Genomic DNA, 280,341 nt, shown 5'->3' with positions numbered 1-280,341 from the left:
CACATTTTCAGACCCACACACAGACCTCATCTACACACACACACACACACACACAGGCATAAAGCTCTCTCGTGTGTGGGGATTATTTATCGGCTGGATACGCCCCAAATGCCTGCTCCCACGCTTCCAGCACACGGAGTCCCCACGACCCCCTCCAGGCCTTATGCCCACCCAACGCCAAGCTATAGAGGGCGGTGCCACGGAACCAACTTTGCCCGTCTCCGGATTCAAAGGGTAGGAGTGTAATTAAAACCAGATAATTAATGGGACAATATTCCTCCAGCTACATCTTTAATGAACAAACCCCTTCAGGGCAGCCTCTTCTTCCATGCTCATTAAGGAGAAGCAAGTTGGGCAGCTCCAGGACTTCCCAGCGCGTTAATAACGGACCCAGAGTGGGTTTGAGCCACAGTCGCGCTCCCTGCCCTCCCACCTCGGCTTTGAAGCTTTGCCCGCTCCCACTCCCACCGCCACCTCCATCCCAGTCAGGCCCCTTCCTCTCCAGCTGCCCTGACTCCCCCCGCCCCAGCGGTCCTGCAAGCCGCTGTTCAGGGACTCCCTGCCCCCCGGGTCCTCTCTCTGGGGGCCTCTCACTAGCACCAGGCAACCTGCGCTGGGCCGCGACTAGGCGTCCGGCCTCCGGGTTCCCTCCCGCCGGGCGCCCGGCACTCCAGGGCCTCTGGTAGGATGGAGCGGGCTCTATAGAAGGGAGACGGAGGCCAAGCAGGGGCCTGAGTCTCCCTCTGACCCCAGTGCCCCATCTGGGTGGCCTGGGGCTGGCATTGGAGCCGCAGTCCTGGGGAAGAGCGGGCAGAGAGCACATCTCTGTACAAGCGCGCCCCCGCGCGCTCTCAGGAACGCGCCCGCACACGCACTCGCACTGGCGCGCCGGGAGCGCGCGCACAGACACGCCCCCCGCTCCGGCCCACGGGCGCGCGGCCGCGAAGCCTCAGGTCTAGACAGCGTCGCCCAGGCGGCGGGGAGAGCTTGCTTAGACCTTCCCCCCGCCGCCCGAGGTCGCCCTGGCGTCAGTGGTCTCCAGGGTGGGAATGCGTTTGCCCATGGCGGACCGCTAGGCCAGAGAAACCAGGGGCAGGCGGCGTATGGGGGCTCAGGCCGGGGAGCTCGGACCCAGGGCCGCGGCCCCGTTAGCGGCAGCGCCCGAGCCGGCCGGCGCTGGCTTTTAGGGATGAGTTATGTGGCGACGAGCGGAGTAAATCTGCGTGCACAAAAGATGCTAATTACTCTTAATAGCCTATCCAGACGCCCCGAGACTGGAAACCCAGAAACGTAAATCTGCTCCCGATAAATATTTTTAATTGTGGGATTTCTTGGAAAGAAGGCTTTGGGTGCGCGGGTCGAGGCGTGTGGCTCTGCGGGAAGGGAGACGCGTACGGAGTCCGGGGCGCTGGGAACGGGGTCCCGGGCCCCGCGTGCGGGTGCGTGGCGCGGGCCGAGCGACCTGAGCCCGACGCGACCGGCCGGCGCGGGGTAAAGTTAGTGATGTATCGCATTAATTACCAGTGTGTGAGCTGCACATGGTTGGAGGCCCAGGGAAAATGGATGGGAATCCGAATTCTAATTATGGAGCTGTTGTTAAAGAGTTTAACCAGATAGTCACGGGGACTGTTGGGTTATGCGTAGAAATATGCAGGCAGCGTGCGGGGTCCCGGACCTCGGTCCTGGGGACTCTCAGCCAGGCTGACACCCCCCCCCCCCCGCCTCAACATTCCCCGGCCCTAGAGGGCACCCCTTCTCTGAGAGGAAGGAAAAGACCCAACACCCCACCCCACCCACACCCCCAACGCCCCGAGACTGGAAACCCAGAAAGTAAAGGTTCGGTGTTCTGCGTCGGAGGCAGCAGGGCGGATCAGAGGTGGGAGGAGAGTCGGGAGCTTGCGGAGACATGCATTGGGGTCAGTGTGGGGGACCGCGACTCCTAGGTCCCTTGTTCTGGGCGAGCGTTTGTGCCCATTTCTCAGGATGTGGCCTCGGGCTCTGCGGACCCACCCTGCGCCCCTTCCTGATGATCACAGAATGACCTGAACGCCGCCGCAGCTTTACATGTTCCTCCGCTGTCAGTGTAAGAACGTAGTCAACTACCGGAAGTGCAATTACACCCGAAGACTCGTCATTCACTGTATTAAGGACCCTGGATATGTTTCCATTTTCGCAGGAAATGAGGTCTGATCAAGCAGCACTAATACCCTGGCCTCGGGCAGGGGGCGGGGACTCTTTGGCGGCTCCGTGTTTCCAAGGCCCAGCGGCGGGTGGTGCCCAAGCTTGAGAATGCTGGGGCCCCTTGGGGCGGTGGACACTTATTTCTCCATGTCTCCCAGGGTCTCCTGATTTCTCCCAGAGCCTTGAATTTGTTCCGTCCTGCGCCACCCACTCGGCAGGCCACACTGTCCCTGGTCCCAGCGCGCTAGGCTTGGAGTTCCCGCCACGCGGCTGCTGCTGCTGTGGGCAGGGGGCGAGGGCCTGGGGAGTTGAGGGGACACTGCAGCCCCCAAAGGCAGATCCGGCCCGCCTACCCCTTTCCCAGGATCTTGGCGACCTCGGAGGATGCTCCTAGAGCCTCGATGCTCCCTGGGTCCCTTCCCCGCCCGTCAGTCTGATTCCAGATTTCCACCTCCCCTTCCATGAGAACGCAACCCCTCCGCGACGCCCCTACTTTACAGGGGGGAGTTGGCAGATCCGGGTCCTCACCAAGGAGCGGCGGGGACTGCAGGAAGGGAGGGAGGCTTTCACCGCCCCTCCCCCTGAACTCCTAACGGCAGGGTTGGATGAATTCGGCCCCTGGGTCTCCCCAACGCCTCCCTCCATAAGGCTCCAGATTGCACCCAGAGCGGAGCGTGAGGAGTGGGCAGGGATAGGACCTCTGGGCCAACCATCAGGGGACCGGGTTGGTCTGGAGAGAGGGCTCCGCTAGTCTGGGGCCAAGCTGGGACCCTGCGGATCCGCTTAGGGAAGGCCTAGGCAGAAAGGGGCACAAGGCACAGGCACGCCCAGAGACACATACTGTCTTGGGCAATGGGTCCGAGGCAGATGCGTTTAGAGCGCCCACTTCTCTCCTCCTGAGACCTGAGGTGGGGGCAGTTCCTTGGAATTTGGGGCAGATGTCCCAGCGTCAGCAGCCGCTGAGGATATCCTAGGGAGAGTAAAGGAAGGGAGGCCAAAAGTCCAGACTTCTACCTTCACCCTCTGCTCCCTCCACCTCCCCGATCCCAATCACATGGGATGGAATCTGGAAGGCTCAGAGCAGGAGGTGACACAAAGACCTACAAATCCTGGGAGAAAAACAAACAGATGGACAGACATTGGCAAGCTCTTGGGTTGTTTATTCCTGTGCTGACTTTGGACTCTGAGACCCCCGAATGTTTATTCCAGTGGCCTCAGAACAGAACCCATAAATCCGAAGAGGCTGGTGGGCCAACGACAGACTAAAAGACCAAGGATCCTCCCCCCATCTCCAGCTCTAGGGGGGAAGTCTGGGGAACTTCCTCCATCCCTCAAAATGCAAGCCATACCTTCCGCCCCTTCTTCTCCTTGACCCTTCCAAGCCTCCTGGTCACCATGGCTTCCCCATTGGCCCCCAGTACCCTCTGTTTCAATGAGTAGGACGATTGGGCTGCAGATGGTAACTACTTCCTACAGCCCTCGCTAGGTCTCAAAGCCAACCCCCTCCATTTGAGCCAGGGTCTTCAAAAGGCCTGTGCTTCTCTGTGAGGCGGCCTTCCACCGCCACCTAGCGGCATGTATGAGGACGTGCAACAGCAGCACGCGTTCTTCAGCCACCCGTTCCCCCCGCCACCCTACACCTACCAGGACACAGCCCCGCTCTCTCACCACAAGTCCTTACATGAGCGAGCACGCTTCACCTCCACTGCCTGGCACTGAACCACTGGAAGAGGGCCACTGCAGAAAGAGCAGAGGAGCGGCTCCTTGGGACCCGCAGAGGCAGGTGACCTTCTTTCGGGGAATGGGAATAGAGTGGGGCTGAGAAAGGGATCACCCTATGTCTCTCTTGGTGAGCGGTGGGAAAAGAGCCCTCCTTGGGAATCTCCAGGGGCCACACCCATTTCTGGGCGAGCACCTAAAGGGGGAAGTTAGGAGTCCCTACTCATCTCTGTTTCTACCCTAGCCAGGTCCTCTTCCGCTGTCATGGGACACTAGAAGCAAATTACCAGAACCCTCGCGGCTGTTAGTTTGGGTCCCTGAACTGCCGCTTGGGAAAGGTTAGGCAAGAGCTCCCCCTGCTGTCCATAAGTTGGCACTGCTGCAGGCTGCCACGCTAAAAAGCTGCAAAAGTCAGCCGAGGAGTACTATGTGCTTCGGTGATCCTGGTCTCATCTGCTGGTCTGATCATTTTAGCCATCCAGGAAGGAGACCCTTTTCCCAATGGGCAGAAGACGCTTCTTTGGTCTTCACGGGTTTGCACAATGAAGGAAGTGATACTGAGTTCCACCCCTACTGCTGGTTCTGGGCTAATCTTACCTTTTCCTTCTGTGGCTGCGCCAGCTGACCCCCAACTGATACAGTGCCTGGAAAGTTAGAAACTACTTCCTCTACAGCAGTGTTTCCCAAACTGCTCTCATGATGAGAATCACCTGGTGAAGTTGTTAAACTACAGATTCCTGAATCCCAACTAAGAAGTGCTAAACTAGAATTTTTGGGAACACATAGGTAAAATTGTATACTTAACTAGAGCTCCTAGTATTGGGAATTTCCAGTTTCTCTAAATAGCCCAAGAACATGAGAATCCTTAAACCTAGGCCTTAAATGAGAAAACAGGGGAAGGGGTGTCTTCTTCCTTTTCTATCCTTTCCCATCCTTTCTCTCCTGTGGTCTTCAGTAGTTTCCATTGAGGGGGCAGTGTGCTTCCGCCGTTCTCCAGTGCAGACATCTTGGGGTCCTTCGAGTCATTGTTCTCAAAGCCAGGATACCTTGTTCCCTTCTCCCTCTAGGTCTAGGAAGAGGTGCAACAGGTGAGAGGTGGCTGCTGTGCCTGGTTGTATGCTAACCTGAGCCTGAGGACAAATGCGGAGTTCAGGCCTCATTCCAGAGCCACTGAAATGGAATCGAGGGAGCAGGGCTGAGAATCTTCCCTTTGATGTAGGAACTTGTGGCCATGATCCGGGGTCAGGGACCTGTCCTGGATATGGTGGGCCATTTTCATGCATGTATTCTCAGCTCCTCGTTTATTTCCTTCCACTCCCTCTGGGCTCCCAGTTAAGGTCTGTAGATTTCTGTGCTGGGGGTAAGGTGAACTACTTATTGATTTTTGTGGGCTACCCTGAGCCTAAGGGGAAGAAACAGAAGAATGCTGGAGGGTGCTCCAGAAGTGCCAGGCGGTGGTAGTGGAACCAGCCAGAGGCCAGGAGAAAGTGGCCAGGGCTCCACGTCAATGGGAACCAGGCGCTGAGACTCCCAAGGGGCCCAACTGTGAAGCAGCTGCCAGGGATGCTTCAGCTGCGTGAGTGCAAAGGGTGGCTGTGGGTGGCCAGCTTAGTTTGTCAACTCTAAAAACTAGGGACCTTTGTCATACCCTCCACCTTATCCTGTTGTCTGGCTTATATCCCTAAGCTTACAGGAGCCTCTTAACCCCGTGCCCAGAATCCCCAGCAATTGGGAGCAGAGTTGTATGTGTGTGTCTTTCTGGGTGCTGATGGCATCGTGTGTTTTTTGAGATTCCTAAAGGGTCTGTGACCCAACAGAAGTCAACAGCACTGACTCCTATCTGCGGCCGGGAAACCAACTTCATTTCATTTTGAAACTCCTGTGACTGTGCATAGACATGTGCTTGCCTAAGTGAAGTCTGAAGATAGCAGGGATTCCATGACTCCCGTCCCTCCGGGATGGCTGTCAGGATGTGGCTGAGGTCCCGGATGAGGAGAAGCCTTCTGTCTTCGCCAGCAGGAGGCTCCTGGAGGGAGAAAGGCCGCCCGCCCTGCACTTTTCTCTCCTCTGCGGACCTCCGCAGGGAGGGCAGGCAGAGTGAGGGGAACTTACAGGACTGGGAAGGAACATGGGGCTTCTGCCTTGGCAAATAGAGGACAGACTCAGCTGGCCTTTGCTTCTCTTCAGCTCTCACCTTCAGTAAATCTGGATTCCAGGAGACGGAAGAGTCCAGACAGCACACTCTTTGGGAGTCCGTGGCAGTTTTCAGTGTGTATCTGTGGACTGGATGATTAGATAAATAAAGCCAAATGGCCTCACGAGGTTTCCGCCATGTTATTAAGATACAGAGAAACCTGGTCTCCGTAAGTCATCCGGAGCCCTTTCGGCAGGGGCCTCAGCCCTCTCAACAGTAGGGGTGCTGGGTGCCAAGACCTCCAAGTGTGACCACTCACTCAGTCCCCAGGACAACTTCAGAGAGGCGCTAGGAGGCCCGGCACCCATTGCACAGATGGGGACCGGAGGCTGGGCAGTTTGCAGGCGATCAGGGCAGGGCCTGCCTCCCGGAGGAACCCTGGCTCTGCTGTCACTCTGCTGTTCTCACGGGCCACCCCAGTGAGCCACCCTTCTCCTCGGGCCCAAGTGAGGGCGGGAATTGTGCTTTCAGCGTCTCCTCCTCCTCTCCTCCCAGGTGAATGGTGCTGTCCAACTCTCCGGCTTCTCGCAACGCCACGTGGTCCTGGGACCCAGGACTTCGGCCTCCCCTGGGAACCAGTGAGAGAAGTCCCACCAGACCCGCCACGTCGGCACCTGCCTGCTAACCACATTTCACGGAGTGGTGGTGTGCACATGGAGCTGGAGAAGTTCAGCTCTCCTTCTCTCTCCGACCGGCAGGTGAGGAAAACCCTCACTAACCTGATCCCGCTTCCTCAGGGCTACTGGGCAGGAGTGTCCGGCTCATTCACGACCCGTAGCCTCGCTGCCCTGCTTTAGATTTCCCAGGACCCCTCCCTGCCGAGCCTCCCGCCCCTTCCAACAGGAAAGCCAGCTCTTCCTGCCCTCCTCGCATCCCTGCGTTACCTTTTACTTAAAAACAAACTTTTAATTTCAGAGTAGTTTTTAATTTATAGAAAAGTTGCAAAGGTAGTCAAGAGCGTCCCCAGAGACCCCTCACCCAGCGGCACCTTTGTCCCAACTGAGCAAGCAACAGTGGTATGTTTCTAACCAAAGTCCACGTTACGCAGTTTCACCAGATTTCCTACTAAGGTTCTTTGTCTTCCCAGGACTCCCTCCAGGAAGCCACGTCATATTTAGTTGCCACATCTTAGTCCCCTCTGGTCTGTCCTATGACGGTTTCTCAGACTTCGCTGTTTTTTTCTTTGTGTTTCGATTTTCTAAATTTCTATTGATTGATTTTAGAGAGGAAGAATGGAAGGAGAAAGAGAAACATCAATTTGTTGTTCCACTTATTTGTGCATCATTAGTTGCTTCTTGTATATGCCCTTAGCAGGGATTGAGATGCTCTTGCCCAGTGGTCGGCAAACTCATTAGTCAACAGAGCCAAATATCAACAGTACAACAATTGAAATTTCTTTTGAGAGCCAAATTTTTTAAACTTAAACTTCTAACACCACTTCTTCAAAATAGACTCACCCAGGCTGTGGTATTTTGTGGAAGAGCCACACTCAAGGGGCCAAAGAGCCACAGTTTGCTGACCATGGCTCTCGCCGACTGAGCTATCCAACCAGGGCTTACCCTTGTTGTTATTGTTTTTTTTTTTGTTTGTTTGTTTATTTGTTTTGCATGTAAGTTAATGCCCTTAAAAGTTCGGAGGAGTTACTGGTCAGGTATTTTGTAGGATGTCTCTCAATGTGGGTTTGCCTGCTAGTTTTCTCATGGTTAGACCGGGGCTACAGGTTTGGGGAAGAAGACCACAGAGGTGAAGTGCCCTTCTCATCACATCACATCATCTCATCACATCATCACATCATCACATCACGTCACATCACAACACATCACATCACATCATCACATCACATCAGGTAACATGGAGTCAACACAACTCATCACCGGCGATGTTAAAGTTGACCATCTGACCAAGGTCCTGCTTTCCCCACCCTTCCCTCTCTTCTTTCCCCACTTCTTTCTCCTTCCTTCCTGGCAGTTTGACATTGTTTTAGCAGCTAATTGTGTGTCTGTACTGTAACGTCTCCATCACCCGCTCTGAACACACCCCTCCCTGTGCCGCTCACGTGGCTCTGGTGCTCTCCTTCCCGGCCCGGTGTGCTGCCGGAACATTCCCTGCCGGCAGCACAAAGCCTAAGAGCTACCTGGCAGCTTCCCACGGGGCCCAGAGAGAAGCAGGAGGCAGGGCCTTGCACAAGCCACGATGTGCTCTGGATAGTTTAGGGAAGTGTGTTCTACCCAGGCAAAGGAGGGCGTTAGAGTTACATTAGACGGTGCTCAGGAAAAGGGCAATGCTAGGTGTGTGAGGGAGGGAACTTTCCCGTCATGCCTGAGTGTCTGCATTTCTTTTTAAAAATATATTTTGTTGATTTCAGAGAGGAAGGGAGAGGGAGAGAGTTGGGGATCTAGCCCACAACCCAGGCATGTGCCCTGACCGGGAATCGAAGCACGACTTCCTGGTCCATAGGTCGATGCTCAACCACTGAGCCACACTGGCTGGGCTGCATTTCTTTATATATACATATTTTAATATATTTTATTGATTTTGTACAGAGAAGAAGGGAGAGAGATAGAGAGTTAGAAACATCGATGAGAGAGTCATCAATCAGCTGCCTCTTGCACACCCCCTACTGGAGATATGCCCGCAACCAAGGTACATGCCCTTGACCGAATCGAACCCGGGACCCTTCAGTCCCCAAGCCAATGCTCTATCCATTGAGCCAGACCGGTCTCGGCCATTTCTTTATATTTTATTCTGAACTCTGAATGATCCCTCTCAGCCATGGCAGGCAGGAGTTATGTGCTCCCACTTTAACACAATCCAATCATGTGTTCCCTTTAGAATAGCAACAGTGAGCAGGAGACATCCTACTGTCCTTCCCATATGGAACCTTCAGCTGTCTGTGCTGCCTGGGGCAGTCCCCATGCAGCCTCCTGCCAAGTAATATGGAAAAAAAGAGAAGTGAGAGACATCCCACAGGAGCTCCAGCAAGCGCACTTGGTGCTCTGGGTACCATGGATGTCTTTAGAGTCCTAAGCTGGGAGAGGGACCCAAGATTCACGTGACCTGACCCAGCCCTTGCAGCCCTACCGACCATCCCTAGTGAGATCCATAGAATCGTGTTCAACCTCCAGGATTCTCCATCCAGTGTTACATTTGTACGATTCCAGGAATGTCCAGAGATGATGAAACACTGGTATATGATTGTCCTAAAAGGGTAAAATGTGATCAACTGTCATGTCCATGCAAAGTAGGTTTCAGCCTATGGAATGTTCCGCAGGGTTCTTTGCCACCCTACACAGGATGTATAATGGATCCAGATAATCTGTCACTGGCCAGTGGTGGTGGAGGGTGGTGGTGGGAGGGAGGGACAGTCAGCTGCCACCACCATGAATTCTAGTTGTTCACATTGTGGAAGAATGTTCTCTACCCTCATGTAGGAAGAACCAGCTTTTTGATCCAGCTGGACACTCCCATGAGCCACAGTTTCCAGGAGAAAGAGGTGAGGGGCAAAGAGGTCTCCTAAGACTATCAGCACTTGGGTTAGTTTAATGGCAGTGAATGGAAACCCACCCGAAACAGCTTGATGTAACACAGCTGCAGAGGACTCCTCTTTGACACTTCCCGGAAGTCTGGCTTCAGAAGCTGGGGTACAATGTGACCCCTACTCCACCAGACATGGCTTCTCTGAGCAGGGGTAGGTACTGATCCAGACTGGGCCTGTCAGAGCCTTCCTCCTGGTTTGGACAAGAGCTAGAGAGTGATCAGGATATCGCTGTGGCCACGTGACGTGTACTCTCTGGGGCTATGAAGCAGCCATGCTCAGCCTGGTGCACAGGGAGAACTGAAGGAAGTTGGTCTCAGGTCAGATGCTTAAAACTATGGGGCTGAGAGCAGGCTTGAGGCCTGGTGCACCACCTGTCCTTATGATAACTATGCGATGTAATACTAATGTCTTATAATAACTAGCACTTGTGCCTAAGTTAGCCTGAGTGAGTTGCTGTCACTTACATCCAAAAAAGTCTAAGACAGAGGGTGTTGGAGAGAATATCACAGAAAAGAAGGTGGGAAGTGCCCTGGGTCTCAGGAATGGGGAAAGCCATGTGTCTCTGAATCTGCCCATCCGGGTCTTTTCTTTCCCTATTTATCTCAACAGACCATTTACTTCCAAAAGCAAGTCCCCAAACAAATGGCTACCCTAGTCCTGAATCCACACAGCCTTTCAGTTCCAACCACTGGACTATAATCTCTAGTTTCAATGTGAGACAGGCAGGGGAAGGAAGAGAGTTAATGATTGATTCTGCTTGGCTTAGGGGACAAGGCATCTACACAATATATTGATCAGGACCCCACCTCCCTCCTTTTATTTAAGAAGAGACAGAAGTCTCAATTTAAAGTAACCTAAAAGCAAAAGAGGGACTGGATTGGCTCAGGGAACGGTATGAACAGAGTGGAAAGCATCCCTGGCCCAGCTTTGGGCCTGGAGGACGCCTGTCCCAGAGGGTCTAAAAGTAGCCGTTCTAACAGCAATGTAAGCTCCTCTCCGTGTTGACTTCTGTCATCCCCAAGTCTTAAGCAAAGTTTTGTCAAATGCTAACAATAATAGAAACACATTAGAGGTCAGAGGCCTGCAGGCAAACCCTGCCTTCAAAACCGAGACACGGGGAGACAGCAGGATTACCTCACAACTCCGGCTGTCTCTCAAACAAGTCTGTTCAGACATCTTCAAATATGCGTGTTAGCACCTCTTTCTGCCAGAGTGCTGGCACTCGGGCTGGCTTTCCCAGGGCTGAGTGAGGCCTCCGTGGGTCTGGGCTGCGCCTTCCTGGGGCTCAGAGGCGCAGGCAGGAGAGTGAGCCAGAGGGGCATTCCTGCTTCTCAGTCAGCACCTTTTCTGCCGGCAAATCCCTCAGCACAAACCACTTAATACATGTGGACACATCTGTCCAGACTCTCCGAAGGTGCAGTCCTGGGAGTGAGGAAAGAGGAAGGGCAGTCTTTTCCACACCCTTGGCCATCACTTCCTATTGCCCACTTCTCAGCCATGGCCGGGAAGATCCTGGGAGTTGACACGAAGGTGGAAGTTCGGGGATCTCAGAGAAGAGGTCAGGGCTAAGACCTTGACCCTGGGTCTTACTGGGTGGCTGGGGTAGCAATGCTTTTGGGACCCATTCATTGTCCTGCAAATGTGTGAATGAGCATCTATCAAGGTCAAAATTAGTGCCAGACTGTGTTAACTCAGAAACTGCCTTTTAACAACCCTTTTGCTTTGGAAAAATAAAAAATAAAAAATTCAACAACTTTTACAGGAAAAAAATGAAAAGAATCTATTATAATAAAAGTGTAATATACTAATTAGACCAGACAGCTGGAGGTCCTTCTGGATGATCTTCTGGACAAAGCCGCGGCTGTGAGGGCTGAGCTCCTTGCAGGAATTTCATGCATCAGGCCTCCAGTCTAATATAATAAAGAGGGAATATGCAAATTGACCACCATGCTGCAACAAAGATGGCGGTGCCCACAGTGGAGGCAGGGGGTTTCTGTAAGGAGCCTTAACGAGCAATCAGCAGGGACTTGAGGCCGTGCTCCCCACCCCAGCACCAGGTCAGGGGACCTCAGGCCATGCCCCCTACCCAGTGGGGCTTGATAGGGGACCTCAAGGTGAGCTCCCGCCCTGGTGCTGAACTGGGGGACCTCAGGCTGCACCCCCCCACCCAGCAGGGTTTGACTGGGGGTCCTGAGGCTGCACACCCATCCTGGCCCAGGCTGGGGGACCTCAGGCCGTGCCCCCCACTCCAGTGCTGGGTCAGGGGACCTAAGGCCACACCCTCCACCCCAGTGCCAGGCCGGGGGATCTGAGGTCATGCGCCCTGCCAGGGCACCTGGCTGAGGGTCCTGAGGCTGTGCCAGGGGACTTGAGGCTGTGTCCCCCACCCAGTGGGGCTTGATGGGGGCCCTGAGGCTATACCCCCCACCCCGGTGGGGCTTGATGGGGATGGGGTCGGCCAGGTCTGGATTTCACCCAATAGGGGTGGGGTCGGCCGGGTCTGGGTCTCTTGTGATTTCTAGGTGCACATGGTGGGCAGGGACTTAACTCTGGTCCCCGTGGCACACCCCAGACTCTGACAGGAGGAAGATTTTCATAGACATTTTACTAATTTTCTTTCATCTCTGGCATTTCTATTATAGAGAAAGGGCAAATAGCAATATTAAAATATTTCCTCTTATTAATTCCCTTTAATGTACACGAATTTCATGCACCAGGCCACTAGTATAATAAATTCTTAAATGCCCTTTTCCAAGAAACACTGATAATATTTTACATTTGCTTTATTCTTCCTTTCTCTTACACATACACACATAGGGATGTGATTATCTTAGTACTATTTTTTTCTGAACTATTTGAGGATGTTTCAGACATGATAATCCTTTATCCCTAAATACTTCAGCACATATTTCTCAAGAACAAGAACATTTTCTTACATTTCCTAGGACAACTACCGAATGAAGGCAAGGTCATGGATGTACACTATTATCTAATACACGGTCCAAATTGTAATTTTGTCTTTCAGAGCCATTTTTCTTCTGGCCCAGGATCTGATGTGTTGTGGTTTGTTATCATATCCCTTTAGTCTTCTTTAATCTGGAAAAGTTCTTCTCAGTCTGTTTTGCCTGTCATAATATTGACTTTTTTTTTTTTTTTTTGAAGAGTTTGGATGTCCGACAGTTTCTCATGGCTGGATTCAGTTGGCGTGTTTGGGTCAGGGATGCCACGAGTGACACTGCATCCTCCTCAGTGCCTGAATCGGAGGCACAGGAAGTCGTGGGGCCATCGGTGATGCTGAGTTTGATAGCTGGTGAAGGTCATTCCCACACCACATTAAAGAAGGAAAGGCTGCCTTTTCCCCTTTGGAAGTAGTAAATGCTTTGTGGGGAGATACTGTGAGACTGTCCTTTCCCCCCATGAACTCTTGCCCAGTCGTTTTAGCATCCATCGGTGATTCTTTCCTGAATCAATAATTTCTGTGACAATTGCAAAATGGATTGTCCCCTTTGTAACAACTAGAAATCAGCTGCTATTTATTAACTCATTTTATAGATTGAACCTTCGAAGCTCTGGAGGCCACAAAGCAGTGAGATTCAGGCTCGGGCCTGTCTGATTCCACAGCCTGCTGCCATGCTTTCCTTCTAGCCACGACATGTGGGCGTTAATGAGATGTTCTCTCACCCCTACCTCCCCCTCAGAGCACGCCAACTCCTTGCTTCCCTCCCCAGTTGTGAGGCTGAGGCTCAGGTCACAGCAGATGGAAAGAAATGGGCTGCAGGGTTATCTTTGCAACCCCCACCCCCACGCCCAGTCTTTCCCTCTTTGTCCCTCGTGAACCTCCCAAAAGTTATATCCAGAGCAGAGACCTCACAAAGAAGTCACCTCAGTTATCCTGCCCCCTTTTCCAGCCTACACGCAGACACACACACACACACACCCAGCTAAGAGCTCTCCTTCCTGATCTCCGAGAATAAGGGAGGGGCTTTGCAATGGGAATAAGAAGCTCTTGTGACTAGCGAGGAGCCAGAAGCAAAGCTACAGGGCAGCTGCGGTGTGTGACTGTGAGTTAGGGATTCTAAAAGGGAAAAAAGAGGAGAGAGGTAGGGAATACGGGAAGCGCTTAAAAGTGCTCGGGCAGTCGGACTGCTGGAATTTGAACCTGGGTTCACTACCAAACTCTGGAACATTGGCTATAGTACTTACCCTCTCTAGGCCTTGCTTCTGTCACCTGTAAAACACACTGCAGGGCATCACTGTACCTACCTGGCGAGCCTGTGTGAGGACTCAATGGACTGGTTCATGGCAAGTGCTCCGCCGGGTGAGTTACCGATCCACCGGTGGTGGGGGTGCCAGGGAGGAAGACGATGTGGGTGACGGTGGGGGAGCCCCAGGACAGTGTCCGCATTGGGAGAGGACCGTGGTTTGTTATGGGAGAGGCGGGCGGGTCGGACACGGGCGGGAAGGATATTCGGTCCTGCAGGGCGGGGAGGGAGGGGATGACTCACTGGCTCCCTTGTTTACACTCTATCTCACCTGCTTCCAGGAAGGCTTTGAGGAGCTCATAATTACAGCTCCAGGCGCCTCGGCTTGCAGAGACGGAAGGGACCGTGTCTCAGCTGGAGCCTGGCTTGGGCGAGGCTGGCACCGCTTGGCAGGCCCTGGGCCCGCTCCTCCGGAGGGATGGAGAAGAGCTGACTTCCGTGGTGGGAGGGGCGGAGGGTTTTAGGGATGAGAGGCAGAGGGAGGAGGGTCAGACCGAACCCTGACCAACTCCGGTCCGGGTGGGAGAGAAGAACTGGAGGCGGGGAGTGTCTTCTTTGAATGAAGAGACGTGATAGGAGCAGCGGGTGGGGATGGGGAAGGAGGAGAGGGCCTCTGAGAAGGGGCTCCGAAGGTCTGGGAATCCGGCTGGGCCCATTTCCGGTATCTGCTGGAGGGGCTGTCTTTGGGCTCACACCATCCGGTTGGAAATGCTTGTTGGCCAGCCCTGGGCCCTCCAGCCCCAAGGGGCTGCCCCGAGGCTCAGGCCTGTCCACCTGGCGCTGCTTCTCTCTGGTGGACAGGGAGGGTCTTTCCTCTCCAGGTTCAGGTCCTTGTGCAGGTGCCTCTGGCCTCAGGCTAAAACACGTACTGGAGGAAATCCTGTCCTCCCCTCAGCTTCCTATGAGATCCCACCTGCCTGGTCCCCACTCCTGGCTTGAGTCCAGTGTCACCCACCCCACCCCCACGCAGCTGGGACATCCTGGCGCTTGGCCTGGCAGCGACAAAGAAGCCCCACTCCCAGCAGCCCTTCTGTCCCAGGCCACCCAGGGCCTGCGCACTGCCTCCCCTCCCCCACCCCGCTTCCTGCCTCTTACCTGGAACACCCCTCGCGCCCCAGCTCAGCTCAGCTCAGGTTTCCGCAGGAGGCTCGCTGACAGCGTCCCCTCGTTACACCAAGTTTTGGCAAGTCCAGCTCCACTCTGACAGACTCTGTCACACTTCCCTCCAGCAACGTAAACCCCACTTTACTGGTAATGGAATACCTCTCCTGAGGGAGGTGGAGGGTTCTCCCCCAGGCGGGATTAACCACCACACAGAGGCTGGAATTCAGGCTAAAACGTAAGGCAGCAAGACTGGGGGTGGGGAGGGACTGCCAGAGCCAGCATCTGCCGTTGGGGTTGTGGGGCTGCCCAGGGGAGGCAGGAGGTGCCTGGGCGGACACCCGAGGGCCGCCAGGTGGGAAGAGACCTCATGCTAGCAGGTTGAGATGCACCCACATGGGAACAAAGTTCCGTGTTAGAAAGAGGAATATGGTTGCAAGGAGCAGAAAACGTACTCAACTTGCTCAACCCAAACAGGGTGTTTATAGAAGGAAATAGCAGCTCATGGGCTTTAAGTTGTAGGGATCAGGGAAGCCGTCTAAGGGCCTTGATTCAGGAACTTGCAAGGGTTACTCTTCCCTAGACTCTTGCAAGCCCCTCCCTCTCCCTTCTCCCTTCTCCCTCTTCTCCCTTTTCCTTCCTCCCTCCCCCTCTTCCATCCCCAATGGATTTTTATCTGCTCCTTTCTGCACTCATGTAGTGGACATTTGTCATTTTGGGGCCACTCAGCATCTATATCCCCTGCCTATTAGCACCCCCAAGGGCAAGCCCCCACCGCCCCAGCCACAACAGAGAAAGGGAGGCGTCTTGGCATTCATCATGAGGAGAAAGGGCCAGTAAAACATGATAGATGCATTCTGTGGGTTACAAACAATAGGTTTGAGGTGTATAAAATAAACATGGATAAATCTTAAAAGCAGTGAAAAAGGTAAAGAATGGAAAGATATAAAATGCAGACAGATCTAAAACATGTATCTTTCAAAGATACATATCTACCCAAGGACATAGGCTAAATACAATCTAGTATCTATGAGAGAATGGAGCAATACAAGCAGTAATGGAGATGAAGGAAGACCAAACAACCGGTTGACCAGTTGCTATGACAAGCACTGACCACCAGGGGGCAGATGCTCAATGCAAGAGCTGCCCCCTGGTGATCACTGTGCTCCCACAGCCAACCTCCCATGACAGGCCAACCTCCCATAGTCCCTCTCCCCAAACTAGGCAAGACGGCCCCAATTGGCCCCAATCGCTGGCCAGGCTGAGGGACCCCACCCATGCATGAATTCTTGTAAACATATAAAAATAAACTAGAGAAGGCCTAGCGTGAGAGCATGATTGCATTGCATGGCCTGGGAGTGTGGTTAACTGAACTCAGCATCTGAGGTCTACCCTAGTCAAAACAGACCACTCACACACTTACATTACAGCTATATATGTTTGTACCAGTCCTGTTAGCCCCTTAAAATTAAGCCTGGAGCCTCTGAAGTGTTAGGCAGAAGGATATTCAGGGGATACTGAGGTGCAGGTAATGCTCTTTTTCTTGACCTGCATGATGTGTTATTCATTTTATAACTAAGTAGAGACCCAGTGCAAAAAATTTGTGCACTGGAGGGGAGGGGTCCCTCAGCCTGCCCTGTCCCCTCTCATAGTCCGGGACCCCTCAGGGGATGTCCGCCTGCTGGCTTAGGCCCAATGCCCCTAGGGATCAGGCCTAAGTCAGCAGTCAGACATCCCTCTCGCAATCTAGGGCTCTTGCAGTCCTGGGCCCCTCACTCCTAGCCCCCCTGCAGAGGAGGCAGGAGAGGCTCCTGCCACTGCCTCTGCGCTCAACAGCTGTGAGCCTGGCTTCTGGGTGAGCAGGGTTCCCCCTGTGGGAGCGCACTGACCAGCAAGAGGCAGCTCCTGCACTGAGCATCTGCCCCCTGGTGGTCAGTGCACGTTATAGTGACTGGTCATTTTCGCTGTTCAGTCGATTTGCATATTAGGGTTTTATAATGTAGGGTTATTAAACTGAACAAACAGGTGGTATGGGTTTTTCTTTATTGTTCTTTCTCAGTCACACAAGCTCCTTTGGAGCTCCTCTAGTGAAGCAGAGACAGGGGCTTTGGGCATTTGTTGTCCTCCCTCCTGTTTTCCGAGGGACTCCGAGGAGCAGCTGCAAACCCTTCAGTGTGGTCCAACTCTAGTTTCACCGAGAAACCTCTGGGGTGGCCGCTGTCATTCTCCAAAGGCGGCTAACCAGCAGATGACTGCCGTGGGGCCTGCCGGGACCAAAGCCCAGGGATGAAGGCCCTGGCCACTCTCGACTCCCGAAGGCTGCCCTCTATGCCAGGCACTGTCCCTGCCCTCTGATGGGGACAGGGAGTAACCCAGAAACCAGCCCTTGAAGTCCATCCATGTCTATGCTTCCTCCGCCTGGAAATCCTCTGCTCTCCCTTCTCTGAACTTGTCAGGTCCTGTACTTGTCAGCCCTCAACCTCAGCCAGAGTCCTCTGGGGAGAGAGTTAAAGATCGAGTGTGCCAACTTCCTGCCAGCCCCCGCCTGACCCAGGTTTAGCTCTGGCCTGAAGCCCTCTGTCAGGAGTTACCTATACACCCATCTATTTGTTTAAAGTTCTTCCATGGGTGAGGGAAGGAAATGAATAAAGTGGCTTGTGAACACACCTTTTTCCTAGGGCAGTGGTCGGCAAACTCGTTAATCCACAGAGCCAAATATCAACAGTACAACGATTGCAATTTCTTTTGAGAGATGAAAACCGACTTCTTGCGCATGGGCCACAAAGTTTCAATCTCACTGTACCTGCGTGCCTCCATGTGGTATTTTGTGGAAGAGCCACACTCAAGGGGCCAAAGAGCCGCATGTGGCTCACAAGCCGCAGTTTGCCAATCACTGTCCTAGGGTATGTTCAACCAGCCCAGAAAGTCAGATGTTAGCTCTTTAAATCTATATCCTGGATATGACTGGAGGTGATGCGACCTGCTCAAGGTCACCAGTAGAGTGAGGCTTGGACAACAGATGTCTCACTCCAGAGCATGTAGCCATCAAACCCTCCCAGAAGCCACCGGGGCAGAGACCATGGGGTTCCAAGCAAAGTGCATTTCTTTTCTTTTTTTTCTTTTTTAAATAAAATATATATTTTATTGATTTTTACAGAGAGGAAGAGAGAGGAATAGAGAGCTAGAAACACCGATGAGAGAGAATCATCAATCAGCTGCCTCTTACATACCTCCTACTGGGGATGTGCCCGCAACCAAGGTACATGCCCCTGACCGGAATCGAACCTGGGACCTTTCGGTCCACAGGCGGACACTCTTATCCACTGAGCCAAACCGGTTTTGGCCAAAGTGCATTTCCAACTCTGGGAGGAGGTATGTGGGAGAAGGAATACTTTTTCACCCCCGCTGGGGAGGGTCTGGACTGGCCTGCGGCTGACAGGCACAGGGAAATGAAGCTCTGCTGGCCCAGAGCATCGGTGGCCAGTGCCTCGCCCCCATTGGTGCTACTAGGGGATGGGCCGCGGTGAATGCCGGCTGCGAGTAAGAAGAAACAGGAACATAATTGGAGGCTATTTTTGGTGTTGGGAGCTATTTTGAGATGGTGAGAGTTTAGAGAAAACACTAGGACAAGATTGTCAGGAGTCAGTTGGGCTCTGGCACATAATAGACTTAGCAGGGGCCACCGGTGTCTGGGGCACTTTGTAACAGTTTTGTAAGGTGTAAACAAGCCGCCCTTATCCGGAAGAAGGCCTACATTGCAGCTGGAGGAACAGAAGTCTGAACGCACAGTAACAGGAGATGAGCTCCCTCTTGTGGCACTTCATGGTAATGTCAGCCCTGAACTGGCGCCTAGGCATCTGGGGAAATTCCCTCCTGTATTGTCTAGAACAGTGGTTCCCACCCTTTTTTTTTTTTTTTTTAGCCATTCCCGCCCCCCACACCCACCCGGGTCGGGGGTGTGCAGGAGACGGCTGGTCGATGTTTCTCTCTCATCAACGTTTCTGGCTCTCTATCTCTCTCCCTTCCTCTCTGTATAAAATCAATAAAAATATTATATATATATTTTAAAAAAAAAGTGAACTCCTATTTACGTGGAGAAAGCCTAAAAGGCCATTAATTTGGTCTACACAAGCTTACAAAGAACATGGCATCCATGAAAGAGAAAAATAAAAGAATGAAAGGACAGTTGAAGTACTGAGGAAGAAACCACTAATAAATTGTTTAAATAATAATAATAATAATAATGTGAAGCAAATAACGTTTCAGTACGTACAACAGAGACCTTAAATGCATAAATATGTCACAATATGTATTTATATGCTGAATACGAGGCCCCTAGAACCATAAGAAATGCAAAAAAAATTTCACTGTTAATAATTCATTCTCAAATTGCCCCCTCCACCCCCCGTGCGGTGTATGGTGTCCCCCACCCCTTTGGGAACCATGGTCTAGAACTGAACAAGTGCTTACATGTGTATGGCCTTGCACTAGTCATTTACACCCATCGTTTCACCTTCACAACAGCCGGTGGGGAACCGTCTCTCCGCCAGCACTTGTCCTCCATCCTCTACCCTCAGGTTCAGGCAGAGGCCTCGCTTCCTCCCGGAGAAGCCTGCTGCCCCTGCCCCTGAGTCCTATCCCTCAGCTGGGTACACCCAGAGAGCCTGGCTGTCTATCTGATGCTTCTCACACTTCACTATGACTAGTTTACCTAATTGTTTACCTTCACCAATGGACCATACCCTCCTCAGGCAGCGTACTCTCCAGTACACCCCTGGCAGAGAGAAGGGGCTGAGCTCATTTTTGTCGAATGAGTGAATGATGAATGAGAGAGCATTCCTGGCATGCGTAGCTCAGACACAGGGTCAGTGTCACAGCCTAGAGTTAATCAGTGCCTCAAGCTGGCACTCACTTTAGGGAGAATATCTCTAAAGATCGTTAACCTTGAAATCTCGAGCACTTCCCCTTGCCAAACCCCAAACAACTAGCTACATGTTACATTCCTTTGTATCTGAACCATTCCTTCACTGTTCAAATGTAGGGAGAAAAAAAATCAAGGAAGGATTTTATGATACAACCCTCGGGTGCTGGGACAGAGTCCCTGAGCTTTGGTCCTGGGTATGGCCGCTGAAGTGGAGGAAGAGAGTCCACCAGTGAACTCTCTTCACCAGCAGGTGAGCCCCAAGAGGACATTTGAGCCGGCTGTCCACAATTGGGGCCCTGATTAGTGAGGTCAGGGATCACACCTTCCATCTCTCACTGTGTTACCTTTTGTGAAGTTTTAGTAAGTAACTTGGCCTCTCCTGGTTAGAGGTCTCTCCTCATTCATCATTTGCATGTAATGGTGAAAATGGACCACAACCGTGCCACCGAATCACCTCGGAATACCCTCCAAGCATCGGAAAGACTTCTGGCAGCCTATTTTTACAGGCAAAGAAATGGAGACTCAAAGAGTAATACAATTTGCTCACCATCACACAGCAGAGAATTGGCAAAGCTGGGATGGCAATCCAATGTGTGCTCTTAAAATTGTTTTGAATAAATAACACACTCACATCACACAATATTCCAACAGTGCAAAGCAGTGACAAGCCCACCTTCCTTCCACCCTCTCTCTCAGGCACTCCATCGCTCTTTCCAGAGAACCAGAGCTATGCTTTCCTTCAGTGCTCTTCCCAAGCTTTTCTATACAAACTGAAACCTACGTGTTCTGCTCACACACATGCACATGTGGAAGGAAGCCTGGCATGCGCCCTGTTCTGCATCTTGTTCTTCCCACCTAACAATAGACAAAGTGTCCCCCCAAAATGTACACACACTTTTTCACTTTTTAAAATACATTTTTATTGATTTCAGAGAAGAAGGGAGAGAGAAATATTGATAGAAACATCAATGATCAGCGAGAATCACTAGTTGGATGCCTCCTGCATGCTCTCTACTGGGGACTGAGCCTAAAACCCTGGCATGTGCCCTGACTGGGAATTGAACCATGACCTCCTGGTTCATAGGTCAATGCTCAACCACTGAGCCACACCAGCCGGACTACACACTTTTCTAATAGCTCAATTGATGTTTCTTTCTTCTCAGATTTAACCTATTTGAATTAATAATTATTCAAAGTGTGTGTACATTTTGGGGACACCATATATATATACATATATACATATACATATACATATATATATATATATATATATATATATATATATATATATATCTTATAGAAGTTACCCCACATCAGTGTACCTAGAGTTGTCTTGTACTTTTCATGGCTGCATCCTATTACACTGAAGCATATGCCATAATTTATTCACCCAGTCCTCTATGGATAGACATTTGAGTTCTTTCCAATCTTTTGCAATTACAAATAATGTCCCAATGCATATGTTTGTAAACATGTCATTTCTCACACATGAATGTGTATCTGGACCAAAGCCTCTTAAGTATTACACTTTGTTTACTCATTTGCTGGTTTGGTCATTCATTCATTCAGGCCCTAAGAACACAGAGATGAATTGAACCTGGTCCCCTTCCTGGACGGGCTGGCAGAGGTGGTGAACCAGCCAAGGAAGGAGTGCTGGCCATTCTCAGCTCTGAACCAGAGACCAACAACCGATCTGAGTACTGACCTCCAAGCTCCTGGATGGATGTTGGGAGTTAATGTAGACCACATACACCCTTATACTGCTCTGTACCCCCCCACCCCCCCAGGCCTTTCTGGTATGGCCGTTTTATGCCTTATTCGTCAGTCTTCCTTTGAGTGGTGTTTTGGAAGACCTGTTGTAAACTCTAGAACAGGTGCGGTGTAGAGCGCGCCCTCTTGTGGACACAGTATGAAAAAAACAGTATTGCTGACCTTTCCCAAACTTCTAGTGCAGAGGAACACAGATCCAAGATTTCTCCTTTGCCTCAGGTGCTAAAGGCAGAGGGGAAAGAGTTCTTCCGAATCCTGCTGCCTTTTTCTAGACAGTGTAGACTCAAATTTAGGAGTATCCTGTTCCCTAAGATGCTTTAGAGCAGGCGTCTTCAAACTACGGCCCGCTGGCCACATGCGGCCCGCAGAGGAGTCTGATCCGGCCTGCCAGGTTTTTTGGGCAGTGAGCGCAGCCGAGGTGTTACAGTAGGAATTAGTAGTTCATATAGTCCGGCCCTCCAGCTCTCTGAGGGACCGTGATCTGGCCCCCACTTTAAAAAGTTTGAGGACGCCTGCTTTAGAGTATGAAATTAAGAGAAGAATGTCAGAGAAATGAAAATCCGGAAACAAACAAAAAAAACAGCCCATCTGGTGTGGCTTAATGGTTGAACGACCCATGAAGCAGGAGGTCACAGTTCGATTCCAGCCAGGGCACATGCCTGGGTTGTGGGCTCGATCCCCAGTGTGAGGTATGCAGGAGGCAGTTGGTCAATGATTCTTTCTCATCATTGATGTATCTATCTCTCCCCCCTCTTTCTGAAATCAATAAAAAATGTATTTAAAAAACAAAACAAAAAAATAATTAAGGGAGAATCAGAGATGAGAAAATTGGTCCACCTACCACAGACAATAGTGCAATGGAGGCCTGGGGGCTGGGGGGGGGCAGCTGCAGGGTGGAGAGTCAATGGGGGGAAAATGGGACATCTGTAATGCTTTCAACAATAAAAAAGAAAAAGAAAAATGGATCCACTACAATGGGCTGAGATCACCTGTAACGGAAATTGCAAAGACTTCACTCTCCAGGTTCATAGACCTTTGTGAGTTCCCAGACCTGCCCTCCGCCTCCCTACAACTAAGATAGTGATGCTCAAATCGGCAAGTGGGGCCTAAACCAGCCAAGTCAGGCAAGGGCTTGCCCTTAGGAGAGCCAATCCTAAAGCCCCTCTGCCTTTGGGAAAGACTCTGAATTGGACTTATGGCTTGATGTGGCACTGTGCATCTGACCAGCCCCAGGAGAGAAAGTGCCTCCTGAACCCATTCTGGCTCCTGGTTCTTCTCCATATTTAACCTGCCTGCTCACCAATGGCAATGGCCGTACCAAATACATCTATCCGTTCCATGAACCGGGGCACCTGAGCTCTGAAGTCTCTGTCTTCTAAAACCAAACTACTCCTGAGGTTATGCTGGATCTTCACTTGGGAGAGGCAGCCAAGGCTGTGGGAGGCTGTGGCTTGTAGAACCAGGATCACATGGGAGAGGGTGTAAGTCCAGATGGGAAGATAAGTTAGTCCTGGTACTGGAGCTTTTTAAGTGACAAGTATGGTAGGCAGTCTTTGTGATGGTTCTACTGGATTCCTGGTTCCTGTGGAATCACTTCCCCTTGAGTATGGGCTCTACCTATACAGACTTGCTTCTAATAAATAATACATAGAAAAAGTAAGGGGCTGTTACTTTTGAGATTAGGTAACAAAAAGACGATGGGTCCCACCTTGACTATAGATTCCCTTTAGCTTGCTCTCATAGGTTCTTGCTTACATGCTCTGACGAGGCCAGCTGCCAGGTTGTGCTTCCCTGCAGAGAGGCTCAGCTGGCAAGGAACTGAGGAAATCTACCAGCCAACAGCCAGTGAGATTCCGTCCAATAACCCACAAGGAACTGAATTCTGACAACAACTATGTAATGGACTTGGAAGTAGATGCTTCCTCAGTCAAGCCTTCTGATGAGATTGCAGCCTAGGTAACTCCTTGATTGCAAACTTTCAAGAATGCACACTAGAAGAAGGTTGGACAGATGCAGAATGGGCTACTTCAAAGTATCCACCACACCTTACAACTGATGATAAAACTACATCCTCTCTCAGAAATCCCACTAACTCAACCCATCTAGCTCACTGCACCCCCAATTCCATCTTCCTTAGCATCAGCCTGTCAGGGGGAAGAAGGAGCCTCTCTCCCATCCACTCCAAAGATGTCTTATCTGTTTGGTCAAGCACAGCCTCATTCTCTAGGTAGAACCATCATTCAGTAATTCTCACTCAGCCTACCCCTAAAAGATCAAAGTCAGGCTGATAATTTTGGGGTCATTATTACCTATATCCTCAACTATTCTTTTTTTTTTTTAAGTTTTTTAAAAAATATATATTTTATTGATTTTGTACAGAGAGGAAAGGAGAGAGATAGAGAGTTAGAAACATCAATGAGAGAGAGTCATCGATCAGCTGACTCTTGCACATCCCCTACTGGGGATATGCCCGCAACCAATGTACATGCCCTTGACAGGAATCAAACCCGGGACCCTTCAGTCCCCAAGGCGACGCTCTATCCATTGAGCCAAACTGGTTTCGGCTATATCCTCAACTATTCTTATAAAAATGTATGCCTTATTCCTCAGGACCTTTTTGGGAGGAACCCAAAAGGACCCCAAGGGGAAGAGGATCTTGGCTAATTTTCACTCAGAGCACCCCCTTTGATGCCAAAAAATGTTGGAAAATCTTATCTTTGGCATTCTCCAAGTCTTGGCTCCTAGTATCCTGCTGACTGAAGGATGTGGGGAGGGCAGTGTCCCTGTATCTCTATTGCCCAAAGATGTCCTTGATCTCTGTAGATGGGAGAAGGAGCTCAGTAACAACCATTTATGAAGCACCACTGACAGCCCTGAAGCAAGCACTGGGACAGAGTTGGCCACAATTCAGAGGGTGCCCTCCAGAGCCTGCAGGCTAGTGGGACAAGAAGACAAGTAAGCCAAAACCGGTTTGGCTCAGTGGTGGAGCGTCGGTCTGCGGACAGAAGAGTCCCAGGTTCGATTCCGGTCAAGGGCATGTGCATTGGTTGAGGGCACATCCCCGGTGGGGGGTGTGCAGGAGGCTGCTGGTCGATGTTTCTCTCTCATCAACGTTTCTAGCTCTCTATCCCTCTCTCCTCCTCTCTGTAAAAAATCAATAAAATATATTTAAAAAAAAGAAGGCAAGTAAATGAGCATCCACAAAACTCTGTGATGAGTGTGATGAGAAGAGAATACCAAGGATATTTGGGGAGCTAGGAAGAAAGCATGCTTCTTTTCTGAGGGCAGGGAAGGCTTAAAAAAGGTAAAAGTGTATTGGGCACCCATGAAAGAGGAGAAGCCATTCCAACAGAGGAAATGACATGTACAGGGCCACAGAGGTCTGAGAGCATGCAGCACACTCAGGGAACTGCACGCTGTTTGGTAGACATGGCACTCCAGTGAGAGGAGACAGGGACCACTGAAGGATTGTTATTTTTGTTTGTTTCTGTTCTACTGACATGAAAAGATGTCCAAAATAGGTTATCAAATGCATAAAGCAAATCACACAAGAGTGTGTATGGTATTGCCTAGACCGGTTTGGCTCAATGGATAAAGCGTTGCCTTGGGGACTGAAGGGACCCGGGTTCGATTCCGGTCAAGGGCATGTACCTTGGTTGCGGGCATATTCCCAGTAGGGGGTGTGCAAGAGGCAGCTGATCGATGACTCTCTCTCATCGATGTTTCTAACTCTCTATCTCTCTCCTTTCCTCTCTGTACAAAATCAATAAAATATATATTTTTTTTAAAAAAAGAGTGTGTATGGTATGATCCCTTTGTATTTTGAATTAATACTGGTATATGTTCTTGTTTGCATGTGAATGTCTGGAAACTTATTGGAAGAGAACACATACAATCAACAATTGATACTTTGAAGAGATGGACAGGACTGGAAGGGAGAGGGGAGAAGAGAAAGGTGATGAGGAACATTATGGCATCCCACTTTGTACTGTTTGCATTTGCATCCTTTTATTATACAATGTTGATATGTGAAAATAACTTAATGAAGAAAGTGATATAACCATGTTTGCCTTATAGAAAGATCACCTTCACAAAAACAGTTTAAATGTGGGATGGATATTAGATGCTATTAAAAATTATTGTCCTTTTTAGCCACGTATGAAAAGACCTTATTTTTTTTTTTTAGGTAAATATTATGATATGTAACATAAAAGAGGTTCTACGCCCCCATGAATGTACCTGTTCCCTAGCTGGGTGAGCTTCTCCAGACGTGCTCTGTGGCCTGGTGAGGTGGTGATATGAGTCCAGGCCTGGGGTTTGTTGGTGGCTTGGATTAAATGAAAGCTCAGGCTGAGTTGGAGAGGATTTCTTGGCTGCGTGGAGAAGGGAAAAGTAGGAGGTTCCAAACTACAGTGAACAGCTGTGTGTGCGCGTGCATGCGCACGTGTGTATCTATTCCACATCTGATTACCCTCCAATGTGGGAGGAACCCCATGTGGTGTGTGTTTGGAGGGAGGCAGAACCTCACCTGCTACTAGAGAAGCAAAGAGGACAGAGCTTTCTTTTAGTTACATTGCAAGAGGACACCATTTACCCTCATGCTCCACCCCTCCTACCCAACATCTTCTCCAGATGTGTTACATCCCAGCATGCCGATGTTCAGGGGTGGTTCTGTTTGAAGGAGCAGAAACAGTTGGAAAAAACCTAGGCTCCCGAGTGCTGAAGCGACAACAACGGCTCCAGAATGTTTACTAAGTGCTTGTACATCATGAAATCCTGCCTGGTCTCAAGTTACAATGTCAGAAGTGGTGTGACCTCAAAGAAATCTGAAAACTTGGGAAGATAGGAACAGTGGAGAGGATTTATCATGTGCAACTTGACCAGTGCTTTGAGTCCCGAGGGAGTAGAGAGAGTAAGGGTAATAGGGAACCTGAAGACGTACACATAGTGATGTTAGTGCCAGGAGTCAGGTGACAGGGGTGCCAGCAGCAGTGCCCTGACCAGCTTTGCCTGCTGTGAGAACTCATGGTGTTTTCTGAGGCCAGTTTTCCTTAATTCCGTGTCTTTCCTGTGAGTCCCGTGAGCTACCTTAAGTCAGGGTTCCAGGAAGAAGCGTGCTTTCTGCAGCCTAGGGTTGAGAAGTATTTCCTGAACCTTCTGCAAGTGAGAAGCTCTCGTGTCCGGTGTTGGCTGGAGAGCGATGCTGTTTCCTACAGGCCCCTTTATGGACTCCGGTCCAGGGATTTTAAGGACTCGGCGCCCACCCCTATTCCCAGAGGTCCAAGGGCCAAAAAGGCAGAGGTGTTGGGAAGTTCCAGTCAGAACTGGGTTCCTCTTCCATTCTCAGGATTCCGGCCCTCTGAGGAGTGTGGAGAGGAAGCTAGGCACTTGCTAGGTCCTTTGCAGATGCCGCAAGCTGGGTGGTGGGAGGGGAGAGCTCACTGTGGTGTGTGTGTGAGGGGGTGGGGGGGGGGGGGGAGAAGGCCAGCTGGCTCCATAGGTGCCCCTGGCGGACGTCTTCTCTCTGCATTGGGGTAACGCCCTCCCTCTCTCCTCCTGGAGCCTCACAGGACCCAGGGCACGGAAGGAACAAGGGAGGCTTGGGGGGGGGGGCGGGGGGTGTTGCCGCTTTGCCCGGAGAGTGTTTCTCCTTTCAGGCTCTCACCTTGGATCCTCACCCTCTGCTCCGGGACACAGAATGACCCCGTGCCCCAAAGGATCCTGCCCCTGCCCATGGGCTCCCGGTGCTTACCTTTCTGCAGCTGGTGGCTGGGATCCCGGTGAGGCACTGGCCATAGCCGGTCAGAACCGCTGAGCTCAGCTTTCGGGGTCTCTGCCCGAACCGCCAGGAGCGAATCCGTGGCCCAGGGAATTTCCAGGTTAGACAAGGCGGGACCTGGCGCCCAGGCCACCGCTGCGTAGACACTTGTTTCCCACAAACCCTGGAGGCGGAGAGCGCCGGGTCCTGCAGGGTGAAAGCGCCGCCCTGCACCTTCCTGCCGCGGGCAGGTCCCAGGCAAGGAGGAGCCCCGCGGTCCTCCACTGAGCCCGGAAGTCCTCCCGGCAGATGCCGCTGCGGCGGACGGGGCAATGTCTTCTCTGCCAGGGCAAGGGCGCCCTCTCAGGCTGCCCTCCGCAGCCCAGGGCAGTGGGGGCGGGGGAGGGGGCGGGGAGTGCTGACTGCCCTTCAGCTGGGAGCACGGAGACTCGCTGAAGAACCGCCACACCCACACTTCGGTCTCCTCCTCGGTGACCGCAGCCATGCCCGCGCCCCCAGGGCGAGTGGAGTCGGTCCGAGCTGGGTGGAGGTTCAAGTTTGCCCGGAGTGGGGGGAGGGTGAATCCCAGCGGGTGGGTGCGGGCTGCTTCCCGCCCTCAGCACTCCCAGAGGGACCAGATTTACTGGGGCGACAGCTCAAGTCCCTTCTCTCCTTAGAATATTTGGATCCTGGCGGGCCGGGCTTCAAAATGAAAGCCTGTTTCTCACCCTTTTCGCATTTCTGGCAAATTCCAACCGCTGCTGCCCACCAGACAGCCCCTGAGACTTGGGAGGGAGGGGGGTGCGGAAGGGGGTGACTATGGGGTGCTTCTGAGTCGTTCACTAACCACCCAACAGAACTACCTGGGAACAGGCTTCAGGGCGCCCCACGCCCTGAGCTGTCGCCCTTTGCCCCCTGCGCCCCAGGGCTCACTGGGGCCCCGAGAACGCCTGTAAGCTGGCTGCACCGCCAGCAAAGCAAGGACGCTGGATGCTGTGTGGAGGGGACGGCGGAGCCCACCCCAGAAGCTGGGGAATCGCTAGGGGGCCGTCCTTAAAGGAGGGTTCTGCTCAGTTGGTCCAACCAGAGGCCCCAGGCTTTCCAATGGCCTGCTGCCTCAGCCTGCCCCCCCACCCCCGCCAATACCCCTCAGGCACTAGCAGCTCTCCACTGGTCCAGGCCGGCTGGTCAGAGAGAGAGCAACAGGGAGTTCCTGTGAGCACGTGAGGTGTGCAATGTGTGCGTGTGTGTGTGTGTGTGTGTGTGTGTGCAGGGCACGTGGCAGGGGACCCACCCGCCTGCAGCAGCCCCACCCCTCGCTGGAGCCTGCAGCCCTTTAGGGCTGGGCGGGTCCTCAGGAGGGTTCCTCCCTCAGGTCCCGCCCATCCCTGCGGGGTCTCTCCCTGCTCTCACTCTGCCCCGCCGGGCCCAGTCCCGTGGACAGTTGGGCGCCTGTGAATTCGGGGATTTGCTAATTCGCCCCTTGCTTCAAGGAGGGGTGGGAAGCACCGCACCTAAATACGCAGTAAGCCTCCCTTTGAAGTGCTGGGAGGGGAAACTCCCATTGAGGAGCAGCCACTGGGCCTTCCCCACGAAATCTGGGGTCTAGGACTGAGGTGGGGAGAGCCCGGCCCCTGCAGTTCGTAGAATGAGCCCCCTCCAGCCCCACCCCACCTCACCCAGTGTGTGAGAAACTGGGTCAAGCCACCCTGGGGCACCCTGAGCCTCCCCGGAGCACCCGAAAAGAGCCAAGTGTTTTCCCCTGTGTTATCTCCTTAATCCCTTCAGAAATCCAAGGAAGGATTGGCCCTATAATTTGGGCAATAAAAGTGCAGGCTCCTTAAGTTCAATTAGCTTTCCGGAGCTTAGAAAGCACAGAAGCTGCTGATACCAGTTTGGCTCAGTGGTAGAGCGTTGGTCTGCGGACTGAAAGGTCCCAGGTTCGATTCCGGTCAAGAGCATGTACCTTGGTTGCGGGCACATCCCCAGATGTGCAAGAGGCAGTTGGTCGATGTTTCTCTCTCATCGACGTTTCTAACTCTCTGTCCCTCTCAATTCCTCTCTGTGTAAAATCAATAAAATATATTTTTTTAAAAAAAGAGTGCAAGCCATATAGACAAGGCACGTTTGAGAACCAGGATTAGATCTCAGACAGAGGGTGGTAGTCTAAGACCTCGATCCTTGAACTAGCATCAGCCCCATCAGAAGTTGTTTTAAATCTGGAATCTCAGGTCCCACTCCAGATATAACTAATGAAAATCTGCATTTTAACAAGTGTGTCTTCCACACGTTAAAGTTGAAGGCTTTGTCAGGGGATATCTATACAGCAAATAAGTGAGTGTGCCTTATGTTGTATATTAAAGAGCCTCTCCAGGGACTCCTCACTACCACCTCCTCCTCCTCCCCTTCCTTCCCCTCCTCTTCCTCCTCCTCCTCCTCCTTCTCCCCGCCCCCCCTCCCCCCCAGGGCGGAGGCAGGGAAGACCGGAGGGTCCTGCTCTCTTTTCCTTTTGTATTCTGGCTGATTCTTACCACCTAAAAGGTGGATAAAGAACACCTGCAGGCTGCACCCTCCTACCTACCCCAACAGTCCGAATTCTCTAGCTTCTATTTTTAACTTTCTGCTTGGTTGAGTCCTCCCATGCCCCTAACCCAGAAGAGGGAGAAGGAGGGGTGGAAGTGCACAGAACCCCTTTCCATCCCAGTGGGAGGCAAGCCCAGTCTGGGAAGGCAGGGGGGTGGTGCTGGATAGGTGTGGGGAAGAGGAGGTCTCCTGGGCCTGGCAGTGCTTCAGGACTAATAAGGGAGGTGGGGGAGAGCAGGCATTCCGAGCCAGAAGGGTCCGTGGCTGGGAAGCACTTTTTCCGGAGTCCTAGGGGCGAACTCCCGGGACTTCTGAGCTAAGAGCTCCCTCCACAAAAGGAGGCATCCTTAGGGAGGCTGGTGGGGTCTCACCTGGAGGCCTCCCCAAATCGCATCCCTGGACTCAGCCATCTCTCCCAAGGGCCCTGGTTCTAGGGCCAGGCCCTGAGGTGGAATGCTGATCCCCACCTTTTGTTAGCTGCCTGCTTGTAGGCAAGTTGCTTAACCACCCTGGACTTCAATTTCCCTTGTCTCTAAAGGGGACTGAAGTGCCACACGGTGGTTGTTAGGTACATACAATACCTCTAGGGCCTACTGCAGTGCCGGGAACTCATCGAAGGCCCTCGATAATGCTGCTTATTAATATTCTTATCGTTGTTTTCTACCAGGGCTGGTGGTAGCCACCCTGCTGTCCCAAGGGTTCCTCAGACCCCAGGCTCCCAGGGGTCTTGGCTCCAGGCGCCTCCCCCCCGCGCGGCCCCTAGAGGGCGCCCGGAACTCACTTGTTTCTGCGTTGAGGCCCAAGGTCCGGCTCCCACGTTGGGGGGCTGAGTCACCGCCGCCTCCGACTCCAGCTTTTGGGTTTGAGAATCCTCCTGCAGGAACCGAAGATCCGTGGGCTCTGGGACCGCAGGGCGGAAAACGGGCGGGGCAGAAGCAGCTCCCACCAAAGCCTTAGGGCGACCCTTGGCACGGGGGGCCTCGCACCCCCAGGCTCCCCACCACCTTCTCGCGCGCCCAGGAGGAGCCCGGACTTTCGTAGGTTGGAGGAGGCGGCGGGGGCGCCGGCTTGTTAGGGTCCGTGGCCCCCAAGCCCAGCCACAAGCTCATGGGACGTGTGGCCGCTGGAGCTGCGGGGCTGGGAGTGAATGCGCCGCCTAGACAATCCCCACCCCCAGGCCCCCTGGCAGCGGAGTTAGACCCTCCTCCCTCAGGGATAAGGAGGAGGAGGAAAAAGCGGAGGAGGGGTGCCCGTGGAGGGGTGGGAGCTGGGGGAGAGGAGCCTAAGGGGGGGTAAGCCTGTGAGAGGCATTGAAAACACCCGCATTGAGCCGAATCCGGTTTCGCTAAGTGGATAGAGGGTCGGTCTGCGGACTGAGGGGTCCCAGGTTCGATTCCGGTCAAGGGCATGGTGGGGGGTGTACAGGAGGCAGCTGGTCGATGTTTCTCTCTCATCGACGTTTCTGGCTCGCTCTCTCTTCCTTCCTCTCTGTGTTAAATCAATAAAATATATTTTTTTTTTAAAAAAGAAAAGAAACACCCGCAGTGGAGATTGCATGTGTGCATGTGTGTACCTACACCGCACACCTGTAGCTCCCCGTGAGTCACAGGCACACCCCGAGCAGAAGAGGCGTGTGGGGTTGTACACAATGCAGGCTGGGTGAGAGGGGGTGAGTTTGGACCCACCCCTCACAATAACATCCCTCCCTCCACTCCTCTCTTCCTCCCCATCCACGAACACCCCCCCCCCATCTTCCCGGCCTGCTCCTTGGAACCCACGCGGGCTCCAGCCCCCCTCTCCTTTGCTCAGTCTATTCCTCCCGGACTCCCTGGGGTGAGGAACCCGGCGTGGGTGCAGGTGTGGGTGCAGATGAGTGTGCAGAGGCTCCCTGGTCCTGTGTGGGCAGCAGATCCGTGCCATCCTGGAAAAGCCCAGGCAGTCTGGTTAGCTGCCCAGGCAAATGCCTGGCCGTGGGCTCCAGACTCTGAGCTGGTTAGGGAGTGCCAGGACGGGGAGTTGCTGCCTGGGAGCAGAACTTCGGGGGAGAGAGAAGCGTGTGAGGTGAGGGGAGCAGGAAGGAGGGCGTTCCTTCCCCATCTGGCCTGAGGGGCCCTGGGGCCTCCACTTCTCCCCTCCCCAGCATGGCTGCCCATTCCCAGCTGCCCCAGCTCTGCACAGCCAGCCGGGAGGGAGGGCCCTGCTTTCTTGGCTCACACACCTGGGACCTGTTTCACCCACCTGCAAGTCACTCACACCACCAGCGAGGCCCTTCTGAGTCCTGGGCACAGGGTAACACCGTACCTGCCCCCCTCCCAACCCCCCCCCGGGGGGGGTGCTCAGGCCATGCCCTCAGCCCCCCAGCTCAGACCGCCGCACAAAGCCGCTATTATGGGTAACAGGTTGAGCCAGATTCTCTGTGGGCCGCGGGAGGCACAGCCCTGCGTCCAGGACCCCGGCCCTGCACGGGTCTCTGGGCCTCCCCTGAACCTGCCCTCGGGCTGCCCAGGGCTCACTCTGGGAATTTGGTCAGTGCAACCGGCTCACTCCAGCCAAGGAAGGAGGCAGGCCTCTCCTCCGCCCAGGCAGCTCGTTCATTTCCCTTCTCTCCCGGCACCTCTGCGCACAATTATTCGGATGATTCCTTTTCTGTTTTTGAACAGAGACCGACCGCTCTGGCAGGCGCGTGGCGGGCGGGAGGGATGGACTCTCTGCTGCGGGGCGTTGGCCCTGACCGCGACCCCCCGAAACCCCTCCCCCTTGCCTCTGCCCTGGACCGGTGGCAGCCTGGCCTTTCCGGGCTGCGCGGCCAGCTGCGGCGGACGCGGGATTTGCCAAGATTCGGACGCAACGAATTCCTGGCGGAGAGTGGGAAGTCTGGCGTGGTGCCTCAGGCCAGGAGCCCCCGCGCCCTGGGGACCTGGTACCTCTGGGAAGGGAGACCCCGGCCACCAGCGAGGGCGGGGAGCGGGGCGGGAGGTCCGGCTGGCTGGCTGGCTGGTCTGGGCGGCCGGGAAGCTGCCTGTGCCCGCAATAGGCATGGGTGGGGGGCAGCGGCACTGGGATCTGGCATGCGGGGTGCCCACTCCCTGAAAACTGAACAGAAGCCGGCCAGCTGAGAGCCACCGGGCTGAGCATTCACGCACCCACCCCCACTCCCCCCCCAGTGCTCGAACCCTAGCTATGTGTGAGAATGAGGAGGTGGGAGGTATTTGGGGGAGGAGGTGCCTTATGCCTAATGCTGCCTGCATTTGTCTTGCAAGACAGGGGGCGAGGTGGGGGCGAGGTGGCGGTGAGGAGCCGGCCCCTGGGTTGTGTTTGGGCCCAGCAGCCGCCCCTCCTTCCTGCCTCAGCTCCTCAGGTTGATGGTCTGAGGCCAGAAAATATCCAGGAGCCCCGGGGCCTTTCAGCAGCTTCTCGGAGGGGCGGGCAGTGGGGGGGGGGGGGGGGTCCAGGGACTGGGAGCTGGTAGGAGGCCCCAGTCTCCTTCATGCCCCACGACTCTGCCGCCAGGAAGCACGAAGGTATGTCACAAAGGCCAGAAACGGAGGAGACCTCACAGAACGAAACGTGTGGCTGAGACGCTCCAGGACCGGAGAGGGGAGGAGGCAGCCGGACCCGCCAGGCAGAAGGAGGCGAATTCTACCGGCTCCAGGAGGCCGTTTCCGGATTTCGCTCAGCCGGGGTACTGGGCGCCGCAGCCAAGCCACTGCAGGCCAGAGACCCACCACAGATGTCACCGTTAACAACAGTCTGGCAGGGCCTGGCCTGGGTCCCTGGCAGGGCCCGGCCTGGGTCCCCCGTGGCCTATGGGGTGGGGCCAGAGGCTGGCCTACGATTGATTTTTGGACACAGAGCTCTGTCTTACAGAGCCGGCTCCGAGGGGGCCACCGCGGAGGGACGAAGAAGCACGGTCTCTTCCCCCCACAGCCAGCTCCCCCTTGGCCTTCTGAGCGGAGAGGCTGCTGTTCTTTGTCCCCATTTCTTAAGACATGTCCAGGGATGAAGGACAGGGCTCTCTGATGGTTTCCATGGCTCCCTCGACCCCAGCTCTGCACACACACGTCCCTTTCCTCCCTCCAGAGCCTGCAGGTCCTGGCCCCCAGATGGCCCTCAAGCTCAGGCACCGGCAGTCGTCCTGGCAGCACTAGCTCACTTCTAGTTTCTAGCCACAAAGTTCTCTCCCTCTTCCACACCCCAAAAAAGCCTCCTATCTCCCCTCTCTACGCCCCCAGAACGGTATGTTCTCAGACCCTCCACCCCCTGGCTTCTCCCACAAAAGCAGGCCCAAGGCAATTTTATGCACCTGAGGTTGGTCTAGGGTGTGTGGGGGGGTGGGTGAGGGACTAGATGTTATGAAAAATATTGTGCACTGTGGCTGCTGTCCTGACTGGAGTGATTTGGGGCCTCTCAGAAGGTCCCTGAGAAGTCACCTATTCAGATCCCACCCAGTGCTGGGAGCTGTGAGGTCCTGGCCAGGGCACCACCGAGGAGCCTGACTCAGTGTACCCTAGCTTCTGCAGCTTGCTGGGTAAGGGCCTAGAACTCCAGAACTCCTAGCAGATGTTGGTACCCCCACAATGTATCTCACACCCTACCTTAGACCCCCCTCATCTTGTCCACCACTAGAGAACAATTATACCCACTCCGAGTCACTGGCAAGGACAGTCACCCACAATGATCCATATCCCCACTGATTCATTTCCCCAAATATATACATACTGTTACACACGATATATACAGTAAAATATGCATCTCACACATGTTTACATCTCACACACAATTACATCTACACAATTACAGGTGATACACAATCTCAAACATTCACACATTTAACACAGAAACAGATTCATAGGGAGAAACTAATATGTATGCTCACAAACATTCACACATGATTCATACACAATCACAAATACCGGTGGGTAATCATACAATTATCTCTCAAAGCTCAGCTCCATTTAAACATAGTTACACACACACACACACACACACACACGCATGCACACACACGTTTGAGTATATGATAGTTTCGATTTGCAACTTAAGCAGAAAGAAGCACACACAATAATTGCAAACTCAAAAAATCAAAATAATTGCAAACACAATTGCACACTATTACAAATCAGTAATACTCTGATTGCCCACACCGTTCAGAATGCACACGCACACAGCTCTCGCACTCCAAGACACTATATCCTCCCTAGCACTGGCTGTCCCAGGAGAGCCTTTCTCTCCGTCCTCACCTCAGCTTTGCCTTCTCTCTGTTTGTCCCCCTTCTTCCTTCCTCTCTCCGGAGCCTGCAGGTGCTGGCCCCCAGATGTCCCTCCAGCTCAGGCTCCAGAGTTGCCCCATAACACCCATCCCAAGTAGCTGCAGGATGTGGGCTCAGCAAGGAGCAGGCAGCCCTAACTCCGGATCCGGAGGGTTTTATTCTTTTTTTCACATAAATTACACAAGCACTTTATAAAATGGTTACACAGAAAACACCTTATAAGTGCATAACTTAACCCCCCTCCCATGAACAGGATCTGTGTGGAAACCTGCCTGTGCGTACCGGGGTGGGGCTCGGGTGTGCGATGGAGGTGAGTGACACTGTGACCGCGCCTGCGTATGGAATAGTGTACCGCGGTGTGGTCACAGCCTCGCTGTTCAGAGTGAGTCTAGGTCACTCCTGGCCTGGGACAGATAGTGAGAGTCTAAAGTAAGAAGGCCGTGGCCCTGTGTGTGTGCGTGACACACATTCTGCCATAGGCCCCCTGTGTGTGATCTGGGGTGACACCAAGAGGGATGGTGGAACCATCTCTGTGAGGGCCCGTGGGTGTGCGTACGTGATGGTATGTGATGAGGAGTGGGATACAGAGAGAAGGTTCCAATGACAGCCCATGCTGTCTGTCCTCTGGGGACTCCGGAAACTCTTCTTCTGTTTCAGTTCCACGTTAAAAATCAGATGAAAATAAAATAGATGCAAACGGAGGCGATTCTGAACAGTCTTAGGGGGCACAGGACTGCGTGGGAGTCCGGGAGTGGGCCCAAGGTCCCTGTCCTCTGCACTCTCTTCTTTCCCTGGAAGAAAGCGCGGCCCCTGTGGAGGGGCGTGGTCCCCTCCGTGGGCAGGCTGAGGCCCTCCGTGGGCAGGCTGAGGCCCTCCGTGGGCAGGCTGAGGCCCTCCATGGGCAGGCTGAGGCCGGTAGGGCAGGAGAGAGTCCTGGCTCTCAGGCCTCCGCGCTGACCCCCTTGGCTGGGCCGGGGCCCCAGGGATGGGGGCTGGGAAGGCTCACTCGCAGGCCGAAGCCACAGACGTGACGCTGGTGATCTTGGTGGAGTCGTCCGACCAGGGCTGCAGGTTCTGCAGAGCGAAGAGCGAGGAGTTGTGCACGCAGAGCGGGTCGGCGGGCAGCGGCTGCGCCAGGCTCTTCTGGAAGGCCTCCTGCTGCAGCTGCAGGAGGATGCGGTTCGCCTGCTGCCTCTCGGCCTCGCGCTCCTCCGCCGTCTGCCGCCTGCGGGGGACAAGCCGTTACCCACGCTGCCGCGCGATCCTGGGAGAGCCCGCGTGCCCGCCTGGGCACTGCTGCCTTGGCAGCACCGGGCTCAGCGTGGGCCCCTCCAACGCATCCCCTGATCTCCAAGATCCGACAAAGACTGGTAACCCCAAAAATAGATGGAGCCGAGCTACATCCGGGAAGCTGCGGGAAAGTCCGCTAGGCAAGGAGCTGGGGCTCCCTGTCCCCGCGCAGCGCCCACAGCCGCCTGGAAGGGCTCAGCCACGAATAAAATGGCATCTTGCCTCCACCCTCCGTCCCTCCCCACACACCCCAGGAAGGCCAGACACTCCAGGCCTGATCCTGAGGGGCCGCACCTTCCCCACCAGCCCAGGACGAAGGCAAGGGCTGTGGGTGCGAGCTATCCTGCCCAGCCTCTCTTCCCCCCTTTCTCTGCGGACGCCTCCGGGCCTCGGACCTCCTGCGCCGAGCCCTGCGCCCCGGCCGTGTCTGCCGCCGGGCCAGCCGCTTCCTCCGAGGCGTCCAGGGAGGCGATGACTCACTCCATTTAATGCCTCCCCTCCGCCCCGTCAACTGAGATCAAACGTCTGTCTCTAAGGTGGACGGACCTAATGGGGGTCCCCGGGGCCTCCAGAAGCAATTTGTAGGCGATCGATGAAGCCGCCGAGGCCAGCCAGGCCTCTCCCCGCGGCGGCGGCCTCCCACCCGCTCCCCTTCTTGCTTTTCACTGAGTCTCAGGCTCTTCTCTTACCCTTCTCTCCTGCGCTTTCAAACTGCCGGGCTGTTTCTCTTCCTCCGGGCTTTTGTCTGGATTTCTTGTTTTCTTTCACCCCCGCCCCTGCCCCGTTGGCTTTCTCAAGATGAAGGGAATTTGTTTGCAACGAAAATGGAGGTTTTTCTCATCCATTGCTTTGCTGTTTGTACCTAAGACTTCCTTCGGCTGCCTGGTTTCCTTTTCTGCCCGGGTGGGGTATCTAGCTTGCCCCCCCTTTTTTTTTTGCATTTTAGTTTCTCTCTCCCCCACCTGGGAAGGGCCTTGCCTGGCTCCCTCCCTCCCCTCGGCTACAGCCCTGAGAAGGCGGGTGTACCCCCACCCAGCCGGCCTCGCCCCCTCTTCAACTAGCTTTCCAGAGGTCCCCCCTGCCCCAGCGGCAGGAATGTGGGGAGGGGAGAGGAGGGGAGGGCAGCAGACTCGCGGGGCAGTGGCTTCCTTTGTGGCCACCGCGGGCGGAATCCCGGGCAGATTCCTCGCCTTCATTCAGCAAAAGAGGAAACTCCAATTCCTTCCTCAGGCCCGCCCGGCCCGGCGCCGCCGCCTGCCCCAGACTCCTGGCTCCCCCTGAGGCCTGAGCTGGCGGGAAAGGCCAGGCCTCGGGGAACCGAGAGTGCGGGCTGGGTGTGCGGGCGGAGGGTGCAGGGGTGCAGGAGGGACCGGGGGAGAGAGCGCTGGGTGAGCGGAGAATAAGGCTGCCCCGAAGTCAGCGGGACACAAGAAAGAGGGGGAAGGACGGAGGAAGAGAGAGAGACAGAGAGGGACAGAGGTCAAGGTGTATGTATAAAGGGGGGAAATTAGTATAGTGGATGTGTGATGTGAGACGGGTAATATCTCTCTCTTTCTCTCTTTCTCTCTCTCTCCCTCTCTCTCTCTCTCACACACACACACACACACACACACACACACACACACACACACACACACACCCATCTGCTCCTCATTGATCCCGGGTTCTGTGGGACCATCGAAAATCCCGCTACAGCCGGCGCGGATTGATTTTCCCCTGCCAGCGTGGGGAGCCCCTGGCGGGGAGGATGGGGGTGGCGGGAGGAGGGAGTCAGCAGAGCCCGGGCGGAGGGCTGGGGCCCCGGCGCTCTGCAGGGAGCCCGGCTGGCGCGCAGGAACTGGGTATCCCTGAAAGTGCAAGTTTGCGCAAACAGCAAGCCCCATAGGACTCACTGATCAGAAGACCCGGACAACGTAGACTGCTCTAACCTGCTGTTTCCTCCAGCAGCGGCCCAGATCAGCCCCGTTTACAAAGGCTTTGGGTTTGCCGACCACAAGGCTAGGAAGCCTCTGATCAATAGCCTGGGCTCTCCAGCCTCCTCATCTCGGTCAGCCGGCAGCGCCTGCCTCCCACTCCCCGGAGCTGCCAGCTCCTCCAAACGCGCCGGAAACGGGCCGCGGAGGAAGCGTGCGCGCCCCGGGAGGCCCGGAGTCGGAGCCGGAGCAGCCGCGCCCGCCGCCCGCCGCGCTCACCTCCACTTGGTGCGGCGGTTCTGGAACCAGGTTTTGACCTGGGCGTCCGTCATCTTGAGCGCCTTGGCCAGCGCGGCGCGCTCGGCGGAGGCCAGGTACTTCTGGCGGTGGAAGCGCTTCTCCAGCTCGCAGATCTGCAGGCGCGTGAAGGACGTGCGCGGCTTCTTCTTCTTGGGGGGCGTCCGGTTCTGATAGGGGTGACCTATACGGCGTGTTACAGTGAAGGGTGAGAGGGCCACTGGAGCGGGAGACAGACAGACAGACGGCAGAGGCAAGCGGCAGAGCGTCAGGAGGCGTCCCAGGCCCAACACCCCGCGACTCAGCAAGCACAGCTGGTAGACCCCGCGATCAGGGCCGATCAGGGCCTCGATCCTCCCCTTCCAGCCCTCAAGCTCCAAGCCAGGGCGGGAAAGGGCCCATTCCCGCCGCCAAGCTGCAGCCAGCCTCTGCTGCTGCCGCGGAGGCCTCCCTAGTCCCGGGCTTCCACGTGCCCAACCAGACACTGAACCACAACCACCTCCCCAGTCTCCCTGAGGCGAGCAAAGGATGGCAGCCCTCCAGAGGCCCCCTCAGCTTCCACTGCCCCAGGCCTCCAGCCTCGGAGAAGCTGCCCAATAGTGAGGGGCTGGACCCTGCCTGGTCCTGACCTAAGCCTCCGACACACAGCGATGTACACAGACACATCACACACAAATTATAGTGGCAAATTGTAGATCTATACATCTAAACAAGACAGCAAACAGGCACAGGCACTCAGGCAGACACACACAGGACACAGGCAGCACTAGGTAACACAAGGCGAGTCATACACTCCCTCAGAACCTTCTCAGGCCTGAGTGGAGAGTAGATGCGCAGTGGCTCCCGTAGGTAGGCCTATGTGAAGTTCCTTCCACCGGACCCAGGCTTAGTGGGTTCCCGGCCAGGGCTTCCCTCAGAGTCCTTCCCTCTCCTCCAGGCCTGAGAGAACTTGGGTTGGGGCAGTGGAGCCCCTGGAGTACAGGGCCCTTCCTAGAGCCCCAAAGTAGAGTGGCTGTTCTGTCTAGGAATTCCCTTTTCTCCCCCCCCCCCCAAGGAAAAAAAAAACTTTTGCCACAGACCTAGAGCCTGAGCCAAGGTTGGAACAGGAGCCGGGGAGCCTGGGGGCCCCAGGGTCTCCTAGTCCAGGGTCTAGCTCTAAGCTGCCTAACCCCTTTCACAGTTGGGCGCTGGAGCCCAGACCCCGCGGGAGCCCTGGCCTGTGCCTCCTTCTCCCGCTCCTAAGGCCTGTCCGGAACCCAGGCTCAACTCGTGGCTGCTTCGCTGCTTCCCAGCGGGCGTGGGGGCCTGGCTCAGCGGGAAGCTAAGACTCAGGGCCAGGGGATGCCAAGGGAAGCGGGAAGGGAAGCCGGGGTAAGGGCCCGCGCCGAGCGCCGGCAGCGGAAGCGGGAGCGCAGGGAGCCGGGACTAACGGGGGGGCGGCGGGGAGCGGGCGGCGGGGAGGACGGCAGCCGGCGCCGCCGAAGGCGCAATCGTCCCGAGAGTCGTCCTTGGGCGGCCGGTCGACCCCGGGCCCGGCCGGTGCGGTATTTACGCCCGCGGGCAGAGGAGGAGGCGGGGGAGGAGGCGGAGGAGGAGGCCGAGCCCGGACAGAACGAAATCGAAGCGGGCGGCTCAGCCCCACGCCGCGCCGACCCGGACGGAGCCCGTAGCTCGGGAAGAAAGGCCCGCCGGCCGGGCTGGCCGGGCTGCTTCGCTCGGGCTCGTGGCCTCCGCTGGCCCGCGGCGCAGCAGGCACTGAACTTGGAGGGGGGCGGGGGCCGGCGCTCGGAGGTGGGGAACCTGTTCTTTCCTGGCGTTTGGTTCTGGGGCTCACCGCCTCCCAAAAGAACGTCGGCCGGGACGGGAGAAACAGTCTGTTCACATCGCGCCCCTTCTCTGAGATCCGGGCCCTAGGGGCGGGGGGAAATGTGTTCCCTTTCCCTCCCTCTGGCCGGGCCCGGGACTCCGGGAGGGGGTCTGGGATGGGATCTAGGGGAGCTTCTGAAGCTGGGGACTTCAGGGGAGACGCCGCGGGCCCAGGCTGGGAGGAACTCCTCCAGCGTGGCGATTCCTGGAGCCTAGAAAGGTGGCAGCGGCTAAACTCGGCGGAAGCACCCAGAGGAGCTGAGCGCCCGCCCGCCCGGGCAGGCCACGGGGGCCGCGGGGAGCCCCTAGCGGGGAGGGCGCAGAGCCCGGGCCGCGGCGCCCCGGACTCACCTGTGAACCTGTCCTTTGTGTATCTGCGGTTGCTCTCCATCCAGGGGAAGGTGAGGCCGGTGAGGTTGTTGACGCCTGGCACGGCGGGCACGGAGGGCACCGTGGGCAAGCCGGTGGCCAGAGGCTGCGGGTGGGCCACCGCGCCAGCGAGCGGTCTGTGCGCGGGCACCCGGATCACGCCCGCCGCGCTCAGCGCCCCGCCGCCGCCGCCGCCGCCGCCCGGGGCCGGGCCGCCCGCCAAGGCCATGTTCACGCTGTAGGAGCCGCCGGCCAGCGGGCCCATGCTGCAGGCGCCGCCCCCGCCGCCCGCCGGGCCCCCGGGGCCGCTCGGGCCGCCCGCGCCGTAGGCCCCCGCGTTCGCGGCCGCCGCCCCGGCCACCGGTCCCGCGCCGCCGCCGCCGTAAGCGTAGGCGCCTCCGACCAAACAGCCGAGGCCGTAGTCCCCGTCCTGCAGGCGCGAGTTCGGCCCCAGGCAGCCGCCCTGGTCCGGGCTGTTGAGGATCTGGTCGATGCCGAAGCTGATGGGCTCCGCGTGGCCCGGGTGGAGGTGGTGCGGCCCCAGGTGCTCCATGCCGACCCCCGCCCCGGCCCCGGCCCCGCGGGGAGGGGGGCGGGGGGCCCGGGCGGCGGGACTCGCTGCTTTCCGCTCCGGGTGCAGCGCGCAGGGGCGCGGGAGCAGGAGCGGTTCCTGGCCTCGCCGAGACTCGGAGGCGAAGTCCGCACGAGGCTAAAGTGGGGGGGAGGGGAGGAGAGAGGGGGCGCCGTATCCTACTCCTCTCCGGCGGCTCCTTCCCCTCTCCGGCTGCTCGCTCGCTGTTGACTCTGGGACATCAATCACCGGGCGAAAAAGCCCGGTGCGAGGGAGCCTAGCCGCTCCGGCCCGGTCTCTCCATTGGCTGTGAGCGGAGAGGAGCGGGGTGAATGACAGCGCGGGGGAGGGGCGGAGGCCGGGAGAGGGAGGCCGGGAGCCCAGACAGATGCCGGAGCCAGAGACCGGAGGAGGACGGAGCCTGTGGCTCAGAGAAGTAGTTCAGGAAGAGGGGAAACAGAGACTTAAAAGGAGAAAGAAAAAGAGCAGGAGGTGGCCGTTCCCAGGGACTGACAGACCAGACGGAGCGCAGGAGGTGGAGGTCAGAGCCCTCTTCCCAGGCAGGCAGGAGCCGCTCCCCCTAAGTTTGAGTTGGGCAGAAGGGGTCCAGCCACAGGCCTCTGGGGAGGAGGTGTCCCTTCGCTGCTGGAGAGTCTTCCCAGGGGCTCGCTCACCTGGGAAACACCTATCCACCAACCAGAGTATTTACACTGAACTTCGAGTCTAGCTTGTTGGACAGAAGACTGTCTGCTCCCCCCAGGTATGGAGCCAGGTCCCTGAGTCAGGGAGAGTGAGTTCAGGCTGGGCCTGCTTTGAAACTCGGGCCTATGAATTACTGGCTATATGTTGAAGAAGAAAGAAAAAAAATCAACCACCACCCAACTTAGCCTGATTAAGGAAACTGAGGAAGGGAAGACTTCCTGAAAGACAAGCACAGACGAGGGAGTCAGCTTGAGGCCTGTTGCCATGGTGCCTCTGCTTCAAGACACCCCTTTCCTTTAGAACACACAGATGCCCCAGGGAGCAGCGCCCACCGCGAGCGGATGAATTCAACTGGATCGTTTCACCTGGCAACTCGGCCAGGAGAGGCAATTTCAAGCAAGAAACCTTCAGACTGTGGTAAAGGGGAGGAGTTTTTTTTCTTATTTTTGGAATCTAGGGTCTTAGGCGGCGGGGCCGGGGGATGGTGGAACCGAGATGAGGGAAGCGCATCCAGAACAGATTTAGGCCTTTGCAGAGTGGTGCCTGTGGCTGACTGGCTTAGAGCCCAGGAGAGGAGGAAACTCCCTTTTCTGCTTCCCCTTTCCCCTCTCCAGCAGGGAAATGTTTGATCCCTCCCAGAAGCCAACATTAGGGAAAGGCATAGGTTGGCTAACGTGGGATCTATTTCTGGTCTAGTCTAGATTCAACAGGCCTTCAGAGAGGGGTGTCTCTACCAGGCAAGGTGCTAGAATGTGAAAGCACACATTCTACTTATCAAGTCTTATCACAACATAATATTTGCTTTGGCCTTTTACTTCCACTTGAAGAGATCTCCTTGGAGGCAAAAAAAATTGCTTACTGATCTTTGTCTCCCCCCCCCCCCCGGAGTATAGCCCCAACCCACAAAATATATTCATTTTGAGTGAATAATGAATAAAAGAACCTCCTTATTCAACAAATTTTTTGAGCACATACTATGTGTCAGGCATGGTTCTTGGCATTGAGAAAAGAGCAGTAAACAGAACAGTTTCTGCCCTCATGGAGCTTGCATTCCATAGAGGGGATATAAAGAAGCAAATACAGCCGAAACCGGTTTTGCTCAGTGGATAGAGCATTGGCCTGCGGACTGAGGGGTCCCGGGTTGGATTCAAGGGCATGTACCTTGGTTGCGGGCACATCCCCTGTAGGGGGCGTGCAAGAGGCAGCTGATCGATGACTCTCTCATCAATGTTTCTAACTATATCTCCCTTCCTCTCTGTAAAAAAAAAAAAATCAGTAAAATATATTTAAAAATGAATAGATAAATAAAATAAAAAGAAGCAAATACAATAAGCCAGAGGATAATAAGTGTTATGGAGAAAACTATAAACTCTACACTAACTCTTTGAGATGAGTACCATCTCTATTTTACAGAGGCAAAGGAACAGAGGCTAAGTGGCTTGAGAAGATGGGGGAGCTTGATTCTACTTTCCTCCATGGGTTACCCTGAAAGCCTGGCTGCGGCCTGGAGCAGCATCTCCATAAGGAACACCTCGTCTGGGCTCCAGGCAAGTGGACAGGGGTCCACTCAATATAAAGCCAGATGTGGTTGTTTGCAACACTAAACAGACACATGAGGAGAGAGTCCTACTCCTTAACAGTTCTCTCCCCTCCACCCACCCTAATTCCAGGACTACACCTCAACCAGGAGGCTCCATCACTGTCTTTGGAAGTTGTTTGAACCTGAATATGTCTCTTTTCTGCTTCTTGTGTTGGAAGATCTGAAGAAGAAATTGACACAAGTGTTTTACTGAGAAACTACTATGTGCCAGGCACCGCACCACACTGGTCTCATTTAAGGCGCACACAACCCTGTGAAGTTCATAGAAACATCCCCATTTTTAAATTATTAAGAAAAATGAATCTTCATAAGAGTATTTTTTCATAATGAATAGTATTATTCATAAAGCAATGTTGATGAATGGGTAAATAAAACGAGGCATCTCTGTACAATTGACTTTTTACTCAGCCATAAAAAGGAATGGAAAGGACATCCTGGCTCATGCTACAACATGGAAGGACCTAGAAAACACTGTACTAAGTGAAGGAAGCCAGGCACAAAAGGCCACATATTATATACGTGTATTTATATGAGCCATCCAGAATAGGCAAATCTATAGAGACAGAAAATAAATTAGTGGTTTCCAGGAGCTGGAGGGGGAGGGAGGTTGGGAGTTGAAAATATTCGGGAGTTAGATGGTTATGGTTGCACAATTTTGTGAATATACTAAAGGAACTGAGTTGTACCATTTAAAGGGTTGGAATTATGTTACATGAATTATATCTAATTTTAAGAAAACAAAAACAGACTCAGAGAGATGAATGAAGTTGCCCAAAGCCACACAGACAGAAGAGGACTGAGCTGGGATCCTAAACTCGGAACTCCTTTTCCTGCAGAGTGAAAGCTATGGGGAGAGACCCTTCCACATCCTTTGAGGTTGGGTCCCATTGCCTCGCTCTTTCTCCCTTTAGTCAAGATGCCACAATGGTGTCTAACCACAGTTCTGCCTAATGCAATTAAAATCGTATCTTTCTAGGTTACCTCAACACAACTTCTCTTTGCTACCTTCTGGCCCATGCTAGAAACCCTTTGAGTGTTCCTAAACGCTCTCCCCATCCTCCCTCTCCCCTCCTGATGCACCTTTCCAGCCCCATGACTTTCCAATCCTGCCTGATCCAACCTTTGGGCATCTGCCTCACTTACCTCTTGAACACCACCTCCCTTCTGTCACCAGTTGTCCAGGGTGGCTGGGAGAGACCTCACCCTTGCTGGCCTAGTCTAAGACTGGCAGAAGTCACTCCGCCTCGGGGTCCACTAAGACTGTCAGGGTGCTCTTCTCACCAAATTCAACACCCAGAGACTTCCTGCCTTTCCCTGCCTCACTGCTACCTGATTTCTTCTGAATGTCCCGCCCACCTCTCCTGCTTATCAGAGGCAACTTTTAACCCAACCCAGTTCTGAGCTGCTGACCTCCCCTCTGCTGGGGTTCTCTGAGTCCAGTTTGACCTTGGCCTTTGTCTTCCGATGGGATAGGCTGAGGGCAGGGTGATCCAATGTGTCCCTTCTCTGGTAGGAAGATGAGACAAGGGTGCTAGGATTGGTTGGGTTTGGCCCCTGGCACTCCCCGAAGCAGTGCTTCTTGAGCACAGCGCTGCAGGTTAGAAAGTTTTCTGAAAAGGAGGAGGAGACTCAGAGCTTATCTTCCATGCAGCTTGTGTTCCGTGCCTTGCAGAGGAGTCCTGTTAGGAAAGAGGAGGGAGGGAAAGGAGGCAGGACTCACAAAGAACCGGTGGTGTCCCAGGTACCTTCTCAGCCCATCCCCCAAATGTCCTGTGATGCGGCTTTTGTTGTCTCTGTTTTACAGATGAAAAAACCAAGGCACTGGACACTGAACAGGGACAGACTTGGACTCAAATGCTGTTTTTCTGACTCCATTCATTACAGCTGTGGTCCTTGCCTTGCAGGAGTATCTTTGCACACCCCTAGGTGAGTTCCAGCCCTGAGGCCACCTGGTAACATCCCCCACCCCCTTCCAGCACCAACCCTCCCAGCCCCCTGCACACCCGCCTGCAGAATAAAGAAGTGCTTCCAATTAAAAGAGGAGCAGCTGAGGCTGAGGCTGGAGAGTGGGGGGTGGGGGAGAAAAGGGAGGGCTCAGTAACAGGGGAAGCCCCTTTGGACCCCACATTGCTTCCTTCCCCCTCTGGGGGAGACCCCTGGGCCAGGGGTTGTCCTTTAGCTTAGGGGGCTGTGTGGTAACTTAATTACTTTGTTTGTGTATGTGTGTGTGTGTGTGGGGGGACTGTGTGTCCATGAGGGGAAGCTGGATGTGTATGACAGTGAGTGTGGTGTGTTTGTCTTTAAGGGATAACTTTAAAAATTTACCCAAACATGTAACCGAGTGTCCATTATGTAACTGTGTTAGGCTGTTGGGACACAACTGCAAACAAGAGGCATGTCTATTGGTAAGATGGCTGGGGGGCAGGGGGGGTGTCAGTCTGGGTCTGTTTTACAACTGGATTTGCCTGTGTAAAGGATGTGTGTGCCAGTGAGAACGCGAGGGGATGTGTTTTCTATAACAGGATGATTGCGTGTGTCTACGGCTATTCCTCTGTAATGGCCCATACATGATGGTGGGGGGCTGGCCTGTGTGTGAAAGTGTGAATGTAATAATAATGTATGATGCTGATGGTATGTGTGTACCTGGGGGAGGGGTGTTCTATTTTCCAGTGTCGTTGTCAGGGAAGTGGCCATATGTGGACCTGTGGGTGTGGGAAGGGAGTGACAGGGTATGCCCAATAGGCATTTAGCGGGAAAGGTGTGGAGCAGGCTGAGAAATATGTACGGGGATGTGTACTGTGAAGCAGTTCACGGTGAGACGGTTGAGGTCTGGATTCTCAGAACCAAACAAGCCTCTTCTGCAGGGGAAGGCAGTTGGGGGCGATCAGGCCAGTAAGGGAGGGCAGTTGGGGGCAGTTGGGGCCAACAGGGGAGTAGTTAGGAATCCATCAGGCTGGCAAGGGAGTGGTTAGGGGGTAATCAGGCTGGCAGTAAAGGGTAGGAAATTTCTCCTTCCGTGAAAGAGGCAGGCACAGCTGTGACTTAGGGAGTTAGAGGCCCAGTAAAGGGGACCCCCACCTGCCCAGGGCCCTGGGGAGGGGGTGCTTCTCTCTAGGAACCTATGTTGGCGAAGGACAAGGGAGCAGGCTGGTTCCAGGCACACAACTGAATGATTCTTCAGCCCCAGGTGCCCCGGCTCAATCCTTACAGCAACAGGGCCAAGGACCTCTCCCACACAGCAAGGCAGGCACGGAGTTCCCTCAGTGCAGGGACTCTGGGTGAGCAGAAGATGGAGAGACAGGGGACAGAGCTGATCTGATGTAGGAGTGTCACCTGGTATAGGGGCCAGCACCTTTCTCCTCCTCCCACCCCCCAACCCAAAGCCTGCTGGAGCAACTAGGGCTTCCCTCTTAGCTTCTGTTGGCCCACCGCCTCTGGGCACCCAGTGAGGGCTGAGGGCCTTTCTCTGCCCAGCTCCCTCCCATGGGAAAACCAGATGCCCCCTGGTCCCACCATCCAGCATGGGTGCCCCTGGTCCAGCATGTCTCCCATGCTGGTCTCCTCTCAGGTTTCCAAAACGGGGTGAGCTGAAAGCAGGTTCAGGCAGGATAGCTCTGCCATTCCTGACAGCTGGATGGCTGGCTCCCTGAGCACCACCCAGGAGACACTAAGTGAGCTTCCCACCCAGGGGCCTCGGGTGCCGCTCTGCTTAGGACCCAGCACACAGGCAGGGCCCAGCCTCCCATCCTCAGCCTCTACCCTTGGCCCTACTCAGCCGCTGGGCGGGTCCATGTCCAACCCGAGGAATTTCAGGTGTGAGGGGGCACCCGCCCAGGGAGCCTGGGCCTGAGCAGGGTGCAGGGATGGGAACAGAGAGTGCCAGCCACGCCTCCGAGGGCCACCGCTGTCTTCCAGGAACCACCTTGGGCCAGGCTGACAATGGGACTCCCTCCCTTCCTGCTCAGAGGGCTGAACCTCCCAAGCTGTGCAGATTCCCCCACCCCGCCCCATCTCTGCACCCCCACCCCCACTCCCACCCCCTCGCCCCAGCAGTAAAGACAGGTGCAGTGCTCATATCTACCCAAACTTCCCACCTCAGTTCCTCGCCCCCAGGGAGCACAGACTTGGCCTTAGAGGAAGCGGATGAAGGCCTTCCAGCCCCCAAACCCGGACACCTAGCGGCTCCAAACCCGGCTGCGCCGGAGGCTGATTGGAGGTCTCTGCGGTTGACCCTAGGAGCTTGGCACGGATAGGCCTGGTAATTTGAGGGGCGCAGGGGGTGTGCGTCAGAAGCAGCTGGCCCCCTGAGCCTCGGTGCCGGCTGTTCTGGGAACAAGTAACCTGGCTCGCCCGGACCCGGATCTGGACCGACGCCAGCGGAGGGGGCCTGGCCGCCCCGCCAGCCTGTGGACTGGGGGGTGTCGTCCCAGTAGCCGAGTTGAGCTGGAGTTGGGTTTGAAATACACTCTCCAAGCTGCTCCTCTTTCCAAAAAGCCTGGGGGCCCGCAGCTGCTGCGGGGCTGCTGGTGGAGGGGGTGGGGCGGGGTGGGGTGGGGTGGGGTGAGGTGTCCCACTCCGCAGGCAGGCGGATGGCACAGGGACCCCCGCTTGTATCCAAAAGGCCGCGCACAGACACACTGAACACCGCGGCTTTCCAGGGACAGCGGCGGAGCAGCTACAGCGCCTTCTCACACCCGCCCAGGCCCACACCCATCAGAAAACCCAGACACACCCGAGTGCAGCCCGCGGACGCTCACGAAGCCTCCCCACCCCGCACCCCCGCACCGCGGTGCCCACAGCCACGCCCAGCCACCCAGCCCCCGCCCCTGGGCGCCGCTGCCAGGCGAAACCAAACCCTCTCCCTTCGCAACACAACCTGCAGGTCACCGTGCACAGGTACACCCCCCCCCCCCCAGCCCGCAGGTGCACCCCTTTCCGCACGCTCTTCCTGCTCCCTCCTCCGCAGACACGGTGCCCACCAGCAGCCACACACTTTCCCAACTTTTCCAGAGAGACCCAGGCCGCCTCCTCTCCGGAGCGGGTGGGGAGCAGAGCCGCAGGTGCCAGAAGCGGGGGGCGTGCCAGGGGGAGGAACTGTATCCATATGCATGCGATCGCCGCACAAAGAGCAGCTGCCCCAGCTCAGCCCCGGGGCGCAGAGCCGCGCCGAGGCCGGGCGCCCCGCTAATTGAATTAGGCCGCTCCGGCCCCGCCACCCGCGCGCCACCCGCGGCCGCTCCGCCACCGGCCCCGGGCGCCGCGGGCGCTGGTCGGGCGCCGAGGGACGGCTGGAGGGACAGAGGCACTGCCGCCTGCGCCCCTGCCCCAGGCGGCCTCTCCCTCCAGAAAGAATCGCACTGTCCCCTGGGCTGCGTGTGGCCCTGGGCGCCAGGTACCCCCAACTGGCCTGCCGCGCTGTGATTGATGGGACAGCGGAGCGGGGGCTGGCGCGGCCCTCCCTCACCCACTCTCTCCCTGGTTCTCAGCTGCCTCCGATTAGGGTGCCCCTGCCCCACCTGGGAAGTGAGGGAGGAGGAAATGAGAGGGGTTGGATGCCTGAGGGAGGGAGGTGCGGCCTGGTGAGGGGTGGACCAGCACAGTGAGGCCGAGGTGAGCATGGAGCCAATGAGTGCGTCAGGGCGTGAGGCTAACTTCATGACTGTGCGAGAGCATTGAGAGCTGTGAGCCGCTGCCCAGTGAGTGACGTGGTGTGTGTGTGTGTGTGTGTTTGCATGTGGGTGCGTGTGTGTGTGTGTGTGTGTGTGTGTGTAAGGGGTGTCCTGGAATGAACCATGTGATCCCAGGAGGGTGGAAGAGGGCCGCCACCCTGGGAACCTAAGGCTACAGTGGGCGTTGGGGGATCCCAGACCTTGCTCCAGCCAAAGCCCCTGGTCCAAGGCCCACCTGCTGCTGCCCACGGAGCTGCGTCAAGCCACTTAAGTTGCACAGGGAAGAGGAAGTCCCCTAGACATCCAGCGAGGGTGGGGGTGATCCAAAGCCAGGAGCCTTGTACCCTCCGGAGGATTCCATGCATCTGGTAGGGACCAAGACCTTTAGGAAGAATCATGCCAAGGGGAGCAGTAGCTGTCACCTCTAAGCCCCCTTGCTCCACAGCCCAAGGCTCCTAAGCGGGGGATGGGAGCGAGGGGGGGGTGGCAATGGTCTGGGGGCCACTCTCTCAGGCCAGGGGCCAGGCCTCTGCAGTCTGCACTGCATTTCCCGGGATTTTTACTGCATCGCTGAGATGAGCAGTGACATTCCCCTCTCCCCTTTCATAAATATTGCATCTTCCCAATGCAATTACAGGAGACGGAGCGGCATGAGCATTTCCTAAATAAGATTATGGGGTAATGCTAATGCAGTTTATGTCTTCGCTCTGACACCAGACAAACTCCCTATTAATAACCTCTCAATGAGGCAGGAGGCTCAGAAGGCAGCGCCTGGGGCTGCCCACACTGCACACTCGGTAAGAATGGCCGAAGCGTGGCCACCCTGGGCTCTGGGGCTCCACTAGGCTGCCAGGGCCACCCTCCCCTCTGGGCCTCTGAGCTTAGCACTCCATTTCCCAGGGGCAGCCTCAGCATCTGCCCCAAGCTGGGGGACTTCATGGACACCCTCACTTGCCCGCTTCTTTTGGGAGAACAGTTTGGTCCGGCGCTCTGCTCCTCTCTTCAGAATTCACACTGCTAGAGAGGACACATTCTTCCCTGTCTTAGAACTGCTCACCTTGCCGATGAGAAAAATCAAACCTCTTTATCCACCATTCAAGGCCCTCAGCTTACTTTATGCTTCATCTATAGTACCCTCCCCCAAACACTGGCCATTCTGTATGAACTGAGATAAACGTTCTTCTCACACCTTCCCACTTGCACCCAACTTTTGAGCGCTGATACTCTGGAAAAAAAAAAAAAAAAAGAAAGAAAGAAAGAAAGAAAGAAAGAAAGAAAGAAAGAAAGAAAGAAAGAAAGAAAGAAAAGAGAAGAAAAGAAAAGAAAAGAAAAAGAAAAAAGTGGGCTAATGCCCACTGGGAAAAAAAAAAAAAAAAAAAAAAAAAAAAAAAGAAAGAAAAGAGAGAAAGATCCTACACTTCAAAACCCAGCTCAAATTTCTGCCTCCCCAACATTCTCCTGACATAATGTATGAGTCCTTCAAGTGGCCAATAACACACTTTTAAAAATTGCAGTTTGTGTTTGTTTGGTTTTTTGCCCTAACCTGTTTGGCTCAGTGGATAGAGCATCAGCCTGCGGACTGAAAGGTCCCAGTTCGATTCCAATCAAGGACATGTACCCTGGTTACCAGCACATCCCCAGTAGGAGGTGTGCAGGAGGCAGCTAATTGATGCTTCTCTCTCATCGATGTTTCTAACTCTCTATCCTTCTCCCTTCCTCTCTGTAAAATATCAATAAAATATATTTTTAAAAATTGCATTTTTTTGGTGGTGTTGTAGATTTGGAGTCACAGAAACATGGATTGGAGTCCTAGCCACACTACTTTACAAATGTGAATTGGAACAAATCAGTTAACTTCTTTGGCCCTTGTTTTGTGGTTGTCCTATTAAATAAATAAATAAATACATAAATAAATAAATGAGGCATAGTGAATTCTGCCTTCTATTTCATCAAATCATTGTCAGAATCAGCATAAAATGAAACAATGTAAAAATTTCCTAATTCATTGGGTGTATCTCTGCTTTAGTTAATTTCAGTATTTATTTATTTATTTATTTATTTATTTATTTCAGAGAGGAAGGAAGAGGGAGAGAGATATAAAAACAACGATGAGAGAGAATCATTGATCAGCTGCCTCCTGCATGCCCCTTACTGGGGATTGAGCCAGGGCATGTACACTGAGACTCAGAGGAGCTGTGGAAGTAAAATCCAGAGGTATGAAGGAGTGCTCATAGAGAGGGCTGGCTTTCTCAACCAGGAGGAAGACAAAAGCTCCGACAGCTCTGAACTTCAGATCTGGGCGAGACTCTGGCGACCCAGACTCATTCGGGGAGAAACTGGACTGTCTGGCAGCAGGCGAAACTCAAGGGTGGCTTTCTCTCTGAAGTGCTTACAGCAGTTACTGTGGGACATAGACCCAGGGGCTTCTTACAGCAGGGCTGATGGGAAGCCACTGCTTCTTGCTCCGTCCTGAAACTCTGCCCCATCCAAGCTGAGTGCAGAGGCTTTTGCATATGAATAGCCTAGTCCTTTGAATTCTAAACTTACCTAACAAACTGCAACTGAGTCAGTGAGACCCAGAACATCCAAAAGAAGGTCCAAGGCCCCACAGCAGTTTTCATTGCTTCACAGCTGGGCCTCATTTGGCACCTCTAAAACCCAAACAAAGAAGAAGAATCTCAGACCTCTCAGTAGCTCCTGCTGGGTGGCCTCAGGCAGAGACTAAATTAGCTCCTTGGAGATCTAAGAACCAGTGTACCCAGGGGTCAGAGTAGGACCATCCAGATTACAACTCCTCAGATCCATAAAGGACACACTCAAGGAGCAGACTCAGTGAGCACCAAAGCCCCACTGAAGCAAATCTTGCCTCATAAGGGTGTCTCCAGCACAGAAATTCTCCCATCATAGACACAGCTGATTCTCACAGCCAATTCCCCCCAGTGATACCAACAACAGTCAAGGCTTAACTACAACAAGACTGTGCACACAGCCCGAAAAGGGATGCACCGAGAGTGTCCACCTCAGGTAATTGGGGAGGCTGTACCACTGGGCCCTATAGGACACATAGCACACAAAGCCACTCTATCAACTCAGGGAAGCAGCCAAAATGTGAAGACAAAGAAACAGATCACAAATGAAAGAAATAGAGAAAAGCAAACTTGGATATAGAGTTCAAAACCATGGTTATAAGGTTTTTCAAGAATTTTCTAGAAAAGGTCAATAAATTTAGTGAGACCCTCAAAGATATGAAAAAGGACCAACTAGAAATTAAGCATACACTGAATGAAATAAAAAATAATATACAGAGATTCAACAGCAGACTAGAGGATCACAAGAATCAAGTCAAAGATTTGAAATACAAAGAAGCAAAAAATACCCTACTGGAAAAGCAAAAAGAATCCAAAAATATGAAGATAGTGTAAGGAGCCTCTGGGACAACTTTAAACGTACCAAAATCAGAATTATGGGCGTCCCAGAAGAGAGAGAGCAAGATACTGAAAACATATTTGAAGAAATAATGACAGAAAACTTCCCCCACCTGGTGAAAGAAATAGATTTACAAGTCCAGGAAGTACAGAAAACCCCAAACAAAAGGAATTCAAAGAGGACCACATCAAGACATATCATAATTAAAATGTCAAGAGCAGCTGAAGCCGGTTTGGCTCAGTGGTAGAGCGTCGGTCTGCGGACTGAAAGGTCCTGGGTTCGATTCTGGTCAGGGGCATGTACATTGGTTGCTGGCACATCCCCGGTAGGGGGTGTGCAAGAGGCAGCTGGTCGATGTTTCTTTCTCATCGACATTTCTAGTTCTCTATCCCTCTCCCTTCCTCTCTGTAAAAAATCAATAAAATATATTTTAAAATAAAATAAAATAAAATGTCAAGAGCAAAAGACAAAGAGAATATTAAAAGCAGCGATAAAAAAAAACAACAGTTACCTACAAGGGAGCACCCATACAAATGTCAGTTTTTTTCTCAACAGAAACTATGCAGGCCAGACAGGAGTGGCAAAAAATATTCAAAGTGATGAACAGCAAGAACCTTCAACCAAGATTACTCTATCCAGCAAAGCTATCATTCAGAATTGAAGGTCAGATAAAGAGCTTCACAGATAAGAAAAAGCTAAAGGAGTTCATCAGCACCATACCAGTATTATATGAAATGCTGAAAGGTATTCTGTAAGAAGAAGAAGGAAAAGGTAAAGATAAAAATTATGAACAACAAATACATATCTATCAACAAATGAATCTAAAAATCAAGTGAATAAAAAAAATCTGATGATCAGAATAAACTGGTGAATATAATAGAATCAGGGACATAGAAAGGGAGTGGACTGACAATCCTCACGGGGAAAGGGTTATGGGAGGTGGGGGAAGAAACTGGACAAAAATAGTATTCCTATGGATGAGGACAGTGAGGAGAGGGTAAGGGCAGAGGGTGGGGTGGGAATGGGGTGGAGGGGAGCTATGGGTGGGGGGTAAAAATCTGAACACTAAAGATTTTTTTTTAAAGAAAGAAAGAAAGGGAAAAAAGAGAGAGGGAGGGAGGGAGGGAGGGAGGAAGGAAGGAAGGAAGGAAGGAAGGAAGGAAGGAAGGAAGGAAGGAAGAAAGGAAGGAAGGAAGGAAGTCAGCGCAACAGAAAAAGTTCAGACAAGATTTCAAGGTCAAGAGAGCCAACCCCCCCCCCCCCATGCCCCCCTCACCCTGCCAACTCAGGCCTCACTCTGTGTGGCTGGTCATTAGCACAGCCCTGGGTCCTTCTTGGCCTTCAAATAAAAAGTCATTTTATGTCCAAGGACCACAGTAATGAGGAACCAGGGAGGGGCTGGGTAGCCTGCAGGCTCAGCAAAAGCTTCCCCACCTCAGAGGCCTCTCCTCCTTCCTCCCTCCGCCATCCCTCTGAAGTCAGCGAAACCTCTGAGCAGCTTCTAAGCTGGAAGAAGGAGGCTCCTTTTCCTTTGGAGGAGGCTGAGGGGTAGGGGACATGGCAAGGCCTCTTCACAGGCCCCGTGGATCTCTGCCCCCAGATCTCTACAAAGGCTAACCCGTCTTCACCCCAGAGAGGCCATGGGTCTGTAGGGACAGACCGGAGCCCAGGGCTTAGAAGATTGGGGGGCAGGGGGTGCAATGCTCTACCATGTCCTCCAGTCCCCTGTTCCTTAAACCTGGGCTATGCCTGGTCAGGCCAGCACATACTACCACTTCCACCCTGCCATTCCTGCCCTGGGCTGCAGGTGACACCGAATGCTGCAAACCTGTCTGACTCTGTCTGGGACATTTTGGACTTACCACAACTTCCCTCCACTTATTTACGAAGCATCAGACTCGACTCTCTTTTCCCATTCTCTCCTGTCCAGACTTCCTCCTGGGTGCTGTTGAAAACCCTCCTAACCAGCCCTTTCCCTCAAATTGTATACAGCATGCATGCAAATACACACACCAACTCACAGGTACTTGCAGGCCCTTACACACACATACACACACACACACACACACACACACACACACACACGTATAAACTCCTTAACACATCAGCCCATCCTTGAGGCACCAGGCCCATGAGACATGCAACTGTGTTCTCTCCCACTGAAAAGTATGCACACAGAGAAATACACAAGCACAGTTTCTGAAGCTGATGCTGCCATGGAATCTTCCAGAACCTGTCAGGGATCAGTGCCTTTTTTTATCCCCAGTGGGAGTGCTATGTGTTCAGGGTGTTTAGGACCTGTACAGATTGTGTGACAGGATTGGGAAAAACCACTCCCCGGAAGGTCGCTGAGCTCTGAGTCATCCCAGAGGACCTGGCGTCCACATCTGAGCTGGGGGTGTGGCCTGTTCATTGGAACCAGGACCTGCCCATCATCTGTACTCAGTAAATCAGCTGGAGATCCCAAAGCAGGAAGTGGGAATCAGTGGGCAGGCCCCAAAGGGGTGTGGCCTTGGAAACAGAAAGGAAGGAGCTACTTGGGCCTCTCTCAGGGAGTGGCCCTAACTTCCAAAAAGCACAAGGTAATGGTGGTTGTTTCTTGGGGGCTGGCTACTTGGGCCCTGGTGAAACCAGGCCCGACTGTGGCCAGGAAGAGCCGGGAGCTGCACCCAAAGGGTTTCTTTCCACCGAAGTAAACTTCAAGGAAACCATCAGAGAGAGAGAAATGAACAACAGTCAAGTGGAGTCTCAGAGGGGCAGAGAGGAGCCAAGTATAATAGAAAGACCAAAGGCACTAATGTTTGAACCGGATTCCCATTCTCCCTCTGCCGCTCTACCAGCTGTGTGAGCTCGGGCTGCACACTTACCGTATTTTTTGGACCATAAGACGCTCCGGACCATAAGACGCACCAGTTTTTAGAGAAGGGAAATGAAGAAAAAAAGATTCTGAAACAGATAGTGTCCTAAAATATTTTATGTGCATTAAAACCCAACATCACAGTCATAAACACATGTAATCAACCCTGTAAAGTAAACAGCAGCATTTAGAACCATTTTAGAGCCGGGCAAGCACACAGAGACCACACAGAGCCGGGCAAGTAAAAAAACTTTTTTTTAAAAGTATATGTGTAGGCTATATTTGGACCATAAGACGCAGGGACTTTTTCCCCCCACTTCTGGGGGGAAATAAGTGCGTCTTATGGTCCGAAAAATATGGTACTCTCTCTGGACTTCAGTTTCCTCTCCTATAAAATGAAGATGCACTACCTACTTTGTCCAATTTTGGTAAAGATGGAAAGATGTAAAAGTGCTTAGCCCAGTGGCTGGCACATGGCAGGATCCAACAGATGGTGGCTGAATATGAGAAGGAGGTAACAAGAAGGCCTGGAAGATTTAGGGTCTTCCTTCCCTGGAGGGGATTGGGGCTACTGGGGCCAAGGCAGGACCCAGAGAAAGAAGGGCAGCTACAAGTGGAAGTTCCAGTTCCCAGGCAAGAGAGCAGTGGTTAACGAACTATTGCCAGACTGCCTGAGTTCGAGTCCCACCAGCTATGTGAGATATAGCGAATTCCTCTGACTCAGTTTCTTCATGGTAATAGTAATAGAATCTCTTTTTATTCACTAACTATGAGAACTAAATGAGTTAATATTTGTAGTGTTTAGAGTAGTAGTTGACACATACTAATTGCTATACAAACATATGCTAATTAATAAAAATAAACCAGGCTCACCTGCTGATGGGGAATCTGGCTCTGAAGACTCGGAGGAAGCAGGACAGCCACAGGCCAGGGGCAGCCTACCTCTCCAGCTGCAGACTCAGCGCTCTTCAGAATCCCGCACACTGACTTCCTCTTTTTTCCTCTAGTGGCCGTGGTTTGGTTACCTTAGGAACAAGTTACCCCTTTAAGTCTTCAGGCTGCTCCAGGGTCTGAGGAAAAAGTGAATCTTGTTTTCTATGTTGCTGGTGGTGCTGTAAATTGGTCCCATTCTCCCTGGGTTATGTAACAAAAACCACGATACTGTTCATATCCTTTGATCAGATAATCCCACTTTGGGGACCATATCCCAAGGAAATAAAAAAGCAATTTGTACACAGATGTTTATAGCAGCACTATTCATAATAGCTCCACCTTGGAGGCAACCCAAATACCCAATACGAGGGAAATGGGTAAGCCAGCCGGGGAACAGCAGCACAAGGAGTAGCGAGTAGCCATTCAGATAGCTGGGCATGACACAGGTGAAGCAGTGGAACATACCAAGATGCCAGACAATGTAAAAATGTCAATAGTCTCTGGAACCTTTATAGACTTAATCTAAATCACACTACATATTTTTTTGGTACTTAGGAAAAACTGATTCCAAGTTTCACATGAAAAGCAAATAAGTGAACAATTATATCAAATAACTTTTTAAAGAAGAGCAAGTTTGATCAGATGTTAAAACATTTTGTTGCCCTATTGAAGTTTGGCTCCGTGGATAGAGCGTCAGCTTGCAGACTGAAGGGTCCTGGGTTCCATTCTGGTCAAGGGCACGTGCCAAGGTTGCAGGCTCGATACCTGCGAGGGGGCATGCAGAAGGCAACCAATCAATGACTCTCTCTCATCATTGATATTTCGATCTCTCTCTCCCTATCCTTTCCTCTCTCTAAAATCAATAAAAAATATATTTAAAAAAAAAACATTTTGATAAAGGATAACAGAATAAAAGCAGTGTGGTGTAGACACCAAAACAGACTTTTAAATCAGCGGGACAGAAAGAGCCCAAAATTAGACCCAGTCACCTAAAAATTTAATATAGATATTAGAAAAATGGGAGAAAGAAACAACTCAATAAATGGTGCTGAGAAAAGCTTTGTCACTTGAAAAATGTTATTTTATATTATATAAAGTTGAATGTAAGGTGGATTAAATAATTAAAATGATGAAGAGAATCTGTAGATGCAGGGAAATATAGGTACACTGCAATGTTAATTTTTTAAAATTCAAAGAAAATTGTATGTTCTTACTGACTACAACCAAAAAAAGTACAGGTCTTAACCTTGATAAGGATCAAGGGATGAAACATTATGATTGATGTAAAGAGTTGCTGTTTCAAATTGGTGGAATTTTTTGTTGTTGAGGAGGTAGGGGTTGAATGAAATGGGGAAAGTAGAAGGATGTTAGTGCTTCCACCTTTCCATCAAGGCTGACAGAAAGTCAGTGCTGCTTGTGGGAGGGCTCCAGGTCAGATGGGGGACCCAGCAGTAGAGAGCCAGGACAGCTGGCTGGGAATACTCACTACCTTCTAATTTGACTCTTGAACCTGGCCCTGAACCTGGGCTTTCCTGCCCCCAAACCAGACTCAGACACCTAACAGCTCCCTAGAGGCCAGACTGCCTGGATTCCAATTCCACTAAAAACTGGGTGGCCTTGGACCAGTAATTTAACCTCTCTGAATCTCAGCCTTCTCATCTATAAAATGAAGATCATGCCCTAGCAGATTTGGCTCAGTGGATAGAGCATCATCTGGTGGACCAAAGGATCCCGGGTTTGATTTCAGTCAAGGGCAAGTACCTGTACCTCAGTTGTAGGCTCCTTCCTGGCCTTGGGGCCTGGTCGAGGCTTGTACAGGAGGTAACCAATCCATGTGTTTCTTTTACATCAATATTTCTCTCTGTCTTTCCCTCTCTCTTCCACTCTCCCTAAAAATAAATAGAAAAATATCCTCGAGTGAGGATTAAAAATCCTACATAATAAAAGCCTAATATGCTAAGTGTCCAACCATTCAACCACTTGAGCAGTCTCTATGACATGCACTGACCACGAGGGGGCAGACTCAATGACCAGTAGGTTAGCTTGCTACTGGGGTCCAGCCAATGGGGACTGGGCTAGTCAGGTTGGACACCCTGGAGCCCTCCTGAGATCCCTCTCTAGCTCCAATCGTGCACTAGTGGGGTCCCTCTGCCTGGCCTGCGCCCTCTCATAATCTGGAACCCCTTGGGGGATGTCAGAGAGCCAGTTTCACCCAAATCCCTACAGGTCAGGCTGAGGGACAAGTGTACAAATCCATGCACCAGACCTCTAGTAATAATAAAAAAAATACAATGGAGATCATAATAGCACCTATTCATAGAACTGTTGTGAGGATTAAAGCAGTTAATCCACACAAACCCAGTGAACAGTGTGCGACCCAGAGTAATTTCCCAGTAAAAGTTGATAATGATTTGGGTTGGGGGTGAATGCAAACAGTGTTTGATTTCCATGATACCTCAGTCTTCTAGGTCTCCAGTTGGTTTTGAAGCTGAGCCCATCTGGCTTTCTCCATCATCTCAGCTGGCAAGAAAAGAGAGACTTAATCAAGAGGGGGTCTTTGGTGCAGACCAAGAACCCAGTGCTGACACGCAGGCCTCAGCTGCCTCCGCCCTCCTGGGGCATCAGCTTTCCCCTCCCCCCAGGGAAAAAGACCAAGCCAAGTATCAATCAAGGATTTGGGAAAAACAGGCTTTGTGCCTGGGGGATAAAGAGCAGAGTGGCCAGGTTCTGGGCACTTGACAGGAGGCCTTGTCTCACTGGGCAGAGGACTGGCCCCAGGCACACTCTGTCCTGCTTGGAGCTTACATTCAGCTTCCTCCCGCAATCGCTCCCTCCAATTTACTTCCTCCAGCAATTGCTGCCTCCAGTTAGACTGCAGCTCCAGCAGCGAGGCTCCAGACTCACAGGAAAATGGGACTGTTTTTCTTGAATTGCATCTCTCTAGTCCTCTGGCTGAGTCGGGCACAGGAGAGGGAGGTGTAGGGAGCGGTGTGTTTCCTGTCATCTTCCCTATATGTCCCTCACACATAAAGCTGGGAGTGTCCTTATCTTTTGGTGAAAGCATTTGTGCTTATCGCTATATTTTATTGTTATTATCAGTCTCATTGTAACTAGCCAAGGTCAGACTTCCAAGAACCTACTGAAGGCCCCTTAGTGGCCCCCAGGAGGAGCGAAAGGAGTGATCACTGGGTGGATGCAGGATGGAGGGACACGCGGGCATGGCTCTCTGAGGGCCAGATTACAGAGTGCTTTCTTCTCCTGGGGATGGGACCAGGTAAGAGCCACGATGGGTTCAGAGCAAAGTGAGTGTCAGCCCTAGGGAGAGGGGGGCCCTGAGGGGCTGCAGAGAGAAGAGAAGGGAGAGGCCTGGAAAGAGGTGAGAAAGAAGCCTTTCTGACTCCACAGTGAAGCCAACCTGTATATGTGTTCAAAGAGTTTTAAACCCACACAGAGTTGGGGAGATTGATTACCAAGAAACTTTTCATTCATCCACCCTTTTTTTTTTTCTTTTTTTCTTTTTTTTTAATGTATTTATCTATGCAGCTAAGTTTGTTGAGCTTTGCTCTGAGCCAGGGACTGTGCCTGCCGAATGCTGACTGGACAGGCCTCCTGGGGAAGGCGCTCAGGAGGGCCCATGGTGGAGGTGGGGGGAGGACAGGCAGGTCCAGCACACACATTTCTATCACAGCCTGAACCAGCCACTTCTCCATCTTTCTGGAATTCCGGGTGACTTTGTACATCACCTGTGTTTGTTATTTTTGCTAACCCCTGTTTGCCTGTAGCTCCTGGTGATTAGAAAAACAAGCAAACCAGGCCTTAAACATGAAAAGGGGGGCATATGCTTGTTTCAGAGACCAGAAGCAGAGGAGACCTGAAGAGGTGCCAAGAGAATGAGAGATAGACAGACAGACACAAAGAGAGAAGTACAGGGCGGGAGAGCCAGAAGTCAGAGTTCTCCCTGTCCCCACTCCTTCATTATTCCCTCACCCCCTCCACAATGTCCCCAACCTCTATTATTCCCTCTTTCCTTCACATGTCCCCTGGCATCATCCAGGTTCCCGAACCCCCTGCCCCTTGGAGCCTGGCCTTGAGCCTGGGGTGCCGAGAACTTGGGCTGGGCTGAATGTCCCCCTCCCCGATGAGCATCCATTCAGCCCTGGCCTCCAAAGGTCAGAGGAGGCAGCTTTATTTACTCACAGCCATGCTCTCCCTGCACCGCTCCTTTCATCATTTTTTATAATGGAAACAGCCCAGCGGCCACAGGCGCCCTGGGAGACCCCTCCGCACCTCCCTCCCCCCCGCCTTCAGACACAGGCACTTGTATGCCTCCAATAAAGGCTCCGGTTTCTCAGCAAAGTACAGCTTGACTCTCAGGACAGTTCTCAGCTGTCGATTTGATCACATTCCTCTGTCTGCTTAGAGCCTGAGAGACCGAGGGCTGACCAGTGTGTGCATGGGCACGTGTGTGTGTGTGTGTGTGTGTGTGTGTGTGTGTGTGTGTGAGAAATGGGAACCAATGTGTGAGATTAGGTGTGAGAGGCCCATTTGATGTGTCTGTCTTGATAATGTATGTGTGTGTGTGTGTGTGTGTGTGTGTGAAATGGGAACCAATGTGTGAGATTGAGGATACATAGGTGTGAGAGGTCCATTTGATGTGTCTGTCTTGATAATGTGTGTGTGTGTGTGTGTGTGTGTGTGAAATGGGAACCAATGTGTGAGACTGAGGATACATGGGTGTGAGAGGCCCATTTGATGTGTCTGTCTTGATAATGTGTGTGTGTGTGTGTGTGTGTGTGTGTGTGTATCTGCGACTGTGTATAGCATGAGTTTTGGGGTGTGAGTATTTATATATACACATATGTGTGTGCATGATAGTCACATATGTCAGTGCATGAGAATGTGCATATGTGCACAAGAACCTGGTCGTGTGTGAGCAGTTTAGGTGTGCAGACTTGACAGACCACATACTCATGACTCTGCCTGAGTGTGAGCTTGTACTTGTGTACATCTCCAGGTATGAATATTGTTTAAAAAACGTGTCTGCAAAAAAAAGATGTGTCTGCACAATAACAGGGATAGACCTCAGAACTATAATGTTAAGAGCCAGAGCCAGACTCAGAAGTTAGCATACTCTATGATTCTGCTTATATAAAGTATAAAAATAGGCAAAATTAATCTATGGCGTAAAAAGACAGAATAGGGTATTGTGCCTGAAAAGGGGGCATAAGGGGTTCTTGGGGACCAATAATGGTCTACTTTTTGATCAGGACACTGCTTACTTGGTGTGTGTGTCTATTTTGTGGAAAGTCGCAGAGCAATACATTCATATAACAATAAGCCATCAAGTACATATGTAATGTATGTATTGTCTGGATTTGTGTTAGAGTTCAATAAACATTTACTACCAAAAATTAAGCATGAAGTCTGTTTCCTCACCTTCTCCCATGTTCCTCACCTATGCCCACACTGCCCACCTTCTTCAATGGCCCTGGACTCTCTTCCTCTTCCCTCCTTATTTCCCTAAAGGTGGGTGTGTAAGCGGCATACGAATCTGAGCAATCTGAGCGACTGAGTTGGTAGCTGGAGGGTATCATTAGAGGATGGATTTTTAGGGGGCTAAAAGGTCTCTTTGTAGAGACCCCCCCCCCCAAAGGTGGATTGTGGCCTCACTATTTAAGCTCCCAGAATCCGGTTGCTTAATCTGTGAAGTGACAGAAAGCACTGTGGGTTCCAGCACTGTCGCCGATTGTCTGCCTGTGTGTGTCTGTGTGGACAGGATTGTGTGCACATGCCCACGGGAGAAGCATGTGCCTGTGCGATGGGATATGCATGTGAGCCCCAGGCTGTGACTTCATGGCTACCTCTGCTCCATGGAGGAGGTAGAGCAAATTTATTTCACTCCAAATTATTCAACCCTGCGATTTCCTCAAACACTTGCCTGCCCCATGTCCCAGTTTGGGGTTCAGAACCTCTTCAGGTCTCCAGGACATAGGGTCTACACTGGGCAGGGAGCTATGCCTCTAAGAGGGAAGGTCAGCCTGGTTGAGCTGCCCTATCTTCCTAGAGGTGGGGCCCATCCACTCACTCTTCTCCTCACGCTGTCAGTCCATTCCAGGGCCAGGTCGCTCCCCCAAGTCGAGGCCCCTCCCTCCCCTTCCCAAACCTGCTCAACCCGCCTGGCAACCCAGCATTTACCAGAGGTGCTTCCAGTGCCCCTCTTCAGGATAGCAGCCGTCTCCCTGAACCAGGAAATGCACCAGAGCTGGGAGAGGGTAGGTGGGAGGGCAGGCTGACCTCAGAGAGGGTTGGGGAAATTAGCCTTGAGCTGCCAGAAGCTGCCTCATGGTGCTTGTCTCTGACCTCAGCTTGCAGAGCCCCCTTCCCCAGGGCCCTGGTCCCCCCCCCCCCTCCCGCCGCTTCAGTGGAGAATGACTTCCTTCTCCCAGCCTCCACCCTCAATGAATCAGTCCCAGTTCAGCTGACATTTTATCTGAGTGACTCAGGGGGCAACCGGGGTATGCCACCCCCAAAGAGTGTTCTAGAAGCATGAAAGGGATGAGAATTAGCGGTGAGTCACCACTCTTGTCCCCAGGTGTCCCTCTGAGGATGGGGCCCTGACTCTGGACTCTTAAAAAAGAGTGACTCGGGTCTCTCAAGCACCCTAGGTCTTCACAGGAGGCGTCTACAAACAGACCAAAGGGGCAGACAGAACACCCCTGACCCTGCATCTTCCCCTCCAAGATGGAAGATGGGCCGAGACAGCATTCCTTCCTCAACGGGGATGAGAAACACTCACATGCATACACAGATACACAAAACAAAAAACATTTATTAGACACTTACTATGTGCCAGGGGCTGTTCTAGGAGTTTTAAATAACTTAGCTCATTTAAACTTCATAACAATCCTAAGGAGAAGGTATATTTATCATCCCCATTTGAAAGACAGGAAGACTGGACACCCAAAAAGGTTAACTAACTTGGTCAAGATCATATCTCCAGTAAATAGTTGGCTCAGGATTCAAACCCAGGCACTATGGCTACTGAGTTTGTGCTCTTAACCACCACCTATAATATATGCATAACTACCCTTAAAGATATATAGATATACACACCCCTACTCATGCTTAAGATAAACCACCTCACATATGTAATTGTGCATAGAAATATATCATTACCCAGATGTTAATCACTCCTACCATTTATACAGCAATTTATTTACAAATCACTTTCACGCCCAGACACAGTGGCCACAGAAAGAGGGATTGCTACACATAAACAGACAGCAATTAGGGCTGCCGTCTACTGACTCAACCTGAAGCTCAGTTACTTGGCTGGAAATGGTGTGTCTCTTCTTTCCTTCCTTTCTTTAGCTTTGGTAGTAAAATTAAAACAGTCACTCGGGTGCTAAGTGGGGAAGTTCAGTTGCCAATGCAAGTCTTCCTAACCTGCAGCCTGTGTCCTCCTCCCCCTCTGCCCCTGGGCCCGTTGCCTCCTCCACCCCATGCTGGCGCCATGATGGCCCAACTGAGGTGAGAGGCTCCCTCACCCCCTGAGCAGTCCAGGACTCTACTGCCCAGTGCTCTTAGGGCAGGGCGAGGGGAGGTGCTGGAAAAGGACCCCCTTCTGGCAACTCAATTTAGGGGTGAACTTGCTGGGCTGAGCCCTGCTGAGAAGGAGGCAGGGAGAGGCCTAGGAACTTGATTGAGACCATGTCAGGGCCCACATCAGCCAGGGACTGGGTCCCAGGGTGCCCCGATTGAGTCCATATCAGGTTTCACTGAGGCTGAGGTTATGGAGAGCTGCAGACAGATAGGCCTCAGTCTTCATGGTACCTCCGGGCCAGGGACACAATCAGGGAGGAGGGGGGTCTGTGGCTCCCAGGGAGAAGAGGGACCTTTACATAAGAACTCCCACTCTTCCATCCCTGCCTCTGGGAGACAGCTGAGCAGGGCCAAGGAAAGCACAATTGTCAGTTCCTGGATGTGAGGAGGGCTGTGGAAGCCCTTTGGGTTTGCTTTCTGTGACTCCCCTTAAGCTTTCAGAAGGACCCGGACTATCTTTAAATCCTCTTTCATACAAAGCCTGTGGGGGTGGGACCTTAGGAGATGTGAATTGCCAAGGCTCAGCCATACTTCCAGCTGCCAAGGCTTTCCTTGGGTGCTTGGCACTGGCACCACGGTGCCCGGGCATTCTGACCCAGGCGGCTCAGTTATCCCTGTTGGGCCCTGCATGCCTCAGCCCTGTGATCCACTTCCCCCCAATATCATCCAATAATATGTTCATTGATTTCAAAGAGAGAGACAGAGGGAGGGATGGAAGGCAGAAGGAGGGAGGGAGGGAGAGAGGGAGGGAGAGAGGAAGGAAAAGAGGGAGAGAGAGAGCGCTGGCGGGGGAGTGGTGTGGGGGGGAGAGAGAGAGAAAAACACTGATCAGCTGCCTCCTGTGGGTGCCTCGACCTGGGATCAAACCTGCAATCTAGACATGTGTTCTGACTGAGAATTGAACCTGCAACCTTTTAGGTGTACAAAATGACTCTCCTACCCATTAAGCCACCCAGATGGGCAAAGGGGCCCCCTTCTAGTCTGATCAAGAAAGCTTGCATGGGGGAATCCCTGAGGTCAGTGCTCAGTGGAGGGAGAGAAAGCCAATCTGTCCACAATTTCTAGGCCAAGTTGCCTCTGTGGGACAAGCAGGCCTCCCTGAGAGCTCACCCTCTCCCTCCTTAGCACACGGCAGGCCTGCCCGCTCCCTTTAATGGGAACTCACTCCTTTAGAACCCCAGAGCTCTGCTGGGGACAGGGCAGGCCTTCATTAAGAGTCCGTTTCTATCTGTTGATAGCAACAGTGTGGGACTGGGTGTCTGAGGACATGAACCATTCCCAGCTTGGCTTCTCATTGGCTGAAGGGCCTTGGACAAGTCCCTTCCCACTCAGCCTCTGTTTACCCGTCTGTAAAACATGAGAGCTGGACTGTTTAGAATCATGGGTATCTGGGAATGAGCTGGGGTGAGTAGGCTTGGCAGTGGGTGTTCTGCTTGTTGATTTAACAGGCTCTCTCTCTAGGCACCTGGAGAACACTGTGTAAAGTAGGGACCCCTAAAAGGATATTATTGGTCAAGGAGAAAGGATGCATGTGTTGGTTATGAGAGTACTAGTAGATGTGATGTGTACACGTATATACAGGGGCAAGAATACATGTGTAGGAGTGTGTGTGTGTGTTCAGTGGCTAATTGATCACACCCTCCCAACTGGGGTGGGGGAAGGGGCCAAGAAGGCAGTCACTCATTAGAAAGCAGCTAATGGGCCCAAATGGCCATGTCAGCAAAGGCTGAGCTCAGATGAGCTTCCTCCCGGCAGGAGGAGAGGAGAGATGTGAAATAGGAAGGAGTGGGGAGAAGAGAGCAAAGAAGAGGAAGGAGGAGAAGAAAAGAAAGAAGTTTCCTGGGAGAAACTATAAGATTTGCCATGTTTTGACTTTGTCCCCAGTTATAACACCTCCCACCTGTGAGGAGAAAAATCTCTGTGACCAGAGATGTAGAGGGTGGAGAAGCTGATGGGGGAGGGGAGGAAGCACACGTGTGTTCTCGCACCCACAGAAACAGGTATGCCAGCCTGCACTCAAGGCCCACACGGTCAGAGACACAAGGACATACACTGCCCATTGTGCTTTCAACATGCATCTATCCATCCCACCCAGGGAGAGATGCATGTGTGCTCACCCAGGAACCTGCCCCTTGCACGTGCCTCTCATACACAGAAATGTAGGCACATGAAAATGAGGATGTATATGTGCATTCACCCAAGGATCCAGCTCTGAGTCAGGTGCGGGGGAGATGAAAATGAAGAGGACACAATCCCTGTCCCCAGGGGTGACATTTTAGTGGGGGCCAGTGCTAAGAAAGCAGACCATCCATGCCGTGTGACATGTGCTATTCACCGAGTGCACACAGAGATGCCCCTTTCAGGATCCTCTGGGAATCACCTGCTGTTCTCTTTGCCTGGAGCCATTTTTATCTGAGGGGTGGAAAGGGTTGATCCAAGGCCAGTGTTCTCTACTTATCTTCACTCAGCAGAGCCCTGAGAGGGGACCCCTCATGTCACACCCACCTCCTCCCCAACCTTCCTTCACCACACCAGACACCTGCCATTGCTTCCAAACTGTGAAAACACTAATGGCACTTGTTGATATTAGCAAATCAGATTCATAGTCCTGAGACTCCATCGTGATGGTGGAGGTCTCCAAACTGTTTTACAAAAGGATTATTTCTATGGTGCACAGAGGGAATAAAGACCTGACTCTAAAAATGTTGGAAGACAATAAAAGTTAAAATTAAATAATTTAAAATTAAATAATCTTTTATAGTTTGGGTCTTGTTTAAAATAAGATCCAGCCGAGACTGGTTTGGCTCAATGGATAGAACGTCGGCTTGGGGACCAAAGGGACCCGGGTTCGATTCCAGTCAAGGGCATGTACCTTGGTTGCGGGCATATCCCCAGTAAGGGGTGTGCAGGAGGCAGCTAATCGATGACTCTCTCTCATCGATGTTTCTAGCTCTCTATCTCTCTCCCTTCCTCTCTGTACAAAATCAATAAAATATATTTAAAAAATAAAAATTAAAAATAAAATAAAATAAAATAAAATAAGACCCAAACTATAAAAGCCATCAAGGAAAATATTGATAAGTATACAACATCTAACTTTGAAACTGCTGATAAAAGATTGAACCTGACAAAAAGACAAGCAACTAAAGCATAACATATATTAACATCCAGAAAAAAAGAATTCTAACACACTGATAAGAAAAAGAATGTGCCCTAGCTGGTTTGGTTCAGTGGATAGAGCATTGACCTGCAGATTGAAGGGTCCCAGATTCAATTCCAGTCAAAGGCACATGCCTGGGTTGTAGGCTCCATCCCTAGTTGGTTGTATGCAGGAGGAAGCCAATCAATGATTCTCTCTCATCTTTGATGTTTCTATCTCTCTCTTCCTTTCTGAAATCAATAAAAAAACAAAACATTTTTTAAAAGAAAAATAATGTTTAATCCCATTAGAAAAACGGGCAAAGTATGTGAACAGGCAATTTATACAAATAGAAATACAAAATGTCCAATAAACATAAAAAATAAAGAAATGCAATCATAATTAGTAAAATGCAAATTAAAACAAACATAAGATTTATTTTTGCTTGATCCATGAAAGTAGCAAACATTTAAAAAGATTGCTAATACTAATACTGGAGAGAATGTACAAAAGTGTATTGTTCAAAGTCATAGATACAGAGGACAAAATGATGGTCGCCAGATTGGGGTGTGGGTTGGGGAGATGAGTAGAAAAGGGATTAAGAAGTACAAATTGGCAGTTATAAAAATGTAAAGTACAGCATAGGGAATACAGTCAATATTATAACTGTATGGTGTCAGATGGACACTAAACTTATTGGGGTGATAACCTCACAAGTTATGTAAATGTTTAATCACTCTGTAGTACACCTGAAGCTAATATATTATTGTATGTCAACTGTAATTGAAAAATTAAAAAAATATTAAAGAAAAGTGGATTGTCTCATCAACAATTGGAGGTACATAAATGGACCCAGTCTTCTTGGAGGTACCTTAGCAATTTCTATAAAAATTAATAATGCCCATATTTGTCTTAGCAACTCTGTTTCTAGAGATCCATTATGCTAATGAAAATACTCATGTCTGCCCACAGAACCACATACCAGGGTGTTCACTGAGTATTATTACAAAACAATGAAAAGTTAGAAGCAACCTAATAGTCCACATGTGAAGGGTGGCTAAATAAACAATGGCACACCATGCTATGGAGTACTTAATATGTAGCAGTTAAAAATAATGAGCTAGATCTATATATATTCATCCAGGAGAATCTCCACACCATATGTTTTTCCACACCCTGTTTTTTATTAGAAAAGCAAATTGCAGAAAAATAACACATGTACAAAGATAAAAATATACCCTCAAAAAGTATATTTGTTTATGAATGATATGTACATGTATTTAAATGCAGAGGAAATTATCAAGAAGGATACCCAGTAAACTGACCATAGCAGTGACCTCTGGTATTGGAAAGAGTGGTTCATCTATATATTTTTTTTCTTTAAAAAAAAATATATTTTATTGATTTTTTACAGAGAGGAAGGGAGAGGGAGAGAGAGTTAGAAACATCAATGAGAGAGAAACATCAACCAGCTGCCTCCTGCACAACCCCTCCTGGGGATGTGCCCAAAATCAAAGCACATGCCCTTGATAGGAATCGAACCTGGGACCCTTCAATCCGCAAGCCGACGCTCTATCCACTGAGCCAAACTGGTTAGGACATCATCTACATTTTTTACCACAAAAATGTATTCATAGATATCTTTTGAAATTTAAAATAAATTTTAATAAAGGTATGTTAATGAATTAATAAAGGTATGCGACACCAGGAGTAGTATCCATTGAATGAAGAGAGTGGCCCTTCTTTGGCAATAATTCTGCTTTGGCAAATGTCACAAGGACTCACCTTCCATTCCACCCCTGGAATGTTAAAAGTGGGGAGATGTCCAGACTGATGCTGGAGTCCTCCTTTTTACAGAGATAAGGAAGATGGCCAGGGCCCAAGCCATAGCTGCCACAGAAAGGTCACAAAGGGTTAATGGAAATCGGAGGGTGGAAACTGGACTTTATTCTTGCTTGAGTTGTAATCTGTGGTCTTAGAGACAAGTCCAGGCCCAGGAGGTCCTGCCTGTACCTACAACCCCTGGATTCAGTCTCAGCAATTCGTGACAAACACTGAGTGACGGTTGGTGCTAATAGTCACTCAGGCAGCCCTCTGCAGTTGAGAGAATCCTGCCTTGCACATTGTCTCATTTGTTCCTCACTGTAATTCTGAAAGGTATCTTCTGCTGTTATCCCCGTGTCACATTTGACCTTCATGATGACCCTCCGAGGGCTTTGCTCCCCGTTTCAAGTTTGGAAACCTAGAGAAGGAGTCCAAAGCCCCGGAACTGGTTAAAAGCAGAGCAGAGATTGAACTCTGGATCTTCTGGAATTTTCCCTCTAAGAAAACTGCCTTTGCCACTCACGTTTGTGCTCTCACATCCATGTTCAATCATTTACACTTGGGAGCACTCATACCCCAATGGCTACACTAGCACACTTACCTCGTCACACTTGCTCTTACAAAGACCCACACATTCACACCCACACTGGTGCATACACTCAGCCTCACAGGCACACGCTGACATATAGCCACAGACAAACACAGTCTCCAGCGTACACTCACACAGGCACAACCTCATAAGCCCCTGGTGGCTCTCCTCCTTCCCAGAGGCCAGGTTTCTAATCTTGACCTTGACCTCACTGAACGTATTTTTGGGAGATGAGTCTGGGCCTCTGGGGAGTGGCCGGGAAGCAGATTTCTGACCCCACAGCCCACCCCCCCTTCCCCCCACCTGCCACATTGTGGCTCCAGCCCAGGGGCAGAGGCTGCCTGGGTTTGGGCAGCAGCCAGGGTTGAATGAGTAAGAGAGGCCAGAACAGAGAGCAGAATAGAAACCCCAGACTCTCCTTGTGCTGTCCTGAGCCTGATGCAAAAACCTTGGGCCTGGAAGTCAGGCCTTTTGGGTTTGAATCCAATTCTACCACCTCCTAGTGTGGTGATTTGGACAATTCACTTCTCTAAAGCTGGGTTGCTATATCTCAGCTTCCTTGCCTATAAAGCCGGGTCTTGCAGGACTAATACAGAGATCTAATTGCAGAGGCATCCGGCAGATGCAGGGAAAGTGTTCAATAAATGGGGGCTGGTTTGGTTACCCTTGTTATTATCACTATTATTAAAAATGTTCTTGGGTGTGGTCATGGCAGAGATTGGCCAGGGGACAGATGGGCTGAGGTGGGCTTTCCAGGGCATAGCAGCAGGGCAAGGGTAGGGGTAAGGCAGGTACTGGGGTGAGAAGCCAGAGAGGACGGCAGTGAGTGAGCGGGCTCCCCCCAGAGGGTGGTGGACACAGCCGGAATGAATGTGAGCACGGCTTCTGCTGGGCCCCCGGTTCAGAGGGCAAGTCTTGCCCTGCCACGGAGGCAGATGGGAGCTGGAGGCCTAGACTTGGATGCCTGGCACCCGTCCTTCTGAAACCCTAGATAGAAACCAGGGCCGACCCATCAGCACTGCACCCCTTCTTCTTCCTTACCCTGTCACTAGGGCCTCATGTCCTACTCGCTCCCTGAGAAGCCACCCCAGGGAGGTTTGGAGGGTTGGAATTTTTCTGCCTTCGGGGCAGTCAGACTGGGAAGTCAATTTTCTACTAATTGACCTTGAGATGGGAAACTGAGGCTCAGGACCCCAATCCAAGTCACAGGGTGAGTCCAGCAGAGTTGGGGCTGTGCTTCCAACACTAGACCACCAGGTCGAAGAGGCCGTAAGAAAGTCTCCAGGGCCTGGGTGAAGGAGTCAAGATCTGCATCTGCTGGAGGTGAGGCCAGACTCAGCGGAGGGGAGACGGGGCTTTTCCAAGGCAGCCCCAGGCCTCGGACAGATGAGACCGCAGGGAAGAAGGAGACGGGGTGGACACTGAGGCCATGACCGCTCTCTCTCGCTCTCTCTCTGTGGCCTCGGCCTCGCTGAGGAGGCCAATTACCCACGAGCCCCGGGTCTCCAGGGCCCCATCACGAGGAGCAGTTCTCATCGCCTCCGGGCCCAAGCCGATCCCCCTCTACCAGCCCCCCTGGCACCAGCCTGTCTGAGCCGCCCCGCCCCTGACGCCCGGGACGTTTGTTTTGGTATCTGTGGTGACTGTGGTCAGAGCATAATTGGGGTTGAAATACCCATTCGGACCCCACGAAGGATAAACAAGAGGGGCTGGGCAGCCCTGGGACTGACGTGAAGACAGACATGAAGACAGCGGGTCCAAGGAAGCCGGGCAGGCAGGGTGTGGAAGGGCCGGCCGGGGAGGAAGGGGGGCCAGGTGGGTGGGAAGGGCAGAGGCCAACAAGGTGTACCCGCTTCCAGCGCAGCTGCCGCCAGGAAGTCCGCACTCTGATGCCAACTAGGAAGCCTTCCCAGCCAGCCACCCTGCGGCCGCCCTCAGGAAGCTCAGGTCTAGTAGCACATTCCCCTGGCTCTGCGGAAGTCTCTTGTGTTCACTTTAAGAAGCTTATTTACAGCCGAAACGGGTTTGGCTCAGTGGATAGAGCGTCGGCCTGCGGACTGAAGGGTCCCAGGTTAGATTCCGGTCAAGGGCATGTACCTGGGTTGCGGGCACATCCCCAGTAGGGGGTGTGCAGGAGGCAGCTGGCTGATTGATGTTTCTCTCTCATCGATGTTTCTAGCTTTCTATTCCTCTCTCTTCCTCTCTGTAAAAAAAATCAATAAAATATTTTTTTTTTTTAAAGAAAGAAGCTTATTTACAGTTCCATTCCCTGAACCCAGTCTCCACCACCTGCAATGCAGTGGGCCTCCAGGCCCAAGCATCCCACTAGAGAAATGCTGGTCTTCACTGAGCCCGAGAGGAGGAGGCGGGGCCCTGCCTGGAGCTAGGAGTTCACAGCAGGTCACAAAGGTCCAGGAGCCAGGAGGGACACGCCAGGATTCCAACGAGTAAAACCTGCAGAGAGCTGGGGGGAGGGGCTTACAGTAAGGACACCTAGGCAAGAACTGCCAAGGAGACTGGACATTGTTTTCCTAGGATTCCAGTCGAGGCAGCTGGGACTAAAGGACGCTTTGGCTGTCCTTCAGAGCCAGGTTCTGCCAACTCCACCCTTGGGACTCAGGGCATTTAAAGGGCCAGAATCCTGCATCGAAGGTGGAAGCTTAGATGCAGGTGGTTACACAGTGCCATGCAGGGCTCTGCCCAGCCTTAGTAGATGGCAGAAGACCATGTGGGGGCTGAGAGAGAAGCTTGGAGAAGGGTCCAGCTGGGGATCCCTGGCAAGCCCAGTGTTGAAGCCACGGATCTCCTGAACCTTAGGACCCATTTGTGTCTCTGGGCAGCTCCAGGTGGAGGGGGGAAGGAACGGGTGTGCTGGGGAGACGGAGGTCTTTGAATAAAATGGATCCAAGCAGCTCAGAGGCCTGAGGGTTTGATTCCAGGATCAGTGAGCGCTCCAGATGCTGACAGCTGGGTTTTGCTGGACCCCCACTGACCACATGACACCATTAGCTCTAGTATTGGCTGCTTCTGAGGGACTCCCAGCCAAGAGGCAGGGGTTGGGAAGTGATGGGAAGGAGACCCGTGGCCAGGCCAGAAAAGGTGGGACTGACTGCATCCTCCCCCACCAGAGTCCCTCTGCCCACACGCACTTCCTAGGCCCCAGCTCTTCTCCCGAGACCATCCTTTTGAGGTTGGCACCTTGTGTGGTTTGATGTGTGAGATGGGCCTGTCTTTTGGTTCCACTAAGGCTAAGGGCTCTTTCCCTCAGCAAGCCCCGCCCCCCCACCCCCCCAATCTCCACCTAGTCCCCATCACTCTCCTCCCTTCCAAAGGCACTTATCCAAGTGCAGTCTCCCTCCTCTTGGAGCTGCTGTGCTGGGTTTTAGGTCTGCCATCTGGTGGACATTGTCATAACTACTACCACCACCTTCTCCGGAGGCCCTGGCCACCTCAGAGGCGTGGCCAGAGAGAGCAGCGCAGACCCCAGAGTAGGACAGGGCCCTGGACAAGGCAGGTCTCCCAGCCCCATGGCCACGCCCACATCCTGCTTCCAGGGAAGAGGAACTCCCTAAAGCTGGGCTTGATTGGCTGGCGAAGCTCCCAGGTGTTGTCCAGGAACCTCCAGTTAAAGGCTCCTTCTGCTCCATGCCCACCCCCATCCCTCCACGCCCACCCCAACCCCTGCCTTAGGAAGTCCAGGGCCACCCAATAGCCCCCATTCTGCTCTCTTTCTCCCCTGTCCCCAATAGAGAGATCTCCACGGCCAAAGTCCTGTTTTCTTGAGCTGAGGAGTTGCTGCCTGTGCCCCTGGGAGGCCCAGATACTCAGGAATGGGGTCCCTCCCCCTCCCATCCCCTCCAACTCCTAGCTTGGGGCTCCATGCATGGGCCAGACCAGTGAACACCCATGGGCCAGCGGGGCTCCACCTCAGAGGTGGAAGCACGGGAGCCTCATTACAGGATCTTTCCCTGCGCAGGCAACGGTGAATAATTTATGTACAAGGCGGAGAAGACAATAAATCAGCGGCAATGATTAACACGAGCTGTTTTACGTGTGAGAAAGATCTATGGCGGGAGGCTGCCAGGTTGCCGGTGATGAATGCCGCTGTTTGCACTGGCTTCTGCGCCTTTATATTCAATTACGGGCCTGGCATGTGTGTGTGGGGGTGTGTGTGTGTGTCCTGGGGATGACATGGGGAGACAGGGAGCTCAGGAAGGGAACAGTGGATGCCTACGACCGAGGCGGCAGTGGAACAGGTGGCAGCCTATCCCTGCGGGCATCTTTACGATGAGAAGGTTAAGTTAGTGGGATGGAGCAGTGGCTGTTTCTGCAATGTCCATCCCACTGCTCCATCCCACTAACTTTGTGTCTGGAGTCACATCTGAATACTAGCCACGGGGGTGTGCTGGGAAGGGGCACAGATGAAAGGAGGTGTTCTTGGGGAAATCTGACTCTTCCAGCGTCAGATGTTGGGTTTCTAACCTCCTGCCCCACATGCCCCAGCCCCATGTTGCCACCATGAGTGAAGTAAGACCAACCAGCCAGCCGGGGTGTGGGTGGTGGTTCAGGCCGCAAAAAGTTACTTGTCAGCGACAGAGCCCGGGAGCCGGGTCCTGCCCCCACACCCTCGTCAGGGGTGACAGCAGCGGGGCAGGCCGGGAAAGAATGCTCCGGGTGCCCGCCTCCCCGCTGACCCGGGAGGCCCTGGAAGGCGCCCTCCCTGCATTCCCACACTCGGGCCTCTCGTCCTCAGCCAGCGCCAGCTGGCCCCCATCAGCACCGGGCTTTCCAAAGACCAGTGGCGGCTTTGGGGTTAAGCGATTTCCCCTTGCCCAGCCCCTCCCAATCCCGGCTCCTATTAGCTCCTTCCTCCTCTCCTCTTCCTCCTCCTCCTCCTCATCCTCATCCTCCTTTTCCTCCTCTTCAGTGACCTCTGTACAATGTGGCCCTGCCTCCCCTCAGGACCCAAGGGTTATTACGTGGCTTGGGGGGGGGGGGGCGGTAACGGGGTTCTTCTGGGAGCTGGACTGGCAGCACCCCCAGCCTGCTGGGAGCCTTCTCTAAGTTATTCTTTTTTTTTCTTTCTTTCTTTTAATATATTTTATTGGTTTTTTACAGAGAGGAAAGGAGAGGGATAGAGAGCTAGAAACATCGATGAGAGAGAATCACCAATCAGCTGTCTCCTGCACACCTCCTAACTGGGGATGTGCCCCCAACCCAAGTACATGCCCTCGACCAGAATCGAACCCGGGACCCCTCAGTCCGCAGGCTGAGGCTCTATCCACTGAGCCACACCGGCCTCGGCTGCTCTAAGTTATTCTACCCACACAGGACAAGGCTTCAGATGTCCAGTCCCAGGGCGGGAGGAGGTGCTGAGAGGAAAGGAGAAGGAACATCACCCCCTGGGAGGGGTGGGTGGGTTGGGGCGCTAGAGGAGGCTGGCGGGGACTGGCCAGAAGTTCCTGGCTGGAGAGTCTCTGGTTCATCTCCCCCAAGCCCCTACCGCGTGCACACGCACAGCTTTGTGGGAAGGAGGTCTGTCACAGGCTGTGTCCCTGTCTGTGAGCCTGAGTGGGTATGAGATTCTGGGTCTGCCTCCATGAGTCTCCGGTGCGTACCTGGGTCTGGGCTGTGTGTGGCTGTATGTGCTGAGCACCTGTTGTGTCTCTGTATGAGCCTGTGTGGTGAGTATGTGAACACACACACACACACACACACACACACACACACACACGTGAAGCCGCCTCACTCAGAGCCTGTCTAACCGTCATTCGGCGACAACAGTCTTCCTCAGCCCCTAATCCCCTGATTGCCTGGCTCATCCCCTGGACTCCTTAGGACTCCATTAATGAGCCCTGGCCGCCCCAAGACAAGCCCCAAATTAACCCCCCTGCTGACCCTGACATGGGCACCTGTAATTAGGCCCCAAGTGGCTGAGGCAGAAAAGGCCCCGGGGCTCAGCGGGGCGAGGGCAAGGCTGGGCTGGGACAGGGTGCCTAATGCCCAGGAATGCTCTCAGATCTGTGCCTGGCTCCAGGGCCCCCCGCCCAGCTCACCTCTAATTCCTCCCAAAGCCTCCAGACAGGGCTCCCGGGGGATTACCCTGCAGAGGGGCCCTCCCAGGCCCACCCTGCTGGCTGGGCTGGGCGGCTCTAGGGAAGGGGAAAGCTGCCCCTGTGGCCTCAGAGCCCCGCAGCCAACCACAAGGTTCTCAGCAGCCCAGAGCCTGTGCCCAGGACAGCAGCTGCCCAGGGAAGAGCCAGGACTGGGCTGGTGCGCGCACACACACCACCCCCCCTCAGCCAGCCCCTCTCCCCTCAACTTGTTTTGTTTGCTTTGTGCAGCATGTCCGGTAGCTCCATCCGCATTAACCCCTGACCCTGACTGTAACTCTTCCTCCCTGCTGACAACTGTGTTTACCCAGTGGCTTTCTCAGGCACAGAGCAGAGGGTCTGTCCCTTGCCCCTCCTGCCTGGGCACTCCCAGGGAAAGCTGCAACCTGCTTGGGACTCCCAGATCCCAGGAGCTTCCAGAAGAACCTGTGAGTGCTCACCGGCACTGGCACACTCACAGGTTCTTCTGGAAGCTCCTGAGATGTGGCTGCAGCTAAGGGGCTGGGAGGCAGCAGCTATCCCCCTTTGGGAATGGGGCTAGATCAGTACCATCATCTCCAGATGCTATCGAAACTTTTCAATGAAAACATATCATTTAACCCAGTGAATCCACTTCTAGAAATGCCCTGCAATTGTGCTCACATGAATACATCAAGAGTATTTATCGTAGCATTGTAAGCGCTAGAGAATAGAAACATTCCAAGTGTCTACCTAGAGTACTAGCTCAGTAATAAAACCATGGCCATACATTGGAACCCTATGCGGCCATTCAAAAGAACAGTCTGCATGTTCCCATCGAGAATGGTCTTCAAGGTATAAGGTTAGCAAGGTGCAGAGAAAAGGCAAGGTACAGGTCAGTGTAGAATATGCCACTGTTGGGAGAGGAAGAAGGGAAATATGCAAACAAGCATTCACATATCTTTGAAAATATCTTTTTTAAATCTTCAGGAAGTAGAATGATGGCCCATGAAGAGGAACTGAGGGCAGGAGTGGAAGGGAGACAAAGTTTTACTGTCATACTCTATGACTTTTTTTGGTTAATCCTCACCAAAGGATATTTTTCCATTGATTTTTAGAGAGAGTGGAAGGAAGGGAGAGTGACACAGAGAGAACATCAATGTGAGAGAGGGACATTGATGGGTTGCCTCACACAGGCCTACCCGGGGCTGGGATCAAGCCTGCAGTTGAAGTATGTGCCCTTGACTGGAATCGAACCAGGCACCCTTCAGTCTGCAGGCCGACACTCTATCCACTGAGCCAAACCAGCTAGGGCTTTATGTATTTTTTTGAACTTTGTGCATACTTTACTTTTTAAAATAAACAAAATTATTACACATACAAACATAAGTAAAATGCATATATCCTAGATTTCCAGAAATCTAGCCTATAGAAATACAGAAGCAAACCAAGATTATACAAGGACTAGTGGCCCAGTGCATGGATTCGTGCACATTGAAAGGAAATAATTTAGAAGAAATATTTTAATATCGCTATTCACCCTTTCTCTATAGTAGAAGTGTCAATCAAATTCACGAACGACAATGACAGATCGAAACACACACATGCAATTGGAACAGTGAGAGCTTTATATGTATCATGTATGGGCAAGTCAATGTTTATTTTTAAATTGCCAGTGCACATCATATGTACCTGCAGGTTGGTGGGTTGGATGGTCGGATGGTCATATGGTCAGTCACTTTTATATATATATATATATATATATATATAGACTAGAGGCCTGATGCACAAAATTCACGCAAGAGTAGGCCTTCCTTCCCTGGCTGCCAGCACTCCGGACCCAGGCTTCCCTCCCTCTGGCTGCCAACAGGCACCTGGAAGTTGGGCTTCCCTAGAAGTCCCAGCTTCTTCAGGAAGGATGGAAGGATGTTTGGTCTAATTAGCATATTACGCTTTTATTATTATAGATGGTCTGTTGTTTAAATGTCATACATTGGAAATAAATGTTCATCAGTAGATAATTGTTTAAATAAATGATGATGTATTCAGGCTATAGAATACAAAGTGGCCATATAAACATAGCTCTACATGTACGGGCATAGAAACGCTACAGAGGCAAATGTAAGAGAAAAAGCAAACTGCAAAACTGTACAAAAATATCATTCCATTTGTATAAAAAAGAAGGAAGAAAGAAAAGAAACACTATGTTTCTTTGTGTACATATATATTACATAAATGTAACCCCCAAACTGGAAAACTAAACTAAACTTTAAATTGACGACAGACAGGAAACTGGGATGGGGAGGTCCACTCTATATGTGTCTAGATATAGAAGCCTTCAAGCATTTTTCGTATAATTACAAAATAAAATAAATTAAAGGCAGAAAAACAACAATGGCACCTGAGTCACCCATCTACTTTCCTCCCAGCACATTAGCTTCTGGAACCGGCATGACCAAGCTGTTATTATCCTCATGTTACAGGAGGGGAAACCGAGGCTGAGAGAGGCTACGCAACTTTCCCAGGGTCACACAGCAAACCCATCCAAAAACTCATAACTTGCTCATGCCATCTCTCCTTGGAAGGGCATGAGGTGTTCTGGGGCCCTTCAAGGGTATGGACACCTGGGCTGGGGTTAATAAATTCCCCCCAGAGCCCCACATACAGCACATAGTGAACCTCCTTCCATTTCTGCCCCCCTCACCCCTCCAGCCCGTGGAGGACCTGCTGGCAAGCCCAGCCAGGGGTTGGGCTCTAGAAACTGGTGCAGCTCCCAGCCTTGGCATAGCTGCCAGCTTCCCCATCACCTGCTCCTGTTCTGGCTCCTTCTACCAGTGAGAGCTCAGTACCCATTCCCTGCCAACACCCACCCCCCGCCACAGAGCACCCCCTTAATTACACTTAATGGCAAAGACCATAAGAGCTTTATTAACTTTATTATGGACCCAATTAGCAGCTAATGCCCCATGACTACTGTCCCCCTCCCCCCAATAATCCCATTAAACATAATTAAGCAGCCCTCCCCTGCTGGACAGGGGCCGAGGGGACAAGGAAATCCATCTTCCTGGGCCTTATTCTGCCCCCTCAGGCCCATTGGACACCAGCTCAGGCCTGGAGGCTCCCGGGGACCAGGGCTGAGTGTGCAAAGACAGAGATTAATCAGCCAGTGTTTGGATGCCAGCTATTGAGCCTACACACACACGTTACATACAAGGGCACAGACACATGCCCTCAGATAGAGACACAGCTTGGTCTGTGTCCAAATACTCCTGCCTTGAAACAGATGTGGAAACACACAGCCTGGAGCACAACCTGGCCCAGCATGCAGACACTCTCCCAGCCTTGTTCAAGAGCTCCTCGGAGCCAGGATGTCCCCTGGCCTCTGCCCTGGTTTCTCACGGAGCGAGGGGTGGGGAGTTGGGAGGCAAGGGGACTGAAGACAAGGAGGGAGTGTCTCCCCTGAACCCTGTACCTTCACCACATGCCAGACCCCTCTCCTGCTTTGGCTGGTGGTTTCAAATATTGATTCAGCCCCCACGGTGCCCAGTGCCATGGATAGGCGCAGTGCAAGGCCTTCTGCCATCTCACATAAGAGTCATCCCCACCCAAGAGAGCAGGCATTGTTTTTCCCGCTTTACAGACGAAGAAACTGAGGCTCAGAAAGATGGCCAGCTGTTCTACAGGATTTGCCTTTGAAAATCTCTCCTTCCCCAGCAGAGCACCTGTCCCTATCCTAAGGCCGAATAAGCTGAGATCGTGGAGATAATTTTCTGTTGCCTACAGGTGGAAAACAATGGCAGAGAGATTTGCGGGACTGTTGTGGTGATCACGATAAGACAGTCCCTGGGGTCTGATTCCGTGTACACCTTGATGGGGTAAAAGGACTAGAGACCTGAGAACACCCCCATCCTGATAGCCACAAGAAGGCCCTGAGTTACTAGACACCAGTCCCCAGATCCAGGATCTGCCATGAGCGAGGAGACTGGTGGGAGGGGCCGGAGAGCGTGTGAGAGCAACCGCGACAGCAAAATCCTCTGCCGCCTCAGTGATCGAACTTTAAGGTTCTGGCCCTTGAGGTTCAGAGCTAGGAGTCTCTGTCCATCCTCATTCCAAGCCAAGAACTGCCTGAAGATGGGGTGCAGAAGACACATAAATTCTTCAGGGACGTAGGTCCCTCCATGGGGCCTTGGCTCTGGATATGGAGTAAGGAGTAAACTTGAGACTGACAGGGTAGAATCAATGACTGCCCTGAGCGAGAGGGCGGGGGCTCAGGAAGAGAGACCCTTGAACCTTTGCCTAAAAACAGGCTCCCTGTTCCTGCTCCCCCTCCCCAGGGCTGACCCAGCCTGAAAGCAGCCACTTGAAATGGGTCCCAGGGAGCCTGGGAGAGGGGCTGGCCTGGCTCCAGCCTCCGACTCTTGACACCCCAGCCAGGCCACTTCCCCAGCCCACCATGGGCCCAGCCCAGCTGGGATCAGGAGGGGAGAGGGAGAGCTGTCTTTCTAGACCCATCCAGGCCAGGATCGCCTCTTCCCCTGACACACACCCAGCAGGGCAGCCCTTTCCTGGGGGGAGGGGGTATGTGTGTAAGTCAGCACCCTTTTCTTTCCCAAGAGGCCATGGGACTTGAGGAGAGGGCAAATCCTACTCCTTGGGGTTACTCCAGGGCAGGGCCCTGGGGAACCTCCCCAGGTGGGGCCCCGATTCTTCCCTTTGCCCTGGATGAGAGTGCCCTGACACCAAGCCCCCCACCCCACCCTCTGAACAAGCAGTACCACCCTCCCCACCACCCTCACCCTCCTCACACCCAGCAGGACCGGTGCCCAGGTAACCTCAGCTAGAGATTTCCAGAATGAGCCAACCAGGGAAACCTTGGTGGGAATGGGGTCAGGGTGGAGGGCAAGTAAACTTTGGGGACTGTGGGGGAAAATTGCCTGTGCTGAGGCTCTGGGTGAGGGGCTGGGATTGGCTTTCCTGTTTCCTGGCTGTGTGACCTTAAGCAAGTCCCCCAACCTCTCTGAACTTCCATTTTTCACCTGTAAAATGGGGCTAAAAATAGAAACTACTACCTAGGCCTTTTTGTGAACGTTAAAGGTTAAAACATTTAAAACGCTTAGCAAGTATCTGAAGATACTTAGAACGCAGTAAGTGGGAGTTGTGCTGTCTGCAGGGATGGGGTTGCCCCTAGATTGGTAATAGTAATAATAACTAATAATAGATAACATGGTGAGAGCATTACAGGGACCAAGGCCCCCTCCACTAACCTGTGCCTGGTTCTTACTGAGAAAGAAGGAGCAGATTCAAGTCCCCTCACCTCGGCCCTCCGAGGCCTCCACTCCCTAAACTCACCCCCGCTTGACAAGTCACAGGGCTGATTCAGTCCTGGCTCACTACCACAGCCCCCATCACATCTTCTTACGTGCCCCCCACTCCCACCCCCACCCCCATACACACTGTTCCTTCTCCCCCCTTCCTTTCCCTGGAGCAAGGAGGAAGACATAGATAACAGAGTTTGAAGGATGTGAAAATTAGCTGGAGCCAGAGAGGTGTCAACTTCAAGGTACTGCCCCATCTCCATTCCTTCCCTGCCCAAGGGGCGATGTTTCCACAAGTCTCTGCAAGGAGACCCCCGCCCCGCCCCCAGGTGAGGACTGACACTGTCAGGGAGGAGGAGAGGGAGCTGGAGAGGAGGTGGCTTGCCAGGAAGAGCGGCTGCCCCAGCCCAGGGGCCTGGGCCGGGGGTGGGGCCTCCACCAATCCACCCAGTGGTCAGATTCAAGGCCAGGGCCGAAAGAGGCCAGAGGAGGGGTCAGCTTAACCTTCTCAGCTTCCCTAGCCCGAGCTGAAAGTGTCAGGGGCTAAGCCAACTGGTTGGGGAGCAACTGTTTTCCCAGGAGGCAAGAGGACATGGCTCTTGATCTCAAAATACCTTCTCAGTCCTCTGGCCTGCCTGAAGGTCTTGTTGGACTCCCTGCCTCAATGTCCCCACCTCTCAGAGAGGGCCAGTCTGACATGGTTAGTTGCCCTGCTTCCTGGGAGTGGTCAAACTGAGCAGTGGGTGGGAGCTCAGGGAGAGAAAGCCCTGGCGGAGGAGCCAGTCCCCTCACCCTGTCTCTGTCATCGTTAACGGACACAATTATTATTATTTGGAGAGATGGGCCAGAGGTGGCCAGGGACATGGTCGGGGTGAATGAAATGAAAAAAGTCCTCGGTATGTGCCGTCTCGCCAGGTTAATACTCCTGCCTGTCGGACTGACAGCTGCAAGATTGATTACCCAGGCCTCCCGCTCTTTATAACTCGATCAGTCGAATTAATCTCTGGCTGTCGGCCCATCTGATGCCTGAATCACAAATTTAATTTGGAAGTGCGCAGCTCCTCCCCCATCCTGTCTCCTCCTTTCTCCAGCCCACCGTCCTCCGCAGTCCATCCGTCTCCTCCTTCCTTTTCCTCCCTTCTCTCCCCACTTCATTTGCTTCCTGGTTTCCTGTTCTTCCTCCTGCTCCGGCTTCCCTCCTTCCCTCTCCACCTCTCAAGCCCCTCCAGGGGGGCAGTGTGTGGAGGAGGAGGAGGGAGGGGAGTCCGCAGCCCCTCTGCCCAGGCCAGGAGAGGGTCATGTTTACCCCCACTGGGCAGGGTGCCCACTCCGCCATGCCCCACCCCAAATGAAGGAGGAGGCTTAGCTGACACTAAGTAAGACATATTAATGTACTAAAGACTTAATGAAGTTGGGGGGGGGGGCGAGGGGTGGAAAGTGCTTGCTTTATTAGTTTATGGCCGATTAATGGGGACGCCATTACTGTGATGGAGATGGATTGCTGCTGTCAGCGGCCTGGGCTGAGGGCCGGCGGCCGCTCCTTTCCCCGGAGGTGGGTGCCCGGAACAGAGTCCGAGAGAACTTTATTAGACGCGCCTATAGGATCCCGCCTGGGGAGCCCTGAGGCAGGGCTGGAGGGCTGGGGCTGGGGCTCAAGTCTGCGCTTTGGGAGGGAATGCCAAGGGGTCAGGGTCTGGGTCCACGGACCAGATGAGAACTCACCCAAAGGCCCTGGGGCAGGGAGGCGGCCTGGCTCCAGACTTGCGCACAGCGGGGGGGCTCCATAAGGTCCCTGGGGGAAGGGGAAGGAGGATGTTAATAGAACCTGATGACCAGGACCCGCTGGATCTGCCTGAGACCTCTCCCAGGAAAGGGAGTGAAAAGCAAGGGAGGTGAGCCCAGCTCCTTCCACCCTTCCTCAGAGATCCCAGGTCCACTAGCAGCGGACTGGAGCATCCATCACACGCAATTGTCTGCCCTAAGGAGCCAGACACTTCACCCCATACTCTCCTGATGGAATGGAGGGAAAAGCCACGTGCCTCAACTACCTACCAGGCAGCCAGTGGAAAGCAATGAAATGGAGAGCTGGGTGGGTGACCCAGTGGCAGGCAATGGGGAGTGGGGGGAGATACTCCCCAACCTCTGGGCTTTCTCAGGCCTGGGGAGCAGGGCCAGTTATCTATCAGACACGCTGACCCAGACACACCCTCCGTGGCCGCCCCCTCACCTCAGCTCCTCAGCTCCAGGACCCCGACCTGTCATGCTTCCCACGAAGAGGGAGAACTAAGATCTGGATCTAACACAGCTCTGCCCCAAGGGCCCACTTTCTATTTGGAAGATTCCAGAAACCCAGGATCTTCTATGAGCTCACATCTCTTAGGAGTATATTTAATATGGCCGTTTGGGTGCAGAAACATTAAACTTTCAGAATTTTAAAATTATTTATCAAGTGGTGTTCAACGTAAGCACTCCCAGCCCCTCTCCAACCCCCACCCCAACCCCTGTCCCGAGGTCCCCCACCCTCACCTCTGTCCCCCACAACCCCACCCAGTCCCTGAGAAGAATCAGGGATGAAAAGAGAGTTTCAGGATGGGCTCAGAATCAGACTGTTTACCAAAGTACGTGGTACTAAAAATACATTTTTGTATGTTGACACAAGTTAGGCCACATAATTGGCAAAATGACTGAGTCAAAATGCCCTATTCAGGCCCTTTGTCCTTCTTCCCACCGCATGTGTGATTCCATGTTGGCGCATGTGCCCAGCTCCACAGGCCACACCCCATGTCCGAGCGCCAGCCCTGAGTGAGTGTGCCACGTGTCCATGTGCTCCTCCAGGGCCTGCACCTGCGTGTCGGTCTGCACCACAGTGCGGACACTCCTTCCTGGGGCACCTGCCTGCTCAGGCCAATGGCCAACCATTAGTTCAGGGGTCACCACCCAGGCTCCCTCCCCCAGGTAGGAGCTACCTGCTCAGCCTAACTGGGAAATAAAAAACCCTGTTTCTTAGAGTAATTTAATTATTGGCTCCTGCGGACTAGTGGGTAATTAAATTCTGTGGCTCCCAAAGTAATTAATTGCTATGCAAATAGTAATGCCCTCTGCTTTAGAGAGGAGGATCTCAGCCTGGGTTTGCCCTACAATTAGAAGCTAATAATTACCCTGTCAGTTCCCAACTTCTGCCAGGTAATTACCTGCTGAAGCCCCACTGGTCACCGAGTGCCATTCCCATCACCTGCAGCTGTGGCTCTGGGTCTGGTGGCCCCAACAGCCAGAGCAGGCATCCCTGGAGCTGGTTGATCTTGAAATCCTCCCCATCCTGCACCACATCCACAAACCCCAGTAGCCCCATAGAGACACCATTACTTCCAACCAAGAACTAAGGATGGACCCTGCCTGCCTCCCTTTGCTAAGGGAAATAGAGGTTTCCCTTAGCAGAGGGAGATTCCTAGCTGGTGGGAACTTTCCTAAAGACTATCTAACAGTTAATCTTCATAAAAATTATTTTCACCAAGTGATTTTTTATGTATCAACTAGTGGAAGCAATGAGAATGAAAGCGAGGGCAGCAGCCACTTAGAAGCAAGCACACACCTTCTCCCAGTGATGCAAACAAACACTAGGTCCTGCTGTAAAGGGATTTTGAGGATGTAATTGAAGTCCCTAATCAGTTGAGTTTAAACTAGGGAGATTATGCCGAAGCCGGTTTGGCTCAGTGGTAGAGCGTCGGTCTGCAGACTGAAAGGTCCCGGGTTCGATTCTGGTCAGGGGCATGTACCTTGGTTGCAGGCACATCCCCGGTAGGGGGTGTGCAGGAGGCAGCTGGTTGATGTTACTTTCTCATTGACGTTTCTGGCTCTCTATCTCTCTCCCTTCCTCTCTGTAAAAAATCAATAAAGTATAAAAATAAATAAACAAACAAACAAACAAACAAACTAGGGAGATTATCCTCTGTGAGCCTGACCTAACCAGTTGAGCCCTTAACAGGGACGGAGCTCTTCCTGATGATGGAGACTGCAAACAGCAACTGGGTCTACAATTGATCTTCCTTCACTAGATCTTCCATTCCTGACTGTCTTGAGCTACAGCTTTGCCAATGCCCAGCTTGTTCTAGCTTGGTCCTGATTTTTTCCTCTGGATAGCCTGACCTACAGATTTTTGGACTTACTTAGCCAATCTCCACAACTGTGTAAGCCAATTCCTTAGAATAAACCTCTCCTGGGTTCTCCCTTTTAGAGACAAGGAAACTGGAATTAGATGCAAAACAGTGGCTGGCCACTGTGAGAAAACAAGGTTTGAACTGGGCCCCCGATGATGTTACCGCCTCCCAGTCAGCAGCAGGATGTGGATCCAGTCCCAAGTCCCAGGTAGGTCAGACCTGTCTCTAAGTGGGAAGGTTATTATGGATTCAAATACTTTAGGACTCCCAAATATCAGCTGCCTTTTCATATCTTATCTGGATCAACCTGGAGAGATGTTCCTTAACTCCGCTCCTTGGCTTCACCCAGCCTGATACCCCCACTGTAGAAGGAAAGCAACGGTGTCCCTTAGTCTGGAATCTGAACCTTGCCCTCTAGTCCCAATTTCTGCTTCTCATTTGCTGTAGGAAGTGGTAGGAGGCATGCTCCTAGGAGCCTGTGCCCTCATGAGGAGGCAATTTCTTACCTCTTTGCTAGAGATTCTAGGACAAAGCTGTCTGATTACTTGTAAGTTAGCACTCTCCAGAGAGCAGTCTAGAGGTGGAGCCATGTCTTCCCCATTAGACTGCGGGTTCTTAAAAGCAGGGGACCATGTATCTCCTCTCTAAACAGGAACTCCCAAGGACAGTTTATATTCCCCCTTGGTGCCTGGCCCCAAGTTCTGTAAACATGAGAAAGAAAGAAGAAGAAAGACAGAAAGAAAGAAAGAAAGAAAGAAAGAGAGAGAGAGAGAGAGAGAGAGAGAGAGAGAGAGAGAAAGAAAAAGTGAGAGAGAGAGAGAGAGAGAGAGAGAGAGGGAGAGAGAGAGAGAGAGAGAGAGAGAGAGAGAGAGAGAGGGAGAGAAGGGAGGGAGGGAAGGAGGGAGGGAGGGAGGAAGGGAGGGAGGGAGGGAGAGAGGGAGGGAGGGAGGGAGAGAGAGAGAGAGAGAAAGAGAGAAAGGAAGGAAGGAGGGAAGGAGGAAGGAAGGAAAGGTATCTATGAATAGCTTAGTAGGACCAAGGACCAGTGGTCTCAGAGCATGGCCAGGTACAGCCAGGCACTCGCCACATAATCTGGCTTCCTGTCTCGGCTGGTACAGTTACTGCTCCACTGACAGCTCTTTAGAATCCATTCAGAGTTTTGGCCCTGCTATAATCTCTGGGTGATGAGTATTTCCCCTAATGAACTGATGGGAATTGGATTAGGCTGGAATGCCGTGTGCTTAGATTCTAGCTGATTAAACCCCCATCTGTGCAAGGCCTGCCTGCGAACAACTCGTTACATGTAATATTTTGAAGGAGGGGGAAAGGAAGTTGGTATTCAAGTTTTGTCAAGGATCGGGAGGAAAAGTGGGAGCAAAATATCTGTTCAAACTTTTGTCAGGGTCTATTTGCTTTAATTCTGACCAGGCCAGCACTCTCCATCGTAGGGCACCCCCCCCTTCCCCCTTTCAGGCCAGGTTTGCCCAGGGCTCAGGTGCCTGCACCTTTCCTCAAGCAGCCCTGCCCAAGTTCTCAGAGCCACACTACCTGTCCGCTGCAAGGAGCATACATGGGACAGGAATTTGCGTTGGGGAAAGGCAGGAGGGAGATGAGCTCACAGTGGGAGAAGTCAGACCTGTGGATTCAGTTCCCATTACAGGAGGCTCTAGTTCTTTGTTTTATTCTAAAATTATCCAATCTCCTTCGAAGGAAATTACAAGGAGCTACGTCCAGGGCACAGACTCCGGGCTACTCCAGGGTCCTTTGCTGGTCAGGACCAAGGATAGCGCCTTCCCCATTGCAGGCCCCTCCACCCATTTGTTTTTCTTTCCTGCCAAACATGCTTCTCCATTCTTTAACACCCATTTTCTTTTTCTTCTTATCCCTTTTCTCTTATTCCTCCCTCTCTTCTCACCTTCCTCCTCTTATAACTCCTCCTTTTATTTTGGTTTCTTGATTTTTTAGAGAGAGGAAGAGAGAGAGAAACATCAATGTGAGGGAAACATCAATCGGTTGCCTCCCGGACATGACCTGACCAGAGATCAAACCTGCAACCTCGGTACATGGCCTGATGGAGGACCAGACTCGAACCGTTTGGTGTATGGGGCATTGCTCCAACCACGTGAGCCACTTGGCCAGGGCCCTTCTCCTTCTTAATCCTAGGAACTGGGTCTTCACTACCAAGTATTGCACCATAGGAATCCCTCAAGAAGGGTCATTTAAGCACCTCAAGAATCCTATTGTACCTAAATTCTGCTAAAAACCTTATCTTAGTGATTGACTCTCACCAACACCACCCAAGAACACACACACATGCTGAAACCCGGTGTCTAGCAGGAAGGAAGATCAGAGTAATTGTATTTGAAAGAATAGCCAAGTGTCCTCCTCTCCAATGGGGCCAGGGGTCCACCCACCTGATTTAAGTACCCCCAGCATGACTATAGCTCTAACTCCATAGCCCTCCCCTCATCTCCCTTCTCTTCCTCCCCCCCCCTCCCTTTGCTCCTCTCCTCTCTGTCTCTATGAAAAGTGGCAGCAGCTGCTGGAGAAGGCATACCCTTCAATGAACATCAGCAATTGTAGTGACTGAGTGTCCCAGCCTTCTTTCCCAGTTAATCTAACTTGGGGAGAGTTGAGGTGTACTCTGGCTCTGCTGCCCATGAAAGGCAGAGAATAAATAACAAGCCAGAGGCATAAACAGATGTGCAGATATATGCAGCTGGTGCTTTCCTGCCAAATTACCGTGGACAGAACGCTGGCCAGGGGCCAGGATGCCTCCCCTCTTTTTGGAGTTTGGCCACCAGGACCCATCCAAGCTCACCATTCACTTGGCAGCATCTGAGTGAGGGGAGGGGATGCCAGGGAAGGGAGTGGAGATGCTGCAGGTGCCCTTAGGTTTGGTGAAGAGCTCCAGAGATTTATTCTAAAGATTCAGGTGTGTGCTGGGGAGACAGGCAATATAGTGGGGGGGAATAGGGAATCCTGACCAGGCCCCTCTGAAGGTTCCCTAGAATAGTCCCCTGAGGGTATGATTTGAAATGACTTGAAGATCCACTCTAATAACACCCTCGGTTGCCACCCTCCCTCAAAGGTGGGGTGTTCCTGTGATCTTTGATAATATATGACACTGATCAGAGATGGAATGGAGTGCGGTGGGCAGGCAGTAGCTGAATGAGAGCCAATCAGAAACTGCCAGACATGAAAAGATGTTGCTGAAGACTCCAGCCATGGAACAAGAGATGGGGGGACACTGATTGGAGTTTGTGTGGCACCAGGGGACTAAGCAGGTGAGCAGGGAGAGAAAGCAGGAGTAGGAGTGCTCCCCAAGGATGCTTCTTTTTATGGACACAGATCTGAATTCAGAGAGACACCAAATCATCTTCCAGGCTTTATTCAGATAATAAGTCCTTTTCTTCCTAAGTTATTAACTCGTGTCTCTCACCCTGGGCTAATTCATGCAGAGCTGGGAGACATGGAACCGTTTTCCAGTGCCTGATGCTTGCCTCTTCTCCACACAAGGTGATACAGATCCCTGACCCTTGGGCATGAGGCCCGTGCTCTGGGGAGCTCTGGCATTATGATGGATCTTGAATGGACTCATTCTTGTAAAAGGCGAAAGATTTATGCGGTTTGAAGAGAAACCAGAGCATTGGACTCATTCTTGCAGCCAATTGGGAACAAGAGGGTTATATGATAAAAGTAGGGACCTCAAAATAATAAGACTGGCAGTGGCGTGGAAGGGAGGAGAGAAGCAGAGCAGGAAGAGTAGTTAGGAGCCTGCTGTCATTCAAGCCTGATGATGGGCTTCAGAGTCACGCGATGCAAAAGGAACAGAGGGAAGAATGAAGGGAGAGTTGGTGGGACTTGGTGATAGACTGAACAAGAATCAGAGGTAAAGAGAGACAATATGGCCATTTAACTTACTATCCAATCCAGAACAGTTTTGGGCATGAAAGGAGTACTGTCAATTATTTTACCAGGACCATAGGCACATGCTGAGTAATCCTGGGCAAATCCGGACACACAGACACCTTGGTAGCAATGACCCACGGAGCAGTGCTTGGGTGCCAGCGTGTACAGGGTGATGCTGGCCAAGCCACAGAGGCTGGGAGGCAGAGTGGCCAGATGAAAGACCAGAGGATAATAAGCTTCGTTTTGTTGACTTTAAAGTGTTAGGAGATATTCACTTGGGGGAAAAAACAGCAGTCCACCCTCTTCCAAACACCCATGGGAACTTGCTTAGAATGTGGGCTTCAAGCTTGAAAGAGAAATCGGTTAGATATACAGCGCATATCTTTTGACCCAGTAATGCCACTTTCGGAAATCTGAAACTCAGAAATACTTAATCTTGTGCAAAATGTGTTATGTGTAAGGAAGCTCGCTGTGGCATTGTTTGCACAAGCAAAACTTTTTAAACATTATAAAGGTCCACCAATAAGGAATTGGTTAAATCTATTATGGAGGGCCATGTGAAATGGTTGTATGTACTGAGGTATATCCTTATGTGGTATATCCTTACTGACCTGAAAAATGTCTCTGATATCTTTTTAAGTGAAAAGAGCAAATAGTAAAATAGTAGTATGACATGATAAAGCTATACAATAATTGTTTTAAAACCTAATTTGTATGTATCTCTGTATGTGTGGTATGTCTGTCTCTGTGTGTGTGGTGTACACATAAAAGACCTAGAAGAACATACACCATATTACCAGCAGCTGCAACATAGAGAAGAGAGTAGGATTCATGGAGAGGAAAGAGGGCTTTTACTTCTTACTCTACACATTTCTGGATTGTTTGAAACTGAAACTCTTACAAGTATCTATTCATGTACTATATTTTTAAGTAAAGAATAATAAGAAGGATTTTTTAAAGACAGACCAACAAGTTACCTTGGGAAGGTGGTGGGTGAAGCTCTCGGAGGGAGTGGAAGCTGGGATTGGGGGTGGCATGTGAGACCTATTCCCACACAAAGGGGGGCAAGAAAAAAAGGAGGGAAGTCCAGAGAGGAAACCCCAGAGTGTGTCCAGTGAGCATGGAACTCACTTTCAACCTCCAAGGCTAAGAGAGAAACCCTCCACTTTCCTAACAAGGCTGCCCAAACCGTTCTCTCTAAACGCCAAGCCCTCCTTCAGCTAAACTGAGCCTGTGCACAGCTCAGCTTTGTTCCAGGGCCCGGGATGTGTCCCAGGAGACCCCCTGCTGTCCCAGGCTCTGTGCTGCTAAAGAAAGCCCACTTCTATAGCGTGGCTCAGTGGTTGAGGGTCGACCAGTGAATCAGGAGGTCTCGGTTTGATTCTTGGTCAGGGCGCCTAGGATTATGGTCTCCATCCCTAGTGTGGGGTGTGCAGGAGGCAGCCAATCAATTATTCTCTCTCATTATGGATGTTTCTATCTCTCACTCCCTCTCCCAACTTCTCTGAAATAAATAAATAATATATATATATATATTCTTTTTTTTAAAACCCACTTCTTTCTTAAGTGCCACGCTGCCTGGAAGACCAGCTCAGTCCGAGGCAGTCCATTGCTCTGGGTGACTCAGCACAACCCTAGGTGGCCCAGCCCAGGAAGCCCCAGCTTCTTTCGGCTTCTCCCTCCCCTGATACTCAGCCCTGATATGCCCAGCACTTCTCCAGGTGAAGAAAACCATAGCCAGAAAGTAGTTTCCTTTTCTGGAGCAGGGCTGTGTGTTGGGGTTTGGGGGGTGGAATCAAGGGGACAGGCAGCAGCCGTGACTCACAGGGGCTCCTCCCCTGAGGAGACAGAGCCTGACAGATGAGGGTGTGGGAGCTTTGCGGTGATTTCCTGACAAGGCTGTCAGCGTGCTTCAATCCTCACTCTCAGCAGAGTCCCCTGCAGCTGAGCTGAGGTGCCCCTCTCTCTCTCTCTCTCTCTCTCTCTCTCTCTCTCTCTCTCTCTCTCTCTCTCTTTCCTCCCTCCCCTCCCATCTCTCTAGGCCTGTTTTCCCCTCCCCAATGCCCCTCTTCCCATTTGCCAAGCCCTTTCTGGTGCTGATTTTCTGCCTTGATGCTCCACTCTCCGACTCTGCTAGGTATTTTTCTTCTTCTTTTTGAAGAAATACAGAGTCAGCTTTTCTGTTGGGGTGCCCTGGCCCCGGGCTCCTTCCCAACCACAGCAAATTTTACAGATGATTGGGAGCCCAGGGATGCATGGTACATGGGGAAAGGAGACTGTGTGTGTGTGTGTGTGTGTGTGTGTGTGTGTGTGTGTGTGAGAGAGAGAGAGAGAGAGAGAGAGAGAGAGAGAGAGAGAGAGAGAGAGAGGCTCTTGTGGACTGTGCATATGTTGCTGGAGGGGAAAGGGTTCAGAGAATGTGGTGTAAGGGGAGGTGGGAGGTTATGGTTCCTCAGATCTTAAAAGATTATAGGACAAGGGGTGGAGATGGTCAATAGGGCAGGGGGGAAATATGTAATATTTTCTATAATAAAGATGCATTTCAAAAAGATTCTTAGACATCAGTATCAGCGGTGTCTATAGTTTGTCTCCTCGGTTCCTCACCCGCCTTTTTACAATGACGAAGCTGCGGTCCAGAGAGGCTGAATGACTTACCTTCTAGCACCCAGACAGCTGGTGGCAGAAGCAGGTGAGAACCAGGGACCCTGACTGTGGACAGTGCTGAGTCCACAGCTCTGTCAGACACCTTAGAGAAAAAGTCCTATTTCTGAGACTGTAGATGACAGTTTTGACTAACAGCTTCTCAAAGAGACAGAAAAAGCTAGAATCGCCTGGCGTTCAGGATGCCCTGGGGACAGGCAGGGCCCCATCTCTGCGCCCCCAGCAGCCCTAGCAACGGCAGCAACACCTCTCCTTACCATCTCACCTGCTTCCCTCCCCCTTCATGGGCACACCCCAGCATGGGCCAGTCTGGCGGGAACAGCCTACATCCAAGTTCATCTCTGCTTCATCCAAAGGTCTAACTCAAGACAAATTTATCTAATCTCTGATTCCAGCCTACCCCCAAGGAATTCCTTTACTTTCTATTTTTTTTAATGTTTTTATTGATTTCAGAGAGAAAGGGAGAGGGAGAGGGAGATAGAGACATCAATGATGAACAAGAATCACTGATTGCTGCCACCTGCACCCCCACCACCCCCACTGGGGATCAAGCCCACAACCCAGGTATATGGCCCTAACCAGAATCAAACCCAGGACCTTCCAGTCCATAGGCCAACGCTCTATCTGCTGAGCCAAACTGGTGAGTGCCCTTTACCTTTCAGACATATCCTCCACCTCCCACCCCAATCCCGGAGCCCTTTTGACCCCACAATCCCTTGGCACCGGAGTCACTTGCCTTCTCCAGGAATAATATATGACACGACTCCCTCTTTATTGATCAGAAGAAAAATCAATCTTTTTTTTTTTTTTTTTGGCTGTTAGGTAAGTTTTTATTATTTTGAAATGTATTGGGGTGGCATTGGTTAAAAACATCATAGAGGTTTCAAGTGTACATTTCTATAATACATGATCATTGTATGCCCACCACCCAAGCTGTCACCATATACTTGACCCCCTTGACCCTTTACTACCCCCTGCCCCACTTCCCTTCCCTCTGGTAACCATCATACTGTTGACTGTATCTGCGAGTTTTTGTTTTCTTATTTGCTTTTTTTTTTTTCAGTGTATGAAACCTTTTTTATTTACTTAATAAAAGCAAATAAATTGAATAATTGAAAAATCAATCTTAACACGAGCTCTCGTCATTGGCCATAAACGTGAAACACCAGCGCGGTGTCCCCCACGGCTGCTGCACGAGCCAACACACGCTTCTAGTCCGGTGTGTCCCTGCGCAGAGCTCACCCCACATCCACCCCTCCCCTCCCCCACCCCCAGCCTGCAATAGGGGCCTGGACTCTGGGATGCGAGGGGAAAAGATGAGCTTGTGGCTGCACTAGGCTTTCTCTAACACCTCTCGCCTCTCCCTGCCCTTCCCCGGGAAGAGAGTGGAAAGAAGGTGCAGAAAAGAGGTTGGCATGGCAATAAAAACGTCAGGGCCTCTCCTCGATGCGTCCTTCTCTCTGGATCCTCCCAGGCCTTCTCCGTTGCCCCTCCCTCCCTCTCCCCTCCTCCTCCTCCCGCCCTCTGTCTTCTCTCCCGCAGACCCTGCTGCGGTTGCAGCCAAGGCAGCGGCATTTGGGGGATGAAGCGGGAGAGGTTAATTATTGCTCCCCCGCCCCTCACACCCCCCCCCCACAAGATGTATCTGACTGTCAGAAGGGGTGACAGATGAAGACAAAGTACAGGTATGGCTCCTGTAAACCCGGCCCTCCACGTACCAGCCCAGAGTGGGAGTCGAGAGGGGCGGGCTACCCAAGTTTTAACCCCTCCAAAGCCAGTCCGCACCGCAGGGGAGGGGTGGGAGCCGGGGAAGCCCAGTTACAAGCCCTGCACTGGCGAGGGCCAGGCTGAGCCTGGAGACCTGTTGGCCTCCTCCCGTCCAGCCCCAGCAATCCGGGTTGGGGGGAAGAGGGAGGGGGAGGCCACTCGGTCCCAGAGGCTGCAGAATCAAGGTCACAAGCAATCATTCTGGGAACGTTACAAAGAAAGAGGCTCCTGGAAGAGCCTAGGGGGTAGGTAAGTTGGGGGGCCAGAAACCCCAGTGAGGAGAGTTCCACCCCTCTTCTGCCTTCTCCACCTCAGCCAAGTCTGTCTGCAGGCACCCTTGTCAGGGTGCACTTGTGTGATTGAGAATGAGAATTGTGTGTATGAGCCTGTGTGTTTGTGATGATGTAACTCAAGGGGCTTCAGAGGAGCTGAATAGGGTGTGTGTGTGTGTGTGTGTGTGTGTGTGTGTGTGTTGTGCGCACTCGCTTGAAAGGGGTGTCTGCGGGTACCTCTGAGAGTGCCTGTACTGTGAGCACAATGTGCTGTGTTTGTGCTGAGACAGTGTTTGCCTGTAGGTGTGACTGCGGTGGAGGGTTGTGTCTTCAGGAGGACGCGGGTGTGTGCTCGCAGGTAGGGAAGCGCCTACATTTGGGAGGGCGTGGACACCGCGTGTCTTTCTGCGGGGACACAGGGTATGCCAGTGTGAGGGGACTGAGAACACGGGTGCTGGCGTGAGTGTGAGTGTGTGTGTGTTCGTGCACACACATGCGTGTGCCAGCCGAAGCTGCCGGCCTCTTCCTCAGTCTGGCCTCCCTCCCTCCTCTTCCTGCCTCTCCGCTCTCCATAAGCAAACAAGGTGAAATAATTACTTTTCCATTTAAATGCCCCACGTTCAAGCCGGAATGAAAACAAAGTGATTTAATAAAATTGTCTTTAAAGGGGAAAAGAGGAAAATAATCGTCTGCTCTGCTCCTCTCCCGGGAGCTCGGGGAGGCCCCAAGCCCTTCAGAGTTAATTAAAACAGGAACTAAAACCGGAGAATCGCTTACCAGCCTCCCCCCCCCCCCCCCCCCCCCCCCTTCTGCCTGGAAGGTGAGGCAGGCCCCAGAAGCTCTGCCTCCTGCCTGCACCTGGACCCATCCTATCCTCAGGCCCAGCCCCTCCCTGGGACCAACCTCTATCCCTGACACACCCTGGCCTTCCCGCGCCTGGGGGATGGCGCTCTGCCCCTTGTCTCCTCCCCAAGAGCCATTAGAGGCCGGGTCTGGCCATCTGAAGTCCGTGATGGACCCCGGTCCCCATCAGGAACTTCCGGCCCTCACCTCCTCCCAGGACACAGCCTGCCCTCAGCCCCTGCAGCCCCTCCTCCCCAGGTCCCTTGAGTCACCAGCTACTCTGAGCTTTATCTGTCTTCACTGACCCCCTGGCCCGGTCCTCCACTTCAGCTCGGCACAGTTCCGGCTGCTTCCGCCTGGTCTGGATCTGCTCCCCGTCAGAGGCCCCATCGGAGCTCCGGCCCTTCAGCAGCTCAGATAAAGGAGATGGATGGAGGGGAGCTGAGGGGGCGTCCCTCCCAGCAAGCCCAGGGAAAGAGCCCTGGATGCTGACAGGGGCTCCCTGAGGAGGGCTGAAAGGAGGGTGAAGACTGCTCTGCTCTCTCGAAACCCAGGCCCTTCCCATCCCACCTTGCCTTAGACTTTACCCTCCTCCTAAGCCCAATTTCTTCTTTTAAAAAATATATATATTTTATTGATTTTTTGCAGAGAGGAAGGGAGAGAGATAGATAGATAGCTAGAAACATCGATGAGAGAGAAACATCGACCAGCTGCCTCTTGCACACCCCCCACTGGGGAGGTGCCCACAACCAAGGTACATGCCCTTGACCGGAATCGAACCTGGAACCCTTCAGTCCGCTGACCGACGCTCTATCCTCTGAGCCAAACCGGTTTCAGCCTAAGCCCAATGCCTAAGGCCTCCTCCAGGCAGGCATCAAGGCTATGGTTTCCCATCCTTCAGCACACACACATCAGCAGGAAACTCTGCACCAGGTACCCCGCTTCCAGCTCCACACAGGAATAGTAATAGTAAATGGACCGTTTGTTGAACACATGTTGTGTTCCAGAGACATTATTTATAAGATCTCTAACCTCATCACAACCCTTAAAGGGTAAGTTTTGTCACCATTTGCAGAGGAGGACACAGAAGAGAAGCTAAGAAACTTGCTCAAGGCATGCACTTAAAAAGCAGAACGGAGCCCTGGCCGGTGTGGCTCAGTTGGTTGGGCATCATCCTGTGCACGGAAAGGTTGCCAGTTCAATTCCTGGACAAGGCACATGCCCGGGTTTTGAGCTCAATCCCCATTAGAGAGTATGCAGGAGGCAGCTGATCAATGTATCTCTTTCACATGTTTCTCTCTCTTTCCCTTCCTCTCTTTCAAAATGAATTAAAAATCTAAAAAAAAAAAAAAAAAAAAAAGCAGACCTGAGATTCAAACCCATACTGCAAAATCTCATGTCCCTTCCCTTTGACCTGAACTCAGTTCTGCTCCAAAGACCCATCCCCTCAGAGACCCCCAGTGCTGCCCCCAGAATGCCTCCTTCTGATACCCATTCACACGGGGGCGGGGAGCATGGGGAGCAGGAATGGCAGAGTGAGAGCCTGCGTCCGTATGAGGGCCGGTCGAGTTCGGGAAACCTGGAGGGCTTTCTCCAGCTCTGCTCCCGTGATCTTCGGTGGGTGGCAAGTGGAAGACAGAAGTAGTTGCCCCTGTAGTCCTGAACGTTCATCCTGGGAGACCCCATCACTTCTCACGGAGACCCTGTCTTTTCTCCCCAGGACTCCAGACCTCACTTCATTACCCACAAGTCCATCCTGGCTTCCAAGGTGCTGCTCACTCAGAGGTCAGGGTAAGACTTGCTTGTGGGGTAACATTTGTCACCAATGCTGACTCTGTAACGGTAAGAGCCTTTAATTGTCCAGATGGCAGAGAAAATGTCAAAAATAAATCTAGGCCAGGAGTCAACCTGTGTCTTCAGCCTCTCAGGCCAGGGATCTAAGATCTCAACCCTGGGGAAGAGGAGGGGGGGACTGAAGGCAATAAAGGGACAAAAAACATAGGTTTAGGATGATGTGGTTCAGCATGGAAGGTTGAGAAGGAAGGGGACAGACCAAGAGTGAGGATGGCACCTGGAGACTTCTGGCCTTGACTGTATCTGAAAGGGAAGGAAGGGAGGGAAGGAGGGAGGGAGGGAGGGAGGGAGGGAGGGAGGGAGGGAGGGAGGGAGGGAGGGAGGAAGGAAGGAAGGAAGGAAGGAAGGAAGGAAGGAAGGAAGGAAGGAAGGAAGGGAGTCAGAAGCACCTTTCCCAACTCAGTCCCAGGAATGTGTGTGCTTGGAGGGGAGGAAGGAGTATGTTCTAGGACCTTTTCTATGTCCAGACCCAACCTAGTTTAAAAACCCTGAACTGAGCCTAAACTAAACACTGGAATAGCAGCACGGATGGCAGTCACCCAGGTGACTGGGACACGGCTTCATGGGACAGTGGTGTTGGCAATCTAGCCTCACCTTCTCCCTCTTCCCCCATGAGTCATCTAAGCGAGGATAAGCCCTGGAGCCTGAGTTCTTCTCCTCTATCCCCAGGATAACTGGGACCAGCTTGAGTAGAGAGGATTGGAGAAGTTTAGGGGCCCCGGTATGGAGAAGGAAGGGGTGGGAGTAAGGGAGGAATAACTCCACCTGAGCTGGTCTCCAAATTCCACCCCAAAACTGGTATATCTCTGCCACAGAGCCTCTGTCTGTCCCTCCAACTCCATCCCTGGTCCTGACCTCATTATTCCCCTCCCGCTCCATCTCTATCCACCAGCGCCAGGCGTCTTCAAACTACGGCCCGCGGGCCACATGCGGCCCGCAGAGGAATCTGATCCGGCCCGCCAGGTTTTTTGGGCAGTGAGCGCAGCCGAGGTGTTACAGTAGGAATTAGTAGTTCATATAGTCCGGCCCTCCAGCTCTCTGAGGGACCGTGATGTGGCCCCCACTTTAAAAAGTTTGAGGACCCTTGCCAGCCCAACCCTCCTCTCAAACCCTCATTATCTGCAGCTGAATCCCAGAGCTCCCATCATCCCTCCCAGCCCTGATCCCTCCCAGTCTCTACAGGCCCTCCTCACTGCTCTCTGAGAAGCTATTCCTACCCAGCCTCCCAGACCCCTTCTCATCCAGCCCAGCCCATCATTCTCCCTCCTCAGGAGCTGTGCACCGAGCAGAGAGGCGAGGCTTGATTTCCATTCACATTTCCTTACTCTAAGTGGACTTACATAGCTGTTCCCCATTTTAGAAAGAATCTAGTCTCTCAGGGGGCTGAGAGAATAACTAAAATCTACCCTAGAAGGTAATCAGCCTGTGTCCCCAGCCTATTTCCCTCCGTCCTGTCTGCGCGCTTAGAATAGTCCTATGTGACAGGACTTGTGCTTTTGAGCAAAACAACAGGGAACCTCCAAGTCCATCAGAATGTGTAAGCCTGCCTGCTCCTAACGCACACACCCAGAAACAGAGATATACATGCACACACAATCCTATAAACATTTATGTACATAATGTATTTACCTGCACATCTTAGAATAGAATGTAAGCTCCATGAGAGCGGGGACAATGTGTTTTTCAGTGATGTATCTCCAGCCCTATACAACAGTGCTGGCACATGAGAAATATTTGCTGAAAGAATGGCACATAATGGAACATGTACATGCAATAAATGTACACACACAGCTATATACTAGTACACTTAAAACAATACATCCATACACATATATAATGCTTATGTACACACAGACATATGTGCACCTATGTTTATCCACATATTCATGCCTTTAGATAACTCACACATGTAACATATATATGTACATTCATGTACATGCATTCATGTATATATAGTGCATATAGATACACATACACATTACTACTATGAACATGACATACTGGTATATTACATATAGATATCACACAGATACCACATATATATTACACACACACACACACACACACACACACACACACACACATATACCTTCACATACATAAATGAATACAAATCAAAACACCTTTTTACCCCAAATTTTCCAGCCTATTTAAGACATCTAGCCCATATCTGGCTGCCATAACCCCAAATATCCACCAGGTAGCACTCTTTCGCCACTTCCTGTACTTCCAAGTGTTGCCAGAGGCGTCGCCAGAGATGTCGACTCTTCGATCTGAGGCACAAAACTTTTGTACCCCACAAGCTTTCCCCTCCCTGCCCTCCCCAACAGCGTGCTGGGCGTGTCCTTGGACCCCAAAGTCTGCAATCTCGGCCCTGCCCAATGCCCAGTTCATACTCTTGGGCTCCAGGCTTCTGCAGAAGCTGCGGACTCCCCCCTCGGGGCTCCAAATTCTTCTCCACCTGAGCTCACATCCACCCGCCTGCCCCAGCCAGCCAGAGAGTGGGCTCCACCAGGACTCCGCAGGTTCAAACTAGGCTCAATGGCCCTTCCTCCCCGGACCGCTGAGCTATTAATGAGCAGCCAGACTCAGGGACCCGTCCCCACAATGCCCGGGGACGGAATGGGGTCATTTGCACACACGTGACACCCATACACCTGTACCCACCCGGAACGCCCAGTCTGGGCCAGCCAGAAGCTGGGAGGAGAATGGCCAGGCCCTAGCACCTGGGACCCTCGGCTGGGAGGGAGCTGGTCCTGACGAACCCTTCCTGCCCCGTCGGGTCTTGACCCCCCATCTCTGGTTCGGAGGCCGAAGGAAGCGCATTCGCTCATCTTAAGCAAAAACGACTTAAAATCCCGGCGGAGGGCGGAGAGGCGTGGGGCCCAGGCTCCCCGCCCCCCTGCGGGCCTGGACCCCTGGAGTCCGCTTTCCCGGAGCCGCACTGGGAGCCGCACCGCCGGGGTGGGCCACCTGCACGAAAGGGAAACGCGGGGAAGGCTCGGAGACCCGCGGGGAGAAGCCGGGGTTCTGGCGGCAGCCCGGCTCCCCCTCCTCCCCTCCCCTCTCCTCCCCTCCCCTCCCTCGGGAGCGGCGGGAAATTATTTATTAAAACGCCGCCCGCGCTCTCATTTATTTGCGGCGAATAATCCTCGGCATCGCAGCGCGTTTATTAAACCTTTCCCGTCCCCGCATTACTTTAATAATAAATCGCGTGTCACTTTCCGGAGACGTTATTAAAGCCGGGCCCGCCGAGCGGAGGCGGGGAGGGGGGAGCGGGGAGAGGCGCAGCCGGGTCCCTCCGATCCGGGCTGCGGGGCCTCCTCACCAGCACGGCGGCCGCGGAGGGAGAGGCTGGGGCTGTGGGGGGCTGACCCCAAACTTGCTGCAAGAGCGATTGAGGGGTACGTGTTCCTGGGGGTTCCTGTGACCCGGGGGGGGGGGGGGGGGGCTCTGCTCTGCAGGTGGGCGCAGATAGGCTGGATGGGCCCTCCAGGGGGCGCCTTCGAGCCCTGCTAGGCCGGCTCACCAAGCACAAGCCAGTGGCAGGCCTCAGTGCGTGGCCCCTCTTTCTTTTCTTTTTTAAAATATACTTTATTGATTTTTTACAGGGAGGGAGAGAGAGGGATAGAGAGTTAGAAACATAAATGAGAGAGAAACATCCATCAGCTGCCTCTTGCACACCCCATCAGGGATGTGCCCGCAACCAAGGTACATGCCCTTGACTTGACGGGAATCGAACCTGGGACCCTTCAGTCGCAGTCCCATGCTCTATCCATTGAGCCAAAACGGTTTCGGGCGGCCCCTTTTTCAGCGCGGAGCAGACCTCCTCCAGGTCTGGACACGGAACGGCGTGACCCCCTGCACCCCCATCATGCGGCTCACACCCCCTCCTGCTTCGGCGGTCGCCTCGGAATTCGCCCCAGGATGTTGCTGGGCGCAGCTCTGCAGCCGGGGCTCCCGGCCAGGCCACAGAGCCGTCCTGCGGTTTAACTCCGGGAGCAGCCTCGCTGTGCACTGAGAGGGGCGGCCAACCCCGGGATTGGGGTTCCGGACCACGCCCTCTCAAGAGGCCGGGCCCCAGAGGACAAGCTCAGACACCGGACTGCCTGCCATCCTTCCCGCGGTGGCGCCAGGCCCCGGGCGGAGCCCAGGCGCGCGGGCGGCCGTCGCCATCCCATGTGGCTCCCTCCGGAACTTAAGCTTTCATCTTCAATTAGTCAATAAACACTGCGCCCGCCGGGGTCCCTCGCCTCGGTGGAGAGTGTAAAGAGGTTTGGGGAGGGAGAGAGCCTGGTTCCGGGACCGACCCTGGGCCAGGCACGTCACACTTGGGGCAGATGAGGCAGTCAGCTTCCCAGGACGCTGTGTTCAGTAAGGAGGGGGTGGGTTCCTAGGGGAATCCTAGGGTGTGGCCCATGCCAAACTGCTTCACCACCCAGGTTTTGCTTTCATACTGGGTGCCACTCACATAGACCTGCTTCCCCACTCTGCCTGGGGGGACCAGGGAGAGACAAACAGGGACAGGCAGTCTCTCTCTAGCCCAGCCCCAGAGGAGTTCCGACTGGGAGAATGCCCTCCTCCAACCAGATGGCTCTGGCCTTCCCCCTCCCCGAGGCCAGGGTAGGCCCCACTCAAGCATCCTCTCTGTCCATCTGGCAGGCATGTGCTTAGAGAGCAGGACCTACAGCTTCTGGAAGCCAGAGTCTTACTACCATGAAATTCACTGCATACACCATCTGTGTGTCTCAGCTCGTTCATAAATCTTTATTGTGTGCTTACTGTGCCCAGTCCTGTGCTAGGCATGGTCCAACATAAAGTGGTATAAGCGAGGGAGTTTCCAGAAGGACAGGAGAAATCAGACATGACCAGATGCCCGTCTTACTGCACTAAACTAAACCATGCTCCGGTGTGCTCTCCCAGACAGCGGATGGTGAACAGCGAAAAGGACCGCGGTCAGTGAGTGCAATGGGATTTAGGAGAGAGGGAAATGTCTAGGTTAGTTTTAAGAAAGAGCAAACTGAGGCAAGGCAAGGCAAGGATCAGGGACTAGAAAACAACAGAAGGAGCCGTGCAGAAGGGCGGTGAGGAAGACTGGCTGAGCAGGGTTGAAGGAAGGGCTGCTGGAAAGCCAGGGAGGAACCTGCTGTCTACACCGTTCTGTGACTGCTCCCCCCCCCGCCCCCCATGCCACCCTCCACCCAGCCGGGGGACCAGCAGGCCCTGTACCTCCTGCACGGGCTCCTTCGCATCCCGTCTCCCCTATTCCCTGGTCTCTGCCTCTCCTTACCCTTCTCCAGTCTCTGTCTCCTCTCCACCACTCTCATGTCTCCCCTGCAATACGTGAGGGGCCCTGCTCTCCCTTTCCAGATCTTTTCAAGAGCAGGGATGAACACTATCCCCCCCCCCCCTTCCCCAGGGGCCAGGGCTTCGGTCCTAGTAGTAATCCTCGCCCTCTTCACTCTCAGCCTCTTCCTCGGGGGCCAGGTGCTGGGCGGGCAGCTGGGGGAAGCCTGTGGAGTTCAGCTGGTCTACAAACACGTGTGGGCAAAGGAGAGAGAACAGGAGAGAGAGGCTGTCAGTGTCCGCGTGTCCCAGTCTGTGAGAAAGCCATGCTCGCATGTGTCCTCACATGCACATACACCCGTGGATACGCACACTCACAGGCCGGAATCCACCACCACCCCCTCCTGCCTCTGGAACCCAGGGCTCCTCCCCCTTACCAGGTGTGAGCACCGTCAGGCTGGCTGGGGCCTCCACCTGGCCCAGCGCATTGCGGGCCAGGCAGCGGTAGGTGCCCTCGTCGCTGGGACGAACAGCCTGAATCTGCAGCCAGCTCGTCACCTCAAACCTCTGGGGTCCACCCCTAAACTGGAACCAGAGGAGGAGTCAGCAGGGTCCTTCTAGGGGGGCGCTGGGCTGCCCCGGGGGAAGCTCTGCTCCCTAGCCCCTACCTGCACTGAGATGTGGGGGTCATCTCCCGGCAGCTGAATGCCCAGGCCATCCTTCCTCCACTCGATGGCGGCCATGGGGTAGGCAAACACCTCACAGCCAAAGATCACATCCTGCCCTGTCACGTTCCAAATGTCGTAGGGATGCAGCATGATCTGGGGCTCTGGGGAGGGAGGTGGGAGGCCTGAGAACAGGATGGCACGTCCCTCCATGCAAGGACCCCATACATACAAGCCATCGTGAACATGTTTGTGGGGGGGACACAGTGTATGCAAGGGTAAATACACCTCCAAGAACACAACATGACACACACACTAATGTGGCTGCAGGGACACAAAGAGTGCAAACACGGAGACGTACCTGCAAACAAGATGCACAAACAAGCACGCGCATGCGCACGCGCACGCACACATGCAAACCTCAGCTTAGCAGCCACCCTCTGTCCCTGGTTGCTCCCCTGTCCTCATTCCACCCTCCAGGCCCCCATCCCAGCATTTGTAACCAACACTTCCCTCTCCGCCCTCCCCTTTTTCTATCCAGGTCTGCTTGCCAGAGGCCCAACAAGCAGCCCCTCCCCCACCTCCTCTGGGGGAGTGGGAGAGGCAGCCCAAACCGAGAACCTAAAACCATCCCAGGCAGCACAGAAAGCCTGGCGGTGGAGAAAGTGGGACCCCCGCGGGGTGTTTGTTTTCCTGGCAGCTTCAGCCCAGTCAGACCCATCAAAGGGGCTCCGGAAGTGAGTGTTACTGAAGCCGCCAAATAAAACTCGAGACTCAAATAGCCCTGAGCTCCCTAGAATGGAGGGGGGTGAGGAGGGGGGACAGAAGTGTCCCCTCCTCCACTAATCCCTCAGCACAGAGGGGTGTTGGAATGGGGAGGTGGGGGGGGGGGGTGGATAACAGCTTGCTATCCTAGGGCAAATGAAACCTGATTTCATCGCAGGAACCCAAGCCTTCCTGCCCGGGGAAAGTCTGGGAGCCTCCACTTTCTGTGTTGAAGCCAATCGTAGGCTGTGTGTCTGCTCCCCAGAGAGCTGCTCCCTGCAGGTGGGCCTGGAACCTTCAGGCGGGTGGGCCTCAGCGGACCCGCAGCGAGAAGGGGCTGTTACCGGACTCCAGGCCTCGGCTTTTTCACTCCGCAGGCCAAGAACACATGCCGTTGGGGGGGGGGGGGGGAGACAGGGAGGAGTGAGTAGGAGGCCCGTACCCGATTCGCAGGGCCCCGGATGCGCCACCGTGAGGTTGGCGTCGGGCCGGGCCAGGGCCGCCTCCTGCAGGCGGCAGAGCTGGGGGTAGGTACGGCCGTCGGAGCCGCAGAGCGGGTGCTGCGAGCGGCACACGCACAGCGGCTCGGGCACCTCCCCGCGGCTCAGGTCGCCGCCCGCGTCCAGCCGGCACTCGAGCTGCTCGCCGCAGCGCCCGTAGAAGTGGGCGCCGGGGTCCAGGTCGCAGAGCTGGCCCTCGAGGTTGGCGCACTCCCAGCAGCAGCCGCAGGCGTCCAGCACGCGGCCGGCCAGGCAGCCCCGCGGCGCCGCGCACTCCTCCGGCCGGCAGGGCGCGCAGCCCTCGCCCTCCGCCAGCAGCCGCAGCCAGCCGCGCCGCAGGTACTCCGGGCCCGGCGCCGGCCTCGCACCGCCCGGGAGCGGCGTCCGCGCCGCCAGCAGCAGCAGCAGCAGGGGCAGCGCCCAGGTGGCGGCGAGCGGCTGTGGCATGGTCAGCTGGCAGCCCCGCGAGCGCCGGGGGCATCCGCGGGCTCGTGCACCCTGCCAGGGAGGGAAGCCGGGTCAGGGGGTCAGATGCAACCTCACCGCTCCTCGTACCCAAGTTTTGACTCTAGCACTGTCCCCTCCACTGCTACCCTGGAGTCTGGGAGACCCTCCCTCCGCGCCGAGGCACAAGGGTCATCCCGTTATAGTGGGTAGTCATGGATCGGGCCGTTCTTGGGGGGATGAGGGAGGAGAGAGGATGGAGTGAGAAAGCTCAGGCGTGCATGTAAACACATGCATGTGTACACACACACACACACACACCACACCAGCACCACCAATACACACCATCCAGCTCGGAAGCTGCCTGCCCTAGAATTGGATGGGAGTGGATGGCCCCATATGAAGTGAGGAGTTATTAGTAAGGGGGAAGGAGAGGAAGGGGGATGTCGTGCGGCCCAGAGCGCTCACCTAGTGTCCCGGACTAAGTCCTTCAGAGCAGCTGTGACTCTGAGTCCCCAAGAGCAGACAGTGGAAGAACCGCGGTGGAGATCCACGGGCTGGGCTCGCCGGCCACCTCTGCTCCGGCTCACGGATCTCCGAGAGCCACGGACTCAGACCGGGAGAGCAGCAGCTCCTCCGCCCCTCTCCCCGCCCCTGGACGTCGCACCCCACCTCCCCACCCCCAGGCTGCCCCCGTTTCTGAAGCTGCCAGTTTCATGCGGCTGCACGGGATCCTCCTGGACCGCTTCCCTCAGCCTGGACCCAAGTCACAGTGAAAACAGAGGAGCCGTAACCAGACACCAGCGCTGGGAGACGGCCAGCGGCCGGGGGTGGGGTGGGAGGTGGGGGTGGGGGGCGGCGTAGGGGTGGCTGCGAAGCTCGCCGTTGGCTGGCCGGCTAGGCCCTGTCCCGTCTGACTTTCCAGTCCATGGGGTGGAGGTTCTGGGGCCATGTCGGGCGCCCCTGGTTAGAGCAGGGCCTCGCAACGTCGTCTCCCCGCGCGACCCCAAAAACAGCTTCCCCGGGGGTGATTGAAGGCTTGTCCGTCCAGCTTCCTCACCAAGGCGCCGACCAGAGGCTGGGCGCTGACATCAGCCTCCCCACATCTGGCCTTCTCCTCCCTCCTCCCTACATCCGGCAGGTGCTTCAGTCGCGGATGAGCCTGGTGATTAGAGGCTCCAGCCCGCTAGCCTAGCGGCCGCAGGAAGAGGTGGGCGGGGCGCCGCCCAGGTCGGGATTACAGATTGCGGTGGCGAAGCCCGCAGGGCCGGAGGCGTACGGTTCCCTACCCGCCACCGGCGCCACCGTGGCAGTGTGGGCGAGGGGCAGGGAGGAGAGCCTTTCTGGAGGCCCGCCCGCCTAACGGGGGTCTGCCAGGCCCCGCCCCACCGGCCCCGGCGCTTACAGAAGCCTGGCTCAAGTTCTGTCTCCCGGGAGGGACACTGAGGTCTGCAGGGGGAGGGATGCATTTAGCCAGGCTCCGCCCAGAGGGACCGGGCCGGGGCGGAGCGACCTGAGCTGGGGCCTCCGGACCAACCCCCAAGTTCAGGGCAGGGCTGCGGCCCCGGGACGGCCCGCCCGGGGGAGCGGCTCCGCACGCGCACTAGCGGCCCCGAGAGTTACGGTCCGGAGCGCGGCCGGAACCCTCCCTCCCGGCCTGAGCTCGTCCGAGCCCCTCCGCTTCGGGGCTCCCCAGCGGCCACAGGCCATCCCGGCCGGAAGGGTCGGACACGGGGTGCGAAGACCGGTACACGGTTACCTGGTCTCTGACTCGGGAGAGGGACGGGAAGCGAACTTCACGTGTGGTCTCCAAAGTGTCGCGAGAGTTCAAACAGGAAGTCTAGAAATTCAAAACAGGAAAAGCCCGCGGAAAAAGGATGGGCGGGGCCAGCTTTGGTTGGTACTTGTGGGTAATTCCTTATTTTTGGCCTTGGGAGCCGCTGAAGTGTGGACCGCGGGCAGAAGTGAACTGTAGAACTGCGGGAACCCCTCTAGGAGATGGTGGGGGGCGGGGGGAGAAAGGGGGAAGAGAGAAAGAGATTGAAATTGCGGAGGCGGCTAACGGAGCCGTTCACTCAAGGAGACGCCTCGGGCCCTGACTTAACACAAAATACTTTGAGACGGAGATCGTTGCCGGGATACCGAACAGAAGCAGTCCGGTCTCTTCATGAATGGTTACCCGCTTCCAAGGCTCGGCGCCAGTATTTAAACAACAAACTTTACAGACCTGGAACCTCTTCTCTTACCGCACTTTATTGTAGCCGGTTGTTTACTTTCAGTCTTCGCTCTGTTCCAAGCGTCTGGTATTAGGAATCGTGTCTAACTCACCCCTGTATCTTGAGAACCTTAGCCCCGCACCTGACAGCCCAGAAAGTTCTTGGTAAATATTTTGCGGATTAAATGTGAACGACTTCCGGAGTGTGAATGTCAAGGTTAACCTGGATTTTGTGTGTCGCTGATGAGGACAGGATAGACAGGGACCGAGCGCCCTCTGGTGGGCTTGCGGTTAGTGACGAGAACATTATCTTGCATACAGCAGACAGCAAAGATGTTGATTGAGTAAATAGGAAATCTGTTTTTCTTAAATAGAGATTTTGTTCCAGGAAAACACCACATATTGTGGAAATACTTTTAGAAGGAAATTATTTGCTTAAGACACAATTCAAAAGTTTAGATACGTTCTCAGATCCTCATTATCTCCCACTATCCATTAAGGCTCCAAAACACATTCAGTAACATCTATTTGCATCATAAAGTTACTAAACATTTTGCATATTCATATTTTGAGAATGTTGAATCAGTTTGACTGGGTCATGCAAAATTGACGGGCCACAAAGGATTTTGTGATCTAGACGATGTAAGTACTGCAAGGAGGGAAGCCAAATGGCAGTATCCTTTGAGTGTCTACATGAGGGAGACTATAATAGATTCAGACTTAAAACTAGAGGGTGAAGTTAAAGTTTGTTGGAGAACAGATGGTCTTGCCTCTCTCCCCGCACCCTTTCCTGTAGATGCTTGTACTGAAAAAGGAGTGAGGTATAGAGTGTAGTTTGCTTTACACTGTGAGTCAACCTGGAGTTCACAAGTTTTCATACCTGAACTTTCAGCTACTGAAATATGACAGATTGAAATGGGTCCTGTAAAAATGAGCAATATAAGATGAAACAAGGCATAAAGAATCAGTGTGTAAGTTGGTAAGAAATTACTTGGGAGGATCCACACGTTCTAACCTGTCATTTCATGAGCCCTGTTTTGATACAGCTGGTGAAAATAGTGGGATTGCAACTTTGAGGAAGAAGCAGAAGTGAAACAAATGGTCTAGATTGACCCATTAGAAATGGATACAGAGCCGGGACCGGTTTGGCTCAGTTGATAGAGCGTCTGCCTGCGGACTGAAAGGTCCTGGGTTCGATTCCGGTCAAGGGCATGTACCTTGGTTGCGGGCATATCCCCAGTAGGGGGTGTGCAAGAGGCAGCTGATCGATGATTCTCATCGATGTTTCTAACTCTCTATCCCTCTCTCTTCCTCTCTGTGAAAAATCAATAAAATATGTATTTAAAAAAAAAAGAAATGGATACAGAGGAATTGTGCTTCCTCTGAACATAAGAATCAGTTAAGTAAAAAAACAAAAAGGCTTAACTAGACAATTAAGACAGAATACCTTGTAGCTACCTACTATGACAAATAGTTGAACTCAGTAAAAGTGAAAAATACTAGTATGTGTAGGAAAATAAGGTTAAGTGAAAAGGAAAAGTATATGGATATTGATCACAACCATGTAAATATTTATCATATATATCATCAATAAGCACCCTAAGAGAATTTGGAATGAGGCATATGGTTGAGAATAATATTCACTGTTATTTTGTAAAATTATTTTTCATAATAAAGTAGATGATGTTCTATAGGTAAATTAGGATGTTGAGATAAATGTAGAAAGTTGGAACAGCCAGGTAGGAAGATAAGCATTATAATTCAGCCATATTAAATGAACACTGGAATACTCAGGAGACTAACTCTCTGGAATACCTAGGCATTAAGCTGAACAAGCTTTAAAACATGCATAAAGAAAAATCAGGTAAAAATTTCCTCAGTTTACTTTTCTTATATCCCAGGAGGCAGCTTCCCCCTTCACCCCCCGTTTCCCATTCACTTTTGAGATGGAAACTTGTAGGTCCATCTGACCTAATTACTTGGCCACATTTTGTATTGATAAACTTAAAAAGGATGTTTATATCATTTAGACTCTTTCTACATTTCATTTTGAACTATTACAAACAAGCAGAAAATTGCAAAAAATTGCTTTATAGCTCAATTAATCATTATAAATGAACATTCATGTGATCATTACCCAGGTCAAGAAACAGAACATTGCTAACACCTCCAAAAGTTCCCATCATGCCTCACTCTTCCCAATTATTAATCCTTTCTCTTTATTAATTCACTTGTAATTCTATAATTTTACCTTCTTTTAACTTTTATATAAATTGAGATACACCTAGGAGTAGAATTACTGCTTCATGTAATATGTGTACATTCAACATTAGTTATTAGGTGGGGGAATGAGTGGAGGGCGTGGGGGATTGGAATGGGGGGTTGAAGACAAATATATGATACCTTAATCAATAAAGAAATTTTTTTAAAAATTATTAGTATATCATAGATACAGAGAACATACAAACAAATGTAGGGGTATAGCCAAAATGCAGAAACAAACAAACACACACACACACACACACAAACACACACATACACAGCTACCAAATGAAATAGGAAAAATATCCAGAAAAGAACTAAATGAGATGGAGTCAAACAAACTGTCAGATACGGAGTTCAAAACAATTGTTATAAGGATGCTCATGAACTTACTAAGAACTTCAACAGCATGAAAAAAGACATAGAAACCAGTCAGAAATGAAGAATATATATAACTGAAACAATGAATAATTTACAGGGAATCAAGAGTAAAATAGAGGATGCTGAGAATCAAAGCAGTGATTTAGGGATTTGGAATATAAGGAAGAAAAAACATCCAATCAGCACAGCAAAAAGAAAAAAAAAAAATCCAAAAAATAAAGATACTGTAAGAAGCCTCTAGGATAACTTCAAGCATACCAACATTTGCACCATGGGGGTACCAGCAGGCGAAGAGAGCAAGAAATTGAAAACCTATTTGAAAAAATAATAACAAAAAACTTTCCTAATCTGGTGAAGGACATAGACATACAAGTCCAAGAATCACAGAGAGTCCCAAACAAGATGAACCCAAAGAGGCCCACACAAGACACATCATAATTAAAATGCAAAAAGTTGAATCTTAAAAGCAGCAAGAGAAAAGCAGTTCGCTATCTACAAGGAAGACCCTATAAAACCGTTAGCTGATTTCTCAACAGAAACTTTGCAGGCCAAGTGGAAGTAGCAATGAATATTCAATGTGATGAAAAGTAAGGACCTAGAACCAAGATTACTCTACCCAGCAAAGCTATTGTTTAGAATTTAAAAATGTATAAGGAGTTTCCTAGACAAGAAATAGATAAAGGAGTTTGTCACCATCAAAGAAGAAATGATGAATAAAATGGCAATAAATACATATCAAGAATTGAATCTAAAAAAACAACAAAATAAATAAGTAGAACAGAAATAGACTTATAGATACAGAGAATGTTTTGATGGTTGCTAGATTGAAGGGGGTTGAGGGAATGAATGAAAAAGGTGAAGGGATTAAGAACCACAAATTGGTTGTTACAGAATAGTCATGTGGATGTAAAGAATAGCATAGGATCCTAGCTGGTTTGGCTAAGTGGATAGAGCGTTGGCCTGCAGACTGGGTTCAATTCCAGTCAAGGGCACATGCAGGGGTTTCAGGCTCAATTCCCAGTGGGGGACATGCAGGAGGCAGCCAATCGAGGATTCTCATCATTAATATTCTATCCCTCTCCCTTCCTTTCTGAAATCGATAAATACATACATATATATATTATTTTTAAAGCTCATACGTATTCTCTTTAAAAAAAAAGAACAACACAGAAGTATATTTTAATAACTACATATGGTGTCAGATATGATATTTCTCAGGATGATCACTTAGTAAGTTTAAGTTATATAATGTCTAATCACTACGATGTACACCTAAAATTAATATATTTTTAAAATATATTTTATTGATTTTTTACAGAGAGAAAGGGAGAGAGGGAGAGAGCCAGAAACGTCGATGAGAGAGAAACATCGACCAGTCGCCTCCTGTACACCCCCCACCAGGGATGTGCCCGCAACCAACGTACATGCCCTTGACCTGAATCAAACCCGGGACCTTTCAGTCTGCAGACCGACGCTCTACCACTGAGCCAAACCGGTTTCAGCCTAAAACTAATATAATATTGTATGTTAACTGTAATTGTTTTTTAAAAAAATGATTTTTTAAATGAAAAGAGGGAGAACTATATACTATATAGTACAAAGGGGGAATAAAAAAAGAAAATAGATCTTTAAATTAGGAATTGAGATTTCCAGGGTCCTGGGACTTGACTAGCTGTTACAGTGCCCTCTACAACATTTTAAAAGAATTTGGATTTGCCCTGGCCAGTTTGGTTCATTGAATAGAACATGGGCCTTCGGACTGAAGGGTCCCAGGTTTGATTCCGGTCAAAGGCATGTCCCTTGGCTGCAGGCTCCTCCCCAGCCTGGGCTTATGCAGGAGGCAACCAATCAATGTGCTTTTCACAAACCAATATTTCTGTCTTTCCCTCTCTCTTCCACTATCTCTAAAAATCAATGGAAAAATATCCTCGGGTGAGGATTTAAAAAAAAGAAGAAAAAAAAAAAAAAGAATGTGGATCTATTAACAGAGAGAAGGTTGCCATGACCCAGGACTTGTGCTTTGGTAGCTGCCAAATACTAACACTGGGCACTGAGGGCAGAGCAAGCAGCATCTGCAGTGGATGGCAGCTGAAAAAGCCCATGGTCTAGGAAGGGCCTCTCAGGAGAAGTTCTTAATTGAATAGAATCCAGACTTCCAGTTAGTTTTGCCAGCAGTCGTGACATATCAGCACCTCAGTTTTCTGAGTAACAAAGGGTGAATTCTGCCTTCAGACATCTTGTACTTGGCAGTGTTTTAAGTTTTTTACTTAATTGCCAACATTTAAATTGTGTGAAATTTTATAGAAAACAATCCAGAATTTGGGGCCAGAGTTATCAAGTCAGGATGTTCAGAGAGGCTTTGGAGAGAAACTCCAGCTGCTCCTGATGCTAAGATAGGGAGGTGAGAGGTAGGAAAAGTCAGAGCTAATATCTAAGCTACCAAATTTTCTTAAGAAAAATAAAAATCAGGAATCTGATCTGCCTCGCAACAAGCAAAGGGGCTTGTGCATGAGGCAACCAATCGATGTGCTTTTCACAAACCAATATTTCTGTTTTTCCTTCTCTCTTCCACTATCTCTAAACATCAGTGGAAAAATATCTCTAAAAATCAATGGAAAACAACAAGCAAGTTGTTGCTGTTTTAGGTGGGGCAGGCCTATCCAGCTTACCACAGTCCTGACCTGCCCCTGTAGTCTTTGAGTTTATGATTCCTGCCTGCCCCTGTAGTCTTTGAGTTTATGAACCTTGTATTAGATGATTCCTTCAGCTCTAACATGCAATAATAACAATAATAGCTACTACTTATCAAATAGCTCTAGTGTGCCAAGCACTGTGGCAAGCAATTTACATACATTATCCTATTTTAGACTTACAAAGGTAACATTATGAACCTTTATTTTCTTTTTTTTTTTAAACATATTTTACCTTATTTCAGAGAGGAAGGGAGGAGAGAGAGATAGAAACATCAATGATGATAATCATTGATCAGCTGCCTCCTGCATGCCCCCTGCTGGGGATGGAGCCCACAACCCAGGCATGTGCCCTTGACGGGAATCGAACCCGGACCCTTCAGTCCCCAGGCTGACACTCTATCTACTGAGCCAAACTGGCTAGGGCAAACCTTATTTTCTTAAATGAGAAAACTGAGGTTCAGACCTATAGGTAAGTTTGCCCCCTGTCACACTGACTGGTAAGAAACAGAGGCAAGATTTAAACCTGGGGCTGCCTAGGTCCAAGGACTGATTGTAATCATTACACTCTAACACTATCACTGTGTTTGTCAGCCTAACTCCAGTGCAACTGGAGCCAGAACTGCAGCTGGTGTTTTATAAATTTAAATACCGCAGATTCACGCTGAAGCTGGTTTGGCTCAGTGGATAGAGCGTCAGCCTGCGGACTGAAGGGTCCCAGGTTCAATTGTCAGGGGCATGTACCTTGGTTGTGGGAACATCCCCAGTGGGGGGTGGGCAGGAGGCAGCTGATCGATGTTTCTCTCTCATCGATGTTTCTAACTCTCCATCCTTATCCCTTCCTCTCTGAAAAAAAAAAAATCAATAAAATATATTTTAAAAAAATAAAATAAAATAAAATAAAATAAAATAAATACTGCAGATTCAGGAGCCAAGCAGGACTGAGGGTTCAATTTGGGTCAAGGCATGTACCTCAGTTGCAGGCGGGATCCCTGGCCCTGGTCAGGGAGCATGAGGTGGGGGAGGCAACCAATTGATATGTCTCTCTCACATCCATGTTTTTCTCTGTCTCTTCCCCTCCTACTCTTTAAAAATCAATGGAAAAATATATCCTCGGGTGAGAATTAACAATTTTTTCAAAAGAGAGAGAAGAGGAGAGATGCCATGGGGGCTGGCAGATTAGTCCCTGTGAGGCTAGGACTTTGGGAGGCCTTGTGGGGAACCCCCAGCTGCTCCTGGTGCTGAGACAGGCCGGTGGCTGGTGAGAGCAGTTAGGGCTGATATCAGTTGCTGGTGTTGGCAGGAACTCTCCTGGCCTTGGGGGTTTGGGGGAGTGGTGAGTTGGAAATCAGGTGGCTCTCTGAGCTGGGGAGGGGGGGGGGGGGGGCAGTGTGAGCTTCTGAGCCAGGAGGCCTAGGTGTCCCACCCCAGCCTTCCTTATTCTTGACCCTCTCCCCTCCTTGCCTGGGGGTCTGCAGTGGTCAGCTAAGTTCGTTTGTAGGAGGCAGCTCAGCTACCTCACAGGGAACAATAGGATCCCAGCTCTTCTTCGGTTCATAAACACAGCAGTTTGCCTAAGACCTCGGGGCCACGTCAGAAGGGAAAGGAGAAAGAGCTTGTCCAGAGGCCCTTCACCTTGGCTAGGAGGCTCAGACAGATCCTACTTGCCTGCGTGCCTCGCTCCGTTGGATGGAAAGGAGGTGAGGCGCCATCAGGGAACGAGGGCACCTCGCGGTTCTGAGGTTCAGTCGGATGGATGACCCGGAGCCCAGGACCCGGGGCATTGGCTGGGATCCGGCATCCAAGGCCCGGGCGGAGGCCGCGGACGGAGCTCCAGCCCCGGGCCCAGGAGCCGGGTGAGCCCCAGCCCACCTGTGTGAGGGCACTCCGCCCAGGGAGGAGGAGCGGGAGTCCGAGGCAGGTCGGATTCCCAGCCAGCTCTCTCCTCACAGGAGGCGGCCCATTATCCGGCGTCGTTAAAGAGCAATTAGATGGAAATTAAGCCGAGAACAAGTATTGATTATCTCATTAAGGCCGGGGGAGCCCTCTCAGTCGGTGAGAGTTTACCAGGCTCACCCCATTATCTGCAAGGTGAAAGCCTGCGGTCATCAGAACCCAGTGAAGTATTGATCTTACCCTCATCCCCAAACCAAGTCTCCCCCCACCCCCCTAGAGTAAGTGGGTTCTAAAGAGGTAACACCAGGGGTGTGATGGAGGGAAAAGCTCATGGCCCCACTGTCTCCTCTCAGCAGTTCCTCTGTATTCCCCACATTTTCTGCTCCCAAATCATTATTTTTCCCTGATGCTACTGGAAGTGGGGATGGGGGGGTAAGGAGAGAGATCAGAGACAGTTCACATCCCTCCGGGTCTGGAGGGCTGGAGCTCCCCTGGTTTTACATCTAAGGAAGAGAAACTAGAGTTGAGACTTAATGGAAAGAATCTACCCCTATGGACACAGAGCATAGGGCACCCCTGGGCCCCAAATTCCTGCAGGGAGGGGGGAAGGTTTGGTTCTGGGTGACCACCATCACCTGGGACCACCACACACATTTCCCAAGGTTTAGCAACCTCAGAGCTCATCATCTGTCTCCTCAGGGTCTCAGATAATGAGACCTTTGGAGGAAAATCACAGTGTGTTGGAGAGAAAAGTTATTTCATCCTGGCTTTGCTTCTCGCTGGCTGTGTGACCTCAGGCGAGTCATTTTGCCTCTCCAGGCCAGAAATCCTCACAAGGATGGTGTTGGAAGAGGTACAGGGCTCCTGAGCCCTCACACACGATAATCTGTTGTAAGGGCTGCATTTCCTGATGGCAGTCTGAATGCAGCTGTGTGCCCAGCCCTGGGCTGCCTCCCTGGAGCTTCTGGCTTCAAGGGGGAGAAGACATCAAACTGATCATCAGAGAAATAATGTTACAATTATTATATGAATGCAGGTGCTCTGAGGGTGCTGAAGAAGGGGGTGGGGGGAAGCTAGCACAGGAAGCAGTTATTACAATAAAAAAATAAAAAAATAATTTAAAAAAGCCTGTTGCCTACTCATTCATTCAACTCACAATTACTGTGGGTGCTGCAGAGCGTGGTGAGCAGAAGGGTGGTCCCTAACCCTGGAGCCCACAGTCCAGTGGGGGAGACAGAGATCAATGATACAACCACACAAATAAAGGCGAAAGCACGTCTATGGCACATACACTGAAAATATGACAGAAGCAAGGAGCAAGAACATGAGAAGTGACTTGGAGGAGAGGGGGTTAAGGATGCTTCTCCATGGCTTTCGTAGTCATTCCCTCAATTAAGATCAGAAGTTCTATAACGGAGCTCGTGGCGACTTAGGGAGGGCGTACCTTCCTCCCCCACTCGCCTCGCCTCACAGGGAATAGGGCTCCGGATCTGACCCTCGGACCCCACTGTGGGGCTCACCTGAGAGACCCGGGTGCGCGGGAGGCCGGAAAAGAAGGCGGAGGGAGGCGTGGCGGCTGCCAACCGGGCGTCCGACCTGCACCAGCTCAGCCTGGGCGGAGTGAGAGACGCGGCAGCTCTGTCTGGGCTCTTCTCCCTGCCCCGGAGCCAGGCAACTATTAATCTTGGTTGACGGTTTCTCAGGTCCTAATTGGGAGGTGGGGGGAGAGGCCCGGTCCGCCCTAAAGGTAGAGCGGCTAATGGGCCTCTCCATCACCGCCAGGAGCAGGTCCCCGGCGGGGCGCGGGGGGCGCTGCAGCCGGTGAGCCGCGGGGCCGGGGCGGACCGAGAGGCGAGCTCAGCGGAGGGGGCGGTTCCAGGGGCGAGAGGGTGGTTCTGGCAGCCCAGGCCGGGGGCTCAGCTGGGCGCCCTTTACCTGGGGTGCGGGGGTGGGGAGGGTGCTGGGTTACACCTGCGTGGGTATGGATTTTTGCAGCGGTGACCAGAGAGAGGGAGAGAGAGTCCGACTTTATGTCGAGGGCAGCAGGTGGGCGCTCCGATGTTTGCAGACCTACAGGGCCTGTGCCCGACGTGTGCTGGGTCGCGATGTTGGGAGCAAATGGGAATTCGTGGGCCTCCGAGACCCCAGTGAATCCAGGGCGCCTGGTCATTTCAGAGCCGGGCGGGCTTGTCCTCCAGCTCTGAAGCACCATCCCCTCCAGCAAATGCTACGCGGGCCTTTCGCTGACCCCCTCATTTCCAAAGCACCCTCACACACACACTCCGCATCCGGGCCCACACCGCCGGGACGTGGGGGGGGGGGGTGCGGGGCTGCTCCTCTGCGCTCCCCCGGGATCCTGCGCCCCGGCGCCCCCACTTCCCTGCGGGCCTCGCTGCCTCTCTCCCGCCCCCGCCCCCCTCTCAGCCGCCTCGGAAATATATTGTATTCTCACCTAATCCTGTTCAATTACAGCATAATAAAACACATAATAAAAACCTAATTCATTTTTCTCCCGCGCCCCCATCTCCCGGCATCTCCTGGCTCGGGATTAAAAATTTGTCTTCATGTTTGTGGCACCGCAGCCCCGACGCCTCCGCATCTTTAATGGATGAGCCGGGGAGCTGGGGACCGGCCGCCTCCGCCGTCTGAGCGTCGCGGAGGCGCCCGCCAGTCACCTGGGGATGCGGGTGGGGAAGGAGGGGGGAGCGTGGACCTGCGTGGGGCTCCAGCCGCGGCCGCCCCCTCCCTCCCTTCCACAGGATGGGGTTTCAAAGGCCCCTCGATTTCCAGTGGCGGCGAGAAAGCTCTTGGGTCTGGTTCAAAAGACCCAGTGTGGCCTCCAGGGGGCGCAGCGGGGGGCCGTTCTCTGGGGGTGGCCTTTACTAAGGAAAGTCCACTGCCTAGTGCAGCCCAGGCTGAGAGGTAGAGCAGAGCCAGGCAGGGAGGGGGCCCCCTGTCCTCAGCCTCCATTCTCTCTTTCGCTTCCGATCTTCTGATCTTCCGAACAGGACCAGTCAATGCAGCTCTGCTTTCCAAGTTACCACCACCATTTCCAGTGCCTCGCTCTACCACCCTCTGGTCACCTGAAAAACCTGGCTCACTGAAACAAAGTTAGAACTTCCCAGAGGAAACTATTAAGAATTTAGCCCCGCCTCTGTGGCTCAGTGGTTGTGCATGGACCTAGGAACCAGGAGGTGACGGTTTGATTCGGGTCAGGGCACATGCCCAAGTTGTGGGCTCCCCAGGAGGGGACATACAAGAAGCAGCTGATCAATGATTCTCTCTCATCACTGATGTTTCTACCTCTCTCTCCCTCTCCCTTCTTCTCTCTGATAGCAATAAAAAACATTTTTTAAAATAATTTAATGAAAGTTTCCTACAGAGGCATAGAACCTGGTGAATTTACAGAGGGTTGGTCTGAGACCCAAATACAACCCCGTGGCATTCCCTCATTCCTTCACTTCTTTCTTCATTCATTTAGGGCAGGGAATCCCAAACTCTCTACATTCATGGAATCCTCAGTTTTTCAGTAATTTTGTCACAGTACCCCAGGACACAGTAAAAAAAATCTAAGTCTCATTTAAGTACTTATTAATAAGATTTGTATCCTAACTCTGTTGCAGCTGTTTGAAAAACTAATACACATAAACTGGAAGGAAAAAAAAGTATTTTTATGTCATTCTTAACCTCAATTATTTACTAACTAGAGGCCTGGTGCATGAATTTGTGCATGGGTGGGCTCTCTACGCCTGGCCCACGATTGAGGCCTACGGGGGAGCCGGCCAGCTGGGGGGAGGGGCCACGGGAGGTTGGCTGTGGGAGTGCACTGACCACCAGGAGGCAGCTCTTGCATTGAGTGTCTGCCCCCTGGTGGCCAGTGTGCATCATAGTGACTGGTCAACCAGTCATGGTCATTCTGGTCATTAGGTCAAAACAGCCACTTAGGCTTTTATAGATAGATAGATAGATAGATAGATAGATAGATGAGATGTGTGCGCCTGTTGGGCTCTGCTTCTCAAAATTGGGAATCAGCCTGGATACAGTCATCCACACTGAGTAAGGCGTCACAAACTAATTTTGAAACTGAGCTCAAGCTAGTAGCTTATGCAGTATCCAACAGGTGTCAAGTATTGCTGGATTGGATTTCCCTCAAAAACTTAAAATGTCCTCTCAGTTCACTCTGGGGTGCCTCAGTAAATAGTTTGGAAATTGCAGATTTGGGGAGTCTGCCTGTTTTCCTGTAGCAACAATCCTCCTTAGTGGCTTGGAAAGTTTGGGACAATTGAATAGAGGTCATCTGATATGGCGTAAGGAAAATGATGAATCTTACCCACAACTCTGGGATCAGATATAAGCGAGGAAATCTGAGAGCTGGGGGTCAGGTGTTAGAGGCCAGCTAGCAGAAATGAGGCCCTGAAAGAAAATCACTAGCAGTGATTAGCAAGTCCAGCAGGATGACCCAGATGCAGCAGAAGCATCATAAAAAGCAAGGCTTCTGGGTATATTATAGGGTGATGCTTAATCTTACATCAGCACCACTTTCCACCTCACTGTGCCCTGGTGCTCTAGAAAGGAGGTCATGCAAATGAAATGATATCACTAGAGGCCCAAGCAGCTCTGTTGTGGAATCACTTGATAGGAACTGGACTAGAATAAGGTAAAGGTGTCTCCTTTCTAGCATGCCTTAAATGATTATAGCTCGGGGCCAGCCCCAAGAAACTGCAGAGAGGGTAGGTCAGCACCACAGGGAACTAACTGCCAAAGGGAAAGGTATTGATATGTGTGGGGAGGCAGACAGACATCAGAGTTAGAGACAGTAGCTCTGATTACAGGTGAGACCCTCTCCCTCATCCCCATGCATTGGGGAATCCTAGAGAGACACAGAGAGGAAGGACTGAGCTGCGGGAACATATATATCTAGGGCCAACTTTTCTGCCCTTTCAAAGGCCAAGCTGGTTAACTCCATCTTTGGTTCTTAGAGCTATGGACAAATCCTTCCAACACATCCCCCTGTTTACTGAAGCTAGCCACAATTATTGTCTGCTGTTTTCCACAAAGTAACTTCAATGAAAACCAAGCCAGTACTCCTTCTGGGAAATCAAAGTTGTTAATTTCCAAAAAGCAAGTTTAACAGAGTGTGGAGAGAAAGAATAAAATTATTTTCATTATTTGCCACCACCCCCATAAAGAAAGAAATAAGATCGAGAACTTGCTGGTGATAGAGGAGGGGAGATCTTCAGTCAGAAATAATATTGGTTGCCAAAACCGATTTGGCTCAGGGGATAGTGTTGGCCTGCGGACTGAAAGGTCCCAGGTTCAGTTCTGGTCAGGGGCATGTGCCTTGGTTGTGGGCACATTCCCAATAGGGGGTGTGCAAGAGGCAGCTGATTGATGATTCTCTCTCATTGATGTTTCTAACTCTCTATCCCTCTCTCTTCCTCTCTGTAAAAAAATCAATAAAGTATATTTAAAAAAGAAAGAAAGAAAGAAAAAGAAATATTACAGGTGGCCCTGGCTGGGGAGCTCAGTTGGTTAGCGCATCATCCTGATATGCCAAGGTTGCATGTTCAATCCCTGGTCAGGGCACATAATCAATCAATGATGGCATAAATCAATGTTTCTCTTGCTTTCTTTTCAAATCAATAAAAAAAAATACCCAACTTTAAAATAAATAAAAATAAAATCTTTTTCCAGTAATTATTTTTAAAAAATAATAACATGTGGTATTGGTTAATTTATAGATTAACATAGCAAATTCTTGCTCCATAAGCAAACATGTCACTCTGAAGCTTGTTGTTTGGGTTATTTTCCTACTGGATGTATGAAGTAGTGGGAGGAAGGTTTTTTTTTTTAATATATATTTTATTGACTTTTTACAGAGGAATAGAGAGCTAGAAACATTGATCAGCTGCCTCCTGCACGCCCACTAATAGGGATGTGCCTGTAACCAAGTTACATGCCCTTGACCGGAATCGAACCTGGGACCCTTCAGTCCACAGGCCAACGCTGTTTCCACTAAGCCAAACCAGTTTCAGCAGGAGGAAGGGGTTTTGTGTGTAGCCCAAGCTATGCAGGGCTCCTCCCACATTCTCCTTGTCGTTAATTCAGTTGCAAAACCTCCCTTGTCTGAGAAGACTGAAAAAAGGAAGCTGAACGAGGCCGTGGCCAGAAGCTGAGGGTGCCATTATCCCTCTGGCAGCGGTAAAAAGACATTGTGTACCTAGGAAGAGAGAAGGAAGCTCCCTTTTGGGAAATGATCCAACTGGATAAAGATCCCCGCACAATTTCTAGCAAAAGGTTGCCCTCACATGAGAACCCGAGGTCACTGCAGCGTGTGGGGAGACTGACATAGAGGGGAGAGGGAGAGGCGCCCTAAGGTCTACTGGGTCCAGGCTGTGCACCTGCAGCCGGGAAGGGAATCTGTTCACCCAGCAGGTCATTTCCACCCCGCGCCGAGCACAGAGGCCCGCTCTTATCAGAGTTCAGTAAACGTGTCCTGAACATGGGGCGCAAGGGGGCGGGATGGACGACGCAAAAGACAGGGCCAAGCCGAGACCGGTTTGGCTCAATGGATAGAGCGTCGGCTTGGGGACTGAAGGGTCCCGGGTTCGATTCCAGTCAAGGGCATGTACCTTGGTTGCGGGCATATCCCCAGTAGGGGATGTGCAAGAGGCAGCTGATTGATGACTCTCTCTCATCGATGTTTCTAACTCTCTATCTCTCTCCCTTCCTCTCTGTACAAAATCAATAAAATATATTTTAAAAAAAAAAAAAAAAAAAAGACAGGGCCAATAGTCCCGGGGGCTTGGGACCCAGGAGAGGCCTCCGTGACTCCTTGAAAACCTAGAAGACTACCAGGCAGGAAGTCAGAGGGCGGGCGCTGCGGCGCTTCTGGCCAGGAGAAGGAGGACTTGGCAGATTTTCGGTGCAAGACCGAGGTCACCCGGGGAAGTTGATCGGAGACGTAGGATCCGGGCTCAGGTAGAAAAGATGAATTGTATTTGAGGCCTGCGACGCTAAAGCCATTGCCCGGGAAACGGGAAGGTGGAGTCAAGCCTAACTTTGAATGGCAGGCTCCGCATCAGGGGCGGGACTCTGCTCCTGATTGGCTAGAGGTGTGGCTTTTACCGATGACTGACAGACTCCTGGGGCGGGGCTGGCTTGAGATTGACAAACTTGACTGGGAGGAAACTGGGGGCTTGGCTTGACCCCGTAGGGCACCGAACCCCGCAGGACTAGGCTAGTCTGACTCACATGAGCCCACAGGGCCCGAGTTAAAGCTGGCCCTAACCCAACAGGGACTAATCTTGGGGATTAACCTCTCCCTAAAACATGGGTCTCATTAATCCAGTGACCTGGGAAGATAGCAGGATGCATGGCCCCCTTCCTGTGGCCAGGCTAAACCAGGGCTCCGGAACCAAGCCATTTTTCCCTTAGACCTTGGGCTGGGAGAGAGAGAGGTTGGTGGAGTTCTGTTGTTGTTGTTAATCCTTACTTGAGGATTTTTTTCCATTGGTTTTTAGTCAACAGAAGGGAAGGGGAGAGACAGAGAGAGAGAGAGGACATCAATGTAAGGGAGAGACATGGATTGGTTGACTCCTGCATGTGCCCAGACCCCGGGCAGGGTTCAAGCCTGCAACCAAAGTACAAGCTCTTGACCAGAATCGAACCTGTGACGCTCCAACCATTGAGCCAAAGCAGCAGGACTGGACTTTCTTAATAATGGGCAGGGTGGGGGCTCTGAAGCAGATGAGGCCAGGCCAGGGAAGGGAGGCAGGGGAGGGAGGCCAAGGACACAGATGTGGGCTCCCACAGGAGTCTGAGCACAAGGAGGAAGAGGGGAGGCCCAAGAACGGAAAGATTACTTTCCAGTGAGAAAAGAGCCTCCTCTGCCCAAATGCGGACTTTTATGGAAAAGTCTAAGTAAGCGGAGGCAGTTTGGAAAATGTACCTGGCTTGGGTTTGCCCCTAGAGAGCATGTGAAGTTAGCCTAATTTTTTTTTTTTTTTTTTTTTTTTTTTTTTTTTTTGCTTTGAGAAGCGAGTGTGGAATGAGGAACGATGGCAGGAAAGCATTCCTTCCTAACTGACCCACTGGTGCCCTGGCCAGTCTTCTCTCCCAGATGGTTTGGTGTTATCTGCAGAGCACAGATAATTCTGCCGTAAAATGTTCTTAATGATTTTGTTTTACAGACTCCTGCACCTCACTCCCCTAGTGGGTTTATATTACACAGAATTTCCAATAAAAGTGCAAGGTCTTTTTTTTTTTAAAGGGGCTTACCGAAGGCCAAAATGGAAACTGTAGAGATTTCAAGGCTCCAGGAGGCTTGGTGGGAGGTGCTAATAAAACGGAACGGAATTGAACTGGTTCTCTATTTAATCGAGAATAGGAATCTTGCCCTGGCAAGTGCGTCCAATGGTTAGAGCATCAGCCCACACACTGAAGTGTCTCAAGTTTGATTCCGGTTAAGGGCATGTACCTGGGTTGCGGGTTCACTCCCTGCCCCCAGTCAGGGCACCAGTGGGAGGCAACCAGTCGATATGTCTCCCCTATAGATGTTTCTCTCTCCCCCCTCCCTCCTTCCCTCCCTTCTACTCTCTCTCTAAAAAGCAATGGAAAAAAATATCTTCAGATGAGGATTAACAACAACAAATAAATAAATAAAGAACGAGAAGCTTTGCTTATGCTACTTCAGGTATAAAACCCTCAAACTTGTAACCCCCTCAGTGGCTTTTCAGTAAAAAGCTCCATGTACACATGTGGGCCCATCAGTTTTGCCGGTCTGAAATGCCAAAGGGACTAGGAAAAGGACTTCACGTTCGGCTAGCAGCTGGCAGGTAAAGAAGCATAGCACAGTGGGTTCAGTCACACCGCTCGGCTTGCATTCTGCCTCCACCACCTCCCAGTGGTGTAACTGTAGGCAACTTTCTTTTTTTTTCTTTTCTTTTTTAAATATATTTTATTGATTTTTTACAGAGAGGAAGGGCGAGGGATAGAGAGCTAGAAACATCAATGAGAAACATCGACCAGCTGCCTCTTGCACACCCCCTACTGGGGATGTGCCCACAACCAAGGTACATGCCCTTGACCGGAATCGCTCTACCACTGAGCCAAACCGGTTTTGGCAAGTAGGCAACTTTCTTAACTTTGCTAAGAAGGAACACAAAGTGTCTGGCCTCGCAGGAGGGGTAGTGAAGACTGAACGCAATAATGGACTTTTACTTCATTAAGCCTGTCACCACACAGCAGGACTCAATGACCAGTAAGTAGCTGGTGTCACTCCCCCTGCCCCTGCTCACTTCCCGAGAGGAGTGAGTGAGCCCAGGCCACGATAACAAGCTCCCTTCAGGCTGCTCTGGGACCATTTGACCCTAAAGATGTCTCCCCACCACCTAGTTTGAGAGCTTTGGGCTGAAAAAAGGGAGATGAGAGGTATTTCGTACAGTGAATAGGGAATGGACTTTAATATAGACTCATTCATGTTTATTCTTTTGAATCTTCCAAAGCCAAGGCTTAGGGTAAAAGAGACAACTCTAAACTGTTTAATAGTAGCTCTCACCAGCTGTACATTGGCATGAGCTTTTAGCCTCATATATCCCGGGGGAAGAAAAGGGGAGGGGGGTTACAGAAGCAGGGAGGGAGTAGAGGGCCCTGGGGTAGGCGGAAGGGGTGTTAAGGGGCTAATGGTCCCTGTGAGATGTGTTTCCCTGTGTATCAGTGGGGGCAGGCAGGGGTCTGGAGGGCGTGTCATTGCACTATTTCTCTGATGACGCTGGGCAGTCCTTAGCTCTTCCTCTATGCGGGGGCCTCCCTGGGACCAGATGCTACCGCCCCTACCAAACGCCTGAAAGGAACCAAGGTGTGACCAGCACCCCTAGCAAAGAAAACGAAGCCAGGACTCCATCTGCTGAGGGAATAGGAGAGCATTTACTGCATACAATCCCTCTCCTTTAGTGCTCAGGGTGCTGATGGAAGACTGATTTTCTAATCTCAGAGTGCCCTCTGCTGGGAGCTGAGGCTCCCTACAGGAGGGGAGGGAAGAGACCAAGAGCAGGACTTTGTGGGGAGAGAAGGAAAGGCTCTTCCTAGGTACTCAGGGCCTAGAATCAAGTGAAGATCAAGAAGTAGAGTCTGGCCAGCGTGGCTCATTGGTTGGGCATCAACTTATGAACCAGGAGATCGCAGTTCCATTCCCGGGTTGCGGGCTCAATCCCCAGTGTGGAGCGTGCAAGAGGCAGCGATCAATGATTTTCTCTCATTGATATTTCTCTCTCTCCCCCTCTCCTTTCCTCTATGAAATCAATAAAAATATATATCTTTTAAAAAGAAGTATACAAGTTTTTAGTTTATTGAGTAACAACAGCATCATAGCTTTTGTTATTGGTGGCAGCTGGTTGGGGAGCAGGAAAATGCTCTTAGGGGATCCTGCTGGGGCCTTCACCCTACCACTTCCGCCAGCGGTCATGGGAGTGGGGGGTCAAGATGTAGCTCCATACTCTTAGTTTACTAGCACCTGGCACATGCTCCATCCCCAAGCCCACCTCAGCCTTGGACTAGCCATTGATGCTTGGGCCCCTCCTCCTCTTGGGGGAGGGGGTGGGAGCAGGGCCAAGCCTTCAGAAGGAAAAGGAGTTAAGGCGACAGAGTCCTACGGAGTGTCTAACAAGGGTCAAAGGAACACAAAATTCCCTGTCTTAAGATCGTACGCTTGTGGCCTTAGTTGCCCTTGAGAGTGTACTAGTTACACCCATTCAGATACCTGTGGGGTTTAAGCACTTCCCACAGCTGTGCCCCTCTGGAAGAAGGTGCGATGGGAGCTCTGGAATGCTTCTCTGCCTCGGTGACTTTTTGGTAGAGGGTTTGGGAGAGGGTTGGGGTTGTAGGTTTTGAATTTGAGGTTATAATGTAGAATGGACAAAGAACTCCCAGCATTATGCCCGAAGACGGCCACACTGCAGAAGAGGGGGCAGGGGAAGCTGGCAAGAACAGTGCAGGATGCTGGCATTCCTTTGTTCTGGTAGAGCAGCGGAGAGGAGAGGAAGTGATCTATTCCAGGATGTGGGGATAGAGCATAAGCCCCCTACCTCCCTGAGCCTGACAGGCCTTCCTCTGCCAGCCCAGCTCCCGAGTCAGCTTTGGGAGCCAGGAAGCAGAAACCTGGAGGATTCAACCCAGTTTGTTTGGTTTGCTCCTGTCTCTCCGTCTGTCCTGAGATCCTGGGGCTTCTCCTATGTCCGGAAGGAGTGAGGTGCTGTGAGAAATGACTCGCCAGTGGAACTAAGTCCCATAGCCTGGCTGGCTGGCTGGCTGGTGGCAGGAGGCCAAGAGGAGAAGCCAGCCCAGGACATCCCAGGACAGCATGACTTCTCCTAGCTTCCAGGACAGCGTGTACACACATATCACATGTACATATACAAAGACACACGAGTGCAGCAAAAGGGGTTACGTGAGCCTGCTCTTTGGAATCAGAGAGGAGAGAAGAAGACTGATTAGGTACCTTTCCCAGCCTAGTGGATTGCTGGTCTCAATGGCTGCTCCCCACCAAGCCCCTTGCTTAATATCAGGCAGAAGAGAAAGTGGCAGCATGGCAAGGCTCCAGAGACACAGCAGCCCAAGGAGATGAGGGAGGGCCAGGGCGGACTCTCCTTCAGAGCCCCTTGTTGTAGTAGACCACTTTGATGCTGGGGTTTTGCTGATGGATCTGAGCTCTCAGCTCTGGCTCCAGCCTGCTCACGTGTATGGAGCTGCAACAGAACAGCACAGCCAGGCTGAGTGTCCCCTCAACCCAACCCCCCTGAGGCTAAGGGACCACCATCCCTCCTCTTCCCAAGCTGAAGAATCTCCATCAAAGGGCAGGAGGCCCAGGTCACTGCCACTCCCCCTCCCCCAGAATAAGCTGAGTGCCTGCCAGGCCTCTTCCTGGAACACGATGAAGGACCCCAAGGTCAGCTGGTTCCAGAGACATGGAGGCCATCCAGAGCCCCCAGCCAAGCCCAGCGTGGGGAGAGCACTTACCTTCTCTGGGGGAACAGGGCACAGCACAGGGGGGTGGCGAATACCAGGCTGGGGAGAAGAGTGTTGGAAAGGTTTGTGAAGCTTTGACCTAAGGGTGTTCCCTCCCTGCACCCCACCCCATTTCTGGACACTGCCCCTAGGGGTGGTGACTGAGCAAAGCCAACACTTGACAGGTTCTGGCTGAGGAAAGAACCCAGAGTTTTCCAGCCAGAGAGCGGGACTCGGAAATTCAATGTGCATGAAGCTCCTGGATGGTACCAACCTGTATATCCTCATGGTTTCCTCTCAGAGAGGAAGACTGGAACCCCTTCAACTAAACTCCTGACTCTCAAGAACAGGGATCAACCCCTCACACAGACAGTATGCCCTACGGGTGTCCAACACCCCTACCTGCACAATGTATGAATGAATGATGTATATCTGAACATCTTAAAAGCAATAAATACCCATCCACATCCACCATGGAAAGGACACTCCCACACCCCTAGCTAACTCCCTGAGCACTTACCAGAAGCCCACCATTCCCACCTGCAGGGGCGCCCCCAGCCAGGGGCGGCGCTGTGGGAGACAGAGACAATGGAATGACATGAGTCCCCTGCCCGCGCTGCCCCTGCCCCATTTCACTCACCATGGCTCTATCCCATCAGCCCTGCCTTTCAGCCACTGATGCATGGTCTTTTTCTTTCTCCCAAACGTATAACAGGGTTGGTGGAACCTTTAGATCACCACCTTCCGCTCCAGCCAGGCCTGTTTGCTAACACCCCATCCCTCACCCATTCTGGCCTCAGAATTAGATCCCATGGTACTCGCGGCCCCTTTCTCTTCCCTCACTTCCTCCAGGAGCTGCCATCTTTAGGTAGCTTCCCTCCTCTGACCCTCCACTCATTTCCTCCCATCTCAGTGGCATGAATTTGTCCCTTTTCAAACATCTCCTGCTCTGCACCCTCTTCTCCATTTGCTCCAGCCACATGGACCCCGTTCTGTTACTCAAATGTGCATATTTGTGAATAAATGATCCACCAAATGAGCCAGAGCGTGTATTCCTGTGCCTTGCCTCCCTGTCCTGTCTGTGCGTGTGCACGTGTCATTGTTGTCATTATGTGACAGCATGAGTGCGATAGCAAGTGTGACTATGAGAGTCCATCCCTGGTGTATGTCAGAGGCTCCGAGTAACACCAGTTTCCTTCCGGATAGAAACCATTTCCCTCCTTCCCTTATCTTCTCCTCCTGTTCGCTCAATGTTCCTTCACTCCAGCGCAATCCGTTCTTGCTGAATGACTGAGGGTGGAGGAGGCAGCACAAGGGTGGAGCAAACAGGTGGCAAGTCTTAGACTTAGGGATTGGTCACTGCTGCTCCCAGTCACCTGTACTTCCAGGACAGGAGAGGTGAGAGTGACCTACCTTCAGGAAGTCTTTCTTCTCCAGAGTGTCCATGATCACAGGGGGAATGGCTGAGGGGAGAGCAGGGCAGGGAGGGAAAGAGTAAGTGAAGTGACAGAAGGGACCCTAGGGAAGGGGGAGCCCCCTTCACAGTTCTTCCCACTACCACCAGGAACCCTCAAAACCCTGGGAGAACTACACCCCCTTTCTCCCACAGCCTCCCGTGCCCCACCCAGCCCCCCTGCCTCACCCATGGCAGGAATCGCCATGCCGATTCTCGATATCACCACCTGGAATATTCCCTGTTGGGCCGCAGTCACTGAATAGCCGAGCTTCTTGCCTGCCTCATCAGTCACGGGGATGCCCACCTGTAGCTCCCTGAGAAGGGAAGGGGGTGAGGGTCAGATCACAGCCCCAAGTCCCTCCCCCAATGTCCTCATGGGCAGCTATTCCCAGGGCCCCCTGAGACATCCTAGATTGAAAGGCTGGCTCTCTCCTCCCAGATCCTAGGGTCAGACTGAGACTAGGCCCAGCAGCTCATGCTCAGGGAGAGGACAGTCCCCACTCAGGCTGGTGTGCACCACTAGATGGCGTGCCCACACCCACGCTGGGCATGCACAGGCCAGGAGTCGGGGCCACTCACCTCTGCCTCATCAGAGGGATGTTGATGCAATTTGCAGCTGCCACAGCTGCAAAGGGCACAAATCTGCCAATCAGGGGGGGCAGGTGCTGGGGGAGGAAAGATGCCCGTTAGTGGCCCTAAGGGCCATGGGGTGGTGAGGAACTCTGGGAAGAGCTCCATGAAGCCTGTCGGGTGGTGTAGAAGGGTGATGGGGAAGGAGGTGGATAGAGGATGATTGGGGACCAGTGGAACGGGGGGTCATTTACCTTGGTGAAGGATTTGAGTCCCAGGGCCGTGACTACAGCCCCGGTGGTGGCGCTCACGTAAGCTGTTCCCAGCTGCCTGTGGGTGGAAAAGCCAGGACATAAGAGGGAAGGAGAACAGTCCAGCATGTGGCTTTTTCCTTCAGGGAGACAAGGAGGAATCCTCAACCATAAGGCGTGGGAAGGTGGTCTCACTGCAGAGGAATGCCTCCCATGCTCCAGGGTAGCCCCAACCCCTCCCCTTGAAGAAGAGTGGGGCCCCCCAAAGCACACACAGGAGGATCTCATGTCCTCAGGCCAGGGAGGAGGGCAGGAGGGCAGGCTGAGAGGAGGCCACGGAGACACTGGCTGCACAGGCCCTTGGTAGACGGGATCAAACAGGAGAGAGCAATGGTGGGCGGGGAGAAGAGTCCCCGGACACGGACGAGTTCTCACCGCACACTGATGGGAGCGTCGCCACTGCGGTTGGAGTAGTTGACGATGGCATTGAAGGACTGGTTCACCCACTGCCAGAACACCACGGTGGGGGTCTTCCTGAGGGAACAAAGACACTTAGTGCTTTCCCCTCCATCGGGCCCCTCATCCTTGGACCCTGATAACGAAACCCCGAAGGAGATTCCCAAACCTTCAGGAGGGAGCCAGTTGAGGAGCCTGAATCCTGCTCTGGTGACCCCTCCCCACTTATACAAGCACACCAACTGTCTCCGGGGTGGCAGGACCCCGGGGCTGACTTCTGAGGAATGGAAGGGATTCTAACACGAGCTGTCACCCACCTACTATTCTCTGCCCACCCGGGCCCAGGGAGGAAGCACCTAGTCATCAAGCTACCCTCTAGTCTGGACAGAGTGCTCGGGGAGGGAGCCCTAGCACGGGACCTACCTATAGAAGGTGAGCATGCAGCCGGTGATGGTCATGTTCATGGGTACCTGGGCTGACATTCGGCCAATCAGGACTACCTTCTCCCCCGTGTCGGGATGGAAGGCAGAGTCATACACATACTTGGCCCTCCACAGCTGGTCTTCGGTGAGGCCTGGAGTCACCACGCCGGCCCTGCAAAGGTCATCCAGGGACATGCAGACATCACTAGGGGGCAGTATGCCCTCCCCAGCCCACCTGGCTCAGGGGAAGACTCTGGTCCCCTATCAGGGAATAAAGGAGCTCCCGGTGTGTAGAAGAGAATCTAATCTTCCTGAAGTGAAAGCTCCTATTCCTTTTTCCCTTCTAGCCACACAAAGAGGCTGCCCAAATACTGGTGTTTCCAGTGGGTCAAAAATGGCTAGGGGTACTGCAAGGGCTTTTCCTCCTGGAGACAAAGGGGATGCCCTCCTGCCTCCTCGGGACTCAACTCTGAGCCCCTCTGTTCTTGCAGAGGGTGGCCCAGCAGTGGGATGGGTCCCTGTAGAGGTTTATGGGGCATAAATAAAAAGGCCTTTTCCTCAACCCAAACACCCTAAAATCTCTTGGGTTAAAGTGCTGTGCCATAGTGGTCTGTGATTCCAGCAGATAGGGACAGGGAGTGAGGGCTGGGAAAGGGTCACTCTCAAGCATGGGGGACAGGTGCAAAGGGTTCTGTATTAACGGTAGGGAATGAAACCTGGGGTACAGGACCAGGTGGGGAAGGGGAGTCACCTGTAGTTCTGCACGATGTTCCGGGCAGCTTCCAGCTTTGCCCCAGACAGCAGCAGGTTCCGGGGGTCAGTGACAGTGAAGAAGTGCCGGGCTCTGCCCAGGAAAGTGCCTTGATCCCAGCGAGGTTCCTGGATGTTGATATCTAAAGGCAACTCACCCATTTTCTGCAGGGCGGGGAGCAGGGTCAGAGGACTCCAGGAGGGGGTTCAAGGGCTCCACCTGGGGGAGCCTCCGGTGGCCCTGCTCTGGTCTCTGGGCCTATCGCCAACCCCTTCTGGAGCTCAAGGTGACTCCAGGTCTGTAAGCAACCGTGGGGGGAGGAGCTGTTTTCTAGGCAACGTCCTGGCCCAGGGACCTGCCACCACTGGAGGAGGCTGAGGGCGGAGGGAGGGGTGGGGACAGAACCAGGAAAACACATTCTGTGCTCTGGCTGAGTGCAGGTTTTCATGAGAGAGAATTTACATGTGTGTGGTTGATGCATGAGCAACAACTAAAACCATGCAGCTACTCTTGTGCTCTGTTTGCTCAAAAGTGCATATTATATGCATCCCATGTTTAAGCTCATGTCAGCTTCAGGCCCCAGCTGCCCTGAGACCTGGATACAAACTGGGTTATGGGCATAAGCCAGCCCACAACCCAGACCCAGACTGGAAGAGAGCGGGAGCTCATTGGCCATCTTAGGGCTTATCTATCCTAGATCTCAAACTGGAACTCTGATGCCAGCCAGGTGTGTGTGTGGGTGTGTGTAACCAACACTGAATGGCCCACGGCTCTCCTTGTTCCCTGGCAGGGCAGGGCAGGGCTGGACCAGAAAGCCACCCCTTCCATCCCAAAGCCACCTGCCTCCAGAAAGAGGTGAGATTCTGCCCTCGCTGGTTTGGCTCAATGGAGAGAGCGTCAGCCTTCGGACTGAAAAGTCCCAGGTTCGTTTCCGGCCTGGGTTTCCGGCTCAATCCCCAGTAGGGGGCGTGCAAAAGGCAGCTAATCAATGATTCTCATCATTGATGTTTCTATTTCCCTCTCTCTCCTCCTTCCTCTTTAAAATCAATAAGATATATTTTTTAAAAAGAAAGAGATGAGATTCTGTAAGTGCCCCCTCCACCCAGCACAGAGAGGAAAGCCTGAATCAGCCATCTGGCTGCGTTTGGGCACAATCCTACAGAATGACTAATCCTCATTACCCACACTTCCTCCCTCACAGGCAGACACACCCTCCCCACTCTCACACACTCACACTCACATACCCACACACAAAGGCACCATCCTACTCGCCCTACACAGACATACAAACAGGGTGGACACACCCTGCAGGCACTGGCCCACGAAGACCGTTACTTTCACGCCATCCCTCCCTCCTCCCCTCCTCCCCCCTCCCCCAACACACACACACATGCACCTACACCCATATCCATCCGTTGCAGACACTTGAATGTGTGGCCACACAGAGCTCCACCCTAACATTTTCCTCCCAATTAACCTCTCCTCGTGCCCCGTGGGCTTTCCCACAGACTAACAAACTGAACCCGGAAAGGACAGGCCTTCCTCTCCTCCTCCCAGCCTTCAACCCCCTACTCGCCGGACCCCGAAACCCTGCCCAAACACTCACAATTTCCTGGGTTCCCGGCCTCTGCAGCTCTCCGCGCTTCACCCCCGCCTTCCCACCCATCACGTGTAACGTCACGCGTGACGCTAACCATCGGGAGGGGCGGGGGCTGCCCCCGGCGCGTCCGCCCTGCGTGCCCGGGGATTGGCAGAGCCTGAGAGCAGTGGGTGTCGTTTCGGGGCGACGCCCCCAGACCGGGCCACCGGGATCCGGCCCCACGCCGCCTCCGGAGCCAATCCGGGCTCAGGGATCAGTTCTGGCCGCGGCCGCAGCCAGAAAGAGGAGGGGAGGAGCCGCGGGGGCTTGCAATCCCCTGGCCGGCCTCCGGAGGCTCCTGGCCTTGGCAGCCAGGGGCCTAGGTGTCCAGGGCGAACCCTTTGCAGGGGGCAGGCGGGCGGGCGGGCGGGCGGCGTGGAGGGGCCGTCCTCTGTGGGTGCTCCCAGCGGGGCTCGGGTTACCTCCCGGTCTGTTTACTGGTTGGCAGCCTTGGCAGTGGCTTCTGTCTCATCGGTCTCCTGGGCTCCTTCCTCGAAGCCTCTGGGCATCCACACCCCTCACAGCCCTGTTCCGTTTGAGCCTGTGTCCCTTCTTTGCACCCAGTCCTTTCCCCACCCCCATCCTTGTTCTCCTCTGTGACCCCTGCCTCACTAGGTCCCCAGTTTCCTTATGCCCCCAGTCCCCATCCCTTGGCCTCAGCCACAGACCCCAGCCCTGGATGGGAAGGGACAGAAGTCTCAAGGTTCTGTCTGCATGAAGCAAATAGATCAGCACGATTATTCCTCCCCCTGGGATCCCGGAACCAGCTGCCGCTCCCTGCGACCTTGCCATCACTGAGCGGCCAGAGAGACACTTTCTGGCATAGGAGGAGGATGCATGTGAAGAAAGCAGCTCTCAGACGCGCGCGCGCACACACACACACACACACACACACACACACCTCACCCAGTCACACTACAGAGTCCCACTCCCAGGCTCCAGTCCACTCCTGCCCACCGCGGCTCACGCCCCGCTCCGCCCAGGTGACCCTCCCTCCCTGAGGCCTGGGGGCTGACCGCAGAGGGCTGGCAGTTCCATGAGCCCTGGTGGCTGGCTTGGCCTGGAGAAGTCAAGGTTCTGGGCTCCCCTGTGCTGAACAGATAGCGGGAGCCGACCCACGCCCCGAGTCCGCGGTCGAGGTGGGCATCAGAACACCAACTGGAGTGTCCTGAGCCCTGCAGGCCCGGCCCGGGAGAAAAACGGCTGTCCCGGGTGTCTTAGAGAGGTGGCGGGAGGGAGTGACTGGCGGTGCCCTCAGCCAATGGGAGCGCGGGGCGGCTCAGGCCCGCCCCCTCCTGCAGCCGCGGCGGGGGAGTGGGCGGGGCCCCGGCTGCTGCAGTCGCTCGCGCCCGCGGGCGGGCGAGGCCGGCGGCCGCGCTCACACTCGCAGGTGAGGGGCTCCAGGGGCTGAGAAACCAGAGATGGGGGCACCAGGAGGACCGATCCGGGGGCGGTGCGCTGAGATCTGCTCCGGGTTTGCGGGGGATGTTGTGGGGCTCACACCAGCAGGTTCTCTGCAAAGCCTGGGAGAGGGCTTTGCAACCTCTTAAACGGGAGAGGAGGGGACAGAGGGGACAGCTCTCTGGGCCTGGGGTGGGGGTAGGAGGGGTGGTCTCTGGGCCGGGAAATCCCTGCGGGCTTTGGCTGCAGCTGTCCCAGGTCCTGAAGCCCAGCCCTTGAGGCCTGATCACCAAATACTGGTTGACCCCTTACTCCCAGACACAAGAGAGGTGAGCAATAAACTGCCCTGGCCCCAATTCCTCTCACACCGCTTGAAGCCCAGGGCCTGCAGTAATCCCATCCTCTCCACTCAACCTCCTTGGAGGATAGAGGACCGAGCAGATGACTCAGCTGAGAGCAGGAGTGAGGGGTGAAGGAGGGGTCCCCACCCGCCTTGTGTGAAGAGCTCCAAAGGTCCATGGTGGTGCCCGGACTGGGCAGTCCTCTGGCCTAAGGCATGGGAGGGCAGGATGCTCAAACCAGAGGGAGGGGTGGAAATTCGGGGGGGGGGGGGCAGCATTCATACACCTCCTGCATTCCCTCCCTCTTCCTGCGCAGGCCCAGTGCACACTCCAGCGGCAGCGGAGGTGAGGGGTCCCGTTCCCTGGGAACCCAGTCCTGCCCAGAGGCTCATGGAGCCCGGAGCATGCAGAGCCCTCCCCTCGAGGGCCAGCAGGTTCCTTCTGGGCCTGTAGCCCAGCCGCCATGGCGCACGGTTTCTCGGTGGGTTTCGACCCACTGGGCCTTGGAGACCTAAGCTCTGGCTCCCTGAGCTCCCTCTCCTCCCGAGGCCACCTGGGCAGCGACACAGGCTCCGCAACGCGATACCTGCTGAGGAAGCAACAGCGGCTGCTGAATGGGCCCTCCCGCGGAATCCGAGCCTCGTCTCCCATGGGCCGTGTCATCCTCATCAACTCCCCCATCGAAGGTGGGGGTGGGGCCCGGACACAGGCCCGAGCGAGGGGGGTGGAGGGGAGGACATATGGCACAAAGAAGGAGGAGGCAGAGCCAGTATGGGTGGGGGAACTCAAGAGATGGGAGCCTCGAGGATGGAGGGTGGGGCTTCTGGGAACCCATACAGCCACACACGCTTCCTCATTTACTTTGCTCCTTTAGGCCCATCCTTTTGGACTCCAGGGTTATAGAGAGGTCAGAGGTGGGAAATAGGGCATAGCCACGGGGGAAGTGTGTGAGTGTGTGTGAGTGTGTGTGAGTGTGTGTGTGTGTGTGTGTGATGCCAGCCCCAAGTGAGCTAGGCAGAGACTGAAATGTCCAGTCTAAGATTCAGCCAGCGTGCTGGCTGAGGGACAGAGAGGAGCTGAAGATACTTAGTCCTGTCTGTAGGAAGCCCAGCCCAGGGAGCCCTCACTTCCCTACTGTCATTCAAGGTCCTGCTTTGCTCATCTGCTGGTTTTATTTTATTTTTTTTCATAGACGCTACCTTTGTACAAACCCACCTGCGTATGCCTTTTGTGTGTCCAGTTCTGTGCTGAGCAGGGGGTGGGGGTGGAGCCAGGGCCCAGTTGGGCAGACGGAATGAAAGGCTCCACATGAAAAAGGAAGGAAGTGAGGATAGAGTACCAAATGTTTAGAAGAGTGTGGAGAAAAGGAAGGTGGGGGTCAGGGAAGGAGCCCCTGGCTGGGCCCTGAAGGAGGGGAAGGCCTGAGCTTATGTAGATGCTTACTGCCACTTCATTGCACTGTTCTATACCAGCCCTGGTTAGAGCCTGCAGGGAACCTGGAGAGAAAGAAGGCTCAGTCTTCACTTTCAGAAATTTACGGTGTAGCAGGGCTTAGAGACGGCAAGGAGAACAGCTGGTGATGGGGCAGAGGTATCCCAGACAAAGGATGGGCGTAGAAAGCATGGAGCATGATGGGGCGGCCCTGAAGAGACAGCCTGGCTGCAGTGACAGGTGTGAGACAACAAAGAGCAGGACCTTGGATGACAGCAGGGAAGTGGGGGCTCTCCAGGCCTGGGCTTTCTGCAGATGGGACCAGATAGCTCTCTCCAGCTCCCCTCCCGTCCCTCAGCCAGCAGAGGGCCCTGGCTGGATCCTAGACTGAACTCTTCCGACCCTGATCCTCCCCCTGACCCATCTGGGCCTCTGGGGCGGGGGTGCAGCATGTAACTCGGGGATCGGCCTTTGCTCCACCAGTGGTCCAGCACACCCATCACCCACACACTCAGCCTCACCCTGGGGGAGCAGCAGGGCCCTGTTGAGGGTCACCACTGTCACTGGTCATGGAGCAGAAGTCCCCAGAGGGGCTACAAGACGTGGGCGCGGGGGAACTGCCCTGGAAGTCCCAGGATCCCCACGTCTCTGTACTGCACCACCCTGCCCACAGGCTGCCCTGGGGATTTCTCCATGAGCTGCTCTGGTTTCTCTTAGATGAAACAGAAGTGTGTGTGTGTGTGTGTGAGAGAGAGAGAGAGAGAGAGAGAGAGAGAGAGAGAGAGAGAGAGAGAGAGAGAATTTTGGAGTAAGCCCCAAGAAGAAATCTCACCTTCTCATCCCTCCAGTCTTCTCATTTTTTTCCAACAAAAAGGCCTTCTCAAGGACCCACCTCTGAGCCTTTGCTCACTCCATCCTTCATCAATGCCTTCCCTTCCCTCCACCCATCCAAAGTCCACCCACCTGAGTCCTCCAAGAATCCTTCCCTGACAGCTGCAGCCCCTGGGGACCCTCCTCCTCTGGCTTCCCCAGCGCTGATGGAGCGGACCACTCTGTGCTGCACATGGTGCTGCTTTGGGGTTCTCTCTTCAGACAGTCAGGGAGCTCTGAGCCTTTGCTTCCAGAATCTCAGAGTGCAAGAGTCAGAAGGCACCTCAGGGATCCTTCCACAGCACCCCAGACAGGGCCTTACCAAGTGGCAGCTTGTATGCCTCCAAGAATGAGGAACTCACTTTCCCACCTGAAAACCTCGTTCCGTGTCTGGCAGCTGAAAGTATTAGAAAGCTTTCCCTTGCTCAGTGGGCCTCCATTCGATTCTGCTTTGTGGGTTTTGCTCTGTCCACTGGGCTGCACAGTCAGAAACATCTGATGCCTTGCACAGAACAGTTCTTCAGCTGTTTAAAGATGGAGCTGACATACTCACTTCCACTGCAAGCTGAAGAGCCCAGACTCCCTCAGCTGTGCTCCAAAGAACGGATTCTTAAACCTCTTTTCTATCTCTCTGACCCTCAGAATACCATTATTTTTAGGTATTTGGCCTATCGTAGGCCTGTGGGCATGGGAACCTGAAGCTTGCTAAGCATCAGACACACACACACACCTACATTATGAGAACAGTGTCTTCCCACAGGGAGTCCTGTCCTGTCTACTCCCACCCCCTCCCTAGCCCACAGTCTCAAAGTCACCCAGAGGAAACTCAGAAATTGGCTGCCCCCCTCATGAAGGTCCCTAGATGCCTGTAACCCAGCACCCCAGCTTTTGCAGGCCAAGCTGGGGAGCCCAGGGGCTCACTGTGTTCAGAACAGGCATGGGAGCCAGGCCTGCGTTCTCATCCCCACAGCCAACAGCGACGAGAGCGACATCATCCACGCAGTCCGGGTGGAGAAGAGTCCGGCGGGGAGGCTGGGCTTCAGCGTGCGTGGCGGCTCTGAGCACGGCCTGGGCATCTTCGTCAGCAAGGTGGAGGAGGGGAGCAGCGCAGGTGAGCGGGGTCCCCGGGGGTGAGGTCCTGGGATGTATGTGACCCCACCTTGGTGGGGCGCAGGGGTTCTGTTGTCAGGGATGGGAGGGAGAATCCTGAGCTTTGGAGGGCCTGATCTAATGGGGAGATGGCGCCCCCTGTCAGGGCGGAATGGGCTCCTGGAAGGTCCCCAGTCTGATATGGGACACACACATCCCACCTGGAACCCCACATCTCAGGGAAGAAGTTTCAGCTCAGGGAGCCTGGTCTGATGGGGGCTCAGCCTCCCGCTGGGGGACTTTTCCCAAATGGCCCGCACCCGCCGCCCCTCTCCCCGGAGCAGAGCGAGCGGGCCTGTGCGTGGGGGACAAGATCACGGAGGTGAACGGGCTGAGCCTGGAGAGCACCACCATGGGCAGTGCCGTGAAGGTCCTGACGGGCAGCAGCCGCCTGCACATGATGGTGAGGCGCATGGGCCGTGTGCCCGGCATCAAGTTCTCCAAGGAGAAGACCACGTGGTGAGAAGGCCTGCCCTGCCTGCCCCTGCCCCCTACCCAGAGCCATAGCAGGAGAGGCTGAGGGCACAGGGCTCTGCGCAGGCCCGGCTGGTGTGGCTCCTGCTTCTCCCAACCCCTGGGGCTGGGTCACAGAGACTGTAAGGCCTGACCCTGAAGTGAGAAAAGGCCCTGTCTCTCCCCCTCCTCTCTCCCAGACCCCAGTGGCCCCGCCCCTAGCTGCTGCTGCTGCTGCTGCTGCTGCTGAGTTTAAGATAATACCAGAGTCTCTTCCTCCTGGGCCTATGAGGGTTCGAGAAGATTAGGATGATTCCTCAGATTTGATTAATTCTTGTCCCAGTGAAGATCTTAGACCTGGGAGGTCCCCCAAAGGCAGTCCATTTTCCCCCTGCAGTTATGGGGCTGCTGGGAGGTGGGGGGGAGTGGCAGATGGGGCCCAGGCTGAAGGCCCTTGCTGCGGACCAGGGTGGACGTGGTGAACCGGCGGCTGGTGGTGGAGAAGTGCAGCTCCACGCCGTCGGAGAGCAGCTCGGAGGGCGGGGTGCGGCGCATCGTCCACCTCTACACGACCTCCGACGACTTCTGCCTGGGCTTCAACATCCGCGGGGGCAAGGAGTTCGGCCTGGGCATCTACGTGTCCAAGTGAGGCCTGGGCAGGGAGTGCAGAGGGTGGGGTAGGGAATGGGGCTGGGAGTTTGACCAGGGCTGGGACCCGGGGCTGGGTTAGCAAGGGGGGCCTGGCCAACTGCAAGTTCAAACGAGGGCTTAGGTCAGGGGTGGGATCCGCAGAGGGGGGCTGGGTCACCAGGAGGAGGGTCAAGGTGTTTGACTGGGGCATCCCTGTATCCAAGTGAGGAGGGTCTGGGCTGGGGTGAGGGAGGGCAGGCCAGGCCTGGGGGCCTACCGGACTGCTGCCCGTCTGCCCCCAGAGTGGATCACGGTGGGCTGGCTGAGGAGAACGGCATCAAGGTGGGAGACCAGGTCCTGGCGGCCAACGGGGTCCGGTTCGATGACATCAGCCACAGCCAGGCCGTGGAGGTGCTGAAGGGCCAAACGCACATCATGCTGACCATCAAGGTGGGCAGAGCTGTGGGCGTCGGGGAGAGGCCGGACAGTCCAGAAGACTTCCCAGAGCCCTCTAGTTCTTAGTTATGCCCATTGCTCTGCAATTGAACCTTTTCATGGCCACATGAGAGATGGGGCAGGACTTATCCTCATTTTACAGAAGAGAGGAAAGCTCGGAGAGGCAAAGTGACTGAGGCACCACAGGCGGTTACTCCGAGGGTCAGTAGCAGGGCCTGTTCCAGGCCTGCTCCCCAGGTGTCCAGGGCAGTTTACCTTGTATGAGTGGTGGAGGCCTGGGATTAAGAGGGGGGAAAGGTCCCGCTCAGACAGGTGGGTGGTAGCTATGGCTTTGGGTAGGACCTAGGCGGTGGGCACCCTCAGGGTACAGGGCAGAAGGGCGGGGCTGAGCCAGAGATTGGGTTTCAGGGGAGGTGGCTGGATCCATTATTCATGTGGGCCTCACACCTGCCTGAGGATCAGGTCCTTCTCACTCCAGCTCCTGGAGGATGTGATGCCTCCCTCTGCCCAGTGCCTCGCCCTGGCCCCTGCTCCACCCTTCTCCCTCTCCCAGCCTTTCACCCCTTTCACCATCCCGTGCCTCCTCCACCATTCCCCGCCCCCACTGCCTTTTCCCCGCCTCTCCATATTCCATCCTTCCTTTCCTTCCTCTCACATTGTCCCAAACTGCTCCTCCATACTCCCACTCATGCCCTCATTCATTCATTCAACAATTCACTCCTTCATCCATCCATCCATTCAATATCTTTTAGTACCTACTATAGGATGGCCAGTGTGCAAGGTTCAACAAAGAACAAGACAAGATCTTTGCTATTGGCAGAGGCAGATAAGTAAACTAGATCCATGCAGATTGTGACAAATGCTTTAGGAAATTAACAGAGAGAGGGGCTGGGGTGATGTAGGAAGACACTCTCAGTCATGGGATGTCAGAGGAGGTGACCCCTGAAGAGGGGGGAGGAGCTGCAGGAAGAGAACCCAATGCTAAGGAACAGTGTGTGCACAGGCCCTGGAGTGGGGGGAAGCTTGACGTGGCAGAAATACAGTGGCTTGTGTGGTTAGCGCAGGGTGGAGAGGAATAGGGGTGCAAAGCTGACCCCCGTCCATCACTCCTCATTGTTACTCTCCCTTCTGACCCCCTCCTGCTGCCCTCCTCTGCCCACCATGCCCGCTCCAGGAGACCGGCCGGTACCCTGCCTACAAGGAGATGGTTTCTGAGTACTGTTGGCTGGACCGGCGTAAGTGGCTCAGGCCTCCAGGGTTGGAGGGAAAGGGCAGGGCCCGAGGGTGGGGCCAGACTATCGGAGGAATAAATGGTCAGGGGGACCAAGACGGAACTGGGATTTTCACACTGCCCGGAGCTGTTTGGGGCCCGCCTCGGAGAAGCTGCAGGTTCTGCTTCAGGCTCTCCTAGGATCTGGAGCCCCACGGGGGTGGGTGGAGGAGAAGTGACTTCCACAAGGTCTCATCCTACCCGGCAAGATGCTGAGCAGCCCAGATCCTGAGCTTCCAACCTTGGCAGCTACCGGATCCTCCCCAAACCCCCCAAGCCCAGGGTAGTCTGCAAGCCTGGCGGGGCCCTGAAGCAACCTGCCAGCCCCCCGAAATGCCCCTGCCTTCCCCACGCCCCGCAGTGAGCAACGGGGTGCTGCAGCAGCTGTCCCAGGCCTCTGAGAGCAGCTCCAGCGTCTCCTCCTACGCCTCCAGCGCCCCCTACAGCTCGGCGGAGGGCTCCAGCTCCCTGCCCTCCGACCGCATGGACGTCTGCCTGGGGCCGGAGGAGCCGAGCGGCCGAGGCCCAGGCTGGGGGCGAGCAGACACGGCCATGCAGACGGACCCCGACGTGGGCGGCCGCGTGGAGACCTGGTGCAGCGTGCGGCCCACCGTCATCCTCAGGGACACGGCCATCCGCTCCGACGGGCCCTCGCCCGCCCGCCGCGTTGGCTCCGCTCTCTCTGAGTCCCCCAAGACTGCTCTGCTGCTGGCCCTCAGCCGGCCCCGGCCCCCCATCACACGCTCCCAGAGCCACCTGACCCTGTGGGGTACGTGGGGGATGGGTGGCTGCTGCTCTCTTGAAAGCCCCTGTCCCAAGACCTCCCTTAGACCCCGCTCTGGGCCCCGAACCTCCCTCTTTGCCCCAGGCCTTGACCTAGCCCCAGCCTCAGCTCCAGAATACACTGGGACCCAGACCCAGCTCCAGTCCCTCTGAGCCCCAAAGAGCCCTAACAAGCCCCCTCCAGGAGTTCCCAGACCTGTACACACACACACACACACACACACACACACACACACACATTCTCTCCAGTCCTCACACAGCTGTAGCTGTGGTTAGGGGGGGGGGGGCGTGTGTGTGTGAAAAATTGGAGGAGGGCCCCTGCCTGCACCCCCACCCCCACCCCCACCTCACCACATGGCCGCAGACCCTGTCTGTCCCCTCCTCTCCCTTCTCTCTGCCCCTCCCCACACCCCGGCCCCTGGTCCTCCCCTTCTGCCCGCCCTCCAGCCTCCCGGGTGCTCCCTCGTGTCTGCAGAGGAGAAGAAGCAGCGGAAGAAGGAGAAGTCGGGGTCCCCTGGGGAGAAGGGGGCCCTGCAACGCTCCAAGACACTGATGAACCTCTTCTGCAAGGGCGGGCGGCAGGGGCGGCCGGGGGACGGGCGCAGAGAGGCCTGGACGCTGGAGAGAGGGAGCCCGGCCAAGCCCCGCCCGCGCCTGGACCTGGAGAAAGGTGAGTGCGGGGCGGGCGGACCGGAGGGAAAGGCCACTCGGCCTCTTATGGGCCAAGAGTCACCATCCCCCCTGGGAGCCTCCGCCTCCTCGGGAGTGGAACTGAAGTAATAATGCCCATCTCTTGAGGAATAGTGAAGAATAAGTGAGTTAGTGTGTGTTCAGCACTTAGGACAGTGGTCGGCAAACTGTGGCTCGCGAGCCACATGCGGCTCTTTGGCCCCTTGAGTGTGGCTCTTCCACAAAACACCACGTGTGGGCGCACACGTACAGTGCGACTGAAACTTTGTGGCTCTTGTGCAGAAGTCGGCTCTCAAAAGAAATTTCAATCGTTGTACTGTTGATATTTGGCTCTGTCGACTGATGAGTTTGCCGACCACTGACTTAGGACATTATCTGCCACCCAGGTGCCCAGAAAAAGTAGTGGTCATTCTTGTACGGCCTCATCTGCCCATTTTACAGAAGGGAAAACTGATGGAGTCACAGCACAGAAGGAAGTGGAGGAGCTGGGGTCTGAGGGCAGGGAAGGGCACTTTTTTCCCTAGAATATTTGGCATCACCTCCCCTGGCCAAAACTCCACAGGCCCTAACCCACTTCTGGAACCATCCCTGGGCACAGCCGTTTCCAGATGAGGGCCCCTGGGGAAGGGCCGAGGCAGACTCCCGTCAGGAGGGCCTCACGGAGGGCCTCTCATCTCCCGCGGGAGGTTCGGAGACTGGACCGAGCGTGGGCGGCCTGACTGCTGAGGTTGCCCGTGACAGAAACTCAAGTCAAAGCAGCTTTAAAAAGCACCTCTTGGCTCAACTGCTGATTTAGGCTGGACCCAAAGGTGTAAACAGTCTCATCGGACATCTGCCCCCTCATCTTTGCTTCCCTTTCCCTGGATTGGCTTCCTTGTCCTGCAGGCTTTGGCCACTTGAGCTAAGATGGCCACTGTTGCTCAGCAACACAAGGAAAAGAGAGCTTCTCCTCAAAGAGTCTCCACTGCAGCCTCAGGCTCTCCTTGGCCGCCCCGCCGGGACCACCGGCCCCGCGGTCACTGTGACGTGGGAGAGAGCCTCTGCTCTCAGCTCCCCTGGGGAACGCGCACTGAGGATGCGGGGCCCTGGGTGAAATCAAAGTGTGTTCCAGAGGGGAGAGCGGGTGCTGGGTAGGCAAAAACAACCAGAGGATGAGGAGCTGGGCCCTGTGCCCTTCTCCCCTCACCCCCCGCCCGGGGGCTGCAAGGTGACAGCCCCATGGGAGAGACAATCCCTTCAAATAAGGGCAGGCCAGCCCCCCTTCCTCAACTCCTCTCTCTCTCCACAGCCCCCAGGGCCCTGCTCTCTCCTGGTTCTCCTCCCACCTCTCAGGCCACTCCTCTCTCTCCTCCAAAGGCTGTCCCTTTTCTCTGGGTCCCCCGAAGGTGAGTGCAACCCCAGACTTTGTCCCTAGGGTTCTTGCCTCCATCCATTTGCTTCCAAATGAATCTCTATAAGCAGAGCTCCGGCTGTTCCCTCTCTCGATCCAAATCCTTCACGTACTCACCACTGCCTGCAAACCAAGTTCTTGGCCTGAGCATGGCCTTCGAGACCCTCCTAGCCTGGCTCCTTGCCTCCCCATCCCACCGCCTTCCAGCCTGAACCCTCCGTACCAACCAGTGACCCATCCAGTCCTGAACCCCCCAATCCCCGACTTTCAGATCGGGGACAGGGCCTGCTGCTGAGCCTTTTTCTTCTTAGCAGGGGGAGTGGGACCGGTGCAGAAGTTCGTCACCTGGAGGCTGAGACGCGGTAATTGACGCATCGCTTTACCAAAGAGGTTTACAGCGGAGCTGCTGGCGGGGTGGGGTGCATGCTGGGGCAGCTAAGGGTCTTCGGGCTAAACTCAGTTGCGATCAAGCATGAGGGACCAGGCAGATAGGGAAGTCCATACTGGGGGCAGCTAGAAGAACTGGACTAGGAAAAATAGGGCTGCAGACAGATATTGCGGTACATGTTTAGGCCTCTGGAGTTGGAGTTGGGGCTCCCAAATACAGACTTGGGGGGATATGAGGAAGGCTTGTGAGAACTCCAATGGGGACCTCGACAGTGTATGTTCAGGGTACCCCGGGGCCCCTGGGCCAGGCCTCCATTACGGAACAGACTGGCAGAGGGGTCTGTGATGTGGGCAGAGGGGTTGGGGTAGGGCTCCATTGGCGGGCAGATCACCATGGCAGACTGTGTTGGGGAGCATGGCTGGGACTCCGTCAGGGGCACCTGGGCCTCTCACCCAGAACGTCCAGGGGTTTGACCCCCCCCTTTAGGACAGCCCCTACCTCCTCTCCGGATGGCTCCAGGCTCCTCCATCATATCCCTTTGCTCCTGCCCTGCAGACCGGGAGAGGGGCCGGGCCCTGCTCTCTGCCAGGTCCGGGAGCCCCTCCGGCCAGCTGCCCAGCATGGACGAGCAGGTGCAGGCCTGGGAGAGCCGGCGGCCCCTGATCCAGGACCTGGCCCGGCGGCTGCTGACTGATGACGAGGTGCTGGCCGTCACCCGCCACTGCTCCCGGGTGAGCCCCCGGCCGGCCGGCCGGCCCCCAGCCCCAGCACATGGCCCCTCGGTCACCCAGGCCCTCACTCACTCAGGCTACTGTCTGCTGACCAGCATCTGGGCTCAACACCGCGAGGCCCGTGGTCATTAACAGCGGGAGTCACCCCTGTCACAGGCACACACACACACCCGCACACATGCTGAGCTCACAGCCGGAAAGGGCAGCTGGACACCAGAACCTAGACACCCATCCTGACAACTCATGTGAAGTGCTGTGAGGGGAAAGAACACGATAAAGGAACACAAGAGCACAAATGAGAGGTGGCCTCGGAGGGCCTGTCTGAGGAGGTGATGTTTAAGCTCAGGAGAGAAGGAGCCAGGCAGGTGATGGGTTGGGGTACAGGCGTCTCTGTAGCCACCCGCCTCTGTTCTTCTCTAAACCCCAGCCCGTCCCCATGCCTCCCTCTGCTCCTGGGTGAGCCAGCAGGCCTGGCACAGGTAAGTCATCCCTTGTCCCTCCCCCCACCTCACAGCCCAACCCTCTCAACACCTGCACTGCCACTCTCTGTTCCCTTCCACCTCAAACAGCCCAGAGCGGCAAAGAGGTCAGATGGGAGGCCGAAACTGGTTTGGCTCAGTGGTAGAGCATCGGTCTGCAGATTAAAAGGTCCCGGGTTCGATTCCGGTCAAGGGCATGTACCTTGGTTGCGGGCACATCCCCGGTGGGGGGGGGGGGGTGCAAGAGGCAGCTGGTCGATGTTTCTCTCTCATCGACGTTTCTAGCTCTCTATCTCTCTCCCTTCCTCTCTGTGAAATATCAATAAAATAATAATAATAATAATAATAATAATAATAATAAAAGGGGTCAGATGGGAGGGGTCTTCGTAGCCTGAAGGTTGGTGACTACAGAAGGCACATGCCACCCCCTCCAGGAGGACTGGAAGGCCCTCTCCAGGTTCTAGGCTTCCCGCTGCCTCGGCCTTCCGGTTTCTGGGATGGCTTCCCTGCCATGAATCTGGGAACTCGCGCCTGTGTCCAAGGGCTGTCTGGGGAGTTTTTAGGAAACCATTTGTGGATCTCTCACTCCTCCCCACTCCGTCACCTTGGTCAGGGTGGGGCTGTGCTGTATGTCTGGGTGATGTGTGCGTTTGTCTGTCTGTGGAGTGCCTGGGTTTGTGTTGACGTAGCCGTCACACGATTGTATCTGTGTGAGGGTGCATGAGTCACCTGGAGACTGAGGCGTGGTAACTCAGGCATCCTCTTACCAAGGCTTGTTTAAGGCAGGGCCCCCTGTGATCTGCTGCATCATGTTGGGGGCAGCTAATGGCTTTCGGCTTTCCCTAAACCCAAGTGTCACGCTCATCTCTCAAGGCCAAGCGGGGCCAGCTGTTGAACCGGCCTCCGTAAGCATGCACTTCTGGGCCGTGGCCACTAGGTGGGCCTCCGTTCCTTCATTCGCTCCTTTTTCCTAATTCCTGGCTTCTCTCTCCCCCACCTCAACACGGATGCCTCTCACTGTGTCCCCACAGCACCTGGGGAGCTCCACATACTACCCAGACCTGACCCAAGCCCTACCCACACCAAGAGATCAGACCCTCTGGGGTGGCCTGAGAGATGAGTAAATCTCCCCTAGTGATTCTGATGCGTGTCCCCGAACCCCTTCTCTCGACCTCCTCACAGCCTCCAGGCCGGGCATGGTAAGCCACCTCTCTGATCACTTCACACTCCCCAAGCCCCTTGGAACCTCCGTGACAGGATGGAGTGCAAGTTCCTTGTTCTCACCATCAAGGTCCGCCCTGATTGAACTCCTCAACCCACTAACCTCAGCTTTCCCATAGCCTAAGGTGACCAGACGTCCCGCTTATGGCGGGACAGTCCTGATTTTTCACAATTTGTCCCGCGTCCTGCGGTGTTTTAAAAAAGTCCCGATTTTCCCCAAAAAAAACAGGACTTCTTTAAAATGCCGCGAGACAGCCCTGGCTGGTTTGGCTCAGTGGATAGTGCGTCGGCCTGTGGACTGGAAGGTCCCAGGTTCGATTCCCATCAGGGGCATGGACCTCAGTTGTGGGCGCATCCCCAGTGGGGGGTGTGCAGGAGGCAGCTGATGGATGTTTCTGACTCTCTATCCCTCTCGCTTCCTCTCTGTAAAAAAATAAATTAAATAAATCAATAAATCAATAAAATGCTGCGGGACAAATTGTTAAAAATCGGGACTGTCCCGCCAAAAACGGGACGTCTGGTCCTTACCATAGCCACCACATCACCCCTGCTCTCCACATAGCCGGGCACAGGGTATGAACGGCACAGCTCTACTGCTCACCCTGCTGTCACCGCCTGCACAGCCTACACGGAGGCCCCTTACGTAACTCACGATCAAGCTAAACTTCTGTCCACCCATTGGCCCACGTCCCCCTGGGAGCACGTTCCTCCCAACACGCATGCTGATCCCGGAGTTTATCCTTAAGAGCCGGTGTAAATCCTTACCTGGCAGGGGAGAGGCCATGATCACGAAGGCGGTTTTCCCAAGGCGAGGCTTAGCCATTGCACTCCGGATGTGCTGACCCCTGCGGTGTGTCCCCCCCCAAAAAGAAGAGTCAGTGTAAATGCCACCGCTTCCATGAAGCCCACTCTGACCTTCCTCCCCACCCTTCTCTGAGACTCCTTGTGAGGGCTTTATGGTTCACTGGGACATGCGGCTCATCCTGCCCCTCAGTCCGACTACACCGAGTTCCTGAAGATCGGGAACAGGGTTTTTATTACTGTGCCCCTCACCCTCCAGCACAGCCTGGCACTGAGTGGTGCTGAATGCAGGTGTGTGAACGTGCAGCTTGTGCACCTCTGTGACTATGTGGGGGTATATTGTCCTTGTGTGTGTGTGTGTGTGTGTGTGAGTCCCCACAACTTTGTGTGTGACTTAGGACCACCCACAGAGTGTATCTTTTATTTACTTCCAGCTATGCATGAATGTCTTGCTCTGACCAGCAGAGCATGCTGTGTCTCTGTGTCTGTGCCCCTGCAGGATGCTCTGTGTTTGTGTCCCTGAATCAGTACGCGTCTCCCTTTCACCACCAGGGGGCGCTACGTGTCCACCAGGGTGGCTCCCAGTGCTGTTTGCCAGTTTGTCTGCGTAGGTGGGTGTGGTCGGTGACATCCGGGCAGTGCCATCCTGGAGAGGCTTTCTGTACCGCCACTCCGTCCCCACGGTCCTCATTCCAGCCCTGGACAAAGGCTAATTTGTAGGTCTGTGTGCAGACAAACGATGGGCCAGCCAGGCGCACAGCCTCGTGCTTGGCTCCAACCTCTTCCTTCTGCTTGGAGGGAGGGGTGGGGAGGAGCGTCCACTCACCGCACATCCTTTTCCCGGACAGCGCAGGCCAGAGCCAGACCTCTCAAGTTTCAGTCCCTCTTCCCACTTCCTCGTCGGTGTGGCGTCGGCAGGGTCCTTTTCTCTGAGCCTCAGTTTCTTCGTCTGCAAACCAGGAACAAAGAATGCCATCTCTCAGGGTGGCTGGTGGCTAAATGAGAGACGTAGTAGGTAAACAGCTTAGAAAAGTGCCTTCCTCGGAGCTGTCCTCGCTATCACACGTCTGTTGTTATTGTTGCATGCTTTCACCGAGTCACCGAGATAAGACATCCTGTGGACGGCCCGGGATGGGGAGAGCTCTTCCTAACATCCCCCCGGGCCCCCAAGTGGCCCCCGGCCCAGCTCAGGACGTCCCTGCCGCCCCCTGACCTGTGTGCCTGTCTCTGCAGTACGTGCACGAGGGCGGCGTGGAGGACCTGGTGAGGCCCCTGCTGGCCATCCTGGACAAGCCCGCCAAGCTGCTGCTGCTGCGGGACATCAGGTGGGAGGGGCTGTGGGGAGTCTGGGCAGGAGAGGGGCCCCCCCGACACCTGCCCCCACCGTCCCAGGCCGAAGCCCCCGCCCCCCGCACCTTGCGATCTGAACCCTCGCCCACCCCTCGCCCTCTCCCAGGAGCGTGGTGGCTCCCACAGACCTGGGCCGCTTCGACAGCATGGTGATGCCCGTGGAGCTGGAGGCGTTCGAGGCCCTCAAGAGCCGGGCAGGTCAGCGGCTGGGAGCCCCAGGTGGGGGCTGGGGTGGCATATCCCTGTGGGAAGGGGCAGAGCCTGTCAGCGGAGCCCATAGGGGTGCCGGTCAGCCTGTCCCTGCCCTGACCTCCTCTCTCCGCCCAGTCCGGCCTCCTGCTCTGCGACCAGCCCGGCAAGACACACCACCCAAGCGTCACCTCATCACCCCCGTGCCTGGTCAGTCCGAGTCCCGGAGCCGGAGAGGGGGCACACCCAGGAGGGGGGCCTGGGGGAGGGAGGACAGGGGGAGGGACTGGGGGAGGGAGGAGAGGTGAAGGGACTGGGGGAGGGAGGGCAGGGGGAGGGACTGGGAGAGGGAGGAGAGGGGGAGGGACTAGGTGAGGGAGGACAGGGGGAGGGACTGGGAGAGGGAGGTCAGGCGGAGGGACTGGGAGAGGGAGGGCAGGGGGAGAGACTGGGGGAGGGAGGGCAGGGAGAGGGACTGGGGGAGGGAGGGCAGGGGGAGGGACTGGGGGAGGGAGGACAGGGGGAGGGACTGGGGGGGAACCAGAGGGAGGGACTGGGGGAGGAAGGACAGGGGGAGGGACTGGGGGAGGGAGGACAGGGGGAGGTCCTAGGGGAGGGAGGACAGGGGGAGGAACTGGGGGAGGGAGGACAGGGGGAGGACCTGGGGGAGGGAGGACAGGCCTTCCTTCGTCCCTGCCCCGCGGACCGAGGGTGTTGTGGTTTCAGAGGTGTGTGTGGCTCCTGAGGGAAAGCCCTAATCCACCAGAACCGTGTCTGCCACATCCGCTCGCCACTATTACTTACCTAATAATTGGTTCTAAACCCACTCACTTTTTTAAATCAGTCTGTGCGGTAACCTCCAAGAGATTACCAGTTTGGTGTGTGAGTCATATTTTTTTTTAGACACATTTAGAAAAAGCTCTAACCATCACAATGGAAAGCATGAGAGTCACCATACAATGGCCCTCGGGCAGGGGCCCTCCCGGTGGGGAATTGTTTCCAGCAAACCCGGGCCTGGTCTCCTCGGCCTCGGAAAGGCGAGGACGGGGTCCGGGCTGCTGGGGGGCGGCCTGACCGGGGCTGCTTTCCCCAGACAGCCGTGGAGGCTTCTACCTGCTGCCTGCGAATGGCTTCTCTGAGGAGGAAGAGGATGGGGAGCTGAGGGAGCGGCTGGGGGGCCTCCAGGTCTCCCTGGGCACCTCTGCCTCCTGCCACCCCCACAAGGGGGTCCCCCCTCTCCAAGACGTGCCAGTAGACGCCTTTGCCCCACGCCGAGGCACCTGCACACCCCCGCCCCAGCCGCCCCCCGTGGCTCCCCGGCCCCCGAGGCCTAACTGGCTGCTGACAGAGCCCCTCGCCCGAGAAGGCCCTCGCCAGAGCCGCAGCCGGAGCCAGGGCCAGGGCCAGGGCCCGGCCCAGAGCCGGAGCCGGAGCCGGAGCCGCAGCCGGGGCAAGCCCCCCGGACGCAGGCGTTCCCCGTCCCCGGCGCCCATCCTCACCCCTGGCATGGCCAACGGGCGCTACCATAAGCCTCGGAAGGCCAGGCCCCCTCTGCCACGGCCTCTAGATGGGCAGGGGGCCGAGGCGAGAGGCAGCCAAGGGCCCAGTGAGAACGGAACTGGCAGGACCGCCGAGCAGGCAGCCACGAAGGCCCCCCGCGGGGAGCTGAGGACAGTCACGCTGTCCAAGATGAAACAGTCCTTGGGTGAGTCTGGGCGGGCGGAGGGGGGGGGGGGCTCCTGGGTTTGGGGATGTGACGAGGGGCCTGGGCCCAGGAAAATCATCTGGGTCTTGGGGTGTAGTTGGGGGAACCTATAGATTTGGGGGTTTTGAGGTCTAGAGTAGGGGTGTCGAACTCAATCAGAGAAGGGGCCAAAATCTAAAATCCAGCCTAAATCGCGGGCCGAATGGTTTACTGAACAGTCATAAACTGTCATTGTGATGGAAACGCAGCGGAGTGCAGTGGTGACAGCGTGGTGCGGGCCACATTGCAAGGCCTGGCGGGACGGATTTGGCCCGCGGGCCTTGTGTTTGACTCTAGAGGATTTTGGAGTGAGTTGAGGATTGAGTACGGTAGTAACAGAACTGGAGTTTGGGGGAGGGAGGGGGCCCCGGATTTGGGGATGGATGGGGTCCTGGGTCTACCCGGTGCGCTCTGGGCTGAGGGGGATGGCATCACTCTTCTCCCACGTCTCTCACTCTCTAGGCATCAGCATCTCGGGGGGCATCGAGTCCAAGGTGCAGCCCATGGTGAAGATAGAGAAGATCTTCCCCGGGGGAGCCGCCTTCCTCAGTGGGGCCCTGCAGGTGGGGGAAGCCGCCAGTGCACTCCCTCGGCCTGGTGCTGGTCCTGGCTGCTGGCCGGGGCAGGCTGGCCTCTGGCGGGGGCAGGCTGGTTCACGCGCATCTGCCAGCCGGGCATGTTCAGACCAGGTCGTGGGAGGAGAGGGGTCAGGAGGAGCTGGCCAAGACAAAAAATCTGTCCCCTCCTGCCAGCTTGGGCCTGAGGGCGGCCCATCCCGTCCCACCCCTTGCCCCAAGGGACAAAGGGCCATTGTCTGTGCCCCACCCAGCCCCCAACAGCCCCAGGCACAAAAGTCCCATTGTCCATCCCTCCACCCAGAAGGAGTGTCCTCGCTGGTGGAGGTGGAGGTTGGACGCTGGAGCAGGGGGTGACCTGAGGAGCAGGGCTGTGACCTCCCACTCCCTCCCTAGGCTGGCTTCGAGCTGGTGGCAGTGGATGGAGAGAGTCTGGAGCAGGTGACCCACCAGCGAGCAGTGGACACCATCCGCCGGGCGTATCGGAACAAAGCTCGGGAACCCATGGAGCTTGTGGTCCGGGTCCCCTGGCCTGACCCGCCCCCCTTGCCCTCTGACTCATCAGCACCCAGCGATCAGCTCCTTCCTCCAGACCATTCCCCTGCCTGCTGACCCCCGGGTGGCACGCCCATTGGCTGCCAGAACCTCGCAGCGCCCTTCCCAACCATATCCAGACCTCTCCCACTGTCGCCACCCTCCCAGCCCCTAGATTCTCCTCTAGATTCTCACCCAGCTCTCCCCATCTATCCCACTGAGGCTTCCCACCGACCTCAGATCCGCCCACTGGCCCCAGAATCCTCCTGCTCTCCCAGACCTCCCGCCTACTGACCTTCTGACTCAGGAACCTCCCAGTCCTGCTTGCCTCGCCTACTCCCAGAGCTCCATCTCCCTGCCTTCTTCCCTCCCCCGAGGCTCTGCCCTTTCCAGACACACTTGGTGTCAAGGACAAGGTGCTACTGGGCAGCCCGTGTCCCCTACTCCCTGCTCCTAACCTCCCGAGACAGCAAGGTCGAGAAGCCCAAGGTCTGGAACTTGGGATCGGAGGGTACTTTCTCCTGATGCCCCCTCTGACTCTCCCGAGCTCTGGGGGACACGGACTCTCAGATAGCCCTCAGTCATCGCACCCACCTCCCAGCCCCACGCAGTGTTCTACGCAAGGATGTCTTTCCTCATTTCTCAGACCCAGAGAGACATTTCATGTCGAGGTCCACTAGCCGCAGACTTTCTACTGGATTTGTCCTTTCCCCTTCCTCCCCCAAAGACCTGCAGGAGGGGTCGGGGGAGGGTCAAACAAGGTCCCATAATCTTTATCCAACAACGGTCCCCTTTTTTTAAAAATCAAAAAAAATTTTTTTAATTTTTTTTTTCTTTGGGTTTGTACAAGAAATTTACAGTGTGAAAAATATACAAGTGAAATACGAGGCCATACACCAGGGTGTCGGGAGGGGCAACTTGGTCACAAACACAAATAAACGAGACAGACATTTCTGAGTTCTTCCTTTGGTCTGACGATAGCCACCCCCCACCGCAGGCGAGAGGCTGCAGAGCTGGAAGCGCGGGATCAGACCCCGTCCCAGCCCCGCCCCCCCGACACGGGCAGGGGAGGGCAGGCACATCTGGAGCAGCTGGCGCTGTCTGGCTCTCTCTGGCTTTGGAGTGTGGAGACGAGGGAGCTTCTTCCTCTCCCCAGTCCCCTGGCTGGTTGAGCTGGTGAGCGTTCGGGGTGAATGAGTGGGGTTGGCAGAGTGGCACTGGCAACAGGTGGGGAGTGAAACAGGCTGTGTGAGCAGGAGCCTCTGGGTGACGGCGACTACAGGGACCTCCAAGGGGGGTTCTGATCTTGCTCATCCAAGTCACAGGGCGGCCCCGGGTTCTTGGCAGAGGCCCTCCGGGGCCCTCCGTGGACCCGAGGCAGCGGTTCCCTTTCAGTGGAGCTCCCTGCAGAGCGGGGGGCCCCCGAGGGCCCTAGATTTCCGTGGCGGTGATCTCCTCCAGGCAGATGCAGGGGGCCGGCTCCGCCAGGCCCAGGTCGGCGAGCTCCCGGGCCTCCAGCTCCAGGCTGAGCCGCTGCAGCTCCTGCTCCAGCTGCCGGTTCCGCCGGTACATCTGGATGTAGTTGTGCTGCAGCTGCTTCTGGTAGCGGATCACCTGCTCCTTCTCCGCCTGCCAGGCCAGCCGCTCTCCCTCGAAGCCGTCCCTCTGCTCCTCGCCCCGCCGCCGCTCCTGCTGCAGCTCGGCCTGCAGCCGCTCCACCTGGGCCCGCAGGCTGCCCCCGGCCCCGGCGGCCACGCGCTGCGCCTTGGCCTCGTCGCTCTCCGCCAGGAGGAACGGGTCAGCAGGGGCAGCTGGCGCCGCGGGTTCCCGGAGCCCCGCCGCCTCGGTGTCCAACTGCCCGGCTTTCTCCCGAAGCCGCTCGGCCTCCTGGCGGTGCCGCTGCAGCTCCTGGGAACAGGCCTCCAGCTCCAGCTCTCGGGCCCGGGCCGCCTCCTGGAGGCCCCGCACCCAGCCCTCACTGACCCGCAGGGCCGCCCGCGCCTCCCGCAGGGCCACCCGCAGGGCCACCAGCTCACTGCCCTTCTGCACCAGCTCCGCCTGAGACTCCTTCAGTTGTTGCTTCAGCAGGGAGATCTCGCCCGACTTCTGGCACACCTGGTGGTGGGAGGCAGGCAGGAAGGATGGTGAGGAGGGTTCTTCCCCGGGGTGGGGGGTGGAGGGGAGGGTCAGGCCCTGACAGCATGCTGGACGTTCTGGAGAGGAGGTCTGATCCTCGTACCCGTTTTACAGGTGAAGATACTGAGGCAGGCCTAGCGACAGGTTCAAGGTCATACAGTTTGTCAGCGGCTAAAGTGGCGACGGACCCAGATTTCCCCCCTTCAGAGTGGTGTCTTTAAACCACTTTGGTTAAAAGCACACACACAGGAGTCAGAGACTGACTTGATTCAAATCTCAGCTCTGCCGCCACAGCCTGGGTGTAATTTTGGGCTCCAGCCTTGCTGGGCCTCAGTTTCTGCATCTCTAAAACAGGGATGTTTACAGGGCCCACCTCACAGGACTGTCCATGAAGACTGGATGATACAGAGTCAATGTAACGTGCTTTGAACAGTGCCTGGTGCAGAGCAAGCGCTCCATTCCGATCACTGGCTGGAAGGCAGTGGGCGGGGATGCCCACGGCTGTGGGCACCAGACCGGGCCGAGGCGCGGCTCCCTCCCAGCTCGGGAGGTCAGAGGGCGATCTTCATCTCGCAGAGGGGGGAAAGGGGGGGCCCTCTAGGGGTGGCAGGCTCCTGGGGGGTGTTCCTGGGCCCCTCTTTCTAGGGGATGCTCCTGCAGGACCCCGCTCCTTCCCCCCCGGGTCGGACCCACCTCCCACTTGGTCTCCTCGAGCCGGGGCCCGAGCTCCCGCTGCTCCCGCTCGAAGGTGGCGCAGCGCCGCTCCAGCTGCTCCCGCTCCTGCAGCAGCTGCGCGAAGTCGTCCTGCAGCTGCCGCTTCTCCTGCTGCAGCTGGAACACCTGCAGCTGCAGCAGCTGCTGGGCGCGCTGGGCCCGCTGCGCCTGGGCCGCCCCGTCCTCGCGCCCCCGCTGCCAGTGCCGCTGCCGGTCCTCGTACACCTGCGGGCGAGAGGCAGGCCTGGGTCCTGGCGGCTCCCCCGGACTCCGAGCCCGAGCTGCCCCCCATCCCTGACTGCTCTGCTGGCCTCCGGGGGCGTTAGGCGGCTGGATGACACTCAACAACTGCAATAACAGGACCACAGGGACAAGCACTCTTAGGACAATAGAAACAACAGTAATAGCAAGCACTTACGTGGCACTTTCTAAGTGCCGGGCATTCTTCTAAACACTTTCCACCCTTTGCCCTACTCATGAACACCGAGAGAAAAAAAAATATCCCCATTTTGCCGAAGCCGGTTTGGCTCAGTGGATAGAGCGTCAGCCTGCGGACTGAAAGGTCCCGGGTTCGATTCCAGTCAGGGGCATGGACCTTGGTTGTGTGCATATCCCCAGGGGTGTGCAGGAGGCAGCTGATCGATGTTTCTCTCTCGTCGATGTTTCTAACTCTCTATCCCTCTCTCTTCCTCTCTGTAAAAAATCAATTAAAAAAAAAAATATATATATATATCCCCATTTTATAGATGAGGAAACGGAGGCTTAGTACTAACAGGCAAAGGGCAGTGCTGGGTTTGAATCCTCACCACGCTACAGTGAAGCCAGGTCACTGGGTGGCAATGGGGTCACGAGTACAGCTGCCCGCTCCCAGCACCTCCGGAGGCCCTGCCGCGCCTCCCCCACGGTCACACGGACGACACCTGGCGCACGGTCACCTCACTCTCCTCCAGACTGTCCCGCAGCTGCTGCAGCTCGGCTTCGCGGTCTCGGAGCTTCCCCTCCAGGGCGCAGTGCAGCAGCGCCTCGTCCGAGGGGGGCGGAGGGGGCGGGGGCGGCGGCGGGGAGCGCTCCCCGCAGGAGCTGCTGTCCGGGGAGGCCCGGGGGCCGCTGCCCGAGAGGCCTCCGGCCGCGCGGCCTCCCAGGGAGCCTGTGCTCTTGCTGGAGGAGGACCGGCCGCTGTCCGAGTGGGAGGGCCCGGCAGGGGCTCCGCGGGCTGCTGGCCCTGGCAGTGCCCCCCGCCCGGGGCCGTGGGAGGGCAGGTGCCCGCCCGGGGAGCCGGTGGCTGGCTCGGCGCCCCCCGTGCTGTACGTGGGCAGGCTGGACAGGGAGTTTCGGCCGGAGTCGGACAGCGTCCCTGATGGGCAGCCGCTGGCCCAGCCGCTCAGTGCCAGGGGTTTGTCAGCAGCTGAGGAGGCGGAGGAGGAAGAGGAGGAGGCGGCGCCCCCAAACAGCTGTGTTAGGCTGCCCTGGCTCCCCGACAGTCCGGTGGCCCGAGGACCCAGGAAGCTGGGGAGAGACGGCGCCCCTCGAGGTTTGGGCAGGACTGGCTTGAAGGCCGTTGGGCGGATCAGGATTTTCTCCATGTTCTGAAACGAGGTGCCACGGGGTGAGCTGCTCAGTCTCTCAAAGCCCTCGCCACACTCCCTGTCTTCCCATCCGGGGGTCCCCCATCCCCATACATTAGTAATGGCTGCCACTGAGAGCCTCCCGCGTGCCAGCTTTATGCCAAGTAACTTAAAAGGTTCATCTCTAGTCAGTACAGAAGCCACACGAATAACACATGATCACTATCCGCATATCACGGGGGAGAACATGGAGGCTGAGCCCGGTTCAAGGTATGACAGCAGCCGTTTCAAATAGCGAACATTTACCGAGTGCACAGTAGATGCCGGGTACTAGGCTAAGCACTTTACATATATCATTTAACTTTCACAACAGGCTTATGGGAGCTGACCGACCGCCTCCATGTCACATAGATGGGAACAGGCTCAGGACGGTTAAGTGACTTCCCCGAGGTAATCGAGCCAGAACGAGGCCGAGCTGGGATTAGAACTCAGATCTGGCGAGTCTGGAGCCCACACGCTTACACAGACCCCCCCACTCCCCCAGCTCCTCCAGGGGGCTCCCGATCCCCCCCGGGCCCCGAAGGAAGGCCGGCCCTCACCTTCTCCAGCTTCCCGGAGACGGGAATGAGCTTGGGCGGGGGGCCGCGGAGGTGGGCGTTGCGTGCCCGCTGCTCCCGGGCGTCCTCCATGTCGCTGCTGGGGGTGGACGGGGACTCCGTCCGGAAGTCCTCGTTGATGTAGGTGAAGGTGGTGCCCGGAACGGCCTTCCTGGGGGGCACGGCCGGGCACAGGGGCTCCTGGGCCTCGTAGCCGCCCCGCAGCAGCCCGTCCTGCTGGCGGAAGAAGGTGGGCCCGGGGGGGCCGTGGTGGCGGGAGGGCGCTGGCCCCCCGGGGCAGGGCCGGCCTGAGATGAGGCTGCTCACGCTGCCCATGGCCGGGGCGGGAGGGGTCGTGGTGGCCTCAGGAGCGGGCTCCAGGGGCACCGGCAGCGTCTGCACGATGGCCATGGCGGCAGCACCTCTGGCCTGGCCGGGGGCCTCCGGGGGAACCTGCAAGCAGGGCAGCGGGGTCAGAGTCCCTCCACCTGGAGCCCCTCCCTGTGAAAGGTCCCCAGTCCCTCTCCTGGCCCCTCATCTCAGGTCGAACAGCCGCCCCCCCCCCCCCATACAACAATGTTAGCTACTTGGTCCCCCAAGGCTCCCCCTCCGAGCGCTGGCATGAACCTTGGTTCTCCCCGCACCCCCGACCGCTGCCCGGCGTGGCTCTGAGCAGGGCAGAGGGCTGAGTCTTCGGAGCAGGATGATGAGGGGACAGGGGGAGGCCCGGTGATTCCGCAGGGCCCAGCCCCGCTCGGCATCCCCCCCCCGAGGCCAGGACTCAAGTGTGGAAGGCTGCTGGGCGGATCCAGTCCCCTGGGACAGGTGGCCTCCTTAGAGGGCAGTCTGGCCAGAAGCAACCTCAGGGACGAAGTCAGCAGCTCAGATGGTAATTAGGGAACAAAGAGCCAAGGCCAGGCCCAGCCTCCCCAGCTGGGCCTCAGTTTCTCCCAGACACAGAGGCGGCAAGGGCGAAGCCGGCCAAACAAGAAACTCGGAGCTCTCAGGGCGCCCAGAGGTGCCCTCTGGGATCTCCTGACTCCACGCAGGTGCATGCTTGTTGCCATGACAACTTCTAGCCTCACCATACCCCATCAGCTGGGCCTAAAGGAATCCACAGGAGCCTGCCGCCAGCTCCTACGAAACCCCCAGCTTCAGGTGGTCCCCAGTGCGATCCCAAAGGGGTGAGGGCAGACGCCCCACCATCACCCCTGGCCGCTGCTTCAAGATCTCACTTCCCTGGGGCCCTGGGAAGAGGGCTCCACCCCCAGGCCCTCCTCCTTCCTGGAAGGGGACAGCGAGTCTCCGCCCGGAACTCCCTCCATCCTGAGGCGAGGACGAAGACCAGGACTCCGGCATCTGCTGAAGTCATCACGCAGAGCGAGTGGGGGCCAAGAGGCGGACAGAGAACTGACTGCGTAGGAGCAGGAGCGTGTGCTTTTGTGTGTGTGTGTGTGTGGGTGGGTCTGGACACACAGCCTGAAAATGAGCACCGTGTACATGAAAAGGTGTGCGAGAACATCTTGAATGGGGGTATGTGATTCGATATGGGTAGGTAGGTAGTCATACATACGTGAGTACACGTGTGAATTCACACGGGTGCATTTTACAAGAGTAAGTATGTGTGTGACTAGGGGGGGGTGTCACTCTTACAAAGTATGTGAAAGTCACAAATACATACACAGTGAGTTTATGGCGTATGAGTGTGACTACACGAGAGAATACGTGTGGACAGATGTCCACTCACATGTACCTGAGTTTATATGTAAACTCACATTATTTTACACAAGTGTGTTACCAGGGAAGTGAGTGTGTATTCGTGTGTACAAAGGAGTGTGTGTGTACAGGAGCACGTGAGAGAGAGGGTGGGAGCCTGGGTGGCATGCTGGCAGGGCCAACTGGGTGAGTGGGAGCCGGGCTTTTGCCACTCACTGGAATGTGGGGGAGGAGAGAGATTCTCTGACTCCTTTGCCTGATCTGCTCCCCTTCTCGCTTGCTTGTGTTCCATTAAGTCCACCCTCACCTCCCTGCTCAAGGCAGAGACCCTGGGACCCTGGAAGATGTCCAGACCCAGGCAGGAGGAGCTGGGGGAGGGGGCGGGGAGAGTGGTGAGCACTGTCTACCGCACAAGTGCCAGCGCTGAGCAAAGTGAATGGAGCGCCCCTCCTCTGCCCTCTCCCAGGAGGCTCCAGAGCAGGAGAAAGCAGGGGCGCAGGGGCTTCTTAGGGGGCAGCAGGGGCTGGCACCTCTGTCTGCACCTCCCCACCTCAGTGAGCCCTGAGAAAGTGAGAACCTCGGGGAGGAGACTCAGAGACAGGGACCCAAAAGCCCAGAGACAAAGACTCCGAGGCCCCAGGGTGTCAGGTAGACAAGGAGGCAGACAGACAGACTCGGTGAGGCCAGAGCCCCGAACCCCACGGAGCCAGGGGCCCCGAGATCCGGAAGAGACAGAAAGTTGGGCCCTGGTGAACCAGACGCCCACGGAGCCGGCGCCGGAGCCGGAGCCAGGCGCCTGGAAGGCCAGGCCCGGCCAGCCAGGCTCCCGCTCTCTCCCGGAGCCCGGGAGAGAAGGAGGGGCAAGTCGAGGCTCCATTTTGAGAAAGGCGTCTCTGGCGGTGAGAATGGGAACCCCCACTCTCCCCGGCACCCCCGGGCTGACCCCTCCGGCCCAGCAGCCCCCCTCGGCGGGCCGGGGGAGCAGCGGGCAGCGCTCCGCCGCGGCCCCAGCGAGGTCTGGCCAAGGTCCGGAGGCCCACGGACCCGTGCCGGGGGCGGAGGAGTTGGGGAAAGTGTCCCCCTCACCCAATCCCAAGGAGCAGTCAAGTGGGAACAAGGCGTTTGGGATCACGAGTTCCCATTCTGCAACAGGAAGCCGGGAGCCCCCATCCAGCCGGGACCCCCCCTTCCCCCGCCGCCTCCGCTTCCATAAAGTGGGGCCGCGGCGGAACGCCCCCTCCCCGCCGGCAGAAGTTGGGGGCCCCCTCACCTCCGCCGCTGCGCTCCATGCTCAGCCCCGGGCCGCCCCCCGCGCCTCCGGCAGCCGCCCGGCTCCAGCCCGCGCGCGGCCACTCGGTCCGCCAGCCCGCCCCGCCCGCCCCGCCCCCGCCTCCGCGGCGCCCCCTGCGGGGCAGCCCCCGCCCGCCCGGCCGGAGGGGCGGCGCGGCGCGGGGGTGGGTCCCAGGGGCGTCCCCGCCCCCGGGGCGCGGCCTCCGCTAACCCTGCGCGTCACGCGTGTCCGGGCGCACGCGGGGGCTGCGACCCCGAACCCCTCTTCTCTCCCCGCCCCAGCCGGTGGCGGTGTGTCTGGGGGTTCGGTCGGCTTAAGACTCCGCGGCAGCGGCGGCGGGTCACCCTCCAGCTCAACCCCGACCGAGCGCGGGGCCCGCGGCAGCTGGTCATTGTTCCAGCACAAAGGGCCCGGCGGCCGCCCTGCCCCCTCCGCTCCTCCCGTTGAAGCGTTCCCCAGGGTTCTCTCCCCCCCAAGACACACCCCGACTTCGGAGCCCAGAGGGGGAGGCTGAGGGTCAGCTGCCGCCCAGTCTCTGCAGCGGCCGGGGCCCCCGCGCCCCAGCGCCAGCCCAGCCGGGGGCCAAGGCTCGGCCGGCGCCCGCCCCACCCCCGCGGCCAGGAGGAGGCACACTTGGCTTTGCGGGGGCGGCGCCACCTGGCGGCAGGTTCTGGAAACACACCCAGTCATCCTGCCCGCCCTCCGGACCTCGGCGTGGCCCCTATCCGGCTCCACCGCGCTGGACCCTCCCCACCCCGAGCCCAGGCCTGCCCCAGGGGCCGCTCCGTGCTCTTCAGCCTTCCCACAGAGCCATCGGTCATTGCTCGGAGAGGTAGCCCCAGGCCTTTCAACAATCACCCGCATGGTTACTGGACCAAACCCCACACCAGCCTCACAACATTCCACCGTCTTGTCGGGGTCACCGATATGCTCATCCTCTGGCAAAGAACACCACCTTTCCCACCTTCAGTTCCACACGGCCACAGGTCAGGGTCCACTCATCTGTTTGCCACCTTCCGACGTTCCCTAACCTTTCGGGCCCACGCACACAGAGACATGCTCGGAGTCACACAGCTGCTTGTGCACAGGCTTTCACAGCTCGCAGTCCTTGCACCCAGTCCCAATCCTAAACACACTTCCTCTCCTGAGCATCTTCCACACGCGGACGGCCTTGTTCACAGTCACAACTTCTTACACGTACACACGTTTCTCAAGCATCCTGCCGCACATACTTTCCTGCAGGGGTCTCTGTGACCTGGCAGGTCAGCTGATGCCAGCATCCCTGGGCAAGGACAGCCTCCTCCTGCCCCCCCCCCCCCCAAGGCCAGGCCTGCCAGCGCTCCTCTGCCCCAGGAAGGAGCATTTGCCCCCACCCTCCCCTTCCAGGCCACAGACCTGGCGGCCGCTCAGCTCTATTTTTAGCTCTATGGAAAGGGTTGTTTTTCTTTCTTTTTCCCTGGAAAGGGAAACATAGCCCAGCCACCCTCACTCGGGCTCACCCCCAGATCCTCGGCCTCCAAAGAACAGACGGGAGCCCCCCTCTCCAGCGGAGACCCCCTCCTCCGGTCTTGCCCAGAACCCAGCCTCCTGGGGCACCGGGAGCCTCCTCCCCTTTCTGGCAGCAGGCCCAGGAGCTCCAGCCGCAGCTGGGCTCGGCGTGTGCGTAGGGGTGGGGGGTGGGGCAAGGAGGGAGGCTGGTGGCCCCTGCCCGCTCCCTGATGGGGGAGGAGGGCTCGTCCTCCCTCGACCCTCATGAGGGGTATAGGCCCCCTCCAGTACTGAGGGGAGGATGATGCTCCTGCATGCTTTGGGGGAGGGGGTTTTCTGCTCCTACTTGGAGGGAGGAGCTCCCAGCTCTGCTACCCAGGCTGGAGGTATGGGACAGGGAAAGGGGGGGGGGGGCGGGGGCAGGTTGCTGTCCTCAGCCATCTGCAGTGCCCGGCCTCCATGCCTTCCGGGCTGAGTGCACCATGAATGTGTTGGCGAGAAGGAAGGCAGGAGCCCAGGTAACCCCACCCCAGCCCGTGTCCTGCTCTCCTGCGCTGCCCCGCCTCCAGGGGGCACAGTGCTCCCGTTTCTGGAGGAGGGTTTGTCACCTCTCTAGGCGGAGAATAGAATACAGGTCCCCCCACCCCCCTGCAAGGGACCCGGAAAACTCGCCCCGGGCTGGGGAGGGACGTCGGGCTGTGGCCGGGGAGGGGGAGGCACAGCCCACGGGTCCGTCCGTAAAGCGGTCACGTGCTCGGTGCCTGTTTACGTCTCAGTCTCCACCTGCAGGCCCCGGGGAAGCAGGAGCCGTGTGAGGTGTCCCACCCCCGTCAATTGTCAATTCCGCGACCACAGAGGTCCCCGTCCGCCGGGGTCCGTGCGCGCCGGTGACGGGGCTGCAAGAACTGCAGGAGCTACCCGCTGGGCGCGTCCTCTCCCGAGGGCACGTGTGCTCGCGTGTCCCGAGTGCGTGCACGGGTCTGGGTGCACGCGTGTGTGGGCCCGGCGTGTCCGTTTCCGTGCCGGTTTCCTGTTCAGACGCTTCGCCTGCGTCCCGGCTTGGGGAACCCCCCTCCTCCTCGTCCCAACCCCCAGCTTCGCCGGACGGGAAAGTTTACTCTGGAGCCGGGATGTGTGGGAGGCGCGAGCTCCGACACCCTCGCGGCCCCGCCACTCACCCGATGCCACCTGCGTCGCCGCTCCAGCTCCTGCCCGGCTCCGGCCCCAGCGCGGGCACCTTCTCGCCGCTGCAGACTCGCCGGCTCTCCAGCCCGCCCCGGGCTCCGGGCGCCCGCCAGGTCCGGCCTGGTGGAGCGGGGCGGGGCCGCTGAAGCCGCGCCCCCGGCCCAAGGAAGGGAGTGGTCTGCCCGGCACCCCCTCCACAGCCGACCCAGAACCCAGCCCAGCGGTAGCTCGAGGTGGCCCGAGGCTGCCCTCTGGCCTCTGGCTTCACAACTTACTGGGTTTTAGCTTTAGACCCGGGGAAGGGGCGCCTAGGACGTGCGTGAGAGCTAAGCTACCTCCTTGGCTGTCCTAACCAAGCTGGCTCTAGGGCTTTCCTGCCGCCAATCCCTGCTCTGTCAAACCTGGTCCACGCTCGGCCCACTCCCCAGACACAGGGAAAACCCCTGGGAAGCAGACAAAGAAGGCTCGGGTTACACCAAGACAGACCCGCCTCTTCCCCCCCCCCCCCCCCCCCAACGGCTTGGGTTGGGACTGCCTAAGCAGAACCAGCACCTAGCTCGCCCTTGGTGTAGGTGTCTGCCCAGGGGAGCAAGCCTGCCGGTTCTGGCTCCTCACAGAGCACAGCCTGGCTTCCCTTGAGCTCATTAAGTCCCACCCACAGGCACAAACAGGAAATTGGCCTGTATTTCAGGGAGGCACCCAGGGCTCCCTCCCTCCGTGGCACCTGAGGCAGCCTGTGGGAAGGCAGGCTGGGATGTCTACAGGTATCTGGGCCATAGTCATGGCCTTAGTACGCAGACAGCAAGAACCCAGTGCGTTTAGCCCCTTCTCCAACACATCCACAGCAAAGCAGCTGCCGGAGGACCGAAACGGCCCCCTGACAGCAGGTCTGAGTGTGAAGCTGAAGAAAGGGCCGCAGATCCCCAGCCCTGCTTGGCCGGGCCCTTCGGGAGCTCTCAGGGAGATGCTTAACCTCCAATTGGATGTGGGCAGGGCACTTTGCCTCGGTCCACGTGGGCTGGGTACAGGGACACTGGCTCCTCCGGGTCCCTCCCACTGCTTTCTAGGCTCCAAGCACTCCTGAACACATTGTGGGCGGGCTCACCGCGATGTGAAGAGTTTGACAGTTGTGAAATGCAATGTGTTTGTATCAAGTGTGGGGTTAGGGGAGCATTAGCTTCCCCTTCCTACCCATCGTTCTGGTTTGTGCTATGTGGGGGTGTCTGCTGGAAGAATGGGGCAAGACAAACAAGAGATCTCACAAAGTTCCCTTAATGGAAACCCCTAGAGGGTTTCCTGAGAACACGCCAGGCATTCTAGGGAGACAGAATGTGGAGCCCACATCCTTGTAGGCAGGACTGACCTGGTGGTGTACATCTGGAAGGCACGGCTGACACTCAGAGACCTCGATGAGGCCTAGACCAGCCAGCGGCTGGGAATGATTATGCAGGATTAGGAGGCCTGGCTCCAGCCAGTCTGGGAGAGACCCCCAAGCAGGGAGGCCCCGGAGGAGCTCTCTCCTCCCTCCCCCCTGGTTCTTCCCCCACAGAAAACAGCTTTGCTCTGTCTGTTTCAGGAGACAATTGTAGCCATAGTTCTCACACATAAAAGACCAGAGATCCCAAACCCTCTACAGGGTTCCAGAAGCCCCTTCTTAGGTTGACAGGGAGACCTTGGTAAGGCAGCCCTGCTTCAGAGAGCGAATCAATCTCCCAACCTTACAAAAGGATTCTTCCTCCCCAGAGCCTTCAGGACGTCTTGCATTCTCACTCTTGCTGGCAAATCTAAAGGGAAACTGGGACTTTAGGATATCAGAAGAAATGAGATGCAGGTGTCATCATTTAGGAATATTTCTGACAGGTTCCTCATATTTCCCCAACTCTTTGTTAAAAATGAGGAATCCACCCTAACCAGTTTGGCTCAGTTGATAGAGGGTCGGCTTGCAGACTCAAGGGTCCCAGGTTCGATTCGGGTCAAGGGCATGTACCTTGGTTGCGGGCACATCCCCAGTAGGAGGTGTGCAGGAGGCAGCTAATTGATGTTTCTCTCTCACCAATGTTTCTAACTCTGCCTTCCTCTCTGTAAAAAAATCAATAAATATATGACTTTTTTTTAAAATGAGGAATACTCTCTCCTCGAACTTCTAGAATGAGAAATGTATGTGTGTGGGGACTGGGGTGAGAGAAGGGCGACGTTTCTGCTTTTTCAAACAAGAGCCCTATGTGTTCCAACCCACTCCAACATAAGAGAAATGCTAAGGTACAGGAGGGTGAAAATGGACGGGGGCCAGATAAGAGATTGTTGAGCCTGAGTCCACATTGAGAGGTCAGTGAGTGGCTCATAGCAGACAGCAGGTCAGGCAGAGCCTAGGCATAGGTCCTGGTGACCTACGCCTCTGAGAGGTTATGAAGACCCTCAGGGGAAACAGGGATAAAGAGGCACCATCCTGTCTTCCCTAGGCCAAGAAGAGGTGGGAACGAGTGTGTGTGTGTGAAGGCCCTTTAATGCTTTTGCTTCCTTGGGAGCATACAGCTCAGACAGGAGGGGACCCATCACTCCCAATTCCAAGTGAGAAAACCCAGTTGACTGGGGAGACACCTAGTGGACAAATAAGAAGTACAGAAACAAAGGCAATGAGAAAAAAAATTTTTTCCAGTAAAACTGGGAAAGGCTCTACAAAAAATTATGCCTGCATCCACTCAAGTGGCCAGAGGCAGCATTCCATACATTCAGTGTCCAGGAGGCAGGCCCTCTGGGCTCACAGCTTCCTTCCATGGCTCTCTGGCCAAGCTTCCACTTTCATGACAGGGCCCTGATGTGACAGAGCCAAGGACCGGGGACCCAGTGATAGTGAGTGCCATCACACAGCAGCTCCAGAGGGGGAGCAGAGGAGCTTGGTACCCACCATGTCTCCCTTTGGCTCTGAAAGCCTAGGCTGGAATTTTGGCAAAACGTCTCCTTCAGGATCAGGGTTCCTGACTTCACTACTTTGAACTCAACTTGCTCATTCCCACCGAGGGGCCTCTCTATTTACTTTTCCTTCTACCTGGATCCCTCTTTCTCCAGATGCGCACATGGCTCAATACAAGTTCTTTAGGCCCCAGCTCAAATGTCTTCTGTTCAGACACCTTTTCAGACCTTCATCTAAACTACAATAGCTTGTAAGCACTATGGCATTACTATTTTATTTTTCAGATCGCATTTTTCACTACCTGAAATTATGTTTTGTGTTTATTTCTCCATTAACTTATCTTGTCCTCTCACCAGACTGCATTTTCAATGGAAGGAGGGACTTCATCTGTCTTGTCAGTGCTGTATTCCCAGCATCTAGAACAAAGCTTGGCACACAGTAGTTTCTCAAATATCTGCTAAACTGAATTCTCACCAGGGGACCCTGCCCTAGGCAAGGCCCCTCACACTGAGAAGGGCCGATAAGTTTAGGACCACAGGACAGAGGCAGTCCTAGCAGAGGGCCAAGAAAAAGGCTATGCCCCAGCCTGCCCTGTCAGGCTCATTCCAGTGTCCTACTCTGTACCTCCTTCACCTTGAAAGGTTGGAAGGGTCTGGCTGATTGGGGGCCTCACCAGAGCAAGTTTCAGAGTTCTGGGGGACAGCCCCCTTTTTACCAGAAGAGGACTTTTTGGCCGCCAGGCCATTGTCATCCTTGATCTTCTTGAGCCGGGCCTTGCTCTTTGGTGGTATGGAGAAGGTGAGAGAGCTCTTGTTGAACTCAAGTGGGAAGACGCCTACGTCTCCATCAAAACGGTTCTTGGACACCTGCAGGTATCGTTTCCCCGGCCCCGTTACCAGCTTCCTGTCCTGCAGGATCAGAACATTGTCCGCTTCCTGGCTTGCCTAAGGGACAGAGAGCAGAGGAAGGAGGAGCAGTGAGAAGACATATGAGGGAAGCAGAAAGGAAGGCTGAACGTGTAGGAAGAAGTGGCAAGAATGGGAAAAGGGAAAAGTACTTTCCCTTTTCATCAAAGCTTTTTGAACTATTGACCATGATACTGGCCACTTGAGTTTTTCAGTTCCTTAGTAATCTTGCTACCATCCCCAGATTTTGTACCTGCTCTGCTGTTCCCTCTGCTTGTAACACTTCTCCTGCACAGCCCATTACCCCACTCAACCCGTTTCTTATCATTGAGGTCTTAGTCTAAATGACCATTCTTGATCCCCATAAATAAAGAAGGCACCACCATCTTCCCACGTCCGTGTTCTTTTCTTCCTCGGCTCCACGTTTGTTTCATTGTAGCACATGGTCTGTGCTCCTCATCCTGTATTCCCTGTGCCCAGCCCAGGCCTGGCATGTAATAGGCATTCAGTATACCTCGGAAGCTCCAGGATTGGGCTGGTCCTGCTGCCCAGAAGGCCCTCCCTTTTAGTTATTAAACACCTACTATTGGCCAAAAGTCAACCCAACCTTTACTGACACCTCCTCTAGAAAGTCTCCCCAGATACCCCAGGATGACTCAGATGTCTTTTCTCTTTGTTTCCCAAGTACCTGTACTACCTATCATAGCTTTTGTCACACTGAGTTGTAATCACTGTCTCACTGTTTTCCCCACTAGATGATGTGAGCTTCTGGAGTAAGAAGGGCAAAGGACCAACAATTATTCGCCTTTATATTCCTCATGTCATGGTCCCAGCTGCCTCTTCCGGATGAAGTCCAGATGATTTAAGGCTGACTGAGTATGCCTGGTCACATGTGCCCCCTCTCCTTTCCAAAGCTTAGGCTCCTCTAAAGGTCACTTACTTTGGCTGAACCAAAAATGGATGCTGTCTGCAGTTCCTTATCATCATCCTCCTTCCGGGGATGAATGACCAGTGTCACATGGCAGCAACTGTCTGTCGCAAACTTCCGAAAAGCCCCAACGATGTAGTCTTGAGCTGCAATCCTGCACCCACCCAAACAAAGCAAAGAGGTTATCAGATATCGACAGGACAAGAATATACACATACTCTAGATTCATTCATATTTCCACAAAGCACCCCAACGCCACTCCACCTTTCCTTACCCTCGCACTCACACTTAGGTCCCTGTCCATACTTTGTCTGCACACGTGTCAGAAAACAAGAGTACAGTGTGTGTGCCTAGGGGCCAGCTGCCCAAGAAGACATGTGTGTTCAAGTGGGTTCCAGATAGACAAAAGGATGTCACCTGTCTGTGGACAGCTGCTCGTGACCCATCATGAACTGCAGATTGTCGATGACTACATGACAGATGTCATAGACATAGACTGCATGCTGCATTGTGTCTATGACAGTCCTGGGGAGAAGAAAAGGCAATGAATTCAAGAGTCAATTACAAGTAGTCTCCCATCCAACCCAGGCAGAGAGCCAGCATTCTGAAAACCCCAGGGCCTGTTCTCCTGCTCTCCCATTCTTTGAAAACCCCAGGCCTGGGAATCTTACCTGATGCTCTGTTGCCCATGGAAAGTCATAAAATAGAGGGGCAGGTCCTCGAAGCGGTCGGCCCACTCATCGTATTTGTCCAGTTGCTCTTCCAGCCGCCCCAAAGCGAACTGTGTTAGCATGATCCGAGCTAATCTCACGTTGCTGATCTCAAAGCTACCCCATAGCGTGTTCACTCCCTGGGTACATAAATCCAGGGCATACTCACTGATGAATGTCGTCTTCCCACTGCCTGTGGGCCCTGCAGGGGGGTTGAACACAGACTTGGGTGAGGGAGAGAAGTCCCACCCTTGAAACCAAGACATGGAGCAGGGCCTCCAAGTTGAGAGGAAAAGGCTCCTCAACATTTACAGCAGTCCAAACCCACATGTCACCTGACCCCCTGCCACCACCCAAGCAGTGACTTCCCAAAGGGTAACCTGTAAAGACTGTCAGCTCGCCCTTCCGATGTCCCTTCAAGAGACGAGTGAGGTCTGGGAAGCGGCTCCAGCGAACGCCAGCCACCTGCTCCACGTTGGACAGCTCTCCTAGCACCTCCTCCCGGAGTTGCCGGAAAGACACAATAGACTTGTGCCAAGCGGGCAGGGCAGAACGCAGAATCCGAGAAAGATTTAAGCCTCGGTTTAGGGCCTCCAGGGGACGGGGATGCTGGTCCCCAGGCCGCACCAAGGAGCACCGCTTGGGGTTCAGTTTTCGGGCAAACAACTTGGCAGCTTCCCAGGACCGAAGGTCATCTCCAAGCCAGAGCACGATCCGTCGGAACTGTTCGAGGTAAGGGAGTAAGGCGGGAGGCAAGCAGGCTGTTCCTCGGGGAAGGGCCAGGGTGGGCAGCCCTGTGGATTGGTTCAAGGCCAGGCAGTCCAGCTCACGACTCGTCAGCACCACCTCCACATCTCGACGGCCGATCAGCGGCAACCCAAACAGATTGTGGTAGGCACCCGGCCGAGGGATGGTGGTCTCCACATAGCGCACCCCGTCCCCTTGGCCTTCCGCCCCCAGGAGCTTTAGGCCTCGCAATCCCAATCCGCCAGGGGAGAACCAAGGGAAGACAAGGCTTCGGGCGGGCCGCAGATACCGCACACTGAAACGCTTGAGGGTGTCGTCCGTCACTTGGGTAAGGCCAAACATCACCCGAGCCAGCTTCGCCTCCTCCGCATCAGGCAGTTCCCAGAGAGGTAGCGCTCGGTCCCAGATCCTCCGGATCTCCTCACTGTCCTCCGCTCCCGGGCCTTCCCCGAGCAGGATTCCCTCTCTGTCTCCGTCCCCACGCCCTTCCACGCTGGCCTGGAAGTCTTCCCAGCTCCCCTCCGCGAGGCTGGTCATGCAGAGGAAGCGGCCGGTGGTCTTGTTAATGAAGAGGCTGAAGGAGGTGGCGGCGCCGGCCTGCTCCTTGAGCTGCGCGGCTCCCAGAAAGGGGCTGGGTGCCCGCAGGCAGCTGTGGCCGTCCTGGAAGGGGATCCCATGCGCCCGCAAATACTGGCGGATTTCAGTTGCAGTCACGGGCAACACGGGCGCCTCCGGGGCTGGCAGAGCCTCCTTCCTGTACCGCCTTCGAGGAGAACCTGGGACCAAGCTCCGAGGCAGGCCCCTCCAGCCCATCCACTTCCCGCGCAGGGACAGCAGGAGCCGGAGGGGGGACACGCTTCGGAGAAGGACCCACATTCCTAGTCAAACGGAGGAAGCCCCTACTTCAAAAATGTCTGAGGTGCCTGGTCCAGGTATCTTCAGTCATCAGAGCCTAAGGGCTCCCTCTGGGTGGCTTCTCCGTTTCTTCACACTTCTCCCTCACACACACCTCTCTGGATGCTCTTGGGCCCCTCTACATTGCTGCTTCTCCCCAAGGCCATCTGCACGATCCTTTCCCGTCTCGGTCCCTGTCTGGCTCCTTTACAGCTTCTCCCATCGCAGCCCCTCACCGACTGTGGTTTCTCCAGATCTGGTCTCCGCCACTCCTGCCCTCCACAGGGTCTCTGCGTCGCCCTCGTGTCCACAGCCCTCTGCGTCCTTTCGGGGGCCCCTCAGCTCTGGATCCCCAAGTAGTGGCTCTCTCCGCGGCTCCTTCCCTCGGAGGGAACAATACGACCAGGGCGCCGCCGAGCGGCCCCCGCCCCTCTCCGCCCCCCACGCGTGTCCTCCCTCCGGTTCACCCGCGGGGACCTCCGCGCTCCGACCCCGGGCGAGTGACCGGGTTAGCACGCTCGGCCCATGACTTTCGCTCGCAACGTGGGTCACTCGCACGCGCCACCCGCCAGGACCTCGGAATCAAAACTCCCCGGGAGCTCGCGCCCCCGGAACCGGAAGCCCAGGTGAGCCCCGCCCCCTCTCGTCCAGTCGGGGCACGGCGGGCCGCCCGGCGCGCGCAGCAGGCATGACGGCGCGCGGGACCCCGAGCCGCTTCCTGACCAGCGTGCTGCACAACGGGCTGGGCCGCTACGTGCAGCAGCTGCAGCGCCTGAGCTTCAGCCTCAGCCGCGACGCGCCCTCGTCCCGCGGCGCCCGGTGAGCCTGCGAGGGACGCGGGGAGGAGGGGGGCGACTCCCGGCGGAGGCCGCCCGGGTCAGGGGTCACCGTGCTCCCTCTTTCCGGTTTTCTCAGGGAGTTCGTGGAACGGGAGGTGGCCGACTTCGCCCGACAGAACCCGGGGGTCGTCATCTACGTGAACGCGCGGCCGTGTCATGTGCCCAGAGTCGTGGCCGAATACCGTGAGTGGGCCGCGCGGGGGCTGGGGGCGGCCTGCGGGGCAGCGGGGCGGAGCGGGCGGGCCCGTTTCCTTCCCCTCGTCCGAGCTCGGACCGGCCCGCCGCCTCTCACCCCGCCTCCCTTCTGCCAGTGAACGGGGCTGTGCGCGAGGAGAGCCTCAACGCCAAGTCGGTGGAGGAGATCACGGCGCTGGTGAAGAAGCTAGCGAGCCAGTCGGGCTTGGACATAATCCGCATCCGCAAACCCTTCCACACGGACAGCCCCAGCATCCAGGGCCAGTGGCACCCGTTCACCAACAAGCCCACGACGCAGGGCGGGCTGCGCCCCGGAGAGGCCCAGGATCCTGCCCCGGCCCAGGTGCAAGCGCAGTGAAGAGTTGCCTGGGTCTCAGTGAAGGTGGTTGGTTCCTCCTCGTTTGGTTCAGGGGGTTACAGCCCAGACAGACAGATAGAGCCCACGAAAGAGAAAGTTGATGCCAAAACTTCTGCTTGGGACCAAGAGCTACCTGTTTCTTTTTGGTGCCCACTGAGGGGCAGTGACTTTGTGTCTCAATTATCCAGTTCACATTTCAGAAACCTGGGAGTCTTCTAGGCTCCTCCTGGACCCTCCTTTTGGAAATCCAAATTGATAATCATGATCTCAAGTCACAGTGAGGGATGTCAAGGCTGGCTTCTGAAGACTCTCTGATGTCCTATTTCTGCATCCACTGAGCTAGAGAGAGCTAGCACCTTCTCTGCTGTGAACCTGGCTCTGGGCTAGGCTGTATGTATGACTGTGTATCCATTACAAACCTGAGATTAATAAACCTGCCCACAGTCACACCTGTCTTACTTCAACATATTTTAAGTATATATTTTAAGCACAACCCCACTTTTCATTATCATAAAACCAGAATTGGGGCATATAATAACTTTTCGGGATGCTTAATATCAAAGGCCATGTAATTAATCTAGGCCTGACCCTTGGAGAGAGTGATTCTCAGGGTCACTGGTAAATGGGGAGCATCTTGTAGGTGTTTAGCTAAAAAGTGGGGAAGATGGTGAGGATAAGAGGTAGAAGGTAAAAACCTTTGAAACCTTTGTATGAATTCTTGAATCACTCTACTTTTGTCATGCCCTTAATGCCATGGTCAATTACTAGTGAGAGTCTTAGCAAAGGGCAGCCAGGATGGAAGCTGAGGACCCCATTTCCTCTGCAGATGGTTTTGTGGGGAGCAGACCCAACCCTGCTGCACTTCTCCATAGACTCAGAAGCCTGTCCCCTGGTGACCAGAGGAAGGCCAGTTGAGACCAAGCAGACTACTCATAGTAGTGGGGAAAAGAGGGTATTTATTAACCAACAGGGGGTGGAGGAGCGGAGTCCAGGCTCCCCACTGTCACATGCCCATTCCACCCACCTGGGGGGAGGGGGAATCGGGGACATTCCTAAAGAGTATAACCATCTCACAATAAATACATTCATTGTGGGGGAGAGGTGGGAGAGGATGGGTGAAGGGCAGTAAAAATCCGTGTGATTCCACGTTCTCGGCTACAAAAATAACAGTCATCCTCACCCAAGGGGATGGGGGAGCTCAGGATTTGATTGTCCCGTTTGGGCCTGGAGACTAAAGAGGCCACTGGACCCTAAAAGTGCCCCGGTGAGGTAGGACAGGGGTGGAGCCAAGCATCCAAACTCCCAGCCTCTGCCCTTTGCATAGTTCCAGGAACAGGCGTCATGTGCCAGGTGAGTTATCAGATCTTGCTTCCTCCTGCTCTGATCTAGGGATCGCAAATGCTCGGTCCCCAAAAGGGAGGCTGGCTCATTGAGTGCAGTGTGGCTGCTTGTCCTAGGGCAGCTACACCAGAGAGGGCTCTCTCTTTGAAATGTCCAGGGACCAAACCTGATGACAGGCCTGAGGCAGCAAGAGGAGGCTCAGAAGGTGCATGTGAGTGGAAATGTCAGCATGTGTATGTGAGGGACATGCCTAGAACTCTGCCTCTGTCGCTCTTGAGAGTGACTAAGGGCGTGGGGGGAAAAGGGGAGGGCTGAGGCATAAGGGCTGCACATGAAGGGAGGAGAATGATGCAGTCTTACCTCCCTGCGCTGGCCTGTTCCCAAGTTCTTGACAGAGGTCACCGTAGGGGGCCGGGACTAGGGAAGAGGACTCGATAGGATGGGATGTGGCAATTGGGAGGGAACCCAAAGCCCAGAAAAAGGGATGAAGTAAATGCACCAGAAGGTGGGGGCGGGGTGGGGGCCTGCAGCCCAGCTGGTAGACATTCTTCCATGTGTGCATGTGAATGTACGTAGGGCTCAAGTGGCTCTTTTGGCTACAGAGGTCTCGTCTGGTGTCAGGACCATCCAGCACAGGGGCCATGCAGAGGACGGTGACATTGAGGCCATCTGGACCTGCACGCCCTGCCTGAGAGAGAGAGGAAGGATTTGAGCAGAGGGATGGGGGCCTCTCCTCCCACGTGCTCAGGTTAAAGGAAGAGGACCTGGGGCTGAAGAACCTGAGGGAGCACCTACCTCTGAGGAGAACCAGTTGGCCTGGGCTGCTCACGGATGGGTCTGAGGCTGAGGGGACTTTGGCTGGGCCTGGCTCTGGCCAGCCCTGTAGGGACATCAAAAGTTAGAAGAGTCTGGAGGTGGGGGTGGGGGGCGGTGAGGGCAGGGCCGTGTTGGAAGGCAGCAGCCCAGCCTGGGCAGACGGGCTGGTGGGGAGCGCATCTGTCCTGGGGCGCTGGGCTCAGACCGAGCTCTCATCCAGGTGCTCCACGAGCTGTGTGTGCTTCCTCTTCTCCAGAATGCGGCTGAGCTCCTCGGCGAAGGAGCAGGGCCCTGCGGGCGCCCCGTTGTTGTTCTGCCTCAGGAGCATGTAGCTGTTGCCATTCATCCTGCGCAGCCGGCTGGGCAGTGCCACCAGCCCATTGGTCAGCTCGGCTGGCGGGGGCGGCGGGGGCGGAGGAGGTGGGGCTGGGGCTCCTTCCCCTGGGATGATTTGGAGACAGCCACTCTCCAGGCCGCCAGCCCCTTCCCCATCGTCACCCTCATCTTCCTCTCCTGGACACTGGCCGGAGACTGTCTGCAGCTGCACGGCAGAGCCCCCCGCCCTGCCAGCCCGAGCCAGTGAGTATTTCCGCCGGTGCCCTCGTCTGCCGCCCCGGAGACAGGCCACGTAGAGGAGGGAGGAAGCCAGGATGAGGCAGAGGCCGCCAAGGGCAGCGATGGCCAGCACATAGAGCAGCCTCACATCAGATGCCAACTGTGCCCCGGGCAAGGCAGGGGCTTGTGGAGCCGGGGCAGGAGTGGCAGGCCGTACCACGAGGCTGTAGGAGGTCAGCAGGGTGCGGAGGCCATTCTCCTCGGCGAAGCACTCGTAGCTGCCGCTGTGCTCAGGCTGTGTGTCTGTCACCAGCAGCCCATCCACACCTACACGGTAGCCACCCTGCCCATCACTCAGGCCCACGCTCCCATTGAGCCGCCACGAGGCCCGGGCCAGGTTGGACGGCTGGTCACAGGGCAGGAGGACGTCATCACCCCGGAGCACAGTGCGTGTCTTCATTGGAGGTGGGGGCGGCCCTGGGGAGAGCAGGGGACAGGAGGAGCAGTCAATGCCTGCCCATCCTAGGGAAGGCACTGGAGATGGCAAGCCAGATGGCTCACTGCTAGGTCCCCAGCACCAAGCATAGAATCTGGAATCACAGTGACAACTGGCCAAGCTCCGCATTTTTGCTCACACAGAAGGCACACATTGGCCCTTCCCTGTGGTTTCAATTCCTGCCGTCTGCTGGTGACGCCTCATCTCTACCTCCTGCACCGAGTTCTCTCCTGGGCACCAGACTTCACTGTCTCCCACCTGCTGGGCAACCACTTGAGTCTCTTGTACACGTCACAGGAGCTAAGGCTAAAGCCTCTGTCTCAAACTACACCAAATCTTTTCCTCCAATTGCTATCACTGTGCGTATCATTACCAGCTACCCACATGCTTCCCTCAGAAACCTGGGAGTCACCCTTGCCTCTCCCCTGCCTCCACCCCCTCCCCTCACCTTTGTATAACTCTCACCCAAGATCCTGCTTATGGAATCTATCCCAGACCTTGTCACTCCTCTCCTTTCCCATCTGCTGGCCCACTCTGGTCCCCATCTAACCTAAGCAGCAGGGGGGTGACCTTTTAAAAACATTCAACTGGTCATATCACTCCCCTGTCTTAGCATGGTCCCTCCCCACTTCTCCAGCCTCTTGTTGCTCAAACACACCAAGCTCACTCTGGCTAGTGTTCCCTCTACTTGGGTGCCATCCCTCTCTCAGTGGCCCCCACTTGCCTGGTTAACTTAGGGGGAGAGCATTGCAGTGATCAAAAGCACAGACTTCAGTCTGACTGTTGGGCACAGGTTCAAATTCTGACCCTGCCGCTTAGTACCTGATTGACTTCGGTCGGTTTACTTATTCTCCCTGTGCCTCAGAGAGGCTGTCCCTTTGGGGGAATGATGATGATAATAGCACCTCTCTACAGGAACGCTGAGAGAATAAATGGGATTGTGTATGTGAATGCCCCGCACATAGTAAGTACTCGGTACGTATTAGCTATGATTGTTAACTTTTGTTCTTCATATATCATCTCAGTCATCTGATCCTTCTTGGGGAAGTACCCATTATCCTTCAAACCCTTGTCATTGCTGTAATTATTTCTTTTGTAACAAAAACCAGTGGAAATACTTGTAATTAATTGTGTGATTGCCAGTCCCTCCTCCCTCCACTTGGCTGTAAGCTCCGGAAGTGAGTATGTTTCCTCATTTATAATTCTTTTGGGCAACAAATGCTTGTTGAGCACTTACTCTGTGCCTGAATCCGAAAGCACACAGACTCATCCATTCAGATACATACATGTCCATACATACAAGTTGTGTAAATGGTGAGGGGGACAGCGAGACCCACACACACACACGCACGAACATCACGTACCTGTGTCCCTGTTGCCTTCACAGCCTCGGTTTCCTCTCTCTATATCCTGTATCAGTGCTGTCCTGGAGACAGAAGACCAGGACTCATGAACAAGGGAACTGGGGCTTCGGGTCCCCCAGTGGAGGGGTCAATAGGCTGTTACCAAGAACTGGTTCCCACTCACCCTACAGCTGGCAGGCCTGCCTGTTCCCCTCAGGTTCTGAGTCCCCAGGTACATGGGACCCTTGCATCCCCTGCCACTTCCCGCCTGCTACCCTGAGACCTGTTCGCCGTGGCGGTGGTGGTCTCCATGCAGGCATGAGTGCTGGGGTCCCAGCCGCAGCAAGGGTCCCGGGCCAGGATGCAGTCGTAGCAAGAGCGATAGCGGGAACAGCTGGACAGTGGCAGTTGGATGACTCCACTAGGAGCCCCCACATAGAGGCTATGCTGAGAGCCAGAGAGGACAGCTAGTCAGCAACAACCCCACTCTCACAGACACGTACACAGCCAATGCCCAGCCTCCCCAACCCCCCTATTCTGGCAAGACCGCTTTGAGGGTCACGAGTCAGAGGTTACCTGCTTCGGAGAGATGACCAGATTCTCCACAGATTGGGGCTTCTTGAACACTTGTGTCTCTTCGATAATGTGCATCCCAGAGCCCAGGACCACAGCCTTGTGGATCCAGCCATCAGCTGGGATGAAAAGGGCAGGTCAGATCCCAGCAATGGAATCTGCTCTCGGCCCCCTGCAGTAGCCTAATGGGACCAGCTCGGGAGTCATGAGGTCAGCGACAGGATGCGGCCAGTAGCAGTGGGCCCTCAGGACATTGGGAACTCTGGGCTTGTCATGGCAGGAATTGAGTTAAGAAGCATTAGTGATCAGGGTCAAATGTCATTGCAGTTGGTGACAGGAGTCAAAAGTCTCCAAAACCAAGTGTTCACTAGGGGCCAGTAGAGAGTTATTCACTGAATAATCAACATCAATGGTTACCAGGGTTTTTGTGACCAAGGGTCATCAAGGGACTAGAGGTCAACAGGGATCAAAGGACAGGTCAGCAGTCACCAGAGGGCTCAGGCCAGGGGTCAGAAGCACCTGTGCTCAGAAAGAGCAGGTCATAGGTGGGTCCAGCAGGCGTGGTGACAGGTGTCCCTGTGAGGTGTGTGTAACGCACGCTGCGCTTGAGCAGCAAGGGCCGTCCGCGGGTGGGCACCACGGGCCGAGCCATCAGTGGGTGCAACTTCACAAAGTCCAGGACCAGCGATGGCAAGTCCTGGGATGAGTTGTAGCCTTGACTGCGCAAGGAATCTGTGATGCACTGGGGTGGGGGACAGAGGTGGTGAACGTCAGGACTCCCCCCAAGGATCCTCCTCTCCCAGGGGTTTTGTCCTCCTGCCTGTGCTCCCCACAGGCCCAGACCCTCCAGTCCCTCCCAGGAGGGGAGCTGCCTACTGAGCACCCTACCCCAGGCCTGCTCCCTCACCGAGCCAGGCCGGGGCTCCGGCACCCCACCCTCATAGCGGCCCCAGCGCCGGACACCGTCCTGATACTCCATGTAGGGGCCTGCAAAGACAGCTTGCACCTCCGTCAGGTCATAGCGGCAGATGGCTGAGGCCTCCAGGGTCTTCCTAGGGATAATGCACAGGGGAGAGGGCTGAGTCACACTGAGTGGAGCCTGCCTGTCTGCCACCTGCCCAGCCTGCAGCCACTGTTACCCTGGTTAACCCCAGCTCCAGGCCCGCAGGGCCTCCTGCGGGTCAGTAGGCCGCTGTGGCCTCCAGCCCCAGGCCAGCTAGACATGCTTGGAATTCTTTCTCTGCAGCCAGACCTCCCTGCAGTGGATCCTGTCTTATCCTCAGCAACCTCTGCTCCAGCCCCTGTGCCGTCCCCAGTTTCCTGCCTCCCCACTGTCCCTGCACTGACCACTGTGTGGTCAGCGTGAAGGCCGCGTAGAAGTGTGTGCGGGCGGAGGTGTCGGCGTCCAGGCTGCAGACACCACGCAGGGTCTCGTACTGTGGGATGTGGCAGATGAGACGCGCCTTTAAGAAGGAGGTCCACTTCTTCTGTAGGATCTTCCTCCCTCCCAGGTCTCCCTGGGGAGGCAGGGGCATGGGGTCAGGGGCCAGGGCCAGTGGTTCGGCCTCTGCACCCTTGCCCCAACCCCAGTCCTACTCACTTTGCACACACGGGCCACACGGGCCACCCGGTGGCTGCTGCGGCTCTGAGCGAAGCTGGCAGAACCCTCCTCCGCTGCGCGCTCCGTGAAGAAGTAGTAAACCTTGTCATCGTCCCCCACCGCGCTGGCCTCGCTCTCCCGCACCAGGATGGAGAACACAAACTCGGCATCTGTGGGTCGGGCAGTTTCAAGTGGCTTCAGAGACATCTCACGTGGCTTCCCCCTCCCACCCTGGCCCTAACCCCTCACTCAACGATACACAGGAATCGGCAGGCTCACCTGGGGACTTGGGGATAGCATGGTCAACTGCCCAAGGGAATGAAGATGAAGAGAGTCCCTGCCCCCATCACCCTGAGCCTCCTCCTCCTCACCATTGAGCCAGTGCATGGGTGCCTCCTCAGTCCTCAGGGAGTGCGGATGGCGGCTCCGGCGGATGTCGGGAATGCTCCGGAATTCGTACCGCGTGGCTGTGTAGAGGCCTCCATCTGGGGTAGGGACATGCCCAGGCAGGAGACATGTCACGTACAACGAGGCACATGACGCCCATGGTGGCAAGTCCTAGCAATGACATCTGTGCCCATCACACAGCATGCATGTGGATGAGGGAGGCGTGGGGGGGAGAGCATGCTCACCGATGATGAGGCCTGTGAAGCCCCGGGCTGGGTCATAAGGACACTTCTCCTTCCCCTCCTCGAAGCTGGTTGGCAAGGTGAAGGCCTCGGCGTCCTGGGGGAAGGGGAGTTCAGAGGCAGGGGCCCACGGGCAGACCGGTCCGGGGTCAAGGACCAATGATCATGCCTGGGACAGGCGTACTCACAATGGCTGCGCAGAGCGGCTGGAAGGCGTGAGTCCCACACGCGTAGAGGTGGGTGGCGTTGAGACGCTGCAGGAGCCGCACATGGTTGAAGCACTCGGTCTGTGGGAGAGGTAAGGGGGGAGGGGGCGTGAGCCCTGGGCCTCCTCAGAGGCCTCTTCCATTGGTCCAGCTGGGTAGCCTGGCTCTTTTTTTTTTTTCTTTCTTTTTAAAAAAATATATTTTATTGATTTTTTACAGAGATGAAGGGAGAGAGATAGTTAGAAACATCGATGAGAGAGAAACATCGATCAGCTGCCTCCTGCACACCCCCCACTGGGGATGTGCCCGCAACCAAGGTACATGCCCCTGACCAGAACCAAACCTGGGATCCTTCAGTCTGCAGGCCGATGCTCTATCCACCAAGCCAACCAGCTAGGGCCCCTCGATCTCTTATATTACATTATTTACTCTACCAGCTTCTCCTGCACTATCAGGTCAAGTACTCTCAGGCTCTCCCTACCCTACCATGCTTCTCTCACATCTCAGCAATGTCCCCCAATCCTGGAGCTCCCTTTGGGAGTGACCCTGCCATATCTATCCTCAGGCTCCAGCCCTCTCTCCACCTGATATTTCCAGACACATCAGACTCACCTTGTCAGAAAGCAAGTTCATCCCCTCCTCCCTCACCTGCACCTTCCCTCCTAAACCTGCTCATCCAGTCTTTCCCTCCTTACTTCCTCCCTGCATCCTACTCAGTCCAGAAACCAGGAGTCATCGTTGCTGCTTCCCATTCCTTCACCCCCACACTCAGACCTGCTCCCTGATGAAATGGCCCTTTGTCCTAAATGTCTCTGGACTTCGTTCACTGCCCCTACCTGAGTCCAAATTACCACCAGCAACGCTTCCCTGAATTCCTGCAGCCACTACCTGACCGCACTCCCAACCACCCGTCACTCTTTATGAGAAAATGACTTATTTCTTCAACGAATAGAGAATATGTGCACACAGTGTTCAATTCAAAAGGTACAAAGAAATATGTTGTAAACAGAGTCTCCTTGTTATCCCTGTTGCTTCAAAAGAGACTGCTGTTACCATTGTCTAGAGTTTCCTTCCAGAGATATTCTACCAATCAGCATATTCTTGCAACCCACTTTTTTCCAAGGCAATTTTTAAAAATCTAAACCAGATCATGTCCCTGCTATATTTAAACAGCCTTCAATGGCTCACAGAGTCCTAAGCATAGGGTCCGACATGCTCCTGTCTCTGCCCCTCACGCTGGCCTCACCCTCCTCTAGCCACACTGGCCTTCTCTGCCCATCAAATGCCTTAAGCTACTACCCTCTTGACTTCTTTGCCTTGTTAATGGCTCCTCCTCCTGCCTGTTACCCAGGGTTTGAATCCAAGCAGGTGTCTGTCTCATCCGGCTCGCTCACTGGGTGCAGTATTTTGGCATTCATCCCTCCTCTGACCCACACCATGCCCCCAATCTCCCTACTGCCTTTCCAGCCTACAGACTCCATTTTAATCCGTCTGAGGCCTGGGGCTGGATAACTATTCCTATAGTAAGTAATGCTTCCTCAAGATGTTTACATTTGCCGAAACCGGTTTGGCTCAGTGGATAGAGCGATGGTCTATGGATTGAAGAGTCCCAGGTTCGATTCCAGTCAAGGGCATGTACATTGGTTGCAGGCACATCCCCGGTAGGGGGTGTGCTGGAGGCAGCTGGTCGATGTTTTTCTCTCATCGATGATCCTAACTCTATGTCCTTCTCTCTTCCTCTCTGTGAAAAATCAATAAAATGTATTTTAAAAAAGATGTTTACATTAATAAAGGCAGGGCGGAGGAATTCTGTAGTCAAATAAGTTGGAAACCTTCCTTTATCGGAACTTCTTAGAGCCTTAAGGGTGTTGCTATGCATTATGGGATTGAGCTTGCAGCATTTCCCAAACTCATCTGACAATTAAATCCCTCTTTTGAAAATTAACGTTCCCCAGCATACGTTTTGGGAAATTTTCTGTTGACCCAAAGCGTGGTCCAGAGACTAGCAGTGTCACCTTCACCTGGGAGCGCGTTAGAATTGCAAAATCTTGAGCCTTCTGGGTGAGGGTGCCTGCTGTCCCGGAATAAAATCCAAACCCCCAGCTGGGTGTTTGCACCCCTTTGTGACCTGGGCCCCACCTGCCTCCCAGCCCCATTTCCCGTCCTCGCTGCCCCAGGAGGCAGCCTGTGATGAAAGCCCCAAGAGGCACCTCTTCAAACACAGCTGCCCCGGAACCAGTCCTGACTCGCTGAGTCAGAATCCCTGGGTCAGTGCACCTCCGGAATGCATATTTTTAAAAGCTCCCCAGATGGATCTGTGACACAGTCAGACAGGGGACCCCTGCAGACAGGATACTGGGTCCCTGAGCTATTCCTTGACCAGAACCTCATTTTTCTCACCTCCAAAATGGAGAACAACATTATTTCACAGGGTAATTTTAGAATTAGGCGAGATAATAGCTGTCAGCACTTACCAGAGATTAATTATTGTTATCATGATTGTTATTTGGGAACCCAGAGGAAATTAAGATGCCATCACAGACCGGGCTACTAGGTCACCAGATGTTTTGAATTAGAAGTGCTGTGCCACTCCAGAAGCACGTACAGTGTTTATTGTGGTTGCTGCAACTGACTGGCTGATGGTTACCTCTCCGTCTGTGTTCTCAATCCTCACATCCCCGAATGAGGAGGGAAGGAGCTGGGGACGGGGCAGACCACTTACCTGATTGTTTTTTCCTTTTTGATGACATTTGCTTTGCATCTCTGGGGAGGCCTCCCAGTGGATCTGGAGGGGGGAAAAGGAAGGCTGATGCACTGACCCCAATACCCTTGCCTTTCTCTATTACCTGTGAGACCAGGTGATGGGACCCCAGGAAATGGGGGGAACTGGGGTGGGGATTTCAGGAGGAGCCTTGGGTGTAAGAGAGACCTGGGCTGGGAAGGGCAGAACTGTCTGACCAGGCTGCTAGGGAAGGCTGCAGAGTTTTCGGGAAATTGAGGTCCCGGGAGCTGGATGAAGCGGGAGACCCTCTGGGTGGTCCAGGTTTCAGGGGCTGACCTCTTTGTGAGCCCCGTCTCCTATGTCGCGGGCATTGAGAGAGAACAGGGCGCCCCGGGCTCCCACCAGCAGCCTTGCTGAGGCCTCTTCCAGCAGCAGTGTCGAATAGTTCTGGGCAGGGCCCTTGAAGTGCCGGGTCCCAGAGAGCTCTGGGGAGAGCAGGAGCTGTGAGCCCAGTTCTTGGCCTGCCCCCAGCCCCAGCCCCAGCCCCTGCTGCCTTCTGAGGTGGGGAGCTGGTCTAACCTTCATAGGGGATAGTCATCCGCGGGGTGGCATCTAGTTCTCTGGATGGTCTTCGTGGCGAGGGTCCAGGGACTGCAGTTGCTGTGAGGACACTCAGGAGAAGGCACCAGAGCCTCCCCCACATCTTCCTGGGGAAGCCCAACAGGACCAACAAGACCCCCACGGGGAGCCAGGGCCAGAGTCAATGGGATGATGGGAAGAATAGTCCCAGGGGTCAAGGTCTAGGGAGAGCACTTGGAAGGTCAGGGGTCAAGGGGCCAGGGAGGGTCCTGGAATTGGGGGGACATGGACTCATAGGGTTGTATGGCCATGGAATCCAAGGTCAGAGGTCAGAGGATCCCACGCTGCCTGTCCGCATCAAATACAAACTCCATGGTGAGAAGGAGCCGGTGGGTCATAGAGGGGTTGTAGGTCACTGATGGGGTTTCCCTGCCTGGACAGCGGGGCTAGTCCGGGTTCTCTGAGATCTGGTTTCTGAAGGGAAAAAAGAAAATAAAAGAAAAAAAAAAGAAACACAAGGAAAAAAGCCCTTTGATCTGTGTGTGGGTGGAAGGCAGATGACATTACCCCAGACACAGGGAGCAGTGACGGGAGCTGGCCAAGCCTCCGTAGAACTCCCACGTCAGGACTGACCCGTCATTCGGACCCAGGAAGCTGGGAGTCAAGCCCCTTGACTCTCCCAACCCAAACCCAGTTCACAGTCCTTCTCTGACCAAGTCAGAAGCTCAGCGAGACCTCCATCTTGGTGGAGCTTGGGCCCTCGGGGATAATGCCTTCTCCTCCCAACAATGAGACCCAGCTGGGCAGCAGCTGCCCGGGCTGCCTGCGGGGGCGCTTTGTGCAGGAAGGCCCGGGCAGAGCCGGTTAATGGGTCTTTGTTTATTTTGTCCAGTTTTTTCCTCTTCCCGGGCCTGAGAGCTCCCTCTGGAATTTCTCTTTAATTAGACACTTCTCCTCAGCATTCCTCTCCGAGGGGGTGCACATGTCTGTACTGCGCCCGCTGCCCAGGCATCCGCACATGTCCCTACCTGCAAACAGCCACTCTCAGGCGTGGGGGCATCTGCCCTGCCGCCGGCTGCATGCGGGCAATGTCTACGCAGGAGGCTCCAGTGGGCAAGGCCAGTGAACAGGCGTGAGCAACACGGAAAAGGCAAACAATGGGATCCCTGAGCTCCTGGCCACCTCCCCAGGCATCGCTTGGAGGCTGTTCCCACACCTGCACCCTCCAAGCCGCCCAGCCGGGGACGGGACGGGATGGGGTGGGTGGCCTCCTCTGTGCCGTGTACAGGCCTGGTCTCTCAGAGGCTCCAGGAGACTTCCTGAGCTGGGCTATGCATGGAGGAAGCCTGACAACCCCCCCACCCCCCACCCCCATCTCATCAGAAGCTCACAGACAGGGGTCACTGGCCTCTCCTTTCCCTTCCAGGTCAAACATTAACTATGTGGCCTTGAAGAGAGGGGAGGGACCAGGAGCTTGCCAGAGGAAGGACCGGAATTTGGAGCGTTTATTCAAGAGGTAAAGGTCAGCACTGTAGCGGGTAGAGCCCAGCGCGGGAGAACGGCGTGTGAACAGGGAGAAGAGGGTCCCTGGACCACAGAAAGGGCAGCCACTCCTGGCTCAGGGGCTGGGGCAGCAGGAAGCCGAGGCACACTGCCCGTGCTCCCCTCCTCCCTCGGAGGCACACCTGTTTACCTTTGGGGCCTCTTATTTGCTTAGTGCAGAAGGAGGGGGGCCCCTGGTGAGGAGGAATTGGTTCCTAGGATTGGGCGGGAGGAACACAGCCCAGGTCAGAGGAACCACTCAGAGTGTGATGCATGGCACACTCACACAGGTTTACACAAGAGTCACGTGTGTCCAGAGGAGGGTGATGTGCACGCAAACAGGTACATACATACACATATGCAGAGGAGGGCTGTGAACACATGCACTCAGGAGAGCCATGCACACACACACACACATTCACAGGAAGGTTTGCGCACACAGATGTTCACAGAAAGGCCCTATCACATGTATTCATATGTATTCACATGCAAGGTTATCATTACATGCCCATTCATTCAGCAGGTCACACAGATGCTACAAACCCACATATGTGCATATGAAGAATGGTACACCGTTCACGGTGGGTACCGCACATGTACACATATGTGGAGGGACATGCACACAAACTCATTGATACAGTGGTTCAGGCACTGTCATGTTCACAGAAAGTTCAAGTACATGCACGTTCACAGTCCTCACACACACAATTACACCTAGGCAAATGTACACACAGATGTACAAGCATACGTACACACAGATGTACAAGCAAGTTGGGGTCTGATTCTCAGGGCAGGCTTGGAGGCTGCAAGTGTCCACGGAGGGTGAGATTAAAAGTAGAACCCCAACTTGCTCTCCAATGTCCCAATTCTAAGGCCAGACTGTGTGTGAGATGGGGGGAGGCTTCTGACCTCAGATGGGATGGGTTCATGAGTCAAGGCTGCTCTGCAAGGGAGGAAAGAGGCCCCTCGTTTTAGTCCAGGAAAGACGGAATGGAACAGCTAACTTGGCACTCCTCTCCTGCCCTGTACACTGCAGCTCTGGATATGGGAGTTGGGCCTAAACTGTTGGGAGAGAGGGCGGGGTTAAGGGGCAACAAGGCTTCAAGGTCTCCAGTCCACACCCCACACTCCACCCCTGGTTCCACAGTTTGGGTGGCTCCCCAGGGCCAGCCCCCCTGGACTCTGATCACCTTCCCACTAAGTCAGGTCCTAGGGCAGAGGGAACTGAGGAAGAGAGACCCCTCCCCCCGCAAGATCAATGTAGGATCGGCAGGCTCTCAGTCTTCATTCCAGAGGTCCACCTGCTTACCTCCCCCCCTGCCCAATGCGATGGTGGTCTCTCCTGGCCTGAGAGCCCCTCCCCGATGCCTGCTTCCTCCACCATCTCCTCCCGGAATTCTCTCCTTTCCTCGGGTCTAACCTCAATCTCTGTTGCTGCAGCTCGAGGACAAGCTCTCCTGTCCCGCCTGACATCAGGAGACGTGACCCAGATCCCGAGGACACTGTCCGCCAAGCGGCCCCCGCCCTGCGCGGATCCCCGACCCCACGTTCGCAGGTCTGCGCCCGGCGCGGCTGGAGGCCCGGCCCGCGCCCCTCGCCGTCTTTATGAGGGCCGGGGGGCCGGGCGGGGAGAAAGGCCTGGCCCAGCCCGGAGGGAGGGATGGATGCGGGGAAGGCCTGGCCTGGCCCCTGCCCGCCAGAGCCCAAGCACCTCCGCCGCCCGCACTCCCGGCCTCTCTCACCTTTTGCGCTCGGATCCCCGGCCATAGAGACAGCGACGCGCAGCTCCGCGGCCCCGAAGCACCAGCTGCAGGATCAAGGGGCCGCGGTCAGACGCGGGGCGGGGCGGGGGCGGAGCCGGGGTGGGCGGGGCCCTGGGAGGCGGGGCCGCCCCGGGAAGGTGCGGGGCAGGTGCTGCGGTCTCCTTTCACTCCCCCCACCCCCCCACCCTGCACAGCGTAAAGCCGAGGCTAACAAACAGCTCTCCGGCCACTGGCGCCCCCGCCCCCAAGGCCCGCAGCCCCAACACTGCCCCCTGGTGGTAGCCTCCCTACCCCCAGAGCCGTCAACGGCTTATAGTCCGCCTCTCCCTTCTAGGATTTCCTTCCCCCCTCCCCCCTCCCCTCTTTAAACCTCCTCTGGGGGCTTAAAACTCCCCCAAAGCCGGAGAGCCCGAGGCCTGTCCTCACTCTTGCCACCCCCTTGTGCTCCCTGCCTTGAGGGCCACAGTACGTGAGACCAAGCATTGGGGCAGCTCTGAACACAGAACAGGGTCTTGATTCTCAGCTCCAGGTCCCCATCGCCTGGCCTGTCAGCCCGACGTCTGGGTGGGTGAAGGTCAGGTCTGGAGGGATGAAGTAATAGCTTGACCATAAGTGCACTCAGAAAATGCTGGGTTTTTTTTTTGTTGTTGTTTTTATAAATAAGCCACAATCATTATTTGTACCTGTACACTCAACCAAATCTTAACTGGCGTGCACCTCCTCAGGGACTACTGGGTCAGTGAACGCCCAGACAATGCGGTAGCCTGTCCCTCCTAAGCGCAGTCATTTCACTCAGCAGCAATCTGGGAAGCCCTCTCAGAATCAACGCTCCATCTCCTTCCATTCAACCAGGATGGTCCTCCCACACCATCTTGGGCCCTTCAGTTTCCCCTCAGTTGAGGCCATTCCTCCTCCCCACCACCTGTTAAAGGCCTTTCTAGGGTTTGACTCAAACCTGAGCTCTAGCCATGACCTGGCCTGATCCTCTCTCCCCCCCCCCCCCCCCCATGAAAGTATTGACACCTTGTCCTCAAAATGATGAGGGCCACAGGCCACTGACTCTTGCACGTGCCTAGGAGTCTGTGCTCTGGAAGGACAGTGGGTGGGGGAACAGGTGAATGAGCCCTGGCTTGAGAGCGGGTGAAGATTCAAGAGGCTCTGTCATTATTTAACTTAAGGGACCCAGGGAGACATATCATCCTTCTTTTTCTGAACTCCCCAGAGCTCAGGTTGGCACTTCCTCATATGCAATCTCCTAGTTCGGGCTGCTGTGTGTGACTAGACAGCAGGCTCACATCACACTCCACCTCCCCCAGCACTCTGCCAACAGGAGGTGTGTATGTGGAGGGGGAGGTAGCTGGAGAGAAATGCTTCAAGTCTACATACACATTTACATAGTGTCCAGCTTAAAAAAATTGTGCAATCCATCCTGAGGGATTAATAGCTTAGTTTTAAAAATATATTTTATTGATTTTTTACAGAGAGGGAGAGGGATAGAGAGCTAGAAATATTGAGGAGGAACATCGACCAGCTACCTCCTGCACACCCCCTACCGGGGATGTGCCCGCAACCAATGTACGTGCCCTTGACCAGAATCCAACCTTTCAGTCCGCAGATTGATGCTCTATCCACTGAGCCAAACCGGTTTCTGCGAATAGCTTATTTTAAAGATGGGAAAACAGGGTCTAAGAAGTAACCTGCCTTGAAATTATTCTTGTGCTTACAGAGGGAGCAATCAGGACTGGGAAAACCAGAGAGGGGAACAGGGTAGCCTGAATGGGGATTGGGGTATTATTAGCGCAAAGGCAGAAAATGTGAAGGTTTGTATTGGGGGAGTAGACAGGAGAAAGAAAGCATGAGAGAGGAAGATGAGTTTGATTTGATGAGATGGGAGGGTTCTTAGTATTAGTAGGTAATAGAAGGGAAAAGTTGGCAAGCAGTTTGGAAAAGACCACAGAAGAAATCCTGAAAGAGCTGAGAAAGGAAGTCCAAGTTGGGAGGACTGGGAAAGACATGGCTAAGAAAAATAAACCTGCAGTCCCGTGGGAGAGTGGGTTGGGTGACAATGGAGGAGGGGCAGGAACACGGTGAGCCCACAGGAGAGGAATTAAATGGCAGAGGGCCCAGCGGGCTAAGGGACACCTCTCCTCATGGCCTCACAGAACTCAGTGCCGACTTGACCTCAGGAGGCGGCAAGCAGGCCACAATGATTTGGTGGTAGGTTTTACACCTCCCTCACCGATACTACAGGAGGCAAGCCTTCCTCCTCGAAGTGCTGGGATGGCAGACCCAGAACCTCACCCATTTTCATCTGAACAGAATGTATCAATCACAGCACTTGCTACATTATTCAGACCACAATGCATTTCTCTGCTGCCCTCCCACTTCAATATCTGAATCTAATGAAATGATCAGATGTGATGGCGATTAATGGAACTTTCTATCGTAAGCCCCTGTGATCGATAATACTTTTTTGTGCAAATCAAGCTGATGAAATATGAAAAGAAGAGGGACAGGGGAAGACTCGGAAGCAAACCAGAACTTAATCGTAGCCTCGCTATGAATGTGTGGCACAGGCAGGGACCAGGAGGCAGGTCCTTCTTTGAGCAGGTTGTTACTCCTCCTGAGTCACCACCTTGGCCGTCTCACAGGGAGGCTGCGAGAGGATCCCATTTGAAAACCTGGTGCACTTCCCAAACAGAATGCAAATGCAGCTTTTGTGTTTGCTGGGCTGTTCTCCCCAGCAGTTGAAGGAAAGCAGCTGAGGGTAGTGCGGTTGTCCTCAGCCACCTACACACCAGCGTTTGGCTCCAGGCTTTGCACAGAGCAGTTACTCACTGGAGCAGGGATCCTAGGTGTAAGGGGTAGGTAGGAATAGCTGAAACTTGAGCAGAGGTTCCCCGAGGCAGAAAACAAACACACTCTAGCCTAGTCAAGCTATTCTGTTTGCTGTTCACTGTGGCGGCATTGCTGTTGTTTGGTCATCTTCGCCTCCGGTATGCCCAGCACTCTCCCTTTAGGCGGTGTGATCTTTATTTTGGCCACATCACACCTCAGGTGCTTCTTCAGGAGGGGCTGTCACCAGTGCAGCAATGCTGTAGTCTTACTGTTCCCGGCCTCAGAAGCCTGTTTTGCCTGTTAAGTTTTCCTCCCAGCCCGTTGTCTTGGAGTCAGACCCAAAGCTGGGCCTTCTGGTTTGACCTCTCTTGACTCCAGCCTGGAGAATGGTTAGCAAGGAAAAGGGAGTGTCCGCACATGCCCACCAAATGCTGGGAAATCACCACCCACCGCCTTTCTCGGCTTTAGCATGCTGGGTTTTAAAAAGTCACCACCTTAATTTTTGACCAGCAGAGACCGAGCTGGACAGAGAAGCTTCTGGGGCTCACTGTATCAGCAAGAACAGAGCACACAGTTTCAAGAGATATTTGCTCAGATGTCAGTGAATCCCAAGTGCCTTCAGACCAATTTTGTCATGAGAAGAGCCTCAACTTAGAGTGAACAATAGCTAGTATTTATTGAGTTCTTGCTATATGCCAAGCACTTTGCTAAATGTTTTTCATGCATTAGCTCATTTAGCCCTCACAAACTCATTACTCTTTAACAGATGAAGAAACTAAGACGCAGAGAAGTTAAGGATCAAACAACTGTCCTGGTGAATCTGGGATTCGAGGTCAGGACTGAGGGCAAGGGCAAGGACCTTGTACAAGGCTGTGCTGCCCGTCTCGTTAAGTTCTTAGGCAATGTCTCTGCTTTTGCCTGTGCTGTTACTCCTCCACTGGCAGAGAAAAATGCGTACAGGCTGTCTCTCTCTCTTTTAAATATTAATATATGTTTTATTGATTTGAGAGGAAGGGAGAGGGAGTTAGAAACAGCGATGAGAAACATCGATTCAGCTGCCTCCTGCACACTCCCCACTGGGGATGTGCCTGCAACCAAGTTACATGCCCTTGACCGGACTCGAACCCGGGACCCTTCAGTCCAAAGGCCGACGCTCTATCCACTGAGCCAAACCAGCTAGGGCAAGAGTTAGAAACATCCATCAGCTGCCTCCTGCACACCAACTGGGGATGTGCCCGCAACCAAGACATGCGCTTGACTAGAATCGAACCTGGGACCCTTTAGACGGCAGGCCGACGCTCTAGCCACTGAGCCAAACCAGTTAGGGCCAGGCTGTCTCTTTTTAACGAGCCTGTCAGAAGGGAGAAATATTGACATGGTTCTGGGACCCAAGGCCCCTGGCAACCATGTTTAGCCCTTCTATGACCTCAGAAGTCCTGTGAGGTGGTGTCAACCAATGTCCCCACAGCTGGTATATCCAGCTGTATCCGCCTGACAGGTTGGAGGTGATCCTGCCCCGCCTCCACAATGTATGGCTTCTCCTGGACTCTAGAACAGGGGTGTCAGGCCAAGAGTTCTCTTTGCCCAATAACAAAGTATTTTCACTAGGATACCAGAAGGTAAGATTCATGAGCTCTGTTTGTGGTATTCATCACTGAATCCTAAGAGTGCTTAGGTAGTAGGTAGGGACTCAACAGTTGTTGAACATAGTGAATGAGATAATTTAAGAATGAGATTACCGAATTCCTAACTGCAAAGTATATAGCAAATTATTAATTGGTTATATAAAAGTTAACTGTATACAACTATGGCTTTAAGTATTTATTCCAGAAACAGGAGACATCAAACTAAAAGACTGCCTGGGGAATCCAAATCAAGAGGAATAAAGAAGCCCTAGCCAGTTTGGTTCAGTGGATAGTGTTGGCCTGAAAACTGAAGGGTCCCAGGTTCGATTACCGCCAAGGGCACATGCCTGGCTTTTAGACTCAATCCCCAGTGGGGGCGGGGTGTGCAGGAGGTAGCAATCAATGATTGTCTCTCACCATTGATGTTTGTTTCTCTCTCTCTCTGAAATCAATAAAAATATATATTCTTAAAAAAAAAAAAAAAGGAAGAAATAAGTTTATAAAGCAGGGAATGGGGCAGGTGAAGAAACAGGATATTCCAGATACTTAACCATCCCCACTCCCAAACAAATATTACTGAACACATGTTCCAACTGAGAAAAAGCCATTTTAATAACACACACATACATTCATAGGATTTAAACAAGATGTAGTATAAATCTTAAAAAAAAAAAAAGGAAAGAAAAAGAAAACCGTATCTCTTTGTAAACTGCCTAGGAGCTGGTGGATTAACTGGGTGACAGGACTGCCCAGGGGAAAGAAACACACAGATAATGAGGTGCACCAACACTGTTAGGAAGTAATAAATAACCACAGATCATGCTCTGCATGCCCAGCCACCTGCACCCCAATCTTGCCTCCGTGGAGGCAAATCAGGACAGTCCTTCCCTAATTTTCAAACTCACTTGTTAATGGATCAATTCTTAAAAGTTTTTATTTTAAAATGTAAAAATTATTCTTGGCTTAAAGACTTGACACATTATTACTGGCCAGTCCCCACCAACTACACTTGCTTGACAGAAATAAAAAGGCAAATGCTCCAACTGAGCTTGGATGACAACACACCGTTTTCTACCTTTACATCTGGGGAGATATCTGTGAAGTCAAAAGCAAGCTATCACTTGTACCTCAAAACAAAAACAAAATGCCAACCTTCCAAAAGGCGACAAAGGCACCGCTGCCGTCAGGAGATAGACAGAAAATGTACAGATGCTGTTACTTTACTGCTACATAGATGCATTTGTGCATGGAGAGCATCTTCATTTAACATGATACAACTAATAGAATTGTATTTTCGGGTAACAAGAAAAGCAGTTTAGAAAAGGCAAACAGTTACACACAAAAGCATAAACACTTACAAATACCTTAAGTTTTAGCTTGCAACAAGGGTAATAAGTTTGACATACATATCCAGAAAAATTAGACAAGGTGATTTTTGGCACAGTAATACTGCCAAACACACCACCACTCAGTGCAAGCTTTGTTTGCCAAGACCCAAAAGTGGCCTGACATTCTCTGTGCAAGGAACAATTTCTCCCCCACTACCATCCCATTCACTGGGTGGGCAACAACAGCAGGAGGGAGACAAAGCAAGAGGACTCAGGAGGGAGAAGGGTGGTAGTACTTGATTTGGGAGAAAAACCATGGACTACTTGTGCTAAGAGAGAATCACACAACTTTTATGAGAACCTGAATGCAAATACTGACTGAAATGTGACCCGGAGACTGAAGACGTCCACCAGAGTCATAAGCACAAGGGTCCAAACTGATGTTTGGCCATTTATTTTAAAGGGACACATGAAGCATCTCTCTGTAATGGAGAAAGACAATTAAAAATAGAGACTTTTCTTATTGGAACTGCTAAATAAAAATGTATCAAAGTGGTTTTACATTTGATGGGCAGTTACCTGTTGAAACTGCAATACAAAAGGGTCACTTAAAAAAAAAAACCTGAATAACCCACTTGTCCCCCCCTTCAATGTACACATTAGAAAATATTTACACACTGTAATTACAAGCAATATAAGCAGTATTTTATACTTCTGAGATTTTGTACACTTTACACAATGCAAAATGGGAAAAATATGAACACTTATAAAATTACACACAAATAATGTATCTACAAAGTATTAAATTACAGAGTGAAAGCCCCCACTGTTGGGCAGATAGATGCCAGAGTTTCAAGCTTCTGTCAAATATAACTCTTTGTATCTATCTCATTAACCATAAGTGGCATTTTCTAACAATACCCTTAAGAGGTAGTATCAAGTTAATATTCTTACCAGTAAACTCAATACAGAATAAAACTTTTGTTGGTCTGACAGGGTTCTTAGGAACTGAATTTACTTAGTCTTCCCTAGAAAATCTCTAACTGCTCAATGCTTGACATGGGCTCAAAGGTTACTTATGCTATTTTAAATGATAAATTAAAGATAAAATGTTGTTTTACTCCTAAGCCTCAATTCAGAGTTAGAAAGCTATTTTTCCAAAATGTATTCTCCTCTATCAAACTACAAACATCAAGTCCAATTCCCTTCCCCATCATCTTTCCCTCCACAAGTGGAGACTTCAGAGTGCTCAGGATAGCTAGCAATGTCATCCAAGTCAATACTGAGAGAGAAAAAAAAAGTTGGCATTTTCTTTTAGGAAAGAAACACTCCTAAAAGGGACGCTCAGTCAACAAAAGAATTTTTCTATTATTACCAAGGGCTGCAGAGGGCCCTTGGGCTAAGACCAGCATATGCATTTCTGCTAACCCTCCACTGTTTAAACCGAAGGGTAGCTTTCCAGTGTTTAAGAATTTAGAGCAGCTGTGGTTTTTAAGTGCAACAACTTTAAAATACAAGCACAAACACACGTGTATGTGCACACACACGTGGCAATGTTCTAAAGAACAAACACCATTCAGGTTTCTGTCAAGGTGATATACTCATGAAAATAAGGTTTTGGAAACTTGCTCAGATATTTAAGCTTTTACAATACAGATACCTCTGTAATATGGCTAATAAGGGGCCAGAATTCTAAGATTTAGCCAAAATTCTATGTTTTAACCAGTATTTAAAAAAATGCACTGGAAATTAAAAACAAACTGCATATGAATGTTTTGGCATGAAAACAGAGCCACTATTTTATAGCTTAACTTTTGCCCCTTAAGGGGATCTGACAATATACCTTGTATTTTTCAACCATTTAAGTGTATTTAAAAAAACCTAACAGATTTATAATCTTGAATAGTAAAGAAAAATGCATGGATTGGAACCTTCTATTGTTTGTAGGAGTTACAAAAGAGATTTATCTTTTTTGTTACTAAACTCATTTGTAAGCTTTTCCATTAAATTGAAAAATAACCAAAAGGGAAAATTAAACCCAAGTAGAACTTGGTCTTGGTTTCCATGTACAACTTCTCACATTGGTCCAAATATTTTCTTACATATTTCTTGTGATTATCCAAGTGCCACAAATACAAAACAAAATTAAAAAACCCCAAAACAAACGAACAAAAACACACACCACTGGCTTATAATTTAACAGAGGAGTTAATAGGGGCAGATAAGACATGCAACTATAAGCTGCTTCTGCTCTTCCCGCCTGTTAGAGGATTCTACTCTTTAAAAGGCCAATTGCCTTAATTAAGCAGATTGTGTTTCATATCTGCTCCCGAAATGGCAATTTCTTTTATTACCAGCCTCATACTAGATATTCAAGCGGCACACTTGCTGCCCATTTTCTTAGCATTCCACTGGATTGTAGTAATCCTTTCGACTCCTCTAGGAAAGGCTCTTATTGAATTTCTCTTGGTTCTTATATTTGCTGTTACATCTCCTGTTAAGAATCTGGAACCCAGAAATCATGAAGTTGCCCCTAGAAAACAGAAAGGGGGGGAAAACAGAATAAAGAAAAACCAAATTATGAATTAATCTTTATAAAACATATCATCATCAGACCATGAGTTTTAATAAAAGTAATAAAATCTTTATACTGTATAATTCTCTGAAAATTTATGATAATCAGATTCAAGTTTCATATTTTGTGGTCTAACAATTAAAAAGTATAAAGTACGTACAAGATGATTTCTCTTCACCAACATACACATTTAGAGGGTGATATTTAAGAAGATTAAGTAAAATGTTGAGCAGATTAATATAACTTAAGATTCCTCAAAGACTTCTCTAACAGGGCATGCATTTCTTATGAAGGACACCAATAACAAAAAAGTCAAAATGTCATAAATTAGTGAGATTGCTTCCTAATTAATATTCAGTGTTCCTGTTACTTTGATAAAAAATATAAGCAACTCCTAGGCTCTGGACCAACAGCACTGGCATTAACCTGAGAACCTCGTAGAAATGCAGATATCTGAGGTCCAACTCCAGACAATGAATAAAAATCTGCGTTTCAACAAATTCCTTGTTGATGCTTATGCCCATCGAGATCTGAGAAGTTTGCTTGTAAACAAGCAGGATGGCAAACTTAATAGCAGGTATTTAAATAATGCCTCTCAAATAAAGTCTCCTTAGATATGATACTAAAAACATGACAAAAGGAAAACAGATAAAAGGAAAAAGAAGATAAAACTGGACTTCATCACAATTAAAAACTTTTGTTCTACAAACTACACCATCAAGACAATAAAAAGACAAGACACAGAATGGGAGAAAATATTTGAAAATTATACCTACTAAGGGACTTGTATTTAAGACTATAAAGAGTATTCTTATAATTCAATAACAAAAAGATAAAAACTCAATTAAAAAATGGGCAAAGAAGTTGAACAGACATTTCTCCAAACAAGCTATATGAATGGCTAATAACACATGAAAAATGCTTATTAGTCACTGGGGAAACACAAATTAAAACCACAGTGGGATTCTACTTCCCACCCTCTGTAATGGCTTTAGTTAAAAACAGGTAACAACTGTTGACAAGAATGGGGAGAAATTAGAAACCTCAAATATTCTAGTGGGAATGTAAAATGGTGCAGGCACTTTGGAAAACAGCTTGGCAGTTCCTGAAAACACTTAACAGAATTACCATATGAGCCAGCAATTCTACTCCCAGGTATATGCCCAAGATGGTTTCACTTGAGAAGATATGTTCACATAAAAACCTGTACACAAATATGCATTAAAGCATTATTCATGATAGCCAGAAGTAGAAACAACATGAATGGCCACCCAATAAGTGGGTAAATGTGATATATCCACGCAGTAGAATATTATTTGGCAACATGAATTCACTTAACATTAAGTTATGTGAAAGGAGCCAGTCATAAAAATACCAGAGTATATTGTTTCATCTATATGAAATATAAAGAACAGGCAAATCTATAGGCAGAGTCTGTAGTTGTCCAGGGCTTCGTGGAATGGGGACAGTGGTTGGGGAATGGGAGTGACTGCTAGTGAATAAGGGATTTTTTTTTTTTAGTAACAAAAATGTTCTAAAGTTAATTTGTCGTGATGGCTGCACAATTCTATATATACTAAAAACTACTGTAAACTTTAAATGGCTGAATTGTATATGTGAATTTTGTCTCAATTAAGCTGTTAAGAAAAATGATTCTTGTGAAATAACCACCACTTGATGCACTTATACTTCTTGAAATAAATTAATGAATATAAAGCAAACAAACCAACAAACAAACAAACAAAAAACCAAACTATTATACTGGAGTTTTCAGTTTATCTTAAGATACATAGAAGCAAGTGCTGTCATATTTTTTTCAAATAATATGAAGAAATACCAGTTAGCAAAACTATTAAGAATAAATAAAACTGTTTAATAAAATGACACCTGAGTAGGACGACAGTTCTGGATAATTTCCTGCCATTTTCCATGTATCCTGGCAACCAAGTCTTTTACCTTAAAAACATCAAATAGAGGAAAAAGAATTAGATCAAAACATCCTTACCTAAAATCAATTTAAGCTTGATACAAAATATCTGATAACTGCCAAAACCGGTTTGGATTAGTGGTAGAGCATCGGTCTGTGGACTGAAAGGTCCCAGGTTCGATTCTGATCAGGGGCATGTACGTTGGTTGTGGGCACATCCCCGGTAGGGGGTGTGCAAGAGGCAGCTGGTCGATGTTTCTCTCTCATTGACGTTTCTAGCTCTCTATCTCTCTCTCCCTTCCACTCTGTAAAAAATAAAAAAAATAAAAAAAAAGATCTGATAACTGTGACAGGCCTACACACAACTACTCAATTTGATTTCTGTCAAGAAATGAAAATTAAACTACTCATCATCTGGCGGTGCTTTAAAATCAGTGATTAATAAGGCTTTATCACCATAATCTAAAATAGTGAACACTTAGGACTCCATTTTCCAATTAGTTACAAAAGATCATCCACAAAAACATATTCCTTATCTTCAAGACACACACACTTTCAACTTGCTGGCTTTGGAACACTCAGATACAGAAGCTAAAGGGAGCCTTTGTTAGTGGGGTCCAAGGATTAGGCTGTTACCATCTTCTATTTGAAAGTCTGAAGGCCACAAAGAATGGTTGTCATTTGTTCCTTTCAACATGATGAAACTTCATTACTAGTAAATATATGGTACATTCCTACATTTGGAGGTTTAACAAGGTTTTATGTAAAACTTAAATTTTCTTACCACTCTAGAGATTCTCAATTAGCTCTTGAACATAATAGCCTGAGAAAAATGTTTTAAACAAATCAGGAGTTTTATAGCTACTTTAAGTTTATAAAGTAAATTATAAGATTTAATATATATATACATATATATACACACACACACACCACATATATATACTTTTATTGATTTCAGAGAGCAGAGAGGAAGGTAAAGGGAGAGAGAGTAACATCAATGAGGGGAGAGAATCACTGATTGGCTGCCTCCTGCATGCCCCCCATTTGAGCCCGCAACCCAGGCATGTGCCCTTGACTGGACTTGAACCCTGGACCCTTCAGTCTATAGGCCAACACTCTTACCCACTGAGCCAAACCAGCTAGGGCGCAAGGTCTTTCCGCCTCCCTCTCCCCCCGCCCCTCCATTTAGAGTTCAGTCTCTCTAAAACAATTACCACCTTTCTAAATGGAGGCTTGTGGAGAGAGGCTCTCAACTATTTCAACTCAACGATTTCAGCAGGGCCACCCCCTAAGCAATTTCCCCAGACCTCTATGTTATTCTCCACTTTAAGTAAGAGGAGCCCTGGCACCAATCTATGTCCTGCCTTTGGCTTTAAGAAAGGAAAACCTTGGGTGGTCTCCTTTTACCATGTCAGTCAGCAGTAGCCGCTACCACTGAGTTCTAAGGGCCAATAACTCTAGTTATTATAGTTTTCAAAAGAATGTGTGTTTCTGAAACTAGTTTCCACTCTAGGCCAAAGAGCTATCCCCTATGTGTATTTGAAAATCTGCAACCTGATACAGCTTTCTTAGCTGCTCATTTTTGTATTTAACTTAAATCTATTAAAATAAATACAGACACTAAATCCAAATGGGCTAACCTTTACAGCCAATTAATGTAAGATATAAAGTTACAAAGCTGATAGTCAACATTCAATGACTATTCAAACACAGGGACAAAAAGGAATTAGTTTTGCATTATAAAAGCTAAAAGATAATTTGAAGTAAAAAAATTCTTAGAAGAAAAAGTTATTTAAAAAATGTTAAGTTAGTGTTTTAGGAAAAACTGCCAAATCATTTTATTTTATTTATTTATTTTTAAATATATATTTTATTGACTTCTTATAGAGAGGAAAGGAGAGGGATAGAGAGTTAGAAATGTCGATGAGAGAGAGACATCGATCAGCTGCCTCTTGCACACCCCCCACTGGGGATGTGCCTGCAACCAAGGTACATGCCCTTGACCAGAATCGAACCTGGGACCCTTGGGTCCACAGGCTGACGCTCTATCCACTGAGCCAAACCAGCTAGGGCCAAATCATTTTATTAATACTAAAGTTGCTTACCTAACTCTATACTCATATACTTAGCTTTTTTACTCTTTGAATATACCAAACCTTTAAGGAAAAAGCTTAGGAAGCTTACTGCTAAATCATTTCCTTCCTAGAGCTCAGACTGGGTGATGTATAGAACTGAGAAATTTGAAGAGTCCTCCTTCTTCTTTTTAAAAAATATATTTTATTGATTTTCCACAGAGAGGGAGAGGGATAAAGAGCTAGAAATGTCCATGAGAGAGAAACATCGGCCAGCTGCCTCCTGCACACCCCCCACTGGGGATGTGCCCGTAACCAAGGTACATGCCCTTGACCAGAATCAAACCTGGGACCCTTCAGTCCGCAGACGGTCGCTTTATCCACTGAGCCAAACCAGTTTCAGCAGAAGAGTCCTTCTTTCAACACATTCTCAGATGGAATATTCAAAGAATAACACCTACCTTATTTATTCTCTATGAACAAAACAAAGTTTTATAACCACCATTTTAAAGCTTATATATTTACTTAAACAATGCTTTAATCCTTTAAGTCTACTTAAACACAAAGATCTTAACTTGTTTCATTAGTAGAAGAATCTTTCTCCTTATCTGTCAGAAATTTTAGACTAGAAAGCATAGTAAAATTTCTTCCTCAAATATTGATGTAACCAATGTTAAACAAATAAAAAAACATGTAAAAAAATGAAATGCACACTTACCTTAGTTCTATAAAACAGTCTTGCATCTTCCCTAATATCACACTTAACATGCTTTTCCAAAGCCCCACAGAGGTGCACAAAGTGTTTCTGTGCAAAACAAATGCAAGAAATGAAAACAACTCTGAAGCATTAAAAATTATTAAAACTCAAAGGCATTTAAAAATTTACCATTCTCCAGTTAGCAATTTCTGATTTAACCATCCAACACAAGTTGTATGAGAGTAATAACTGCCACAATAAGACTGTTATGGTTTATTGCTAGTTAATGTAAAAAGATATACACAATAATAGCCTGGCCAGTGTGGCTCAGTGCTAACCTATGAAACTGGAGGTCACAGTTCAATTCCTGGTCAGGGCACATTCCTGGGTTGCAAGCTTGATCCCCAGTGTGAGATGTGCAAAAGGCAGCTGATCAATGATTCTCTTTCATCATTGATGTTTCTATCTCTCTCTCCCTCTCCTTTCTTCTCTGAAATCAATAAAAATATATTTAAAAAAAGATATACACAAAAATAAATGAGTTATTTTGCTACATATTGAAGCACATTAATGGAAATTAATCCCAGAGCTCAGATTGTGCTGTAATGTGTTAAAAGTCCTTCAACACATTTTTTCATGAAATATTCAAGTAGCAGCTAACTTATTTTTCTCTATAAATTATTTTACTAGTTTCTTGAAAAATTGTTTTACCACAATGAGTTATCACCTCACACCTGTCAGAATGGCTTTCATGAATAAAGCAATAAACAAGTGTTGGTGAGGATGCGGAGAAAGGGAACCCTTGTGCACTGTTGGTGGGAATAGATTGGTGCAACCACTATGGAAAGCATTATGGAATTACCTTAAAATTAAAAATGGATCTGCTTATCACCCAGTGATTCAACTTATGGGAATTTATCTGAAAAAAAAACACTGGAAACACTAATTTAAAAAAATACATGCACCCCTATGATCATTGCAGCACTTTTTATTGATTTCAGAGAGGAAGTGAGAGAGAGATACAAACATCAATGATGAGAGGAAATCATTGACCGACCGTCTCCTGTATGCCCCCTACTGGGGACCAAGCCCACAACCTGGGCATGTGCCCTTGACCAAAATCGAACCCAGGACCCTTCAGTCCGCAGGCCGATGCTCTATCCCCTGAGCTAAACCAGCTAGCACTCATTGCAGCATTCTTTACAATGGCCAAGATTTGGAAGCAGCCCGAGTGTCCATCAGTAGATGAGGGGATAAAACAGCTGTAGTACATTTACACAGTATACCATACTACTGGACCATAAAAAGGAAGAAAACTTTACCATGGAGACAGCATGGATGACCTAGAGAACATTATATTAAGTGAAATAAGCCAGTCAGAGAAAGACGAGTACCATATGAAGAAGTTAATAAACAAACTACCAAGCAAAATAAAGACTCATAGAGCGCAGGCAGGGGTGCTCTGATGGGCAAGGTTGTTGCAGCGGTTGGGGGCGGGGGGGGGGGGGGGGGGAGTAGGGGGACAGGGGGGAGAGAAAAGGGTTGAGCAAAAAAGAAAAATTAAATGTCTTTCAAGTTTTAGAAGTATATAGTCTAAAACAGTCACTCTCATACATATACTTAGGTTGAATATACTAAGGTAAGAATGCAAATAGACACTTTATTTTTTTTAATTTTTTTTAAAATTTTTTAAAATATATTTTATTGATTTTGTACAGAGAGGAAGGGAGAGAGTTAGAAACATCGATGAGAGAGAGTCATCGATCAGCTGCCTCTTGCACACCCCCTACTGGGGATATGCCCGCAACCAAGGTACATGCCCTTGACCGGAATCGAACCCGGGACCTTTCAGTCCCCAAGCTGACGCTCTATCCATTGAGCCAAACCGGTTTCGGCGCAAATAGACACTTTAAAAAAGGTTTTTATTTTGACTGGCTGGCACAGCTCAGTGGTTGAGTCGACTTGTGAACCAGGAGGTTGAGGTTCAATTACCAGTCAGGGTGCATGCAGGGGCTGCAGGCTCGATTCCCAGTGTGGGGTGTGCAGGAGGCAGCCAACTGATGGCTCTCATCATTGATGTTTCTCCCTCTCCCTCTCCCTCTCCCTCTCTCTCTCCCTCTCTCTCTCTCTCTCTCTCTCTCCCCCCCTCCCTCCCTCTCTCTCTCTCTCTCTCTCCTTCTCCTTTAAAGAGGGAGAGGGAAACATTGATGTGAAAGCAAGACATCAATCGACAGCCTGCCGCACACCCCACAACTGGGGATGGAGCCCCAAACCCCTGCATGTGCGCTGACTAGGAATTGAACTGGCCACCTTTTGGTGCATGGGATGAAGCCCAACCACCTGGGCCATACCAGCCAGGGCTGAATGGTTACTTTTTAGGAGGGAAGTGTGATAATAGCTATTTTAAATAATTAAAATTTGAAAAATTTATAACCTTTGATCTAGCAATTCTACTTTTAGGAATTTCCCCTGCAGAAATGCTTACATAGGTTGGCAGAGATGTATGAATAAGCATATCCATGTTAATACTATGTGTAATCACAAAAATATAATATTTATCAATAAAAGTTTTAAAGTTTTTAGACAGAAGTGCTAATATCTTAAAGCAGTGCTTTTTCAACCATAGGAATTTTTAAAACATGCGATACCTGCCTACTTAAGGGCACTGACCCCTTTCCCTTAGATTATCAAATTTAAAAAAAGTGACAATATCAAACACAGTAATAGCCATCCAATGGGAATTAATCAAAATTGTACCCATTGTTTTGTTAGGCTGGCAAAAATATATATATTTTGGTGTGCCTCAGAATTTTATTAATTAGTCTATATGTGCCATGAAATGAAAAAGGTTGAAAATCACTGTTATACAGCCCTGACTGGTTTGGCTCGGTGGATAGAGCATTGGCCTGTGGACTGAGGGATCCCAGGTTCGATTCTAGTCAAGGGCATGTACCTTGGTTGCAGGCACATCCCCAGTGGGGGGTGTGCAGGCGGCAGCTGATTGGTGTTTCTCTCTCATTAATGTTTCTAGCTCTCTATTCCTCTCCCTTTCTCTCTGTTAAAATCAATAAAATACAAAAAATAAAAATAAGTAAATAAAAAAAGAAAATCATGGTTATACAGCAAATCCAAAGTTAACTTTTATTAAATTTTCTCCTATATAAAGAATTTTCATAAATTGGTACATGGGAACAGTATGGAGGTTTCTTTGCCCCCACTCCTCCCCAAAGTAGAACAGAACTAACATATGACTGAGCAATCACTCTTTTGGGTATCTACCCAAAAAATCTGAAAACACTTGTAAAGATATATGAATTCCTATGTTCACATGGTGGCCAAGACATGGGAACAACCTAAGTGTCCTTCGATGAATGACTGGATAAAGATGTGGTACACATATACAATGGAATACTACTCAGCCATAAGAAAAGATGAAATACTGCTATTTGGGACAACATGGATGGATCTTGAGAGAATCATACTAAGCAAGTCACACAGAAAAAGAAACATATGATTTCACTCATGGAGATATAAAACACAAAGCAACAAATGGACAAACAAAACAAACAAAAACTCAGAGACAGACAACAGGTTTCCAGAGGAAAATGGAGGTGGAGGGAGGTATGTGAAGAGGGTCAAATATGTGGTGACAGATGATTTGACTTTGGTGAACACACAATGCAATATACAGATAATGTATTATAGAACTGTACACTTAAAACATATAATCCTTTTAAAAAATGTTTTTATTGATTTGGAGAGGGAGAGGGAGAGCTAGGAACATCGATGAGAGAGAAACATCTACCGCTGCCTCTTTCACGCTCCCTACTGGGAATCGAGCCCAACACCTGGGCATGAGGCCCTGACTGGGGATCAAAACTGTAACTTCTTGGTTCATGTGTTGATGCTCAACCTCTGAGCCACACCAGCTGGGCAAAACATCTCATTAACCAATGTCATCCCAATTAGTTTAATACAATTAATAAAGAATGTTCATTCATTCATTCCATCAATAGTGACATTTATTAAAAACAAAAACTATTTAAAACTACTTACCCGTTGATCAGAAGGAAAAGTATGGGAACAACTAACTTCACCAACTAAATGAAGAAGAATGTAGGTCAGGTAATATGCCTATTAGAGAAATGAATAAAATGAACACCCATGAAATTGGCTAGCATAGATATCACTCTAGTTTACACACTGGGAAAGCTGCCCAGGAAGGATTAAGGATTTGCTAAAGTAAATTGAGTCAGTAAGTACGAAAAAGCCATGCAATTAACCCAGGCTTTCTGATTTCTAACACAAGTGCATTTTACCTCACAACTGCCCAAGTAAAGGGCTACAAAAAAAAATACTCCCAGTGCTAAATTACCAATAATCATCCCCCCCCCCTTTTTTTAACCTCGATTACAACTCTCAAGTTTACTGAAGAATTTTACTGAAGAATGTTACTGAATGACAGTAACATGCACTTTATAGTACTCTCTAAATGCCTATGCTGTGTCAGTCTATGGTTAGGAAGGTGGCATCAGCCATGCTCATATGTATTCTTTTTGAGATGATTAACTTCAGATACCTGCTTTTCAAGTTCCAAATGAAGACTGTCATCAATGGTGTCATTTGGTTGTTCAGCCCTTTTCTTCAAGACCATTTTCTTCAATAAATCAGAAGGCTTCATTTGTACAAGATACCGATGTAGGACTGATATCTATCAAAAGAAAGACATTGAGTAATATTGAGCAATACAATTATTCTTTCTCAGGCTTTTTTTTTTTTTTTTTTTTTTTTTTTTTAGTGTATCCTCCATTCATTTTGACTTCTCTAATTTTGGCCCTTTAACTGATACCAATTTCCCTTCTATTTTAAAGTCCTCAATTGCCTAAAAGGGATTTTAAAGATTAGTACTTGTAATTGAGGATAAAAGCTTAAGGAGGAGACCAAATGGCATTATAATAGAGATCAAAGAGAGTGTATTTTCTGTGAAATTATTTGAAAGTCAGCAAAATTGAATCTATGAGTAGAAGTCACTGAATTTTTTAAAGGATTCCCTTTTGATAGCAGTAAATATCACTGAAAAGACTGAGAAATATTTGATAATGACCCTGGTGACTCAGAAGTGGTCCCCAGGTAATCTGGAATCAAATCTACCTCAACTCCACCAATGCATCTAGTTGTTTCAATCTCTCTGTCCCATAGCACCTGTGCACTCTTCTATCACCGCTCTTACTACACTGTACCACAACCGTTGTTTTCGTTTGTTTGTTTCAATGACTTAGGTTATGTTTCCAAGGGCAGAGTCTGTAATTCATCCCCCCCCTTCAGATTATCTTGTACCAAACTGCAAGTCACACAAGAGCACTACACCTCAATCTGGTTCTATGTTGACTTTTCAAATATAACTACGAGTAGTCCCATTATTACTATTAATGTTTGAAAAAAGCCTTCAGGACTTCTCAGAGTAGAACTTGCCTAGGACATGTTTATACACACTCGGGTATCTATGTGTATATGGGCACTGAATGAAGGGCAACAACATTTAAGCTCTACAATTTAAAGACTAATATTAAAACAGGTATAAGATGCAGTTAATGTACAAGAGTTTTGCAATTTCTAATCTTGTGATAAAATTGCTAACCTTGACGAGTTAATTTAATAAATGACATCATATATAGCACATTATGGTTTTCCTAGCAGATTTTATATACTACTTCATCTAAATTAGTGATCGCCAACCAGTGGTCTGTGGTGTTCCATGAGGTTCAAAAGGTTGGTGAATGCTGATCTAAATGTCCACAACAATCCTATGGAGATAGTAGAGGGTGTGATACTATCTCCATTTCACAAATGAAGAAACGAAATCTCATTAAGTATCATCCTAAAGATTACATAAATAGTACCGTGTTTCCCCGAAAATAAGACATCGTCCAAAAATAAGACCTACTTACAGGTTTCCTTCTGAGTGAAATATAAGGCATCCCCCCGAAAATAAGGGCCTAGACTAAACATGAGAGATTTGGTCCACTGATTCTGAAAGAAATGGAGTCACAAGAAATTCACCAGGAAATTCAGGGATTGTATTGTTATGATGATGTTCCAGAAGATGATGACATGATTGTCATTGAATAAATGAGTAAATTCTTGATACTGTAGGATTCACAGTTTGTCTGGTTTGTGTTGACAACTACCGTACTACCGTATACAGGTAATAAATTTCCTTTATTTTCATTTAACAATAAATGTGTACCGTATTCTTCTTCATGGAAAAATAAGACATCCCCTGAAAATAAGACCTAGTGCATCTTTGGGAGCAAAAATTAATATAAGACACTGTCTTATTTTCGGGGAAACAGAGTATTATGTCTGAGAATTGAGATTTAATCCCAGGACTTTTGACTAAGGATCCATCAATTTTCCTTACACTTTACAACTTCTTCCATTTACTAGGAATACAAAAATGTTATTTATACCTGCAGATTATTGGCGTTAGGGATATCTTCACATTTCTCATCCAAAAGCTTTGAAATAATCACTAGGCTGAGGCACTGTCTCAGTTGCCTGAAATTACAATTTTAGAATGTATTTTAATCAATACTATTTGAGAAGCAGATGAATGAGCCAAAAGTTCTTCTAGTCCTGCTAACATATAAGCTTAAATAGAATAGTAAACGTTTCATATAAAATATTTGTATATAAAGTTGAGTTGCCTTAGTGTCAGAATCAAGCTGTCAATGCATTTTCCCAGGGCTAAATATGAAATAAAAGACTCAGATCTAACACTTAAGGTATGATAAAAGGAAATAAAGGTCCCCAAAACATTTTGTTAATGTAAACATTATACATTTTAAAATACATTTTTATTGATTTCAGAGAGGAAGGGAGAGGGAAAGAGAGAGACACACACACACACATCAATGAGAATCATTGATTGGCTGCCTCCTACACACCTTCAACTGGGGGTGAGCCCGAAACCAAGGCAATTCCCCTGACTGGGAATGGAACCGTGATCTCTTGGTTCATAGGTCGATGCTCAACTGCTGAGCCACATCGGCTAGACAACACTATACATTTTTAAATGTTTAATTCTCACTTTTCAATACCTTCCATGGGATGTCCAGTTAGGGACCAGCTGTACCAACCACAGAAGGTTGTGGGGATGACTGGAGAGTTCATTAATGGCCAAACAGAGTTCAGGCATCTGAAAACAAAGAATAAGATTTTTCAAACAGTTCAGTGGAATCAAATATCTAACAGATCATCTATAATGATCTTGCCATAGTGGAAGCATTATTATGAAAAGAGCACTCATTTTTATAAACAGCATGGAATCTAGTACTTGCTAAAATGTACATAGTACACAGATTCAATTTTATCTTAAACTCTAGAACAGTCTGAACAGATGCCTATCTATGTGTACTTAAATATTCCTTCTTGGAAGAATAAAGTGATTTGAATACAAATACCAGTTCCCAAAGGTGTACAATGAGAGTTGTAAGAGACCGTGTATCTTCCTGGACCGAGATTCCTTGCATTTTAAGGATCCTTCGCTATTCCAGTATTTATAATCTAACAAAACTGCTTCAAAATAATCCCTGAGTAGGGTAAAGAAATATGGGGGAGGGGGGATTACAGATGAGACAAGATAATGTCTTAATAAGAAAGCTGGGTGATAGGTAGGTAGGGGTTCATTACACTTTATTCTATTTTTACTCTTTGAAATTTTTCACCGAAAAGCTTGAAAAACATAATTTTTAAGTCTAAAAAAGTTATACATGTTTAGCCTCAATATGGCTGCAGAAGTTCAACTTATATTCTTGTTATGTATAACTCACTCCATCATTTCTTTTCGGTCTCTGCTCAAAGGTCACTCTAGAAAGGCATTCCTTGACTGTCTTGCTATTCTCTATACTCATGTCTTGCTTTATTTTTATTTGTAACCCTATTATAACTTGACATATTATATTCTACATTTACGTTTTATTTATTTTTTAAATATTTCTTTATGATTTCAGAGGAAGGGAGAGGGAGAAATAGACATCAACATGAGAGAAAATCACTGATCAGCTGCTTCCTGCATGTGCCCTTGATTAGAACTGAGCCCGAAACCCTTCAGTCCGCAGGCCAACACTATCCACGGAGCCAAACCAGCGAGGGCAACTTTCTACATTATATAACGCCCTGACTAGGGTAAAACTACCATGAGGTTAAGAGCTTTGTCTTTTTTAACAGATGTATCTCTAGCATCTATATTAATTCCCCAATAAACACATTTGGTGTATGTGTGTAAAAAATAGTTTTAGAGATGATTCAGTTATAACTAAATAATACAGTTCAGCAAAGACAGTCCCTTCCTTAGTTTATTTTTCATTTGCCCAAGATCTTTTTAAAAGAAATATATATTTTATTGATTTTTTTACAGAGAGTAAGGGAGAGGGATAGAGTCAGAAACCTCCATGGGAGAGAAACATCAATCAGCTGCCTCCTGCATACCTCCTATTGGGGATGTGCTGCAACCAAGATACCTAATACATGTCCTTGCCAAAACTGGTTTGGCTCAGTGGATAGAGTGTTGGCCTGTGGACTGAAAGGTCCCAGGTTCGATTCCAGTCAAGGGCATGTACCTTGGTTGCGGGCATATCCCCAGTAGGGGGTGTGCAAGAGACAGCTGATCGATGATTCTCTCTCATTGATGTTTCTAACTCTCTATCCCTCTTTCTTCCTCTCTGTAAAAAATCAATGAAAATATATATTAAAAAAAGAAAAGAAAAAAAAGAAAAAAAAAAAGATACATGCCCTTGACCGGAATCGAACCTGGGACTTTTCAGTTCACAGGCCAATGCTCTATCCACTGAGCCAAACCAGCTAGGACCTGCCCAAGATCTTAACTGAGCTTAGAAACTGTTCTGCATGCTCTGTGAAAGTCTAATTTTGATGTTACACAAGAAAACCAATACTAAACTTTTAAATAATTACCTTTGTGTTCCAATCTCTGATGTTTTTCATCAGGTTTATCAGGAGACTTTGAAAATCCACTAGAGGAATCTGCTTTAGCTGTTTTTCCAAACTCATTTTAAATAACATTAAAATCAGCAACATTATTTCGTGATCTTGGTAACCTTCTGGATGTATTGATGTACATAAGCCTAGAAACTTTGATAAAAATGCAGAGAAAAAGCTACTTGAGATAAATTTTACTTAAATAGTTTAAAATAACAACTTTTAAATAAAAAATGCAAAAGAGAATTGCGTAGAAAACAAAACATCAGTTGCCTAGGAAAAAAATTACCCATGTTAGTTGAATTAGGTGATAGGATTAAGTATTTTCTTCCACATTTTCTCATTTTCAAGATTTTCCTTTTTCTTTTTTTTACATATGTTTTTATTGATTTCAGAGAGGAAGGGAGAGGGAGCAAGAGATAACAATGACAGAGAATCATTGATTAGCTGCCTCCTGCACGCCCCCTACTGGGGATTGAGCCTGCAAGCCGGGCATGTGCCCTTGACCGGAATTGAACCTGGGACACTTCAGTCTGCTGAACCAGCTAGGGCTCAAGATTTTCTTAATAGTGTAATATCATTGATTTGGTGTAATATCATTCTTAGTCACTGAGCTATATTGTAAATTTTCTTCATACATCTGAATTCTAAAAAAATTATTGGTTTAAAGATATTAGTTTCAAAAAGGTTCTTGGTAAAGTATTCCTAGGACTATGTTAAATATATACTCTGATCTAAAGATCTCTTTCACTCCTAATATTAAAAACTAAAATAAAAACAGCAAAAATTATCTTTAAAACAAAGGTTATTGCTAAGAAATTTCAGAGACTGGAAATCACCTGGTAAAACACTAGTGATTTTGTTTTAAAACCATTATCCACAAAATTAATGGTTCCGGCTCTGAGTCAGACACACATAAGTGTTTTACCTACCTTAACCACATTTAAAATGTTGGTTTCAGGAAGAGTTGAAAAAATCGGCTTACAAGATGAATCTTCACTTCCTTTTCCCCCCAATGTCATTTGTGTTTCAGAACTATGGAAAATGAATAAAGCAAAAACGAAATTAGGTACAATAATAAGAAATATAACATAAAAAATGTATATTATATTGAGGCATAACTTATATTCAATAAGGGGAATATGCCCATTTTAAGTTTTGATAAATATATACTAGTGTAACAACCATCCAAATCAAGAAACAGGACATTTCCATTACTCCTACAATAAAAGTCCCTTCTTGTCAGATGCAAGTCAATCCACTTTCTCTCACTCCAGGTAAATACTAATTTGATTCCTATCTGTATGCATTAAATTTTTCCTTGAACAACTACTTATTATAAGGCACTATCCTCATTACTTTTGGTATCAGAGAGTTAGGTAGATGATGGCTCTGACTACAAAAAGAACTCTTAATATTTAAAAGCCTCCTATGACTTAAAGAAACTGCCACAGCAATATAAAGAAACAACTGTAAGCCTCCCCATTGAAGTAAGTGAAGAGGAGACACATGAACTTGGCCTTCAAAAGATAGGTAAGATCTGGCTGGGTAGCTCAGTTTGATCCTGTTCATCAAAAGGTTGTGGCTTTGATTTCTGGTCAGAGCATATGCCTAGGTTGAGGGTTCCATCCCTGGCAGGGCATGTATTGAGGCAATTGATTGATGTTTCCTTCTCTTTCTCTTAAATCAATAAAAAGCATACACTTAGGTGATTTAAAAAAAGATATTTCCTTGTTTAATCTGATTAAAAAGTCAAGAGGTATCCAGATACAGTATGCTGTGAAGAATTATACTCCCAGTCTAGAGTATAAAACCATCACTTCTACTTTTAGTCCTTTTTTTTCCACAAGTGTTTTATGCATATACAAATAAATGAGTATTCCCCACCACACACACACACCTGTAATACCAATGTTAACATATTATATACTACTCTGTTATGCACATCTCCTTTTTCACTTAATATATATCATGGAGATGCTTGCATATCTGAAGAACTTTTTTATTTTTATTTATTTATTTTTTTAAACTTTAAAAAAAAAATATTTTATTGATTTTGTACAGAGAGGAAGGGAGAGAGATAGAGAGTTAGAAACATCGATGAGAGAGAGTCATCGATCAGCTGCCTCTTGCACACCCCCGACTGGGGATATGCCTGCAACCAAGGCACATGCCCTTGACCGGAATCGAACCCGGGACCTTTCAGTCTCCAAGCCGACGCTCTATCCATTGAGCCAAACCGGTTTCGGCAGAACTTTTTATTTTTTAAATATCTGCTTGGTAGTCCTGTTTCCCTTTCTAGCTATACACCTTAGGCAAGTTACTTAATATGTTTCTATGCCTGACTTACCTGTAAATGGGAATGAAAATACTAATAGTTGTAGTGATTATTAAATAAAATACTACATATTAAGCCTTAGAACCATGTTTTGCACATACTAAGCAATATGTTTTAGTAGTTGTGATGATTATTATTAACGTACCATAATCTGCCCCCAATAGATGGACTGTCTTTTAAACAGTGTTTCAGTAAGTAAGACAGAGAAACACTGAGGATGGAACTAAGGGGTCAGTCTGAAGAAGAACTAATGCAATAATGGCTAATGTATAGAAAGCACAAGCAGATATTTTGGCTAGAACAAAGTGAGAGCAAAACAGAAAACAGGTAAAATATTATTACTATGTTTTTGAATTTTAAAAAAGTTTCTATTTTTCCCTTGTTAAACATGATGGCTTTAGATGAAGATAGAGGTTAATGTATCTAATTCAAGATCCATTTGAACTTTAAAAGATTTTTAAAAAAAATCAAGAACGGATATTAAAATTATTAAAAGAATGACTATTAACTATTCTTATATAAAAATTGTTTAAAAGAATGTTTTTGGCATTAATTATGAAGAGAAAACTTACACTAGATTGTCTTCATTAAAGTCTGGCTGAAGTTTCTCCAGAGGAAACAAAAATCTAAAATCAATTCCCATATTGAAAAACACAGCTGCTATATCAGACAATGATGGGATCCAAGGCCAAACTGGTGAATCACTGAAGGTATCTAATAGAAGAAAATATTTTATCTGAGTTCACAAACTCACAGTTGCAAGATAGTCTGCATGTGAAACATGGATTATTATAGTGATTTTATATGACAACTGGTAATGATATGTTAACAATATAGTTGTATAGAATGATCATATAAAAATTACAAAATTTCAAATAAATATGAAAGAAATGACATTTATGAACAAAGTATCTGAGAGAGGATGGATAAAAGGGTGTACCTCAGGAGGAAGCAATACATTTTGAAAAGACAGAAATAACAATGGTAAAATACCAATTACTATTCGCACAGGGTGATTTTACCATCACCAGTGCCTATGTGTCACAATCCTCAAAACAAGAAAGACAGCTAGATCACAATGCTTGTTTCATTATAAGAGATCGCAAAGGTTTAAAAAAGCAACTGTCAATTTTGCAGTAGACTCTATCAATTGCTTTAGTGCACAATCAGTATAATACTGTGGCTCACCAAGAGCCAATTAAAGTTAATTGACTAAATAAATAAGCTTGCAACTATTTCTACTTACCTAGCACAGTAAGCCATGACTTGGTAAATATTAGGTAAGGGCTGCCACTTGCAACATCTTATACAACTAGAAAAATGCAGATACTCATTTTTGGTGGCGTTTCATTATTAAAGACTTTAGATTACAAAAATAATTTTTATTCTATATTCCCAAATATCCTACTAATTTTCAACAATACAAAAAAGACCATTCACATATCAACCAATAATTCATACTGCTAATTACCATTATATACTCACCATTTCTAATTGTTATTTCCATCAATGTACTTAAAATCTGCACGGACACAATACAGTCTGTATGAACTGACATCATCTAAGTAGATGAATGACAGAGTATTAAGGAGAAGAAAGAAAACATAAGCATTTACTATTTGCCAGCCACATATACAACAGGTGTTTTATGTGCATTTCTTTGAATACTTATAAAAACCTTAGGAAGTGGTCATACATCACACACAGGAGCAAACAGGCTCGGAGAGATTAAATACTCTACCCAGCGTAATACATGAGCAGCTGGAATTGAAATCCAGGTCTCATTCTGAAGTCAGGGCATTTTCCATTCTCACGTGTTATTTTTAAAACCTTCTTTTATAATAAGACAAATACAACATTTGAAACTATAAAAATAATAACTTTTGAGTCCCACTTCTCACTTCATATATCATAGTGTTCTCTGATATCACTAGATATTTATAAAGTTACCATATAGATAATACAAAATTTAAGATAATTATCTGAGGTGGATTTAATAGTTAGATATGAATGAGGAGAAACATTCCATTTGATTTACATGAAAAAGAAATGAATGGGGAAAGATTAGTCAAGTCAAATCCTAAAAATGTATGCAGGCATCTCTATAAAAATGGGGCAAATACCCCCAGGTACGTAAGCATTAGAAGATTTTTCTGAAACTAAGTATAACAGTGATTTAGTAATGTATGTCCCAGGAACAATTTTATTGACTATCCTACACATTACCTGCATTAGTATTTTCTTTATAATCTTTTTAGATGGATTCTTTTTTTAAATATATATTTTATTTATTTTTACAGAGACGAACGGAGAAGAATAGAGAGTTAGAAACATTGATGAGAGAGAAACATCGGTCAGCTGCCTCCCGCAAACCCCTTACTGGGGATGTCCCCGCAACTAAGGTACATGCCCTTGACCAGAATAGAACCTGCAACCCTTCAGTCCACAGGCTGATGCTCTATCCACTGAGACAAACTGGTTAGAGCTATATTGATTCTTTTGCCTCATTCTAAAATTATGGATTTGATGTGTTACAGTAGTTTTTTTCTCTAGTAATCCTATATAATAAAGGTTAATATGTAAATAGACCGATCGGCCGAACAACCGGAACCACTGAACAACTGATCACTATGATGTGCACTGACTACCTCGGGGCGTGTACGAAACATGGCAGGCGTTGGCCGGGGCAGGATGGTGGAGCAGGTGAGCAGGGGCACTAGACCAAGAGAGGGCACCAATCACTGTCATCAGGGCAAGCCTCTGGGTGGTTACTGAAAATACTTTATTCCTGCATGCTGTGGTCCCACCCAGCACTTGCACCGCTGCCAGTGCTAAGTGCCAGTCTGATCATTTGGTGCCATCAGCAAGTGCAAATGGCAGCTGCCGGCAATGATTACCCATGAGGGCTTCTCCCCCTCCCTCTGCTCCTGAGGGGCAATTGGGGCAGCAGCCACTATTCAAACTCACTGATGTACTGGCCCCACTCTCACTTGCTGCTGGCGCTGGCCCCAATCACTCCATGCCATAGTCAGCGGGTGTGAGAGGGGCCGTCACTGTCAGTGCATGGGAGCTGTGGTAGCGGGAGTGGGGCTGCCAGTGAGGACTGTGGTAAAAGGGATTGGGAGGGGTCACAGAAGATGGGCCGAGACCCACCCCTGTGTTCACCGAAGCCTCTCGGCCCATAGCTCCTTTTAAGGTGCACAAATTTGTGCACTGGGCCCCTAGTGTTCAAATAAGATTATATTTTAAAAGTTTGCTTTTGACTAGGAGATACAGTTGGAAGCAATAGTCCTCAAACATTTTTCTTACCCGAAACAACCACTTTAACACAGGTACAGGACACTGGACATAGTGATAAGCAGAAGTAAGAAAGCCTTGTGTCGTCAAAAAAATCTGATCGGTTTTTCCTGATCTGAAAAAAATAAAGTAGACTCAATATGACTGTCGACAAGAAACTTCTATCATCATATCTGACATAATCAGGGAACTGAGCAAGCAAACCATCCTTAAGTCCATCCTTGGGTAGATTCCACTACAATGGTTAGATTATTTATAAAACATATTCAATTGATGGCCTAAAACTGATCCAATCTGTTGGCTTGGCTCTAGATTTATTTATTGGATAGATCTACATTAGCTGGCAGTGTTTATCAACAGGAAAGGTCTATCAAGTCTCAGGACATGATCTGCTTTTGCTAGCTTGGGTTTGTACTTTCATAAAACTCAGCACCAGAATTAATGCGATCTCTCTGGATCTGAGATATCATGCACTGAGAGAAATTAGCTTTGTGGTAATTCGAGAGAAAAGCATGGTAATAGAGACTGCAAATTGCCTATCCCAATATGTATCCTTGCCTCTCCTCTTGGTATCCAAACTCTGATTTTTAGCTGGGCACACTGGCTGCCTGAAATAAAAATCATTCCCAGCCTTCCCTATAGGTAGGTATGGTCATGTTGACTAAGCTCTATCCAACTAACCATAACTAGAAATGTTGTGTGTGATTTCCGAAAAATTGAATGCAAAGGCTGGAGCTCCAGGAACACCTAACGAAACTAGTTGCAAAGGATGGTGAAGAAGAAAGATTATATGGTGAAACTCCAGTTTTGGACATCCTATCTTTGAATTCTTTCATATAAAAAAAAAATTTTTTTAAGCCCCTGTTAATGTTTCAAAAATAATTCTTTATTGTTGAAAATATTACTTATGTCCTCTTATTTCCCCTTGAGCCCTCCAGGTCCTCCCCTGCCTCCAGCCCCAGGCTCTCATTGAGCCCTTGTCCGTGCCCATGAAGCCCCTATTATTTTAATAGTCACTGTTGTTATATACTGACTATAGGCCCGATGCACGAAATTCATGTAAGGGTAGGCCTTCGCAGCCCCAGCTGCCTTGGCTGCCTCTGAGCCCTCCTTGCTCCACTCCCCTCACACTGGTCATTCTGCTGACCGGTCTAATTAGCATATTAGCTCTTTATTATATAAGAGGATCTTATCCTAACTAATAAAGGCATGTGATGTGCAAAATGACTATATTATACTGTGTCCTATCCTCCTATATAATAAAAGTGTAATATGCAAACTGATCAAACAATGGAATGACCGGTGAGTGCCCAATGACTATATTATACTGTGTCCTACCCTCGTATAATAAAAATGTAATATGCAAACTGACCAAACAATGGAATGACTGGTGAGTGCCCCCTCCCTCGCCCTGCGGGGCTGGCAAGCAGGTGGCGCCAGGCCAGCCAAGGCACGTGCCAGCAGGCAGAGGGAGGGGGAAACAGGGACTGGCATCATCACCTGATTGCCTGCCTGATGAGGGAAGCCATGGATGGTGGCACCAGTGGGGTGATTCAGGGCAGGGCTGGCAGCTCGCTCTCCTCAGGCCCGCTGGGGTCGGGGTTGCCTCACACAGGGGGAGGCTACTGGCAGTGGTGGCACAATGGGGGGCAGGACTGGCCACTCATCGCCTGCACAGCCCTGATTGGCCCTCCAGTCACCTCCTGTAGAGGGAGGCCATGGGGAGTGGACCTAAGCTGTCAGTGGGACATCCCAAGGGCTCCTGGACTGCAATAGGGTGTAGGCTGGTCTGAGGGACCCCTTCCCCTCCCCCATCAGTGCACGAATTTTCATGCACCAGGCCTTAGTAATTAAATAATAAAATACAAAGGGCAATAAGGAAGTAATTGTAGTAAGGAAGAGAATTAAGAAACTGGATAGGTCATTAACAGAAATTAATCTTTTAGAAGGTTACAATAGTCAGAATCTTCGAGTTATTTTTATATGTGAAAAAATAAAATGTCTGTTTTTCTACTTACTTAAGAATAAGCTTTTCTGCAGCATTTTGTCCAATAAAACCAGAGTCTCTTAAATCCAAGGTATACTGATTGAAAATTTTTCCGGAATTGAGTAAATTAAATATTTCTTCACCTGGATGATGATCAGGAATAGCATCAATTGTAATTGAAAATTTCTTTAGAAATTCCCTGAAATTAAAAAAAGTTATTGATTAACAAACAGTTATATTGCATTTAAATTTATATTTAAAAGTTGAGCGTAAAACTTTTCTTAGGACCAATGTAATCCTAGATTAGAAGACTGGCATGAAAACAGGTGTTTTGCTCCCCTCACTTTCTGCTAGTTATTAGTCCAAAGCCACTAAATGTGTGTGAAAAGAAATAATCAGGAGGAAAGACAAATGATGTAACGTGGCCTTAACATTTTCCTTTCAAATCCATCACAGATGGATTAGAAACCCATCAGAGATTATCCACCAAGTAAATAACCATCAATTGCCCAATTATTTTATAAAGAAAAAACTTAAAAGTGTATAAACTTAACAGGATATATATTATGAAAAAACGGTATACCTGTGCTCTTCTAAGAGGCCATCCTCATCATCGGTACTGTCTTGATCTCCAATTCTGATTGGGGATTTAATGCCTCGGCCCTGCCTAATGTCTTCCTGTAGTTGCTTTTGTAGTTCATCTAGCCTGAGAATTCAAAGAATGTTATAATAAATGGCTTGCCCAAAAAATAAAAATAAACTTTAGTAAAACTCTTATTAAGTACTAGAGGCTCGGTGCATGGATTCTTGCACCAGTGGGGTCCCTTGGCCTGGCCTGCCGGATCAGGCGAAACTGGCTCTCCGACATCCCGAAGGGTCCTGGATTGTGGAAGGGTGTTTCTCGGGTGACACACCCCAGGATGGGTGTCACCTGAGAACCGCAACTGCTAAGTCACCGCAGCTGGGCAGCTCCTGCGTTGAGCATCTGCCCCCTGGTTGTCAGTGTGCATTATAGCTACTGGTCGGAGCATTTGCCCCCAGTGGTCATTGCATGTCATAGCTACCAGCCAGTGGCTTAGGCTTTTATATATAGAGATAGATATATAGTTTATAAGATAAACTTTGTTTACACTATGGATTAAATCATGTCTCCCAAATAATTCATGATGTTTAATATAGTATATATTATTTTCATTACACACAAACACACACAAAAAAATCAATTTTAGGTCTTAGGCTTTTATCTAGCTACAATATGATACTAGAATAGTATTCCATCACATAAAATACTTAAATGTTACTTTAAAGCTAGGACTTCAAGAATGATGTCCAAATCACTTTGAGAAAGGGAAGAAAAAATGGAAGGAATAATTCAATGTTTAATCTCTAATGCTCATTTGACTTCCAATAGACTAGGGGTGTCGAACTCAATCAGAGAAGGGGCCAAAATCTAAAATCCAGCCTAAATCGCGGGCCAAATGGTTTACTGAACAGTCATAAACTGTCATTGTGATGGAAACGCAGCGGAGTGCAGTGATGACAGCGCGGTGTGGGCCACATTGCAAGGCCTGGCGGGACGGATTTGGCCCGCGGGCCTTGTGTTTGACACATGTGCAATAGACCAACAAGCTGATATTGTTAACTAGGCTTTCTATAGCAGCAGTAGTCATTATTATTGGCATCATCATTATTATCATCATCATCACCACCTAATTCTTACCAAGCACTTGCTATGTGACAGGCACTATACTAACCTTATGTATTGACTTTTTTTTAATCCTCACAACAACCCCATATGGTAGTTCATGATTACCCTTTTTATACATGAGGAAAAGGACATAAAAGCTAACTTAATCAAGTTGACAATGTGAGGAGCTGGAATTCAAAGTCAGAGTCTAGCACTAAAGTCCTTCCTTGCTTATATTACTCACCAAGACTATTTTAATGAGGTCCTTGTTCCCAGCTTCAGCCCCATAGTAGATGAGTGTAATATAACAGAAAATAACCAGTAAAATGTACTACTCTAATACCACAGGAAACAGTAAATCATCACATCAAACTAGCATCTCTATGTTTAGTATGAGCCATGTTCAATTTAAATAAGCAACATCAGATTTGACATTACAAATAATATGAATTCATGAAACATTTAAATAATTATATAAAAACAATTCCTCTAATTATACTCAGAAGGGGGAACACTTCTGACCTAGTAAGTAACTGCAATTCCTATATCTAGATATTTAATTATCAGGTTTGAGACACATATAACATCTTCAAGCCAGTTGAGCTTTTAGTGAAGTTCTCAGAGTTCATTTCAAAGATATACTTTGAACTAATAAGGAACATATTTACCGTCTCTCATTAGCAAAAGTAGTTTGCAATTAGTCACATAAATTTCACTGGGGTTATTATTACCCTCAAACTTTTTTATTTCTTTGTGTGTGCATATTGGAGGTGTCAGTCATAACTAAACTTTTCCTTACAAGAGTAGCTTGGTGTATAAATAACAGGTCTAATTATGCTGGTATCAAAACTTGGACTAGGCAGGCATAAACATTTAAAAAAATTTTATCGCCAAAACCGGTTTGGCTCAGTGGCTAGAGCGTCAGCCTGCAGACTGAAGAGTCCCATGTTTGATTCCAGTTGCGGGCACATCCCCAGTGGCAGCTGATCGATGTTTCTCTCTCATTGATGTTTCTAACTCTCTATCCCTCTCTCTTCCTCTCTGTGAAAAATCAATAAAACACACACACACACACACACACACACACACACACACATATATATATATATTTTTTTTTTACCTATGCTAACAACAAAAACAATCTGATTAAAAAAAATGAGTAGAGGATCTTAATAGGCATTTCTCCAAAGAAGTACAAAAATGCCAATAAGGACATGAAAAGATGCTTAACCTCATTAGCAAAATGCAAATAAAAACCACAATGAGATAACAACTTCATACTCCTTAGGTTGGCTATTATAAAAAGAAAACCACAAACAGAAAACACCAAGGCTTGGAAGGATATACAGAAACTGGAACCCTTGTGCATTGTTAGTGGAAATGTAAAATGGTATAGCCACTATGTAAAACAGAATGGCAGTTCCTAAAAAAATTATGCATAGAATTACCATATGATCCAGCAATTGCACTTCTGGGTATATACCCAGAATTGAAAGTGGATACTTGAATAGACATTTGTATATCCATGTTCATGGCAGTAATATTTAAAAGTGAAAAATAGAAGCGACCTCAGTGTCCATTGATGAATGAACAAAATATGGTATCTATATACAATAGATTCAGCCTTACAATGGAAGGACATTTTGACACATGCTACATGGATAAATCCTAAAGATATGCTAACGAAATAAGCCAGTCATGAAAGGACAAATGCTTATAATCCTACTTATATGAGATATATAGTCAATTTCAGAGACAGAAAGTAGAACAATAGTTATACCAGGGGATGGGAGTTATTGGTTAATGGATATGGAATTTCAATTAGCGATATGAAAAAAAAAGTTCTAGGGATAGATGGTGGTGATGGTTGCACAACAATATAAATGTACTTGATGAACTGTACCTTTTAAAGTGAGATAGTAAATTTTATGTTACTATATATATTTTATCATAATAAAAAAACACAAAAATTCTAATGCTTTAAAAAAGAAGTTTTTATTGATTACAGAGAGAGGAAGGAGGGAGAGATAGAAACATCAGTTGGCTGACTCCTGCATGCCCGCTCCTGGGGATCAAATGCAAAACCTGGGCAAGTGCCTTGCCGGGGAATAGAACAAGCAATGGGCTGACATTCAACCAATTGAGCCACACCAGCTGAGCTCTATTAAAGCTTTTGATCAAGAATTTCAGCTATCTGCTGAAACCAGTTTGACTCGGTGGATAGAGTGTTGGCCTGCGGACTTAAAGGTCCCGGGTTCAATTCTGGTCAAGGGCATGTATCTTGGTTGCAGGCACATCCCCAGTGAGGGTGTGTGTAGGAGGTAGCTGATTTCTCTCTCATCGATGTTTCTAACTCTATCCCTTTCCCTTCCTCTCTGTAATATATATTTCAGCTGTTAGGTACCAGTTGTGATAAGCAGAAAGAAATTTATGTTAATGGAGTACACCATAAAAAGCTGGAACCTCTGATCCACACTATAAACAAGAATACCTTATTTCTGAAACAGCATGTTAAATTTAGCAAGGTAGTCATGATGCTAACTAACCTTTGTGTGTCTTCCATTTCCTTCACTAGACGCTCTAGAGTATTTGTATAAGTTCCACTATGAACATGTTCCTAAAACAAGAAGAAATTTTAGGAATACTTTATAACATATCTTAGTAGAAGAACTGGGATGTTTTAAGTTATTCAGAGTACTAAAGATATTATCTCTTTCAATAACCTGGGCCAGGAGAATACCTTTCTTAAAAGAGAATTTTCATCATCATGCTTTAAATCTATTATTTTGTGCTACAGGCAATTTGATTTTTCCATCTACTAGGAAAGGCACTACTTATAAAAAACTGCTAGCCTTAGGAACTGACTGCAAACACCCAAAGGCTCCATAGCTACCCTATCTTTATTTTTAAATCCTATTTTAGTGGAATCAAACTGTTAATTTTTAGGTGTTACCATGAACATTAACACCTTCCCCACCAAATTTTACAGACATACTAGAATTTAATTCAGCTTATTCCCAAGATAGAATGAAGCACTTTATAAATAAAATTGCACACCACAATTAACAACATTCTACACTCTACCTTCATTTACAGCAGTGGTCTCCAAAGCAGGGGGTGTGCAAGGTGATCCATTGGGGTGCAGGAAGAAAATAATAGAACTTCTATTTACATGGAACTTCTATAGAAACTCCAGTTGAACTTAGTCTATAGTAACTTCTACATAAAGTCTATAGGAAAATACTTTTTCTTCTTCCTTTAAATTTTTTTTGCATATTCGTTAGAAAGTACATAGTATAGTGATACATGTATTAACCTATAAGTATACATATACATTGGGGTGCATGCTCAAAAATTGTTTTACTAATAAGTGTGTGTGATCAAGAAAGTTTGGAGACCACTGATTTACAGTAATAAAACTAAAGATATGGGAAACCCATTAACCAAACAAAAACTCTATCAGTTTCAGAGCAATTATGACTCATAACAAATACTGGTTTTAAAAGAGTTCTAACATGCTATCCCTCTTTCATAATCAATCCATCTTTCCCTCTTGGAGTAAAGATAAATGTTATAGAATAACTTACTGTATAGTCTGATGACTGAGATCCAAGCCCCTTGGAAAGAGCAGGAGGCTTTCCCGTAGATGTAGTTCGATTGAAGTTCAGGGCCATTATTTCTTCCAGGGATTTTAATGTTTCCTCTTCCTCATCACTGTCTAGGTTGTAGCCTAAACTTTCTTCATCACTATCAAAACCACCCCTTAGTTTTCTTTTCAGTGCATTGCTACCTGCATTAGAATTTCCTGAACTCTCTTTATCTGAAGGGGCTTTATCTGAAGGTGCTGGGAGACATGGCACAGCTTCCAAAGCAGCAGGGGGAGACTTTGTAGGAGTGCCATATTCTGAATGCAAAGAGCCCCCTGAAATTTTCCCTGAAGGTACATGAGAATCAGCCTTATTAGTCTTTGCTTTGTGTTCCTTGTGTTTGGAGGACTCTGTAGAATGCCCAGAACATTCTTTAGATGAAGAACGTTCTTTATCTTTTTTAGAATTTAATGGTGTCCGAGAGGAACCAGCACTCGGGTCATGGGAAAGTAAAGGTAAAAGTTTTGTCTCCTTTGATGCCACGGAGCTAGCAGTTTTATTTTTCTGAAGGTTGCTAGCCTTTTTAACTGTAGACTTTTCCTGAGGTAAAGGTAAGTGGGGTTTCTGCATCTTAGTCTCTTTGGTACTTGCCACACGGACTTGGTCACTATTCCTTGAAGAATGGTGGCCAGAATGTGAAGGTGCCAAGCCTGCAGTGGAGCGGTCAGCTTCTTCGTTCGGTTCCTTGGCTATATCTTCCAAGCGCAATACATCACCAGGTGTCTTCAGTGCAATGTGTTTTATAAATTTCTCTTTCTTATGTGGTCCATCAGGACGCTTCTCAAGGAAGGACTCTTTTGCTTTAGGCATTATAGATTCTCTTGTGCTTTTCAGATCTGAGTCCACAGAGTTCCTTTTTCTTTTGTCAGGGAATTTATTCTGCTTAGAGCCTGCTAAAATTTAATTTTTGCTAGATTAGTGAAAACATATTTTTCTATCTTAGTTAAGTTTACTCAATGTATAGAACAACCTGTCAAATGTTTACAATCTAAAAGTTTAGGCTGAGATTATTCACCATATATGGAATGAAGAAAGAGAGGTAATACTATAATTTCTTTTAAACTGATAAACACTGGTCAGTTCAAGAAATATAAAGCTGATGACAAATGCTTATTTTCATTCCAAAACTATTAAAAGTTTACTACCTAAGTAGAATTAAAGGTGTGACTCTCCAAAATATAAAAAACTGTGTATTTGTATCAAGGAAAGGGTTACATACACCCTTTTGTTAGACCAAGGACTACCTGATTCCAGAAATGTAACACTTCTATACTAAATTTATATGACCTTTAAAACACACATATGGCCGAAACCAGTTTGGCTCAGTGGTAGAGCGTTGGTCTGCAGACTGAAAGGTCCCAGGTTCGATTCCGGTCAAGGGCATGTACATTGGTTGCGGGCACATCCCGGTGGGGGGTGTGCAGGAGGCAGCTGGTCGATGTTTCTTTCTCATCGACGTTTCTAGCTCTCTATCCCTCTCCCTTACTCTCTGTAAAAAATCAATAAAATATATTAAAAACAAAACAAAACAAACAAAAAAACCCCCCACACATATGGTGAAGGCAGACACATTTTAAGTTCTCAATTAAACAAAATAATTTGCCTTTCTCCCTAGTATTTAATTGTTTATCTTTTCCCAGGTATTGCTCTAGTCTTCAGCTACGTTATAGGTTGAACTGTGGCTCCTAAAATGATATGTAGAAGTTCTAACTCCAAGAACCTCAGAATGTGACCTTTTACAGGGGGTAATCAAATTAGAATGAGGTCATTAGGGTGGGTCCTAATCTGACTGGTGTCCATATAAAAAGGAAAATTTGGACATGAAGACATACATGCAGAGGGAAGATGACATGAAGATACATAGGGAGAAGATGCTGTGATTGGAGTGATACATCTGTAAGTCAAGGAATGCCAAAGATTATAGGCAAACAGCAGAAGCTAGAAGAGGCAAGGAAGGATATTCCCTTAGAGCTGTTAGAAAGACCATGGCCCTACTGATACCCTTAACGTTAGATGTCTAGCTTCTAGAACCATGAGATAATTAATTTCTGTTTTAAGCCACCTATGTTTTGGTACTTATTATGGCAGCCCTAGACAACTAATATAAGCTGGGTTAGCAGTTCCATTCAGAAGCAATTTCATAACCACATATGTTAGTGTTAACCAGTTTTTAAAAATTTCTTATTGCTTAAAAATGTGGTTTCATTAACTCACTCTTAAAATTCATCATTCAGAGACTCAGTATGGCTCAGTGAACAGTGTGGGCCCACAGACTGAAGGGTCCGTGGTTTGATTCTTGTCAAGGGTACATACCTAGGTTGTAGGCTCGTTCCTCAGCCTGGTTGGGGTGCACGTGGGAGGCAACCAATCAATGTGTCTTTCTTACATCGATGTTTCTCTCTCTGTCTCTCCCCCTCTGTCTAAAAATCAATGGAAAAATATCCTCCAGTAAAGATTAACAACAAAAAATTATCATTCATTAAAAATTCACTACTTATATAATTAACATTCCCAAAAATCAAATTTCCCTAAATCAAGTTTCTTTCTGCACATGGACAGATTCCCCATGTCCCCAAATCCTTAACAAATTAAAAAGAAAAAGAAATAAAAACCTCGAGTTAAGCAATTATTTGTATACCTTGATCAATATATAATCTGGAAAATTCATCTTATAAAAATAAAAAAATCAATTAAACAAATGCTTAATTTTTCTACAGATATCTATTACCTGAAGAAATCATTCATGCCCACTAAGTTTTCTGAGTTTAAATGCCCTATAAAAAAGGGTTAGAGATTTCTTATAGTGCAGAATAAGAAATCAAATAACTAAGAAAAAGGGAACACTTGGGACAGATTTATATTGATTACCTTAAGTTTAGAAGGTTATAAGAAAGATAGCTTACAGACCTGCCAGTTTGAGTTTTGTTCCACTTTCCTACAGAAGTCAGACATTTATTATAGCTAGTAATGAGAAGAAATTCCTGCTTTGTTCAGGAACTGCAAACTTATCCAGGAGAAAAGAAAAAGTATTTGTTGGCAAAGTTTAGGGAAAATTAGCTTACTTTGAGCTTTAATATATAGAATTAGAGGAGGGTGAACTGGTACTATAGGTAGGCTCTCTTTTTGCAAGATCTCTAGGGCAATGGATTTACTGCAAAATTTTCACGATTCTTTATTTTAAATAAAAATAGATATTTTTATTGATTTCAGAGAGGAAGGAAGAGATGGAAACATCAGTGATGAGAGGTAATTACTGATTGGCTGCCTCCTACACACCCTGAGGATGGAGCCCAAAATCTGGGCATATACCCTGAGAATCAAACTGTGATCTCCAGGTTCAAAGGTCGACACTCAACCACTGAGCCAAGCCAGTCAAGTTCATGATTTTTTATGCACCCTTTGTATAATCTTCAGACTGAATGTTTTACAATATTTCAAATATGTATCTATAAATAATAAAAGCGTAATATGCTAATTAGACTGGACAGCCAAATAACCTTCTGGACATCCTTCTGGATGAAGCCAGGGCTGCAAGGGCCGAGGCACGCCGCTGCGACTGCAAGGGCTGAGCCCCTGCATGAATTTCGTGCATCGGACCTCTAACAAGTATATAAAATACTCAGATAAGACAGCGATTGAGTTTGTAAAGAAAAAAGGGAAAAATCCAAATGCTCAATAAGGAATTAGATATTAAGAAATTATGGAATAAACTACCAATGGATTAAGCAGGACCTCACAATGCAGCCAAAGGATGGGCTCTGGAAGACCGAAGAGCCGAATGCCTATGCTGCCAACATTTCTGAAATCCTGAACTTGTGTGTGATTATGCATAGCACCATCACAACTGAGTAATAGTAGTAATATAAACAAGATATAGCATTTAGATTATTAATCTCTATTCAGATAAAGATAAGCATTCTTCATGTTATTTAGTTTGAAAGAAAAATCCCCTAATACCTTTTATATTCTGTTGACAGTCAATTGAAGTATAAATGTATATTTATTAAGAGTACAATACCACAATTGTGAGGATTATGAAAAACATTCAAACATATTAGAAATAAAAATATAAGTGAAGGCAACATCTTAAGTCTGCCTCTGAAAATAGGCAGTGTTCAAAAACATCAGTATGTGGTATTATATAAATAAAACTACAGTCACCACTGAGGAAATCTATAAATTCATGAACTGAAGATAATTTTTATCTTAGTCGTTATCAGAAGGGAAAAAAAGGCTGACTAATTTGGTGGCATAAACATCATTAGCAGCCTCTTATAGTGGCAGAACTAGCCTAAAAATATTTCTTCCATTCACCTCAGTGCAAAAGAGATCATTTATTTATTATTATAAACACTGAGTGCAGGAGCAATCCCATGCCTAAGAAATTACTGTTCTTGTACTATTAATGTCAAAATTCACTAAAATTAAATCACTAAAATCAACGTTATAAAAATTAAATAAATTTTAAAAATCATATGAAACTTCAATCTTATTCCTGATGCTAGAAGCTCTTTAATAATGGTAAAGTATAATTTTAGCCTTGGCTGGAGATTAATTTTAACACTTGAGATCACTTGGTCAAAATGTAGTGCACCTCTAGAATATATAAAAGAGTTTTACACAAAACCTGAAGAATGATAATTCAAAACTGTCTCTATACCTCCATTTTTTAAGTTCCTAAATAAAAGTAACCATCTTATACAAATATGAGGCTAAAACAAATTAAAAGAATATAGAACAATATGGCACACAGTAAGTGCTCAATAAATGTTTGCTATTTTCATTATGAGTATGGAACTTGTCAAGTTTGTTTTTCAAAGTTTGCAGTCATATTAAATTATTAACAGTTATTTCTGGGGCCTTTCATTTTTTATTATAAATTCAGGAGTCTTCAAACTACGGCCCTCGGGCCACATGCGGCCCGCAGAGGAGTCTGATCCGGCCCGCCAGGTTTTTTGGGCAGTGAGCGCAGCCGAGGTGTTACAGTAGGAATTAGTAGTTCATATAGTCCGGCCCTCCAGCTCTCTGAGGGACCGTGATCTGGCCCCCACTTTAAAAAGTTTGAGGACCCCTGATAAATTTCTGCACTCTTTAAACTTTATACTGTTTTATTTTAAAAAAGAGAAAGATATTTTAAGAATGACTGAATTGCCGAAACCGGTTAGGCTCAGTGGATAGAGCGTCGGCCTGTGGACAAAAAGATCCCAGGTTTAATTCCGGTTAAAGGCATGTACCTTGGTTGCGGGCACATCCCCAGTAGGGGGTGTGCAAGAGGCAGCTGATCAATGTTTCTGGCTCTCTATCCCTTTCTCTTCCTCCCTGCAAAAAATCAATAAAATAAATTAAAAAAGAAAAAGAAAAAAAAGAACAACGGAATTAACAGCAGCTATTTGCTGTTATGTATTTTGTCAACCAACAGATATTAAAAGTATAAACTAGTATCATGTAAGTGCCCTTGAAATTCAATACTAAAAAGGGATCGTTGTATTTGAAATACAGGACACAATATTGTGGATCATGGCAACAGTTTCAACCTTATACAAAGCAGCTTTAATACACCAAGACTTCAGATAGTGCACAATTCCAGGAATAAGATTATGCTTCTTAATTGTAGCCAAGGATTCAGAAGAACAATGAATACCAATATGAGAAACACACTGTTAGGAACTATTCAAGAATGTGGAGAAGAGTCAAGATAAATCACTGGTTACTTATTCTAAATTCTAGGACTATTTCTTTTGAATATATTACTAAACCCTAAACTAATATGACACTCAATTCACCTCTGGGAAGAAACTGCATACTTAAACATTTTTCTTAAAGATTTGCTTTAAGAAACAGTGCCATTAAAATGCAAATTTATTTTAAAATTCATAAATTTAATTTTGATTCTACCTGAAGCAGAGTTCCATGAATCAGAAGATGATCTTTTTCTTGAGAGATGTCCATTTTCCTATTAGCAAAATGAGATAAAATTCATTATGAGTTGGGGGAAGTATGTGAATTTTTCTTTATAACATTTAAACACAGATTTCTATACTGAATAAAGCAAAAATGTGTATTTGGAGGTTAAATTTAAGCTTCTATAATAAAATATTTTAAATTCTTAAGGGCATTTATGTCATAAAAATAAAGGGTATTTATTTCATAAAAATATAAAAAATGCCATTAAATAGTCAGTTTTTGTAACTAAATTTAGAAATTTACATTCATAGTTCAGGATTAAGATTTTATTACAGCAGTGTACTATTATTTTGATAAAGAAATAGTAGGCTTAATATTTGCCAATCAAATGGATAAAATTCACTTTTCAATACTTTTAAGAACTGGTGCAATACCAAACATTGAAATCTTATAAAAATGGACAAAATGTTACTAATCTCTATTGATCATTAGCAAATCTCACTGGTAAAGGCACCAAACTCCTTTTAAACCCTAAAGTTATATAAATATATTTTCTTGCAACAATCTCCATTTACTCCCAGAACTTCATAGTTTGGTTTATTTTTGGTCTGTCTGGTGTACAAATTTCATAGCAACATTTCATCATAGCACTTACTATTACCTAATCTTCCTGTATTTGCTCTGTATGGAGAGCAGCTTTCTGAAATATATTTAACAACTTGACCTCCCAGGGATGAGGGTCACCTTTTGTGCTGATCTAAGTTTGGTCTAGTCTCAAAAGATAAATCTGATGAGGTTAAGATGTGAAGGGGGATGTCTGGAGGTGGAAGAGGGCAGAGAGGGGATAAATGGTGATGGGAAAAACTAAGATGAAAAAAATTTTAAAAATGTTATTTGGATAGCTTTCTAAGACTCATACTCAATTACTTAAGATCTACACTAATAAAAAAGATGCAAATTGACCCTACCTCCATGGCACCCATCAGCCAATCAGGAGTATGCAAATTAACCCAACAAGACAGTGGGTTAATTTGCATAAACAGGCACCAATTGGCCATGTCATTCCATAATGCACCAGCCACTATATGTCATTTCATAATGCACCAGCGTGGGGAGGCAGAAATGCAGCTCTGGACCGGAGAAAAGGTGGGAGGCAGCTCCGTCTGGAGTAAAGGCAGTGCCAGCAACCAGGGAAAAGAAGGCCCATTCTTACATGAATCTTCGTGCATCGGGCTTCTAGTTTATATATAATCTAAACCAGTGATTCTCAAACTTTAATGTTCATCAAAATCACTTAGAAGGCTTGTTAATTCTACCTCCACGGTTTCTGGTTCAGTGGTTCTGGAGTGGGAGCTGAAATTTGTATTTCTAACAACTTAAAAAATTAAGGTCAGGAAACATTATTTTACTGAGTTTGATCAACAGTTGGAGAAAACCTAATAAAATCAGCTTCTATTACACAATCTGTTATTATTTCTTTAATAAGAGATAACAATATATTCTAACAATTTAAATATTTTTAGATTTAATATCTAAATATGACAAAGCAACCCTAACCGATTGGCTCAGTGGAAAGAGCATCCTGTGGACTAAAGGGCCCTGGGTTCGATTCCGATCAAGGGCATGTACCTTGGTTGTGGGCACATCCCCAATGGGGAACGTGTAGAAGGCAGCTGAATTGATGTTTCTCCCTCATTGATGTTTCTAACTCTCTATTCCTCTCCTTCTCCATTCCTCTATAAAAAATCAATAAAATATATATATTTTAAAAATAATAATAAAAAATAAACATGACAAAGCAGTAGCCAAGCTAATTCAGTAATTATTTCACATACCAGGTTTGAAAGATTACTCTTCCCAGGTCTGACATCATTCTGTTTACTTTGTTCCTGCCTTGGCTGGTAATTTCTTTCTATACTAGAGGATTTTAAGGAAAGACTGTTTGCTTCTGAGAAAGAATTTTCTGAGTTGATTCTCTGTTCCATTTGCTCCCTTCTTAACTTCTTTAGTTCTCTTTCTTTGCAGTAAGAAGCTAGTGACAACTGGAACTTAGCTCCAAGTGGGCTTTCTCCTGAGTGATGCCTGGATAGGCTACTTCTGCTGCTAAGACTTCTGGTGGTGTTCTTGAAGATGTCAGTTTCTGTCACTGTGGTCTGCTTTTTGGAATCTGCATTGGTCTTGCCTCGATCTCTATCATTCTTCTCCCTGCTATTTTCATGAGTGTATAGTGACTTTCTTCTCTCTGGAGACCGATGTTTTTTCTTTAGTGTCTTCATCTCTTTAGACAGGTGACATGAAGGAGGAACATAGACAGTCTTTGTAAGTGTCTTTGGACATTTGGTGGTTAGTGACACACAAGGCCGATATGACTCATGTACACCATGATCTTTATGGTGCTCTTTAACACCTTTCATTAAAGCCTCTAAAATAGAGCTCTTTTCTGATGACAGCTTTTTGGGTTTAGATATTTTTGGCGAGGATAGTTTCCTTTCAAACTGCTCTGTCCCAGTGATGGATAAACCACTTTCTCCATACTTGATGTTTGACTTTTGTGGAGAATCCAACATATGTCTGTCTAAATAGCCAATTAAAACACACAAATTGCATGTTATTAAAAATATACAAACTATTTGTATAAAAATAATACTAATCTATCACAAAAAAATTCAAATTGCTTATTTAGATGATGATACACATTTTATGGAGGGTGGGATTAAGACACAATTTAATTGTTAACAGCCTTACTTTCATAAGCCTTCCTTTTGCTATATCACGTAAGCTCCTTATGGCTCTATGAAATAAGTTACTGTATTAGAAAATCAAACCGGTATGCATTATGAAAATTGGCTAGAATAGTTTTAAAATATAGAAGCAAAAAGTTTCATGATGCTTACAATTGTTTCTTTGTAAAAAACTGCATTTTAATTTTCAATTTTTAATACTATTTAATCAAATTAATGAGTTTAGAGCAGATTTAAGAATTGAATCCATTTCCCTCTCCAAAAAAAATCCCACAAAAATATGCATCAGTAGTATACATACCTGGTTTTGAAGTTGGTTTGAAGAAATCTATAATTGACTGCTTCCTGAAAATAAAAGCATAACTAATATGGAATCACATAAGCAAATATTCAAACCTCAATAATTTATAAAATATAAATTATTCTAGCAGATTTATAGAATATAGGCTGAATTTCACTATCTAGTTTAATAAAAATCTGACAGGAACAATAATGCTTTGTTAAGCTGATTTTAAACAACTGAAAATATAATTCACCACTTCCTGTAGGAATAAATTTATAAGTACAACTGAAGTTTATATAATCTATAGTACTAAAATGAGAAGATAGAAGTATAGACCAGAGAATTGGTAGAGTGCTTCCTAGGGCTCAAAAGCTCACTACTACATAGAGTAAAAGATCTTGAGGGAATCTGATCCTATGCTTTAACTTCAGTAATTTGATTCAAAATAATGTTTAATCAATGTTCGCTAAATGAATAATGGATATTGTAAAAACTGAGTAAAACCTGAAGAGTCTCATCACAAGAGTAGATGGTAGAATGGGTCGATTAGGCTGGTCTGAGGATACAGCTGAAGAGTATGCTGGGCAAAAGACTAAGGATCAAGTATTAATCTTCTACTACTTTCTTGTACACTACATTAAGATGCTAATCTAAGTAGCAGCAGAAACTGGAATGAGTTCACAACTACATAGCGTTTCAAAAATTTATCTAAAGTTTTTTTTTTTTAAATATATTTTTATTGATTTCAGAGGAAGGGAGGGAGAGGGAGAGGGAGAGGAAGAGAGAAACATCAATGATGAGAATCACTGACTGGCTGCCTCCTGCATGGTTTCTACTGGGGATTGAGTCTGCAACCCTGGCTTGTGCCTTTGACTGGAAGTGAACCTGGGACCCTTCAGTCCGCAGGCTGATACTCCACCCACTGAGCCACACCAGCCAGGGCTATCTAAGAGTTCTTAAGTTATTTACAGAATAACACATTACCTGGGGGGGAATAAAACAAAGAGAAAAGTTAACAAGAATAACAAAACCCAAATTGTTTTCATTTTTAAAAAGAATTTCTGCACCCTACAGTGGACACAAAGTGAAATAGGACCATATTATCAGAATTCATATTCTGATTTGTTCATGTCTTTATAATTATTTGTCAGCTGCATAAAGAGGGGAATTATATCTAGAACAAAAAAATCAACCTTCTGGCAAATATGGCTAAAATTTAATTATTTTCTTGAAAGAAAATAACCAATAGTCTATGAATTTCCTTAAACATTTATCCACTAGGAGGTTGGAATGCTCAGAGAAAACAAACAACCCAAGTCCCTTGAAGGTTAAGCTTTATCTTATATACTTTACTGATCACATTACAAAAGCAATGTCTATATTTAATGGTTTATTGAGAGCCTACAATGTTTTAGATGCTGGTAGAAAAATTAAAGAGGTTATAAAATGAATGAGTAATGGAAGAAAGAATCTATGCATTTGTTTTCATAAAATAAATTGGACACATCACTACATGAGAGTCAAGAAACAAATGCTAGAGGTTCTGTAAAGAGAAGAAGGATGATACCTTGTTATTGAGGAAAAAGAGATGGGACAGGATTAAAAAGCAGTTAATTCAAAATAAGATAGTACTAAATGTTTTTACATTAATTACTAAAAGTAACACTATATCTCTTTCCTAAAATATTAGATCCCTGGCTCCCCCCCTCCCTCCCCATTCTTATACGAGAGAAAAATGGTTTTGTAGAACACGCAGGATATGTGCAAAACAACTATGAACGTTCAAGAAATGTTTCCTTAAGTTCACATGCACAGAAATATATTACTTATTCATAACTAGTTAAAAAAATTATAATAGCTCACAAACCCTTATCTGAAACTTTTGGGGCCAAATGTATTTTAGAATTCTGGGTTTTAGAAAGGCAGGTAACTTGGATGCAGTATGTAAAGCCCTTAGTGGGGTTTGATATTGCACCCTGTAGCAGTAAACACATTAATATTTTTCCAGCAAAACTCATGAACACTTACACTTAATGGGATATAGACCATATACAGCCTTCCATTAGTTCTAGTTAGGTTTGGCTTCCAAGTAAGATGTGGTGCCAAACTTACTGAATACTTTTGGTTTTCATAGCTTCCTGACTTTCAAAATGAAGATAAGGGATTGTGGACCTGTTCTACCAATAGCAGAAGATACATTTACTGTTAAACTTAAGTTACAAGCTTTTAAACTTAAAATAAAAAAGACAGTACCAAGTGTGTAGAGAATTTAAACATGTTTTATTGTCAGAGGAAGTCATTTGAAGAAATTCCCCATCTTTTTACATAGCTCCCACAAAATCTTTACATAAACACTGGCCTCTTGGATTGGAGAAAAACATCACATTCCAAATGTGCATGTTCTTTTAAAAGTATGAATGATCGTTTATGCTGAACTAAAAAGTAATTTGTGGGTTTCCCTTATCCCTCCTTACATAATTTCTCACCTACAATATAGGAAAAAAAACAAATGGTTTATACTATTAAACCACTAGGATCAGTAGCACTGGCAAAAGTACAGAAAACCACCTAGACGTGCATTAACCGGTTAGGGCCCCGGGGGTCCAGCTATCGTCAAGGACAAGAATCACATACTAGGGCGGGATATCTCCGTAGCCATCCCGGCGGCGGCGGTCCCTAGACCGAGGACAGCGTCCCGACTACAGACAAGGAAACTCGAACTCCCAGAAGCCGCCGCGCGGAGGCGGGGCGGAGGCTCGCCAGGCCCCAAAACGCTGAGGCCTGGGCTCGCGGAGGATGGCGGGAACTGGAAGAGCGGCCGTCCGCAGTCCTCCCTCATACCCTTGCCCCCGCGACCCGGCCCCTTCTCAAGCCCTCTGCACGGTACCTGTCCCCAGGACTCTCTGTCCTCTTTCCCGCTGCAGCAGGAGCGGTACTACCGGGTCTCTGATGGCAGCGCGGGGGCGACGACCCCGGGGCTGGGGATGAGGGGAAACCTGGCCTAGCGAGCATGCAGCGCCTTGTCATGTCGGCGCCGCTGGCGACGGCGGCATGAGCTGTAGCTGGAGAAGTTGGGTGCGTGGTTGCCGTCTTGTCGCTGGGACTCGGGGAGGCTGTCGGAACAGAGGTGGGCGGCACCCCCTTCTCTCTTCATGGCGGTTCTCTCTTCGGAAGTGACTCTTGTGTGAGCGGGAAGGAACCAGAGGACTATCGGGGGGCGGGTCTTACTTGAAGAGCCGGGCTCTGATTGGCTGATGCTGCAGTCGTTCCCGTAGTGGCGCAATAGAGAGCCGCAGCCTCTCAGGAGCAGGAGGGGTTTCTGGGAGGGGAGGGAAGAAGGGAAACTGCCCCGCGGTCACGTGCGCGGGACGGGGGCGGGCGGGGGCGGGGCGTGCTGCCCAGTCCTGCTGGCGTCAGACTGGGCGGGCGCGCGGGGGCGGGAAGACGCGGGCTGCCGTAGGCGCTGCTGCAGCAGCAGCAGCAGGCGGCACCAGGCTGGTGGAGAGCGAGAGGGGCGAGGTTTGCACCGAGCTGCAGCTGCCCTCCTATGTCACACAATCGCGTCTAAGAAATCCCCAGCTGTTCATTACATCGTCTGTAACATCTAAGGCCCAAGTGCCCTAAAGCTGTCATCACTTCCACGGCATTCTGCACAGCCAGATCTGAAAACTTGCCCATTCTGTGAGCGTTCTTGTTAAGTGCTCTGGTGGATAATTTTTTTTTTTCTTTAAGAAGGAAAAAACCCCATTGAAATAAAGACTGATTTTATTCCACAAAAGCATTTTGCTTTTCAGCTGCTGAAAGAAGTTGTCCATGTAGGCTCTGCAGCCAGACTCCTTGGAGATTTTGAAAGGAACATAAGGTCAGGTTTCAATTACCCATGTTAAGTGTGGACAGCATAGATTAGTGAAAGGCCCAGCAATCTCCATTCCTTTGTAATAAATGGCCTGTGCTCTGGGCTCTGTGAGCCAGGGTTTTCCTTACAGAGACTGGTCAGAGTATCTGAGCCTCAGTTTCCACAACTATAGAGTGGGTATTCTACTTCTCTTGGTAATTGTAAACTGCCCAGTCCTGCTTGCATTATAAAATAGATAAGCAATGCAAACTGTACAGTTGAGAGTCTCTCATGTAATAAGCACTGAGTAAATTAGAGTTCATTCTTTAGACAGACTCTTACACTTTAATTTACAAAATCTTCCAGAGACAGGTCACATAGTGTTATAACTATTAACCAAAATAGCAATCTCAAGGTTGTCTAAGCTTGAATTGGCAGGACTGTTCAATCAGTTGGATGGAATAAAATCTTAAATGACACAAAAGGATTTAGACAGGTCTTTAAAGTTTATTGCACAGAGATTTAACTGCTTCAGTAGCTAAGGATGCCTGACTGACCTGAAATTCACCTCCTTTCTTTCCCAATTAGCCCTCAAGAGAAAGAATTAATGAGGAGTAAAGTGGCAAACAAGGTGACAAAGTGGAGGGTAGAAGACCAGCAGTAAGTGTACAGGTCTTGCATTCATCCAAAAAGCACATGTACACAGCTGTCTACATACTAGGTAGTAGTGATGCAAGAAAGAAAATACTGCCCAGCCAGGGGTGGCTCAGTGGTTGAGGGTTGTTGCATGAACCAAGAGGTCACCGGTTCTATTCCCAGTGAGGGCATATGCTCCAGTTGCGGGCTCGATCTCCAGTTGGGGTGGGAGGAGGCAGCTGACTGATGATTCTTTCTCATCATTGATGTTTCTATTAATCTCTCCCTCTGCTTTCCTCTCTGAAATCAATAAAAATATTTTTTTAAGAAAGAAAGAAAAGACTAAAATGAGGGTTATTTCTAATAACCGAGAAGCTACTATACCTTGCGTTGTTCCTTATATAAAAAAAGAACATAATATGCCGAGGCCGGTTTGGCTCAGTGGTAGAGCGTCGGCCTGCGGACTGAGGGGTCCCGGGTTCGATTCCGGTCAGGGGCATGTACGTTGGTTGCGGGCACATCCCCGGTGGGGGGTGTGCAGGAGGCAGCTGGTTGATGTTTCTCTCTCATCGACGTTTCTAGCTCTCTATCTCTCTCCCTTCCTCTCTGTAAAAAATCAATACAATATTAAAAAAAAAAGAAAAAAAAAGAACATAATAGATGCTCAAAATATGTTGAATGAATAATGGCATACATTGTTTATTAAGGGTTTTTACATGTATTATTTCCCACCTCTTGTGTTAGTGCTTTCTGTTGGATGTTTCTACATTAGTAAATCCCTGCTTCTATAGCAGCACATCTACAAAACATTTGATTCATTTCATTGCATGGTCAGTCCATAAAGAGTAATGCATAAAAACACATTCTGCATGATCAATTAGTTGCTTTTCTTGGATTATAGTATTTGAATCATTCAGCTTCCAAGGTATCACTTTAAAGTCTATACTCAAATAATAGTTTTCACATTTTCTTAATCTGAGCAACAGATTATGGAGTTAAGTGAGGCAAGAAATCCCTTGATCAATAAAAGGAATGAAATCATAATGAAAACACAATTTAAAAAATCTCTTCTTAATAGGGAAGCAGTTATCTAAATCTGCAATAAGCATCAAGGTTCTTTGTTTAAGCTGTGTTTGAAAATGATACAAATTTGCTTGCAGAGTGAAATATGCTCAACATACTAACCAGAACTGCTGGGAATCTCTAAGGCTCTTATTTCTCCCCAAGCAGTGTTGGACAATCTATTTTGTGCTTATACATCTTTTCCCATTTTGAATGTGTATTGTGTGTGTGTGTGTATGTGTGTGTGTGTGTGTGTGTGTGTGTGTGTGTTGATATAAGGGCTTTTCACACATCCGTTTGTACAATAGAAGGCCAGAAATAGATGGCTAGGAAGCTGTACAGTAGGGGGAAGAACTTCAAGAGCTCAGGTATTGGCACTTGAGGAGAAAGGGGAGAGAAAACTTCATGTGGAGCTAGGCAGAGAGTATAGATAAAACTGAATTAGAGACTTCAGACACAACTTCAGGCAGGGTTGGAAAAATAATTTGAAGATATGAAGCCAGATGACTTGAGATTTGGGGGCATGGGGATAAGGACACAGAGACCACAGGTATGGAGTGGTTTCTATGCATGAAGCTTCTCTGGGGTACTGTTTAGCTCAGGTTAGCACCCGAGTTATTAAAGACAATAGAAGGAGCTCTGACTTTGGCCTTGATGGGGGGAATAGGGCCCCAGCAGGAACAATGTTTCATGAACAACAGATCAAGTTTGCCGGGAGCAGCAAGCCCAACGTGGGAGTCCTGAGGAGCAGCCACACAGCTGATGCCAGAGGTCACAAGCGGTCACAAAGAAAGAAAACGGCTCGGCAGCCTGTCTCACACAGAGCCTTATTCAGCAGGGAGTAAGAGAACGAGAGGTTAGATAAGATACAAAGAATGCCACTAAAAAGCAGGGAATTCTAAAAGTAACTTTTAATGACATAGTTTTGCTCTGAGATAGCTGTACTCTGGAATAAGCTCTGAGGCTCTTGGAGGATGGGCAAGGGCAGCTGAAACACAAAGGTGGGTTTGCTGCAGAGCGGCCTGCGGGTGGGCAAGAGAGTGTGTGGAGGAGAGGGTGGAGGTTACCTGGGAAGGGGGACAAGGAAGAGACTCAGAGAAACAGGAAATATTTAACTCGAGAGCCTGACAGAGAAAGGAAGACCACATGGTGATCCGAAGAAGGGCAGGCAGTTCCAGTATCTCAAGATCTATACAAATCATTTTTTTCTAATAGATGTTGGACTCCAAACTGCCCAACAAGAAAAAGCCTTGGCTTGGTTTTAAGATGCTGCTGGGGAAAAGTGAAATGTAATATAATGTCATGTCATGTAACTTAACTTCCTGGGAGTAATGAGTAAAACTGAAAAACCAGATCTAATGTTTAGGAAAGTAGGCTTCTTGTTATTTTATAATGAAACTAGAGGTCCAGTGCATGAAATTGGTGCATGGGGGTATGTGTCCCTCAGCGTAGCCTGCAACCTCTCCATCTGGGACCCCTCGAGGGATGTCCCAGTAGGATCGGGCTTAAATGGGCAGTTGGACATCCCTCTCACAATCCAGGACTGCTGGCTCTCAACTGATAGCCTGCCTGCCTTCCTGATTGGCCCTAACTTCTTCTGTTTGCCAGCCTGATCACCCTCTAACCACTCTCCTGCCAGCCTGATTGATGCCTAACTGTTCCCCTGCCAGCCTGATTGCCCCATAATGGCTTTCCCTGCTGGCCTGGTCACCACTAACTGCCCTTTCCTGCAGGCCTGGTCATCCGTAACTGCCCTCCCCTGAAGGCCTGGTCCCCCCCAACTGTCCTCCCCTGCAGGGCTGGTCCCCCCCAACTGCCCTTCCCTGCAGGCCTAGTCACCCCCAACTTCCCTCCTCTGCCAGCCTGGTCACCTCTATCTGTCCTTCCCTGCAGGCTTGATCGCCCCCAACCGCCCTCCCTTGCAGGCCTGGTCCCTCCCAACTGCATTCCCCTGCTGGCCATCTTGTGTCCACATGGGGGCAGCCATCTTGTGTGTTGGAGTGATGGTCAATTTGCATATTATTCTTATTAGATAGGATGGTGCAAGATAGTGCTTCCCACACTTAAGAACATGAGCAATATGTTTGAGATTTTGACATGCCTTTTCCTATACTATAATTCATGTAACATTTTTCTTTAAATCACTTTTTAAACTTAAATGCATTTATTTAAAAAGAAAACTTAAAATCACTTACATAAGTGGAAAATCAGTATCACTTGGAAAGTGATACATTTCCAAATGGAAGCCACCTGTAAAAGCTAATTTGAAATAACAAATATAAATACAAATATCCCCATGTTTTTTCTAGAGTTATCTTGCTTACTAATGGTGTTAGGCATATGTATTACTCATACATCTGAAATAAGAAACTCCTTGGGAAATATTAGTTGTAGGTACTGCAACCTGTAACCAGGGGGTTTTCAGACTTGGTTAGCAACCCATTAGAGGGTTTTGAAATTGATATAATGGGTCACAGATCACACTGAGCAAACAAACAAACAATCAGAATTGAGTAGAAAATATCGGTGCACTGCACATCATATTTGGGGATGTGTTGTTTTGCAAAAACGTTTACTTCTGTTGTATATATAGTGTATATGGCAGTGAAATAAAAAGGTATTTCTGTGGTTCCAACTGTGGGCAGTGGTGGAAATGTTTGAAAGTTGTTGCTATAGTCTGTATTCATATTTCATGCTTCTGTGGCACTGAACAGCAGAAGCTACTTGGAGGAAACAAGATGGGCTTCCTTTGGTGACTGCTGAAGGGAGGGACTGGGGTGGTGGCGGCAGGAAACATAACCAGGGCTCTCCTTGTGCCCTTTTAAGGCCATACCCTCCAGGAGTGGGAGGGGTCTTGTAGAAGGAGACAGATGTTTCTCCAAGAAGCTTGCCTTTACCTTTCCTGTGCTGTAAATAGCTTCAAAATGGGGAGAAGCCAAAACCAGATTGGTTCAATGGATAGAGCATTGGCTTGGGGATTGAAAGGTCCCGGGTTCGATTCCGGTCAAGGGCATGTCCCTTGGTTTCGGGCATATCCCCAGTAGGGGGTGTGCAAGAGGCAGCTGACCGATGACTGTGTCATCGATGTTTCTAACTCTATCTCTCTCTCTTCCTCTCTGTACAAAATCAATAAAATATATTTTTTAAAAAATGGGGAGAAGTGGCTAAGGTGGCCCTCTCAGGTCCTGCCTTGTTCTCGGTAATTTAGGGACTTCAGATGAGAAACGGGAGAGAAGGGGGGATAGTGCAAAAGATGCAGAAAGATCTCTATCCCATGTTCAACCTGCCCCTCACGTGAAAACCCACCATCCCGGAATTGAAGACAGTCTACAGAGGATAATAAATTTGATCTCATACCTTCACAATGCTCTTCTCAGATTTCAACACACCTGTCCTGACCTGTAGGGCCTTTCTTTATCAGGCCCTGACCTGCCTCTTCAGAGTCATTCCTATCAGTACCATCCTCAAACTGTAATCTCCACAACACCAAAATATTCAACTCTAGTTTAAGCCATGCATGATAATATGGCCTCCTAAAGATGTTCTTTTAGTTCCCAAAGAGTTTTTTAAAGGTGATGTTCAACATTTGGAAACCAAGAGATTTCCCAGGAAATTCTAAATTTCTGGCTTCAAGAAGTACAAATTGGGGGTGGGGGGTGGGAGGGGGAAGGGGGTTCCTCACACTTGTAGCTACAGGGGCTAGCTAGGTAATATAAGTACATGAACCAGGCCATTTCCCCAACTTTTATAGAGTTGGGGTCAGAAAAATAATTTTTGACAACAGTGAAGACAATGATGGCAAACACTTAATGGATGTCCCAATAATTCCATACGGGACGAATGCACAGGTGATATATACGACCCTAGGTACTCAATGAATAATTCCACCGAGCATAAATGACCCAGGAGACAAACATGCAATGCACGAATCACTCACGGTCTATTTGCCAGAGTCCTGGTGGGTTCCAGAATCCTAGGCAGGCCATCCAGGGATCCGCACTGACAGACACACACAGTTCAGGTGAGGCCTCTCTCGATGGCTCATGGTCCACGGCTCAGGGTTCAGGGCTCGTGGCTTCAGGCAGAGCTTTTGGCTGGTGCAGGCAGGGGGAGTGGAGAGAGACCTTCTATGGAGGAGCAGAAGGACGTCTCTGATCTTCTGTGGAGTCCCCTCCTTTTATGTGTCTTCAATGCTCAGAGGTGTCTTCAGTGTGTCTTATCAGTGGGTCCCAGGAGTCCTGCTATCCGGTCTTACATATGGGGTACAGATCAAACTTTATCTATTTTCTACACACAGGCCACTCAAGGGTGCTTATCAGTTTGTTTACATTACATTCTACACTTTCAGATATCACACTTCAATTCCACACTTTAATACTTACTCAATATTCTATTTATCCTTATTACTATTACTATAACAGCAGGGTGGATGCCACTAAATTATATTATCCGACAGAGACAGAGATTTGGTAGCACATTTGTTGCTGAATTCTCAAACTCTATGTGTCTTAAAAAGAACTTATCTTTCCCCCCTAACCTCCAAATTTGATGCTCTCTTCTCCTGTATTTCTTTTAAATAGATCCCAGAGAGGAAGGAAGGGGGTGAGAGAGAGAAGAGACACAACTGATGAGAGAGGATCATTGATCAGGTGCCTCCTGCACGCCCCGCACTGGAGGTTGAGCCTGATATGCCCTGATCAGGAATCGAACCGTGACATTCTGGTTGATAGGTCAACACTCAAGAGCCATGCTGGCTGGGCTTCTTCTGTATTTCTTTTTTTTTCTTTTTAAAAAAATATATTTTATTGATTTTTCACAGAGAGGAAGGGAGAGGGATAGAGAGCTAGAAACATCAATGAGAGAGAAACATCGACCAGCTGCCTCCTGCACACCCACTACTGGAGATGTGCCCGCAGCCAATGTACATGCCCTTGACCGGAATCGAACCTGGGACCCATCAGTCCACAGACTGACGCTCTTTCCACTGAGCCAAACCGGTTTCAGCTCGCCTGTCTTTATCTCAGTGAATCTTCTCCTCACCTGTAACTCAAGCCAGAAACGTGGAGTCCTACTAACCCCTCCCCTCTGTTACCCTTAGCCTCCACCTGCTATCAGTCACTAAGTCATCGTGATTTTTGCACCTTAAATATAATTTATATCCTTTCTTCTCTCTAAAAAATGCAGAAGATATAGACAAAGAATACAATTATAAACATATGTTCACCACTCTGAACTTACAAGTGTTAACATTTTGACCAGTTCTCTTTCTTGGTCTTTTTGTTTTTATAATAAAGCATTACAGAAATAGCTGAATCCTTTTTAACTGGCACCCCTAGTTTAATTTCCCTCCCCCTACTACTATGGTTTTCAAGTTCACAAGTTCTCCATGTCTCAGATTTATTTTTAACACACATATATATTTAGTTATAAAGAATGTATAGCATTATTTTGTATATGTTTTTAGAGATATATGCACATATACATTTTACTTACGTATGCAGTTCATATGCCACATTTTATCTGTCCATTACAAACAATGCTGTTATAAACATCTCTGTACATGTTTATTTGTGCCCATGTGCAAGAATTTCTATGGGTTATATAATCAGAAGGGAAATTGCTAGGTCATAGGGTATTTGCATTATCAAGTTTATTGTATACTGCCAAATTGTTTCCCATAAATGACTGAATTAATTTACAGTCCCACAAGCAATGTATGAGAGCACTGTTTTTCTCGTGCTCACTCCATTATTTGATATTGTCATCTTTTTTTTATTTTTGCTAATCTGAAGTGTGAAAATGGTTTCTCATTTATTTTTATTTTGTATTTCCTTCATTATTAGGTTGACCATCTCTTTATACATTTTTTTGGAAGGGCATTTTTTTATTTTGTTAATTGCCTATTTGTATATTTCACCCAATTTATAAGCTGTTTGTATTTTTCTTATAGGTTTGTAGAATTTAAAAAAATACATATTTTGTGCACTCAAATTTCCTTTCCATCCCTCCTATTGCTCCCCAATCCAGGCCCTAATCATCCATTGTAAAGTCTCTTGCAACAGCTTCCAAACTAGTCTCTCTTTCTTCACCTTGCCCTTCTTCAATTCATCTTTCACTCTGCAGTGTGAGCTGTCTACCTAGTAAGCAAATCTGAACATGCTATTCCCAAATTCATTACTACCAAGGAAGCAAAATAACAAAAACATCAAAATCAACAATAACAGAATCCCTAAACAAATTTTAAAGTCCTAAATCTACAACTAAATCTTTGGTGTACTGTATCAGTGAGGCTATGGCACTGTGTTCCTTCTGTGCATCCTACGCCCAGTCATTCAGAACAAAGAATGGCCTGGCCACTCTTTGAACACAGAAGCCTCACTCATGCTTCAGGGTTTTTGTGCACCCACGTGTACTGCTATCTTGTCCTCCTACTAAAAATGTCCCTAACATCCCGGGAGATATCTGGTTGCTCCTTGCTCAACCACGTGTACACTATGATGCCACTATACTATTGATGGCCTTGAACTGAAAAGATTTCTTGTATATATGTCTTCTCTGTGGATTGAAAGCTTCCATTGGCAAGGGCTCCGTCTGTTTGTCTCAAGAGGCAGTATAGTGAGTGGTTAGGAGTGTGGGCTCTGAAGCCAGACTGTCTGGTTTAAATGAGCTCTTTACTGTTTAAGAAATTGCTTAGCTTCTCGAAGCCTCAGATTCCTCATTTTAAAAATAGGAAATAATAATAGTACCTACCTCACTGGCTTGTATTAAATCAGTTAACATAGATAGTAAAATGCACATTTCATAAGATAGGTGTTCAATAAAGATTCATTTAGATTATTCCTGTTTACTAATCATTATTCATAACTATTTATTCACGGTAGGCAATTCTTATATATGCATAAATAAATTCTTATCCATATATATATAAATATAAGTATATAAATATATAAAATGGAATATTACTCAGCAAAAAAAAAAAAAAATAGAATGAAACCTTGTCATTTTTGACAACATGGATGAACCTAGAGGGTATTATGCTAAATGGAAAAGTCAGAGAAAGAAATACCATGTGATTTCACTTATATGTGGAATCTATAAAAAACAAAACAAATGAAGAAACAAACCAGAAATAGATTCACAGATATAGAGAACAAACTGATGGTTGCCAAAGGAGAGAGGAAATAAATAACAAACACTAAAAATAAATAGATAAATAAAGTCAAACTCCTTAAAAAAACACACAGGAGTGAGTTAAGAGAAGATAGATGTGGGTAAGATTGTAGGCTTTGGTGGCAAGAAGTTGAAAAAATACATGTCAGAAGATACTGTAAAAGAAAAATAAGGGAAAGCATGATTATTAAAATCAATGTACACCAGCTTCTTTTTATTTGTACGTTTCATCTTAGAATTCTAGAACTGTGGAAGCAAAAGCAAGCAAAGCTTAATGATCTTATAAACAGGGATACTCAATCCTGCCATACTCAACATATGTGCTTACAACAAAAATTTACCACCACTTTAATTCTCCTGGAATTAAATTCATAGGTAATGTAAACTACACAAATAATTTCAAGAAAATTACAATAATAATGTAAAGATGAAAAAGTAGGTAACTCTGAAGTACTATATTAATATCAATAAAAATAATGAAATAATAGTAGGTTTCTTACAATGTTTGTGAGAACTACGGGACTAAAACTGTTCCTGCAAAATGTCAGTGCGCCCTCTAGGGGACAGTACTGTGTCTACTGAGAACAAAAACAAAAACAAAAAGAACTAGGAATGAGAATAAAAGAATAATTATTCATCGACGTTTCTAGCTCTCTATCTCTCTCCCTCTCTGTAAAAGGATCAATAAAATATATTTCAAAAAAAGAATAATTATTCAACTAATGCTTATTGTGGTTAGCATATTCCTTTTTAATTTGTAAATATAGGTAGGTCAGTTAAAGTTTGCAGGGTTTGTTTTATGTTTTCATTTTCAATAAAGCAAAATTCTGTTATATTAACATGTAAAGTAAAAAGAAAAAAAGAATTTTTACTGAGAATGTTGAAACATCTGCCCATTGTCCTTAGGTTGCTACATCCTCCAAGGGGGCTAGCCTTTACATCCCAGTCAGTTCCCCCAGTTTATCCCTTGCCTAGTCTTGACTTCCTCTGATTTCCAGACCTAAGGCACATTCTTCATGAAGAGATTCTAGGGCAAGAGTATGTACTTGGAGCAGTGCTAGCCTATGTGACACTTGAACATTCCCAACTAAAAATTTTGGGGGTAATCCCCACTGTTCACCTAGTCCTGGCTTAGGTCTTGGTCAGTTGTGCCATGCATTTAGCTACCATGCCAAAAATAGCTAGAGGCCTTAGAAAAATGCATTGCATTAAATGAATCTGAGAACATTCTTTGCATTGGAAAAAAACTCAGCTAGCCCCTCTGTGCTATCTCAGTCCTCTCAAGCCACTCACCAAATCAACCTTTTCCTCTTCTCTTCACCCTTGAAGTAGCCTTCAGCCTGAGGTCTCCACATGTGATAAACCCAAACCATCTGTCCTAGGCCTCCCCCAGAAACCACCATTTCCCCTGTGGGCACCTCAGACGATCTTTACCATAATGTTCTTTCTGAAACTCCCCCAAGCACCAAGTTCTCATTTTAGGTTCTTATGACCAGAGAAGAAACAAACCTTTTTGGGGTAGTTGGCAGCAGGAAAATATGCTTTGTTTTTGTTCTGCAGAGCAGAGCCTAGAAATGCCATGCCTGATTTTTCCAGAGGCCCTTGGAGTGCTGCTGGCTTAGATCACAAATGAAAAATTCAGATGTGGACAGGTGTGAAAGTCAAGGGATCAGCCTGGGGGAGCCTGGGTGTCTCCAATTCAGCAGAACAAATGGCAAAACAACAGGTGGCCACAGATGTACCGACCCATGAGGCTCTCATACCCAAAGCTCACTTTGGCATTGAATTCTCCCATGAAATCTGCCCCTCCCATGTGCGGCCATATCACCCACTCTCTCCAAGGCTTGGGAAATTACGCATTTTGCTGGCCTTATGTTATAGACACCAGAGGGTTATGTGTGACTCATCCAAGATTAGCTGGCTTTAGGACTCCAAGTTCTGACATTTTCAGGCTGTTTATTAGTCATAGAACATTGCAGCCTCCCTACAGATGTTGCATAATAATTAAAAACTATAGTTGAAGCAGATGCTCAGAGGCAGCCACAATTAACAGGACAGAGACCTGTTGAATTGAGAACCCAGTCGAGGGCTCTCAGAGCCATGAAGTGCCCTTCTTTGAAATAAGAAGACATTTTCAGGCAGGGGAAGGAGTAGTACTATGGAAAAAAGAATCAATAAAACTGCCCTTAATTTGGGAATCAGAAATGGGGCTGGTGAATTTTGAAAATTCGTCGTTCCATAGAAACCAAAGCCAGGAACTATGAACACATAAACCTTGTAAGATTTTTTTTTTTTTTTTTTTACTACCCCACATACTTCCTCCTGCTCTCTAGTCATTGTGGATAGTAGTGCCGAGGCTTCAAAGAGAGGAAGAGGGCTAAGTACCTGGGTCTGCAGCAAAGAAGGATGAGGAGAGTTTTGGGTGAAATACACAGTAGGAAGGAGCAGTAGGTCCTGAGAAAGACTTGAGTCAAGCAGCAGCAATCTCTTGTGTGAACAAGGTGGCTTATAACAGCAATATCTGTAACAGAAAATTGGAAACAACCTAAGTGGTCATCCATTAGGAATTGCTAAGTAAATTATGGAATAGCTTTGCTACGGAATACCATATAGCCATGAAAAAGAATGGAGATATAAGATATAAATGTGCTGTTATGAAAAGATACCTTAGCTATGCTTAGTGAAAAAAGCCAAGCACATAACAGTATGAGCATAGTAAAATCCCATTTCTATATGTGTTTCCTTTTAAGGTTAGGCGTATGATATGTATTTACATATTCTTATATATACATAGACAATGTCTGGAAGGAAATACATAAAACTTTTAACAGTGTCCCACTTCCACCATCTGGGATTGGGAGTGTCCCAATTACTAATTTTACTAGGAACGTTGCACAGGTGACCTAGGGCAGTGTTTTTCAACCTTTTTTGGGCAAAGGCACACTTGTTTCATGAAAAAAATCACGAGGCACACCACCATTAGAAAATGTTAAAAAATTTAACTCTGTGCCTATATTGACTATATATAAAGTAATTCTCTTGAATAGGAATCAAATAAACACAAAGAAAGTATTTTATAATTACTTTATTATGAAATATTAAGTAAACAAAATAGTGAAAAATTATAAAATTCTTGTCTTGTCTGCACCTACGGCACACCACGCAACATCTAGTGTGCCGCGGAACAGCGGTTGAAAAACGCTGACCTAGGGCTCCTCAGCCACCTAGTGGACTTATACGGAATTGCCAAGGTACTTAAACTTGACAGCATAAATTCAAACACTAGGAGACAAACATTAATTGCAGGAATCACAGACGGTTTATTTACCTAAGGCCTGGAGGGTTCCAGAACTCGGCAAGCCGCCCGGAGAGCCACGCTGACAGACACACACAGGGCACGGTTGCAGCTGCAGCGTGGCGTCGGTCGAGGCCTCGAGGTTCATGGCTCACGGAGAGCTCAATCGAGCTCGGGCAGAGCTTCGGGCAGGAGGAGAAGGGGAGCAGAGAGCGACCGTCGGTGGAGGAGCCTTCGGGCGTCTCTGGTTGATGCCTCTAACCTTGCTTCTTTTATAGCCGTTTCTGGGCCTTCCTTTGTTCTCTGTAGGTGTCACCAATGGGTCTTCAGTGTGTCTTATCAGTGGGTCTCAGGCTTGTAACGGTTCTGGTTCCAGGCGGGAGTTGCTAGGGCGTTCACCCAGTTGTTAGGGAGTTCACCCAGTTACTAGGTATAATATTCACTCTTAAATATAACAGATTAATATATTAGGTATTGAATTATATAATGCTAAATGTTAAACACACTTCACACAATTATAACTATAACAGGGAGTTGGGGGAAATATCAGGGAATTATTGCTTTCAACTTTATAATTTCTATTCTGTTTGAAAGTCTTAAAATCATTTATAATTTTAAATATATATATATATTTTATTGATTTTTTTACAGAGAGGAAGAGAGAGGGATAGAGAGTCAGAAACATTGATGAGAGAGAATCATCCGATCAGCTGCCTCTTGCACACCCCCTACCGGGGATGCACCCGCAACCAAGGCACATATCCCTGACCGGAATCGAACCCGGGACCTTTCAGTCTGCAGGCCGACGCTCTATCCACTGAGCCAAACCGGTCTCGACAAAATCATTTATAATTTAAAAAATTCTTTGTTTATAAAGCTTTGGAGAATTTTAGGCAAATTTCAGGATTTACAATATTTGGAAGCCTGTCTCTCTGCTAATTTCAAATAGGCATATGGACTTCAGTTTTCTGATTTCTTCCTTTTATTCAGAATGGTGGACAAAATCACTGTATTATTACATGTTTCTTTATGCACATGAAAAATATTTACAATGGCCATGTTTGAGCCACACCATGATTCAAACAGATGTCAAAGAACTGACAGCATACAAATAATATTCTCTATGTACAATGTAATCAAATTAGAAATCAGTAAAAAAAAAAAAGTCCTGTATTTAAGCAGTAGTTAAATAACCAATTTAATACCTAGTTCAATTCTAAATTTTCTAACAGTGATAACATAAAGGGAAAACTTATATTAATGAATGTTCTCTGATTTTTATCTCCACCCTTAATTATGATGAGGATATTCACTGCTCCTAAGTTGAACTAGCTGTGAACAAATGAACAAGCCAGTTTACGTATTTATAACTCATCTCTTTCCATAAAAGTTTGAAAGTAGTGTGGTTGCTTGTGAACTCAACTCTGAATTCAGGAGGAACCCTCCTTGTCAGTGGCTGTAAAGCTAATCTATTAAAGCCATGAAATTCCTCCTAGATCCGAACCCTGCAAACAGGCATGAGCATTTGAAGCACACTGTTTTTCTTTGGAGAGGAATCCACACCTGCTAGTCACAATAATGTTTAGACACTGACATGAACAGATGCCCAAGATAGCTCATGTGCAAGAAAAAAGTTGCAAGGCAACTAGTTTATATAGTGTTAGGTGACTTAGTTTGCAAACCAGGCATATATGTGGGGTGCCAAGAAAAAAGTTTTGATATAATGTATATATATTTTTGAAGTACTGAAATAATAATTAGAGGAAAAATAAAAACTTTGACTCCCATGTACTTGTTTTACTGTTTAGTATTTTTATTTTGAATGAGACATGGGCAAGGTAGAGGGACACCATGACCATTCTCAGACTTAGTGTTGCTTAAATTCTAATTCTGGCCATAACTGTATAGTATTAATTTTATGAAACTTTACTACCGACAGGGTATCCTCCCAAAAATGTATACCTGCTTCAACAGCTGATAACTTCATTTTGAAAATGAAATGTATTTTAATAAACACTGCCTTTATAATTATTCAAAGTGTGTATGTACATTTTTTGGGATGTCCTATATATTAAATGTTTATGGAGAAAGCAATATGGATACATATACTTCAACTTGAAAGTGGTTATCTCTGAAGGGTAGAATTTAAATTCCTACCGTATATATTTCTGTAACTTAAAAAAAATATATATATATATTACTGATTTTTTACAGAGAAGAAGAGAGAGGGACAGAGAGTCAGAGACATCAAGGAGAGAGAAACATCAACCAGTTGCCTCCTGCACACCTCCTACTGGGGATGTGCCTGCAACCAAGGTACATGCCCTTGACCGGAATTGAACCTGGGACCTTTCAGTCCAAAGGCTGACGCTCTACCCATTGAGCCAAACCAGTTAGGGCTATTTCTGTAACTTTTGACATTTTTAGAATGCGTGTAACTTTTGTAATTAGAAAACAATGACATTTAAAAACAAATGAAAAAAATTTATTGTAGGCAGTGGGCAGTTGGCCTTGTCTGGGAATATCACTCATGATTTGTGTGGTTGTAGGGTCTTAACACCTGTTTTCATCTACAGAGATATTGCTGCCAAACTCAGGAACAAAATCTTCCCCACAAGCCCAGCCTGAAGGCAGTTTCTGATGGTTTCTTTGTATCGTCTGCTTCCACCTCTGACCTCTGACCACACTCTACCTGTCCCTCATGCAGCTGGATTTGATGGACATTAATCTGACTATTAAAATTCCCAGCTTTGTCTTTGTCTTTTTTCAGCTTGGCTTGAGCCCCTGGAATTTACATTACTGCAGACTTTCTAATAAAATCCAGCCTCCTTTTCCCATATAAACAGGCCTTCTGGCCATTTTCTTGCGTGATTCAGAACTCTATGTAAATGCTCTGGATGGATGTAAAATGTGGGCACAATCAATGAAAGATATTGAGCACAGCAAGTTCTGAGAGCTATGTTTGAAAGGGAGGTGGCAATGATGCCAGGTGAAGGATGCTCCCCAGTTTCTTGACAGGCTAGGGATGTAGGCTACACCATTGGCAGTGAGGAGATTACAGAGTTTGGGAGGCAGGGTATCGGGTAGTGATGAGGGGCTTTGACAAAGATTTTTCTGGATGGAGAATTCATCAGGGTCTGGAGCTTCCTGAAGATAAAGGCTGTTGAGGCCAACTGGGATTAACTGGGTTTTAACTAATCCTTGTCTTGGAGACACACAGACTACCTGTCTGGCCTATTTGTGTGTGTGTTACCCAGAGAACAAAACCCAGTGAAAGAAAGGTCTGGGGGAGCACAACTCCTCTGAGGTGGAAGGACTTGGCCCCGAGGTAAAGCTGATGGCAATTGAGAATAGGTCTTCCTTAATGAATAGGTAGCCCCCAAGGAGAGAGAGGGGCTCTGAGAGAGACAGCAAAAAGGGAGATGGCAGCCAGTTAGCACTTCCAGTTACCATAGTGGAAAGGAGCCAAGAGCCAGGACTGGGAACCCAATCTTGCGGCACCTGTATGCTTCTTAACTGTGTGTGGCTTCCCCGTTTGTGTTGTTTCTGCTTTTCCATGTTTGTTTCCATGGTGATTAGCAGTGAAGCAGCAAAAACTTTAAAAGGAAATGTGTTTAAACATCTTTAAGGGTAGCGAGGAAGGAGGAGAAAGGAGGTGGTCAAAGCACAGCTCCAAGGGGACAAAAACAGGCTGGTTGGTCCTCAGGGCCTATTTCTAAAAGGCGAAGATCCAGACCTGACAGCTAACGTGGGCCAAGGAGGGTCTTGGGGGCTTAGTTAAACAGATAAAATACGAAAGCTCTCCACTGCAGTGGGATTTTCTCAATCCTACCCCATTTACTTATTCCTCTATTGTGGCACTTATTTCACCCCTAATAAGAGATAATACATTTCCCTGTGACTATTTGCCTTTATAGTTCCAGCTAGATGTTAGAATGAACCATGTCCCACATGTTCCTGTATTCCCAAGAGCCTGATACAGAACTGGGTATGTATCAGAGGCCCAATATAGTTTTATTTATTTTAATGAAAAAGAATCTTACCTTTATGTACTCATAGGTAATGCATAAATGTGCCCTTTTTGTTTACTTTTTTTCCCCATTGCTCTCTCCCCTCCTCTCTTCTCATCTGTTAGGGTATTATGCAAATTGACCCTAACAGCAGAAAGACCAGAATCTATGACATGCTCTAACCACCAGGGGGCAGACCCTCAATACAGGAGCTGTCCCCTCGTGGTCAGTGTGTTTCCACAGGGGGAGCTCGTTCAGCCACAAGCTGGGCTGACTACTGTAAGCACAGCAGTGGTGGTGGGAGCCTCTCCTGCCTCCTCAGCAGTGCTAAGGATGTCCGACTGAGGTGGACGTCCCCTGAGTGCTCCTGGGCAGCCAGAGGGATGTCTGACTGCCAGCTTAGGCCTGATCCCCCCTGGAGGAGCAGGCCTAAGCTGGCAGGTGGATATCCCCCAAGGGGTTCCGGACTGTGAGAGGGTACAGGCTGAGCTGAGGGACTGCCATCCCTTGAGTGCACAAATTTTTGTGCACTGGGCCTCTAATAGTCATATAATCATATATATATATATATATATATATATATATATATATATATATATATATATATATATATGCCTAAGCAACCTCATGACCAAAAGACTGATTGACCAGTTGCTATGACATGCACTGACCACCTGGGGGCATATGCTCAACGCAGGGGCTGTTCCCTGGTGGTCAATGTGCTCCTACAGCCAACCTCCCACTGCCAGTCAACCTCTCGCAGTCCAGGAGTCCCTCCCCCTAGTTAGCCAGCCCCTCCCTTATCCCCCCTGATCGGCCCCAATCACCAGGCAGGCAGAGGGACCCCACCTGTGCACAAATTTGTGCACTGGGCCTCTAGTATATAAATAGAATACACACATGTATAGTGGGGGCTTTTTGGTCAGTTTTATGCTTTACAAAAATACAATTATGTCATCTTTTTAAAAATATATATTTTATTGATTTTTCACAGAGAGGAAGAGAGAGAGATAGAGAGTTAGAAACATCGATGAGAGAAAATCATTGATCAGCTGCCTCTTGCACACACCCCCGCCCCCCAACTGGGGATGTGCCCGCAACCAAGGTACATGCCCTCAACCGGAATCAAACCCAGGACCTTTCAGTCCACAGGCTGACACTCTATCCACTGAGCCAAACTAGTTCCTACAATTATGTCATCTTAACCATGTTTCTACTTCTTGCTTTTCTTCCTCCACAATCTACCAAGTAAACTCTATAGGACATTCAGATTCTTTCTAATGGCTGCATCATAGTCCAAGGTTATGCTGTAACTTATTCAAGACGAGGTTGTGCCAGAGCCCCTGGCTTTCTAGGGCTGATGGTTAATGTCTCTGCCAGCCCAGCATCCAGTGACACCTGGCTGGTAGCTTGAAATTGGGTGGATTCGGGGTCACTGACACAAAAAAGACATCTGTAATACTTTCAACAATAAAGATAAATTAAAAAAAAATAAATTGGGCATGGTGAGACTATGTACACTATAGGAATCTGCAAAAGCTACAAACCGGTGCTTTTTCCTGATTTTTACTAGTATATTACTGATCCCTATTAATGGGTTTTAGTTTGTTTTTTTCCTAGGGTGGGATAGAGGTGGGGGGAGAATGTCCAGTATGAATATTTTCTCTCTCTCTCTCTCTCTCTCTCTCTCTCTCTCTCTCTCTCTCTTTCTCTCTTTCTCTCTCTCTCTCAAACATGTATAGATATCCATGTCTGTCTCCCCATGTACTGGTGTTTTCATTCCTGTGGAATATAAGAATGGGATTTATCAGTCAAATAAATATCTATTTTCAATTTCAAAAGATATTGCCAGATTATAAAGGGTTGTAGAAATTTATATTTCTATGAGCAATATAAAAAATGGCTTTCCATGCATCCCTGCCAACAATGGAAATTACCTTCATTAAAATTTTCACTAGCTTGAAAGGTATAAAATAACATCTTATTGTACTTTAATTTGCATCTCTTTTGAGCTTCTTTTCCTGTGCATGCTGACCACTTAGCTCTTTTGTGAGATGACTTCTAATAACGACCCATTTTTCTATTGGGTTGTCTCCCTCTTATCCACTTACAAAACCTGTTTGTTTATTGTTGTTTTTAATTATCTATCTGTCCTATACATTTACGAATATTTCCCAGAAATCTAGTGTTTGTTGACTTTGTTAACTTTCTTGAATGCCATACAAAAGTTTTTATTGTCACAAGGTAAAATATGTCTCTCTCTCTCTATATATATTTTAATAGCTTCTGGATTCCAGTCTTGGTTTACAAAGCCCCTTCTCTCCCCTATATTGAACAGGTGTCCTCCTAAATTTTAAAGATTGTTATTGCCTTACATTTTACATTTGTATTTAATCTAGATGGAGTTTATATTTGTATGTGGTATAAAGAAGGAGTCCAGTTTTATTTTTTTCCAGGTGGAAGTTGTCTTGGCACCATATATTAAAGAATCCATCCTTTTCCAGGAAATTGAAATACCAACTATGTCATATAGTATATTCTCATATATATATATATATATATATATATATATATATATATATATGAGAATATATATGAGAATATATATATATATGAGAATATATATATATGAGAATATATATATGAGAATATATATATATGAGAATATATATATATGAGAATATATATATTTGATCTTTTTCTCTTTTGAGCTTCTTTTCCTATGCATGTTGGCCATTTAGCTCTTTTCTGGGTTCTCTCTTCTGGGTTCTTTATTTTATTCCACTGATACATTTATCTATTCCCATGCCAGTATCAAATTGATTTAATTATCATGTTTTATAGTGCATTCTGATATCTGGCAAGGCAAGTCTCACCCCTTATTTTTCTTTTCCACATTTTTATTTGCCATTCAAAAGCATTTATTCTTCTATATAACTTCATTTTATTTTTCTTCCAAGTCAGTACTTTCTTGTTATTTAATTAGAATTGTATCAAGTGTACATTAATGTTGGAAAAACTGACATTTTTAGAAATATTCTTTCCAAAGATATTTACAGAGTACCTACTTTGGGACAAACTCTCGGAATATAACAGTGAAGAAGACAAACATGGTTTCTTCCCTCTTTGAATTGAGGTTATTTTTAAAATAAATAAATGGCCCACCAATCCCATTCTTGGGTACATATTCATCAGAAGAGAGCACTACCATCCACCAAAAGATACGTACAAGAATACTCATAGCAACTTAATGCATGGTAGACAAAAACTGGAAGCAACACAAATGTCCCTACAGTAGAATGGATAAATAAATTGTGGTTTATTCACACCATGGTATACCTCTCCACAATGAAAAAGAATGAATTGTTGGTACCCACAACAACATAGATGAGTCTCACAGATATTATGTTGAGCATAAGAAGGTTGACACAAAAGAGCACATTTGTATGAAGTTCCAAAATAGGTAAAACTCATCTAGCGGTAGGGTATAATGGTGGCTACTTTTGTGGGATGGATGCATATTGACTGTGAGAGGACACAAGGGAAACTTCTCGGGTGATGGCATATTATTCTATATGTGATCTTGCTTGTGGTTACATGAATACATACATATACGTATACATATATGTATGTGTATATGTATGAGTGTATATATAGATATTCATCAAGCCATACATTATGAACCACCCACGTTACTGTTTGTGATTCTTCAGTTAAAACAGAAGAAGAGTAAGAGGGGAATTTATCCTCACAGAACTGCCCTCCTTCCCGTCAGGGTGCCTAGGATGAGCAGCCATCTGCCCACCTCGGTCTTCTGCCTCCTCCATCTCTGAGTCTGCTGCTGCTTTCTGGGTTGGGCCATTGCAGTCTTGAAGTGCCTGCAGCTGCCGTTCATGCCCTGATTTTCCAGCTTTCTGCTTCCTTTTAAAAAATATATATTAAAAAAAATATCTCTTGATGGAATACAGAACAGTATTGTGGAGAAGTAGCAGACATGGACCAGCCAGCTCAGACTCCCTCTCCCCACCGGTCAATAAGAGACCCGGGTTTCTGTGCCTTACCCCCAAAAGAGTTATAAAGTTCAGTAAGTGCCTGGAAAGCAAGCAAGACTCTGCGATGCAATCTGGATCGCCCATTACCAATTCGCTTTGCTCACCCACCGTAGTGGCTGGGCCTTATGCTTCCTAGGGGAAAATGAGCAGTTTGGATGCCTGCCCCCTCCTCCTCCCCTCTCCCATCTCACCCACGCTCCTCGCTTTGTTCTCCATAAATGGTTCCTTCGTGTGGGGGTGCCTGCGTTTGTGGCTCTTTGGGGAGAGCGCTTTGCGTTAAACTTGGGGTTTCACATGTCACCCCAAGACTGTTAAGTGCGGGACACAGCCTGCAGCCGTCGCAGAGGCAGAGTCCCACACAGAGCTGCTGAGCTGCAGTTATTTCATGCCACTCTGTATTTCCGCCCTCCGGGGCAGTGACACTGGCTTTCCAGTTCAATGTGAGGCCATGTCCCACGGTGTCGACTGCCTGATGCTCCCGGAGGACATTCCTCACCCACCACTCACCACGCTATTAGAAATCTAACTCCGCAATCACTAATCCCCAAATAGCCTCTGTTCTCTCAACTGCTGGCGTCCTCGCTTTGATTGTGTGCACAGCGGTTCCAAACTCAAGGCCAAAAATTCTACCCCATGCCGGGCCACTTTCAAAGGAGAACCAATATGCTAGGGCTGGAGGGGGATTTGAATAGCGGCTAATTGTCAGTTTGTCTAGTGAAAAAAAGCTTCCTTTCTCCCCTGCAAGGGCTGGGGGTTTGTTAAAGTTTGCTGGGGTTGTCTTTTTTTTTTTTTTTTGGAGCACCTCGCTGTTAGGGGCAGCCCAGACTCAGCAGTTTTTATTATTAATCAGGTCAAAGGCTGATGACAATTTTTCTTCTCTTCAGGGGAGGGCCTTGAAAGTTCACAGGAGGGGATGTCCAAGCCCTTGTCCTGGGATGGGGGAAAGGAGAGAAGCGATTCAAGCAGGAGCAGTCCCAAGTTCTTAGTGCTTTCTTGTCCTAGACAGACTGTTGCTTAATCTGCCTCTGGACTGATTTTCTTTTCTTTCCTTTTTTTTTTTTTTTTTAAAGTATATTGATTTTTTAGAGAGGAAGAGAGAGGGATAGTTAGAAACATCGATGAAAGAGAATCATCGATCAGCTGCCTCCTGCACACCTCCTACTGGGGTGTGCAACCAAGGTACACACCCTTGACCGGAATCGAACCCAGGATCTTTCAGTCCGCAGGCTGATGTTCTATCCATTGAGCCAAATCGGTTCTGGCTGGACTGATTTTCAATGAATATAGATAGATCTTGATCTTTTTTGGGGAAGGGGTGGTGGCTTTGTAAGTCAAAAAACTTCCAGACTTGACAGTTAAAGTGTATCCTGTTGGACCCTTGCAGCTTAGAGGGCAGACATGGCGGTGCACTCTTCCCAAGGTGTCCGTCCCCTCTGGGACATGAACCGCTTGTGGTTGGGGTGAGGGTGCGGGGGAGGGAGCTCCTCTTTGGAAAAGGCACAAGGCTTTGTCCAGTTTGGGTGTGTAACGTTTCCCAATAAGCTGACTCTATCCCTGCCCCACCTCCCATGCTTCTCTCCCGGTCTCTGTGGGTCTGCTTTCTCTGTTTGGCCTGAGACCTCAGCTTGACAAGATCCAGAAAGGTCTCCTTTCCGAATGCATTTCCCTCAGCCACTCTACAGATTCCAGCAGGCCCCGCCTCCCACCCCTGTTGCTAGGCAGATTCCCCTGTTGCTAGGCCACCACTGCTTCCTCCCTCTCTCAAATTCCCCGTGACCCACTCAACCATCCACCTACCACCCACTGACAGAACAAAATGGGTCCCTAATGCCTGTCGTGTGGGAACCCCTGTGCCAGCATAGAGCATTCCAGACAGAAGAGGCAGTCATGCTGGGGTGTCAGATGTGGAGGTGGCCAGTTGTGGGAAGCGGGGGTGGGAGTGAGCAAGCCTGGGCGGTGTCTCAGGGGACAGCCATTAACTTGGTTCAAGGTCTGACCCTCAGCCTGAAGGCTCAGAAAACTTACTTTGTGTGCAGCCAGGAACAAATCCTTGTCCTAGTTGCAAAAGCCTATGAATCAGGTGATGCCTAAAACCAGGATGCGAATTTACTAATTTGCAAGGAGAAGCCTGTCCCATGGATTTATTATAGGATAGTCCTGCAGGCATCACCATTGCTCTGAGGAGGCAGACTTTTCTGGAATTGGTGGTGACACTGGAGGATCTTGGAAAGTTGATAAAAAAGCACCAGTTTGTATTGGAAAGGGAGTATGCTATATATGTATATCTGTATTTATATCTATTTAAACATGCTTCCTATATGCTAGGCAAATTGCTAGATGTTTGACAGATGTAAACTTGATTAATTCCTCATATCAGCCATGAGAGGAAGCTACAAACACTCATTCCCATTTTACAGAAAGGAAGCAGTTAGATTCAATAACTGAGTTCTTCCACCTCCAACTAGCCAGGGCCATGGTTGGACTAGTATATCCCAGGTACGTGGCAACAGGAAGATGGCAAATTTGGGTGGGGCTGAGTTGGGTAATGGATACTGAGGCGCTGATGAATCGGGCAGATGGACGTTCCCTATAGGCAATGGGACGTGAGGAAGGGACACTCTGCTGAGCCTAGAACTAAAGATGGACATTAGGGGCATCATCCTGCATATGCCTCACCTCTTCTGGAAGTGCTCCAAGTGAACAGCTCCTAAACCCTTACTGACAGTGGATAAGAAATTCTGCTTACTCCACTGCAGTGATAGAAGGCAGGCAGGTCGCTTGTGCCAGGCAGGCATCTGAATCGGGTAGAACAGAGCACTCAGGGAATTGCCAGGGTTAGGAGCTCAGAGGAGAAGGGGGCCTGGAATGGAGGCTTCACCACTGTCTTCCAGTCAGAAGTCAGCCGAGGCCGAGCACCTAACCGGACTGAGAGACCAAACTGTTAACTTAAAGGAAAGGGAGAAGCAGCCACGGGGAGAAGGGGCAGACTGTGAGCTCCTGGAAGGGGCAGTCTGTGTAAGAAGAAGGCAACAGAGGAGTACATTCCTTGTCCCAGGAAAGGGCAGAGTATACATGCCTCATAGTCCAGATCAAGACAGGGGCCTTGCCCTGACCGGTTTGGCTCAGTGGATAGAGCATTGGCTACGGACTGAAGGGTCCCAGGTTCAATTCCAGCAAGCCTTGGTTGTGGGCACATCCCCAGTAGGGGGTGTGCAGGAGGCAGCTGATCAATGTTTCTCCCTCATTGATGTTTCTAACTCTCCCTCTCCCTTCCTCTCTGAAAAAAAAAAAAAAAAAAAAAAAAAAAAAAAAAAAAAATCAAACCCAACAAAAACAGGGGCCTGGATGGCAGATTCTAAAAGCAACTGAGGGCTTGACCAGGGATGGCGATGGTATTAATCTCTATCTCTAGCTAAAGTGTGAGCATCTTTGTTCTGTCTCCAAGCCTTAAAGAATTGAGGGAGAGTGAGGAGCAAGCAGGGGTGATTGTCTAACAAGCTGTAGCTTTTCTTCCTTTCCTCCCTTCTCTCTCTTCCTCCTTCCACCTCCCCTTCCTTCTCATTCAATTATTCTTGCAACACCTTTTCCTGGGACTAGACTGAGTTACTCGGGGAGCGGGAATGTATGCTTTATAAACTGTCTGTTCCTCTGCTTTTGCAATTTACTTTTTGGCTTCCCCCCAGTTTCCTAGTGAAGTGCTTTCTGAACAATCTCAGCCTTGTCTGGACGCCTGATATTTGCCCACATTTGGGCCAAGAGAATCAAGGGGTTCCAGGGCCCCTGGAAATTTAGCACGGTAGGCCAGCAGCTGTCTCAGCTGGATTTGCAGGAAACAGCTGGTGGAGCCAGGGCAGAGAGAGGTGAAACCTTGAGAGAGGAAGAGATTGAGAAAGGGTGAGAGACGGGAGCAGCTGCAGTCGCTAAGCTCTTTCTGCCTGAGCTCCTCAATCTTAAGGGCCTGCTCTGGCTGCAACTCTCCCCGCCCTGGCTTTGCTCAGAGATAAACAAGCGAAAGGGATGCTCTGGAGACTATACACAGGGCCATGGCGGTACAGGACAGTGATCGGACCTGGGCTCTTACCTTAGGCTGGGCATCAGGTGTGTTCACCTGCAAAGCTTCATAGCACCTGGGGTGTGATTCAGCGAGAGGGGGATCATGCCCCCAGACACTAGATCCTGACTGTTTGGGGATGAGATCCATTCAGGGCACACGGCCTTCAACTGAAATAGCAGAGAATTGAGGGGATTTGGGCCTCTTCTGTTTAGAAAACAGAATCTCAGAGATTTGTGCAAAGGTCTAGCCCAGTGGTCGGCAAACTCATTAGTCAACCGAGCCAAATACCAACAGTACAACGATTGAGATTTCTTTGGAGAGCCAAATTTTTTAAACTTAAACTTCTCCTAATGCCACTTCTTCAAAATAGACTCGCCCAGGCCGTGGTATTTTGTGGAAGAGCCACACTCAAGAGGCCAAAGAGCCACATATGGCTCGCGAGCTGCAGTTTGCAGACCTCGGGTCTAGCCTGTGCCTGAGAGAAGGCCCACCTCACCCATCTTTCTTACTCAAAGGAGCCACAATTGTTTTCACTTAAAGCCTCGGAATTACGTCACAACCAGAGAAAGGCAATCATTTCCTCCATTTACTGCCAGCTGGCCTTTTGGAAGAGGTTGGAAAGATGTAGAGTCACGTGGAAAGTTTTTTTTTTGGGTGGGTTCCTTCTCCTAATCTACTGATATTTTTCACATGCAGGCTTGGCTCCTGGGCAGTTGCGGTTCAGTTGAAATCTCGATTCTCTTGGTAACTTGATGGCTTAGTTTAGGCTTCAGGTTGCTGTTCCATGAACTGCCTTGAAATTTAATCACCCAAATTTATTTCCTAGAGTGTTTTTTACCATCTCCTCCTCGAGGCCCATTAGTCACCATCCCGTGACCTGACAGAGTGATTATGAAGGACCCCGCGGTTCCCTCTCAGTAGATTTAGGGGAGTTGGTACGTCTGGAGGCAAAGTTCTAACTCGAGTCACAGTTGGATGGGTTTTCCCTCAGTGGGTTGTGAATCTTCCCTAAGGGCACCGACTCAAGCCTGAGAGAAGAACGCCACGGACCCTGAGCCTGGGAGAATAAGGCTGTGGACATGCTGTTCTTTCTTCAGAACGAAGAAGATGGTTACTTGGTCTTCTCGAGCAGGTGTTCTGGGGCTGGGGGTTATATTATCCTTTGCCCTGGGCACATCGCCGACATCTCCCAGCTTCAAAAATAGGGATCATGCACATCAAAAAGGAGTGTTGGGCTTGCAACAAACGTCAGCTCCCTTCCTGTCCGGCTGGGACAGGACCCCGGCCTTTCTTCAGGATCTTGGAAGAGAAATGTTTCAGTCTGAGCTGGAAGCGTGCTCACACAATTTTATTTCAAGGGCAGTTCTATAGAAATGTTCAGCTGTCTCCTTTTCCAACCTAGGCCGCCCCTAAAGCAGGGATTGTGACCTTACACAGGGACAGGTGCCAGGCAAATAAATATACAGGGAGCCAGCAGAGCACTGTCCAGGGACAAGCCTGTGAAGACACAATTGTTTCCAGGTGAGAATGAGGTCAAGCATGATCTTCCCATTTAAGAAGAGACGTCAGATATCAGCATATTTTGGTGAAAAGTTTCGAGTGTTAAATGCTTTTAATGAATGAAAAACATTTAAATATTGGGCAAATGAAACACAGCATGGCTCCTCACTGGTTAGGGTCAGGACCTTTGCTCATGGCAGGTTTGGAGAGAATGCTCTTGTTTTTGTGGCTGCTCTCCCTCCCCCCCCCCCCCCCCCCCCGAACTGGGCACCCCTACCCTCTGCTTGGTTGACCTCTGGAGACACCCACATGGGCCTGCTCCTCCCCTGCAGGCGTGTTGGGCCAGTTAAAGGTTATTCTGTAGAAACCTCAACCAACAAGTCAAAAGATGAGTTTCCTGCTCTTAATAGATAATTTTTATTGGTTTTGCAATAAACGTATGAAATAGAAACAATAGCAATAAACTAGCTCAACAAGAAATCGAAAGGCACAGGCCCCCAAAGCCCTTCCCGCCTCTCCTTAATGAGTCTCTAATTTATAGACCCACTAGCAGGCCCACTTTTCTTTCTCTAAGCTTTGCAAACTTTTCCATCTCAGAGGCTCCTGTGCTCCGGGGGCTCGTGCCCGCGTTTCTGTCTGGCCGTAGCGGAAGCCAGACAGGAGGCCCTGCCTTGGGACTCGGGGGTCTGGACTCAGTCCTGCTTCCTCTGTCTTAAAGGTCTGCTTCCCTTTAATTTCTCATTTATCAATTGGGGGGGGGGGGCAGAAAGGATGAGTGACCAGGATGAAATAAATGGCCAAAGAGGGCAGTTCACGGTTTGGAGAGCGAAGTGACCAAGGGGTGGGCGTGCAAAACCTCCAGAGGCTGGGGGACAGTGTTTTCCCGCCCCTTACAACTCTGCCACGCATCTTTCGGGATGTGCAGAATATTTGTAGTCCATGGTGTTAAGTCTTTTCTGAGGACCCCAAACTGCATGTCCTGTGTCTGCTAAGCAGGACCAAGGGAGGTGACCTTGGTGGCTTTAGGACACTGATGAGGCTCCTTGCTGTTGTTCTCAGTGGCAACTTGAGCAAGCTGGAGGGCCTGGGTCCCTGCCAGTGGGCCCAGAGGGCATTCATGTGTGTGTGTGTGTGTGCGCGTGTGTGTGTGTGTGTGTGTGTGTGTGTGTGTGTGAGAATGGGAGGAGGGAAAAGCGGGGGAAGGAGGGTTACTGCCAGTGTCAGATGAGTGATAGCTGGAGTCAGAAGGGCTAGGTGCTCCACCTGAACATTTCCCCTGAGGCCTGCAGCCCAAAGAACAGGTTATCTGTGTTCCCCATCACGCCTCAGAGCAAGCGCAGGCCTCCGCAGGGAGTGAGAAAACTAGACCCAATGGGTTTTCCATGCCCACCCCGCAGGGTCTGGATGATCTCAGGATCCGCATGGTGGCAAAGGCCTGGAAGCTTGTGGCAGGAGGGCACCCAGGGCTTTCACGTCGGATGGTTACACTCTTATCCCCACAGCCAGCTTGGCACTCCAGCATGGCCTCCCCTCCTCCTCTCCCCTCTCCCCTCTCCCCTCTCCCTCTCTGGGCCCTGACCCTGAGGAAAGGGCCTGGGTGCATTGCTCCCAGGAATTCACAGTGAGGGAAGGGGCAGCCTCCCATGTGCCTCATCTCTCTGCAGCTCTCCTGTTCACCCCATTCCCCCTCCCCGGGGGGCTAGGGGAAAGACCGCTGACTTTGCAACCCACAGCCACTGAAAGTCCCCATCTATGGCTGCTGTTATGCTTCGAGGACACAGGACTGTGAACTTGAAATTGTCTCGCCTCTGTCACCTCCTGGCAGGTCTTTAGAGCTCGGGGAAACAGCCGAGCGGTACAAATCGCAGCGGCGTGGTGAAGCCCCCCTCACTCCTGATGGGCTGCCTGACTCATATCCGTTTCCCTGGCAAAAAATAAGTTTTTGTTATTGCTGGCTTGGCAGAAGCACGGAAGAGTGCGCGAGGATCTACTGCCCCATGCATCACTGGCCAAATTGCCTGAGAAATCCCAGCTCTAGAACTTTTCATCGTTGGCTGTGATGTACGGAGCAGAACGGCAGCTCCATTTCCCCCGCGTGGGGCTCAGCGACGCTGGCACTTAGCAGACCTGCTCTGCTTGCAACTCGCAGCGAATGTGGCCTCCTCTTCCCCTTCCCCTCCTCTTGGCCCCTTATCCCTCCACCCTTCATCTTTCCCATCCCCTGGTCTGCTCATCAACCCCCTCCCTGCCTCTACCCAGCAGAGCCCTAGCTGGAGAATCAGGAGGAGGCCCACAATGTCATTTCTCCGTCACTCTGCAGACGATTCCACACTAATGTTCTTTTAATGCTGCGATGCTGCACTAATTAATAAGCATCCTGCACAGAGGCCTCGCCTCCCCTTCCCTCCTCCCCTCCCACACAGAAGGCCTCAGATCCCGGCATCTGGCAGCAGAGAAAGGATTTCACTCCTCTACCTGGGCTCTCTGATATTGCTATGAGAGATAACTGTATACGAACCAATAATCTAGCCTGACAATCCAATTTACTGACCAATAGCGCACAATCCACCATGTCATCGGCTGTAGGGAGGCCCATAAATTAGTTCCTAGTAATTTATTCTGATCAATAGAATGGGCAAAGTCACTTGTCTCTTTAATCAAAGGCCTTCTCAGAGATGTCAGGAGAGGCGGCGGTGTGGGGGGGAGCAAGGCTCCGGGAGCAGCGGGGCGGCGGGCGGGCGCTCGGCATTCCACGGAGAGCCAGGCCTCCTGAATCCAGCAGAAGCCGCCTCCGTTCAGAGCTGGCCGGGGAGCACCAGGTTACTGATGGGCCAGACCGCCTGGGCTTCCTTTGGTCTCTCCAACCATAAAACAGTGGTCTTCCAATAAGCTAAGGCAGAGGTGGCCAGAGTGGTGGTTAACAAGACGTAGACTTTGACCCCCAAGGACGTCTTATCCATTCTAGGTGTTCAGAGTCTCCCTTATTCCCCAGGTCCCAGGGGCCCTGCCGGCCTTTGAGCTGCGACTTCTGAAAAGAGGAGGTGAATCGTGGTGGACAAGAGCCGGTTTGCCGGGCTTTGAATGGTGACGGCCGCTTCCTAGGCCTTGGGCAAGCTGCTCGCTTCTGTGACTTGGTTTCCTCGTCTGTAAAGGGGGACTAATAATAATAATACCTGCCTTAGAGGCTTCAAGAAATTAATACATGGTGGGTATTCAATCAATACATTATTACATCACACTCTTAGAACAGGGCCTGACACACATAGTAAGTGCTATATTGAGTGTTTGGTAAACAAACACGAAGGGATCAAGGCAAACGAACTGTTGATGTGATCTTCCTCTGAAGATGTGCCAAGTCCTTGAGATGCTCTGCTTCCTGAAAACGTTTGCTCTTCCCTGACCCTCCCCCCACTTCCTTGTCCAAAATAAACAGACAAAGGAAGGGTCAGCTGATGCTCTCATTTTGAAATGACAGAGAAGCTCCAAAGGCCTCCTCGAGGCTCTTGGGAAGAGCCAGTGCGTCGCCTTGAGGCAAGACATTGAGTTTGCTCTAAGAGAACAGAGCCTGTGTCAGAGAGCGGGGAGGGAAAGGAAGACCCGCTTCCTGTGTTGGCGATGGGGACTGACACATGCAGGAGGCAGCGCTCTTTGACATGAATAGGACAAACAAAGGGAGATGCCGAGCACTGTTACAAGGGTCTGCCACTTTGGATTCCAGTCCCAGCTCTGCTACACACTAGCTGTGGGACTTTGGCCAAGTCTTTGACCCTTAATTTGTGTTGGAGACACGAAGGCTATCAGAAGTGGTCTGAGAAGTCCCTCCTGACTCTCACACTGGAATTCTGTGTGGTCAATGAAGAATTGGTTTCTCTGACTCCTCTAAACTCTGCACCCCCACAATTATCATCTGAAAGGCTCTGAAACCAAGCACCAGAGACTTAAGGAAATCCATGATATCCCTGAAATATTATAGTCACTAAATGGAACTGATGTCATTGGTGAAACGGGATAAGGATGAGAGCTTACTTACTGAGGAGACGGGTTCCTGTGACCCTGACTTTATTATTTATTTTATTTTATTTTATTTTATTTAAAAAATATATTTTATTGATTTTTCACAGAGAGGAAGAGAGTCAGAAACATCGATGAGAGAGAATCATCCATCAGCTGCCTCCTGCACACCCCCTACTGGGGATGTGCCTGCAACCAAGGTATACATGCCCTTGACTGGAATTGAACCTGGGACCCTTCAGTCCGCAGGCTGACGCTCTATCCACTGAGCCAAACCAGTCCCGGTGGGACCCTGACTTTAATTGTGACTAGGTTCCTAGATGTGCAAGAGACTGGGGCTTCTGTCCTATCCTCAAGGTCAAATCCTCTAGGGCCTCTTTCTGCTCCATCCACCAGCCCGTAGCGCTATCTCAGATTAGGGAGCCTCATGCTACAGGCATGGCCTCCCTGAGGCACAGAGAGGAAACTGCGACAAAAATCCCACGTGAAATTCCAGGCTCCAGTGACTGTTCCCGAATCCTCATCCTGGCCTCCCGTCTCCCATCACAGAGCCCTGACATGTACCCAGTTTAGATTTGGTGTGCCCATCAGGGGTGAGCTGGAGGGCTGGGGTACAGCGGTCATCGGGGTGATGGGGCCAGGTTGGAGGCCCGAGGCCAGTGCAGGGTGGCTGCATGGCAGGTGGACACAGTTTCTGGTGAACAGGAATCTGGCACCCTCTGCTGACCCCGCGGCGGGAGACAGCTGGTCAACCAGGCTGGGGCTGCAGCCACAGGCAGGGGGATGGGTGGGGTCCAGGACCACGCGGTAGCTTACCAGTCAAAAGAGCAGCTCCCCTCTCTGAATAGATCATTTTTATTGGTTTTGCAATAAGCTTATGAGACAGGAACAATCGCAATAAACAAACCGAACAAGAAATCGAAAAGATAGGCCCCGAAAGCTGTTGCTAAGCCCTTCTCACCTTCTCTTAATGAGTCTTTAATTTATGACAAACTCATCAGCTTAGCACCTCTAGGGTTCCCTTGCTCCAGGCTGGCAACCCACAGCCTCTGCCTTGTGTGTGTATAACCTGTCATTTCCAGGTACAGGAGGCCTGTCTCCAGCAGGAGGAACTGGCCCAGGGACAGGTCTGGGAGGACCTGGGAGGTGTGGTCCTCCCCCAACTCTCCCCCAACCTCTTCAGAATGATGCTGATGGCTCTGGAGAGCCCACCTCCGAAGCCCTCTTCCCAACACTGGGCTGCTGACGCAGACACACAAATCATGTTCCTTTTGGACTTTCAGATCAGGGCTTAGCATGGGAGGCTGAGACAGCGGGACACTTTCAACTCCACCACATTGCGTTTCTCAGATAGGATTGGGGTCCCTGATGAGGGCTGGGATTTTCCCTCCTCAAGATCAGAGTCTCCCTTAGGGGAGAGTCATGTCATGCGGGTCCCTCCCAAAGCTTAGTCTCTCAGTGGAGGAGCCAACTACGCCCCATCAGACTACTTCCGTGAAGCCAGGGCTGAGCCTCTTCCCTCAGTGAGGGACCCCTAGGGAAAGGTTGCCTCTCCTTCAGTCTGCAGCCCCCGGGGTCAGGCTCGTGATGTTTCCTTACCTCAGATCGGGGCTACAGGAAGGCAGGGCTGTATCTCTACCATAGACTGTAACTCCCTTGAGCAATTATTTTTCTCCAATCCCTTTTGTCACTAAGTGGCCCTGAAGCCGTTTCCAAAGGCACACGTCTGTTTTTCTACCTGACCCTGAGCATGGGGTGTAGTACACCCTCAGACCCGCTTTCCTCTCCAGGATGGCCAGTGCCTCCTGGCAGTGCCTGAAATTCCAGATACGGCCACAAGATGTCAGTGCGAGGCCGTGGAAATGAGTCCTATCCCGGTGCTGAGCTACAAAGGAAGGAATTAGATAGCTGGCCAAAGCGTGACTGTGGGGGTGGGCTTGGCAGTCAGCCCCGTGCTTCTTTCCCTGTCCCCTCTGCAAGTCCCAACCTCATCCTTCCACTCCACTTCCTCCCTCACACTCACAGCGGTGCTCCATCTCCCTGCTCTGCCCCCCAGTTCTTTGCTCCCAGAAAAGTGGGCTGTGCAGCTCCCTGACACCCAGCTCTGGGAAGGAGGAGGAGCTGCTCTCCCTGCCCCACGCACCTTGGTTGGGAAGAGTCACATGTGCACGTGTGGTCCTACATGTCAGTGTGGGTGTAGTTTTGACCACCAGATGCTCAAAGGCTGGGGCATGCTCATTTGGGGCTGCCTCTGTGTGTGTGTGTGTGTGTGTGTGTGTGTGTGTGTGTGTGTGTACAAGGATTTGTCTCTGCCACAGGATAAAGAGGACCTTAGAAACACTTCCAGTCCAACCTCTTGTTTGTAGATGAAGAAATAGAGGACCAGAGAGATAGAGAGAGAGAGAGAGTGGCTTGTCTGGACCCCATTCTCCTGCTGTCCAGCCCAGCGTGTGTGCGGGTTCCTGTCTGGGTGTGTCCCCAGAGCTGTGGGTCTGGTGTACATCTGTCTTAGTGATTTACTTCCAATAGGTGCTGGGAAGCACCCTAGCTGACCCTCAGCCAACAAGGTTTGGAACAGAATTGGAAGGTAAGCGATAGAAGGGCTGGGACAGAGAGGCAGGAAGGAAAGGCAGGGCTGTGTGGGTGTGTGCATCGTTATTCTTCACTGTGGTAACGTGTGGATGCCAGTGGGTGGGTGTGTTTGCATCTCAATCTGTCAGCGTGAGTGTCTGTGTCAGAGACCCAGATGCTGGTTTGAGCGCGTGTGCCTGTGTGTGCATGTGCCTGCCAGGACCTGTGTGAGTGGCTGCTCGGAGTCAAGGCCTCTTGGGAAAGTGCTGCTGCTGCTTTGAGCGGGATCGTGTGTGAGTGATGGTGTGTGCCAGCCAATGGCATGCGTGTCAGTGACTCTGGAGTGTGCATCAGTCAGGGGCTGCGTGAGCGACTTTGGGTGTCAGGGAGGACGTGAGTGTGTGTGTGTGTGTGTGTGTGTGTGTGTGAGAGAGAGAGAGAGAGAGAGAGAGGCTGCTCCTTCTTCCCTACCTCCATGCCCCCACCAGGCTGCCTCCTGTGGCCCCGAGGGTTTCTGTGTCCCCACCCTGGGAGCAGTGAAATCCTTTATTGGTTGAGGCAGCAGCCCCCCGTGTCGGGATTTCAAGGTTCCTGTCGGTTCCATCCATCTTCCGGGGCCTCCTGGTATTAGCATTGATCTACAGGGGAAATGGAGAGCGCGGCTGGGTTATTACGCACCGCCCGCCTTCCCTGGGCCGTGATTGAGTGCACACAGAGAATTTTTGAAACATGGCCACCCTAACTTATTCTGTCTTCCTGCCAATAGCGTGGCGTGGGTCCAGATTACGGGTCGATACCAGCTGATCTTTTTATGTTAAACTGTGATGAAGTCGCTTCTATGTGGAGAGCGGATTAGGCTCTGGGCCTGCTTTTAGCCCAGAACTTTTGGGGTGTGGGGATAATGGGAGCGGGGCTTGATGGAGGTGGGGAGCAGAGGGCAGGCAGTACGTGCAGGGTGTGCTTGCAGGACAGTCAGAGCGGGCTGCCCTGGCCTCCTTGTTCTGCCTCGTTTCTCCCTGGTAACCCTCCCTGCACTGGGGACCATCAGACTCTCCGCGGTCAGCCAGTCTGGCCCCGGTGAGGCCCCTCCCTGCTCGCCTCCAAGGATAGAATTCCATTTCCCTCCAGCCCCTTCCACCCCTTTTCCCCCACCCCACCCCCACACACACCTGCACCATCAAACGGGTTTGTCTTTAACCTCCAAACAGGGAACTTTAATTAAAGAGACAGTGACCCCTTTTATGAGTTTGGTCGAGTTGGGTTTCAGGGCCCTTGTCACTAGCGGCTCACATGACACTAACAAAAGCTTGCAGGCCCCAAGAGGAGTCGGTCTCCCTCGTAGACACTGCAGCAAGGGCACGGGGTGGGGATGAGGGGGCGCGGAGAAGGGGGGGTGTCTTTGGCCAAGAAGCCCAGGGACAACGTTGGTGAGGAGGTCAACTGGGTTGAAGATTGGGGGGAGGGGCAGGTCTGGGGTCTGGGGTGGGAGCACTGACTCTGCAATACCTTTGAGACATGACCCCCCCACCTCAACCTCTCAACCATCTGGACCCAGCAGTGCAGTGGCTGTTCCCTATGTGAAATGGTTAGACTTCCAACAGGGGTTCATGCGCATGTCCAGGGCTCCTGTCCCGTTTGCCTATTGGTTTGTATAAAAAACCGGAAGTAAATTCCCAGAGGAAGAGATTGGATAGAACTTACTCTAAGAACAGCTGATTTTTTCTCTCTCACGCATTTAAAGGAAAAGTGATTTTGTGATAAAACATAATGGCTAATAACTGTAATAACAGCACTCAACATATGGCATGAAAAGCAGATTCTGTCCTGAATCTGAAGGTGCAATCTCTGCGTGGTACACACTGCTCAGAAGGGATCCATCCCTCTATAGGCAATAGCTAAATACAGGCCTCCCAGTGCCTCCTGCTCTCCCCTACCCCACTTCCATCTCCCTCAGAGGCTCCAAATACGGACAACTATGGGGTCAGTGTTAGGAGTTTGAAGGGCCCTTATCTTACATCCAATCACCTCTTAACTGTTGATTTTTAACTAAGGGCTTTTCTAGGTCCTGTAAGAGATGTTTGCTTGCCCTTTGATCTAATTCTTTGACATCCTTTGTGAATTCTTTAAGCTGGAGAGGGCTGTCCAATTGGCCACACTTATTCATTCAACAAACATCAGGGGCTATTCAGAGGAACCTGTGCATCATTGATTATGTCCCAAAGGGTGGGTTTTTCCTAAGTGGGGTACACTCCCACTAGCCAGAGGCTGATAAATGGTCAATTATCTGCATGGGGAATTAGCCACCTGAATGGTAATCCGGGGTGGCCTTTGACCGGAAATTAGGATTAAGCTCCAACTAACAAATCTGTGGAGGTGGGACTCAAGACCAAAATGGAATGAAAGGGTCCTCAACATCCCCTTCAATTTCTGCGGTCACCCATGGGCCCCTAACGTCCCCCGGTGACATAGCTGCTGGCCGTGTGGGGCAATGTGGGAAGTCCCATGACCCCCAGACAAGGGGGAGAGCACAGACCAATGTGATAAATGTCATCACATCCGAGGTCTACTTGCTCCCGTGAGGAGGCCTTCCTCTGTGCATGCACATACCAAGCCATGTGAGCAGCCGGTGTGTGCAGGAGGGCATGCACCCAACAAGAGAGGTCACAGCCCCGCCCCTCCTCCCGGGGGGCGGGCTCTGGAAGCCGCAGGGGCTGGGGAGTAATTGGTTTTGGCGTTCCCTACCTCCGCTGCCCGGGAAGCTCTCTCTGTTTCATCTTCAGCCTGATCAATCCCCAGTCATGTGCCTTTCCACATGGGTGCCCCCGGCCCCCCAACTCACCACATTCTTGGAAACTTCGTTAGTGCCATTAATCTGCTGACCCGGGCAAATTACCACGTTTTCCTGTGACTCAGCCTCTCAACCTGTCCCCCTAAGACCACCCCAGGATCTGCTAAGTACACCCCCCAGCCTTGACACGAGCACCCGGAAAACAAAAGGGTCAGCATCTCCTGCAAACTAGCGATGCAAGGTGTGGAGTCAGGCTCCGGCTAGGAGAACCTGACAAGGAACAGTACGGAGGGCGTACTGTACGCCAGGCACTGTGCTAGACGTGTTTACACAGTTAAGTCATTCAGTGCTCACAACCCAAGAGGCAGGCATGACTTCCCTCAGTTCAAGATGGGAACGTGGGGCTTGAGAGAGTAATTATTGGCTAATGTGTATCAGAGCCGAGATTGGGACCCAGATGTGTCTGACTCTACATGTGAGCAGCCTGTGTGTGCAGGAGGGCATGCACCCAATAAGAGAGGTCACAGCCATGTGAGCAGGGACCTGGGAGGACCATGCTCTGTTGGCTAGATAGAAGTGGGGGGGGGGGGGGAAGCACCCCATTCTCGAGCCAGCTTCCAGATTATCCCCCGGAAACATCCTATGGGAAGGAGACCCTGATATGAGGTTTGTCCCGTGGTTTTCCTCTGTTAGATTAGGTCTTGAGGGTGTGTGTGTGTGTGTGTGTGTGTGTATGTGTGAGTGTGTGTGTGTTCTCTCACTTCAGAAAGGCCCCCTGCTGAAACCGGTTTGGCTCAGTGGATGAAGTGTTGGCCTGTGGACTGAAAGGTCTCAGGTTCGATTCTGGTCAAGGGCATGTACCTTGGTTGCGGGCACATCCCCAGTGGGGAGTGTGCAGGAGGCAGCTGATCGATGATTTTCTCTCATTGATATTTCCAACTCTCCATCCCTCTCTCTTCTCTGTAAAAAAAATAAAAAATATATATTAAAAAATAAAAAATAAAGGGCCCCTGGTGCCCAGGCCCTCCTTGGGGGCCGCAGGCTGCCCCCGGTGCCAGGATGTGCCCCTCTCAGCCGGCTCCAGGCGGACAGAAGAAGGCCCTGCTCCTTCTGGGGCTGATGCGCCGGCCCATTGTCCGGTTGGGAACAAAGACTGCGGATTTAAGCCGGGTGACCAGGCGGCTCTGCCAAGCAGAAAAGACCGCCCCCCTCGAAGCTGGGCCCAGCCGGGGGCAGGAGGGGGACCCGAGAGAAAGGGGACAGGGAACCTTTGAAAGTAACTAATTAAAGGGCCTTTGCCTGCCCCCTCCTCCCGGGCGCCTAATCTCTCTGGGGCGGCAGCCAGACAATGTGCCCCTCCACCCCACCCCCCTCCCCCGAGTTTTAAAACAAGAGACAACTTGAAGTTAATGAGCGCCACCTGACGGGGTCCCCTAATGAGAGGGGGCCGCTGGGCGGCTCACACATTCTCCGGTTCCATGAATAGCGCCCCCCACCCCCGGAGTTTTATTCATCTCGGGCCAGGGGCAGGGGGCAAAAAGGAAGGGGCCCCGCTCTGCGTGGAGCATGTGGACTGTGGTGCATTGTGGGCGGGGACCCCCCTCCCCCACCGCTGTGCCCAGCTCTGAGGCCGAGCCCGACCCCATCGGGTTTGGCTTCGGTCTGGGACCTGGGGGCCCAAGGCCTGGGAGCTGACTCAGGCCAAACTGCTCTGTAGGCCCTCGACCGCTGGTGTCGGCCGCTGGCTTTTCCCAACAGGGCACCGAGGCCGAGGAGGGATGCTTGGGGGCTGCTGGACAGTGTGGCAGGGGCCAGGGCCAGGAGTCATTTGGAAGCGGGATGGAAAGCCTCTTGCATAATTGGGCAGCCTCCGCCATCACTGCCTCCTCCTTGTAACTCCCCGGTCTGGCCTGGTCTCTGATTCCTCCATTCCACCTCGGTTCCTCTCTGGCCGTCATCCCTGAAGCTCCTCTCTGATGCCCCACCTCCTGCTTCCCCGGAGCTGATCCCCACCGCTGACCTTTCCTTGTCACCCACAGTGGCTTGGCATCTTTGTTTCCAGACTGGGAGGGCAGCTTGTCAGCCTCCGGAGACAGGCCCAGCTCCCTCGGGTGTGCATGTGGGTCTGCCTCTGTGCGTGTGTCAAGCAAATGGGTGTGGGAGTGGGCAAGTGTGGAAACACTCTGGAGAGACTGGGAGGAATGGCGAAGGACCCCATCCTGTCCCACACCACCACCCTGCCCCAAAGAACTCTGTTCAAACCACTGCCCACCCTGGACGCCTACCCCAACCTGCACTGGAGCCACGGGGGGACGTTCTGAGCTCCGACGAGGTGCCTGGGGAACAGGGGCCCCCAGCAGCCTGGTCTTTGCTCTCAGACCTGGAGGTGAGCAGCACAGGCTCCTCAGAGCAGCGCCATAGGGTACCCTGCTCCCCAAAACAGGATGGGAGCTGACGAGGTACATTCAAAGGGCCCAGATGGTTTGAATGGAGGGGAGGGAAGGACTAGACAGAAGGGGGGTCTCCAGCCAGCAGAGAGTCACAGACAGAGGTGACTAATTTCCCAACTACTCATGGTGAAAATATCACATTTCATGCTTTGTTGCCAATTCACAGAAAAATCCTATTAAAACCGGGTGGATTATTTATACAGTTTAAACAAATGATGATCAAAGATTTTACGTGTTTTGAAAAGAACCCAGAGTTATGCAGCGTGGCTGGGGCTTATCCAGAATGGGTAAGAGCAAGGTATGTGATATAGTTAGGGGGTATAGTTAGGGGCAGGCTTGGCGGTCCAGCTTGGGGGTGGGTAGTTATAGCAGTTCTGTCCAGCAGGGGGCGCCCTCCATCCAGTGTTGATACCCCTCCCTTCACCTAACCGGAGCCTAACTGATCAGTGGTGATTCACTTCATGGACCATTTTGTAAGTCCGTGGGCCTGGCTCAAAGCCCTCTGAAAGCGCCGTTGTGAGACTGTGATTGTGTGAGACTGTGCATAGCACAGCAGTGACTGGGCAAGCCGGCCCAGCATCTGCGTAGGGGTCAGTGTGGGCATGCGTGAGTGGGATAGAGTATGTGGTGTCTCTCCGTTGGTTTCCTCTAGTATTTAGCTTCCCCCGCCCAGTCCCATGCTGAAGGTCTTGCTAGCAAGAAGCCAGCTTCTTGTTATGAGTAATGGGACTTGACTCACAACAAGAAGTCAGGCTCTTGTCATGTGTGCAACCATGCTTACCTGTGCAGAGGGCCACTTTTTGAGGGGCAATTCCCAACTTTTTGGGGTTGTGGGCAGTGGTAAGTGGCTGAAAGATGCACAGCCCCCCTTTCTGGCAGAACTGGGAACCCCAACCCGAGAGGCATTACCTCAGGTCACGGCTCCACCACCCCAACCCTAAAGGGCCCACAAGAACCCCGGAATCTGCCCAATCCCAGCTCCCTCCGGCCCTGAGGAAGGGCTCACTGAGTGCTGGAGATCCCTGGAGGTCAGCTAGAGCCCGGTGGTGAGAACGTGGAGCCCAGGTCAGCCCCAGGAGTTGGGGGAGGGGCCGGTGGGAAGGATGGGGAGTGCCTGCGGCAGGGACAGAGCAGGGACAGACCGGCCCTGCATCCAGTGCCCATGCCGCCTGTCCCTGCCCACCAGGCCGTCCTGCCTCAGCAGTTTTATTACCCAGGGGCAGATAACGCCCTGAAGGGAGGCAGCCTGTTCTGAAGGGGAATGTACCCCCTCCCCCTCCTCAACCCCAATTCAGCCTCAGGGGCCTGGCCAGGGCCTCGCTGCACTTCTGGCCTGATGGGTCCTGAGGGCGCTAAGCTAGGGTTCCCCTGGAGAGGTCATGGGCAACCCTGGGGGTCCCTGCACAGGAAGGGGCAGAGGAGAAAGCAGGGCTTCCCTTGACTGAAGGAGGGAGGACACTGAGGCGGGACAAGTTTGGAAACAGCAGGAGACGGGGGGATGGAGGTAATCTGCCCCCATGGAGATCCCCCAACTGGGGCAGAGAAGAGTGGGAGTGACTGGAGGCATCTAGTCGGGATGACTCAGCGCTGCTGATGGGTCTGGGGGCCATGAAATTCCTTCTTCACTTCGTTTGCTTATGGATTTGTTTCTCCTCCCTGGAAGCTGGTTCCAGCCGTGATGTGCGTGCCCGGGGCCTGGGCTGCTAGCTATGGAGCAAGACCCGGCCCTGGAGTATTTAATCATCTCATCTGGAGAACCCTGACCTATTTGTTTTCCTCCTCAACTCCCTTTTTTTTTTTTTTTTTTTTTTTTTTTTAAGGAGGGAACAGGCCACATTGGGGAGCCTGCAACAGCAGCGAGTGGAACAATTGCTTGTGACTGGAGCATCCATCACGGGCCGAGGTCCTGCAGCAGCCTGCCCCGGAGGAGCCCCGGCCATCGCCGCTGCCTGCGCCGGCCGGCGCTTTATTAGAATTTATACGTTGCCCAGATTGAGGGGGGAAAATAATTAACACCCCTACAAATATATCATAAACAAAATATTTATTAGAAATAAATAACTCATTTATTTTACATATTTCATTTCAACAATAACATTACCCAATTTATCATTTAACATTTTTGCAAGACAACTTAACGACTACTTATTAGCATTTCCATTTTTCACCCGCGCACCATAAAGCACGGGCGCTCCCCAAATGGCCTGGCACGGCCGAGGCGGAAGCTCCAAAGACCCCTGGGAGGGCGGTGGGCCCCCTGGGTCTCCCTCTCTCTCAGACACTCGAACAGACGCAGGACAAACATCCCATGACAAGTTCATGGAGTTGCTTTCAAACACAGACTCCTTTTTCTCACATACATCTGCTGAGCTGCTCCCCTAGAGTAGAGATGCCCCAGAAAAGACACACACACACACACACACACACACAGACACACACACACACAGACATACACACACAAATTGATACCTGGCCTGATTCCAAAAATGCTGACATGGGCTCCAACATTCATGCACACACACCCAGACAGACTCCCCCTGGTCCACACCCAATAGCACACGGACACAGTGACCGGCCTTGCGCTTATGCCAAACTCAGATCTCAGATCTGTATGCGATGGGAAGGACTCACCACCTCTTCCCTGCTCCCCCAAAGGCATGCATGGGGCCGGGACAGAAGCCCACGTGCGGGACTGAGGCCCTCTGGCCCTCCTCGGTGTCCCTCTTCTGTTTCCCGCCGCTCAGCAAGGGTTTCCTGTGATCAAATACCCATCTTCATTCCAGCTTCTGCCTGGGGGGGTGGGGAGGGTTCATCCTGAAGGGACCTGCCTGGGCCTCTTCATGCCTCAACCCCAAATGTGTTCTCTGGGCAGGAAGGGTGTGAGGATCAGGGTTCTGGGCTGTGAGATAGGGTCTGGAGCTCCGGGTGACAAAGGAACAGTTTGGATCTGAGGGTGGATCTGGGTGAAGTTAGTTTCTATGCTGATGTTCAGGGCAGTGGAGAGTCTCCTTCCCACCCAGGATCAGGGCCCAGCCTCACTTCCTCTGCCCCCTTTCTTCCACTGCCAACACTCCGCTCTGCTCCAGGAGGAGAGAAGGGATCAGCGGTCGTCAACCTGTGGTCAGCAGACCACTGGTGGTCAGGGAGGTCTGAAAGGTTGGTGACCATTGCCCTAGTGGTTGGCAAACTGCAGCTCATGAGCCACAAGCGGCTCTTTGGCCCCTTGAGTGTGGCTCTTCCACAAAATGCCACGGCCTGGGCGAGTCTATTTTGAAGTGGCATTAGAAGAAGTTTAAGTTTAAAAAATTTGGCTCTCAAAAGAAATTGCAATCGTTGTACTGTTGATATTCGGCTCGGTTGACTAATGAATTTGCCGACCACTGCCCTAGATGACAGTCTGGGCTGGAGATATTTCCTCATCCTCCGCTTCTCTAGCAGGTACTTGGTGCAGGTGGGGGATGACTCTAACTTCTGTGGAATCAAAATGTACCTCTTCTTCCATCTCAACACCTGAACAGGACACATTTCTAGAGCGTCTGTGTAGGTCTATGTACAGAGAGGAACTGAGGGAACAGATGGGTGCACACCCCTTCAGGACACACCTGGGTGCACATACATGCACACACGTGTGTGCCACTCTGCACGAGTTCTGTGCAGGCTGACTCACGGCCTCACCTCCTGGCACCAGTCACAACATCTGGGAGATTAGGGTCTGTTTGGGTGCCGAGGGCCAAGGCCGAGACATTCCCCCTTGAGTGTGTAGCCTCTTTGCCCTCTCACTGGGAGGTGGAGGGAGGTGGGAGGCTGGTGGCTGGGGGGCCTGGGGCCCAGGAGACAGGTGAGGGGGCCCTTCAGAGTCAGCTCTCCAGGCGCTGGGGGCAGGGCCCTGGGGGAGCACACACAATGGCTGGAGGTTGGAGGGTCTGAAACTAGAGACTTTAATAAAAGCCACTGACAGCAAATAAAGCTGCCAGGGGAGTCCCATTACTCACAACAAGGACCCTTTGTGAGCTAAGCAGGGCTGAACTGACCCTTCTCCACCAGCCTGGCCCCATACCCACCCACCCGGGCCCCTTCTCCCTGCTTCAGGCTCCATAGCCCCCTTGCCAGCCCACCACCAGCTTGTCACAGTCTCTCCAGTGGTGGGGAACTCCGCTTGATGTTCCACAGACGGGAAGTCCTTCTCTAAGTCTATTTCCAATTTTTCCAGCCTTTGGTGGTTTTGTCCTCTTTTTTAAAAAAAAAATATTTTATTGATTTTTCACAGAGAGGAAGGGAGAGAGATAGAGAGCTAGAAACGTCAATGAGAGAAAAACATCGACCAGCTGCCTCTTGCACACCCTCTACCAGGGATGTGCCCCCAACCAACGTACATGCCCTTGACCGGAATCGAACCTGGGACCCTTCAGTCCACAGACCGACGCTCTACCGCTGAGCCAAACCGGTTTCGGCTGTTTTGTCCTCTTAACAGGCTCAGTAACTCCACTGTAGAAGCACCTCCTGTTAAGTGAGCAGGGAAACGGAGCCACGGTGTAGGCGCCATCCGCCTGGTCCAGGGGTGGGGCAGGGATGGATATCCATGGCTGTCCTAATCCCAATACAGAGCCTGGCCTGGCCCTTAGCCCTGAGACTGCCCAGTCCCTCTCTGGCGCCCAGTGCTGACCTCAGCAGCGTGGTTTATCAGAGAGGCTGCTGCACGGGGGATGGTGGTGAGGCAGGGCAGGGGTGGAAGACCTGAGTTCTGGAGCTGACACTTGGCAGCCATTTGACCTTGGGCAAGTCATTTTTCCTCCGTGGGCCTCCGTTTCCTCATCTGTAAAGTGAGGCTGATTTAAAAGGGTTTCTATGAGGATTAGTGACCCGATAGGTATAACACCTAAACATTCAAAGCACCCCACTAACGCTGGTCCTTATAACCCTTCACCCCAGCCTCAGTTGGAAACCAAATTGTGATCTGAGTCCAGCTCTGAGTCCCATCCGTGTTGGTAAGGATGTAGGTAGCTGGACGAATGGCTGTAAGATGGCAAATCAGAGAAAGGGATGGAACACGTTCTAATGCCTGCCCTTGGCTAAGAAGCCCCCGATCCGGTGGGCGGTTTTGGAAATCCCTGTGGGTGAGAGAAAGCAGGAGGTCGGAGCACCGGCCTGGAGTTGGGGGAGATTTTGAGGAAATGGGAGAAAGCGGGGTCAAGGCAGTTGGGGGCTCTAAAGCAGCGTGGGTGTGTGCAGAGGGAGTTTCTGAAGTTGGGTGTTGAGGCAAGGGGTGGTGAGCAGGGGGCAGCCACGGGATTTGGGGTCGCAGCTTTAAGGGTGAGGCGGGACTTGAGCTGGGGGTTGGAGGCAGGGGGTCCGGCTGGGGAAGTCCCTCCCCGTCCAGCAGGAGGGGATTGTGGCGCAGGGCGGGGAGGGAGATTAGGAGGCGCTCTCAATTGCCTTAATGGGCTCTAAGAGGCGGGATCCTATTACAGCTCGGGGTGCCCCGGGGTGCCTTGCTGGGAAGACAAGCTAATCTGCCATGCAAATTAAATCCTGCCTCAAGACGCAGGGCCTGCTTAATGTGATCCATTACACAGTTTACTTGTTTATATCTAATATTGGAACAGGCAGCCCGGGCGGGCGGCAGCGGCAGGCGGAGCGGCCCAAAAGCAGGAGAGTAAATTACCAGCAAAATGAGCTTTTGCATCCGCAGCCGCCGCCGCCAGCGCCCGCCCAGCCTCCGCGACCGGGGCGCCCCCTCCTGCCCGCCCGCCCGCCCGCCCGCAGCGTCCCCTCACTTTCTGGCCGCCCCGCGCTCCCTGTGAGTCTCCAAATCTTCCTTCTCTTTGCCTTTTTTTTCCCCCCCCCTCTCCTCTTTATCCTCACCCGAGGATATGCTTATTGATTTTAGAGAGAGGGGAAACAGGGAGAGAGAAAGAGAAAAATCAATGGGTGAGAGAAACATCGTGGGGGGGTTGTCCCGTTATACACATCGACTGGGGATCAAGCTGCAAGCTATCCTGTTTCCCCGAAAAGAAGACAGTGTCTTATATTAATTATTGCTCCCAAAGATGCGCTAGGTCTTATTTTCAGGGGATGTCTTATTTTTCCATGAAGAAGAATACGGTACACATATATTGTTAAACGAAAATTTGTTGTTAAATGAAAAATGTATACAGTATGGTAGTACGGTAGTTGTCAACACAAACCAGACAAACTGTGAATGCTACAGTATCAAGAATTTACTCATTTATTCAATGACAATCATGTCATCATCTTCTGGAACATCATCATAACTATACAATCCCTGAATTTCCTGGTGAATTTCTTGTGACTCCATTTCTTTCAGAATCAGTGGACCAAATCTCTCATGTTTAGCCTAGGGAGGGCCTTATTTTCGGGGGGATGCCTTACATTTCACTCAGAAGGAAACCTGTAAGTAGGCCTTATTTTCGGAGGATGTCTTATTTTCGGGGAAACATGGTAGGTGTGTGCCCTGACAGGAATCCAACCCACAGCCTTTCCTGGGTGCCGGTTGGTCAAAGCTCCAACCCATGAGGTTCCAACCAGCTGAGCCATACTGGCCAGAGCTATCTCTTTGTCTTCTCTTTCTAGGCCCTTTGACCGAGGTCTCAGTCTCTCTGGGTCCTCATCTTCTATCTTAGTTTCTATCTCTGCTTCAGACTCAGTCTCCTCTTCAGTCTTTCTGGCTGTTTATCCACTCCCCCCCTCCCCACCTTGGCTTTCTATCGCTCACCTTGGCCCTTCTCTGGACCCCTCAGCCTCCTGCAGGGACAGAGCCTGGAGGAGCCAGGTGGCTGCCGATGCTGTGTGGGGCCCTGGGGTGAACCCAAGCTTGGGGACCCATGTTGCACACATCCGAAAGAGGCTGGGCATGGGGACCCCTGGCCTGGGGCTCGGGGAGCGATGGAGAGCTGCTTTGCTGTTTGTGAGAGTGTGTGAGGGTGACCTTGAGGTGCTTATGTGCGGAGCATCACTGCAGTCCTGCGTGTGTGTGGCCATGTGTGGCCGGGTGTGGAGGTGACCAGTCTCTGTGAGTGTGTGAGTGTGTGTTTGGGACAGTGTTTTAACAAGTCCCGGGAGAGGTTCCCACCTCTGCCCTGTACTGTGTCCTTGAACTTCTGGAGGAGCCTCGCAGGGGGCATGAGGCTCCCCTCACCTGCGTCACACAGGGTGACCCATAGGCCGCTCTCTTCCCAGCTCCCTGGACGGCCTAAAGGTTCAATGCCCCAGGCTCAACTAATTGTCCCTGAGGGTCTTGTGTTTTGCCCTGCTCTGTCCCTGTCCAGCTCCGTACCCCCACTCTGGCTACGCCCCTTTTGTGGACCCACCACCCCTCTCGATGGATATCCCTGAGGTCCTAGCCGGCACCTTCTGGAAAGCCGAAGCCAGAGTTGCAGATACTGAGAGATGAGAGACAAAGAACCAGTAAGAGGTGAGAGAGACACCATGGCAGAGGTGAGACAGACAGGAAGACCACAGACATGGACAGACAGATAAGGTCGAGGGCCAGGCAGCAGTGGGTAGGGAAGGGTAGGAGGCTGAGCTGGGATCTCATTATGTAAGCTCAGAGGCCACGGACCTAGTACTGGGAGGCTGTTCCAGACTCTGAAGCTGTGTGGTCTGGAGAGGTCTGAGGAGGGGGCTCCCCAGCCTCTGGGGCACCTGCCTGTGGCCTGTGCTGAGGAGGAGACGTGAATAACTCCAACCTAAGCCTCCGGACCCCCGGCGGGACCTGTGGCCCCGAAAGGAGCCAGCCTTCCCTGCAACGTCAGCCTCAGGCCCCGGGGCAGACAGGGGCAGGGGGAGAGAGCTCCCACAGCCGCTGGTGTGCACAGCTGCCGCTCTCACGCCTGCCCTGAACACACACTCCTCACATGTGCCACGTGCCAGGTTGGAGGCTTGCCAAAGAGGCTCCCCTGGCCCCGGTCCATGGCTCCCGTGTTGGGCCCCGGCCACACTCTTTACGGACAGAACTCCCGACTCCCTGACTTCCTGCTTCCCCAGGGCCTTGCCCCCTCCCAAGCCACCCAGCGGCCCTCACCCCCACTTTCTCGCCCCTCAGCTCTCTGGGATCCTCAGCCCCCAATTCCTTCGGATGCCCACGAACCCCGGAACCTTCAGTTCTCCAACTTGGAGGCACATGTCTTCTTGTCCCTGACCTTTGGCTCTGGTGGTGGTGGGGGGGAGATCCTGCCGGTTGGGGGGGTGGGTAAGAGGGAAGGTGTGAATCTGTATGTCAGTGTGGAACGGGGGCTGTTTAGATAAACAGATGGCAACAAATGGCATAAAATTATATACCCATAATGTCAGTTCATAACATTTTGTTCGACATACTTGATTTAATCGCTTAGCTGACGATTTGGCTTTTGGGCCCATATGGTGGGGAATGAAGCTGCGTGGCACCCGCTCCAATCTGGCTCTTTTATCACCGAGTCTGGGGGGGTGGGGATGGGGGGGGTGTAAAGGGGGGGAAGGGGAGGGATGCAGATGGAAAGAGAATGAGCTGACAGGAGGGGGGCAGGGAGGAGCTGGCTGTAGGGGCTGAAGGGGACTGGACCCTGGTCCGAGGCAAGAGGGTGTCTGGAGACAGTGTGGGCAGGACCCAAGCCAGTGGGATGGTCAGGACTGTCCCCGAGAGACTTGGAACCCGTGGCTGACCTAACTGGACTTTCCAGGGCCACGGATCTGCCTCCATGAGCCCAGGAGCCTGAGATTGTCTTCTTCTCTCTTAAAACCAAGATGCAGAGAGCCCGCTCTTAATCTCTGGGGTTTTCCCTGTGGCTTTTGCAAAACCGAGTAATTGGTGTGTGAGCCTGTAGGCGCATGCCCATGTGCCTGCCTGTGTCTGTGTATGGGAGGGGTGGGTGTCTGGGCGACTGTGCCACCTCTTTTGTGGTGAACTATGTGCAGGTTGCCTGCCTTTCACTCACGAGGAGCAGGGAGAGGGTGAATGAGCGTTGGTGCCAGTTGTGTGTGGGGTGCATCACGTTTTATGTCCGGATGGGACTTGTCATGAGTAGAAGTGGGACTGAACAAAAGCTTGTGGGGCGATGAGGGTGTGATGGCATGTGAGGGGGGAGAGGACTGTGTGTGTGTGATGGATCTGTGGGGCTGTGGTGTTGAGCTGTATGGGGTGTGACTGAGTGTGTGAATGGTTCAGACAGACTGTAGCTCAAACAGTGCGGCTGAGTGTGTCTATCCAGCCGCCTCACAGTGGTTTGTTCTGGGTGCGAATGCTGGGCTGTGGAATGGTGTGTGTGTGTGTGTGTGTAGGCTCTGGGCAGTTCCAGGGAGCTACCAACATGCACACGGACTCCTTGCTCAGCCGTGACTACCCTGTCAGGGGACCTGAACTGCACTCTCTGCAAATAAGCCAAGCCCTGCACAAAGTGCCCCTATCAAGTCTCCTGGCGGTTGCTCTGAGTTGTTGGTCACTTGGAGTTCCCTGGGTGTTGAGGGAGGAGAGCCAGAGACATCCCCCCCTTCCCATAGCCAGTCTGGCCGTGCACACCCATCCACCCCTCCTCCCAGTCTCGGAGCTGCGCCAGTCCCCCAAGCACCGAGAATCTGGGCCCATATTGGAGCCCATTACTCATGTTGCAGCCTCATCTGCCCCCTGCTGGGTGCCGCCCACAGGCTCAAGAATGGAGCTGGGAGCTGGCCCAGAATGGGGACAGTATGGGGGGGTGCACTCTCCATTCCGGAGACACTATTCCCCAACCCCAGTCTTGGAAGAGGCTCCTGGGCTGTGCTTGGGGTCTTGCTGCTTATCTGCCCTTCCAGTGTCCCTGCCACTGTCCTCTCTATCCCTCTCTGGTCTCCCCCCTCTCACCACCCCCGTGCCTTCATGAGGACTACCTTACCTCTGCCAGACTCCCTGCCTCTGCCTTTCTTCAGCATCCCTGCTTCTCTCTACCCGCTGCTTTTCTCTCCTTGTGCCTCTGGCCATACCTCCGAGAGTCTCTGAAGGTGGAGCTTAGATCTGGGCTGGGGTTGGGGCCCATTTGGGAAAGTTCCATCCTCACCCTTCCCCTTCATGGCAAGGAGCCAGGGTTCTGGCTGCTGGTAGGATGGGTGCTTGGATCTGTAACAGGGCCCTAAGGCAGAGGTGGGCATGCTGGCTGCTCTTCACATCTCCCAGATCAAGTTCTCCTAACAACTTTGCTCCCCACGGAGTGCTGTGGCTGGATCAAACCTTCAGCTCCTCCTGAAGCCATTTGGTCATTCATTCACTCAACATTCATGGGGCACATTTGATCTGCCAAGCATTGTGCTAACCAATATGAGCAAGATGCTTGTAGACCCTACCCTCAAGGGAGACAGGTGTGCAAACATAGGATGCTGATGTTCCAGGGGTTGGGGGAGAGGGCCTAGAGAGGCCCAAAGGAAGCCGGATTCTCTGGGTAGAGGTGCAGAAGCTTTATAGAGAAGAGGGTCCCCAGCTGCATTCCAAACATTTTCTTTTTTACTTACACACGTAGTACTTTCCAATGCAAAATGCTGAGATGGCATCAGAAAAGCTCAAAGGAAAACCAAAACAAAATAGTCTCTAAAGAAAATTGCAAGGAATCTTGAGAGATGCGAAGAGTTTTACCAAGTGAATGGTGTGGTGGTGTGGGGGAGCTAGGTGGTGGAAGGAGTTTGGAGAAGGGCATTCCAGGCAGGGGTGGAGACGTGAGTCAAGGCCTCTGACCTGCGTTGAGGATGTTTGGCAGCTGTAAGAAGTCTGCTGTGGCTGAAGCCTGGAGGTCCTTAGGTTTGGCTCTTGTTCTATTGGCCATGAGGAGCCACCCTGAAGGGCAATAAGCAAATTAATAGTGTGATCCTATTTCCCATTTGAGGAATGATTCTTGAGGATGGACTGGAGGTGGTTGAGAATCTAAGCAGGGAGATCAGTTAGGGAATCAGTGCAGTAGTCTGAGAGAAACAATGGGAATTGATGACTGAGGTGTTACAATGGGAAAGGAAAGAGGAGAAACCATCAGGAAGGCAGAATGAATAGGACTGGAGTCTGAATTGGTGTCAGGATAAGGGTGGCAGAGAGGGAAGACCCAAGAATGAAGCCCATGACTTTGACTTGGTCACTAGTGTGGCTGGTGGTATCATTCACCAGATGAGAACTCAGAAGAGGAGCAGGATTGGGGAGGGTATGGGGAAAGGGCTGAGTTGGGGTTTGTTAAGTGTGAGATAAAAACATCCAAGCAGAAATGTTCAGTTGACAGTGGAATGTAAGTGGAATATAAGCGTAAGGCTGTAAATTTGGAAGTAATTGTTCATTTCTATATATTAGTCAACAAA

General features: G+C 50.6%; 9 protein-coding genes, 1 long non-coding RNA gene and 1 pseudogene across 30 annotated transcripts; 4 read left to right on the top strand and 7 right to left on the bottom strand.

Annotated features, from left to right (window-relative positions):
* Window positions 1–36,200: 36,200 nt before the first annotated feature.
* Window positions 36,201–42,233, bottom strand: TLX1 (T cell leukemia homeobox 1). 2 transcript variants are annotated; one of them, XM_036437979.2, is made up of 3 exons: window positions 41,017–42,224; window positions 38,782–38,983; window positions 36,201–36,524 (listed from the first exon to the last, which is right to left on the bottom strand). In XM_036437979.2, exons 1-3 carry the CDS (start codon window positions 41,585–41,587, stop codon window positions 36,302–36,304), a joined length of 996 nt encoding a protein of 331 aa, XP_036293872.1. In that variant the 5' UTR covers window positions 41,588–42,224; the 3' UTR covers window positions 36,201–36,301. The 2 variants fall into 2 exon arrangements, with proteins under 2 accessions (XP_036293872.1, XP_045437964.1); XM_045582008.1 differs by having other exon boundaries at window positions 36,209–36,524; window positions 38,782–39,019; window positions 41,017–42,233.
* A 59,310-nt stretch (window positions 42,234–101,543) lies between these two features.
* KAZALD1 (Kazal type serine peptidase inhibitor domain 1) lies at window positions 101,544–106,194 on the bottom strand. The gene is made up of 5 exons (XM_036438902.2): window positions 104,924–106,194; window positions 103,954–104,509; window positions 102,750–102,910; window positions 102,519–102,666; window positions 101,544–102,326 (listed from the first exon to the last, which is right to left on the bottom strand). The coding sequence occupies exons 2-5, from the start codon at window positions 104,456–104,458 to the stop codon at window positions 102,232–102,234; spliced, it is 909 nt and encodes a 302-aa protein (XP_036294795.1). The 5' UTR covers window positions 104,459–104,509; window positions 104,924–106,194; the 3' UTR covers window positions 101,544–102,231.
* Window positions 106,195–123,334: 17,140 nt separating this feature from the next.
* Window positions 123,335–132,594, bottom strand: SFXN3 (sideroflexin 3). 2 transcript variants are annotated; one of them, XM_036438900.2, is made up of 11 exons: window positions 132,464–132,594; window positions 129,809–129,972; window positions 129,059–129,229; window positions 128,615–128,713; window positions 128,183–128,258; window positions 127,938–128,023; window positions 127,545–127,672; window positions 127,316–127,365; window positions 126,423–126,472; window positions 125,915–125,962; window positions 123,335–125,643 (listed from the first exon to the last, which is right to left on the bottom strand). In XM_036438900.2, the coding sequence occupies exons 2-11, from the start codon at window positions 129,967–129,969 to the stop codon at window positions 125,547–125,549; spliced, it is 966 nt and encodes a 321-aa protein (XP_036294793.1). In that variant the 5' UTR covers window positions 129,970–129,972; window positions 132,464–132,594; the 3' UTR covers window positions 123,335–125,546. The 2 variants fall into 2 exon arrangements, with proteins under 2 accessions (XP_036294793.1, XP_036294792.1); XM_036438899.2 differs by lacking the exon at window positions 132,464–132,594 and adding an exon at window positions 131,415–131,989.
* A 110-nt stretch (window positions 132,595–132,704) lies between these two features.
* On the top strand, window positions 132,705–151,280 carry PDZD7 (PDZ domain containing 7). 6 transcript variants are annotated; one of them, XM_045582004.1, is made up of 17 exons: window positions 132,705–132,837; window positions 133,506–133,875; window positions 136,461–136,601; window positions 136,924–137,098; window positions 137,561–137,737; window positions 138,025–138,172; window positions 139,353–139,413; window positions 139,810–140,217; window positions 140,707–140,901; window positions 142,623–142,673; window positions 143,255–143,430; window positions 147,165–147,256; window positions 147,388–147,479; window positions 147,609–147,680; window positions 148,564–149,175; window positions 149,677–149,777; window positions 150,186–151,280. In XM_045582004.1, exons 2-17 carry the CDS (start codon window positions 133,653–133,655, stop codon window positions 150,399–150,401), a joined length of 2,940 nt encoding a protein of 979 aa, XP_045437960.1. In that variant the 5' UTR covers window positions 132,705–132,837; window positions 133,506–133,652; the 3' UTR covers window positions 150,402–151,280. The 6 variants fall into 6 exon arrangements, 4 of the variants coding, with proteins under 4 accessions (XP_045437960.1, XP_045437961.1, XP_036294778.1 ...); XM_045582005.1 differs by lacking the exons at window positions 149,677–149,777; window positions 150,186–151,280 and having other exon boundaries at window positions 148,568–148,783; XR_004988133.2 differs by lacking the exons at window positions 147,609–147,680; window positions 148,564–149,175; window positions 149,677–149,777; window positions 150,186–151,280 and adding an exon at window positions 142,210–142,306 and having other exon boundaries at window positions 147,388–147,433.
* LOC118719627 lies at window positions 145,888–146,035 on the top strand (annotated as a pseudogene).
* LZTS2 (leucine zipper tumor suppressor 2) lies at window positions 151,116–161,243 on the bottom strand. 6 transcript variants are annotated; one of them, XM_036438897.2, is made up of 5 exons: window positions 161,008–161,243; window positions 155,338–155,787; window positions 154,094–154,759; window positions 153,153–153,398; window positions 151,116–152,438 (listed from the first exon to the last, which is right to left on the bottom strand). In XM_036438897.2, exons 2-5 carry the CDS (start codon window positions 155,743–155,745, stop codon window positions 151,755–151,757), a joined length of 2,004 nt encoding a protein of 667 aa, XP_036294790.1. In that variant the 5' UTR covers window positions 155,746–155,787; window positions 161,008–161,243; the 3' UTR covers window positions 151,116–151,754. The 6 variants fall into 6 exon arrangements, with proteins under 6 accessions (XP_036294790.1, XP_045437962.1, XP_036294787.1 ...); XM_045582006.1 differs by lacking the exon at window positions 161,008–161,243 and adding an exon at window positions 159,306–159,505; XM_036438894.2 differs by lacking the exon at window positions 161,008–161,243 and adding an exon at window positions 158,321–158,479.
* Window positions 161,244–164,208: 2,965 nt separating this feature from the next.
* On the bottom strand, window positions 164,209–168,674 carry TWNK (twinkle mtDNA helicase). The gene is made up of 5 exons (XM_036438891.2): window positions 166,849–168,674; window positions 166,430–166,670; window positions 166,176–166,283; window positions 165,771–165,912; window positions 164,209–164,869 (listed from the first exon to the last, which is right to left on the bottom strand). Exons 1-5 carry the CDS (start codon window positions 168,089–168,091, stop codon window positions 164,555–164,557), a joined length of 2,049 nt encoding a protein of 682 aa, XP_036294784.1. The 5' UTR covers window positions 168,092–168,674; the 3' UTR covers window positions 164,209–164,554.
* Window positions 168,675–168,740: 66 nt separating this feature from the next.
* On the top strand, window positions 168,741–169,948 carry MRPL43 (mitochondrial ribosomal protein L43). Its single transcript, XM_036438904.2, has 3 exons — window positions 168,741–168,928; window positions 169,025–169,131; window positions 169,260–169,948. Exons 1-3 carry the CDS (start codon window positions 168,798–168,800, stop codon window positions 169,499–169,501), a joined length of 480 nt encoding a protein of 159 aa, XP_036294797.1. The 5' UTR covers window positions 168,741–168,797; the 3' UTR covers window positions 169,502–169,948.
* A 492-nt stretch (window positions 169,949–170,440) lies between these two features.
* SEMA4G (semaphorin 4G) lies at window positions 170,441–183,715 on the bottom strand. Of its 5 annotated transcripts, none has more exons than XM_045582000.1 (16): window positions 183,646–183,715; window positions 180,362–180,835; window positions 180,119–180,267; window positions 179,783–179,845; window positions 177,043–177,141; window positions 176,858–176,951; window positions 176,597–176,710; window positions 176,226–176,395; window positions 175,973–176,142; window positions 175,533–175,677; window positions 175,145–175,367; window positions 174,629–174,744; window positions 174,321–174,499; window positions 174,074–174,135; window positions 171,638–172,690; window positions 170,441–171,530 (listed from the first exon to the last, which is right to left on the bottom strand). In XM_045582000.1, the coding sequence occupies exons 2-15, from the start codon at window positions 180,483–180,485 to the stop codon at window positions 171,858–171,860; spliced, it is 2,541 nt and encodes an 846-aa protein (XP_045437956.1). In that variant the 5' UTR covers window positions 180,486–180,835; window positions 183,646–183,715; the 3' UTR covers window positions 170,441–171,530; window positions 171,638–171,857. The 5 variants fall into 5 exon arrangements, with proteins under 5 accessions (XP_045437956.1, XP_045437958.1, XP_045437957.1 ...); XM_045582002.1 differs by lacking the exon at window positions 183,646–183,715 and adding an exon at window positions 183,094–183,459; XM_045582001.1 differs by lacking the exon at window positions 183,646–183,715 and adding an exon at window positions 183,094–183,455 and having other exon boundaries at window positions 174,336–174,499.
* A 5,005-nt stretch (window positions 183,716–188,720) lies between these two features.
* On the bottom strand, window positions 188,721–230,796 carry SLF2 (SMC5-SMC6 complex localization factor 2). Of its 4 annotated transcripts, none has more exons than XM_036438878.2 (20): window positions 230,497–230,796; window positions 227,628–227,671; window positions 226,421–227,160; window positions 224,577–224,634; window positions 218,622–219,574; window positions 217,581–217,651; window positions 213,931–214,053; window positions 213,379–213,546; window positions 211,373–211,475; window positions 209,549–209,624; window positions 208,636–208,777; window positions 206,658–206,760; window positions 205,702–205,878; window positions 203,829–203,926; window positions 203,199–203,286; window positions 201,308–201,439; window positions 200,785–200,862; window positions 196,750–196,836; window positions 193,920–193,988; window positions 188,721–191,990 (listed from the first exon to the last, which is right to left on the bottom strand). In XM_036438878.2, the coding sequence occupies exons 1-20, from the start codon at window positions 230,634–230,636 to the stop codon at window positions 191,955–191,957; spliced, it is 3,486 nt and encodes a 1,161-aa protein (XP_036294771.1). In that variant the 5' UTR covers window positions 230,637–230,796; the 3' UTR covers window positions 188,721–191,954. The 4 variants fall into 4 exon arrangements, with proteins under 4 accessions (XP_036294771.1, XP_036294772.1, XP_036294773.1 ...); XM_036438879.2 differs by having other exon boundaries at window positions 218,622–219,571; XM_036438880.2 differs by having other exon boundaries at window positions 226,421–226,863.
* On the top strand, window positions 230,163–232,275 carry LOC123652388. Of its 2 annotated transcripts, none has more exons than XR_006741710.1 (3): window positions 230,163–230,492; window positions 231,404–231,471; window positions 232,033–232,275. It is a non-coding gene; the product is annotated as an uncharacterized LOC123652388 (long non-coding RNA). The 2 variants fall into 2 exon arrangements; XR_006741709.1 differs by lacking the exon at window positions 230,163–230,492 and adding an exon at window positions 230,604–230,736.
* Window positions 232,276–280,341: the final 48,066 nt, after the last annotated feature.

This window comes from Pipistrellus kuhlii, unplaced genomic scaffold (genome assembly GCF_014108245.1).
Source record: "Pipistrellus kuhlii isolate mPipKuh1 unplaced genomic scaffold, mPipKuh1.p scaffold_m20_p_15, whole genome shotgun sequence".
Lineage (NCBI taxonomy): Eukaryota > Metazoa > Chordata > Mammalia > Chiroptera > Vespertilionidae > Pipistrellus > Pipistrellus kuhlii.
Note: the sequence above shows the minus strand (reverse complement) of the source record. Positions and strands in the feature narration are given on the sequence as shown.

What these genes read in the sequence shown, in the direction of transcription:
- TLX1 (XM_045582008.1), bottom strand. Translation starts at nt 41,587, where the DNA reads ATGGAGCACCTGGGGCCGCACCACCTCCACCCGGGCCACGCGGAGCCC. An exon ending in CACAAAGGACAGGTTCACAG is followed by an intron (nt 39,020 to 41,016) that starts GTGAGTCCGGGG and finishes CTCCCGCTCCAG; the next exon opens with TGGCCCTCTCACCCTTCACT. An exon ending in AACCGCCGCACCAAGTGGAG is followed by an intron (nt 36,525 to 38,781) that starts GTGAGCGCGGCG and finishes TGTCCCCCGCAG; the next exon opens with GCGGCAGACGGCGGAGGAGC.
- SLF2 (XM_036438878.2), bottom strand. Translation starts at nt 230,636, where the DNA reads ATGACAAGGCGCTGCATGCTCGCTAGGCCAGGTTTCCCCTCATCCCCA. An exon ending in CTTTTCCTTCTGATCAACGG is followed by an intron (nt 196,837 to 200,784) that starts GTAAGTAGTTTT and finishes TGTTTTGCACAG; the next exon opens with AAACACTTTGTGCACCTCTG. An exon ending in AGAACTGTCGTCCTACTCAG is followed by an intron (nt 191,991 to 193,919) that starts GTGTCATTTTAT and finishes TCTGTTTTCTAG; the next exon opens with GGGCAACTTCATGATTTCTG.
- PDZD7 (XM_045582004.1), top strand. Translation starts at nt 133,653, where the DNA reads ATGGCGCACGGTTTCTCGGTGGGTTTCGACCCACTGGGCCTTGGAGAC. An exon ending in CAAGATGAAACAGTCCTTGG is followed by an intron (nt 149,176 to 149,676) that starts GTGAGTCTGGGC and finishes CTCACTCTCTAG; the next exon opens with GCATCAGCATCTCGGGGGGC. An exon ending in TCCTCAGTGGGGCCCTGCAG is followed by an intron (nt 149,778 to 150,185) that starts GTGGGGGAAGCC and finishes CTCCCTCCCTAG; the next exon opens with GCTGGCTTCGAGCTGGTGGC.
- MRPL43 (XM_036438904.2), top strand. Translation starts at nt 168,798, where the DNA reads ATGACGGCGCGCGGGACCCCGAGCCGCTTCCTGACCAGCGTGCTGCAC. An exon ending in CCCTCGTCCCGCGGCGCCCG is followed by an intron (nt 168,929 to 169,024) that starts GTGAGCCTGCGA and finishes CGGTTTTCTCAG; the next exon opens with GGAGTTCGTGGAACGGGAGG. An exon ending in CAGAGTCGTGGCCGAATACC is followed by an intron (nt 169,132 to 169,259) that starts GTGAGTGGGCCG and finishes CCCTTCTGCCAG; the next exon opens with TGAACGGGGCTGTGCGCGAG.
- KAZALD1 (XM_036438902.2), bottom strand. Translation starts at nt 104,458, where the DNA reads ATGCCACAGCCGCTCGCCGCCACCTGGGCGCTGCCCCTGCTGCTGCTG. An exon ending in TCCGGGGCCCTGCGAATCGG is followed by an intron (nt 102,911 to 103,953) that starts GTACGGGCCTCC and finishes CTCCCTCCCCAG; the next exon opens with AGCCCCAGATCATGCTGCAT. An exon ending in CCTGACGGTGCTCACACCTG is followed by an intron (nt 102,327 to 102,518) that starts GTAAGGGGGAGG and finishes ACGTGTTTGTAG; the next exon opens with ACCAGCTGAACTCCACAGGC.
- TWNK (XM_036438891.2), bottom strand. Translation starts at nt 168,091, where the DNA reads ATGTGGGTCCTTCTCCGAAGCGTGTCCCCCCTCCGGCTCCTGCTGTCC. An exon ending in CGAGCTGACAGTCTTTACAG is followed by an intron (nt 166,671 to 166,848) that starts GTTACCCTTTGG and finishes ACCCCCCTGCAG; the next exon opens with GGCCCACAGGCAGTGGGAAG. An exon ending in CCATTTTTGGTTCAGCCAAA is followed by an intron (nt 164,870 to 165,770) that starts GTAAGTGACCTT and finishes TCTGTCCCTTAG; the next exon opens with GCAAGCCAGGAAGCGGACAA.
- SEMA4G (XM_045582000.1), bottom strand. Translation starts at nt 180,485, where the DNA reads ATGTGGGGGAGGCTCTGGTGCCTTCTCCTGAGTGTCCTCACAGCAACT. An exon ending in ACCCATGCACTGGCTCAATG is followed by an intron (nt 176,396 to 176,596) that starts GTGAGGAGGAGG and finishes CCCGACCCACAG; the next exon opens with ATGCCGAGTTTGTGTTCTCC. An exon ending in AACAGGTCTCAGGGTAGCAG is followed by an intron (nt 174,136 to 174,320) that starts GCGGGAAGTGGC and finishes TTCTGTCTCCAG; the next exon opens with GACAGCACTGATACAGGATA.
- LZTS2 (XM_036438897.2), bottom strand. Translation starts at nt 155,745, where the DNA reads ATGGCCATCGTGCAGACGCTGCCGGTGCCCCTGGAGCCCGCTCCTGAG. An exon ending in TCTCCGGGAAGCTGGAGAAG is followed by an intron (nt 154,760 to 155,337) that starts GTGAGGGCCGGC and finishes ACCTCGTTTCAG; the next exon opens with AACATGGAGAAAATCCTGAT. An exon ending in TCGAGGAGACCAAGTGGGAG is followed by an intron (nt 152,439 to 153,152) that starts GTGGGTCCGACC and finishes TCCCACCACCAG; the next exon opens with GTGTGCCAGAAGTCGGGCGA.
- SFXN3 (XM_036438899.2), bottom strand. Translation starts at nt 131,474, where the DNA reads ATGGGTGGGAAGGCGGGGGTGAAGCGCGGAGAGCTGCAGAGGCCGGGA. An exon ending in GGCCGGGAACCCAGGAAATT is followed by an intron (nt 129,973 to 131,414) that starts GTGAGTGTTTGG and finishes CCCGCCCTGCAG; the next exon opens with AAAATGGGTGAGTTGCCTTT. An exon ending in AACATCGTGCAGAACTACAG is followed by an intron (nt 129,230 to 129,808) that starts GTGACTCCCCTT and finishes TGACCTTTGCAG; the next exon opens with GGCCGGCGTGGTGACTCCAG.